Source organism: Triturus cristatus, chromosome 7 (genome assembly GCF_964204655.1).
Source record: "Triturus cristatus chromosome 7, aTriCri1.1, whole genome shotgun sequence".
Classification (NCBI taxonomy): Eukaryota; Metazoa; Chordata; class Amphibia; order Caudata; family Salamandridae; genus Triturus; species Triturus cristatus.
This window is the reverse complement of record NC_140590.1, coordinates 1846311456-1846599813: the sequence shown is the minus strand read 5'-3', so window position 1 is coordinate 1846599813 and position 288358 is coordinate 1846311456. Positions and strand designations below refer to the sequence as shown.

The 288358-nt window shown below is 47.6% G+C and overlaps 1 protein-coding gene and 1 long non-coding RNA gene across 2 annotated transcripts; one reads left to right on the top strand and one right to left on the bottom strand.

Moving 5' to 3' along the window:
- The first annotated feature begins 49071 nt into the window (after window positions 1–49071).
- On the top strand, window positions 49072–287860 carry PRODH (proline dehydrogenase 1). The gene is made up of 14 exons (XM_085620191.1): window positions 49072–49433; window positions 51437–51645; window positions 136596–136624; window positions 150277–150426; window positions 152988–153052; window positions 154446–154562; window positions 155780–155859; window positions 166665–166746; window positions 168219–168311; window positions 179892–180038; window positions 255199–255374; window positions 262925–263023; window positions 284340–284428; window positions 285180–287860. Exons 1-14 carry the CDS (start codon window positions 49113–49115, stop codon window positions 285368–285370), a joined length of 1848 nt encoding a protein of 615 aa, XP_085476317.1. The 5' UTR covers window positions 49072–49112; the 3' UTR covers window positions 285371–287860.
- On the bottom strand, window positions 148058–148763 carry LOC146813417 (uncharacterized). The gene is made up of 2 exons (XR_014966974.1): window positions 148627–148763; window positions 148058–148274 (listed from the first exon to the last, which is right to left on the bottom strand). It is a non-coding gene; the product is annotated as an uncharacterized LOC146813417 (long non-coding RNA).
- Window positions 287861–288358: the final 498 nt, after the last annotated feature.

Sequence of the window (288358 nt, the reverse complement as noted above, 5' to 3'; positions counted from 1 at the left end):
GCAATATTTGCGTCGTTTGACTCCTGATGTGGTGTTTCTCCAGGAGACGCATTTGGTCGGCAATGTCTGCCATGCGATGAACAGGGGGGGATACCGCCTCGTAGCCCATTCTGGCTTCACAACTGGCTCCAGGGGGGTGGGCATTCTCCTGCGAACCTCCCTTCCGGTGGAGATCACGAGGATAGTCTCGGATGACAGAGGGCGCTATGTGTGTTTGATTGGGAGGTGGGAGGGGCAGCCCCTTACCCTGGTTTCAATCTACGTCCCCCCGGGCCTCCAGAACTCCACCTTTACTGACTTGGGTCGAATGCTGCTTGACCTTCCGGACGGCCTCCTGCTCATGGGCGGGGACTTTAATTCTGTGGTTTCGGGTGAACTGGATCGTCACCCACCAAGGACCCTCCCCGCTGCCCAGTCATGGCTGGGTGGGATGTTGGAGACCTTCGGCTTGGTGGATAGTTGGAGACTAATGCATCCGACCCAATGTCAGTTCACCTTTCACTCGGGGGCGCATGGGAGTCTCTCCAGGTTAGACTACTTCCTTATGCCCGCGGCGCAGACTGGTCGGATTCGAGAGGTCAGACACCTGGCGCGTGGTATCTCCGACCATTCTCCGCTGTGGCTTCTCTTTGACACCGGGTCGCGGTCCGCAGGGCGGATAGCTCCCATTAACCCATGGTACCTGCGGGACCCTATGACTCGTGACAGCCTGGTTAAGGCCATGGACCAATACTTCAGTGAAAACGAGGGGTCGGTGTCGTCTGCGTTGTCCCTGTGGGAAGCCTTTAAAACTGTGATACGCGGACACGCCCTCTCCCAGATAGTGGTGGCTAAGAGGGTTAGGAGCGAGGCGGTGGTGAAGCTGGAGACTGACATCTCGGGGCTGGAGTCGGCCTTGGAGGCGAATGTTACTCCGGACGGGCTACATGCCCTTAGCCTGAAACAGTTCGAATATAGGTCCCTGGTCACTGACGCGGCCAAAACTATGTATAGGGAGCAGCAGGGCCGATTGTATGACGCCGGGGACAAGGCGGGAAAGTTGATTGCGTGGCTGGACAAAAAGGAGAGAGTGAATCGTGTGGTCCCCGAGTTGCGTGCTGCGGATGGTGTGTGTGTGACTGAGCCGGATGAGATTGTGGAATGTTTCGCCGACCACCTCCGGGCGGTGTACTCCCCGGTGACTGACAGGGATGAGGATGACTCTCGCCTCCTACTGAGAGATATTGCCCTGCCCGGCCTGTCCGTTGAGGACCGGGAGCGGCTGGACGCCCCCTTGTCGTCGGATGAAATAGCGACCGCGATTCGCTCCCTTCGCTCGGGCAAGGCTATGGGTCCTAACGGTCTGCCCATTGAACTATACAAATTGCGTCCTGATAAGCTTGCGCCCTTCCTCAGCCGCATGTTCCGCGACTCTCTTGCGGCGGGTTCCCTTCCGGCCGACCAGCGCTTGGCCACTATAGTCGTTATCCCCAAGGAGGGCAAGCCGCGAGACCGCTGTACTTCTTACCGGCCTATTTCACTGCTCAATGCGGAGCCTAAAATCCTGGCGAAAGTCCTGGCCAATCGCTTGTTGAGTGTCGTGTGCGACCTTATTCATCCGGACCAATGCGGCTTTATCCCGCACCGCAACACCGCTCTTAACTTGCGGCGTCTTCACGGTGCCCTTGCCAGGGCGGAGTTCCTCTCCGAACCGGCCGTGCTGGTTTCTTTGGATGCCACGATGGCCTTTGACACTATTGAGTGGCCATTCCTCTGGGCCGTCTTGGCTAAATTTGGCTTTGGAGAGGGATTTATTGGCTGGGTGAGGCTCCTTTACACGGGACCCATGGCTCAAGTGGTGGTGAATGGGCGGGTCTCTCGGCCCTTTGCCCTCGGCAGGGGCACGAGGCAGGGGTGCCCGTTGTCTCCTTTGCTTTTTGCTCTCGCCCTGGAGCCACTCGCTGCCTGGCTCCGTTGGGAGCCTTCGCTTAGAGGGATCCGATGGGGCCCGGGCTTCGAAGATCGGGTCTCGCTGTATGCGGACGACATTCTCCTGTATCTCACCTCACCGCGGCAGTCGCTCAACGTCCTCTTTGACGTTCTGACCTCCTTTGGGAACAATTCGGGTCTCACGATCAATTGGTCTAAATCCTGCGTTTATCCCATCTCTGGTGGTCCTCCTCTCCTGCCGCCTCGGCTCCCGATTCAAATATCTCTGAGCTGCTTTAAGTACCTGGGGATATACGTTTCGCTGGACCCGGTGGCTCGCTATGAGCAGAATCTCCTGCGTCCACTTCGGCGACTGCGGGAGGACACGGCCCGGTGGTGCAGGCTGCCCCTGTCCCCGCTGGGTCGGGCCGCGCTGTTCAAAATGATGTCCCTTCCCAGGTTCCTCTATGCACTCCAGAACTCCTTCGACGTTATCCCAGTGGCCTACTTTCGGGAGGTGGAGAGCCTGCAGAGGAGACTGGTGTGGGACGGGCGGGCGCGTATTGCTCTTGCTAAGCTCACTCTCCCCTGGTATGACGGGGGCATCGCGCTTCCTGACATTCGCAGGTACTACTGGGCCTCGCAGCTATCTGCCATTAACCACGCCACGTATGCGCCCGGCTTGAATCCGGCGTATGAGATGGACAAGTTCCTGCTTCCCGGCGGGAACTATAACAGGGCACTTTATTCCCGCCTGGCTGGCCGGACCCTGACGGGTCCTACTAAGATTGCTGTGCGGACCTGGAGGGCTGCCACTGCGGCCATGGGCTGGAGTGAGCGATTAACATGTGCTACTCCCCTGTTTGCCTCCGACCGCCTGGGTGGCCTATGGACCACGAAGGGGTTTGACCAGTGGGACACGATTGGTATCAGCAAAGTGGGAGACCTGTGGCACAAGGGCGCGGTTAAGACTTTCGCGGTGCTCCAGGCCGAATACGAGCTGACCGACAGGGAGTTCTTCCGCTACGCCCAGGTTCGACACGCCCTGCTCTCGGTCTTCGGGGAGGGGACCAAGATCCCTGTTTCCTCGCCCCTCGAGGACCGCATACTTGACGGACATGTCCCTGATAGTACTATATCTTTAATTTATAAAAAATTAATTAATCATCGGGCGGACCTTTTTGTGCGCCTTCGGGAGGCTTGGACTGGGGATGGGGTGGAATTGGACGACGAGGATTGGCAGTCTGCACTGTCGTCCCCCAAGGAGGTTGCCATTCCGGCTCGTCTCCGGTTGGTACAGCTCAAAATTCTCCACCGGGTGTATGTGACGGGTCCTCGCTTGGTCTCGATGGGATTTTCCGACGACGGGCTCTGTAAGCGAGGCTGTGGGCTCAGCGCCACCTTTCTTCATATCCTTTGGGAGTGCCGCGAGGTGGCGGACTACTGGCGCCGGGTCCACACGGTTATGGGACAGGTCACTGGGGTTGTGCTGCTGCCGGAGGTGCGTCGCTGTGTCCTGAATGTGTGGGAGCCCAATGATTACAGCGCGGCTCAGACTCGGTGGGCGGCCCTAGGGAACATGATTGCCAAGAGGGACATAGCGCAACTTTGGGGCGCTCAACGGCCGCCCACCGTGTCAGTATGGAAGGAGAATATGGACTGGTGTATGTTTAGGGAGAAGACAGTGTATGTGGCCCGTGGCAAGCCGGGGGCATGGGGTAGAATTTGGGGGCAATGGAACGCGTATCGCGGAGGTATCTGTACGCCCCCCCTGGTAGACACTGATATCGCCATGTCCCCCTGACCCTTGATGGCTCCTGGCGCCTTTTGGAATAACTACATATGGACGTTCATCTCCCTTGACCCCCTCCCCCCCCCCTCCGTCCCCGGCCTCCCGGTACTCCTCTCTTTCGCTGATTGCTCAATTGTCCTGACTGGAGTTTCCCGGGGGGAGCCTGACCCACACTGGTTTCCCTCATACCTCGCCTTTTGTTTTTTATTGTTTTTCCTTTTGTTTTTGTGACTGTTGGACTTACGCCTCCTGTTCCTCGAGAACTATCTGGAGCCACTGCGGGGCAGTGCCCTGGGAACTGATTGTAGCCTTGATATGTGTAGATTTCCTTCTGTACCTAGCGGCCGGCCCGGGTGGTTGTAGGCCCGTACTTGTAACCGAATTATTGTTCAATAAAAATTTTTTCAAAAAAAAAAAAAATAATAATAATCCTGTACAGCAGCAGCACATTTTGCACCATCTCTTCAAGAAGGTACATCTACTCGAATTATTCTCAGTGTTAGCCATTTTGTTACTTTGACCGTGTCTTTTGACTTAGCTTCTTCTACTCCACTACTGAACTTTAGGGCAGCAAGTACCCACCAGATTAATACAATCTATTAGTTCTTAGTATATTTTCACTTTCTTCTTTAAGTGACTTCTTTGGATTTACTCAATTTGGGTTTTCATCATTCTTTATTCTCTCTTCATCCTCATTAAACTGTATCAGGTCCTGAACATCCGTTTCTTCTCCAATGTCGGACAAGATAACTCTCAGGATTCCAACAGCTTCTTCTTCTTCAACCACTTTCAGTAAAGCCTCCTCTGGATTTCCTTGACTATCTGCCTCTTCTCCTTCTTCAGGCAGTGCCACATACGTCCATTCCGGTGACTTATACTTCTGATTTGGTTTTCTGATTCTTTTAGTTTCTTCATGTTTCTTTGTTTCTTCTTCTTTCGTTTGATTTTGACTTGACACTTCGTTCACTTGTTCAGCTTTTGAAGAGTTAACTCGTGTCAGTCGGTATCTCAGTCTCTTTATCTTGTTGGGCCAAAGATCTCCTTTAGCATTTCTTTTCTGTTTTCCCTCTTTACTGTTTCTTTCTCCAATCCAAGTTCTCTTTCTCAGAACTCGTCCTTCATGTATCTCGTTTTCACTTTCATCAGATTCTGTCTCAATTGCCTCTGGTTCATCAACAATTTTTCCTTTTTCCACAGTCTCTTTTTCCACCAATTGAGATTTCCCTACTTCTGTCCCTCCTCGGGTCTCCGACACGCAATCTTCTTGCTGTCTACTTGTCCCTTGACCTAGCTTGTTGTTGGTGTTCCCTACACCTCCTCGGGGTTCTTCCGCAATCTGTCCCTCTCTGTCTTTTTCTGTCCCTTCTTCTTCAAGAATTATCTCAGGTGGAACTTCTTCAATTTCCTTATTTGATTCAGGGGTTATCTCTGTGGAAATGTTCTTTTCTTTCCTTTCTTTCTTTTTATGTTCCTCACTGTTAGTTGGGACTTCAGCCACTTCCTCAGAATCTGTATTCGTTTCTGAAGTGGGTAATGTTCCTCTCAGAACTTCTTCTGGCGGGACAAAAGTTTCTCTTGACTCACTTTCTCCCCTTTCAGGATTCTTTTTCCTTTTTACTGCCTCACTGTCTGCATCATCACTGGAATCTGATTCTTCAAAATATTCTTTCCCAGTACCATCCTTTGGATTTGGAACTCTCAGAGTGTGACTTGCATGTATCCAGTTTTTCACTCCAGCACACTTCACAGCAGTTGTAGTCAGAACAACTTGTCTTGGTCTTCCCCACCTTGGAACCAGGCAGTTTCTTCTTCTGTTGACTTTTATTCTTACCCAGTCCCCTGGACTCAGATCATGAGCTTGCTTCTTCTCAAGTGTGGTAGCGTCTTCTCCAACCTGGTGAAACACAGAATGGACTGCGTCAGCCAGGCCTTTACAATAATCCAAAATCATGTCATCAGTTATAGTCATCAGCTTGTTGACTGGTACATATGCATGCCTCATTGCACGTCCCATGATGATCTCATGTGGATTCAAACCTGTGGTTCTGTCTGGGGTAGACCTTATTGTCATCAGGACTAGAGGCAAGACATCAGGCCATTTCATTCCTGTGGCTAGGCACATTTTGCCAATTCTGTTTTTAATGGTACCATTCATTTGTTCAACCACACCAGAAGCCTCTGGTCGGTAAGCACAATGTAGCTTCTGCTGTACACTCAATGCTTCACAGATTAATCCCATGATTTCATTATAAAAGTGTCCTCCTCTGTCTGATTCAATGGTCACTGGGAACCCGTACCTTGGGATGAATTCTCTTAACAATAGCTTGGCCACTGTTATCCCATCATTTCTACTGGTTGGAAATGCCTCCACCCACCTGGAGAACAAACAGACTACCACCAGGACATACCTTAGTCTATTGACTTGGGGCATTTCAATGAAGTCTACCTGCATTCTGGTGAAAGGACCTCCCTCTCTGCCTATTGTACCTAGGCTCACCGCTGTCTTCTTTCCAGGGTTGAATTCCTGACATATCAGACATCTCTGACAAAGACTCTCTGCTATCATCCTGAATTTTGCATTGTACCAGGTCTGCGTAAAAGCTCTTATCATAGCATCCCTTCCCAGGTGTCCCTGGCCATGATACATTCTTGCCATTGTTGACAGCATGCTATTAGGCATGACTGGTCTTCCATCTCTGTAGACCCACACGTGATCCTTTTCCCTGGGTGCACAACCTGCTTTTACCCAGTCTCTTATTTCCTCATCTCCTGCCTCATCCTGCAACTGTTTCACTTCCTCCCATGTTCCCACCATATTAGTAAACATTAAGGAACAAGAATACATTTCCTTTTCTTTACTTCGGTTGATGGAGTGATTATTCCTCGCACAATACTGTGCTATGTCATTAGCAAATTTATTTCCCAGGGTGACAAAATCATCACCTTGACCATGAGCAGCACATGCTAGTTCTTTAGGCAGCTGTATCGCCTCAAGCAATTTTCCAACCACTTCTGCATTCTTTATGGGAGTTCCACTTGAGGTCAGGAAACCTCTTTGTAGCCATAGCTGGCCAAAATCATGGACAACTCCGAAGCCGTACTGGCTGTCAGTCATTATAGTCACTCTTACATTCCTTCCAATCTTGCATGCTTTCGTTAGTGCCACCAATTCTGCTACTTGAGCGGATTTAACTCCTTTCAAAGGTGATGCTTCCACAACTTTTGAAACTTTACACACAGCATATGCAGCACTCAACACTCCTTCTTCTGTTCTCAGACAAGATCCATCCACAAACAACACATGATCACTCTCAGGCAGTGGTAGATCTCTTATTTCTGGTCTTGGTTTTGTACAGTAATCAAGCACATCCAGGCAATCATGATCAACATCATCTCTCACACCCACATTTTCAGCATCTGGCAACAGTGTTGCTGGATTCACATTCACACATCTTTCAAGACTCACATTTGTTGCTCCAAGAATGACTTTCTCATATTTAGTCAGCCGACTATGAGACATGAACTGTGTCCGGCTCCTTGTTAAAAGGATTGCTACATCATGAGGTACGAATACCCGTACAGGATATCCCATTATAATGCCCTCACTTTGTTACAGACTTCTGCATGTAGCAGCTACTGCTTTCAGGCAGCCTGGTAAACCCACTGCTACTGGGTCAAGTGTTGATGAGAAGTACGCAATTGGTCTTCTCAGACGTCCATGTTTCTGGATTAACACTGAAAGTGCACATCCATTCCTCTCACTACAGTACAGCTCGAATTCCTTTTCATAATCTGGCATTCCTAGGGCAGGAGCTTCACATAGCCTGTTCTTTAATTCTCTGAATGCTGCCATTTCTTCTGGGTTTAATTCCAATGGGTCTTTCACCTCACTTTTAGTCAATTTAATCAGGGGTTTGGCAATTAAAGAAGAGTTACTTATCCACTGACGACAGTAACCAACCATTCCCAGAAACATTCTTACCTCTCTTTGTGTCATTGGGGCTCTCATTCCTCTGATGATTTTAATTCTGTCAATGGTCACTTTCCTCAGGCCTTTCTCAATATTATGTCCCAGATACTGGACTTCTTTCTGGCAAAATTGCAGTTTGGCTGGAGATACTTTTAATCCTCCATCTGCCAAATGATTTAGCAAAGCAATGGTGTCTGTCTCACAAGCTTCCCGTGTTTTTGATGCCACAAGCAGGTCATCAATATACTGAACCAAAACTGAATTTTCAGGCATTGTTAAACTTTCCAGAGATTTCTTCAATAATTGATTAAATATCGAGGGGCTCTCTGTATACCCCTGTGGAATTCCGCACCATGCCAAAATTCGCTGTCCAAACCTAAATGCAAAAATAGGCTGGCTGTCATGATGTAACGGGATTGAAAAGAAAGCATGGCACAAATCAATTACTGTGTACCATTCTGCATCATGGGGAATCTGATATAAAATCACTGATGGATTTGGCACAATGGGACAGCATGGCACTACAATCTTGTTAATTTTTCTCAGATCCTGTACTATTCTGAACTTCCCATTGGGTTTCTTCAGTCCCATTATAGGTGAATTACATGGGCTGCTCAATATTTCTCTTAGCACCCCCTGCTGGATCATTTTCTCAATTATAGGGGTTATTCCTTCAATTATTTCAGGTGTCAATCTGTATTGCGGAATGTTTGGATAAGTTATTCCATCCTTTACAGCAATTTTCACTGGATCTTCATTTCTCATCAGGCCCACATCTTCTCCAGTAAAATCCCAAACTGCTGCTTTCACTGTCTGTTTTAATTCGGGGGGCAATCCATCCGGATTGAACACTGCATAAGTCCCAATAGCCTCACTTTCCCTGTTATCTAGGGTCATTCTGTAAAGGACATCTTCATCTGGTGTCTCAAAGGCTATTCCATCTGGTGTACAAAAGATAGTGCAATTCATTTTACACAGTAAATCCCTTCCTAACAAGTTCACAGGACTGGTGTCACACACCACAAATCTGTGCATGTCTGTGAATTTCCCTATTCTAACCCTTACTGGTTCAGTAAAATGAGTCTTTATCTGTGTGTTGGATACACCAACCACTTGGATTGCTTCATCCGAGAGAGAAAGATTCTTTATATCGGCTGATCTAACAGTTGATCTCGTGGCTCCTGTGTCAACTAAGAAGGTAACACTTTCACCATTGATTTTCCCATCAACAAAGGGTCCTGCCTGGTCTATTTCTAGAGTTGCGCCAAGTACGCACTCCTCTTCCTCTCTTCGGCACCGTCAGAAGTCTCCTTCAGAGTCACTTCCCTCGTTTCTTAACCAATACTGTGAAACAGCGCCCGCGCGTTTTGGCTTGTTTACCTGTTCATCATTGTAGAACCCCGAATCTTGACTGTACTTCTGGGATCCTCTGCTTTGTGGCAAGGGCGGTTTTGGCACCTGATTCTGCTGCTTAACAGCCTTCTGCTGTTGCTGATGCTGACCACACCCCTCGTTCTGCACCTGTGAATTCAATGATGGATTGTCATCGTTAGTGGACGGTGGATTCTTACACTCGGATTTCCAGTGCCCTAATTTTCCGCAGTTGTGACATGGAAACCTTTTCTTTGCTTCCTCGATGTTACTTTTCCCTTTTCCTGAACCAAATCTGGGTTTATTTCCTGGATTATTTGCTTGTTCAACCAACTGTGCTTCCTGTCTTTCTGCAACCTTCACCTGTGCCCACATTGCCTTTTCTTTCAGTTTTCTCTGCTTTGCCTCAATCCCATCACTGAAGTATTTTGCATGTCTCAGGATCTCGTCAATCTTTTTACTCTGCCAGTCTACGGTGTGCTCCCTTATCATTTCACTGATTTCAGGTCGCAAGCCATACACAAATCTATATACAAAATGGCTCAGGTCCTTGTCACCCAGATGTTCATCTCCACTGAACTGTTTGAAAGCTAGAATTAGCCTCTCATAGTAAGCATGAACTGATTCTTTCACTTCTTGATGAGTTTGATCAATCTTAACCCAGTCTGTTTCTTTGGGGGGTACCTTATTCTTCAGGAACACCATGACCTGCTCATACTTTTTCATTACCTCCGGGTCTGGAGCTCCTGTCTTGGGATCTCTCGGATATTCTTTAGTGGGCCAGTCTATGACTACCTTACATTCTGCCCACAAGTCTGCTGGTACAATTATATCAAACAGACTATTCAGGTCAATCCACAGCACTTTTGACAATTTTACAAATCTGTCTACCTGTCTGTACCACTCGACAGGCTTTTCTCTTAGTCGAGGGAAATCATTCGTAAATGTCAAAATATCCTGTCTGGTCCATGGGACATGTACATATCCTCCTCCTGGAATCTCTCTCATGGGATAAGCTGACACTGTTTTCTCCTTTTCTCTCATGGGAAATGTTGAATAAGTCCTGTCTCCTGTATCTTCTCGTTTCCTGTACCATAATCTTTCCATTTTTCTACATCTCCCCATTTTCGCAGCAATCCAATCATTTCCTTAATCTGCCCTGTTTGGCCAACATCATTCAGATTCTCAATGTCCTTATCTGTAAAATCCACTCGGTAAGGCCTTTGTAAAGCTTTTACCTTGTCAATGTCAATTCCCATTTCACTGGCTATTCCTTTTAACCTGTCATGTGTGTTCCTTGCTCTCCATGTGATGCTTTTACACATGAATAACAACTCCCCTTCCTGATGGTCTTTCAGTATTTTTGTCGGAATGGTTCCCACTATTAGCATCTCCAATTCTATGCGTAGTTGTCGGGTTGTCAGCGGCACAAGGTAATTAGGAGAGCCACTAACCTGTGAAAACAGCCAGCAGGGACGATAGCAGTGGAGAGAGGCCTCCCTATTCGCCCTGATACTACTTCCCACCCAGGAATGGTCACTGGTATGGAAGGAAGCACCGTGGGGAACAGGGAAGAGAGAGCAACTCGGGTAACAGCGGATGTGGGTGTCGGGCGAAGTTCTCGTTCCACACGGCTGGGAGTAACTGCGGAGGGATTAAAACAGGAGCATAAGTATGTTGTTGGGAATGAACATGACCAAGACAGTACAATATTAGCAGTGGTTAATCCTCCTACTCACAAGCCTGTCGTGCTGGTACGCTATGGCGTAGTGGGCTCCACTCTTCCCTGTGACTTCTCAGCGCCCCAATGTCTGGGATGAGAGTCAAGGTGGTGGACTGTGGATTATGATGTCTCGAGCGTGTACTCAACTTGGATCGCGAAGCTAGGCAAAGTAACAGATAAGCGAGCGTCAATAAGGGCGTAGGTAAACACGCACTTAGCGCCCCTTACCTGTCACCGTTGGCCGTAGTCGAGTCTGCGTCTGTGAGTACAGCTTGGGATGGGTCCGTATACCGAAGCGGGTAGGAAAGCGTCCGCCTTCGGTATACCTGGTTCACGCTGCCGACAGCTCCTGCGGGAAGGAAAGCGTCCGCGCTGTGACAGGGGCGTGAATGAAGATGGCGGGAAGCGCCGCTGGTCCTAGCGGGAAGGCAAGCGTCCTCGGTGGGCTGAGGTCCCAGTGGTAACACTGGGTCTGTGGCGGCTCCTAGCGGGAAAGCAAGCGTCCGCGGTGGGCTGAGGTCCCAATGGTAACACGGGGTCTGTGGCGGCTCTTTAGCGGGAAGGCAAGCGTCCGCGGAGGGCTGGGAATCCTCGGCGAAGGGAAACTGCAACGAAGCCTCGTAGCAGTCTTCTGGTTCCGGTCGGATTGTCAAGCACTCACCTGGTTCCAAGGTGGAGCTTATATAGGGGCGGGATTCTTTCCTGGTTCCCGCTCTTTTCCCGGCCCTGCCCCGCGGTGTTATGGGAGTTGTAGTGCGGGTGTGTGTGCACTACTCCCGGCGTCTCTGGAGGATCGCTACAGAACCCCCTCTCAAGGACCGCCGACTCGGCGGGCGACCAGGTTTACCAGGAATGTGTCTATGGAACCGGTCTAGCAATTCAGGGCATCGGAGATTCTGTATGGGTTCCCAGGTTCTGTCTTCCACCCCGTATCCCTTCCATTCAACCAGATATTGCACTCTCCCTCTCACCAATCTGGAATCTAATATCTGGTGGACCTCAAACTCTTCTTGGCCATCGATATCTATGGGTGGAGGTTTATCTGGCAACCTCATGGCAGTGGGGCAGGGTTGGAGCAAGGACACGTGAAACACAGGGTGTATGTGCCAAGCCTCGGGTAAGGTCAATCTCATGGCAACGGGATTTATGACTTTCTCAATAGAGTAGGGACCGATGTATTTGGGTTTGAGTTTTCCCACTCCCTTTAAGTGTAAGTTTTTTGTGGCCAACCATACCCTGTCTCCTACTTGATACTCAGGTTCTCTTGTTCTCCTTGTGTCAGCATAGCGTTTTTGAGCTGCTTGAGCTGCGACGAGATGCTGTTTGGCGTCTAGTAGAACCGCCTTCAGGTGTTCATGATGTTCCTTTATACTGGGAAGGTTGGTGGTAACCGGCAATTCGAAAGGTAGCATGTTCGGATGGTATCCATAGAGACAAAAGAAAGGGGAGCATCCCAATGTTGCATGGTCCGCATTGTTGTATGCGAACTCCGCCGTCCACAATAATGTTCCCCAATGGGCGGTGTTTTGTATAGAAAAACACCGGAGATACTGTTCTAGAGTCTGGTTGAGGCGCTCCGTCTTCCCATCTGTTTGGGGATGGTAACTGGAGGAAAGGCGCGCTTCAATTCCCATTGTTGTGCATAAGGCTTTCCAGAAGCGGGAGGTAAATTGAGTTCCTCTGTCTGTGATGAAGACACTAGGTATACCATGAGGTCTCACTACATGCTGTAAGATCAAAAGAGCTAGTGCTGAGGAAGTAGGCAATCCTTTCACTGGTACAAAGTGGCCCATCTTCGTCAAATGGTCCACTATTACTAGTATCGTTGTGTATCCTTGACAGGGGGGCATCTCCACTATGAAATCCATTGACACTGTATGCCACGGTCTAGGAGGTATAGGGATTGCTTGAAGTAGTCCAGCGGGTTTTTCATGTCTCGCTTTTCCTTGGGCGCATACCGAACAGTTCTGGACATATTCCTTGGTATCTCCCTTCAGGGATTTCCACCAGAAGGCTCTTTCCACACAGCCGATTGTTTTATTGATTCCTAGATGTCCCCCAAGGCTGGAATCGTGTGCCCATTGCAATACTTGGCGCTGTAGGTCAGGGATGGGTACGTACACGGCATGGAAGTGGTAGAGTAATCCACGGTTCATGGTTCTATGGTTTGGGTCTTCCTCAATCCATTCCTGCTCGTTTACGTCTCTTACTGCGGTTCTGATTTTGTCTATGAAGTCGGTTTTTGTTAGTAGGGCTACTGACTGTTTCTGGAACACGCCTTCCGCCAATATCGAAGGGATCTCGGAGACGTCCATGGGTGTGTCACTATCTGTGTTCAGACTGCGTGAAAGGGCATCAGCCTTGCCGTTTTGAGGCCCTGGCCGGTATTTGATTACAAAGTCATAATCGGCAAAAAAGAGAGTCCAACGCAACTGACGGGGTGTGAGGGCCTTGGCGGTTTTCAAGAACAGCAGATTCTTGTGATCCGTGTAAATTTCGACTGTGTGATGGGCCCCTAGTAGATAATGCCTCCATTCCTCGCACGCCCTCTTTATGGCCAGCAACTCCTTGTCTGTGATAGAATAATTCACCTCACTGGGAGTGAGTTTTTCGAGAAATACGCCACAGGATGTATTTGTCCGGATTGGGGATTTCTTTGGGATAACACCCCTCCAAGGGCGTAATGGGATGCGTCGGTTTCGACTATGAAGGGGAGTTGCGGGTCTGGGTGTCTCAGTATTGGGGCTTGTGTGAATCTTGTCTTGAGAAGTTGGAAAGCCTTTTCTGCCTCTTCGGTCCAGTCGAATGGAGTATTTTTTCTCAACAGACTTGAAATGGGATGTATTATTTTTGAGAAATCTTTAATAAACCTACGGTAGTAATTTGCAAACCCCAAAAAGCTTTGTACTGCCTTAACGTGTTGGGGGGTTTGCCACTGGGTAATGGCTTCAATCTTTCCCGTTTCCATCTGGAAACCCTGGGCGTTGATGACATACCCTAAGAAGGCTACCTCTTGCACATGAAAAAAGCATTTCTCCAGTTTTGCGTAGAGCTCGTGAAGACGCAGTCTATTTAGGACGGTTTTCACATGTTTCACATGATCTTGAAGACTCGCTGAATATATGAGTATATCATCTATGTAGACCACACATATGGTATCCAATAATCCCCTCAGCACTTCGTCCATGAAATATTGGAAAGCGGCCGGGGCGTTGCAGAGCCCAAAGGGCATTACTTTATACTCGAAGAGTCCGAACTTCGTTCGGAAGGCTGTTTTCCATTCATCCCCACTTTTGACTCTCACTAAATGATATGCGCCCCGGAGATCTAACTTTGTGAAGTAACGAGCTCCCTTGAGCTGGTCCAGTAAAACAGGAATCAATGGTATCGGGTATCTGTTCTTTACTGTTATACTGTTGATTGCTCGGTAATCTATGCAGGGTCTTAGCTCGTCGCAGTCCTTCTTCGGTATAAAAAAAAGTGGGGAAGAAGCAGGTGAAGAGGACGGGACAATGAATCCGGAGGCCAGATTCTCCTTCAAGTAATTTTGTAGATACAGTGTCTCGGGTTCGGTTAGTGCATATACTCTGCTACAAGGGATGTGTGCTCCTGGTATCAAGTCGATACGACAGTCGTAGACTCTGTGGGGAGGAAGTCGTGTAGCCTTTTGTTTATCGAAGAGAGACCGATATTCTTCATACTCTTGTGGCAATGTGTTGTTGACGAGGGTCATCTCTTGTGTGTTGGCTATCGCAAGCAGGCATGCTTGAGTATCGGGGGAGCTGATCCCCGAGAAGGGGTCTTTATGACAGTTCTTGGCGCAGTATTCTGAATCCAGGGTCACTGTTCTATCCCCCCATCTCACTGTGGGATCATGGAGGGTCAACCATGGCATACCAAGGATGAGGCGGAATTGCGGTGCATCTATTAAATCAAACTGTATGTACTCGTGGTGCCAGGCGTTAAAACGCATCAATAGAGGCCCCGTATGGGATGTCACAGGGCCTGAGGTCAACGCAGATCCGTCGACCGCTTTCACGAATTCTGGTCTTTCCTTTTTCTCCCACGGCACGCCGATGCTATTGGCATATCCTTGATCCATGTAATTTCCTGTAGCACCCGAATCCAATAGGGCATCCACCTCTCGAGGGTCGTTAGCGGAGATCCATAAGGTAACGTTTACACAGAGATGTGCCACCGATGGCTGCAAGGTATTTGCTAAGACGGAAGAGATCAAATTTCGTAGTTCACCCGACCCAGCGATCTCCTTCTGGCTCGGGCTCTTTAGTTTTCCGAAGGGTCTTGTATTCTCATCACGGATGGTTGTCTGGAAGAAGACGCCCGTTCGGGTAGCTGGGCTCTGGCTCTACATTCCCGAACGAAGTGTCCTCCTTTCCCGCAATAAAGGCACAATTTCATCTTGCGTCTTTTTTCCTTCTCTTCGGTGGTGAGGGGGCCTCTAATGCCTCCGATCTGCATGGGTTCTGTCCCTTCCACCGTTTTATGCGGTTCCTCCGTGCTTACTTTGGGTTTTGGGTACCACCCTCGAGGATCACTTTTACCTTTATCTCCCTTTCTTTCCTGCAACCTATGGTCCAATTGGACTGTGAGGTCGATCATGTCTTCACAGGTGGCGGGTAGTTGTACTACCTGTGCCAGTACGTCCTTTAGTTCCCCTCTCAGACCCTGATAGAACAGAGTGGTCCGCTTCTCTGGTGGCCAATCTGTTTCTACTACCAATCTATTAAAGGAAGTGATGTAGGACAATAAATCCTGCGATCCTTGCCGTAGGGTCAGCAATTCTCTGTCCAGGGACAACATGTGCGATTTGCGATCGAACAGTTTCCTTAGTGCCACACAAAAGTCAGGGAAGGAATGCAGCGTTGGATCATTTCGTTCCATTAACGGTATAGTCCAACTGGCAGCATTGCCTCCCATGTATGACATCATGAACGCCGTTTTAGCCACATCCGTTTGGAAGACTGCGGGTTTGCAGAGGAAATGGAGTCGGCATTGATTTAGGAATGTTTCAAATTTCTTCGGGTCTCCATGGAAGCGCTCTGGAGGTGCCAGGGGAATCCCAGTGTTTTGTATTACGTGTACTGTAGGGTTCGTGCCGGAGGAGGGAGAGGAGACAGGAGGTATCACAAAAGACCCACCCTCACTTGTTGTGGTGGTCACCGGGGTGGGGGCTGCCGCCCCTGGTGCAGGAAGGGTAGCCTCACGAATATAAGATCCTGTCCCGGGGCCCCTACGTGACAGCCCTGCTACCTCCCTTCGTAAGGTATTCATGTCTTTTCTTAGGTCTTGGTTTTCTACTCTTGCTGTATGTACTTCTTGCTGGAGTGCCGTAAGAGTCTCCAGCAAGGAGGACAAAACCACATTGGTGTCCATCGTCCAGGCCGGTCCTTTTAACTTGGGCTTGACAATCTGTCGGGTTGTCAGCGGCACAAGGTAATTAGGAGAGCCACTAACCTGTGAAAACAGCCAGCAGGGACGATAGCAGTGGAGAGAGGCCTCCCTATTCGCCCTGATACTACTTCCCACCCAGGAATGGTCACTGGTATGGAAGGAAGCACCGTGGGGAACAGGGAAGAGAGAGCAACTCGGGTAACAGCGGATGTGGGTGTCGGGCGAAGTTCTCGTTCCACACGGCTGGGAGTAACTGCGGAGGGATTAAAACAGGAGCATAAGTATGTTGTTGGGAATGAACATGACCAAGACAGTACAATATTAGCAGTGGTTAATCCTCCTACTCACAAGCCTGTCGTGCTGGTACGCTATGGCGTAGTGGGCTCCACTCTTCCCTGTGACTTCTCAGCGCCCCAATGTCTGGGATGAGAGTCAAGGTGGTGGACTGTGGATTACGATGTCTCGAGCGTGTACTCAACTTGGATCGCGAAGCTAGGCAAAGTAACAGAAAAGCGAGCGTCAATAAGGGCATAGGTAAACACGCACTTAGCGCCCCTTACCTGTCACCGTTGGCCGTAGTCGAGTCTGCGTCTGTGAGTACAGCTTGGGATGGGTCCGTATACCGAAGCGGGTAGGAAAGCGTCCGCCTTCGGTATACCTGGTTCACGCTGCCGACAGCTCCTGCGGGAAGGAAAGCGTCCGCGCTGTGACAGGGGCGTGAATGAAGATGGCGGGAAGCGCCGCTGGTCCTAGCGGGAAGGCAAGCGTCCGCGGTGGGCTGAGGTCCCAGTGGTAACACTGGGTCTGTGGCGGCTCCTAGCGGGAAAGCAAGCGTCCGCGGTGGGCTGAGGTCCCAATGGTAACACGGGGTCTGTGGCGGCTCTTTAGCGGGAAGGCAAGCGTCCGCGGAGGGCTGGGAATCCTCGGCGAAGGGAAACTGCAACGAAGCCTCGTAGCAGTCTTCTGGTTCCGGTCGGATTGTCAAGCACTCACCTGGTTCCAAGGTGGAGCTTATATAGGGGCGGGATTCTTTCCTGGTTCCCGCTCTTTTCCCGGCCCTGCCCCGCGGTGTTATGGGAGTTGTAGTGCGGGTGTGTGTGCACTACTCCCGGCGTCTCTGGAGGATCGCTACAGTAGTCTAGCTACATCAATTGCCTGGGAATCCTTTTCTTTCCTCTGCAAAGCTTTCAGCCAATCATTCAAGTCTTCAGCAGTTATTCCCATAGATTTTTCCACACCCACTGGTTCTGCAACTCTTTGTGGTTCTAAGATCGATCCTCCAGTCATTCTGTTCCCATCCATACAACCAGAACTCAAAACTGAATTAGTCTGCTCATTCAACTCTCCACCACATATGGTGTGTCTCCACTGACTTTCTCCCGACCTCATGTCTGTCTGTTCTGGAGGAACAACCAATCTGTTACCTACATACGGTACTGTTAAACCACTTTCGCCCATCCTCTGCTTGTCAAAAATAGGCATAACCGGACCTATGGTTACTGGCACCGTAACTGCTTCCAGGTTTTTAGTCAGTTCCCTGATTTTCTCTGTCAATTCCTGTGTGGTTCTTGCTAGTTCTCTTGTCTTTCCATCCTCGATCTCATTTTCCCTTTCTATCTATCTCACTTTCTCTCTCTCTCTCTCTTTCTCTCTTTCTCTCTCTCTTTCTCTCTCTCTCTTTCTCTCTCTTTCTCTCTTTCTCTCTCTCTTTCTCTCTCTCTTTCCACAAGAGAACTACTGCTTTTCAACTCAGGAGTCATGACTTCAGTCTTTATAACCAGCAGGGTGTCTCTCATTGGGGTAACTGGTGTTCTTACTTCTGGTTCTCGCCTATACGGGGGTGGTCTTTTGTAAAACATGTCTTCTAAGACATCATCTTCAGACTCATTCGCCCCATATCTCCTTGTTTCTACATTGTGTGTTTTCTCTGTACACTTTTTCCCTTCTATTGTGGAGAAGTGTAGCTCACTGGTTAGAGGAGGCATACCCTGAAGCAGAGATCAGACCCGGGACCTGGGTTCGATTCCCGACGCGGCAGGGTCCAGAGCCCAATCGTCCACGGACTCGATAATTCTCGCTTCGGTGCCCACTCTAAGCACGAGTTCACACTATGCAGCTCTGGGCAACAAGCCTGCTTAATCTCCACAACGGCCCCCCGCGGCGGGATGCCTGGCTTTCACCTTGGGGATGCCCAGTACGGGTTATCTTACAGGGAAAAACCAGGACGGGTTCCCAATGCAAGCGCCAAGATGCCCGTAGGGTGATAGCTGCGCTCTATAAGTACATCAATCAATCAATCAATCATTTCTTCGGCAGTTATGACAGGATATAATCCCTCAGTCATACTGGCATCTCGCCATCTTCTCATCCGATCATGATGAGTCTCACAATCATACTTTCTACCGAACATATATCGGTAGTTACCTCCACTCCTCCGCTTTTCTTGTTCATGCACTTCATCTTCCCATTCCACCAATGCCTCGAATTACGTCGGCCTAGGCTCTAGATTCATCATCTTCTCCCGTAAATTTCTTAACACGGCCAGATTAAATGAGCCATGTTCCGGGAAAGCCAAAACCCCATCCTCTCTAGTATACTTCGCCCAATTGTCTAACCAAATACAGGTATGATACCCATATTTTGCAACCATAAAGGATGCGGGGGTTCTGGTCGGAGGAAGTAACTCTCCTTCCCTAGTTATGATATCCTTATCCTTGTCGAACCAGGTCTTAACTTTACTAAACAAGGATTTCTTTTTCCTCTCTCCATTATGGTAATAAATGTTCTTGCTCTCCGCAACTCTTAGTCTGTTCTACAATTGTACGATGTCTTGTCCAATTGCAGCGCTACTCACACTGTGGAAATATGGATTTTCCTGGTCAGTTATGTCCCCTATCTTGGACCCCAACGGTTCCATGTGCATATCACAAGTACATATATGTTTCCCTCCAGTTCCAGTTATGAAGACGCAAATACATGTGCGTCCACCGTCAACATGTCCTTTGACAGATCCGCAATGAACAGGCCGGATATTCCATTCCTAAATATGAAAGGCCACCGGCTTTATATGGTTCACTTATGCCACTTTACAGTCCAGGCAAGTAGGCCCTGATTCTGTCATCAAAACTCCTCTTGCCTTCTGCCTCTGAAAGCTCCAGTCTGAGCCTGCATCTGTGACCATGAACTTTGTCTCATTCTCTGCGCGGCTCACGAAGCCTGACATCAGCCTATTCTCTGCCAAGAACTGTATTTCACCTTCGAATTATCTGCTTCCCCCTCAGCCGACGCATTCCTGCCTAGTAGCTTAAGTAAACATTCTTCCAGTTACCAAGCAAAAAAGGCCCATCCTCTCTGTCCTCATGCAAGTAATTCATAGCCCTGTTACCATGGAATATTCCTACCCCCTCGCATTTAGTGTAGACACTTAGACGCTTGTACATGCACGTACAGTCAGTATAGAATAGATTCTGTCCGAGAGTCCTTCTTTTATGGATAACATAGTTCTTTAAACATAGGATGTTAGATATGATTTGGGATTAGGTTGACTTGACCCCCCAGACTTCTTGTCTCCACACGTAGAGCTAAATGTCAAGTCCCCGTCACCCCCTAGTACACGTCAATTACACGTCATACTGCTGCGCGCGCATCCATGCCAAGTATTATCTTATAGATCCACCTATGTATTACATCATAACCAATCATGTTCCTTTTTACTCATTATTACACCCATTTTCGGTTACGCAAACCAAACGTCAATGTCCTTATCAATTGTTACGCCTACTGTATTCACTTCATTATAATGTATGTACTATAAAAGTTACTTCTTGTCAATAAAGTATGTACTTCACTTCCTGAACCCCCGTGGTGATGGAACTTGAAGCATCCGATTATAATCGACCACCGGAATAAAGCCCATTCCGAAACTCTAATATCACGGATTCTGCCTCTCATTTTACTGAGCTATTTTATAATGTTTCTGTATCAAATTCAGTCCCGGTAAAGGAGAAATATTTACCACATGATGGCGCCCGAACAGGGACACTTTCTCATCTCACGCGCCGGCGGTGCGTTGCAGGCCCGGTCTCCTGCCACAGCTGGACGGACAATAACGCGTACCAGCAGGATTTCCTGTATCTCCCTCCGGTCAAGCGGGGGCGACTGAGACTGCGATCAACACCCAGACGAGGCGGTGAGAAGTGCGAAGTATCCCGACCAGAGCCTAGCTGAGAGAGCAAGATCCGAGGTATACAGAGACCCACCAGTCCGAAGTCAAGCCCAGTGTCCGACGAGTCGAGTCGAGTCGAGTCCAGTCCGGTTCAAGTTCAAGTTACTGAGGCCTTCCGTTTCCGAAGCTACCCGGTGAGTACCATTGCTGGGGAGGCATTTCTGACGTGCACATAGGTTGTGCCGGTCAAGACGGGTTTGGGTACACAAATCCGGTCTGCACTGTTTTAGCAGTGTATCTGTACTGTTTAGCAGTATATCAAGTATTCCGAAGTATTCCGAAGTGTCTAGTTATTGTCTAGTTATTGTCGAGAATTAAGCTTGGTGATTAGTTATGCAGACGATCATCATTGTTGTTTCAGTTAAAGGTTTAATGTTTAATGTTTAAAGTGTTTAAGTATATCGTGGTATGAATGACTGTTCATTATCGTGTTTATTGTATTAAGTCTGTTCAAATTCAAGTATCAGGTTAAAATCAAGTATAAGGTCAGTTCTCAATATGCCGCTCTTTTCGAAATTAAGACAGATCACTACCAGAAAAGGGGTTCTCGAAGAAGCCGTCCCTATTCCTCCTAGGGACACTCCAGGGCACTTTATGTATCACAAACATGGCTTAGACGCTATATTATTTCTTGATTTATGGGTAGACTATACCAAGGGATTACCAGAAAGTCAGAGGTGGCCCACAGCAGGGACCCGGGATGCAGAGTGCATCATGAAAGTCGAGGAAGAGTTATGGAAAAGGAAAGTCAGACAGTCACAGAAAGACGCCGTTGAGTTATGGCGTAAAGAATCACATAGACGAACAGAAAAAGCACGTAGACAGGAAGAGAAGAGTAAAGAAAGTTCAAGCAAAGTTCGAGAGAATCTATTAATTGAGGAAGGTATCCGAGTGAAATCAGAACAAGTAGACAGACAAAGAAATGCCCTTATGAATGGTATGTATCCCCTTCTGGCCGAAGGATTACCTAAGGCTACTCCAGAAACACCAAAAGACTTGCCAACCCCATTGTTCCCAATAAAGGTACATCCTAAGGGGCATCCTAGAACCGCAGAAGATGTTTTTCTTTCCTCATATTTAGATGACGCAGCTCCCGAGTATGCTAATCCCGCCCCACATAGACCGCATACCAGGGAGGTTCAACGCCAAGATCCAGTACCCGTATCCCTACAGCAACAAATCGAGTCACAAGTTCCGGCACGCACATCTGTTTCTGTATCCGCTCCTACAGCTACTTCTATGGCTGTGTCCACACCTGTAGTTGCTGCGTCACGTTCGACGAATCCTTTTACACCCGACGCCCCAGATGGGGCCGCAGGAGGAGCTACCAATGTCTTTTCTACGCCACCCAGAATAAATAAACTTACTTTTCAAGAGTCAGCGCATTCACGTACACCCAAACTCCTTAGTGCCCGTGCGCTTAAGGAACTTCTTATAGATTGTAGATATGACCCGGTGCCTGGAAAGGAGGACGAAATGACCCTAGCATCATTGCGTATCAGACGAGCCGCAGTGTATTTAGCGAAGTTACCAGGAATGACTGCGCATCTAGATAATATATATCATTTTGTCCAAACAGGGCGAGATCCAGAATGTATTTACAGAGCTATGGAATACCAGAAAGTAGAGATACAGGGGGAACTGTTACGTTTCCTCATAAACTGTGTGATCAGAAATCAAGACCGACCGGGGGTAGACCCGGAAGCCATGAAAATTCTTACAAGATGGAGCCAGAATATATCAGAAGGGAGACATGATAAACAAAATTGTATAATAGCCATGTGCCGAAAGATCCGTAAAGAAATAGAACGCCTACACGAAGAGCGATTAGAGGTAGACGAGTTCGAACAAAACGAGGAAGAAGGGTCAGGACTGCCCACAGGACAGTCGGACACCATAGCCTATGTAGGTAGAGGAAGATCTTGTAATAGGAATAAGACTAGATATCATACTGACTCAATACATCCGATATGTCCAGATAATAACAGGAATTTTCAAATACCTATAATTAATATAAGGTCTACCGAGCATTCGTTCCAAACCGCCGACAAACTACTCCGAGAACGAAGGGGTTATCATTTTCTCGATTCTATGGATGAACAAGATTTAGCGAGGGCAGCTGTCCATTGGGTGGACAGTCCCGGAAAATATAGTGATGATACAGTAGTACGCACATTTTTGAATCTTACCCCAGATGAACAAAGGTTAGCTGGGATTTATATGATTCAACAACTCATTATACTATATCGGAGTCAGCATTCGGACCCTGGTCCCTTGCCTGACATACTGACTGAATTACTTATGAATAAACGGAGAGGTCCAGGTACTGAATTAATTAAAGAAATTCTAGAATCAAGAAAGCAGTATATTCTTTTTGTATGTTCAGAACATGTTCCATTGTCCGTCAAGGAAAGAACTACGTATCACATAGATAGACAGAATCCCTTACGAGAAGTGCACCCAATAAAGGGTGAGGACAATGAGTTTAAACGCGTATTTGTATATACGCCTATATCGAAAATAGAATTGTTAGAAATGAAGAAAGTAGTACCCAGTCATGACAAGGACCCAGCGGGTTTTCACCGAGAAATTAAAGACATGTTACTCATGGGAGAGTATACCTACCCCGACATTATGACAATATTAAAGGTGTTGATGCCTGCTGGCATTTATGAGAAACTCAAGGAAAAAGAGTGGGAGGTAGGTGATCAAAAGATAGAATGGTCAGCATTAGAAGCAGAAGAAAGGGCCCGAGGTCCAGGTGCAGGGCTTGGGGACAAAACTAAGGCATTACCAGGACTACTAGTACAGGTACTGCCACGTTTATTAACTACGAAAAAGGAAGATTGGGGTACAATTTCAGCCTGTAAACAGAAGCAAGATGAAGACACTAGCGATTACTATGCCCGTTTTGAAAAGTGTTTTGGTATAAATAGTGGCATAAAAGCAAGTAGCGAATCATACCCGCATCTGTTTGTAACAAAATTAGTAGAAAATGCCCTGCCCCCAGTAAAGAATAGAGTATTAAAATTCGAGAGTACCTGGCAAGGCAACACTCCATCACAAATGTTACAAATGTTACAGTACCATCACAATAGAATTAGAGAGGAACAAGAACATGAACACAGACGCATGAAAGACACGAAAATGAAAATGCTAGTTTCCCAGACAGTTCCAGCTGAAGGACATAAAAAGGGTATGACACATTCCGATTCAGCAGGACCTGTAAAAGGGACATGCAATTATTGTAAAAAGCCAGGCCATTACGTACACGATTGTCCAGTTTTAAAACATAATATCGCCATAGGTAAAACACAAGAAAGATCACGGCCACTCAGACAAGATCAGAATGAACAAGGAGCTATGCAGCATGCCCAGGCCATGCCAGCCGCACAACAGCCAATACAGTTTGTGCCAGCTGCACCCCCATTGCCTGTTGCTGCCACACAAACAACAACACGACAAATGTATCAGACCGCACAGTATGAATATCCCGAGTATCAGCGTTACGCATGAACTAGCCTAGAGAGGGAAGTTGACTTACCCCTTATCGAGATTCCTGTAGATCAAGAAGGACCTTATGTACATAGTAAATTATTAGGTCAAGATAGAAAATTTTTACTCGATACAGGGGCAAGTCGAACAACTATAAAACGTAGTGAAGTTCCAGGGGCACCCCTCTCAGGCTCACAGAATATTTCCCTTGGTTTTTCAGGAAAACCTATTGTTAATGAAGTGTCACAACCTCTGCCACTTACGATAGGACCTTTGACCCGAACTACAGATCTATTGCTTACTAAATCATGTCCAGAAAACTTGTTAGGAATAAAAACGTTGAAAGCTCTAGGAGCTATAATATGTTGTTCTCCGGAAGGAGTAAGATTGTTTTTACGTGATTTTAAAGGTCACTATGTGTCTAGAGACATGGATCCCCGATTACAGATTTTACCTACGCGTCTATGGGCACAAGGCCCTACTGATGTTGGATGCATGAATATTACACCATATCGAGTCACATTAAAGACAGGAGTGGTGCTACCACGAATACGACAATACAAGTTACCACCAGATGCTGTAGTGGCTTTACTACAAATCATTGACGAGCTCATTGCCCAAGGAGTAGTTGTAGAAACAGACTCCAATGTATGTAATTCACCGATAATTCCGATTCTTAAACGAACAGATCCTACAGCGCCGCCAGTATATCGATTGGTTATTGATCTGCGCGAGTTAAACAAATGTATTGTGCCACAATTCCCTGTGGTCCCAGATATCTCGTCATTACTGACAGCTATTGATTCCGAAGCGACATTCTTTACTGTAATTGATCTCAAAAATGCCTTTTTCAGCGTCCCAATAGATCCGGAAAGTCAATATTTGTTCGGATTTAGTTTAAATGGGCGTAGCTTTAAATTCACCCGCGCACCTCAAGGATTTACAGAAAGCCCCAGCATCTATAGCCAAGCACTGAAACGAGAACTTGACAGTATCCACATGCCAGTTAACACCGCCTTGCTTCAATATGTCGATGATCTGCTGATCACCGCTAGAAGCGAACCTGAATGTGAGAAAGCATCACTGACAGTTTTACAATTTCTAGCCGAAAAAGGGCACAAGGTGTCCCCTTCTAAGCTGCAATTCTGTGTCCAGCGAGTTGTTTATCTTGGACACTCACTGGACAAGGAGGGAAGGCAGCTTACACCCGACCGCATTCAGTTGATAGCTAACATGCCAATACCCAAGACACAAAAGGAGGTGCGGGCTTTCATAGGCCTCACTTCATACTGTAGACAGTGGATCCCGCAATATGCATTTCTAGCAAAACCACTCATTCAGTTAACCACACAGGAGGCAGCCACATCGACTGTTCTCCCTTGGACTCAAGAACATACACAAGCTTTTGAAAACCTAAAGAAAGCTTTATGTCAAGCACCTGTTTTAGCAACACCATGTTACAGAAAACAGTTTACACTCTTTGTTACAGAACGCGAAGGTACTGCTTTGTCAGTACTCACACAGGAACAAGCAGGAGCACACAAACCATGTGCTTATTTTTCTAGTACATTAGATCCCGTAGCTCAGGCTTTGCCTGCATGCCTAAAATCAGTAGCAGCAACAGCTTTAGCAATCAGACAAAGCGATGCCATAGTGTTAGGACATCCATTGACAGTTCAAGTACCCCACGCAGTAGAGGTTCTTGTAAATAGAACGCAAACACAACACTTGACTATAGCACGACTTACAGGGTACGAGCTTACATTGTTTCAGCCACATATAGAAATAAGACGCTGTAACACATTAAATCCTGCCACACTTTTGCCAGTAACCGGAACAGACCCACTAGCCCATGACTGTATTGAAGTTATTACTGTAACGACAAAACCCAGACAAGACTTGACCGATGTTCCATTGTCAGATCCAGACTTGACATTTTATGTCGATGGTTCATGCATGAGAACAAGTACAGGAGAGTTAGTAGCTGCTTATGCAGTCACAACAGAGACTGAAGTCATTGAAACTAATCGTATAAATACTTTGTCAGCTCAAGCCGCAGAACTTATCGCTCTGACACAAGCCTGTATTCAAGCCATGAATAAAAAAGTCAACATATACACTGATTCACGTTATGCATTCGGAGTTGTACATGACTTCGGCGTGCTGTGGCGAGAGAGAGGTTATTTAACTTCCCACGGTGCCCACATTCAGCACGGACCCCTCATTCACGCATTATTAGATGCAATACATCTACCCACTGAAATATCAATTATGAAATGTAAGGCCCATACGAAGGTTACTGATATCATTTCCCAAGGCAATGATCTAGCCGACAGAACAGCTAAACTGACTGCTCAAACTCAAACCCCCGATATGACAAAGACAATAGTCCCGACACCGACACATTGTATGACAGTTAAAGATCCTACTCTTGACGTAATTGACATACAGACACATGCTACACCAGACGAAATAAAGAAATGGACCGAATTAGGAGGGATCCAAACGGACCAAGGATGGATGATGAAGGAAAGGTCTGTATGGTTCCTTCCTGATTCAATGGTCCAAGTTATAATTAACACTATACATAGTCCGGCACATCTAGGAGAAAAAGCTATGCTAGACAGCATTCAACACATTTGGTTTAATAAACATTTACGAGCAGCAGCCAAACAAAAGGTCCGTACCTGTATGATCTGTTGCCAGTTCAACCCAGGAAAAAGTGTTCCCGTAGAACAGGGTGGATTTCATCCTCCTGATCACCCTTTTGAAGTCCTACAGATGGATTATATCCAGATGGAACGATGTCGAGGATTCAAATATGTTCTCGTAGTTGTTTGCGCTCTGTCCCGTTGGACGGAGGCATACCCGGTTTCAGATTACACTGCCCCGACTACTGCCAAACAGTTGGTTCGAGAATTCTTCCCACGATACGGTTTACCACGTGTTGTCTACTCAGATAACGGCCAGCCGTTCTCATCCGAATTAATGAAACATGTTTCACTTCTGCTAGGATATCAGTGGAAATTCCACTGTGTTCGACACCCCGAGGCAGCAGGTCTCGTAGAAAGACATAATCAGACACTGAAAATCAGACTGTCCAAAATATGCAGAGAGAAAGGGGTCGACTGGATAGTAGCATTACCAGTTGCACTTTTTTACATGAGAATGGTAGCACACTCTAGAACAGGGCTATCCCCGTATGAGGTGATCTTCGGTAGACCACCGAATATGTGGGGGACGCCCATACCACGCAAAATAACTGATATTGACTGTAACATGCTGACAGATTACTTGGCTTCCTTGATGTCTGCACTACAATCTTCTCGTTCACAGGTAGCTGCAGCCTTTCCCGACAACACTGAGGTGAAACCCCATGACGTTGTTCCGGGTAATCTTGTATTTGTGAGGAATTTCGACCGAAAGACTCAGCTGGAGCCCAGGTGGAAAACACCCAAGTTGGTTCTGCTGACCACAAGAACAGCCGTGAAGATCGAGGGCCGCAAGGGCTGGATTCATTCAAACCACATCAAGAAATTTCATGGACTATCTTCGGATATAGACACTGTGCCCTGCACTCCCTCACAGACTGATACAAAACTCCCTTTTGTTGAACCGAACAAATCTGAAAATTACAAACTAAAGCTTAGGCCCACCAAGTCGAGCAATTTGATTGTTTAAGTCCTCTCCAAGGTGAAGCGGTTGAATTGTCTCTGACATGTATCCCTTGGACCTGAGTAGAGAAAATACCCGAAAAATGTTGAAACGACAGGCGTATTGTAAATCACTGCGTAGCCACTGCATAGTGACATTATTAATTTTGTTTTTATTGAGTCTTTTAATAATTATTACAAGTATGTTGTTGCACATATATTACCCTATTTCTAGACATGTTTATAATGTTGCTGCTGAACATTCTTTTAGTGACTTACCTCCGCATGAATTGTCTTATAGACTTGCGCTGCGCAATAACACTTTCATTAGTATGTTACATCATTCCCATCAGACTAGTAATGCCACCAATTGTTGGGTGTGTGGCCGACTCCCTCCCTATCAGAATTATGAAGGAGTCCTGCCTTTCTTTCCACATCCATTTACACATAATGGCTCCTGTGGAGCATGGTTTAGTTTAATTAATTCCATAGACTCAGACACAGCAGTTTACCAAGACCATTGGATATGGGGAAACCTGAACCTAGTTTTACTCAAAGTCTGCTACCCTGACAAGGAGGGTCGCCCCAAAAGAACAGGAATTGATCTAGAAAATGAAGTATATGGATTAGGTAATTTTACACCTAATCTCATGATTCTAAATGTCGTATCCGAAGTTGAGCTAGTCTTACCCACCATGTCAGTATTTCCAGCGAAAGGTGAATTGTGTGTAAGAAAGGTTGGTTCCATACATATGGGCCATAGTAAATGCACTACTATAGTAGAATTCAGTGATCAAGGAAAATCTTCATTTAGAGCTTCTCGCCACTCCTACTTTATATGTGGTCAGACTGCATATATGCGTCTACCCCTAGATTGGGATGGTACCTGCTACATTGCATTCCTTTTGCCACCTGTTTTCCTAGCACCTCCTGATTATTACAGAAATATTCATTTAGTACACAACAGAGAACGGAGAGATCTCCCCATTGTCGATTACACTGAGACGGCATGGGACAAGTATGTAGATTTCAATAAAGGCATCTTTCCCTATATAGGTACTGTTACTAATAGTAAGCTGATACGTAGATTAACTAGAACCCTTGAAGCAGTAGTGAATGAAACTATTTCCGCCTTAGGCAATTTAACAGAAGAGCAGTCTGCTATGCGGATTGTTGTGCTTCAAAATCGTCTTGTCCTTGACGTCATCCTGGCTGATAGAGGCGGAGCTTGTAGGGTCATTGGATCAAGCTGCTGCGTATTCATACCAGAAAATTCGCCATCTGTATATAAAGCCATCACTCGCCTTCATAAGATTGTAAGCCAGATACACCAGAACCCAGGCACTTGGACTTGGTCCAGTTGGTTTTGGAATGCGGTATCAGCCTGGGGATGGAGAGTTTTATCCTTCCTAGGTATTGGCCTTCTCATACTATTCAGTTGCTGTCTATGTCTACAATGTGGACCAGCGATTTGTGGTCTGTGTGCCACATCGTGTATTCCACATCAAGATTTTCATTCAAGATCCCGGAAGAAGAAAGAAGAACAAATGATGCTATATGAACAGATCAATGGATTGATGAAGATTGATATCTCTTGAAGGGCAAGTAGGGGACAAGGAGGGAATGTGGAAATATGGATTTTCCTGGTCAGTTATGTCCCCTATCTTGGACCCCAACGGTTCCATGTGCATATCACAAGTACATATATGTTTCCCTCCAGTTCCAGTTATGAAGACGCAAATACATGTGCGTCCACCGTCAACATGTCCTTTGACAGATCCGCAATGAACAGGCCGGATATTCCATTCCTAAATATGAAAGGCCACCGGCTTTATATGGTTCACTTATGCCACTTTACAGTCCAGGCAAGTAGGCCCTGATTCTGTCATCAAAACTCCTCTTGCCTTCTGCCTCTGAAAGCTCCAGTCTGAGCCTGCATCTGTGACCATGAACTTTGTCTCATTCTCTGCGCGGCTCACGAAGCCTGACATCAGCCTATTCTCTGCCAAGAACTGTATTTCACCTTCGAATTATCTGCTTCCCCCTCAGCCGACGCATTCCTGCCTAGTAGCTTAAGTAAACATTCTTCCAGTTACCAAGCAAAAAAGGCCCATCCTCTCTGTCCTCATGCAAGTAATTCATAGCCCTGTTACCATGGAATATTCCTACCCCCTCGCATTTAGTGTAGACACTTAGACGCTTGTACATGCACGTACAGTCAGTATAGAATAGATTCTGTCCGAGAGTCCTTCTTTTATGGATAACATAGTTCTTTAAACATAGGATGTTAGATATGATTTGGGATTAGGTTGACTTGACCCCCCAGACTTCTTGTCTCCACACGTAGAGCTAAATGTCAAGTCCCCGTCACCCCCTAGTACACGTCAATTACACGTCATACTGCTGCGCGCGCATCCATGCCAAGTATTATCTTATAGATCCACCTATGTATTACATCATAACCAATCATGTTCCTTTTTACTCATTATTACACCCATTTTCGGTTACGCAAACCAAACGTCAATGTCCTTATCAATTGTTACGCCTACTGTATTCACTTCATTATAATGTATGTACTATAAAAGTTACTTCTTGTCAATAAAGTATGTACTTCACTTCCTGAACCCCCGTGGTGATGGAACTTGAAGCATCCGATTATAATCGACCACCGGAATAAAGCCCATTCCGAAACTCTAATATCACGGATTCTGCCTCTCATTTTACTGAGCTATTTTATAATGTTTCTGTATCAAATTCAGTCCCGGTAAAGGAGAAATATTTACCACAACACTAACGCACCAATCCGGAGCGTTTACGTCACTGACTCAGTCCACGAATCCCAGCGCGACTCACACTAACGCACCAATCCTGGAGCGTCTACGTCACCCTGTACTCTTTCCAATCCCTGCGCGGCGCACACCAACGCACCAATCACAGCGCTTTCTCTGGTCTAACCCACTGTCCAATCACAGCGCGGTCTTCCTGACGTCAGCAGTCGCTGCAGCAGCTTCTGCTCCTGTCTCCTGTCTCCCGTCTACCCCTCCTTTACAAAACCTACTCGGTAGACTTTGTTTCAATTTCTACGAGTCTGTTAGTTACAACATACAAACATCTCCATTGTCTGCTTCGCTAACCACAGAATAGCAAAAGATCTTTCCCACGAGAATCCCGCTTTTCCCGGGAGCAGCGCTTACCTCTGCCCCAATACGGAATAGTTACTTCCGTTGATAAAGTAGCACATCCCTCTACTCTACCCTCCTTACAAGCACCAATTAACTGCTTTCTCCGGAATGCTCCTAAGAGTTTCACAATTAACCAGAATGCCTTCTCATTCACGCACTTTCACACCAGAAAATGTAGTACATTCACACAGAATCCTGTCTTTCCCGAGAACAGCGAACAGTCTGTCCTGCTACAGAATTATTACACACATTAACAAAACAGCGCTTACCTCTGCTTTGTCCTTCAAACAAGCTCAGAGAATATCTATTACCTTCCTAGTGATAAGTGTTAACGGAAATCCCAAAAGGATCCCTGATACCTAAGACCAGAACTTCACAGATAACCTTCGCTATCATACACTCTTCTCGCACACAGAGAATACATTTCTAATGGTAACACACGGCGATGCTACCGAATCGAACACAGACAATGCGACGCGCAACTTCAATTGTTACACGTTTTCCCCTGCATACATACAGGGCCAACAATTCCACCTCTTCCGAGAGCAGCGCTTCCCTCTGCCCTACCACGGAACTGTCACCGACTCCCTACATCCCAGAAGCCGTACACACTACATAAAACTAAATACGACTTCAACATATAGTGTTAGTACATATATCAACATCAATCAATAATCAATAAGCTTATGTACACGCAAATTCACCAGATCAAGACAATAGTTAAACCATCATTCTGCTACCAAGAAACTGGTGCAGATCGGAGCTTCCGAATCCCCTCTACTTCCACGGACGGAGTGATTTCGCAGTAACACGCACACACACACATCACACGCTGGTGGGGCCCATTTCACCAACATTCATCCTACCACTCTATCCGTGCCATGTATAAGGAGAAACACTAGTTCAATTCTCTGTACCTAACCAATCTGCATATACCCTGAGGTCAATGCGATCAACTGATTGCTATAAATCTGGTGAAAACAATTCAAACAGTATGCATTTTCAATAAATCATGACAATGAAATAACCATCCGACACAGTGATTCAAACAAAATGTATTTTATCTATTATTAATTTGTAAGAAAAGCCAAATAATGCAAAGTCATTTCTTCTCATATTTACCTATTCTGGCTAAAAGTCGTTTTCTAAGTCAGAACTGGTCCTCAGTTTAAAGTTTCTAGCCGTCATGTAGAGTCTCCGTCAGCATCGGGACCTCTGATCATAGGTTCGGGAAGAAGTGGCACTAGACCTCTCTAGTCTACTTATATTTATACTAAAATATTACATTCAAAATGTTGCAATTATATCGTACAAATCGGACAAATGGCGGAAATTATGTCGTCTTGGTACATTGGGATACATCAGTAGTTTTTCACATACATTGATCGTCAAAAATAATGAATAAAAATAAGGAGTCCATAACTATTTCGTTACTTCTACGGATGTCTCTTTTGGATAAAAATGTATCATCTCGTGAGACCACTAAAAGTTCATGTAGTCGGATTATTCAGTTGCTACAAATTTTCACATCCAGGGGTATTTGGCTGCCATCCCGGATTTGTCGTCATGTTCATGGCTTTTCAGTTCAAATAGAAGTCAGGGTCGCAGTCCGTGCAAAGCCTCTTTCATTATTACATCTACTCGAATGCAGGCTGCGGATGGTGGCCATCTTTCAGCAGGCCACAATTGTCAACTTAAGAGCAAAGAAACACAAAACATAATTACTGCACAGAAATGATGATACAGTGTTATTCCCCTGCTAATACCCTTATGTGTATGTATTTATCTAGCCATTTGCGACATCAAAAGCCATTAATGCATTTTAATTAAAGCGCAAAACATCACATAAGCAACATCTATGTTGTCAATTTGCTCACCAATTTAGTTCACTTATTATTTTAGCCATGCAATAGCATTCCCGCGTGTAATTCTTCTGTTAATAAGGTTGATTAATCAAATACGACAAACCTTTAGTAGTTACTAATTAATCAGTAGTATTTTTAATAATGACGTACAGATATTTGGGTTTAAAAAGAAAACCCTGCTCCATCAGAAGCTCCTCCACCGTCAATGCTGGGTACATTTCCACACACACACGCTGATTCGCAACTTTAAAGGTCGCGTCATCGTCTCTCGTTTCTACCTCCACTCCTTTCGGGGTGCAGTAGATCGTGCAGTTAAGCTTGCACAATAGATCTCTCCCTAACAGGCAAACCGGACTAGAATCGCACACCACAAACTGGTGTCGATCTCTGAAATTTCCTATCCTGATTGGAATTGGCTCCGTCAGCGGACTAATCAGTTTCTTATTTGCCACACCAACAACCTGGATACTTTGTCCAGAAAGAGCTAGACCTGGAACCACTGCCGATCTTATAGTCGATCTCGTCGCCCCCGTATCAACCAAGAAGGTTTTAGGGTGACTGTCAAGGTCTGCTTCCACAAAGGGTCCTTTCTGATCTATCTCTAGGATGGCTCTAAGGATGCAATCCTTATCTCTGTCCGGACATGATTGTGCCAACAGGCTGGCATCGTTCCCCTCACTCACTTCGAACATTGGCATTTGTAAATATGTTCGAGCTCCCTGCTGTACATTCTGTATTCTGGGTGGCTGGGGAACCTGCACCTGCGGAGCACCAGTCCCCGCTTTCATCATTCTAGGTCTAGTTACTGTCGGTACCGCTTCCGTCCCAGGGACCTGAACTATTTCTCCTTCTGGCTGTATCTGATTCCATGGATTCAGGGGACACTCGCGTCTCCAGTGTCCAACCTGGTGACACTGATGGCATGCGGTAGTCTTTTTCAAGGTCGCCACATCCATGCCTGTTCTAGGGTCTACTGGCCTCGGCCTTCCCTGCCCCTGAACATTCTGATTTCCTGCCTGATAATTCCCCTGTCTCCTCACCAATGCTCCCCCATTAGGCTGTCCCTGAGCGGTTTGCATCTGAACAAGCAGCAAGTTATCTTTCAATTTCCTATGTTTTGATTCAATCTCATCTATGCAATATCGGGCGTACCGCAAAATCTCATCAACCGGCTTATTCTGCCAACAAATCAAATGCTGCTGTATCATGAGACTAACCTCCGGCCTCAACCCCAACACAAACTTTGAGACAAACTGTCCCATATCCTTCGTGTCCAACATATCTAGGCCACTGTACTGCTTAAAAGCCTGCAAGAGTATCTCATAGAACTCATGTACCGTGTCCTTGGGTTCCTGCACTGTCCTGTCTATCTTCACCCAATCGATGTCTTGTGGTGAAACCTTTTCCTTCAACCAGGCGATCACTCGCTCATACATCCTCATTACTAGTGGTGACGGACCATTCGTGATCGTGTTCCTATCGGGCTCATAAGTCGGCCAATCAACGGCAGTCTTGCATGCTGCCCACAAATCCCCCGGAACCACAATATAAAACAAGGTATTCAGATCAATCCACAATACCTTCGAGATCTTTACAAAGCGGTCAACCTGCTTCTACAACTCTGCGGGCTTCTCCCTAAGCCGGGGAAAATCATTCGTAAACGCCGCCAAATCACCCCTGCTCCAGGGTACATGCACATATCCTCCATTCTGCACCTCCCTTAAAGGGAAGTTTCCTATCCTTGCCGCCCCTCCACCCGGAGGTGGAGTCCCTGCCATCGCTCCCCTACAGGTTTTCTTCTTGGACCACCTTTCTTCCCATTTATCAAGCATCATCCATACATGCATGGCTGGGATTAAATCTCTACAATGGGACCTTAGTCCAACGACCCTTTTCTCCTCTAATTCCTGGTCACTGTACTGTAACCTATGACTTCCTTGCAATGCTTTCGTCTTGGACAGATCCACCTCATACCGCCTAGCCAATTCTGACAATTTCTCATGTGCAACTCGTGCGTTCCGAGCCACATCCTTTGCTACAAAGAGTAATTCATCAGGTCCATACGATAATATCCTATCAAGGGGTAAGTTCCCTGCTATTATCTCATCCAATTCCGCTTTCAACCTTACTACGTCTATCATCCCGGCTCCTAGGGTTCCTTTCAGCACCTCTCGACAGACCACCCTTCCTCTACCGTCATCCTAACACTCCTGGTCCTGCGACCTCCTTTCTTCTGATATATCCCTTGGAGCGGATCGATCTCTGTAAATGACCTGCTCTCTCTCTGTTATCCTTACTCTGGGGTCTTGTCCTCTCAAGGGTGGTACCCATGATCGTAAATCTGATTCCGACTCTCTCAGAGACCTCGACCTCTCTGTTCTCTGTTCTCCTTGTCCCCTAGATGAATCTGACATGGCTGGCAATGGTGTACTCCATTCTATAGGGTTCGGAGTCCGGGCCATTGCACCCGCTAGGCCACTTTCCGAGACCTCTCTCCTAACCCCCTCGGCTGTCTGTTCTGGGTTTTCGCCCTCCTCCGTATCTGGATGGTAAATGGAAACTATGGGTCCAATGGTAACCGGTACCTTAAAAGCATCCGGTAACCTCACATCTCTCTCGACCCTTACGCTTGCCTCGGACGGGCTCCTTGTACCCTCTGTTCCTATCGAGAGTCTTCCTTCTACTCTCATCTCTGGGTGGATTGTTGCTCCTCTAGTGTTTTCTATCTGAATCAATGTCCCTTCTGGGACCTCTGGGTTATACGGAGGTGGTCTCTCTGACAACAGTCTTTCCAACAACTCATCATCTATCTCACTCTCATCCTCTTTTTCTGCCTTTACGTTCTTTACCCCCTCCGATGAGATCAATAAGGGATACAGCCTATCTCCCTCTAGTGCCTGTACCCTCCATCTTTTTTCCACTGCATCCCATCTGGCATCCTGATAAGCCCTGATCGACTTTTTCACCCTTTCCTGATTCCTTCCTCTATCCCTATCATGCGCTGCTCTAATCCACGCATGTAGTGCTTCGAACTGTGTTGGCCTTGGCATAGGTCGTAACCCCGCCATCACAGACTTCAACTGGTACAACACTGCTAGCCTGAACGAGCCATACCTCGAGAATGCTAATTCCCCCTCACCTTGCGCCATTTTATGCCAATTCTCAAGCCAAATTATCGTATGCAATCCCACATTCTTTGCCATATAATGTGCGGGGGTATCCTCAGGAGGGGCTTCTTCTCCCTCTCGAGTAACCACATGTTTGTCACCCCTACACATTTCTCAAAGGACCTTAAAACACTTCATGATTGACAAAATTCGATTCCACGCACTGTTTTTACCTCTTGGTGTCGAACCCTCCAATTACAGCGCGACTAACACCAACCAGCCTATCACAGCGCGGCACTCTCTGACGTCACCTTCCTTCTTTCGCAGCAGTTCCCTTTCCTTTCACCTACGTCTCACGCCTTCATTCGTCCCATTCATACACCGAAATAACCGTTTGCCCCAAACAAGTTACTTCTCTGGCAGTTCGTCCACAGCTTCTGACTGTTCGTCCACAGTCTCTCGAAATTGTTGACCTTTGTTGGCAACTGTCTTTCCCCGTTTGGCCAGACAGATCGCCTCTGATAGGTTACAAGTACTCAACTTTACATACAGCAACCCACGACCAGCGTCGAGTTGTCATGCGCTCACACATTCGCTCCCCCTATCTCGGTCCAGGTGATCGATGGTACCTCACGATCTCCTTTGGGTGGTCAACAAAATCTACCACGGGTGTCTTCTACACCACAATTGCCGGGCTGCGCGCGCTCACAGCCTAATCTCACAGTTGCTCAACATTCACTCTAACTCCGCAAGACATCACACATCAAATCAACACCGCGATCTACATCTCATCCTATTCATACTTACTCCAAGAACTGCTGCTTCCTGCCGCACTGCTACTCGCCGTCTATGTTCACCATCTGCCGTCGTCCGCTGCTCAACGTCTGATGATTCACCATCACTTATTGTATATGGGTCTCAAGGATCACTTATCTCAATCTAATCGTCCCTCGCTATCGGAAGTAACCATCCGACTCTGCTACCAACTGCTGGGGCCCAATTTTCTTGTTTCCAATTCGAGTGAACCTTTTTACTTGCCCAATAGCGTAGAGGGAGCAAACACAATTATCAGTGAATACCTTCCGCAATTTGACATAATTAAGGACTCGAAACTCAATCTCTATTGCTCTCGGGATTTTATTATCAGCAAAAACATCTGCAGATACAAGCACCTCAGTACAAGGCACAACAGGTAAATAGGCACTAACACAAATGCTACTCTACGAAGAATCCGCATACGACTAAATACAAACAAAAGCACAAGCTCTAAAAGCATGAGGTAGATAACTACCACGCCAATGTCGATATTAGGAATCATTAAACCAACGCATCTCTGTCCCTACTCTATGCTAGATGACATCCCTACTTAACATTCCCTTAAGACCCAAGAAATCGGAAAAGGTGTCAGAAGTGAAACTCCCAAAGAAGTCTTCACTTAGTGAGGATTCGATCTAAAGTATTCCTTCTAGCTCCTCGCCCACCTCTTCTCTCTGCTCTGGGCTACTCTCTTCTGCCCAACCCTCAGGGTGCTGTCCCTAATACGAAACCCCAAAACATAGAACACGCCCTTCGACACACCTCCTCGACCAGGTCTTCTTTCAGTACTTTTCCATTCCTCGCTGTCCATCTTCCATCGTCCATCAGCTTGGCCTTGAGTCCCAGACACTGTCGGCACGAGGAGTTGAGATTGGCACATTCCAATGCACTCCCATGTCTGGCTTTCTCCATAATTCAGCTCTTAGACAAAGACCTTTTCTACTAACGAACCAACTGTCCTTGCACCTGCGGTGAGATCATGGGATGGAGAAATACTTCGCATCTTTTAACTTTGCAATTTACTGCAGCCCAAAACCTCTACTAGAATAAATCACTTGCGGCCTACCGCACTCAGCTAACATAAATTCCAGGCCCTTCTTCTCAACGACCTATGTGAATTCGGGCCTCTACCAGGTTAAACACACCATTAAATTACATTCTAACATTAGTACTTTTACTTTCACATGCGTGGATAAATGACATACATGAGTTAATTCAATCAGGTTGTGGTACTTTAAAATTTGGGACCGCGTAGGAGGCAGGGCCCTACCCCTGTCTATTCCGGTATTAGCGAACCGCGAATGGCCAATGCAGTATGTACAAGTGCTTTGCATAACGTTTTATCGATAAATGCACTTTGTATACGATATTTCACATTGACTTTGTGGGTTCCATCTTGGAGCGGTGGCCATCTTATGGTTGCCCTCACATAGGCTACACATCAAGGACAAACACTGGCCTTTAGAACACATGTGCCTTCCTTTGACTTCTCTGTGACCTGTGCGACTTGGCTCTACCGCCCCAGGTCAGTCCGGTTTAACGAGCTCCCCGTCCTACGGCCACCTGTGATTAGCATCAGGGTTTGACACACCATAAAGCCTTTTCATCCCACACAAGCCACCGGCTAATCTCTTTCACACCTGACTCTTCCTGCTTTATGGCTTGTTTTACAAACAGGAGGTGCCCGTGTTTATTGGGGTCTGTTGATATCTGATGTGGGATCTGCGCCTCGCTGGTAAATAATTGTGGGCTGGCTGAACTGGAATGTGGGATGGTCATCATGACTCTGCCTTTTCGTTTGTAATGAATACATATGAATGACCATATCGTAAAACGAGGAATGTGTGCCTGAAGCATGATATTTTGTATTTAAGGAGAAGCCCGTTTCTGTAAGTTGAAGCAGTCTCCTGAGAACATACTTTGTGTTGTACTTCTCGGACACCTGTAATTGGTCTGCAGCCAATAAACAAGATCTTTGACTTCACCTAGAAGACTCTGTGTTCCTGTGGGTCTGAAACAGGAAGAACTCGAAGTCTTAGGCTGTGTTCCCCTGCACCGCTGGGTTTTAAAAACCCAGTACTTCAGTTGGCGCCCAACTCGGGGCGATTTCAGCGGTACCGGTCCAAGCCAAAGGTTCGTGAGGAGCTTCGTGTGGAAATTCTGGAGGAAGGCCGCCACTTCATCGACCCCTGCATGTCGACGTGGTCCGAAAGTCTTTTCTGCGAGGTTCTCCGCGTCCCGACGGCTACGAAGGACTGCTGCCCTGATTAATCGCCCTGTTTTGGACCCTTGCGATTTGGTAGAGCGAAACAATCGAGAGAGTCTTCTGGTGACGCCATCGATCATCGATATTCAGTTAAGTATAAGTGGAGCGTCTCCCAGTTTGTTTGGTATCCTTCGGAAATTTGGTATCCTTCGGGATCGCTTTGATTTGGAACTTGCAAGTGCCAAAGCCAGAGGACTCGTGTATTCACGAGACTATCGTATTCGATAATCCTTTGAAGTTTGAAACTAGACTAGTGAGCGAAGATGCCTGGTTCTAGTGTATTTGGAAGATTGTTTTGTTTGGGTTGTAGAAGGGATTCCCAATTAGAGGATTCATGTCCGGTTCCTCCAATTGGAACTCCAACTTATGAGCTTTATGTAAAACATGGCGTGGGCCCCATTGCGTATAATGAAGTATGGGTCCGATACACCAGAAAGGACGGTGTTTTAAAATGGCCCCAAAATGGTAGTTTCGATACAGATATCTTAGATAATTTGGAAGTTAAATTGTTTAAAAAGAAAGCCCGGCCGGCGATGTTTGATTCATTCCGCTTATGGCGAAAGGAAGCCAAACAGAAGGAAATTAAGCTAGCGAAAAGGAATAAGAGAGAAAAAGGTATGTCAATGGTGCAAGCAGCTGTCCAATTTAAAGATAATGAGGAGGAACAAATGAATGAGCAATTACATAGACAGCGCAAACTAGGGATCGATAAATGTTACCCAGTTTTGTCACCCCTTGTACAAGATGAGACAAAAGAGAAAGAAAAAGATTCCCTAATGTCTCACATGCTAAGTTCGCCACCCCCGTATGCACAAAATGCCACAGCGCCTCCACAGCTTGTGAATGTGCAGCCTCTAGTTAATGTGCCGCAAGCCTTCCCACAGCCACCAGCTCCCCCTCAGCTGGCTCCTATCCCTACAGCGCAGCCCTGTCAAGGGCCGCCAGTTTTGTTACCTGTTGCCCCTGCGCTTCCTGCGACTTTGCCTAGTACATCAGCTGCCTCCCCTGGCGCTCTTCCTTACACTACCCAGGTACCTGTATCTGCACCCGCTTTTCTTCCCTCTGTCTTTCCCCCCGTTTTCGCCTCAACTTCTCCTTCAGCATGACAACGACTAGCTAATGTAGTTACTAGTTTAATGTCGCCTCTCTTTGGGTCATCTAGTATGACCCCTGGTTTACAACGTAAGCAGTTGCGTAGTCAGCTGCCTAATCCTGAAGAGAAAGAGGTATTAGATCATATGGCGCGTAGGTGGATTGTTTTCCCTTCACTCTATGATGTGGAGTCAGTTGTTAACGTGTTTCACCAATGGGACGCCCCAAAACAGAGGTATGTGTTTGAGAAAATGTGTGAATTCCTCTGTGAGGAATTGGAAGATCATGGTTCAAACTCAAACCCGCAGGAGTTGTGTCGAGTGCGATTTGATTTTGAAACAGGTACAATTGTGGGTCCCGATGTAGATTAGGCAGTTGCGACTTTACTGTCCTTCAGGAATGAGGATTGTCAACAATCATTGTTCGAACAGGAATTCCCTGTGGGGAAAAAGGTAAAAGCGCCAATATCCGATGCGTGAGGTTCCTCCAGTTTGGAGACCTGCTGATGCAAATGTTAATCCACCTGTCCCAGCTCATTTCCAGCGTGTTTGGGTGCATGTCCCTTGGAAGCGTTCTGAAGTAATAGCGCTTAAACAGACATTGCCTGACCCCGTAAAAACCCTACAGGATATTATAAGGAGTTATCACAGACTGCAGAATCGTGTGTCATGAATCTGGCTGACATAGATATGTTGTTCGGGAATGTGGTTCCACAGCCTTTAAGGGGATCCATTCGTAATACAGATCATGCTGCAGAACTAGGGGGCACATGGGCTAATATCGTTGCCGCAGACACTAGACAAGTTGGTGGTGCAAAACCTGAGCCCCTAGTAGCAGACCTCCCTGGTAGAATTATTGCATACATGAAAACTTTAATGCCCGCGATGCGCGTGAATTGGGATAAACTATCCGCATGCAAGCAGAAGAAAGATGAAACAGTGTCCGATTTCTTTACAAGGTTTGAAGAAACGTTTATCGACCACAGTGGTCAAGACCTGAGTACTGAAGGTGGCCAACGGTTATTTGTTGATAAATTTGTGCAGAATCTACTTCCCGAGTTGTGTAAGAAACTAAAAGATTCAGAGAGTTCGTGGGCTGTTTCCTCTTCAGCGCAAATACTGGCTACTGCACATTATTACGAAAATAGAGATAAAGACGAGAAGGATAGAACAGACAAGAAAACGAAAGAATTGAAAAGGAAGGTCCTTTTACAGCAGGCTTATCCGCCACGTGGAGGACAGAATAATTATAGGCAAACCCAAGGTATCTATCAGCAACCCCAACAGTTTCAGAATAACCAGCAAATGAATGGGTATTATCAACCACGTATCCCTGTAGGTCCCAATCAATGTTCATATTGCAAAGAGGAAGGTCATTTTAAGTATAGTTGTCCTAAATTGTTGCAGCGTACTAATAATGCGTATGGCGCAAGAGGTAGAGGTGGTCAGCAAGCTCCTAGAGGTAGAGGGCGTGGAAATGTTGCCCAGAACGCGCGTCCTCTTCCGCCTCAAAATACGATAAATAGCTTTGATCAGCAAGCCAATGCAAATGGTAATACAGCTCAGTACTATATTAATGATTATTATGCAGAAGACGACAACATGGAAGGTAATGATTACTAGGACAGCCATAGACAGAGAGAGGGAGTTGTTTCAGTGCCAGTGGATCAGAGTGGACCGTATGTTAAGGTGACTACAGCGGGTGTGTCAGAGCCCTTTCTGCTGGACATTGGTGCTGCAAAGAGTTCAATTATGCATTCAAAACTCCCTGGCGCGCCTTTGTCTGGCGAAATGAATGTTTCAGTAGGTTTTTCTGGCGCCCCAGTTAGGAACCCGATTTCTAGTCCTATGCCCCTTTCTGTTGCACCTTGTGAGTTAAAAGCACCCCTCATCCTAACGACAGGTTGTGGTGAAAATCTGTTAGGGTTGGATTTGTTAAAAAGATTGCATACAACGCTATATTGTTCTCCCTCAGGAGTACAACTTACCTTGGGTAAGGAAGTGATTTCCCCGATGTACTTGTCAAAGGATACATTGCCGCCTGAATTGTCATCCCTTCCGGATGTCCTTTGGGCTACTGGTCCCAATGATGTGGGTCTCTTGGAAATACCGCCATATGTAGTCACTTTAAAGGCCAATGTCAGATTGCCACGTATTCCCCAGTACAAGATCTCCAATGAAGGTCAGAAAGCATTGTTAGCAATTGTCAGTGATTTGATTAAAAAGGGTGTAATTGAAGAGACAAGAGGCAACGTTTGCAATAGTCCTGTTTTACCTGTCTTAAAACGAACGGACCCTTCACAGCCACCTGTTTACAGATTTGTGATTGACCTTAGAGAGGTAAATAAGATTGTTGTGCCACAGTTTCCAGTTGTCCCTGATATAACTGCCTTGTTAACTATGATTCCAGCTTCCGCTGCATGTTTCTCAGTGATCGATTTAAAGAATGCCTTCTTTAGCATCCCAATTGCAGAAGAGAGCAGGGACATTTTTGGCTTCAGTTTAGGAGGTTGAAGTTTCCGCTTTAAACGCGCTCCACAGGGCTACTGTGAAAGTCCATCAATATACAGTCAGGCTTTAAAAGCGCAGCTTGATGCACTTGTTTTACCTAGTGGTGCTATCCTTATTCAGTACGTTGATGATTTACTAATCGCCGCGGATACTGAAAAGATTTGCAAAGAAGCTACATTGTCATTGTTGCGTCATTTGTCTGCCTTTCATCACAAAGTGTCTCTCTCAAAACTGCAATATTGTCGACAAGAAGTGACCTACTTAGGTCATCTCTTATCGAAGGAGGGAAGGAAACTGACCCCAGAAAGAATTCAGGCCATTGCACAATTAAGTGTGCCAAGAACACAGAGAGAAGTGCGTGCTTTCTTGGGCATTACTTCATACTGTAGGCATTGGATACCGAATTTTTCTTTGCTGGCAAAACCTTTGTTAGCATTAACATGTAAAGACACACCGAATCCTGTCCCATGGTCTGAAGAGTGTCAGAAAAGTTTTTGGAATTGCGCAATGCATTATGTTCAGCTCCTGTGTTGGGTACCCCTGACTACCAGTAGCCTTTTACATTGTATGTTCATGAAAAGGACGGTTGCGCATTATCAGTGTTAACACAGCCTTTTGGCGACAGACCGCGTCCATGCGCATATTTTTCGTCAACCTTGGACCCGGTAGCGAGGGCATTGCCAAGTGGTTTGAGAGCTACAGCCGCAGCAGCTATGCCTATCCGACAGTCTGCTGGATTGGTAATGGAGAACACATTGATTGTAATGGTTCCACATGCTGTGGACACATTGTTAAACCGGACCAAGACACAGCACTTAACTAGTGCTCGATTGTCAGGATATGAATTGACACTGTTGGCAAATCATATACACATAAAGAGATGCAACACGTTGAATCCAGCTACATTATCGCCGATTCCAGCAGACATAGATGAGATTGAGCAACATGATTGTCTGTTCAGAACAGAAGAAGAGACGAAAGGGAGAGTGGATCTTAAAGATACTCCCCTGACTGAGTGTGATGGTACCTTATGGGTGGATGCTTCGTGCTTCAAGCTTCCGAATGGTGATACGACTGCTGCATATGCTATCACGACTTTGAACACGATTGTTGAAACTGCACGTGTGCCACATAATTCGGCTCAAGCAGCAGAATTAATTGCCCTTACAAGAGCATGCGTGTTGTCTGAAGGAATGAAAGTGAACATATATACTGACAGCCAGTACGCCTTTGGCGTGGCTCATAGTTTTGGGCGATTGTGGAAAGAACGTGGGTTCTTGACTTCGCATGGAGCTAAAATTCAGAATGGCAAGTTGGTGAATGATCTCCTTGAGTCACTGACCCTACCGTTACAAGTTGCGATTATGAAATGCAGTGCGCACAAGAAAGTCACTGATGATGTTGGTCGTGGTAATGCATTTGCCGACGAAATCGCGAAAGAAACAGCAAAAGATGTGAAGACTCGAATGGATGTTGCAGGCCCTGCAAGATGGATTGGTGATGTTGGAATGTGTGAAGACACGATAGAGAGTGTGAAGTCCCTTCAAGGTGAAGCCACAGAGAAAGAGTTGAGCAAGTGGAGAGAAAGTACGGGTAAATTGGATGAGAATGGTTGTTGAGTTGATTTGTCAGAACATCGGCGATGGTTGCTACCTGATGCATATGTCCTTCCAGTGGTTACTATGGCACATGGAATGGCACATATCAGTGTGAAAGGAATTTGTAAGTTGTTGGCTCCAGTATGGCAGAACGCTGGAATTCCCAAATGTGCAGAGAATGTGGTCAAGAATTGTATGGTATGTTTGAAATATAACCCTGGTAGGGGAACCCCAACTCCAGCTGGTCATTTCGCGCCTCCATCATATCCATTTGAGGTTTTGCAGCTAGATTTTATCCACATGGAAAGGTGCAACAACTTGAAATATATACTGGTTGTTGTTTGCGCTTTTTCAAAATGGATAGAAGCATATCTCCTAAAAGAAAATACTGCTTTATCCACAGCCAAAGCCCTTGTGAAAGAATTTTTCCCTAGGTTTGGAATGCCAAGAATTGTGTGGAGTGATAATGGGAGTGAATTTGTGGGTAAAGTGATGAAGAATGTGTGTGAGGGATTAGGTATAAAGCAAAAATTTCACGCTGCAAATCACCCCCAATCAGCTGGATTAGTAGAGTGCTACAATGGCACTCTGAAGCTCAAGCTGGCCAAAATCCAGGCGAGCTCCGGTCTTAAATGGCCTGACGCTCTGCCTTTAGCACTCCTATCCACAAGAATGACTGTGCATTCACGAGTGGGACTTAGTCCATATGAAGGGGTTTTTGGCCGCCCGGCCAATGTATGGGGTGTGCCAAGACCGACAAAATTCAGCGAAATCGAACATCCAGTACTGCTTGACTACCTGTATGAATTGACGGCTAAATTGCGTGTTTTACACCAACAGGTGCATGATACTCTCCCCCAGGCCTCTGAAGCTCCAGGACACCATATCGATACTGGCTCGTGGGTATTCGTGAAGAACTTTCAGCGAAAGAACAATGATGAGCCCCGTTGGATCGGCCCTCACCTCGTACTTCTATCGACAAGATCAGCGGTTCGAGTGAAAGAGAAAAAGAATTGGATTCACGGCGCCCACTGCAAACGGATCCCTTTGCCTCTACCATATGACCAGTGGGTCCAGGAGGGTATCGCTGACTCTGAAACACACACTGTACCTCGTTTTGTACCATTTAGTGATGCACGCGTAAGAGGCACAACTTCAGAACAAGAAAGTGACGATATTTTGCAAGAAGCTGTGCCACCGTCAATTCGTTTGGACACCACGGAGCCTGAACTCTTGTTTCAAGACCAGTCAGTACCTGGCAGAAACCGCTACAACTTGAGACCAAGGCCTATGAACAAATAAAAATTCCTTTTCCCTTACTATTTTTTGATATTATAGCTCTCCCATCTGAAGGGCTTTTTTGATTTTTGTTTTTCGAACCACCATCCGGGTTCAGCCGCAGGGTCGCGGTGCCAAGACTTTGGGGTACAGGCCGAAGACGTTAGGTCAACGGTTCTGGTTGGTCTAGGGCGATCCCTGGACTGACCGGCGTACTCCTTAGCAGAAGATACTCACCCACCGCGAGCGGCACGATTAGAGGATGGAGTTTTTCAAGATGGAGAGACCCGCTGAGGAAATTAACTTTAAGACGAAAATATGTAAAATAATGAAGAGCAAACATTTTGTATTTTTATCTCTGTTTATACTATGTAGTATGATGGTGTTTACTGTAGGATTTGTATTCTTCTCCTCTCAAGTGCCATTTGCACCCACTGAACAGCCTATACCTCCTCCTACTGCCTCCTTACACTCTTTCCACCCTCGGCCTGAACACGAACAAGCTAGACGTTCCGAATTTGTAAACAATTTGTTTATTCAGCTCCTGCACCAGCATCAGCTAGTTATGAATACAACCAATTGCTGGGTGTGTGGTTTAATGCCAAACACCATTAACAAGGGTATTCCTTATCTAGTGCTACCGTTTAGCTATAATGGATCGTCATGGGCATTCCAGACCATGTTTCTTTTTGCAATAGATACCCACTCCCCGCGACAACCGCGTTCCATCAGTCCTAGCACAAATAATAAAGCTTTAATGAAAGGAGTTGCCGATATGAGCAGAGATATCAACGCATACTCATCTATTCCCAAGGATGATTTGCGAGCTTATGTAGGTTGGAACGCGACGGGGTATAGCATTAGTCTGGGTGAAAGGCAGTGAAAAATCTCATCCCCAATTTGGGTCGTACCCCACATAGGTCGGTTCTGTTTACAAGGTAATGGCCAGAATCCAAGAGCTCAACTGGGGAAAAGTGACTGTACTGAAACGTACACTTTCCCATCGCAGTTTTCCCCTGCGTTTTTGGCTGCCAAGGGTACATATTTTGTCTGCAATGATCGAGCATATACATGGCTGCCCCCTGATTTCTCGGGCACATGTTATGTTGCAAACTTGCTACCGCCAACATTCACTGCTGCCTCTGATTATCACAAGACCAGAGTTGTGAGAGGCGTGGTTAGTAAGGAGGATACTGCCGGTCAGGAAGCAGGAGATTTCTTCTTGGGTTTCCTGCCGTTTTGGGGACCTATGGTCAATAGTAGGAACCTGAGACAACTGACTCGGGTGGTTGAATCCACTGTTAATGTTACAGCTGGTGCCCTTGGTAATTTGACAGCTGAGCTCCAAGCGGATCGCCTCATGACTTTGCAGAACCGTATGGTTCTAGACGTCATACTTGCAGACCGCGGTGGGGTATGTAAGGTCATCCAATCTAGCTGTTGCATTTTCATACCAGATAACGCTCCAACAGTTTATCAAGCCATCTCCAAACTGCATAAAATATCTGAATCTATTCACGTGGATAAAGGAGACTGGTCACTGATGGGGTGGTTCTGGGAACTGATATCTGCCTGGGGTTGGAAGATTCTGATGGTCATTGGAATGATCTTAGCCATTCTTTTCCTGTTCTGTCTGTGTGTACAGTGTGCTCCTGCGATATGTGGCCTCTGTGCTACATTATGTGTAAGGAAACCTGTATCGAGGGACGAGCTAAGTAATAGGATGATGCTACAGCAACATCTCCATGACTTCATGAATATAGACCTGGACTCGGATTGATATGAGTATAGGTATTGCCTATGTAAGGCCAAAAGGAGGGTCTGTGGTACTTTAAAATTTGGGACCGCGTAGGAGGCAGGGCCCTACCCCTGTCTATTCCGGTATTAGCGAACCGCGAATGGCCAATGCAGTATGTACAAGTGCTTTGCATAACGTTTTATCGATAAATGCACTTTGTATACGATATTTCACATTGACTTCGTGGGTTCCATCTTGGAGCGGTGGCCATCTTATGGTTGCCCTCACATAGGCTACACATCAAGGACAAACACTGGCCTTTAGAACACATGTGCCTTCCTTTGACTTCTCTGTGACCTGTGCGACTTGGCTCTACCGCCCCAGGTCAGTCCGGTTTAACGAGCTCCCCGTCCTACGGCCACCTGTGATTAGCATCAGGGTTTGACACACCATAAAGCCTTTTCATCCCACACAAGCCTCCGGCTAATCTCTTTCACACCTGACTCTTCCTGCTTTATGGCTTGTTTTACAAACAGGAGGTGCCCGTGTTTATTGGGGTCTGTTGTTATCTGATGTGGGATCGGCGCCTCGCTGGGTAAATAATTGTGGGCTGGCTGAACTGGAATGTGGGATGGTCATCATGACTCTGCCTTTTCGTTTGTAATGAATACATATGAATGACCATATCGTAAAACGAGGAATGTGTGCCTGAAGCATGATATTTTGTATATAAGGAGAAGCCCGTTTCTGTAAGTTGAAGCAGTCTCCTGAGAACATACATTGTGTTGTACTTCTCGGACACCTGTAATTGGTCTGCAGCCAATAAACAAGATCTTTGACTTCACCTAGAAGACTCTGTGTTTCTGTGGGTCTGAAACAGGAAGAACTCGAAGTCTTAGGGTGTGTTCCCTGCACCGCTGGGTTTTAAAAACCCAGTACTTCAAGGTTACACATTTTAGCCTAATACATTGCCTTAAACGAAAACTAATCGTTACACATTTCACTGAATACGTTCACATTATGGTTACGCACCTCTAACACTTCTATATTGCGATACAGCTTGATACATTTCTTAATACATTTCGCACGACACATCTGAGTATACATTGATTATATGCGAGTGCCAACTAACGGTGAATATGGTGCACCCCTACAAATTTCAAACTCTTTAGGCGCTACATCACCGTCTACTTACATGTAAAATACATATGCCTTAACCATTCATGCCTTAAGAAGGAAATTTGTTGTAAAAGCATGCGTGGTAATTGCATATACATTGTAATGCCATGCGTTGTAAGGGCATTGCGGATGAATGGCAGTTAATACGTTTTAATTGCCTGCTGTGAAAGTTTCTTAATAAACAGCCATGAAAAAGAAAGCATAATCCTCGCCTGCGAGCCCTAGAATTGAAAATTCGACAACGTTCGCTAAAAAAAATAATTATCTCGATTATTGTTTTCAAATCTCCCGTTTTCCTCTTCTAAAATGTTGGCAGGCATGCAAAGGTGGGGCACGAAATGCGTGACACTTGTAAGGGCTGCATGCACTTTTATTTTCCCACTGTCTTGCTTTGACATCAGGCAATTTTAAGAGAAAATTGGGTAAAATAAATCACTTGGGGGCATCCGATCTAAATCGGTGGGGTTGCCTTGTAATCCAAGCCTGGAAGCAGTTATAGCGCGCGCGCGTTCCCTGTAAATATTGACAGGGTTATCGTACTCGGAACCTGATTGGGTCATAGGAAAGCACAAGGGGCGGGGCTATGGCCACCACTCCGCTCTTCCAAATTGCCAAAGACAGAAGGCGCGTGTCCTGCGCTTCGGCGATAAGGCGTGGCGGGACCCCACCCTCTTCTCTCATTGGTCACAGATGTGTTGACCCTCACCGGCCGTGGACGCCTCCCGTGGGTGGTGAGGCGGGTCCTGTGATCTGGTTGGCTGGGTTGGGGCGGGGTTTCACGGCATGAGGCGTGGTTTTGGGGGCGTGCTGTCGTCCGGGGTGATCTGGTTGGCTGCGGTCTGTGTTGGGGCGGGGTTTCCGTGCGAGCTGTGGCTCTCAGCGTGCGCGCAGCTCTCGCGCACCTCTTCCACCTCCAGCCGTTCTGTGCAGACATGTCGCTGCGTCCGTTGCTGTCCCGCGCCGCCCCCGGGCTGCTGCAGGCCCGGCTCCGCTCCTCCACCCCTGCCACCAGAGCGCAGCCGAGCGCCGAGGTGGGGCCCGCCTCCGTGGCTACAGCGGGGCCCTTGCCCCTGGGCCCCCTGCTGGAGCACCAGCAGCAGGCGAACTCCGGGCACCGCGGCTGCCCCTCCGCTGCCCTGAACTTCGAGGACCACGAGGAGGCCTTCCGCAGCAAGACCAGCTGGGAGCTGCTGCGGAGCCTGCTGGTCTTCAGGCTCTGCTCCTACGACCTGCTGGTGGAGAAGAACCATGAGGTGAGTGAGGGGAGGTGGGGGAGGGAGAAGGTGAGGGAGGGGGAAGGTGAGGAAGTGAAGCTGAGTGGGGTGAAGGTGAGGGGAAGGGAAGGGAAGGTGAGGAAGTGAAGCTGAGTGGGGTGAAGGTGAGGGGAAGGGAAGGTGAGGAAGTGAAGCTGGGTGGGGTGAGGGGGGAGGTGGGGGAAGTGAAGCTGAGTGGGGTGAAGGTGAGGGAGGGAGGAGGTGAGGAAGTGAAGCTGAGTTGGGTGAAGGTGACGGTGAGGGAGGGGGGAGGTGAGGAAGTGAAGCTGAGTGGGGTGAAGGTGAGGGAGGGGGGAGGTGAGGAAGTGAAGCTGAGTGGGGTGAAGGTGAGGGAGGGGGGAGGTGAGGAAGTGAAGCTGAGTGGGGTGAAGGTGAGGGAGGGGGGAGGAGGTGAGGAAGTGAAGCTGAGTGGGGTGAAGGTGAGGAAGTGAAGCTGAGTGGGGTGAAGGTGAGGGAGGAGGTGAGGAAGTGAAGCTGAGTGGGGTGAAGGTGAGGGAGGAGGTGAGGAAGTGAAGCTGAGTGGGGTGAAGGTGAGGGAGGGGGGAGGTGAGGAAGTGAAGCTGAGTGGGGTGAAGGTGAGGGAGGGGGGAGGTGAGGAAGTGAAGCTGAGTGGGGTGAAGGTAAGGGAGGGGGGAGGTGAGGAAGTGAAGCTGAGTGGGGTGAAGGTGAGGGAGGGGGGAGGTGAGGAAGTGAAGCTGAGTGGGGTGAAGGTGAGGGAGGGGGGAGGTGAGGAAGTGAAGCTGAGTGGGGTGAAGGTGAGGGAGGGGGGAGGTGAGGAAGTGAAGCTGAGTGGGGTGAAGGTGAGGGAGGGGGAAGGTGAGGAAGTGAAGCTGAGTGAGGGAAAGGTGGGGGGCGGGAAGGAGGGGTGGAGGTGTTGAAGGGTCGCTGGGGGGGCTGAAGGTGGGCTGGGGGAGGTAAAGTAGGTGCCGCTTGGGGGTAGGTGAGAGATGCAGCTGTGAGGTGAAAGGGTAGGTGAGGGAGGTGCTGCAGGGTTGAGGTTTCGGAGGGCCGCTAGGGGGAGGTGATGGAGGGCTGACCCCTTGCTAGGAGAGTTCTGAAGGATAGCCGCCAAGAGAAGACGAGGGGGGTGCTCTGAGGGAGGGCTGACGGGAGGGGGGGTGCTCTGAGGGATGGCTGATGGGAGGGGGGGTGCTCTGAGGGATGGCTGATGGGAGGGGGGGTGCTCTGAGGGATGGCTGATGGGAGGGGGGGTGCTCTGAGGGAGGGCTGATGGGAGGGGGGTTGCTCTGAGGGAGGGCTGATGGGAGGGGGGGTGCTCTGAGGGATGGCTGATGGGAGGGGGGGTGCTCTGAGGGATGGCTGATGGGAGGGGGGGTGCTCTGAGTGATGGCTGATGGGAGGGGGGGTGCTCTGAGGGAGGGCTGATGGGAGGGGGGGTGCTCTGAGGGAGGGCTGATGGGAGGGGGGGTGTTCTGAGGGAGGGCTGACGGGTGGGGGGCCGCTCTGAGGTAGGGCTGATGGGTGGGGGGGGGCACTCTGAGGGAGGGCTGACGGGAGGACGGTGCTCTGAGGGAGGGCTGACGGGTGGGGGTGCGCTCTGAGGGAGGGCTGACGGGTGGGGGTGCGCTCTGAGGGAGGGCTGACGGGTGGGGATGCGCTCTGAGGGAGGGCTGACGAGGGGTACCCTGAGGGAGGGCTGATGGGGGGGGGGTGCCCAGAGGGAGGGCTGATGGAGGGTCTCTGAGGAAGGACAGGTGGAAATGTGGGGGGGGGAGGAGGGGCCTCTGAGGAAAGACAGCCGGAAATGGGGGGGGGGGGGCTCTGAGGAAGGACAGCCGGAAATGGGAGGGGGGTTCTCAGGGAGGACCGTCAGAAATGGAGGCGGGCTTCAAAAAGAACTTTTTGAACCCATAAAATATTACTTCATGATTTATACAAGTCACATTTTTCACCTTGGAATAATGTTCTCCCTTGCACTGTAGAAGGGTTGCTTCATTCTCTTCATGTGTTCTGGCCCACAGCTCATGCACCTATGCAAGAAAGTGCTGGGGCAGAAGCTCTTTGAGAAGATGATGAAGTTGACATTTTATGGTCAGTTTGTAGCGGGTGAGGACCAGCAATCCATCAAACCCGTTATCCGAAGGAACCGATCATTCGGCGTGGGCTCCGTCTTGGATTACAGCGTTGAAGAGGACCTAACACACGAGGAGGCAGAGAAGAAGGAAATAGAGTAAGTTCTCAGATCTGAAAAATTGCAATAATTCTTTACTGTATAATTATTTGCTGCATTGTGTAGAAGTTCAGCAATGATTTATTCCGCAACTGTTTAAGGACAACTGAACAATCTGCATACAAAATGTATTCAGCTTCTGTCAGATTTAAAAGCTAATTACTCACATTGACTGAAAAATCGCCTGCTGATTTATCTAGATAAACTCACTTTGTATCTCTAGACCTTTTCACTATTGGTGGGTCTTCCCAGTTTCAAGGCGTTCATCGGATAGGGACTTCTGGCTTCAGATTCCTTAGCTTAGTACTTTAACTAGGCGTCAGACTGGATATGGAAATTTTTTCATGGGCAGTACCATTGTGTGCCAGTAGGCGGTATTGTTCAAGTCTGTATCTGTGTCCACACCAGAAGTGACGTGCATGGTAGGGTATATAGGTCCAACCAAGCATGCTAACATCGTTTCTTTACTTTCGGCGCTAGTCAGCGCAGATCCAGGGAGAGCAACTCTTTTGACTTTTTGTGTCAAGTCTTCTATGGGAACATTCTCCTGGTGAGATGTCCACTGGAAAAGCTGGCTTCAACCCCTGCGGCGCCTGCCACCGACCGATGTTGGTGATGGACCTGCATCTTGTTTGCCTGTGGTGCCTTGAGCTCAACCATGATGCAAAGATTTGTGTCGACTGCCGCTCTGTGCACCTCAAGGCCTTGAGGGAGCGGTCTCTCAAGCTCCTGGCTGCTTAACCTGTGACTCCGCAACAGTCTCGATCACGGTGGAGAAGAAGGTCCCAGGATCGGTCGTGGAGTCATTGATCTTAGTCTGTCATCTGGGTGTTCGGGTAAGTCCCACAAGAAGAAAGAGTAAGACGTTGAAGTGGTGTTTTAACTCAGTCCAACAGTCTTTTGATGAGACGAAGGAGTGTCTGTAGGCAAAGTGCCCAGCCATGCCCCCACCCCCACTCACCCCGAATGGCAAGTCACGAATATTCAGGTTATGGTTCCAATATTTCAGCGCCTCTTCTGGGTTTCGGTGAGACTGACTCTGGGGGTGATGGGCCTCATGTCATCCTGTATCCTGAGTGTGACATATTCTTGCCGTCCTTTGTGGGCTCTACAGTGGGACCTGAAGTTCCAGTGGGCACAGTATATGGGGAGTCCTCTAACATGGTCCATCTCTTGGAGGGTACTGCAAAAGATCTGCAGTTGTGGTTAATGAGCAGTGGTTGGGTTAACGGCAGACATCCCCCACCCCCTTCCCCAACCAGATCCGACTGTAGTGACCGGTGCTTCACTCCTGGGATGGGGCTTCCATCTGGGAGAGGTGGAGATCAGAAGACTCTGGTCTCCGGCGGAATCCAGAATCCACATCAATCTATTGGTGTTCCGAGTGATGTGGCTGGTGTTCAAAGCCTTTCTAATCTCCATCAGGGTAAGGCTAGTGCAGTTGTTCACGGACAAAACCACGCGCCCTTCTTGCCGAAGGTAGTCATTCCGTTCCATGTAGGCCAGTTCATCACTTTGCCTACCTTTCACGCTGCGCCTCATCCCTTTAAAAAAGAGGAGAGACTCAAGGGTCTGGACCCAAAAAGAGCTTGCACTGCCTTAAGATCTGCTACACATTGGCCAAGAAGCAACACCCTGTTCTGCCCTGCAGGACTTTCTGGTTTAAATCATGTTTGCAAGCCCACCTCCAGGAATATATTGCTTGGGTATCTATTCTAAGGTGAGCAATCTGAGGCTAGAAGTCTCTATCAAATAAACAAGTTGTTTACCTTTGGTAACACCATATCTGGTAGAGACTTATCGAGATGCTGATTCCTTGCCGACTCGCCCATTCTCCCTGCTGTGCGAACAGATTTCTAGGGTCAAGGCTGTTTCCTCTTCAGGGCCCAAGTTTTCCACTCCGGTGGTCAGTGTTTTGTGCCTCTGTGCAACTGCCATGGAAAGCCATGAAAAGAAACTGATGTCAGTGTGCTGGATGACGCCTATATGGGCACAGTGCACGTCACTGGCGCTTACCACGCCACCAGAACCAAAATCAGTTGAGGTGTTTTGAGTAACAAAGAGCTTAATGACCCAAGCACACATTGAATTAACAGTGTGTGTGTCCTTGGTAGTAGATAAAACTGGAACGGTCTACTAGTGGCACTGTGAAAACATTAATCTGTACCTATGTGAAGCATTTTACACATGCTCACCTTGATACACCACAGTAACATATCGTAATAGTGTGAATTTAAAACCGTCTGGATGCTCAGAAAAGTAAACCCTTTTGTATTAGTCTCCAAAACATTTCTTCACACCTTCCAAAATCTTCTGTATTTCTAGCAAATATTTCTCCCAGCACCCTACCTCCTTTCTTTCTTGGAGTCCATCCAGTTTTCAAGTCTGCATCTAAATTTAGTTAGTTCTTTGATCATTCGTAGACTTTAGCACTTAAAAGATTGCATGCCAAGGAGGAGTCTATATATATATATATATGAATCTTTGGGGAAGAAATACGGCGCAGCTGGTTCCTTATACTGCAGGAACAGGATTTTAACTCTGAGGCCCACTGGAGGGTGTTTTTGTGATCCTGGTAAAGGTTTGAATTTGCACTAATCCACTGGAGGATGTAATTAACTCTGAATGTGAACCACAAGTTCCGGCATGCATTGCAATTTTTTCACCAAGAAGAGCACACCGGAGGCTCATTAAACTAAATGAAATCCAGGGAACTGTGGGAGAGGAAAATGTGCTCATTCGAACTGCCTCTGAGGAAAGAGCTTGTAAGCTTTGAAACGCGTCAGGCAGCAGGAAGAAATAATCGGAGAGAAAATGCCTGTTCCTTTTGAATAAATGATTTGGTTTAAATCACCAGCTGGAGGAGTGCGTGTCCAAATGCATGGGCATTTTTGTTTGGAATATATATATATATATATATATATATATATTCACTGAAAAAACCATAGGTTTCACACACGTTATAGTTAGGAATTAGCATTTAAAAAACCTTGCAAATTCACTGAAAAAACCATAGGTTTCACACATGTTATAGTTAGCTGGACATTTTACTGATAAAAAACCAATGAAATTCCCCCGTTATAGTTAGTGCAGGCAACTATAACTCACGCGACCGCAATCCTCTGCTGATGCTAATACTGTATTTAGACAATTATCTGCCCATGTCTTCTTCCATTAAATTTTAGCTATACATATATTACAAATATTTTTTTTTCATAAAGACACATATGTCATCAGCAGAGGATTGCGGTCGCGTGAGTCATAGTTGCCTGCACTAACTATAACGGGGGAATTTCATTGTTTTTTTATCAGTAAAATGTCCAGCTAACTATAACATGTGTGAAACCTATGGTTTTTTCAGTGAATTTGCAAGGTTTTTTAAATGCTAATTCCTAACTATAACGTGTGTGAAACCTATGGTTTTTTCAGTGAATTTGTACGTTTTTTAAAATGCTAAGTTACTTTACGCCATTCGTGGCGTGCGCGCCCACTTAACGCAGTTCGTTCTGTGCGCGCGGTGCGCTTTGCGCACCGCGCGCCCACTTTACGCAGTTAGTGCCGTGCACGCTGGGTGGGCACGCGGTTCGCTACGCGCACCGCGTGCCCACGTTACGCTGGATGGGCCATGTACGCACGGTGCGCTTCGCGCACCGTGCGCGCATGGAGGACATATTATGCGCTTCGTTGTGAAAGGTATTGTTTGATTTTTTTGTTGTGCTATGGAACAGTGTAATGCCATGCACAAATGGTGGCCTTCGCGGACCCTTTGCACACGGGGTGTGGAGAAGATGGATATTTTTTTTTTTTGCAGTTTTTTTACCGTACGCGTACGGTAAGCATAATTGGCGAATTTTTGAAAAAAATTAAAATTGCATTTTTGCCCTTGTGGGTTCTTTGAGGACACCTCCATCAAGGCTAGGTGGTTGGGAGCAGTCTAAACAGCCCCATTATATGTTTTTTGCCTTTGTTTTTCTTCGACCCCCTCAGAGTGCGAGATAGAAAATGGCGGCCGCCGCTTCCTGGTTTCGACCGATTCGAATGTTTACTAAGATCTAACAGCCAATCAGAATCGCGCTCGCGCACGTCACCGTACGCGTACGGTAAGCGCACGGTAAGCGCACCGTAAGCTGGCTCAGATATATATATTGATTTAAAGCCTATTTTCTCAGAATCTACTAAACAGATTTACACCAAACATACAAAAGGCACTTCCTTGACCTGTAGACTACCTCTCTGCCAAATTTCAAGGAACTCTGTTCAGCCGTTCGGGCTGTAGCTGTGTCTAAAGGTCCTATGGAAAAATGCATGGGAAAAACGCGTTTTGGGACCCCCCTTTTATCTCAGCCCCCGCTTGACGAATCCCCCCGAGACTTTCAGGGTAGGAGCGTAGCGTAGCGCCCCATTAGTTTTGAAAATTTTGCGAGGATTCGTCGACCGGCGCCAAAGTTATTCAAAATAGAATGTTGCGGTTTTCCTATGGAAACAGGGTCCTAACTATAACTACCTACTGGCGACCGCCAGTAGGTAATATATATATATTGCTAGGGGTTGCCCACGTATGTCAGAAATTTGGGGCAAGTGGGGGATTATTATGGACTGGTGGGTGTTTGATAGGATGAGTAATAATCAGAAGTATGGTTGGTTTGGGTCGGTAGCATATACAAAATCTATAATGGATGCTTGCTATTGTTGGTACTTATATTTAGTTTCAGTAAAATCAATAAAGCTGCTTATTGAAACAATCACTTGCCAAACAGTCCTGTATCAATAAGGTTCTCTGACGTATTGAGTTTTAGCACCACAAAGGCACACCACACCGTATACTTCAGATCAATTGGTTATTCTTCACTGCAACCTGTCATGGGACGAGAAAATGATAGTGTTGTTAAATAGGTCACAATGGTGTGGTGTAATTTGTATTTGCAAACTCATGGTGCGGTAATTACTCCTCAGAAGCCCTCTATTGATCTCGAGGGCCCAGGCCACGCCTCAGAAGCTCTTTATTAATCCTGAGGGCCCCGGTTCAGAAGTCCTCTACTAATCCTGAGGGCCCAGACTGGCCACGCATCAGAAGCCCTCTACTAATCTTGACGGATCTGGTTCTGGTCACGCCTGGGAAGCTCTCTATTAATCCTGAAGGCCCAGACCACGCTTCGGAAGCTCTCTAATTATCCTGAGGGCCCAGGCCACGCTTCGGAAGCTCTCTATTAATCCTGAGGGCCCAGGCCATGCCTCTGAAGCCCTCTATTAATCCTGAGGGCTCAGGTACTGGCCACGCCTCTGAAGCCCTCTATTAATCCTGAGGGCCCATGCCACGCCTCTGAAGCCCTCTATTGATCTTGAGGGCCCGGGCCACAGTTCAGAAGCCCTCTATTGATCTTGAGGGCCCCGGCCATGCCTTAGAAGCCCTCTATTGATCTTGAGGGCCCAGGCCACGCCTCGGAAGCTCTCTATTAATCCTGAGGGCCCAGGCCACGCCTCGGAAGCCCTCTAATAATCCTGAAGGCTCAGGTACTGGCCACAACTCAGAAGCCCTCTATTGATCTTGAGGGCCCAGGCCACGCCTCGGAAGCCCTCTATTAATCCTGGGGGCCCAGGCCACGCCCCGGAAGCCCTCTATTAATCCTGGGGGCCCAGGCCACGCCCCGGAAGCCCTCTATTAATCCTGAGGGCCCAGGCCACGCTTCGGAAGCTCTCTATTAATCCTGAAGGCTCAGGTACTGGCCACACCTCAGAAGCCCTCTATTGATCTTGAGGGCCCAGGCCACGCCTCGGAAGCCCTCAATTAATCCTGCGGGCCCAGGCCACGCTTCGGAAGCTCTCTATTAATCCTGAGGGCCCAGGCCACGCTTCGGAAGCTCTCTATTAATCCTGAGGGCCCAGGCCATGCCTCGGAAGCCCTCAATTAATCCTGAGGGCCCAGGCCAAGCTTCGGAAGCTCTCTATTAATCCTGAGGGCCCAGGCCACGCTTCGGAAGCTCTCTATTAATCCTGAGGGCCCAGGCCATGCCTCGGAAGCTCTCTATTAATCCTGAGGGCCCATGCTACGCCTCGGAAGCCCTCTATTAATCCTGAAGGCTCAGGTACTGGCCACACCTCAGAAGCCCTCTATTGATCTTGAGGGCCCAGGCCACGCCTCGGAAGCCCTCTATTAATCCTGAAGGCTCAGGTACTGGCCACACCTCAGAAGCCCTTTATTGATCTTGAGGGCCCAGGCCACGCCTCAGAAGTCCTCTATTGATCTTGAGGGCCCAGGCTACAGTTCAGAAGCCCTCTATTGATCTTGAGGGCCCAGGCTACAGTTCAGAAGCCCTCTATTGATCTTGAGGGCCCAGGCTACAGTTCAGAAGCCCCCTATTAATGCTGATGGCCCGGGCCACGCCTCGGAAGCCTCTCGTCTGTGCCCCATCGGAAACACTTGTAACCGGAACTCTGGAGGATCTGAGGCTGCTGACGCTGCTCGATGCACCGAATGCACGGTTAGACTCGTGTCGTATGCTGTGTATAAAAAAGAACTACAGAACCCATCAGTGAATAGCAAACTTCCAATGCACTCACGATGAAATAAAGCGTGTGAAATGTTAACGGGGCTGAATCACTGACATGGATAATACGAAGAGCTTTTTACAATCCGCGTTTAAAAAGCAGCCACAGTGTGTTGCCTTTAAATGATAGATCTAAATATGGTGCCTGGAAGGGAGGGGGTTGTGTAAATGCCCGTTTTTAATGCCCAGACCCTGCAGGACCCGCCTCGTTTAAATCCCTGTCCAAGAGAGGGTGGAGACGCCCCTACTTTTTATTTCTCCGCAGTATGTTCCTCAAACTCTGCGCGTGGCCTCCGCCATGTGATCTTGTGCACACAGTCTAGTGTTTATTTACCGGCTAGCGTATGGATCCCGGCCACGCCCCTGAGAGGGGAATGGCTGATTGAGGGGGCGGTGCCCCCGCGAGCCCCTGACACTGTCAGCTGCGCGCGGACTTCTCAATGACCCGGGAACATTCCGTGTACTGACTTGAGTGCCTCACGTGCTCTCTGAAGACCCAGGGGTGTGTCACGCCGGCCACACCCCTGAGAGGGGATTGGCTACTTGATGGGGCGGTGCCCCGCTGGCCCCTGGCAGGAGCGCGCGGACTTCAATGACTGGAACATTCCGTTCAGTGACGTGGGTGCCTCGCGTGCCCTCTGGAGACCGAGGGGTCCCAGCCTGTGCTGCACCCGGTGTATCAAGCGGGCCCCGTCCCCGCACCCCCGGTGCCAGTGCCAGGCGCTGCCGCTTCTCGATGCCTCACACGAGCACATTGGAAAGGGAATGAACAGCATAGGTTGAGGCCGTCTGCTCCCGAGAGGTTATGTCACCGTGGACGCGGGTCAAAGGACATAAGGGAAACCACCATTTCAGGTTAAACAGCAGCAGGCCTAAGGAAAAGCGTGGGGGCTAAATACCATATTTAGCACAGAAAGTGACGTGTACCTTGCCGTTAAAATATGCAAGTTATTCCACACAAACATGTGGTAAACTTTATCTTTAGCTTGTAGACATTTACACATCCGTGAGTAATTGAGCTAAGAAATGACATAAGGAGACAAATAAAAAAAAAGGGTGTGGCACTTGTTCTAACCACTTTAAACGGTGTTTATAAGATAAACAACGCGCTGGGTTGGTGTATTCTATGTTTTGCATTGTATTTTAAGCACGAGCTTTGCATGTGCTCCACTCCACCTACCTTTTATAATGTATATCGTTACGACAGTTCACTGGACACGCCTGGAGTGCAAGGAAGGCCACGGAAGATTGTCTTTCTGAATCCGGTGTTTCAACTAATAAAGTTTATACTTTGAAAGCTTTTACTTTACATGGCTGTATTTATTTACCAATACAACTTGGTGCTAAAGCAGGTTTGTGGTCTGTGGAAGCGCCAAAGCTCCGCACGTTTGCACTTCGTTAGTTGATGGTGTCTGTATCTTCTCACATCAGGGATTCAACTATAACCCCCCTGCTGGGCCTTTTTCACAAATATAGAGGCTGCTGCCAGTGGGAAGAAGGGGTTAAAAAACACCTCAGGGCAGGTTACACACAGTAGTACCAAATGCTGGCATATTCACTGCTAAGGTACAAGGCAGTCACACCTCTGAGCCGTCTCTGGTCAGAGGAACGGAGTCCCTTCTCTTAAAATATATGTGGGAATCTGCACACACTCGTACACTCCCTACTTCTGCCCTCGCTGTAGTTATGCAGTTGTGTGTGTGTGTGTGTGTGGGGGGGTACTTTATGGATGGTGCAGTGCAGTGCTTTTCGTCCCTTAGTGACAGTGTGGTGTATGTGTCCCCATGGGGTCTTCTGTGTGGTGCAGGGTGGTTGGTCAGTGTGGTCATGAAGCCATGTTATTCAGTAGCCTAGTGTTCTGGGGCAGTGTGGTGGGCTACTGTTCCTAGGCAGCAGTGTGGTGTAGGAGTCCTGGGGGTGGGGGGGGTCTTCTCTATGTAGGGGGGCGCAGTGTGGTCACAAAGCCATGTTATGCGGTAGTTTGGTGTCCTGGGAACAGTGTGGTGGGTTACTGTACCTTGGTGGGACTGTGGTGGATGTGTCCCCATGGGGTCTTCTCTAGGGTGAAGGGGGATGGGTCAGTGTGGCCACAAAACCATGTTTTGTGGAAGCCTAGTGTCCTTGGGCCGTGTGGCAAGTTACTTTCCCTTGGTGGCAGTGTGGTGGTTGTGTCACTCTTCTCTATGGGGTTGGGGGTGGGTCAGTGTAGCCACGAAGCCATGTTCTGCAGTAGCTTAAATCCCTGGTGGCAGTGTGGTGGGGCACTGCCCTTCTACAGTTGTGTAGTAGGTCATGCATTTATTTGTAGCCATCCAGTGGCCCTAGGGTGCAGTGGGATAGTATCCTTATAAAACAGGATTAGACCCCACAGTGTTCTGACCAGTGTGTTGGATTTGTAACCCTAGGATGCACTGGTTTTGTAGGGGCAGTGTAGTGTGCGTTTTTGTTGTTGTTGCACACGCTGCCGTGCGCTGTAGTGGGCTAGCCCTAGAATGCCCCACGGTAATATCCCTAGGTGCAATCTATAGTGTTACTGACTGCTTTAATTGGGGCTGATCCTACCTGTCTCAGACCTGGCAATAATTAACAACAGTCTTTGAAACGGGTCATTATTGGGCCCTGTATTTTTATCCTTGGCTTTATGAACATAAACAATGTTTGAATTTCAGCAGGGATTAAAACATCCCAGAGGTGATCGAAATTGGAGATGCAATTCCTAGATACATTTCACTTGTTTTGCTTCATTTTTGCATTTTGTAGGAATATTTGTGAGAAGCTGGGTTTCTGTTGCAGTCAGGCCCGGCTTCAGGAATTTTCATTTGGGTGGGCCACTGCGGGCTCGATTTGTCGCATATATGTCTAGGCAGGCATGCTTCAGGGCCCTCCTTTATCTCTTTTTAGTCTTACAAGGCCCAGTAAAACGCACTCTTTTCCAAATCTCTTTCTAAATATTATCACTCTCAAAAAGTGTTTTTTCCATGTAATGTTCTGTTCCTTTGATGGGGAAGAGGAGGTTTCTGAGGTGGGAGTATCAGGCAAGTGACACTACTCAGGCTCCCCCTGTGCGAGTCATCAGGGAGAATCCCTCTTCATTACTACCTCCACCTGACCCCGGACTCTGCAACGCACTCCCTTACAGGCTTGATTATCCACTACTCCTCTCCAGTGCACCTTATCTCACAGCTGACCTTGGGCCCCAGCCCTATATTCGGCACCATCGGGCTCCACTTTCATTTTTCCCAGTAAAATCACCTTCAAACTTAAAAAATTTAATATAGCAGTAAATATATTAGCACGCACTTTAAAGTATGTTCCACAGTAGCCCTTATGACCCGACTGCTAATTAAACAAAAACAGAAAGGCCATGACAGGGCTGGCTTCAGCGCTGATGCGAAAGTCTTTTTTGGCGCCGCACCAATAACCTCTTTCTCCGTAAATAACCTTTACTACCACCTTCCAACAGTGCCCCTCATCCCTCCATGGACTATCCCCCCCCCCCCTATTGACCTCCTCAGATTCTCTCACTGCCACACGACACAAGTGCCCCTCATCTCCCCATAGCCCCTCCCCCTCATGACCTCCTCCTCAGACTCCCTCACTGCCACTTTCCAGCAGTGCCCCTCATCTCCCCCTAGCTCCCCCCTCCACCCCACCCCATCACCTCTTCCTCGGATTCCCTCACTGCCACCCTCCAACAGTGCCCCTCCTCTTTACGTAGCCCCTCTCTCATATGCATTGCATGTGTTGTACAGCGCTACTCATATCGGAGTAGAGTGTGTCAGTACTTTACACCACGCACACATTATACAGAGACAATGAATCGTACAAGTATATAAATCAGTCTACAGGGAATGTTACATAAGCCAATGAGGATTACAAGGTGTATGAATCACATGTCATCCATACTGGTGGGCCGGATATTTTAAGAGGGTTTGATCTGGGGAAACACAACCTTGGGATTTAAAGAGTATTCCATGGGGGTCAGCTTTACTGATAAAAATGTATATCTGCCCAAACATACAAATTTTTAGCAACATTAGAATAATGAAAGACTGGGGAAGTTCTAGCTATATCACAAAAAAAGAAAGCGAAGTTCTAACTATACCATTCATGTTTGTGTGCCGCTCTTTGATGATAGTTCATTGGTCACTGCCCTATGTTTGGATTGTACCTTCTGAACTACAAGTAACACAAGGATCTCTGTGACAAAGGCAGTAAGCCACTGAGCTTTCCACATAAAATACAGTTCACCTGCATTTAAAAACTACTAACAGACAAATGATTGCTCTCCAGCAGGATCATTTATCACCATCGTTTTCTGGACATTTTGTATTGTCTTATTGTTGTCCTGCATCGGCCATAATAATGATAAAAACTGTTTAAATGAAGCACTCACGAAGTATGTGTCTCCTGGGCCTGCGCATATTTTAAAAAGAAAAACATATAGTAACACATTCTCTTACCTACTCCATTAGTCAAACTTTGTGTCACAGCCTGATGTGATAAGCAGCTGCAGGGGTCAGGAAAGGAATAAACAAACTTCTTTACTCCTGCGCTGCATAGAAAAAGAAATATCCACGCAGCAGAACATTGTGGCCTTTGCCATGTGGAGATGAAGGGGTGAAAAAATAAACAAAGCCTCGTTAACATGTAAATGGTCTTTTAAAGACCTGTGAAGTACTCCGGTGCGGCTGCGAGTGTGTGTGTGTATGCCCCCCAGGGAAGCTGTCTCGGCCCGTGCTGACACACACAACGTGTGCTTTGCGCACCTGCCTTCAAGCCCTCACTGCGAGGGCCAAGGCTTCTGTTTGGGTGGGCCAGGCCCACCCGCTAGAACCGGGCCTGGTTGCAGTAATCCCCCCCCCCCCCACACACACACACACTTTTTGCCAGACTACTGATGCACTTTTGACTTAATGTGCCCTGGGTCCCGGCCAATCAGGTTCCCAGGGCCTGTGTTCTTTCCTCAAAACTAAACAAAACCCACTTGGCATCTCTGGCCACAGCTCAGCCCCTGGTAAATGGTACCACAGGTATCCAGGGCACTGTGACCAGGGAAGACTTCTAAGGGCTGCAGCACCTATTGTGCCACCCTTAGAGGCTCTGTACCATTACACTTGCACACTGCCTTTGCACGGTGCATGTTTTGATGCAGAAGAAAGTGAAGTGGACATGGCACACATCCCTGTGTGCCCTGCCTACAGCCCACTGCCCTGGCATAGATCAGTCACCCCTCTAGATGGGTGTACTATACCAGTGGTGAGGGTACAGGTGCATGACTTCTGTACCCCTACAGTGTCTAAGTCCACTCTTAGACATTGTAAGTGCAGTGCTGCCATGATGAGTATATGGTGCTGGGAGTTTGTCATTACAAACTCCACAGCACCATAATGGCTGCACTGAAAGCTGAGAAGTTTGGTATCAAACTTCTCAGCACATTAAACCCACACTGATGCCAGTGTGGAATGTAGTGAAAATGCAATCTCGGAGATGCCCCCTGAAAAACGACTTGCTACTAGTGTCCAGGCTGAGTGGCTGCTTTCAGATGCCACCACCAGACATGTTTCTGGATCTCCGTGTCGAGAGCCTGCTGCTCTCGGGGACCTGGAAACAATGCACATCCTGGGACGAGATGCCAAGCCTCCTCCCCAAGGATGGGCAGGGTCCACAAAGGGGAAGCTTCAAAGGCTTGCCGCCTTTGTGAGCTTCCCCAGACCACTTGATGCTTTCAGCAACTGGTCCCTACTGGTTCCGACCCCCACTTTGGGCGGGAGAACCAGCGGGAAAAACAAGTGAGGAAAAGGTGTGCCCACCTCTGCCAACTCCATCCCTCAGATGGGGGAGGTGAGGTGAAGCACCACTCTCAGTCCCCACCATCTTGCAGATGGGGGGGGACCCAGCCAACCAGGGAAAGGCTTATGTCCCCCTCCCACTGGAGGGTGGCATAATAGGGGGCGTACCCACCCCAGGGAAGGGACCCATTGGTCCCAACCTTTTTACCTACCTGTAATGCCCCTAAATATAGTATTTAGGGGCACCCCTGAACCTTGCTCCCTCAGACAAGAACCTACAGGAAGAAAAGGACCAAACAGCTAGCAAGAGGAGGATGCCCACTGACTTGGCCCCAGCCCTAGGGACCTCTCCCCACCTCGAACCTGCTCCAGCGAAATCCCGGTGTGTCCTGCAGCCACCAACCTCGACAAACCCAGAGGACCTGCCTGCCTTCAATCCCAAAGACTCTGTCTCCCGTGAACACTGGATTTGTTCAAACAACAGACTCCAGTTTCGCAAGGATCCGCAGGTCTGCACCCGACGCCCATGGCCCGAGTTAGTGGCCCATCACCAAGAGGAGGTCTCCCTGGCGATCCCGACTAGAGACCCGGCAGCCCCTGACCGGCCTCAAGCTTCCAGCCAATGCCTGCAGCCTCAAACTGGAAGCCCCTCCCCTAACCGCGACCAGGAGCTGGTAAGAAGATCTGACCCTTAAAGGCACCCCTGCACCCAACGCCCCATGGCCTTGGGTGGCCCAAAAACAGTGCCTAGCCAACACCCAACATCCCAACTTACTCTCCAAGTGGTGGTCGCACACAGAAGACCTTCGTCCCCGAGCCTGCAGTGCTTTTGCAAACCGGAGACTCTCCATAGAAAGCTACGAGGCTTCCGACGCCAAAACAGCACTCTGCACCCGGCTGCCCCAGTGCCGCCGAGGGTGCATCTTTTGTGCTGGCCTAAACCCCCACTTGCTCTGAGCTTAAGTCCAGGAGCTTTGCTCCAACAACCCAGTGGCCTGCTCGTCAGCAGCCACCAACCTGAGGCCCCCTATCCCCCATTGGATAACATTGGGCCACAGCACTCTGCACCCGGCCGCCCTAGTGCCGCTGAGGGTGCATCCTTGACCCTGGGGGATCCCAGAGCCTAACCCCAGAACACCAACTCCCACAACAAAGTACTAACCTTAAAACCAGTAACACTATTTTCCTCCATAGGATAACATTGACTGTTTTGCTATGAAAAGTTCTAAGTATGGAGTTGGCAAACAAAAACGCTTTTACTTGCCTGTTTACAGGAAATGTCCCAGTGCAGTATCCTGGCGTACTGCACTGTGTAAGAAAAGTAATCTCAAAAGTAATTTACCTGTAATTTTACTAAAAATCCTATACAAAATACATGTACTGTATTCTGAAAAGCATTGCATTATCAGTAACACTACTGTAATCAAATCAAAGTACATTTACAATTCAAACTATCTACAAACTGCATTACAACTATAATGTATTGCTTGCTTGGTTCTAGAAAATAAAATAACAAAAGTTTTTTAAAAATAAAATAAAAACAATTGGTCTGAAGTTCAGTATTTTGAGTGTGTGAATTAATTTGCTGACTGAGTGTGTACAAAAAATGCTTAACACTGTTCTCTGATAAAGCCTTACTGCTCGACCAAGCTACCCCAAATGGATAGTGAGCTGCTATCTACTTTACCTCTGCCTACCTTTTGGGTTCCACTGGACTCTGTACACACTGTACCTCACTTTGGTATAGTATATACGGATGGTTGCAGTGTTATGAATTTCTCCATTTCTCTGAAGTGTTTGCTTTGGTTGTTGTTAAAGGTGAATGATTGAGCTGATGTAAGTTACGAGTAGGAATGGGAGGGTGTAGGAAGGTGGATATCTGACTATGGTTACCCCCAACTTTTTGCCTAGTGTCTAGCTGGTTTTTCGACTTAGTTGGCCTGAGATCCTGCCATTCAGGGTCTCAGGCTGTCTGCTCTCTCTGTAAAATGGATTCCATGTACCCTAGGTACATTCCCAATTGGTAAGGATCACCTTATTGGACCCTGTACAGTGTACCCTAGGTACCCAGGGCATAGGTGTACCCTAGGCCTCCCAGGGGCTGCAGCATGTATTATGCCACCCCTGGTCTGGCCTTCCAATCAGACAACTGGCTGATCACTCAGCTGGGGCAAGGTCGTGTAATCACCCCTTGCTTAGGTGTAGTATTCCTATACCTACCCTATATATAGACACATGTGTACCTATCAGTCACTCCTATGGCAGGCCTTAACAATCCTGGAGGCAGAGTGCTTGGTAACATGTGAGATGGGGCTCTAGCATGAGCTGAGCCTGTCTGCAGCTTTCGGAACCATGTCCTTATAGCTGTTCTATGATATCGCCTACCATATACTCTTAAAGTGCCTTATAATCTTAAACGGTTATGGTAACTATGGTTGGGCTGTATCAAAACATGTCGTGTAAGGTGTCTAACACTTTGGAATAATACCCCCATACCATTTCTGGTGATGAGGATATTATTCCTCCCTTCTAGAGGGAGAGACATGTTAAAATCATACTTTGCTGTGTAACCTCTGACCAAAGCCTCAGCATCACAAAATGGATGCTGCTGCCACGACACAAGTCTGACCTCCTGCAGCTGGGAGTGATCCCAGCCAGGGAGGCTTGGACAATAGGTTTCCTGCTTGGGGAGGTGCTAGCACCTCTCCAGACAGCCTTTAGTGTATTGGGGCAGGGTGGGCTGAAAGGAATGAGACATGCCTGGGGCACACAAGGTGTTCCTTGCATAGTCCAGTTCAAACCGGTGCTGGGGCACTCCAGCCCCAGCTCTGGCGCGAAACTGGACAAAGGGAAGTGGGTGTAACCACCCCCTCCCAGGTCCCACCCATAAGGCGTGACCTAGCAGGTATCCCAGCCCCCCAGATTAGTATAAGAGTGGGAGTTGGGCCTCAAGACTTTAGATTATCCTGAAACCTGCAACTTGAACAGAAACTCTGGACCTTCGACATTCGACGAAAGAAGAAGACTGAAGAATCTCCCTTGTGGCCAAGGAGTGGCTACCCTGTGCAAACAGGCACCATCAAGAGACTACCCTTTGCTTTGCCCACGTTCTACGAGGAACCGACTGCAGAGCCCGACCAGAGCCTTGACTTCCAGACTTCTCCGACCCTCATCCACATCTGCAGCAGAGCTGAGATCCGTGGAGGCGACGAGCGACGTGGGACCGGCTACCTGGGAAAAGTGGCTAGTAACTTACAGCGCAGCTTCTGAGGTACCCTCGAAGTTGTGCACCGGGGATTGAGAAGCCCCACCCCCAAGCACCATCTGCACCGAAGATCAGCCCCCCACACTCCACGAGTCCTGCGTGGGGCCCTTCAGCATTTTCCTGCTTGCCGCGTTGTCCGGTTGCTTGCCCGTTGGCTAGTGGCCTTTGTGACGACGCACCCTGAAATCTTCTGCGCTGGTTTGGCTCCTCCAGACCGGCTCCCGCTTCTCTGCAAAGAAGAAGCACCCCAGACCTTCCTGGTCTGCACCAGAAGCAAGTCCTTTGTTCTTCGTGGGCTCCGCTTGCCAAGGCTTGGTGAGTCCTAGTCCAACTTCGACGCCGCCGACAGCAAGAGCCTTCGTGGGACAGCTCGCCTCCTGGTCCTGGTCGCCCTCGACGCTTCCTGGTCCTCCTGGCTGCAGCGACAAGCTTCACCTTCACCTGCAACTCTTCACGACATCGCCTGGTTCCTTCCTGGTTCCACGTGGTCACTGGCTAGTGACTTTGACTCTGTCCCTTCTGCTTGCAGGTTCCTTCTCTTCTTGATCCCAGGCTTGGGATCCACCGGACACTCTTCACTGACTGCCTGTCAGCATCTTTTCTTCAGGCATCCATAGGAGTCGACGACGAAACCCGACGCAACTTCACCCCTATGCACCCGCAGCCTGTGGGCTAGGTAACTTGGGTACTCCGGTGCTCATCAGGATAGTGACTATCCTAGTGTCTAAGTTTCAAGTCTCAACTTCCTAGCTACTCCGGAAGTGTCCTAAATCTATCTATTTCTAAACTGTACTATTGCTAGTGACTTTTACGCATTACGCGTGAGTGTTTCCACTCTGCACACGAATCCCGTGGGCCTCCCACTTCCTAACTAACGCTAGTGTAGTGTAGCCCCAGCGATTCCCTAGGCCTAGGCCTACTCCATTTCCGTGACAGTGGTTCTTATACCACTTACTTAGTATATGGTTTGCGTGGCCCCTAGGGCCTAACTGTATTACTTACCTGTGTGACTTACTGTATGCATTAATAAGACTGTGTTGTACTTACCTCTAATCTCATAAAGAGTGCTGAGGGTTTGCTTAGAATAAATACACTTTATTTTATATATATATCTGTTGTGGTGTCCTTTCATTTGGTATTCAAGGGATTATATATGGTATCACAGCTGGCTTCACATGCCATTCAGAGTTTAGCCTAAGACTGCTCTTGTCCATGCTACCACTAGGATAGCTGGTCTATAAGGTTGACTTTACAACCAATCACCATAAGGGTATTTGGACTGATATAAGGTGTACACTATAACTAGTGACATCATACATCAGGCCAACTTCTCACAGAGGGGTACACAAATTAAACAAAAATAGGGGATTGCTTGAAGACAGGCAATGACGTTGTGAGCAAAAACGAGTAAATCACTAGAGACTGGAACAGAGCGGACTGAGTAGCATGAATGTCAATTGGAGATGTAAGGGGTTTATGAGGGTGTGTGTTGAATGAATGGAGATGGCTAACGCGTGCAGTGAGAAGCGGTGAGAGGCAAGCGGCCTACTGGGATCTGTGTTAAATTATGCAGCAGGGGAATATAGTGTGAATGCGGAGGGGGAAATGAGTAATGGGGTAAATAATTATGTGAACTAAATTTATATTGGCACAAAGGAGGGATAGATGTTTGTTTTGCAGAATAGTGGGATTTAAGGGTCAAATGGAATTTGTTTGATATGAAGATCGGTTTGCCATGAGAACAGAGGGGCATTATTAACATAGCTTATGAAGGGGTCCACTGCAGGAAATGAGAACGGGTTGAGATGTAATAATGGTCAAACTTAATATTGATTTACGGTGATGATGTAAGATGTTGATTAATGGTCATTTATGGTAATGGATATTTGTTTATTGTTATTTATAGTGGCCCTTGACGAAGGGCATTTGTCGCCCGAAATGCATTGGTTTTTTAAATAAACGCTGCTTTGGACGAACTCCTGCATTTGTCTTGTTTTAGCAAGAGGTCCGGATGGGCACAGACTAACATGAGAAAATTGAAAATGGCATAATATCCCTCGTGTGGATTTAAGCAAGGTTGAATGAAAAGAAAGATACAAAAAGAATGGAATATATGGTCAAAAAAGGATTAAAATGGAGGAAAATATGAATTGTTTGCCATAGTGGCGCTACGCAGCTGTGCAGTCGGTTTGGGGCAAGATGATGCCCCATTCACTCATATAGTATATACGGAGCCAGCTTCCTACAATATTTTTTTGAGGTGTTTCAGTCATTTTTCATGCAACACAAGACTGTATAGTGCATACTGTGAACAGTCTCCTCCAGGTGTCTGGGTGAGTTCTAGTTGCGTGTGTATGTTCACGATGGGGTACGTTTGAGACCTCTGGAGTTGAGGCTGTGGGTAGTATGAGAAAGTAATCCTTTTTACCCTGATCAACCCCATTTGTTGACTGATACAGGTGGTTAGAGATTCTGATTGTGCCTTGCGCTGCTCTAACCAGGGCCAGTGCTCTGTTTAAAGGTATATTGTATTTGGGTGTAATTGCAATTGGTACCGGCAACCTACCTCTAAGCCCCTAGTATATAGTAGGGCATGTTGGCTTAAAGACCCCAGTGGATTTAACACTTTTAGTGTACACTGCTGTGGTGTCTGCTGTCATTTTAAAGACCGCCCTGCTTTGCAGGACGCTTTTAAAATAAAACTGTATCCAAATTAAACGTTGGAATTAAAAGTATTCCCATGGTCTAAAACTGCCTTTTATTATTACATACAAGTCACCCTTGAGGTCTGCCCTAGGTTCCCAAAGGGTAGGATGCTTTGTAATTAAAAGCAGGGACATTATACAATGTTTTATATGCCCTGGTGAGTGTAAATAGGCCAATTTCGTTTTTCCTCGTTGTAGTGTTGCTAGCTCCAGGGGCTATCAAGGGAAGGCTTTATTAAACTTTTAATAAAGCTTAACTTGTGTCAGGAGTGAGCTAGAACAATAATTCAAAGTATCAAAATGATAGCCGCTGCAGATGCCAGCACAGGAAGGGGACTGGGTAGCCAAACTGATCTTCAAAGGGATAAAGACAGAAAATACAGGAACCCGGCCCACCCCCACTTCCTACACCCTCAGCCAGATGGCAGCCCCTGTAATTCAATTAGGAGAGCGGGATGGAAGCTGCGTGTAGGTAAAAGTTGGCCACACCTGTGGGTTGGGTTAGCCAGACCTGAACCTCCAGGAGAGATTTTCAGCATTTTGAATTTCAATAGGTGCATTCTGGGGACCAAATATGCCACACTCCTAAGGCAGCGGTCATCACAGAGGAAAGCAACTTGAAACCCATTGGTCAGGGTTTCCCCCTTCTTGATAGCCTAGAATCTGCAATAAATATGGGAGAGCTGCCCAGCACCTCATATCCCTGCCTGGAAACATCAAGAGAATGACTGCCCCGCTGATCCCCTGGACTGCACTCTCAAGGACTGCAGCTGCTGCGCACTCTCTGCTTCACAAAATAGGACTTTGACTTACTTCAAAAGATGAAGGAGTGGACTCCCTGAGAGGAACGGGTAGAAAAGAGCTTCAGTAAATCACCTGCAACAACTCCACTAAGACCAGCCCAGCTGACCAGCTTCACCTGGACTTTAAAGGATATGACTAGGTGCATTGTGGGAATTGTATTCTCCAACCTCCAAGAGGCAACTCGGAGTGTCTGGACCTCTGGTTGGTGTTGGGGACCCTCAAAAACCCAAAAGAGACCGTTTGGAAGAAAATCAAATGTTCACAAACTTCTAGGTCAACTTTTGTCAAAAAGCTCCATAAGTTGACTGACCCAGACAACCAGAGTCAAGCCAGCGACGTTGAACCGCAACTCGGCCGAAGTTCCAGGTTTGCCCCACTGAAAGCTCTAGAGCTCTTCGCTGTCAACGAAGACCAAGACCTCCAGGAGTAACTGAGACATTGCGTTGAAGCAGGCTGCTGCCGCCGTCATCGTGCTGCAACCTGGCTTGATGAGGAAGATCACTCGATGTCGAAAGTGACTACGTCAGAAGGTAAAAACTTGACTGGCCTCAACCACCCAACGTATCCAACCCGCGCTCCATTGCAGTCAGTCTGAAACTTTGACTTGATCCCGGTCAAGCGCGACCAGATAGCCCCGGTTGGCATTATTCACTTTTTGCACTAGACTTTCATCCGAACTATGGAGGGTTGAGCAAGGATTCATTTGAGACTTGAATGGACTTTGTTTGTGATTGTGGGTGTTATTATTAAGTGTAGGTACAACCTGCACCTATTATTAAACCACCTTCTCAGAATGCTAGTCAGTGGGTCATAAAGATGTTCAAACTCCATACCTATCCAGTCCTTGGCCTCGCTGTAGAGGATATAGAGCAGTGATCATAAATGTGCAGTTAAAATTGTGATTCTTTGGGGAAAGGGTGTGAAGGAGGTACACAAATGTCCAATATTGACAGCATCAAAAGAACAAAAACTGCAGTGCTTACAGGTGAGGGATTGTCAGGCATTTGTGCGGGTGAAATGGAGGCAATGAACAAAAGCACACGTAGAAGCAGTGAGTTGGAAGGTGGGGCAGAAGGGGAAAGGAGTGACCTTTGTGATACGCTGTTGGAGGATTTCAGAAAAATCGAAGGATGAAAAGGGCTCTGTAGGAGGCTGGTTTAGTATATGGTGCACACTTATTTAAGTGAAGCACCATGCACTAATCCAGGCAACACTTTTGGTGATTTTAGTGAACTTTGAACGCTCTCAAATTGGTAGCTGTGGAGAGCAGGCTTATCTTGAAGGAGTGTTAAGTAGCTTGTTTTACCAGTTCTAATCATGTAGTGAGGTTTAAATGAAAGGCAACCACAGAGTGCATATATTAAAATCTATTTATTACACAACACTCACTGACTCATTGGTATCTCCTACCTGAAGATATAAACACAAGTACACAACAATACTTCAATTGCAAATGGGTAAGTAGGCACAAAATACAGTGGTCTCCAGGGGGAAACCAAACCATATACTAAGAAAATGGAGTGCGAACTGCGACCAAAGTCGAGGCTTGGACCAGGAGACTTGGAGGAGCTGGTGACACAAGGAACCACCTGAGGTAAGTACCCAGGAACCTCACAGAGGCTGTGTGCACAGTGGAAACTCAGCCGTGTGTCCAATAGAAGTCAACGGGAAAGTCACTGTGCAGTTTTCAAGGAGGACCCTTCCCAGTGGATTCTGAAGAAACCCTCTGAAAGACAGAATGTTGGGCAAGTCACCCCTTCCGTGGATACCCTATGAACCAGGATACCTACACCAGGGAAGCCGGGTTACTGTGTGCAAAGTGATGTCGGAAACCGCTGTAGACCACAGTAGAGGACTTCAGGAAAGATGCTCTGGAGAAGACTGTGCAGGCATCCAGTAGAATCCAAAGGTGGATTCTTGAAGTGAAGAACCTGTAAGCAGAGGGGGCAGAGTCTATGCCACTCAGGTGACCAGGAGGCACAGAAGAGCAATGCCTAACAATGACTGACAATTCAGACGAGTTGACGGTGACCTTGTTACTGCAGCTATGAGGACCAAGTGCTGCTGAGGAAGACCAGGAGCTGTCTCACGTCGGATGTCCCTGACTAGGTGGTCGATGTCCGGCTAGAGCACCAATGAGCCTTGGTAGCTGCAACTGGCATGGAGAACGAAGAAGGAGCAACATTGGCACCAGCATGGTCCAAGGGACTTGCCAACAGCAGGAGAGACAGAGCAGGCCCAGAGCAAGCAGGGGATCTCACCGAAACAGAAGACGACATTCAGGAGGACCCACAGCCCAAAGTCACTGGAGTCAAAAGAGGACCTCAAGCAGCTCACCAAGAAGGAATGCCTACTGTGTAGAGGATGCTCTACTTGGCAGGAAGAGATGCGGGAGGCTGGAGCTTCTTGTAGCCTGAAGACCTCTGGAGGGCAGCCTGTAAAAAGGGGAGGATACTGCCATGTCCTTTATCCAGTTTCGTGCCAGAGTGGGAACCAAGGGCTCCCAGAACTAGTTCAAACTGTAGTATGCAAGGAGGGCGCCAAATGTGCCCTTCAAAGCAGTCTGGTGGCGCTGGCAAGCATCCCCACCCCAGCCCAATACACTAAGTCCTGTTTGGGAGGTGGTCACACCTCCCTGTGACAGACAACTTATTGTTCTAACTTTCCTTGCTTGAGCTTGGCTCAACAGCAGAAGGGCAGAATCATATCTGTGGTTGGCAACAGCACTAGCTTGCTGCCAGGCCCTGAAAGGCTGTAACTAGGAGTACGGGGGGTCTCCTAAGGGAGCCCCCCCAGTACATGGATCATACGTCCACAACTGGAATTGGTATTGGGGTATGATTCCAAAATGTTTGATGCCAAACGTGACCAGGTTTGGTACAGCCACTATACAATTAGACATCTTGAAATGACCGATGTCCACTATATGTATTAAAATGGCTGAATGCTCTTACAAAGCTTGGAGAATAGACTCTGGGGGTCTGTAGGAGTGTCCTGCTCATGCAGGGGCACCCTCACACTTAGATCTGTCGTGAGAGATGGCAAACTCCAACTCATACAGGCTGCAATGACAGGCCTGTAGTCGCAGTTTGAGTGGCACAATACATGCTGCATCCCATGGGAGACCCCTGGTGTAGGTATGCCCTGGGTACGTTCGTACTATATCCTGGAGACCCACAAGGGTACACCAGTAGCCAATTGTGAATGTACAACAATATACTTACCTTGGTCAATTTAGTGAGGAAGCCCAGGGACTTGGGTTCTGATTAGCAGGATCCCCCTCAGACTAGTCAAATATACTGACACCAGCAAAGAGTGGGGGTGACCATGCTAGAAGGATCCTACCTTCCTACAGGCTCCCATAGCGGTGAGTGACTGCACGGGAAAGTGATGTGAATGGGCAGAACAGGGGTAATTGAGACACCCCGAAGATCAACATACAAATGTTTAATTCACAGTCTTACATTTTCAGAATCTAAACCGTTTTATTTTATTATTCGCAACAGAATAGTTGTTACGATTATATGTAAAATAGTGAAATTGCAGAGCTGTTGGCAAAGGCAATAGCTCTTGGCCATTGTTCGTCTTGGGTCCTTTGCTGCATTATCTTGATGTAACAAAAGACACGTCACAGAGATGCGCCCAGTTACTGGTGCAGTGAGGTTTTGTGAAGCACAAGATTTTAGTTTGATACGTTTTAAGCTGTGCCCTTATTTGGAAAGGCTGCCTAGTTCGCTTCTTTGATCATAATGACCCTTTTTGTGTCCCAAACAATGTGTAAAGGTCTCGCTGAGCCCAGCGCATACTGGCTCGGAGAGACATTTTGTATATGCGCTTTTTTAAGTACTGTTGCTGGCCTAGCGCTTGCGTGCATGTGAGCGTGCACGCGCGCAGCCGCCATGAGCTAGGCCAGCCAGCAGCCCTCAGGAGAGCGTCATCGCGATCACTTTCGGTTTCACAGCGTTCGTGAATGCGATTAACGTTATAATCACTGCACCCGCGCTTTACTTTTAACATTCAAAGTAAAGCGCGGGTGCCGCGATTATACCAAAAGTAAAGGAATCGATGTTTTTTCTATTACTTTACTGTTGGTATAATCGCGGCACCCGCGCTTTACTTTTAATGTTAAAAGTAAAGCGCGGGTGCCGCGGCTGCCTGGCGAGTGCTTGTTCTATTATGTGCTTTCTTTTGTCTCTTCTTAAGAAATAGGAGGTGACTGCTTGAAAAATAACCCCTCTTTGAAGGATAATTTGCTTGCAAGTTTCCTGCCTGACACTAAAATATTTCACAGGCTTTCGTTCCAACCGGACTCCAACACTCACTAATCCACATTCAGATTCTGACTTTCTGAAGCCCGCATTATTATTATTACACTGATCCAACTGTAACTCTCCCTTCTAACGCCAATTGGATAACCGAGTAAGGGAAGAGTTCCTAAAAGCTGTAGAACCAGTAAAGAGGCCTTCCATCTCACAGAAAAAAGGAAACTCCCCAACATACGGTTATTGCGTTGGCTCAAACCAGACGGATTACAAAAGGATACCCTGGGTCCCACATGGTCTAGGGTAGTAACATCTTCTATATCCTACTAGTTGACGAACAATGAGTGTTAAACTACGTGCTTTCTGGTGTCTCGCACGATGCGCTTAAAATCTCTTGTGCAGCCAAGGTGGCTGTACATACGTGGTGAACCTACAAACCCCATTTGGGAAGAGATCCTAACTTGTATTAAATCCATCGCCGACACCCCATTACATTTTTGTTACACTGATGCTGCTTTTGCGTTGTGACAATGATGTATATCTTCCGTTGTATGAAAACAGTCTCCCAATTGCTGCTAGCTGCACTCCTGTGTTCCAAAATAAAGTACCGGGCGGCGGGGACGGGTTTGGAGCACGCCATGCTACTTACACCAACATGATTGCAACATCAAACCTCCTCAATGAGTCAATCCTACGGTTCACAGCAACTCTGTCACTCACTAGCCAGTTTACGTTGTATGAAGTATTCTATGGGGATGGGTAGGACATTCCTCTGGTGTTGAAGAAACTGTGGAATACTTGTGCATGATGATACATAAATGATACCTGTTCTAAATTTTGGAAAACTTTTTCTTGTTTTAAAAAAAAAAATAATTCCTCCATAATTCATAGGGTAGCAGTTCTTCTTCAGTAACTATATTCAAATCCTGTAAGAGGTTGTCAGTAACCCGAAGTATGGACAACCTGTGGAGGCTCAGGCGAGAGTCTCTTCTATATAAATTTCTAAAGCGCTTGGCTACCTGAAGGCTTCCCAGCACTAGTCAGTTATATACCTGCACTAAACCGAGATTAGTATTGATTAGATGTTACTCTATGTTGATGTTAGAGTGGAGCAAAATCGTAAGGATACAGAAGTACATTTCACTTGAATTGCAAGGGGTTCTTTTGATTAGTGTCATGGGATGGGAGGGACAGAGAGGGATGGGACAAAGAAGGAAGGATTTGTGTACAGAAAGGTTCTCTTATTCCTAGTGTAGCTTCCAGAGAATATGTGGCAAAACCACGGAGTTTCGTAACCCTTCTGGTGCGTTCTGTTCAAGGTATTTTTTTTAATTTATTTTTTTAATATGGTTTTCTTGTGATTCTAATCATTTAGGTACCTGTATTTTGTGTAATTGTTGTTTTCGCCTTTTTACGCCTTCGGTGTAGCGTGCAGAAGGGATTTGTTCTGTTCTGCTGGCAGAGTTCTGGAGCTAGCATTTAATGTTGGCAAGATGCCAGGTTGTTTTCGTCCTATCATGCACACAGATGTGTATCCCTGCTAGCTCCTCGTACTCCTACGTTATAACGGTATATTTCACTTTAGATTGGAGATAACTCTAAGGTTTAGTAAATGTAGTGAGCGGCTTTCCAGGATGACTTTGGGCTTTCATTTTATTTGATGCTTCCCTTCAGGAGAGGATATAAACGGATTTAATGTCAATCATTTTTGAGCCTGCTCTGTTCCAATGTTTCACTTTATGGACTTGGTCAGTCATTAAGTTTTTATGTACATTAAAAAAACCTTGTTTATTAACTTGCAGCAACACACTTTCGTTTTGCCCCAGCATAATTATTTTTGCTTTAAGTCTCAGATCCTAGGCGGTAGTTTATTAGGTCTCGCTGAGCCCAGCGCATGCGCTGGCTCGAAGAGAGATTTTGTATGTGGGAATTTCAAAGTGCTGCTGGCTGGCCTAAGGCTTGCATTCACGCGATCGTGCACGCGCGCAGCTGGCTGCCAGCAGCACTTTGAAAACTCGTGCGTCATCGCGATCACTTTAGCTTTCAGAGCGATCGCGATCACGATGACTCACGCGCACACACAACTCCCGCTTCTCCCCCTCCCCCACCACATCTCACGTTATTTGTAAACAGATGGTCACGTTCACTTTTGCGGCTGCTTGTTTCTTACGTTAGGCGCTGTCTCCCATCAATAGAATCTATTACTCTCCAGCTACACAGTGAAAAGTTAACTTTATTAGAGGACCTAAAACTAGGCTTCATTCATTTACCCACATCCACGTCATGCCCTGCACTCGGCATTTTCGCTGTGACCGCCGCATTTAAATCGCTTCAAAGACGCCGTCAGACGGGGAGCAGAGGTGACCACTCTGACTCTCTTTCACTGTTTTGGGCTTAGTATCCGCTGCAAATAATAAAATCATGTTCCCTAATGCCGAAGTCTGTAGCTCAGGCCATGGCACCACATCCTCGGCTGATGTGCTGCCTTTATTTTTAGAATTGTGGGCATTTATTTATAATCAGCGTGCCCACTTCATGGGCTGCCGCACTATAACTTGCAGTTCCTGAGATGAAAGGGCAGCCGACCTGCAGCGCTGCAATGTTGGGAGCTGGGTTTGTATTAGTTGGCGCTGCAGGCTGGGGGTCAGTGTGGAGTGACTTGCAGTTCCAGCAAGACACCAGGAAAAGTTGTGTGGCAGGCAGAAACTCCGGACAGTAAGTATTTTATCGCCCCCCCCCCCCCCATGCAGTTTTTCTTTTTTCATTTGATTTTTTGGGCTTACTGTTCTCGGCAAAAATAAAACCATGTTCCCTAATGCTGAAGTCTGCAGGTCAGGCCGTGGCACCACATCCTCTGCCGCTATGCTGCCTTTATTTTAGGCGTTTATTTTATAATCTGTGCCCACTTCATGGGCTGCCGTGCTATAACTTGCAGTTCCTGCGAGGAAAGGGCAGCCGACCTGCAGCGCTGCCATGTTGGGGAGCTGGGTTTGTATTAGGTGGCACTGTAGGCTGGGGATCAGTGTGGAGTGACTTACCGTTCCTGCGCGGAAAGGGCAGCGCTGCAGGCCAGGAGTCATTGTGGAGTGTACAATATACCGAACACTACCTAACTGCTGGACGGGGCACTACTTCTTGAATGCTGCTCCTGGGCCTTCGATTCGGCTGCCTGGCTCAGGGTGCAGTGGCATATCTGTGGAGCTGCAGTCCGTGCTCCATATCTCTCCTTCTTTCCTTTTGTTTCTTTCTTAGTTTCTTATTTCGTCTACTCTTGCTTTTGCATTCTTTTTCTCTCCTTTCGCTGCATCTTTCTCTTGTTCTATTTTTGCTATTGTTGTTTTTCTCTTTCTCTGTCGTGATCTTTCTCCTTCTTTGTTCCTACTTCTGCCTTTGTCATTGTTTCTTCGTCTTGTTTCATTCATCCCTTTCCCTGTTTCTTTCTTTTTTTTATTCCTCTTTCATGTACTGTTTTTTCATTCTGACTCTTTTGTTCACTTCTTTCCCTGTCTCTCGGATTCTTTCTTTTTCTTTATTTCACTCTTGCCTTTTTTTTCTTCCATGCTATCATTCTTTGCTTGTTTGTTTTGTAATCCGTTTTAATTGCTGATCAATCGATAGCTGACTGCGTAAGCAATTGTTGAGTGAGAGCTGTATGAATATCTGTGCTTTGAAGAAAGCTTTTAGGTCGAGGCTTTGCAAATGCTTGTTTACCATCCTAGCAGGCTCTCTCTGCCCATTTATCGGCTTCTCTCCAACCACTCTAAGGGTAGTTTGAAGGGTTGTTGCTTGCTCTGCAGCCGTACTGTGTGTACAACAAATGCCATTCCTGAGTGTGACTGACAATTGCAGTGATGTTGCTCTTTAGTACAAGTTATATGTGTAGGAGAAGCTTGCACTCATATTGTCACTACTCTTCCTTGTGTCCGTAAAAGTAGTGTGTACACACAAACTACACAACACACAAACTGAACACCATTGTACTCAACAATGTTTGGTGTTGTACCTGGCAAATATGTGAAGAAAATGTAAGGGGGTGAGTGTGCGCATATCCATCAGTGAGTTTATGTTAATTATGCAGAAATGGAAGATCAGATTTTTATGAATATTTTCTGCATCATAATGTAATTTAGTTGAAAGGGTAGGCGTATAAATGATAAGGGAAACAAGCATTGACATAGCCAATAGGTCTCGTCTTTGGGATCTTATAAGTGTTTAGTTATCCATCACAATATCCTTGGTGCAACATCAAGTGTTGCATGGCTAAACAGTTATAAGGTCCCAAAGGCGAGACCTATTGGCTATGCCAATGCTTGTTTATTATTGTGACAGTGCAGAGTACAGGAAGTTTTTGTTGTGGTGTAAGAAAGCTTTCTCTAGTCAACTATTCCCTTCTTTAGAACACATGCTCTTTGTCCGACGGATTTTCCACCAACATCTGCAAAACCAATGTCTGCCATGTAAAGCACAAATCAACAGTAAAATGATCCGTAGCTGTTCAAAGTTCTTATGAAATGAAGGAATCCATCAATGGGAGTTGTGTGCAATGAAATGCGGCTAACTAGCGCATTGGATTCTTTGCAAAAACATTTATAATTCTGTGAGTTAAGCCCAGTAGTGGTTTTCAAAGAAAATGGATTTAACTTCGATAACTTATGTACATGTTTATTTTATTATGCTTGTTTCCTTTGTAATGTAGCTAGAGAGAAAGGCGCATCTAGAAGTATTTGTTCTATTGGAGCCTGATTTCACGGATTTTTGCTCCTTGTAGTCTTGTAAAGACTGTACCGTGCTGAAATGAGGCCTCAAGTGAAGCTGCAAAAACTTAGTCTGTATGCCTTACCCAGTGGTAAAATAGCTGGGCGTAAGTGCCTTTTATATGCTGTGCGAACAAAGCGATACCAAAGGGGATAATGGACGGAGCGTTTGAGCAAATCAAACACTCACCCCCAGTCAACTGATCGGGGTTTGATCCATCACCGTTCTTTAGCCCACTCTGCCACCCCAGTTCAGACATGGCCATATGCAAATCAGTCTGACCCTGTGCCTCATGGGAACAGTCCAGCCCGAACTGCCAAGCCATGTCTTCCCTGGACCGGAAACAAGCATCCTGTGGTCTAATTGATCTCCCAGCAGATAAGGGATGTTTTTTTATAGATCACACTCTCTATTAGATATTTCATTTTTTTCTTTACTAAACTAGTTAACAGGTACTTTACTTCAAACAATTTCACAATTATGGCACAATATATAAAGCAATGTATTATGACATATTTTACTCTGTTTCCTAATGTGTATCCATTTTCATGCTTGTTGGTGTTTTTTAGGTCTCGCCTGACCCAGCGCATGCGCTGGTGTGGCGAGACTTTTAGTGAGGGCTCAAAAAGTGCTACCATGGCCAGCCTAGAGCTAAAGTGCGCGGGCGCACGCTTAGGAGCAGAGGCACCATATGGCAAACCTCATCATGCTCATTAAGCGCCCGCGATCACTTTTGTGGCGCCCCTTTGATGTCTTCTCTCGTTCAAAGAACATCAAACATCAAAGAACATGTTGTTGTGTTAATGCTTTGCTGCACCCGTTTGACTTACAAAGTGCTTTCTCTTGCCACAAACTATGTTTGTGTTCCTTTATTTTGATATGCTTTTAGTATTACTGTCACAACCACACACACACAACCAACCACACATACACACACAACCACACCCACAACAACTACACACACAACCACACACACACACAACCACACCAAGCATTGGCATAGCCAATAGGTCTCGCCTTTTGGACCTTTATAAGTGTTTAGCCACGCAACAGTTGATGTGGTTGCACCAAGGATATTGTGCTGCATAAATAAATACTTAGAAGGTCCCAAAAGCGAGACCTATTGGCTATGCCAATGCTTGTTTTCATCGCACTTAAAGCACTGTTCACCTTTGGAATGCAGTGCAGTGTAACGTCAGTGCTCCTAAGGTGCAGTGTTTGAGTGTCTCTGAAGTGCAGATCAGCGGGATGCTCTAGCGTCCCTGCAGAGTGGCGGGTTAACGCCACAGCCCATGCAGGACATTTCACACTTCAGCACGGATTGCAAGGTGAGAACAGCAACTTCTATGTTCTTATGTTGCGCACGACTACTGCGTGACCACCAATCCGAGCCCAGCATTCTGCTCCATCGCAGTCATTTGCACGTGTGTTTACTTGGTGACCCTGCGTTTGTTCTCCGGGTACCCTGACGGCGAGTGGCAATGCTCTTTCCAGCCAGACAAAGAAATGCGAGACCTTTGCCAATGCTTGTTTTTCAAAAGATGCCTGTATTTGACATCCTATTGTGGACCATACGATAAACTTTCCAGGGCTTAGAGGCCGCTAATGCTCACCATGGGTTGGATTTATTGTCAGGATGATATGCTTGTTTCTTCTTCAACGCTTTCCTTCCTCTTCCGGTGTTTGCCCCGCCCCTGGAGCGTAGCCTCCTTACCATCCTTCTCCTCTGCTGACACTAGGCAAACACTGTTTAGGTCTGGCGTTATCAGACTTTTTGATATTTACTTGAATAATATACTTAAAGGAGGTTTTGTCCACTTCCTCCTCCCTTGCCCTGTTTTTGTCATTCACATTTTGCTGGCTGCCAGTGGTAATACAAATGTGGGCAGGGCAGCGGGTGATGCAAGATCGCCTTATTTACCACCCAGCCCCTCTTCATTGGCGCAGAGCGGGGTGTGCCTTCTGCTTGCCGAGGGCCACTCAAGGCGCTGCCGTGCGCCTGGTAAACAAGCGAGCTGTCACTTGACCTGGTTTGATACTCGGCCCTGCCCAGGAGCACACGGCGGCGCACAGTGCCGCAGATCCGGAGTGACCGCAGACACTCCACTGGATTTATTTGGCCGCCTTGGCCTGGCCTGCGGCGCTGCTGCTTTATTAGGTCTCGGCTCGAAGGCTGCGCTTGCGCAGTCTCGGTCCGAGATTTAATGTTTTGGAGAAGAGGGGCTTGAACCCGCCCCTCTTCTCTCCTCTTCTCCATTGTCTGGCCTCTTGAATGCTGGCCAGCCATTGGAGAAGAGGATTGTCTCTCCGAACAGGCCCCGTCCTTTTCGGATTCAGGGGCGTGTTTTTTGCTACTTTTCAAATTCTCTCCTCCAGCCAATGGCAAGAGGAGAGAACAAAAAACATGCCCCTGAATCCGAAAACGCCACTGCCTTTCTCCGAGGCATTTCTGCTTCACCTCGGAGAAAGGCAGTGGTGTGCTTGTTCAGTTCGTGGGCATGTTATGAATGAAAGGCCTTGAATGCTAGTCAGAATTACTCTCGCGTTCTCCATGTTGATGAGACCTCTAATTCTGTACCCCTTGATTGATCTAAAATTGGAGTCCTTCTATTTTTGCCAAAAGTCTTGTTTTTTAAGTTTCCAAAATCTGGTCACCGTATGCCGTGCTCCAAAGGAAGGAACGGAGATGTGCACCGTTCACCACGGGGTGGGGGGCAATGCATAAAGTGCACCCTGAGAGGAGGAAGCATGTATTGTGCAGTATAGAAACGAAAAGGCGGTACACACTGAGTTCCACGAATGACACCGTGAAACGCATACAGGGCTCACTGGCAAGAAATGAGGCAAACAAATATGTCGTTGAAAGGAGATGCTGCTGCGCTTTGAATCTGCGGGTGAACATGTGGCGCTTTAGTAGAGTGAAATGAGGTACAGAGCTGTGTTCTGAAACAAGATGTGTTGAGAGGGCTAAGCCAGTGGGGCTGTGGGAACGGAGAACGGAAGGCATCCAATGAGTACACAGCACTCTTTAATAAAGCTGAAACTAGCTGGCTTAGGAAGCAATTGCAACATTTGTAAATTACAGGTGAGAATTTGGCCTCAGGTGCCTGGTGTGTGACACGTTTCTCCCATACAAGTGGTCGGGCCCCAGGGCTGTGGTAACATCTCACGCTCTCATGAGCAGCCTCTGATCTCGAACGCAGGTCGCTGCCGAGGGTCAGCGGAGTGTCTGCCGGCCCTGGCCTGAGGAAGCCTGACTTCGCTCAGGCCTGGCAGGGCGCTACTCCCATCTGCCCTTCGGATGTGGATGCCAGTCCTGCCGCAACATGCCCTTTCGGTCCCTTCCCGGCGCATGCAGATGAATGGAGAATGCCAGACCCGTGCCCGGCAGGAGGGAGGGCGCACGCTACGCTGCGGCAGAGGAATGAGGTGTAGCAACAACACCAGGACGCGTACTGTGTACCCATACCCTCCCCCACCCGCCGTTCGCCCCCGTGGCACGCTCCTCCGCGCTGTGCGGTTACACTGTACGGCACACGGCGTCTGTGCCAGCTGACTGTAGGGCGAAACAGAACTCGAGCGCCCCGCTGCCTTGTCCTCACAAACCATACAGAACCACATAAAAGACACGAAGGGCCCACTCCTTCAGGAAGGTGTGCCAAGCAGGGGGCATAGCTGATCAATAGAAGCACAAAGCCCACGCGTCTGCAGGGAAACAGAGTGTCATGGGACAGGGTGGACACTGCGAGGCAGAGAATGACTCCTACACGCCTGCTCTGCAGGGACTGCCAGGGCGCAGGATTACAGCAGGGCTCAATGGCTCCTGCACTTTCAGGTCTTGTAGCAAGGTTCTATGGCTGGCATACTCACAGTAGGGCCCGGGCCCCCTCCACCTGTACATGTGGCCCCTGGTCAACATCCGCATTAGGCTGCTGCTCACTCCACTCAGTGAGGGGGGGGGGCATCGAGGGCGTTGGGCGGGGAGGTGGTGGTTATCACCACTGGGAGCTCTTAAGACATTTCCACGGCATGTCTGTGTGACGAGTTTCACACATTGATTGAAAATCCGCCGAGGAGCACACATAGCGAACTTTGCACTAAATTCTAAATTCTTCCCAACTTGTAAATTGTAGAAATTAGCATAATTTACGTGAAATGTAAAAATACATATAAAAATTCCCTTGTACCTAGGACGCCAGGTCAAAAAAAAAGTTGAATCAAAGCGTGGAACAGTCACGGGGGGCTTCTGAGCGCTGTACATAGCAGATACATACATTTATTTTAGACAAAAGACGGTATGCACACGTCCCACTGCACACGATCCTTGCTTTCAAACACTTTCATGCGCCCACCTGCTATTTTCCAGCGCTTAGAAACGGCAAAATAAGAAAGCAAGATATCCTGCTCATATGCTCCGTCACCTCCGTACTTATTCTGTGCAGAAAATAACGACAAGGAAAGGGTCAGGGAGCAGGGCTCAGTCATGGCAGCTAGTTCAGCTGTGAAAGCGCCTCGAGCCTGCAGCCCAATGTGCTGTAACGAATAAGCTAAGATGTGCTCAAGTCCCAAAAGCACTTTAAGCGATCCCTAGATTGTCAACACATATTGAATACCTGGTAATACATACTGGATGTATACAAATCTTAATTGCGAAAGAACTTTCCATCTGTCATCATTTTTCGAGGCCTTGGAAGAGAAAGTTACTCTAATGGCTGGCTTTAGAGCGTGTGACTGGTGCCACCGCACAGGGCGTCGAACTCCGAGGGTGCTGCATTTAGAAATACCTTAAGGGATTAAAAGCACCAGCTGCAGAGTTCCCTGTGTGACCAGCAATATTTTGGTGGTTATAAAATGCAAAGATAACCCTGGTGATTAATGTACCTTCTGGAGAGATCAGAGGTTTGTTTAGTGTGGTTTTGAATTATCATAAAGCAGAGCAGAGGGTTAATGTCCCTGCTGTAAAGCACCTGCACGTCACAGGACTGTAATTTTTGCAGCTTAGTGGGTTAATGGGTTTTGACACAGAGAGCCTTTTGTTACTACAGTTCATAAGTTACAATCCTAATACAGCATCCTGCGCTATGAGCTGCACGTAAACAGCAAGGCATAGGTTTAGAAACTTCTGTTTTTTTCCCAGTCTTTCATTGCTAAAAGGCATTAGTCTGGGAAGAAATAAATTGGGTTAACCTTCAAGGTTTGTCCACCACAATCCATACTGAAGTTCACCTCCAGTCTTGCTAGCAGGCCTATTAAGCAGCACAGCCAAGAACAACAGTGACTCTATCACTCAGGTCACAGGACCCTTGAGAAGGGCCAGCTCTAGGGCAGTGCAACCAGTGTGACCGGGCGCTGACTTTGGGTGGAGACATTATGTTTACAAGTAAATTAAGGTTTTAAAATCGCTTGCTACCTCCTTCCTGGCCTCCAGCAATTTTCGGCAACAATAAAAATGTCATGATGACTGGGGTTTAATGTTCTTCCGACAGAGAGATCGGAGTTTTGTCTAGTGGAAGTTTTGACTCCAGCAAAGGTAGCACATAGGGTTAATGTGCCTGCAGCAAAGAACATGTACCATGCAGATCACAAAGTGCACATAATGTAAATAGGTTAGTGGGCTTCTGCGTGTGTGTGTAGGTGGCTCTGTGGGTGGCTCTATTTCTGTGGGGGTTGCTCTCTGTGGGTGGCTCTGTGTGTGTGGGTGGCTTTGTGTGTGGGTGGCTCTGTGTGTGCCTGCAAATGCAATAAATCTCGCATTTGAGAGTGATTAAGCTATTCACATTATAAATAACAATGCCGTTTCTTTAAATGTTTTAAAAACAAAAACATAAACAAAAATAATGTCATGAGCAATGCCAATAGCTCTAACTTTAACAATGCCGAGACCGTTGCATTGTAAATGCTTGTTTATTTACAGGGTGGTTAGTCACAAGAAACAAAGCCCCTGTTCTTTGGAGGCGGCCTGTGTTATTGCCCACGTACACAAAGATGTGAAGAGTGCACGTGCGTCCGTCTGTTCTCGCACCCAGGGTGGCACTGAGGGCACCGTGTCCCACCCCCTCAATATGTCCCATAGAAGGTCCCGGGGGGGAGGGAGGGCAGCAGCGCTCCAAGCCCTACCCAAGGGTACAAATATTGGTAGGAGGGGGGGTGCAGCAGCCGAAGGCCCTCGGCCCTGTGAGATGCCTCTTACCCCCTTTAATCCTCTCGAAGGACAGGCGGCTCGCCCTCTTCTCAGCCAATAGACGGAGCCGACGGTGTGCGCGAGCATCACGCTGGACCTGTCCCGGGAGCGCGCCCTCGGGGTTCACTTCTCACCTGGAGCGTGTTTCAATAGGTCAGCGGAGAGGGGCACAGGGAGAGCAGGATTTGCCCAGGATCAATCAGTTTGTCAAATGAGTAGACCAGCAGCATATTGGTTTCGGGTACTCAAACTTCTCCATTCCCCCAGGTACTCTCCAGACCATGTTTTGAACCTCAGCTTTCACCCCGATTGTAAACACGCCCAGTCGTGCCAAAACGGAGCAGGGGGTATGTTGAAGCCATGATTGCCCAAGGGCACACGCATTGGTCAAACGGCAGGCCAGGATTAACGATTGTTTTTCTGGTCCTGTGTCTACAGCTGCTCCAATGGCCCACAGACCACACCTTGGGTGGCAGTGGTACTGAGGGCAAGACCCAGAGGCGCCCTCCTAGCGACACGTCGGGGTGCTGTGGGCCCACGCAGCTTCGAATCCAGGGTTCATTTTCAGCAGGTTTCCTCCCGGTCACGGCCAGCCTTGGGTTAAATTCCACATCCAGCGGTGGAAGAAGAGTGGGCGCTGTGTGCATTGCAGACCCCTGCAGCACTGCCCAGGTGCACACCCCTGCTCCTGAGATGAGCCCTGCGTGTCGCCCATCCCTTCTTTGGCCGCTTGTTCTGAAGTGCCCTCTCGCCTTAGAAGTGCTCCTCAGACCTGGATGCAACCGAGCTGCAGTTCGTTTAATAAACCTGTCTGCCCATCGCTAACCCTCAGGCAGCGGTTTGTGATGTGCCTCGACTCTCGGAAAAGGCGACACTTGACTATCACCCCTGAGTGCCAGTGAAGACCCGCTAGCTTTGTCAACATGGTTTTTTTTTTATACCCCTCCCTCGAGTAGGTGAGGTTTGTGAAATTGCATCTGGCAGAGTGTGAACTTTCAGCCTTTGGGCTGGGGACGGACAGTAAGAAGAGCAGCCCGAAGAGGCCGGTGCTCCCCTGTGATGCTCCCCTGTGACCCGGCTCAGCAGGCCGGTATGCGCGCCCCAGATTCCAGGCACATACTCGGTTTCTCATTGGCGGGCTTCCCTCTGAAGAGTGTTTTGCCCGGCGCCTGTTGTTCCGCCTGCCCGTGGGTGCCAAGAACACGGTGTTCCTTCCCTCCGCGGGCCTCTGTAGCTGCTCTCGGCCCCGCCTGTCTTTCAATTGCGCAACATGCACCTGCCTGCGGACACTTGTTTTATTTGAATATTTCTGCCCCGGCTGCAGTGTCTTAGCAAGACTGACCCCGCGGGGCTCCCATACAGGCAGAGAACATCTCAACCCTGCCCGTTGTTGGGGTGCCCCTGCCACTATCCCTGTGAGGCACTCTCGGTCAGTCCCGGCCCCCCCTCACTTGTGCCGGGCACCCCTTGTCTCTAGATGGAGGGGCTTGAGAGCGCCCCCCCCCCACACTGCCCAGTTACCGGTCATTAACAGGGCCCAGTTGATTAATGCCTTTCTGCAAGCATGTATGTGAGCTGCAAGACACTTGTTGGAATAGCGCGTCCCCTCATCCTTTTATCCTTACAGTCTGGGGTGGATGAAAGGAGTGTGCAGAGTTTTAGGAGAAAGTGATATAACCGTTGTAATCCTGCAGCCTCCTGTTGTACGCACCGTGTGATATTGGGCTAGTTGCATTTGTCTGGTCACTTTAAAAATACTTGTGTGCAGGCCGACAACCGCAGATCAGACCGGTTCTCAGCACCGCCCCCTCAGATGCACCCTTTCTGTTCTTTTCCTTCCCAGTTTTAATCTGCCCATGTGATGAGCCCCAGCTGGCGCTCTGTGTGATCTTTGGCACGCATAGTGCTTAGAAGAGAATACCTTACTAAATGAACATGTGCGCATACTCTACGTCATCAGGCAAATAAACTTTCTGTTCTCCCCCTTGCAAAGTCGCCAATATTAGGGACCCAGCACCCTGCCCCTGCTTTCCACCTCAAGAGACATATTCTTGAGACAGTGCTGCGCTTGCGGACATTCATTCCGTCTCGCCTATGAGACCGTGCGCGAGCTGTCTGTTGGGAGACATAGAGTGGCCTCTCCAAGACCGTGCAGGCACTGAGAGCCCGCCAAGTGCTCACCATTGGCTGCCTTTCCTGTCCCTCTCACTTGCCTGCTCCATATCCATGTCCCGGCCTATCAGTCTTGTGTTTCTCTCGCCCATGGAGCATAGCTTCTTCACCGTCTCTTTTGGGTGGCTGTCTTCTAAGCTTCGAATGCTTGCTTTACAAGAGAGCCTTTTTTTTTTTTTTTTTGGGTTAAGCACTCCATTCGAGTGCTTGTGTTTCCAGATCCCTTCCTCGTGCACTACTCTCCCCTCCACTCTGTGTTGCTCTGCTGCCTTTGTACTCCTCCGTGTTGCTCTCTGCCTTGTGTGCTCCCCTGTTTTATTCTCCCACCTGCTCCATGTTACTCTTTTATCCAGTTCGCTCCCTTCTCTGTGCTCCACTTTGCGTTTTCCCTGTCTGTCTGCTTCCCCCACCTGCGAGCGTGTTGCTTCCTGTCCCGACTCCTTGTTGCTTTCCCTTCATCCTCTTTAAAAAAAAAAAAAATCCTTTGCATCTTATTCCAGTTTTAGTTTTCAGTCAAACATTAATCAGTGAAGAAAAGAAGCATTCGCATCGTGGATGCTCTGCCAGCATGGCTAAAACATCGACAAAGCGAATAAGTCTCAAAGGTGAGACCTATTGGCTTTGCCAATGCTTTTTTTTTTTTTTTTTTTTTTTTTTAAAGCTACCTGTGTTTGAATTCCTGTTGCGGACCATACTATAAACTGCCCATTGCTCATCATGGGTTGGATTTTATTTCTTGCTGAAATGCTTGTTTCTTCTTCAACCGCTTTCCCTCCTCTTCCTGCATTTGACCCGCCCCTGGAGCATAGCCTCCTTTCCCTCCTCTTCCTGCATTTGGCCCCCCCTGGAGCATAGCCTCCTTTCCCTCCTCTTCCTGCATTTGACCTGCCCCTGGAGCATAGCCTCCTTTCCCTCCTCTTCCTGCATTTGGCCCGCCCCTGGAGCATAGCCTCCTTTCCCTCCTCTTCCTGCATTTGGCCTGCCCCTGGAGCATAGCCTCCTTTCCCTCCTCTTCCCGCATTTGACCCGCCCCTGGAGCATAGCCTCCTTTCCATCCTTTTCCACTGCCGACATTAGGGCAGCACTGTGTAGGTCTGGCGTTAGCCAAGACCTGATTTTACTGAAACTTGACGCATAATATACTTTCTAAAGGAGCTTTCAGTCACCTCTTCATCCATTGGTCTGTTGTGTCGCTCACATTTTGCTTCCTCCCTCTACGGCATACTCTTGGAGCAGTGGTGTCCGCCAACTTCAGCCATTGGGTAGCTTCACTTTGAGTGATTTCACAAGGAGTACGTCCACACCCAAGGTAGTTCCTTTCAGTGCCAGTGTTTTTACTATATCATTTCTTTAGTGTTGCCCCTATGTTTAGAACCTGAGGTTTTCAACCAGACAAGAGCACAGACCACATTCCAGCTGTGCCCGTTCCTGCCTCCTGCCAATGATGTTGTAAATTCCTTTTGAAGAGTCATTGGTTTATCTGGCTGCTGGTCTTTCACTGCATAATCCATTGCGCCTATTTGAAACCTTTCTGTATGAAGTCCTTCTTTTTTGTACTAATGCATGTATTATACAAACCAGAAGCATCAATATTACACATGTGAATTCATAAGCGGACAATTCTTCTGAACACGTTTATTCTGGACTCAATTTCACCAATGGTTCTTTAATAAACTTTGCTCGGCAAGATAATGAGCCTTTATCTTGTTTAATTTGCAGCACTTGTAACACTTTAAAAAAAAAAAAAAATCCTGTTCTCCTTGCTGCTTTATTTTTTTTATTTATTTTTTTGTTTTCTTTCCTTCTTTCTCAAAGTCAAGAGGCTGTCTGCCATTGACAGAGCAGTTGCCTTTTTTTTAGTTCTATGTTAGCTACATTTTTTTGATTTTACAACAATTATTTGACCTAGTTACGCCCAAGGGTTTTCAGGCACACTTCTTCCATTTGTCTGTGGCTGTCTCATTAATGTTTTTCGCCAGCCACCTCTAGCATGCATCAAGGGGCAATGCGGCAGCCCACTCCAGCCATTGGCTAACTTCTCATGAGTTACGGCTTGACGCTATTTCACAATGAGCACAGCCAGGGAGTGCTATGGTAATGTGTGTTTTTAGGTCTCGCCTGACCCAGTGCATGTGCTGGTCTGGCGAGACTTTTTGTGAGGGCTTAAAAAAATGCTACTATGGCCGGCCTAGAGCTACAGTGCATGTGCACGGGCGCGTGCCGCGCTTGATCGCGATCACTTTCACGGCCGCTTTGATGTTCTCCGCGAGCCCGTTTTTTCTTTCTAATGAGCTTTCCCGCGCGCACTTGTTTTTTTTTTTTTAACTTTGAGCGCGAGGCGCGTGTGCTTGTTCCTCTAGTTGTCCCCTTGTCTGACTACTTGCACCTCATGCTTCCAATATTCTTGTATGTTTGCTGTCCCCAAAGTTGTTTGTTTTCACTGTTAGTCATTCCACTATCCCCGGAGTCTGACTGCTTTCCCCAGAGTCTGCCGTTTCTGATCCTTAGCCTGCCCTTTTACCGCATTGTCTGTTTTGCCCTTGAGTCTTTCCATGTTCTCCTCAAATCAGCCCACATATGATCTTTCTCCCCTCAGTGTTGCCTCGCTCCCCGGCAGTCTCTCTGCTCTCTATCTGTTACCGCCGGTCTGTTCTTTCTCCCCAGTGTTGCTGCTCTCCGTGCATGTCTCTATCCTTACCACCCTCATTCTCTTCTCTCCTTGCTCCCCTGCGGATCGCCGCTCTCCTCTCTGCCACCCTGCTTCTGTCCTTTTCCTCAGTTTCAACGCTGTCCCTGCTGGTCCTTCTGCCCTCCTCCCCGTCACCTTCATTTTTTTTCTCTCTTCCTTCTGCCTCTCCTTTTAATCTCCTCACTCTGTCAGTCTAAGCACTCACCCCTTCCACCCATGTTATGTTCTTCCCACTTCAGCTCTCCCTCTCAGCGCCTCTCCTCCGTGTCTCCGCTCTCTCTGCCCGTCTTGCCATCCTTGGTCAGTTCTCTCTACCGTCAGCTTCTCTTCCGTCTCGCATCTCTCCTCTCTCATTCTGACAGCATTGGTCTGTTCTCTCTCCCTTCTGCCTCACCGCTCTCCCTGCCAGTCTCTGGTCTCCTTCCTGCCATGCTAGTTCTGTGCTCTCTCCCTTCAGTCTCGCCCCACAGCATGCCACCCCCGCCACCTGTCACCCTTGTCTCCTCTTTCTCCCCTCACCGTTACTGCACTCCCAATCCCTCCACTCTCCTCCCTGCCACCCTCATGCTGTTCTTTCTTCTCCTCAGTCTGCCTGGTTCAGGGCTCAGAAATCCGCGAGGAGCTGTAAAGTGATGTATCGCGAGATGTGTTGGTCCACTCAGATGCATGGTTGCTGGGGAAGCTCAAAACTCATTCTTTTAATGGGAATGAAAAAGATTGCAAATGTACACAAGGTATATTTCTGATGTCAAAGACATCCAGTCTCGCGCGTTGTGGGTGAGACTCAAACATTTGGAGGTTAGTTTGAGCTGTCTCACTCAAGGCATATGCCACACCACCTGGGAAGAGTGGAACCTGCTCTAAATAGACCTCTTTTCAGACCTCTGCTTTGTGCAAAGCAACTCCTGGGAGCTGCAGAAGTTTCTGGAAGCAACACCATTTTTGGGGAGTCCTCCTACAGACTCCTTCCTTTAAGGGGAGTAGCCGCTTTGAACACTTATTCCTACTGCTCCACAGATGATGTCATCCATTCGTCTACCTTAGTGTCGTTTTTGTGTTCTTTTAATTTTTCCGTCATTTTGATTTTTATCATTAAACTGTTAGATATCAATTCCTATGTTGTCATTCATGTCTTAGTTAAAATAGCAGCGCTTCCGGTGATGTTCTAAAATATGCCAATTAGTGCGGCCATTAACATTTTTTTTTACTTGAGGGGACTGTGATGTACTTGTTCTTTCATGTGCGTCGCTCCACCCTCCGTGCTGCTCCCTTTCTTGCGTTCTGCCTTCCCCTCCTCCCGCCTTTGTTTACTTTACACACTCCCACCCCGTTGCCAGCCAATCCACTCTGTCTTTATTCATAAGAGGGTCTAACAGCAAATAAGTCGCCCACACGATTTTTAAGCGTCTGTCACTGTATGTTCTGTCTTCTTCTTCGATCTTTGCTTCAGGGCTGCCTTGAAGTATATTTTGTGGTCTCATGTTGCTGCGCTCAAATCTTTATTACCAGAGCATTAACGGAAACGTAATTACGGTTACAGCACATCATTCTCGTGCACTGATGCAGAGCAGTGCTTGGTGTGTAGTGCTGTAAGGTCCTGTGTTGGGGCATTCAGTATTATCCAGATGTTTCAGCCTCTCTGCACACCCTGCCAATGAACATTCCATGCGAGATGCCTCCGCCCCTCCAAGTACAGCCAAGGCATAGGCGCTTGATGATCCTGGTGTTGAGTTAGAGTCCCACCAGTGTTTTACTGGGAGACCGCTACCGTATGCCCATCGGAATCCCCCTTCAACCTCAGCCCACCCTCTCCTGTGTGGCCACCAAGCTCTTTTTATTGTGCTATTTTTGCTTTCCTCTGTTCTCTTATTTGCAGCACTAAAGTCACTGCACTGTTTATTTGCCATCCCCCTACTGTGCATTTCTTTATGTATTTATTTTAGATAATAATACTTTGTAGTATTGTAGTTTGGAACTGGAACCTAGGCAGTCATCGGAACACTGCAAATTAGTGAAACTAAATCACAAAAGAGAAAAATATCTGAAATCAGGAAACGCTCTATTCTGTACCTTCAGGAATGCAAATCGAAAAACAAGAGCCCCCACTAATTCTAAGCATTGCAACAACTACAGAAACTTTTGAGCCGACAGATCCCCAGACCAGGGAATTATTCCTCACTGCTATTCAGTCTGTCAGGCCCACTTTGCCTACAGTTTATTGTCCACTGCCGCTCCTTGGGGCTTGATACTGGAGATTATTTCTGGTGTCTAACCCACTGCATTGTGAGCTGACCTCCATCTCTGAATGTTTGACGTGGTCAAACACAAAGGTGATGTTTATTCAGTTAGTGGCTTGAGATTCCAGAATGTGATGACTTTCCATTCTGTAGGTACTAGAGATGAGTGTCAAGATGTAGTTCATGTTGCCTTCTTGAGATCTTTTTGAGTGTCATTTAAGCAAATGTTCGCGAGAATCGAGATAATCCTCTTCTCCGTGCATCATTTCACAGTATTGAGGAGTCTATTGCAGTCAGCCATCTTGAATTGTCAGTGAGATGTTTATGTCCTGTTTCACTGCAGTATTTGTCGTTATTCACTAGTTACCTTTCTGTGATTCTTGTTAGCAGCTGATTACAGCTGTGCTTGGTCTTGAAAGCACTATGCCTTGGATCAACTTCTCTTCAAGCTATATGTATACTTACTGCCTTACAATATGACCTGCTTAATCTTCTATGAGTTAGTGTTGTCCATTCCGCACTGCAGAAAGGCACTGTAGCAGCCCCTGAGCCACTTTATTCACTTTGTTTTGCGGTGTCATGGCTGGATCATTACAATCTCTCACAGAGCTATTGCTCTTTGTGTATGAATTATTGACCCTTGGACTTAATCAATGTGATTTAGTTTTTGAAGGCTTTAGGGATTTGGGTATTTCATGTTTAGGGTGCCTCTGTTATCTTATTTTACAAAAACTATTTTTTGATTCATTAGCCTGTATAAAAGCACCTCCAGATATAGACGTACAGACTACCAGTTTTACAAAAAAAGACTTTAGGTATACTTCTCAATGCAGTGCACCTATTAGTGTCAAAGCTTCTTTGTTAAAGAAAAACACCTTTTAGAAAAACAAATTGAAGAGACTTTATTATATTTCCATTAAATAGCACAGAAGCCCATCCTTGGGTGTGTGGCCATTCACCACTGGCACTTGAAGTAACAATACAAGTTGTAGCACAAATGATAATGTGCCGCATGGCTAAAGACTTATAAGGTCCCAAAAGCGAGACCTATTGGCTATGCCAATGCTTGTTTGTTTTGTCCGTGAGATTGACGAACACCCAGCATCTTCCTGAACTATAAAGTTTTGCAGAAACCATGACAAAACAAGAATTGCCTTAAGGCTGGTGCACAACACCAGTGCTTGTTTTTATTCTTTCAGCATTCCTTGAACAATGCAAATGTTGTGGTCTAGTTCTCACTCATGGCTTTCTTCCCCTGAACATCCCGTCACCCGTTGCTCCATGTTTTGCTCTCTCGTCCCTCCCATCAAGTTCTCTTTTGCTTGCCTATCTATTTTTATTATTTTGTTTGCCATTCTGTGGGCCCAGCCTCAAGCTCTTCACTCGCTCTCCCCCCCCCCCCCCCCCCCTCACAGTTGCTTCCTCCCTGCTACCTCCATCCCACTTTTCCATTAGTCCCTGAATCCCTCGAGTCCTGTAATGTTTTTATTTTATGGGATGGCCCTGCAGCTGCCATTTCCTGACAGGCAATTCAGCGGTGTAAGAAACACATTTTCACAACAAAAATGGGGTTTTTTTTCTTTCTTTTTTTTACTTTGTTTATCCTACTGGCATCTGCCATCACGGACTGGTAAATGAACCCTAAAAAAAAGGGACCCACAGAATTCCTGAAGTGCATACATGAGATGTGATGCAGGTGCGCATACGTCGTATTGGATTTGTGTGCCTAGAAAATGACGCGGCTATGTCATTGTGCCTGGGCATTAATTATTTTTTTGGCTGATGCTACACAAGTCTGTAAATAAGGTTTAGTCTGTTTCCATTGAAAAGGCAATTTCTGATTTGCCTAGAACTTTTGACTCCGTGGACGAATTTGCTTGAATCTTAGTAATCCATCTAATTAGCCAACTAAATCTCAGCATGCCAAGTGTCGCAATGATCCATCTACAGGAAAAAATTTAAGGGTGGTGGTGAAAAGAAAAACAAGTGTTCGCTAATTTAGCTCCTATAAGAAATTGTGTTGAAAGATGCAGCGAAAACTACTGAACGTTTTTCAGAACTGCCATCACTGTACAGAAAGCCTGCTAGTTTGTTTGGTGTAATTTTGTTTAGTAGATCTAGAAATATTTGCATTTACAAAAAGGTGCCAAGTGGGAGTTAAAGGGTTAGTAGTTTCTTTCATCAGCCTTTTAACTCTTGAGACACGAATGGTGAAATCGTCTCGTAAGCAGTGAGGGGAACGGCCACCAACAGTAAGGACTTCGTTTCCCAGCAGCACTTGGGGCCGTCTGTGGCGCATCTTTCCGCGCCCAGAGGCGCGTTAAAGACTCCGGCGGGCTCCCGCAGCACAGGCGTGCCTGGGCAAGGCCAAGGGTGGGCCCGTCTGCGTCCGATCGAGGCTGGGCTGGGCCGCCCCCCTTGGTCCCTGCTAAAGAAATAAGTGGACTTGGTCCCTGGATATTGTTTGGCTTAAGGTCAGCATCCCAATAACTCTCTATACATTCTACCGTACCAGTAAGGTCTCTAGTCTAGCCTAATTTTCATTTGGTGCCCTACTGCTATCTTTGAACACAAGTGGTGATCCTATAACATCTACGATAACAAAGTAAGCAGAAAGCAAGTAGTAAATTGGGTAAGCAAATCTGTGCTGAAAAGAAACAAATGCCACTCCCAAAGCCTAAAGCCCAACCCACCTCTATTGACGGGATGTTACAGAGAGCAATAGGAGTGGTGGCAACAGCAATAGAGCTGACCGAGAGACGGCTATCATTAACCCCAAACTTGGACCTTCCTTTGATAGATTTGGATACCACACATGCTTCAGGCTCCTTGGCCAGCGATACCCAAGGCCCAGATAACTACAGATGAAGTGTCCAATGCTGAACTAAATATGGGGGTCGCATCCACACGTCATGTGAAAAAAGGAAAACCTCAAGCACCAACGAGAACGGGGGTAAAACGGAAGAAGGGTGTAGAAGAAATTATGGATAACATAGACACTGGGGAAGGAGGATCATCCAGTAGCACGGAAATGGCCAATGAACATCCAGCATGGGTCACAAGTATAGTGGTGGACTTACAAATCCAAGTAAGGGTTATTGTAAAGGATGTGCTTAAAATGCTGGCACAAAGGGTGGATTAGCTGGCTATGTTGCTTGAGGCCCTGGCAGGTAATAGAGGGATAATTAACGGGAGGGAAGTGATTGACAGTGGTCAAGAAGCCCAGGCTGCACCCAGTATCAACAAGGCTGCCCTGAAGGACTGGGCTATTCTAAGGCCCAGCGGTGCCAGGGGACAACACCTGAAACCTTCGTGGGTTACCTGTTCCGGCGTACAAAACACAGAGACACGGGACACTTCCTGCGGCGTCAAAGATCAGCGTTTATTTACTGCAGGGATGCAGAAAAAACAAGAAGTACACAACGTGTAGGTTCTGAGAGACTGCTTCAAATTGCTAAAGTGGATCGCTCCTTTTATACTGAGAAAGGGAGATCTTTGATCAGAACCCCAAGGGCGTGGTCACTGGCCCTCAAGAGTGCGAAATACCTTCCGTGGGTGATCACAGGCACCAGCTCGACAATTACTGAAATAGGGAACAAAGAAGTGAGATGACGCAGTAGCATTTATTTTGGAGTGGCGCATTTTATTTAATTAACACAAGCATGCTAAATATATGAAAAAGGGTTCACGTTATCTAGGCTAAAACCTCAGCGAAAACCTGGCTTCACTCTGCCAGGGAAAAGCATTTGAGTATCACAAGCACATACTTTTATGCAATATACTGACTAAAGATAGATGATAAGAGGGATCGGTTGGAGATCCCTTAATGATTGATGATACGGCGTATTTAAACCCGCAACAGGTTTAAATGCTCATGCAATGCATTCTTTTTTGCAAATAAAACGTTTGAAGTAAAGCCATGTCTGCGGATAAAGATCTAGGTAGCCCAAACATTTCAAGTGACTACATTTGCTACGGCTAAAACTTTGAGAATACGTTCAAGGCAACTTAGGTTGAAACAGGAGCTATCCTAGGGAAGCATAGTGCCCAGAGGCAACCTCAATTTAAGACAAGTAGTCCTCTAAAACTTAGTTACTAAAAGCTGAAATGCAAGGGAATGGGTGTGGATCAAAAATACAGAGCTAAGAAGGATATCTTTAAGAGGTAAAGAATAATCCCCAACTGGGGGATGTACCACCTGAAATAGGCTGTAAGGTCCCAAATCAGATAGGCAGCCGGCTGGAGAACAGGCCTGTGGACAGCACAGGAAAGTTCTACCTTCCAATTGTCGTGTTGGATCTTAAATACCTCGATATGGGGAACTAGGGGTGGACCTGACGTACTTTCTGACGCATTTGCCAACAGGTGGCTTGACCGCATGTGTTCCAGGATACAGGAAAGGGTCAACCGCATGTGTTCTAAGACCTTGGGTGGGGTTAGGTGGCCAGGTGGCACAACGGTTGGTAGGTCATGCCTGACCGCAACGTATAAACAGAAATGTTGTGATCACGTACATCTTCTACAGAATGCATGTGACCGAGGACCACAAGGCAGGTGCAGTTTTCATCAGACATTGCGGTTTATCTTGAGCAAGCTAACTTTAAAAAAATAGGGTTTCAGCGATGATAAACAATGTGTCAACTTGTACCAGCTGGTTTTCTGCCTACGTGTGGGTGTGCAATGGCCTTGTAACGGTGGAAAGTTACTGTGTTTTTCTAATGGCTTGGGCTTTCTCGTGTTTTCTGGTGCAACTGAAATGCAAGCTCTGAAAACCCTGGGCCTAGTAACTTCTGAAGGTTACATACTGATGTCGTGGGGCGGTGGGCTTTGGGCCTTGGGCCTCCTATTTGGGCTTATGTATGTTGGGTTTACAGGTTCTATGGGCTTCTATGTGTATTTACTACGCTCAGTGGAAATATGGTAACTTTAGCATGTTTTCAGGTTTTGTGTCGGGGAGCAGGGGCCTGACATCAACACTTCATCTTGTCAGGGTAGTTAGGGAATGGTATTTAGGTTATTAAATGGTGGCCCGAGACCCTGCATCTTCTCCCTCCTCTTGTTCATTCATCATGAACACATTCCTAAGTGAATATCTGCTGACAAGTGGTGGTCTCTCGGCTACCGGTGAAATCCATGGTGTCGTTGACATAGCATTCAATGTTATCGTGGAGTTGCCCTTGCTGCCTGGCCGCTCCTTCATCAGTCTTGACACTCAACTGTATGTAGCCTGGGGCTGGCTCACTGATCAGACGCTCATACCGAACAGCAGCAGATGTATTGTTTAATGTATTTCTGCCTGGTGGGCGCGGAGGTGCCGTAGGCGCACCATAGTGTAAGTCGATGGGGGGTAACTCGATCATCTGTACCTGCACTCCAGACCCATCCCCAGGAGGCCTATCCATATCTTCATATTTTGGTGCCTGGTAAATCCCTGTGCTAGCGTAATTTATCCCTACAGCTTTTGTGCTCAGTTTCTTAATACAATGACTCCCTATCTGAAAGGCGCAACACAGAAACAACATAATTCCAACTATAGGTATTACTAGTTTCAGTATTGCTGTTAGCCAGGATGGCATCCAGTCCAAGTCGAACCAGTTCGCTGGGATAATGTCCGCAGGGGCACCTCCCTCGTCGATCATCTCCTTTCCCAAGTTCGTCAACTCCTCAATGGCCCTTGAAATTGATCCGTTGTCCTCGTCGTTTCCCGGTATGAACGTGCAGCACGATTTCCCTATTTTATGGCACAGACCACCCTCTTTGGCGGTCAGCATGTCCTGGTAGTAACGGTGCTCCAAGACCATCTGTCTGAGGGGACGTAGCTCTTCCCTAATCGCATTGAGCCCATCCCTAGTACTGTTGATGGCCTTCATGACCTCATACCTGGTAACGTCTAGCCAGCGGGCATTCGCCTTTGTTTGAAATAGGGGGACGGCTCCTCCGAAGAATAGCTGGGCCTCGTTGAAGAGGCGGAATTCTTGGGGAACGTTACTAAGTGCCTTTGCTGCGAAATAGTCAGCTGTTCTCCTGTGGCGGTGCAGGAATGTAACATCACCTGTCATTGGATGTGACAGTATGTGGGAGATGTTTGATGCTGGTACCACCAGATGTATCTCATGCAGAGTCACCAATGAACACAGTCCGAGCCACTGAGGAGGAAGTTGAAGGTACAGGTGTTCTCCGCAAGCCCAATAGTAGTCCATCAGGGTGGAGGTGCCGTACTGCATATCGAAATTGAATATTGTAGAGTTACAGTCTGTGTTACGCCCAACAGAGACGGAGCCATTGCCTATGAAGCAAAGAGAAGGATTTTTTAATTTAAATGCTTTTTTATGTTTGTACAGTCTGTCCCCACCCCAGATGTATCTGTTCCCTGCCTCATTCCAAATTTGTGCACAGTCATCTTCTACATCCCAATCAATATCTTCCTCCCACTCTGTTTCGCCAGACCATGGGGGCCCAGGGATGCTGCTTTGCAGTATATGTAGCCAGGTTCGCTCCACTCATCGTTGTAATATACTCGGGCTTGTACTTCCAGGAGCGTTCTGTTCTGGCATTGACAGTGTGGGCCAGGGAGCCCCCCCGGGTGGGTGTGGCTATGGAGGCGTGGTTGTACATCACATTCTGCCTGGGGTGTTGCAATTGAAATGTATTTCATTTGCCTAAATCTCTCTGCTCGACTATCCATATTGGGTATATTTTTCCTGTACTTCTCTTGTATCATCCGCTCTATTTCCCCTTTGTCAGAAGTAACCCTGAATATCACGTTGTTGTTGTCCCATTCTGTTGTGTTTACAAGTCCAACCCATATTTCAGCCCCTCCTACTATCTGAACCAACCCATCAATTCTGCAAAGGTACAGGTGTAGTAGGCACATCACTGTCTGTGGTGGAACTTCTTTAGGGAAAACTAGTCTGTCTGCACCTACTGCATGGGGGACATATGAACACACATAGCTGGACTCATTTGAGATCCTTTTCCCTACGGCTGTCATGTCCCGGTACCATGAATTTTCTTCCAGGGAGGAGTGTACTGAATGATCTCTTACGGATTGGGGTAGGCTGAGCATAGGCCCTAGGCCTTCCTGTATTCTCACGAGGTGTTGGAACGTCTTAAATGGCATTCCCTTAGGCTTGTGTCTCTGGTCGATAGGGAGACCATGGATGACCCGGTGGTTTGATTTCCCTATATATGGGGAGATGGGGGCGAATCTGCGGGCTCTGTGGCGGCGTGACGTGCGTCCATGGGCTGCTCGTGTTTCCGTGGAATTGGCAGTCTTATCCCAAGTGTTCCCTCTGTCGTCTAGTATCAACATTGGGGGCTCGGGAGGTGCAATGGTGTGTACGTTACTGGCGCTAGAGTCTGGGAGTTCTGGGCCTGTCGTGTGGTGTGTGGCTGTGTCCTTGTTTCTGGAGACTCCTGTGCTATGTGTCGTGATATCTATGCTTCGTGTGACCGCTGGTGCAGTTGCTAGGGTGGTAGGTAACATGGCATCAGTGGATGCTCTTGTACCACTATTGCTTATGGCATGATAGCTCTTCACAGCAAGGAAAAAGATATACCAATTAAATGTTGCTAGTGCCACTATAATGATAATACAAAACAGTACTATAGACAGTATACATATCTTTGCTTCACGGCCACTGCTTTCGTGGAGCAGCACGTGAGTGTCCTCCTCTTCTCCCTCCACAGTTGAGGGACAGCAGCTGTCTTCATTCAGGGGGACGCTGGCCATTTCCATTTCCTCAGTTAGTCCATTGTCTATTGTAGCGGCGGGGCAGGGTCGAGCCGGACGTCTTTCCTGTGGATCCATGCCTTGCGCTCAGCTATCCGGACAGCCGTTGGGGATGAATCGATTACTTGGAAAGGTCCTTCCAACGCCGGACGTGCTTTCGGATAAAGATCAGAGTTCCAGGACGTATTGGTGGGAGCTCCGGATCGGTGGGGCCCTTCTCCTTCCTCTTGGATGCCTGTACAGAAAGGAACTGTGCAGCGCGGGTTAGTGTGCACAAGAACTCGTAAAGCTCAGCTTTAACAATCTCAGAAGATGACTCACTATCCGTTTTGGGCCTTGTGGGAGGGACTGCTACATTTATGGATCGTCCGGTGACAAGTTGGTGGGGCGTGAGGTGGTGATCCGAACTTGGGGAGTTTCTTAGTGAGAAGAGGGCAAGTGGGAGGCAGTAGAGCCACTTTTTGCCGATGGTGGCGCTGATTTTGCTTATTTTGTTCTTGAGTAGGCCGTTGAGGCGCTCACAAATGCCGTTACTTTGGGGGTGGTAAGCAGATGTCAGTTTGTGTTTGATGCCTAGCATCGTGGTCAGGGAGGAGAAGATGGCATTTGAAAAATGACTTCCGTTATCTGTCCGGATGGCCTCAGGGATCCCGAATTGGGAGATGACATCACGGAGTAGGAATGTGGCTGCTGCTTTGGCATCGCAGTGGACGCATGGTCCAGCTTCGATCCAGCGTGAGAATGGGCAAACTACAACAATGAGATATCGGTAGTTTTGACATCGATCAATCATATCGACATTTTCGATATGGAGCTCTTTGAAGGGGCCAGAGGGTTTGGGGATGGTGGAAGTGACTGTTTTGAGAGTCGGATTTGGTGAGTATTGTTGGCAGATGAGACATTTATTAACGAAGAGTTGTATTAATTCGTAGGCGTTGGGAATGAACCAGTCTGCCTGTAATGTAGTGGACATGTTATCACGGGAGACGTGAGCAGGAAGGTGGAGTTGGTCTAGTGCCACCTGCAGTAAGGCTAGCGGCATAACGGGCTTTCCTGACATGGTCTGTCTGTAAATGAAATCTGCAGGGTCCTTTTGTACTCCCCTCTTTTTCCATAACTCTTTCTCTTGATGAGGTGCGCTTTCTTGTATTTCCCTGAGGTGCAGTTGGGCGATCTTGTCATATTGTTGCGTGCTGTCCATAGGGCAGGCAATGCTAGAGTCCAGTGTTTCGTTAGTCGTGTCTGTGTGTTGCTGTGGAGCTACACTATCTCCGTGTGTTCCTGTCTGCTCTACCGGAGCTTGTGTGTCATTTTGTGTGGAGACCTTGTCTGCCGGTGTCAGTGCTTGGGCAAGGAGGATAGGTGTGTTATGAGTATTTGGCCACGTTACAGGTGGGGGGCCTCTGGCTGCCGCTTTGGCCGCCCAGTCTGCCAGAGCATTACCTCTGGAGACAAAGTCCTGTCCATTGGTGTGTGCAGCACACTTGACAACAGCTACCTCAGCTGGAAGTGTCAGAGCTTCAATCAATTCTTCTAACAATTGCTTGTGACATACCGGTGTTCTGTCTGATTTGAGAAATCCGCGCCTTTTCCAGCGCAGTATGCTTGAATGTGTTGTAGTTGTGACGTATGCAGAGTCTGAGTATACTGTGAGGCGGTCGTCGGCCCCGTGTTGTAAAGCGGCAATTAATGCCACCAACTCGGCAGCTTGGGCTGAGTAATGTGGAGGCAATGTTAATTGCTGTATAATGTCTAGGGAGTCAGAGGACTGGTGCTGCTGGGCCCGAACTACTGCTGCTCCGGTGTACCTGATCCCTGTCTCTTGGTCGATGGTAGAGGACCCATCAACGAAATACACAGTGCTGTCTGGTAGTGGGTCCTCTTTTGCTGCTCCTGACTCATCTGGAGAGTACATGGCGCAGTCATGAGTGTCATCGTCTGAGGCTGCAATGGGATGGGCAAAAAATGTAGCAGGGTTCACCGTGTGACATTTGACGACTTTCAGGGAGGGCAATGACCATATTACTTCATATCCTGACACTCTTTGTGTTGTTAACGTTGTCTTGGCTTTTTGAATTATGGCGAAGACGACGTGTTCAGTGTATAGTGTCAGGGGGGATCCCATGACTATGGGGGTGCTCTTTTCTACAGCAAAGGCGGCGGCAGCAAGAGCCTGCTCACAGGGGTAATGACCCCTCATGACAGAGTCCAGCATGCCACTAAAGTACGCAATGGGTTTGTGACCCATAGGGTACTTCTGGGCGAGCACAGCGGTCATGACCTGTCGTGGGTGAACAGGTAGAATTCTTTAGTGTAGTCAGGTGAACCCAACACTGGTGCATTTGTTATTTCATCTTTTAGCTGTTTGAAAGAGGCTGTCATGTCTGGTGACCAGTTTATCTTGTTGCGTCTGTCTTTAGCTGCTTTAACTGCTTTCAGCAAAGGGACTGTTATTGTTGTGAAGTCAAAGACCCATTGTCGGACATAGTTGACCAGTCCAAGGAATTTCTGCATGTCTTTTACAGTTTGGGGTTCTGGCGTTCTATTTATGACATCAACTCTATCTGGCGTGACTCGTCTCCCTGAGGCTGACAGTATTTGGCCTAGGTAGTGTACTTCTGTTTGGCAGTACTGGAGTTTGTTCCTATCCACTTTGTAACCTCTGTCGGCTAAGGTGCAGAGCAGAGTGATGGTGTCTACTCTACACTGCTGTTCCGTGGTGCTGCAGAGCAAAATGTCGTCAACATACTGCAACAAGGTGCTGTCGCATTGGAAGTTGGATAGATCTTCTTTGACAGCCCTGTTGAAGACGCTAGGGGATTCGCAGTACCCCTGTGCTAGACGAGTGTACGTCATCTGGACCCCTTTGAACGAGAACGCCAATAGGTACTGACTGTCTGGGTGGAGGGGGACGCTAAAAAACGCATTTTTTAGGTCGATCACGGAAAAATATTTCGCGTTCGGGGGAATGTTTGTCAGGATGACGGAAGGGTCTGGGACGATGGGAAACTCAGGTATCACTATGTTGTTCACGGGACGGAGGTCGTGTACCAAACGCCATTGGTTTGTCTTACCCTTCCGTACCGGAAAAAGACAGGTGTTGCAACAGGAAACGCATGGGTATATTACCCCTTTATCGAGCAGGGCCTGTATTGTGGGAGCTATGCCTTCTTCTGCTTCCTTTGACAATGGGTACTGTTTTATTCTTGGCAGTATTGCTCCGACTTTCAATGTTATCTTAAATGGAGCGGCAGAACGAATGAGACCTACATCATTGGGGCCGGTAGTCTATAGGTGTGACGGAACTTGAGCTAAGTCTTCCTCACGTACTGAATCACATTTTGGAGGGGCAGTGGGTGTTCTTTTCTCTACTGTCACCGAGAAGGGCACCTCATACTGGTACATAATCTCTGTCATGGGGCACTGATCGGGATCGCTAAAGAGCTGGTCGTCTGAAATGTCTCATCTGGTGTCCGGGCTCAATGAATATTACACAGGCCCAGGAACGCATAAAGTCGTCACCTGCTATGAACGCCCCATATGTCGGTGTAATGTGGAGGGTGAGTATGCCTAAGATCATGCTTTTGTCCGATATCTGGGCGTTCCGGCATTGTGGGCGGAAGAGGAACTCCTTTGGGAGCTGAACAGTGCGGTTATGCAGTTCTGGGGTGTTGGCCACAACGATATGTACTGCAGTGGAAAATGCTTGCTCGTCTACAGGGCGAGCTCGTATGTGGGCTTCCAAGGAGGAGTCAACGGTGAGTGCCATCATCCTTGCCAAGGGGGTGCCTGGTATCGAGCAAATCATTGTCCCATTGTCATGGAAGTGAATGGACATGTTTAGTTTTGTCATGAGGTCGCGCCCCAGAAGGTTCACTGGAGAGCGGGGTGAATAAAGCAGTGGCTGTTCCAACACCCGGTCTCCTATTTGTATGGGCACTGGCTTGGTGAAAGGGACCCTTTCTATTGCCCCAGAGAATCCCTGTGTGTCCGCTACCTGGTTTGAAATGGGCAGAGGTCCGCCAGTAATGCAGGAGTACGTGGCGCCTGTGTCAATGAGGAAGCTGTAAATTTTGTTGTTTATCGTGACCAGGACGGTGGGGTCATCTTCACCGCTCATGGTACATGACAAAACCGGGCACACAAGGGTTGTCTGTGGGCTGGCCTAACAAGTGTACCCCCCTTGTTGGTATTGGTGGATGGTGCCTTGTGGGGACGAATTGTTGGGTGTAGACGCAACTATGATACCACCTAAGGGTGTCGAACTGGGGCCTTGGGGCATCACTTGGTATGTTGGTATCTGCTGCTGTTGAAGCATAGGGGTATGCAAGGTAGCTTGTGCCTGTTGCATAGGGACCAGTTGTTGTTGGGGTGCCTGTTGAATTTGTGCCATTACTGGCGCTTGGAGCTGTGCCTGCTGCATGTTCTGCTGGGGGACATGTTGGGCATAGATGTACTGTAGTTGGTGTTGCTGCGGGTATGACTGTTGTTGTTGGAACTGTTGTTGCATTGGCTGTGCTTGGCCCCTAATTTGGTCCATGGATTTAGTATGACAGTATCTTTGTATGTGGCCTGGTTTGTTACAATAGAAGCAAATCGTCTGTCCTGACTGCTGTTGGGCCCTCTGCTGGCCCATACCATTACCTCTGCCTTGCATGCCTGTATTTCTGCCTGTATTATTTCTGTTTATACTGTAATGCTGTTGCTGGTCGTTATTATAGTGCTGTTGTGCAGTAAGGTTTTGCACTGGGGGTTGCTGTTGCGTTTGTACATACTGTACTAGTGACTGGGGCTGGGGCTGCACTGGGTGCATTGTATGTAGTATCGGCGCTTGCACATACTGTATGGCTGGTTGTTGTACGTGTGGCTGTTGTGCCTGGGCATATTGTACAGCAGGCTGCTGCACCTGTTGCGGAGTAGACTGGGTATTAGCGGTGAGCACATTTTGAGCTGCCTGAGGAAATGTGGTGACGGCGGTCATTTGGTTGACTGGAGCGGCCAACATGACAGTATCCACAGTGTCTCTCTTTTTGTTAAGCTTCTGCTGCACCAATTTTGCAGCTGCATTTTCTATGGCAAGTTGTCTATTTTTTTCGTGTTCTAGTTTCTTTTTGCAAAAATGTATGATGTGGTCTTGTATTTCAGGCCATGGTTTTGCCTCCATGGCTACTACGGCATCTAATTTTTCCTGTACTTCCTCTGGCAGGCCTCTCTTAACCATGTGATAGAAAAGTCTGCTGTTCCCCCCCAGTGGTATTCCAAGAGTCGCCTAATTCTTGATGCCACTTTTCCTTCATCCTAGAGATGAAGGTAATCGGGTCCTCATTTACTTGCATTGTCAATGACATGAGGGACCCAATATCTGGGACATCGGGGTATTTTAGTTGCAGTTTTGTCCAAACCCCCGCTCTTATTTTGTCAAATGGTTCTCCATCGTATGTTGTGTCGTTCATAGTTATCAGTCCTTTACTTATACTTTTAAAAATTTCTTCTGCTTCTCTTCCCATGAGGGAAATAAGCAAACTTTTCATATCGCCTATCCCTGGAACTGTGCCTGTTGTATTTTTTTCTAGGGCCACTATCCATTTGCTTGCACCCTCCGTGAGGGGGGGGAGGTTCTTTTTAATGGCTTCCCTTTCTGCAAACGACCAGCAGTGATATACTGGGGGGTCTTGCTTCCTTTTGTACAAGAGCGGCATTTGGCGAGCAAATCCCGCATCTTGAAGCGTTGGTCTTGTGGTGTCATACCGTCTGGCATATTTCTGCCATATTTTTAGACTGGCTCGCATGTAGGCATAATCCCAATCCTCATCCCCTGCACCCTGCAGGATACATTCTACGGCTGTAGCCAGATGCTGAGGTTCGAAAGACCCGTCTCTGGGCCAGGGGAGCATCTGCGGGGCCAGAGACTCCGTCCAGCCAGCCAGGTCGTCCGTGAAAGGGTTGACAGCATAATCTGAACCCTCTCCTGCTTCCACTATTTCGTTGGGAGTCATGCCATTATTCTTTTGTAGAGCATTTTTGCTACAGAGGAACATGCCGTTACCTTTCTTGTGCCGAGTGTTGCGCACGGAAGCGATACCAGTGACATCATAGTTGATGTGGGCGTCAGTAACAGGGAAGTCATTATCAGGGAAGTCCTATATGGTGTCATCGGGGCGCCCGTGCGTTCCTAGTACCCTTAATCTATCTACTTCTGTGAGTCTAGTCCTCCTTTTTCCCCCTGTATCCCCTAAATTCGTCAGTCCCTGATCGGTTTGGTAGAATGGGTTGGTAGTTGTCGCCGCCCGTGGTTGGCTGGACGACTGTACCCTGGCAGCGGCGGATGGTGGGGCGAATGGATCCACCACAGGTGCCGTAGTTTGTGGGGATAGTGTGGGTATCGGTGCTGCGGCCTGCGGGCGTGGGGACTGGCCACTGTGGCCTGTTGCGTTATTCTTGCTTGTGCCCTCAAAAGCCTCCAAAGGTGTTGTCACCTTTCCTTGAGAGGGGTCTGCGCCTCCCGTGGGCGGAGGGCCGGTGGTCTGTTGTTCACAATAGCCTAATGTTCCATCCTCTTCTATGGCTGCGGAAGTATGTTTTAGCACATGTTGTGTGGTTGGAATACGTGTCGGCGTTTGAGCAGCATATTGTTCGGGGCGGGCCAGGGTGAGTGTCACAGCTATTCTCTCATTCATTTCTTCCATTTTTAGTGACATGCGTCGGAGTGTGGGAAGTAGTGAGTCTGCCTCGGAGCGGTGCAGCAGTGGTCTGCCAAGGATGTCTGTGGCGGTGTCTTTGGTCGGGCTACATTCTAGGCTTTCGTGTGCGTTTGGGGCCGTTCTCCATTGGTCGTAATGGACTAGGGGTGGTGGCGGAGGGAGCCACCTCTCCTTGCCCATCTGCTGTTGGACAGAGGAGAACGTGGTCTTTTGGTCGGCGGCGTCTGGGTTACAGAAAGGCATGCGGTCGCGGAGTGTGGCTTCCTGCTCCTGGAGCTGCGGAGCAGTTGTGTCACGGAGGGCGTCGAGGTCTCGGTGGGGGTACAGTGAGTGGTGAGATGGAGTGGACGAATGGTGTGATGATGTGTGGGAAGGGATAGATGGCGCGATGGACACATTATCCACATCGTCATCGATACCCTCGGCGGGTAGGGCAGAGGCGGACGTGGGGAGGAGCCTTAATGTAAATTGCGCGTCTATTTGCCCTGGTAGGCCAGGTACTGCGGCGTGCAGCGTTGGACCGTTGCCGGTGGTGGGTGACGGGGGCTGGGCGGCTCCACCCGGGATGCTCGGGGCTGGTCCTGTGATGGGGGGCTGCCGTGGCCGATACTGTGACGGGGGAGCTTGGGCCACTGCTGGTGGCCGGTGGTGGCTGGGCAATACAATGGTCGGTGGGAGACGGAGGGGGTTCAGATGTTGCGTTGATATCGCAGGGAAGCTGACTGTATCCTACTGCCGGCATGCTATTAGTGGTTGTCTCTAAGTTTAGTTCTTTTTCTTCCGTGGACGTTATCGCAGGATACATGCCACTAGCCTGATAGGGTGGGGGTGCCGAAGGAGCAGTGGGCATGGTAGGCGTGTGCTCCTGCGTATTGTCTTTAAAGATGCGCCAGAGATCTAAAGTGGCCTTCCTTTTGAGCAGCTTGGTACCAGTGTATTTGGTGTTCAGGAAGGTAGTGGTGTGTTCCAGAATTGTCTTATTAAAGCTCCCTTCCGAGGGCCAAGGGTAGTCCATATGTTTTGTGAACTTATGGAGCTCCCTACAATGCTTGAGTATGCTTTTCTCTTGTCCACTGAATACGCTCAGAACCTGCTGAAGGGGTGTCGCCATGGTGGGATATGGGTGTGGTCGCAGAATAGGCTCCTGAGGTGATGTATCTATGCGCCCCTAGAGGTCTGGCACTAGTTCTCTACCTACCCCCTCAAGGATGCGGTCATATATACCGTTCTGTAAATCGATGTTTTGAGAGGGGGTGCACCCAGGGAATGTCAGCTGACCGCCAAAGCAGGCGTCAGCTATTTTAGATTGGAGTGGATTTCTAGGCCAGAAACCTGATACAATTGTGGGTCCGTTCCAACTTTCAAGGCCCAAAATAAAGTATATTTGAAAACCCGCATGCGTTTTATACACAGTTGAACTCAGGATCCTATTCATAGGGCTAGTTAGTGCGTGTGTGTGGCACCTGTAGAACTACGTGGAAATTGCAGGTGATGTGTGGCTGGAACAGACGGACAGCCTGTGTCTGTGTTGTTAGGCTAGTTGTTGGGGCTGCTGGGGTCTGTGGAGTGTGTGTTTTAGATGGTGTTACCGTCAGGAGGAGGCAGGTCTCTGATAAGTTCCTCACCTACTTCCGTACATACAATGTTGTACAGTATGAATCTTAGGTGTATTTCATCAGGTCCCCTGTATTTTCCTTCTGGGGAAAAGTCGGGAAATTAGAGATTGTGGCGGGCAAAGGCAAGACGTATTTGGCTTTGCAGTGGGTTTCGTGGCCAAAAGGATGTAAATACGGTGGGTAGTTCTAAGCCTGGGGACAGCAACCGAACCCTTATGTAGATCCAGTCGGGTGTTCTGTGCACTGAGGTGCCAAATATTCGTTTGTCGTACACTGCATGAAGCGCCTGCATGGGGCTTGTTTGTGTCGGACTCCGGGTGAGTGACAAGCCGGTATTACAGAGGTGTAGTGAGTGAAGGACCACTATTGTTTGTGTGGTTTTTTGAGACCTTTTTGTGTATTCGGCGGGGCGTGAGAATGCTGGTGCGAGAGATAGAGTAATTTGGCAAGGGTAACTAAAGTCAATATTCAGCGTCTGAAAAATTGTGAGAAGGACGGTACTAGTAAGGGGCGTAACATATATAAAGGAAGCTGGGTGGCCGTCAGAGAGACCTACGATATTGTTATTGATCAGGTATACAGTGATATAATTGTGGCAGTTGTCAGTCATTCCCTTTATTTCGAGAGGGAGCAGTGTGATAAGTTAGCAAGATCGGGCAGGACTGGAATCTGCAGAGTTTTGGAAATAGTCGCCCAGAAATGCTCTCAGGAGTGGGACTGTGTCGTCCTGGGACTGTTGGGAAGACTGGGAATCAGAAGCGGAGAGTGTTGGGGAATAGGGACCGTCAAGAGGGGGGATGGAAGCAGCTTCAGAATAAGCTATTGTCTGGATGGGATCTATTGATGATTCGTTGTCCGTGAGAAGAATGGTGGAGGGGTGGTCGGGGTACCGTGGGTATGCAGGAGAAGCAGGAGAAGCAGTGTAAGGGACAGATAGGGTGGAGGAATTGGAACGGTCGTCGGTGTACAATAAGTGCGGACAAGTGGTGTCCGGGGATGGTGGGGTGAGGGATATGGCAGGTAGTGCGTAAAATAGATCGTTCAAGGATAGTGGACAGATGCAAATTTGGGTGTTTGTGGTGAATGGGACCCCTAAAATTGCCCAGGCGTCGTTCAGTATATCGCGGTCGTCGTCATTAAGCTGAATGAATTCGCCAGTGGAGGTATTGTGGACAGCCTGTGGAACGCCGTGTACAAACTGAATGGTGCGACAGATAATGCGTGGGGGGGGTGTGGGACATTACTGGGGTAAGGGGAAGCTGGGCATGGTTGGCAGATGGGGCACAGGAGGGAGGCAAGGGTGCAAAATAAGAGACCCCTGATCCCCCCCCCCCTTTTTTGGCAATTATTTGGCGGGAGCAAATGATAGACAAAAGGTGAGGAGGCGGGCTGGGGGATGGATAGTGCGTGTGGAGTGTAAAGACTGTAGCGAAGGAACCCAACTGAAGGAAGGAAGGAGACTACCAGTGGGCAATGGAGCATGTGCGGGGGAATGCAGAAACTGTGATAACGTACAGAGCGCTGGCACTGAAACACATGAAACCGCCAAAGGCGCTGGCAGTGAAACAGTGAAAACACCTGGCATGCATAGCACAGTGCGGGAGCATGAAAGCACACAGGGCGACGATGGACAAAGAAGCGCAATGCACATTGAGGCAAATAGACAAAAAAAAACATGAACAGAAGGGAAAATAATGAGAATACAAATAAAAAACGACAAGCCAATCCCCAAAATAGAAACATTCCAGCACACCCCGATCCCAAAATGGACTACGCAGGAGCCATCGCGCGTTTAATGGCGGTAGGATGGAGAGAGAGGTACGGGAAGGTATGGAGAGGTGCATGGAAGTAGTGGTAGGAAAGAAAGACAGAGGAAAAATAGAGGAATGAGTGCAGAGAAGGATGAACAAGGGAGGGGCAGAGGGACAGAAGTGCAAGCGTAGTGGAGAGGGTAGCACGGGAGAGTCAGGGAGGGGAGGTGGAGGGAAGCAGAGAAACGGGCGGGAGCCAGGCGAGGAAGTGCATGCTTGTCGGCTCGTGAGATCTGCAAATGCCACAAAGTGTTGCCTGTTGATGTGGGTGCGCAGGGCGAGGCACCGTCAACGGCGGTGGGCGAGGGGTGTGCAAAAGGTGCGCAGAGAGCCGAAAAAGGAGATCGAATCCGATGAAAAAGACACCCAACCCTTGCAGACAGAGATCAGGAGGAGGCGAAATAGATGGATAGTGACAGGCGGCCCCCATGCAGGAAGGTGTGGGGGTCAGATGGTCAGAGACAGTATGTCATTCAAGCAGGTAATAATTGCCTTGGAACCCGCAACCAGGGAGTTAACAGAAAAACCGTGGGGGCACACACCAGGGCTAATCCCAAGCCCGTCGCATCGAGTCGTGAGACACATAGATCATGGCTACACACACCAGGGCTAATCCTGGGTGTCCTCAGAAAAAGCAGCGTCTCACAGTCACCTAGTCGTGAGACACACACAGCTTGGCTACACACACCAGGGCTACTCCTGGGTGTCCTCATGAAAAGCACCGTCTCACAAGCACCTAGTCGTGAGACACACACATCAGGGCTACACACACCAGGGCTACTCCTGGGTGTCCTCATAAAAGCACCGTCTCACAAGCACCTAGTCGTGAGACCCACACATCATGCTAATCCTGGGTGTCCTCATAAAAAGCAGTGTCTCACAGTCGCCTAGTCGTGAGACACATACATCATGGCTACACACACCAGGGCTAATCCTGGGTGTCCTCATAAAAAGCAGTGTCTCACAGTCGCCTAGTCGTGAGACACACACATCATGGCTACACACACCAGGGCTAATCCTGGGTGTCCTCATAAAAAGCAGTGTCTCACAGTCGCCTAGTCGTGAGACACACACATCATGGCTACACACACCAGGGCTAATCCTGGGTGTCCTCATAAAAAGCAGTGTCTCACAGTCGCCTAGTCGTGAGACACACACATCATGGCAAGTCCTGGGTGTCCTTGTTACCCATTAAAGCAGTATAGATGAATAAAATATTACAAGGATAGAGGAAAATAACATTATAAGCGAGCCTGCAGGCGATAAATAATGAAATATGAAGTTAGGAACAAAAGATAAAGAGGCAGGGCAGGACCGCACAGGCAGGAAAGAGAGTTCGAAAATCGTGACCAGAGAGAGAGTGCCGTAGGGTGCGAGGTGTGCATCAGCCAGTGCCAACCGACAGCGGTACCCGCAGGCAACCAGGGGGCGACCAAGGAAATGCAAGGAAAAACAAAAAGCCTGGTCTTACCCGAGGTCTGTACTGGCGCTGCTGGACCCCCGACGGTGGCCCCTGGATGAGTACTCCCTCCACCGTAGGCTGTGGTACGATGAGACGTTGGGCGCCAGATGAGAAAGGGAGATCTTTGATCAGAACCCCAAGGGCGTGGTCACTGGCCCTCAAGAGTGCGAAATACCTCCCATGGGTGATCACAGGCACCAGCTCGACAATTACTGAAATAGGGAACAAAGAAGTGAGATGACGCAGTAGCATTTATTTTGGAGTGGCGCATTTTATTTAATTAACACAAGCATGCTAAATATATGAAAAAGGGTTCACGTTATCTAGGCTAAAACCTCAGCGAAAACCTGGCTTCACTCTGCCAGGGAAAAGCATTTGAGTATCACAAGCACATACTTTTATGCAATATACTGACTAAAGATAGATGATAAGAGGGATCGGTTGGAGATCCCTTAATGATTGATGATACGGCGTATTTAAACCCGCAACAGGTTTAAATGCTCATGCAATGCAATGCTTTTTGCAAATAAAACGTTTGAAGTAAAGCTATGTCTGCGGATAAAGATCTAGGTAGCCCAAACATTTCAAGTGACTACATTTGCTACGGCTAAAACTTTGAGAATACGTTCAAGGCAACTTAGGATGTACCACCTGAAATAGGCTGTAAGGTCCCAAATCAGATAGGCAGCCGCCGCCTGGGGATGATTGGCACTATGGAATTTTTGTCGAATTCCAAGGCCCTTACACACACTCTGCATCACACTTCCCACAAACTCGCTTCCGTTATCTGACCACACAATCCGTGGCATTCCATACCGAGGAAAGTATTCCTTCAGCAGGATTTTCGCTGTGGACAGGGCAGTATTATCCTTAAGAGGATAGGCCTCGATCCATCTGGAGAACGCACAAACCACAACTAAAACGTACTTCAGATTATTGCATCTCTCCATATGAATGAAGTCCAGCTGGATAACCTCAAAGGGACAGGCAGGAGGAGCAAAATGACTGGGTGGAGTGGGGGTGCCCTTGCCAGGATTATGCATCAAACACACCATACAATTCTTAACCACCCTCTCAGCACATTTAGCAATACCATCATTCTTCCATACAGGAAACAACAACTTGCATATACCTTTCGCGCTAATATGTGACAAACCATGAGCCATAGTCACGACAGCTAATACGTACGCATCCGGTAACATCCACCTCTGACGTTCCGACAAGTCAACCCAACATCCATGCATGTCCAACTTTCCCGTGCTTTCTTTCCACTTGGTCTGTTCAGTTTCAGTGGCCTCATTCTGAATTGCTTTCACGCTCTCAACAGTATCTTCACACATACCAGTCTCCGTCGGCCACCTCACTGAACTCGTAACATACATTCGGGTTGCAAGATTCTTAGCTGTTTCCTTAGCAATCTCGTCCGCAAATGCCTTACCACGACCAACATCATCCATAACCTTTCGATGCGCACTACATTTAACGATCGCTACCTGTTTAGGCAATGTAAGTGCATCCAAAAGATCATTCACGAGCTGTCCGTGTTGGATCTTCGTACCATGTGATGTCATAAATCCTCTTTCTCTCCACAATTGATCAAAACTATGTGCAACACTGAATGCATACTGACTATCGGTAAACACATTCACTCGCTTTCCCTTCGACAAAACACACGCTCTTGTTAACGCAATCAATTCTGCCGCTTGCGCTGAATTCTGACTCAATCTCGCAGTTTCCACAACCGTATTCAACGTCACTACAGCATACGCAGTCGTCACATCACCATTCGGCAACTTAAAACATGAACCATCAACATACAACGTGCCATCGGGGTCTGTCAATGGAGTGTTTTTCAGGTCCACACGACCCTTCGTTTCTTCCTCAGTTCGTAAATAACAATCATGCGGTGGTACATCATTTGTTTCCATATTAGTCGGCAACAATGTCGCCGGATTCAGTACATTACAACGCTTAATCTGTATATGACTTGCCAAAAGGGTCAACTCCTACCCGGACAACCTTGCACTAGTCAGATGTTGAGTTTTTGTCCGATTCAAGAGTGTCAACTGCATGCGGAACCATCACTATGAGCATATTATCCATGACCAGACCTGCGGATTGTCGAATAGACACCGCAGCTGCCGCTGTCGCCCTCAAGCAACTTGGCAACGCTCTAGCTACCGGGTCTAAAGTCGAGGAAAAATATGCACACGGACGCTGCTTACCACCAAATTGTTGCGGCAAAACACTCAACGCACAACCTTCTCTCTCGTGAACGTATAGTGTAAACGGTTTACTGTAATCAGGAGTACCTAACACAGGAGCCAAACACAACGCATCACGTAGTTCAGAAAAACTTTTCTGACATTCTTCCGTCCATGGCAAAGGAGTCGAAACATCCTTGCACGTAAGAGCTATCCATGGTTTCGCTAACAGTGAAAATTTCGGAATCCACTGTCTGCAGTATGACGTGATACCTAGAAAGGCACGCACATCTCTCTGAGTTGTTGGCACAGTCATTCGAGCAATTGCTGCAATTCTTTCAGGGGTCAACCTTCTTCCCGCCTTTGACAATAAGTGACCTAGATAGGTTACTTCTTGACAACAATATTGTAGTTTAGAAGGTGACACTTTGTGATGTAAGTCACATAGATGCTGTAACAGTGATACTGTAGCAGTTTTGCAAATCTGTTCAGTGTCAGCAGCTACTAACAGATCATCAACGTACTGAATCAAAGCCGCACCAACCGGCAACACAAACGCATCAAGTTGACTCTTAAGAGCTTGGCTGTAGATCGATGGACTCTCACAGTAGCCCTGAGGTGCGCGTTTGAACCTGAAGCTACAACCACCTAATGAGAAACCGAATAGATCTCTGCTTTCCTCAGCAATCGGAATGCTAAAGAACGCATTCTTCAGATCGATTACCGAGAACCATGATGCAGAAGCTGGAATCAGAGTCAGCAAAGCTGGAATGTCAGGCACCACAGGAAACTGTGGAACAACAATTTTATTCACCTCCCTTAAATCAATAACAAAACGATACACAGGAGGCTTGGATGGATCAGTTCGTTTCAAAATAGGTAACACAGGACTATTACACACGTTACCCCGTGTTTCCTCGATGACATCTTTATCGATCAAATCGTAAATGATCGCTAAAAGTGCTCGTTCTCCATCAAGAGAGATACGATACTGGGGAATGCGTGGCAGTCGCACGTTGGATTTCAATTGAACAACATAAGGTGGTATATCAACAGGCCCACATCATTGGGACCTGTCGCCCACAAAGATTCAGGAAGAGAACTCAATTCCGGTGGGAGCTTATCAGTCGACAAATACATAGGAGAGATCACTCTCTGACCCAACGTAAGCTCCACACCCGCAGGAGAACAATACAAAGTCGCATATAACCGCTTCAACAAATCCAGGCCCAAAAGATTCTCACCACAACCAGTAGTCAAAATCAAAGGAGCTTCTAACTCACGAGACCCAATTGTAAGGGGCAAAGGGCTAGAAACTGGATTGCTAACGGGGCGCCAGAGCATCCAACGGAAACATTCGTTAAGCCAGACAAAGGCTCGCCAGGGAGTTTCGAATGCATGATGGAACTTTTCGCTGCACCAGTGTCCAACAGAAAAGGCTCCACTACGCCCAATGTGGCAACTGCGACATAAGGCCCTCTCTGATCAACCGGAACTGATACTACTCCCTTTCTTTGTCTATGGCTGTCCTAGTAATTACCATCCGCATCAACATCATGCTCTACATAATAGTCGTCCACATGATACTGTGCAGATCTGCCAGACGATGGATCGCGCCGATCAAAGCAATTTTGCGAGTCTGATGAAGTGGCAAAACGCTCATTCTGATTCTGAGTAACACCGCGACCTCTACCACGTGACGCTTGTTGAGGACCACTACGACCTCCTCGAGCCGAAACACCATTGTTCCGGTCACGCAAAACTGGACAATTAAACTTCAAATGGCCCTCACCCCTACAATATGCGCATTGATTATACCCCAACACAGAGCGAGGTGTAGAGGAGTCAGTACGCGACTGCGATCTAGAAAACTGCGATTGTAATCGATTTGGCTGTTGCGAGTCATTTTGATTCGAGCGCGGAGGATACGCTTGCTGCAATAAGACCTTTGTTTTAAGATCCTTCGTTTTCTTATCTGCGCGTTCGCTTTCTTCTTTCTCTATATTTTCGTATTATTGGGCCGTGGCTAATATCTGAGCAGTGGTAGAAACGGCCCACGAACTTTCAGAATTCTTCAACTTGTTGCTTAGTTCAGGCAACAAATTCGATACAAATTTATCAACGAACAACCGCTGACCTCCCTCAGAGCTCATATCCTGACCACTATGATCGATAAATGCCTCCTCAAATCTCGTAAAGAAATCGGAGACACTCTCGTCCTTCTTTTGTTTGCACGCAGACAATTTGTCCCAGTTAACTCTCATTGCTGGCATAAGTGTCTTCATAAGCGTAATTATCCTCTGGGGCAGATTTTCAATGATCTGTTCAGGTTTAGCCCCACCAACTTGCCGTCCGTCAGCCGCCGCAAGAGCAGCCCAATCACCGCCTAACTCAGCTGCGTGATTCTCTTGACGGATTTTCGCCCAAATCGGTTGAGGTACTACATTACCAAACAACATATCAATATCTGCAAGGTTCATGACAGTAGCATCCACTAATTGGGACAACTCCTTATAATAACCTGCAGGATTTTTGCGGGGGTCCGGCAAGGTTTGCTTTACCTGCAAAACTTCCGATCGCTTCCACGGGAGGTGTATCCAAACTCTCTGAAAATGTGGTGGAACAATAGGATTAGCAGCGGGATCACCTGGCATCCATACTGGGGGAACTTCCCGCATAGGATACTGACCAGGTTGTGCCATCGGCTCCTCAGTTTCGTCCTTAAACAATGCTCGAGGTTGTACTGTAGATCGAAAAGATAACAGACGCTCTAAAGCACGTCGGACATTACCACCCACAATCATACCAGTCGAAAATTGATTCTGAAGCTCAGTGATCTCGGGCGGTACATTATCTACCTCCTCATTATCCCACTCTTCTCTCAAGAATTTACACATTTCCTCGAACACGAATCTTTGTGTGGGCTCATTAAACTGAGAAAATGTCTCAAACTATACGCGAAGCGTACTTCGCAGGATGCCTAATCCATTTACGCGCCATTTTCACTAACGACTCACGTTCCCTACCATCAGGAATTTGACTGCGCCTCTGAGCAACATCAGAAAGATCCGACCCGAGTACCGGTCCGACCCGAGTACCGGTCCAAAAAGTGGAGAATAGAGATGGGCGACAGCATTAAATATACAACTACGAACAGAAGGGGAAGAAGAAGGAGGCACAGGAGCAACGACATTAGGAGTAAACGTAGAAACAGTAGCAGTAGTCGGGATAACCGGAGTAGTAGTAAGATTGGGCTGATGAGATACTGGCAAAGGAGCAGTAGGAAAAAGAGCGGGTAAAGGAGGATGAACAATTTGCGGCACAAGGGGATTCGGAAGAACAGGAGGAACGACAGGCTGACCAGCAGCCACCAGAACAGCAGGTTGAGGAACAAGAGGAATCACAGGACCCACAGTATCTGGAGCATAGGGAGGTGGTGATTTCAATAGATAAGACAATATGGGATCTTCTACCACTTCTTCTCCCGTCTTATCAGGACTAGACGGTAAAACCGGATAACATTTATCCACCGCCATATGATGAAGTCTAGCACAAACTTTCTGCTCCTTCTCGTCTTTGTCTCGCTGATACTGTTCTGCATTTGGCATCACCGTAATAACATCTTCTCTCTTATTTTTCTTAATCTGTTTGATTTCTTTCTGCTTAGCCTCTTTGCGCCATAACCGAAAGGAATAAAACCTGGCCGGCCTAGCCTTCTTTTTAAACAATTTAGCTTCAAGATTATCTAATATTGCAGTTTCGAAACTACCATGTGATGGCCAACTAAGAACACCATCATTTTTAGTGTAACGAATCCAATATTCATTATATACAATAGGACCTACTCCGTGGCGACTATAGAGCTCATAAATTGGAGTTCCAACTGGAGGTATCGGACATGAATCCTCCAGTCGGGAATCCGTGCTGCAACATTGAAAGAAACCAAACAAAGTACTACGGCCAGGCATCGTGCACACTAACCGAGTTTACAAACTTCAAGGGCTATCGAATTACGATGTCCTCGCAAAAAAATGCAAGACCCTCGGTTTTTGGCAATTGCAATCGTCAAATAAAACCCAACAACTAAGAACCAACAACTAAGAACCACAAATGCAATGGAACCATGCAAACAACCAGGGTTAGCGACCCACAAATACTTAACTGAAAGAGCAATGGCGTCACCAGGAAGGCCCGTCTATCGTCTCGCCGTACAAAGGTCTACGCCAGGCACCAAAACAGGTCGACAGTCAGGGCATCAGTCCGTCGCAGCCGTCAGGAGGCGGGAATCTTCGCGGGAAAAGTCTTCGGGCCACTTATTTCGACAACTGGATCGATGAAGCGGGGTGCAACTTCCCTCGGAGATTTCACACGAAGTTCCTCACGATCGTCGGGCTTTGGACCGGTACCACTGATGTCGCCCAACGTTGGGCGCCAACTGAAGGACTGGGCTATTCTAAGGCCCAGCGGTGCCAGGGGACAACACCTGAAACCTTCGTGGGTTACCTGTTCCGGCGTACAAAACACAGAGACACGGGACACTTGCTGCGGCGTCAAAGATCAGCGTTTATTTACTGCAGGGATGCAGAAATCACGAAGTACACAACGTGTAGGTTCTGAGAGACTGCTTCAAATTGCTAAAGTGGATCGCTCCTTTTATACACATTTTGGTCATTGCACAACATAACAAACAAAGGTTTACAACTCAGTTCCCACAGTAAACTTCAAAAGGGTCGCATTCATGTTTCAGAAGCCCGGAACATAATTACAGCAACATTGCCGGTTCCCAACTGTAAAAGCACATTATCCCCACATTACGCACATTCCATTCTGACTGTAAACAAATTAGGAGAAGGGACAGAAACAGATGCAAAGGAAAAACAAGGATGCACAACAGATTGAAAAAGAGTGTAGCGAGCAATAACGGAAACTTGATTGCAGGATCAAAGACCTCGTGCCTAATGCATGCACGACTGAAACAATAGACTGGCACAGCAAGATGAGCCTTGAGCGGGGCCATCTGCCTTTGCCGTGTCATCCCCCTCATCATAAAAACACCTTCAAAGGAACATGTGTCCTCCGCAAAAGCTTGGGAATCCCAGGGTCACAAAGCGGACAGTGTCCATTCGCTGGCTACTTGAGGGCAAGAAACAAAATGGATGCCGCATCTAAAATGGAACCCGAGGGCTCAGATGGACATACCCAGGAATGAGACGAACCGTACATAGTAGCGTAGCGAAAACGCGTACACCCACTAAACTCGTCATTTACGGTTCGTAGATACCAAACTCGTCCATATTCGAACACACCCAAAAAGTGTCATTACGATTCCCACGGAACCTCAGCCCCTCCCCTGTACAGAATTGCCTCCCCCCCCCCCACCCCCCCCCCCCACCACCATTATCGCCCCAAATCATGCTAGACCGTGTACTACAGGTTCTAGCAGGCCAATCTAACACCTTCACAACCACATAACAGTAGGCAATGGCAAGAAAACAGACAGCGGGAGGGGGCAGGACTTACTAAAAGTACAGAAATAAACAAAGAAAATCTACCACTGCCGTGCATTAATCTACCACCTGCCTCAACCCCTTACGTTGTTGTTCTGACCGGTATTCCCGAGCTTGGGAGGGGACAAAACGAATCCCACCAGGAACTGAAAAATAAATGCATGTTTTGGCTAGCCAATCATAAACAATTCCCTTATGAGGATGCAGGAGATATCCTAACCACTCGTAGAGTCGGCTGGGTGGGTTGGAGACCCAAAGGTTATGCAGGGAGACTGTATAGTGTTAAATTTAAGAAATCCACTAGTCGTTCGAGCAATCCTAAGTAGGGAAGACTGGAGACAGGAGGGGGCCATAAGGGCCCTTCCGCTGTGTTACTTTTACCCCCCAGGGAGTCCCCAACAAACTAGAAGGCAAAATGGTTGGGAGGGGAGACCTTTAAATCAGAACTGCCAACCTAGATTAGGATCGGCCTAGGTAGCTACTCTTCAATATTCCAACAACAAACAGATTTGGTGGTCTAGAAGGAGTAGATTGACTTGAGCCCAAGGGGTATGGGCTGAAGCAACACCATTACCAGAGAGAGTTACAGGTGAAAACTGTCAAAATAGGAGAGGTCATAGGACAGATAATGACATTAGGAGAAGGTGAGAATTGTGGGAGGTTGAGTGGGACATCAAGGGACGAAACTGATAGATGTGACATGGTCACAACTAATAGTCTCATATTTCGTCCAATGAGACCACCCAGAACTTAGATCCGTGTACTGGTGGGACTCTGCACCCACCCTCCCCTGTATTTGCCATCATAGATAGTCGGCCGGATCCATCGAGGCTGCAAGTCCTTTCTTGGAACGTAGCTTGTCTAGCTCTCAAGATGAATAATCCCGAATGGGGGAGTTTTATTGAACAACACAAGATCTGTATGTTTCAAAAGACATGGGCAAGGGAAGGCATCCCTAAATTAGGCTACGCTACGTATAGCGTAGCTGCAACATCGGGGGGGAAAGGGGAGGCCCTCAGGGGGGCTCTGTATCTGGGTGGGTGTACATTTGGGTTGCACAGTTAAACAGTTAGAAACCTCCTCAAATGACATTCTGTGTGCCCTTCTTAACTTTCCATCCGAGATCAGTCGCCCTAATAAATGTCTACTCCAGACCAGTTAGCCGTAGTCGAGAGTCAAAGACACTTGATGAGCTAACAACTTTTCTCGCTATTACTCCAGATAACTCCATGGTGATTCTAGGAGGGGACTTCAACTGCCGGCATGAGCCCTCAGATGGTATGATCAAAGATAACCCTTGTGAAAAAGATCAACATTGGGCTGTCCCAGAGACTACTAGTCCGTTAGTAAGAGTCTGGACCCCTTTGGTGCTCCAGATTAATTCTCTCACATTAAAACATTCACTGAGAGCATGTAACGGCAGAGCAAAGTCCGATACACCAGGCAAATACACCTTTGATAGAATTGGGCAAGGCTTCATACTAGACTATATTCTGATTGATATAAAATCTTGGCACAGGGTAGCAGACTTTTAAGATCGAGCCACGTCTCGACAGTGATCACAATGCCTTAATTCTAGAGTTGTTTACGCTAAGCTCTGGGAGTGTTATGGGTTTGGTTGTGCCAGCTGATGGTAGATTGACCCTTGCCAACTGTAGGAAGAGAGTCTGATGGGCGGACATAAGTCAATCCCAAGAAAAGTTAGCCTGCCTGTACCAAATCATTATTCCGATTCTTACGAACTCCATGCAATGTGTTTAAGCTGACAGCACTTCAATTGAACCTTTGAAGGTCGCCCTAAACCATACTAGACTAACGACTACCATGGCTGACTTCTTTTACCCGATCAAAAAAAATTAGAACCAACAGGAAACCCCATCATCCTTGGTATAATGAAAGATGCCGAAAGGCAAAAATAGCTCTGATCTCTGCCATTAAGGCCAACGACAGACCTCTGATTAAAATCAATAGAGTGGCCTATCGAACTAGTATTGATTGATGAGGTTAAAAATGGGTGGGAAAGCGATAAATGGGAAATCCTGAGAAGCTCCTTGGGCACCCGTGATATGAGGGCATTTTGGAATATGGTAAACACGGGTAGTTCCGAAGGAAAACCGACCATAGAGCCAAATTTAGGGGCAGATGTGTGGAAGGACCATTTTGAATCCCTCTACTCGAGGGTAGGGATAGAGGACGACGCAGTGGATAATGAATGTTGTCTCCCACAGGCCGAATGTCCCAATGCACTCACAACCACGCCTAGAGTGATAGATGACACCCCGATAACACTCAAAGAGGTAACCGGTGCTTTAAGCAAAATGGCACCAGGTAAGGCACCAGGGTTTGACCTGATACCCGGGGATTAGTTCCGCAGTGAACCTACCATCTGGGCACCATATTTCTGGATTTTATCTAACGCTTTCCTGCAAGGCATGGCAATTCCTGCTAGTTGGCTGGGGCTGAAATAATACCACTTTATAAAAAGGGATCTCTGTTGCTACCCACAAATTACAGGCCCATAAGCCTTATTGACATTAGCCAACAGAGTTTTGCACGTGTGTTGTTGTGATGCCTGCAGAGTTGGGTGAAGGAGCATAAAGTTCTTAGCCTGTTTCGGCCAGGGTTTAGAGAAAAAATGTCCACACTGGACCAGATTTTCAGGCTACAATTATAACATTGGAAGACCGTGTGTATGGAGGGTGGCAGCCTCTATTTAATATTTGTGGACCTGAAATCTGCATTCGATTTGGTGCCAAGAGAAGTTGTGGGCAGTCCTGCATGAGATGGGGGCCCCGGTATTTCTGTGGCTAATCATGAGGCGGTTATATGAAGGAAGCTACGCGCAAATAAGATCTGGCAAACACGGGGGACTCACTGCACCCATCCCTGTAGGCAGAGGTGTCCGTCAGGGATGTGTCCTTGCCCCAACCCTTTTTAGTCCATTTATAAATGGGCTAGTTGACTTTTTAAACACAGAGAAGGATTTAGACATACCTAAGTTGGCAACACGTAAAATGCCCAGCCATGATGTTTGCCGACGTACTTTATTATCAAAATCTACTATGGGTATACAGAGCGTACTAAATAAATTTGATGCCTTTTGTAAGGTAAGGGGGCTTGAGATTAACCTACAAAACAAAATATATATGGTGTTCAACTCAGCCAATAGTACCCGACCTAACCCATGTTTGGATGGCAGACCCCTAGAGAGGGTATCTGTCTTTGATTATCATGGTATTACGATCACAGAAAAAATGGACTGGGGGGGGCACAAATCAAAAAAGCTAGCACAGACAACAGGGGGCCTGACCAAGATATTTCGAAATTCTAGCCATAAACCTGTGGGCCCAGTATTAGAAATGTATAAGGTACAACCTAGAGGTGCTTCTTTATATGGGGCAAAAATGTGGGGTCACTGTCGTCCTGACAATCTTACACAGGTAGAAAATACCTTTGTTAGGCAATTGTTTGGTCTCCCGCGCAGCTCCCCTCTTATACCGCTACGACTAGACTTGGGGATCAGGTCAATCGCGGAAGAAGTTTCTCTCAGACCTTTCTTATTTTGGTGATGCTTGTGGGTTACTCCAGAATTGGCTGAGTATAGTGAAGAATTAGGAGAAGTGATGAGTATACCCGGGGCAGGGAGATTACCATGTATTACCCATATCCGGAACACTTGCTTGATCATGGGATGGGGTCATTTGTGGCTAGTCCAGAATTGACATGCCCCACAGTGTCACGGAAGGGGTTAAAGGGCTGCTACTGGGAGTGAAATGGGGCCAACTACAGGGGAACTATTCAATAGGTAGGCCTACTGTAGCTTTCTTGGAAATGAAAGAGCAGTACAGATTAGAGCAGGTACTCTACGACATCAAGCCGGCGACTGCAAGGAAGCTCGATTTACAATTCAGACATGGGGCACTGCCGCTGCGTGCTTTTACAAACACATGGGTGGGCTTACAAACTCTGGGTGGCCCGGGCTGTAATAGTGCAGAAGAATCAGAATACCACGTGTGTTTTTTCTGCCCTGGATATAAGAAAGTGAGAAAACGATGGTTGATCCAGATATGCAGAAATTTGGGGAACTAGGCAATGCTCAGAGGCTTTTAGGAAATTGAAATATGATGCTAGCCTCCCTATAGCATTTTCGGTGGCAGGCTTTTGAGTCTCGATGTGGTGTACCCGTAGAGTATTCTTAAAACTGACCCTCACAGATAATGAAAAAGTGTCCTAGCGCACTCTTTTGTTAATTGAAGGTTTTTATACGAACTGTATGAGCATTTTAGAACTATTTTAACGATGTATTTTTAACTTGATGTACCGTATACCGGTGTGTAGGACTATCAAGAAGTTGAACTGTGGTTTAAAAGTCCATGACAATATTGACAGCCTCCACATTGATCGATACAGGCACTTTATAAAAAAGATATACATTTTTTTCCTGAATGGTTGACTGGAGAGAGAGAGAGTGCGATCTTATCAAATATGACATTGTAATTTGTACATTTATATACTGCACACGCACTTTATTGTAGCACTTTATACAAAAAATATATACATTTTTTGTTCGAATGGTTGATCTGAGGGATAGTGTACGGGCTTATTAATTTTGACATTGTAAACTGTATATGTATGTGTGTGTATATATATATATATATATATATATACACTGCAAACACACTTTAACGTAGCCAGTGATGTTTGGATTGATTGTAGCATAGGCTGCTGTAGGTTATATTTGTGTGATATTTATACAATGCCATATGATATTTTTTATTTGTTTTATTATAATTCAAATGAAATGTAAGTTATTGTGCATATGCTTTTATGGTCAAATTGGCCGAAATAAAGTTTTATTGAATGAATGAGTGAAATCATGTAAATCACATTTTTAATTATTTTTTTTTACAAACTAATTGGTTGGGTTAGGGTTGAAAACCATTATATCTGCTTCCTTGAAACTCCCAAGCCGATTCCGATGGGGCCAACTGCAAAGGTCGCCTGCCCCATGGCAGTGTTCAGGGGTTTCCAGACACCAGTGGTCGAAGTTGGGGGGGATCTGAGGGGCACGATGTGCCCATAATTTTTTTTAATAAAAAAAAAAGTTTTACAAACTTTTTCTTAAGATAACCTTCCCGGAACGGTTAATTCTGAGAGCTGGAATGTAAGGCACGGAGAGGGAGGGCAGACCGCTAAACCAGCCTTGCCAGGGTGCCTGCTGCCTGAAAGAACTGTAAATATGCACAACTGGTTAATCTCCAAATGCAAAGGGTGCTTGGAAGCTGTTATATAGATGATAGAATCACTTGAAGCTTGAATCTATATTTTGGAAGCACTTTCATATCCGAACGCTTTTTGTGGCACCCTATCTTGTACTGCGTGCAATGCAAGTTTAATAAAATGCCTTGCATGTTCAGTGCTTTCTCTCTCAGACAGTGACTGGCATGTTCAGTGCTTTCTCTCTCAGACAATGACTGGTATGTTCAGCGCTTTCTCTCTCAGACAATGACTGGTATGTTCAGCGCTTTCTCTCTCAGACAATGGCTGGTATGTTCAGCGCTTTCTCTCTCAGACAGTGACTGGCATGTTCAGTGCTTTCTCTCTCAGACAGTGACTGGCATGTTCAGTGCTTTCTCTCTCAGACAGTGACTGGCATGTTCAGTGCTTTCTCTCTCAGACAATGACTGGTATGTTCAGCGCTTTCTCTCTCAGACAATGACTGGTATGTTCAGCGCTTTCTCTCTCAGACAATGACTTGCATGTTCAGTGCTTTCTCTCTCAGACAATGACTTGCATGTTCAGTGCTTGACTTGCATGTTCAGTGCTTTCTCCCTGACTGGGTCCTAAATATGCACAGTCTCTATTCTCCACTGCATCAACCTAGATTCAATTCTGTGCACCTCTGCGTACAGACACAGACCTCTGCAGCGCATTAACTGGTGGTGGTTTGTTAATGTACTATAGTGCATTTCCAACTGATTAACATAACCTGCGTATAATTTTCATTTAAGCTGTGAGTTATTTTATATGTAGTTACCCAAAGGTGGAAGACAAAAGTTAAAGAATATTTTGTTTTTCAGCCACGCCTTTGACCATGACCCCAAGCTCACTCACCCCACCCCCATTGCAGGCAGTATCACTGTTCCCATACTTTTTATTTTTTTAATGCACTTTCGGCCACTGCCAGACACATGAAAGATGCAAGCTACTGCTGGGGAAGGGAAAAACACAAAGCCGAAACTTCATGCGAGTCGGAGACCGCTCCTAGTATTCACCAGTGCCCTTTTTTGATGCTGGACAATAACATTCTGTGCCTGGCTAGCGATTTTGCTTTTCACGTGCGAGTTTTAGGCAATCTACATAAAACAAGCATTTGCAATGCAATAGGCCTCGCATTTTTTATTTTTTTTACAGTTCGAGCTATTGTTGTTGTAAATGACAATGTCTTTTAACTGTTGTGGTTTGTGGTATGTAGTGGATGTATGAACAGAGACACAGCTGCAGCTCTGCCTAGAGGACTTAGAATGAGGAAATATCGATGAGACCGGAAAAGCAGCTGGCAGCAAGGGTGTTCAGGGGAGAACAAAAGAAACCGAAAGCAAACAATCAGACAGCGATAGCAAAATGTTGCTGCGTATAACTCAAACGTTTCATGCTTTTGGTATCCTCGGAATCACACTACTGTATTTAATTCCACACATGGTCTCTTTGACAGTGCCTGGAGTGTGGTAGCTGGAGAGATCACGAATTGTTGTGCTATGGGAGCATAACGTGTATATCAACTGGGCTGATGTAAAATGGATGAAGTAACTGCAGAATGGAATGACATTTTTGTAATCGCAAGAATGGAAGCGATAAAAAAATGTATTTCGAGCGGCAATGCAAAAGCAACAACATTGATTGTCATTTCGACCATCTCTGTATCGTTTGAGGTTTCATTTAATATATATTGTCTGCTTTTAGATCCTACCTGTCCATTCAGCACCGCATTCTCATGTCGCAACAAGATTCTGGTTTACAAGGTGCCCACATTTCTATAGGAGGTGCTCTTTCTTGGCGGAAGTTTCTATAAAGTTAAACCAGCATTAAGTTACCGGCGGGATAAGCAAACGAAAGTGCAAATACCTCAATCCTGAAAGAAGGGCAGGCTCGGTCTTTCGAATCTAAGTGCATGAACATTGTAGAGCGCATCAGAATGCCGAGGCGATGGTAGTACATCAGAAAGAAGGTGCAGCAGCTGAGAACATGAGTATACTCACCGACTTCAAGGCAATGGCCAGATCCCACTGCATGGTCTTTGTCCAGACCTTTTCAGTTGTAAACTTTTTTAAAAAACTTTATTGCAGTTATGAAACCAATATATGAATATAACATACACCTTGCTCACATTATCAGTTATACGAATGTCGTAAGTTATACGCATCACTCCCGACAGCTCGATGAAATTTTCAATTATGACAATAACAATGCTACCTTCACACATGATCTCGTAGTCAATGCATGAGGGCTTGACCCCAGCTTGCTTGCGTGGTTCGGCCCTCCCGCTCGCTTTCTCACAGCCAGCATGGCAATCAATGTAAATACAAAAGGAAAAGCTGCAAACACAGAAGGAAAACAATCCCCTTGAATATCATTACTGGCAAGTCTGTAATTCTGACCCAGGTCCATCATCCCACACCCTCCGGTACAATGCCACTCGCCCCAGACCTTCTTTTTAAAGGCGGCCATCTTGTACCAGGACACCTGGTTCTAGTGCCACTTGAGCCTCTCCTCTCATTGCCTCCAATTGTTTCCAATGGGCTTGGTTTTGTTTTCTTCTGGCTCTTATCTTGACAGAAGAACCAGCTCGAGCACAGCACCGAAGAAAAATCTTGATGCATCGTCGCACATTTACCAACACTAATCCTGGGGAAGAGAATTGTCCCCGTAAAGCCTCTGTCGCTCAGTGGACCCCTGTTTCCCTTGTGCTGTTTCCTTGCAGATACGCAAACGCACACTGATCCTTGTTCGGTTCCAAAAGTCTCGGTCATCCTTATACTTGTATTTGACTTTCCATCAAAATCAGATGAGACGGCATCCGCTCTCGCTCCCACTCTACATCTGCACTAAGACGGCCAAAGAACCCAGCAATATTGCATTGAAGACCCAGAGACGAGGGGCGCCTCCCACTGCGACTGCATTCAGCACCAATGACGGATGTGATAGAAGCGAACATTACAAAATGCTCTTGATGAAAAGCTGAACTCTACCTTTTCCTCCCCTAAATTCCCTATATTCTTTTTTTTTTTTTTTAGAGTGTTCCTTCAGGTTATGCATGCTGCTATCTGCACCTCCCAAGCCCGTATGCCGCCGTGCTGTGGGACCAGCACCATGTGGAGAGTCATGTCCGGGAACGTGACTTGGCAGCCCTGGTGGTCAACCTTTTTACAGAGGATCTACAATAAATATTGTATACTTTTTGAGTAAAGCACATGCTCCCTCTCTAGTGGCTGGAAATAATGTCCTTGCCCAGGCAGTACAGGTGCACAGTTTTCAGAAGGCGCGTGGGATGCTGTTCCTCAGGCATTAGCTGCATGGCAGCACTATTATTCTTGGCAGCCTCATTCTCAGCTGATTCGACTCCTAAAAATCATACAACATGCCTTGATAGCACAAAGCATCTTGGAAAACCAATTCTGCTATCTTTCCCTTCAGTCTGCTTCCAGCCCTGCATCCTGAATATCTTATTTTTGCCTAAAAGGAAATCTGCCGCGACTGTTCCTTCCTCCCCTGGTTAGTGCCCCCGGCTATATGTGCTAAAGTATAGCATGTGTCCTAGAGCAATGCTGAGCCAGGCTTTGGGTGGGATGGTAAGGGGGAGGAGGAGTTCATGTTCGCCACTGCCTGTTCCACAATACAACCCCATTCGGAAAATATTAATAGCTGGCGCAAGCAATAGAGTTTTCACTTTATTGAACATGGCAATGTGTTTATATGCATATTGGAACTGGAAATCGTTCTCTCCACTTCAGAAAGTTGAGTTAGCACTACACCGCGCCAAAGAAAGGGCATACGCGGCTTGCGATGTGAGAGGATGGACGAGAGGACATGCATGAAAATGTACTTTGATTGAATGTGGCTCAATCTTTACATGGCTTTCTCCTGCTGCAATCAATATTCCCTTCCAAGCCTTTCCTGGACAGCCTGGCGAATCATCCATATTGCCTGTCAGTGTAGAGTGGCTGGTGGGGTGCCTGGTGTCCGAGAGCATGGCATGTGTGGGGGTTTGCAGCAACATCTTGCGGGTCTGAAAATGTGATTGCCTTGATAAAGCATGAACTTGGCTAAGGTCAAAGAGTCCCCTGGTGCATCACATAGGGACTCAACACATCGCATGTAAGCATTTAAACACTTCCTGAACACTCCTATAGGCCTGACAAGGCATCAGCAACGCAAACGATACTAGGAGGTCCTTTGTATAAATCCACACAGATCGCGCACCTATGCTAACCCCATGTAGCCTTATTGTGGCAGGGAATTGTCACTCAGCTCTTTCGAGTCCAGCGGCCCCAGACACTTGTCGGTGTCTTGTCATGGCGCCCTCCCCCGTCAGAACAGAAGCACTTCAGCAAGACCTCCGGAATGTATATGTACTTGGCTGTAGAACAACACAGCAGAATGGCTAGAGCTTTGGACTTCGAAGCTGGGCAACCCTGTTCGAGTCTCTGCACCGACCCTCAAACAGCCGGTAATTCTGGGCAAATCACCCTGTGCCTAAAAATGAATGTGTACGCTTGTCTTTGTGGATTATAATAAATCGGGAATGTTGCAATAATCCACTTGTAAAGCAACTGGTGCTCGCGTAATTGGCTCGGATACCTTACGGTCGAGTTATAGCTATATAATACATCATGTTAAAATGCATTGTTTATTAAAGTAAATCATGTGTTGTGATAATCTCTGTGCCAACCAAAAGTCCACCCAGACAGTTTCAGGCTGTAACAGACTGCGATGCCCAGAAGGGAGGAGGGGGCATCACACGCGCTGTGCAGGAGGAAGCTGTGATGGCCAACAAAAGCAGTCACTTAGCGAAATCGCCTCCGTTGAAACCAGCCCTGGAAGGAGGGAGAATTGAGGGGAATGGACCAATAGAAAGACATCATTTCGGAATGGCACAAGAAAGAATCCATGGCAATTGATGGGTGTGACAAAATCCCACAGAAGAGATACACCAGCGCTTGCAGACAGCGCATGCGCTGTCGAGGCTCAACCTAAAAAGTATTTGGCTTTGCTTAGAACAGAGAAGGTAGGGAGCCTGAACAGCAGGGATTCAGAGCCCACGGCGGGTGGGACCCTGCAGCCAACCCCCCACTGCACAGGGCCCGTCCTTGGTAATGTTACGGGTCCTTCCATCTCAGCTCTTGCACCTTTCCAATTACTATTACGTTGAATTGCATGGTATGGGGCGGGTTGTGGTAGGTGTGAAGTTAGGACGCATCGCTCTAGTTTTGATTTCATTGCTCTTGCTTCCCCTTTACTTCCATATTCAGTTGTGTGAAGTTAGGACGCATCGCTCTAGTTTTGATGTCATTGCTCTTGCTTCCTCTTTACTTCCATATTCAGTTGTGTGAAGTTAGGACGCATCGCTCTAGTTTTGATGTCATTGCTCTTGCTTCCTCTTTACTTCCATATTCAGTTGTGTGAAGTTAGGACGCATCGCTCTAGTTTTGATGTCATTGCTCTTGCTTCCTCCTTACTTCCATATTCAGTTGTGTGAAGTTAGGACGCATCGCTCTAGTTTTGATGTCATTGCTCTTGCTTCCCCTTTACTTCCATATTCAGTTGTGTGAAGTTAGGACGCATCGCTCTAGTTTTGATGTCATTGCTCTTGCTTCCTCCTTACTTCCATATTCAGTTGCGTGAAGTTAGGACGCATCGCTCTAGTTTTTATGTCATTGCTCTTGCTTCCCCTTTACTTCCATATTCAGTTGTGTGAAGTTAGGACGCATCGCTCTAGTTTTGATGTCATTGCTCTTGCTTCCTCTTTACTTCCATATTCAGTTGTGTGAAGTTAGGACGCATCGCTCTAGTTTTGATGTCATTGCTCTTGCTTCCTCCTTACTTCCATATTCAGTTGTGTGAAGTTAGGACGCATCGCTCTAGTTTTTATGTCATTGCTCTTGCTTCCCCTTTACTTCCATATTCAGTTGTGTGAAGTTAGGACGCATCGCTCTAGTTTTGATGTCATTGCTCTTGCTTCCCCTTTACTTCCATATTCACTTGTGTGAAGTTAGGACGCATCGCTCTAGTTTTGATGTCATTGCTCTTGCTTCCTCTTTACTTCCATATTCAGTTGTGTGAAGTTAGGACGCATCGCTCTAGTTTTGATGTCATTGCTCTTGCTTCCTCTTTACTTCCATATTCAGTTGTGTGAAGTTAGGACGCATCGCTCTAGTTTTGATGTCATTGCTCTTGCTTCCCCTTTACTTCCATATTCAGTTGTGTGAAGTTAGGACGCATCGCTCTAGTTTTTATGTCATTGCTCTTGCTTCCCCTTTACTTCCATATTCAGTTGTGTGAAGTTAGGACGCATCGCTCTAGTTTTGATGTCATTGCTCTTGCTTCCTCTTTACTTCCATATTCAGTTGTGTGAAGTTAGGACGCATCGCTCTAGTTTTGATGTCATTGCTCTTGCTTCCCCTTTACTTCCATATTCAGTTGTGTGAAGTTAGGACGCATCGCTCTAGTTTTGATGTCATTGCTCTTGCTTCCCCTTTACTTCCATATTCAGTTGTGTGAAGTTAGGACGCATCGCTCTAGTTTTTATGTCATTGCTCTTGCTTCCCCTTTACTTCCATATTCAGTTGTGTGAAGTTAGGACGCATCGCTCTAGTTTTGATGTCATTGCTCTTGCTTCCTCTTTACTTCCATATTCAGTTGTGTGAAGTTAGGACGCATCGCTCTAGTTTTGATGTCATTGCTCTTGCTTCCCCTTTACTTCCATATTCAGTTGTGTGAAGTTAGGACGCATCGCTCTAGTTTTTATGTCATTGCTCTTGCTTCCCCTTTACTTCCATATTCAGTTGTGTGAAGTTAGGACGCATCGCTCTAGTTTTGATGTCATTGCTCTTGCTTCCTCTTTACTTCCATATTCAGTTGTGTGAAGTTAGGACGCATCGCTCTAGTTTTGATGTCATTGCTCTTGCTTCCTCTTTACTTCCATATTCAGTTGTGTGAAGTTAGGACGCATCGCTCTAGTTTTGATGTCATTGCTCTTGCTTCCTCTTTACTTCCATATTCAGTTGTGTGAAGTTAGGACGCATCGCTCTAGTTTTGATGTCATTGCTCTTGCTTCCTCTTTACTTCCATATTCAGTTGTGTGAAGTTAGGACGCATCGCTCTAGTTTTGATGTCATTGCTCTTGCTTCCTCTTTACTTCCATATTCACTTGTGTGAAGTTAGGACGCATCGCTCTAGTTTTGATGTCATTGCTCTTGCTTCCTCTTTACTTCCATATTCACTTGTGTGAAGTTAGGACGCATCGCTCTAGTTTTGATGTCATTGCTCTTGCTTCCTCTTTACTTCCATATTCAGTTGTGTGAAGTTAGGACGCATCGCTCTAGTTTTGATGTCATTGCTCTTGCTTCCTCTTTACTTCCATATTCACTTGTGTGAAGTTAGGACGCATCGCTCTAGTTTTGATGTCATTGCTCTTGCTTCCTCTTTACTTCCATATTCAGTTGTGTGAAGTTAGGACGCATCGCTCTAGTTTTGATGTCATTGCTCTTGCTTCCTCTTTACTTCCATATTCAGTTGTGTGAAGTTAGGACGCATCGCTCTAGTTTTGATGTCATTGCTCTTGCTTCCCCTTTACTTCCATATTCAGTTGTGTGAAGTTAGGACGCATCGCTCTAGTTTTTATGTCATTGCTCTTGCTTCCCCTTTACTTCCATATTCAGTTGTGTGAAGTTAGGACGCATCGCTCTAGTTTTGATGTCATTGCTCTTGCTTCCTCCTTACTTCCATATTCAGTTGTGTGAAGTTAGGACGCATCGCTCTAGTTTTTATGTCATTGCTCTTGCTTCCCCTTTACTTCCATATTCAGTTGTGTGAAGTTAGGACGCATCGCTCTAGTTTTGATGTCATTGCTCTTGCTTCCCCTTTACTTCCATATTCACTTGTGTGAAGTTAGGACGCATCGCTCTAGTTTTGATGTCATTGCTCTTGCTTCCTCTTTACTTCCATATTCAGTTGTGTGAAGTTAGGACGCATCGCTCTAGTTTTGATGTCATTGCTCTTGCTTCCTCTTTACTTCCATATTCAGTTGTGTGAAGTTAGGACGCATCGCTCTAGTTTTGATGTCATTGCTCTTGCTTCCTCCTTACTTCCATATTCAGTTGTGTGAAGTTAGGACGCATCGCTCTAGTTTTTATGTCATTGCTCTTGCTTCCCCTTTACTTCCATATTCAGTTGTGTGAAGTTAGGACGCATCGCTCTAGTTTTGATGTCATTGCTCTTGCTTCCCCTTTACTTCCATATTCACTTGTGTGAAGTTAGGACGCATCGCTCTAGTTTTGATGTCATTGCTCTTGCTTCCTCTTTACTTCCATATTCAGTTGTGTGAAGTTAGGACGCATCGCTCTAGTTTTGATGTCATTGCTCTTGCTTCCTCTTTACTTCCATATTCAGTTGTGTGAAGTTAGGACGCATCGCTCTAGTTTTGATGTCATTGCTCTTGCTTCCCCTTTACTTCCATATTCACTTGTGTGAAGTTAGGACGCATCGCTCTAGTTTTGATGTCATTGCTCTTGCTTCCTCTTTACTTCCATATTCAGTTGTGTGAAGTTAGGACGCATCGCTCTAGTTTTGATGTCATTGCTCTTGCTTCCCCTTTACTTCCATATTCACTTGTGTGAAGTTAGGACGCATCGCTCTAGTTTTGATGTCATTGCTCTTGCTTCCTCTTTACTTCCATATTCAGTTGTGTGAAGTTAGGACGCATCGCTCTAGTTTTGATGTCATTGCTCTTGCTTCCCCTTTACTTCCATATTCACTTGTGTGAAGTTAGGACGCATCGCTCTAGTTTTGATGTCATTGCTCTTGCTTCCTCTTTACTTCCATATTCAGTTGTGTGAAGTTAGGACGCATCGCTCTAGTTTTGATGTCATTGCTCTTGCTTCCTCTTTACTTCCATATTCAGTTGTGTGAAGTTAGGACGCATCGCTCTAGTTTTGATGTCATTGCTCTTGCTTCCCCTTTACTTCCATATTCACTTGTGTGAAGTTAGGACGCATCGCTCTAGTTTTGATGTCATTGCTCTTGCTTCCTCTTTACTTCCATATTCAGTTGTGTGAAGTTAGGACGCATCGCTCTAGTTTTGATGTCATTGCTCTTGCTTCCCCTTTACTTCCATATTCACTTGTGTGAAGTTAGGACGCATCGCTCTAGTTTTGATGTCATTGCTCTTGCTTCCTCTTTACTTCCATATTCAGTTGTGTGAAGTTAGGACGCATCGCTCTAGTTTTGATGTCATTGCTCTTGCTTCCCCTTTACTTCCATATTCACTTGTGTGAAGTTAGGACGCATCGCTCTAGTTTTGATGTCATTGCTCTTGCTTCCTCTTTACTTCCATATTCACTTGTGTGAAGTTAGGACGCATCGCTCTAGTTTTGATGTCATTGCTCTTGCTTCCTCTTTACTTCCATATTCAGTTGTGTGAAGTTAGGACGCATCGCTCTAGTTTTTATGTCATTGCTCTTGCTTCCCCTTTACTTCCATATTCAGTTGTGTGAAGTTAGGACGCATCGCTCTAGTTTTGATGTCATTGCTCTTGCTTCCCCTTTACTTCCATATTCACTTGTGTGAAGTTAGGACGCATCGCTCTAGTTTTGATGTCATTGCTCTTGCTTCCTCTTTACTTCCATATTCAGTTGTGTGAAGTTAGGACGCATCGCTCTAGTTTTGATGTCATTGCTCTTGCTTCCTCTTTACTTCCATATTCAGTTGTGTGAAGTTAGGACGCATCGCTCTAGTTTTGATGTCATTGCTCTTGCTTCCCCTTTACTTCCATATTCACTTGTGTGAAGTTAGGACGCATCGCTCTAGTTTTGATGTCATTGCTCTTGCTTCCTCTTTACTTCCATATTCAGTTGTGTGAAGTTAGGACGCATCGCTCTAGTTTTGATGTCATTGCTCTTGCTTCCCCTTTACTTCCATATTCACTTGTGTGAAGTTAGGACGCATCGCTCTAGTTTTGATGTCATTGCTCTTGCTTCCTCTTTACTTCCATATTCAGTTGTGTGAAGTTAGGACGCATCGCTCTAGTTTTGATGTCATTGCTCTTGCTTCCCCTTTACTTCCATATTCACTTGTGTGAAGTTAGGACGCATCGCTCTAGTTTTGATGTCATTGCTCTTGCTTCCTCTTTACTTCCATATTCAGTTGTGTGAAGTTAGGACGCATCGCTCTAGTTTTGATGTCATTGCTCTTGCTTCCTCTTTACTTCCATATTCAGTTGTGTGAAGTTAGGACGCATCGCTCTAGTTTTGATGTCATTGCTCTTGCTTCCCCTTTACTTCCATATTCACTTGTGTGAAGTTAGGACGCATCGCTCTAGTTTTGATGTCATTGCTCTTGCTTCCTCTTTACTTCCATATTCAGTTGTGTGAAGTTAGGACGCATCGCTCTAGTTTTGATGTCATTGCTCTTGCTTCCCCTTTACTTCCATATTCACTTGTGTGAAGTTAGGACGCATCGCTCTAGTTTTGATGTCATTGCTCTTGCTTCCTCTTTACTTCCATATTCAGTTGTGTGAAGTTAGGACGCATCGCTCTAGTTTTGATGTCATTGCTCTTGCTTCCCCTTTACTTCCATATTCACTTGTGTGAAGTTAGGACGCATCGCTCTAGTTTTGATGTCATTGCTCTTGCTTCCCCTTTACTTCCATATTCACTTGTGTGAAGTTAGGACGCATCGCTCTAGTTTTGATGTCATTGCTCTTGCTTCCCCTTTACTTCCATATTCACTTGTGTGAAGTTAGGACGCATCGCTCTAGTTTTGATGTCATTGCTCTTGCTTCCTCTTTACTTCCATGTTCACTTGTATTGCTTTGTGGGGCGCTCGTTCTTGGAATGACAGTGTGCCTGGAGCAGAAGTTGTATGAAATAAGATTGGTTTTTGCACCGCTCCCTGCTACTGTTGGGGTAAGGGACCCGCAATAAATATATCAAAGAAATGAACAATGTATCAAATATGATGGGGCTGATTTTTTAATTTTGACGTTAATAAAAAATAAAGAATAAGACACTTTTTGGAGCTCTGGGTATAGATGTCTGATAACAAGCGTGCATGCCTGTAGTAGAGCAGAGGGGAGTGGGTTTAAATGTAAACTGCTGAGTGGAATATTGTTTTATTTAGGACACAATCTCCCATGTAGTGCCGTTTCTCTTCAGCCATGATTTAATTAGATCAGTACTACTTACTTAAAGCTCTAATTTACTTTATTTTTTTTATTTTTTTATTTCTTGCTCAGGTCGTGCACTTCGGAAGCTGAAAGAGAAGGTATGTTCAGAAGACGTCTTTTCCTGTTTGTGTGCTTTGCTTTCTCGTATTTTGAGTTTTCAGCATCACAAATGTTGGTGCCCTTGTAGTAAAGCCAGCAGCAACGTGACGACAGCAGAGATGAATTGTGGATGTTTCACAAAGGGATGACGCTGTTCAATGCTGCCTACATACACGGTCCTTTCTTCTCTTCATTGTGCCTTTTCATCACTCCTTTTGGTACCTTCCTGTCTGTAGTCCTCTCTTTGTGCCCTGGGGTAGTGTTATTGTCCAACTGTGAGCTGAACCTTGGTCTCCCTGGGGTGTCTGGTTTTCAGACATTTCAAAGTTTGGTAGGTTTTCCCGGGCGGCGGTCGAGCCCAGGTCCAAATTCTGTAGTTACCCATAGCTCCAAAAAGAATACTTTTTCGTAACCAAAGTTTGATGTCTGCATGCCGCTTTTTAGGTCTTTTCCTGTTGAGCTAGGCCCAGCCGCACAACTGGAATACTGTGTGTTTTTTTTTTTAATCATCCGGAGAAGAGAAGAATCGCAGGGTGATGGGAGTGTAGTACCTTTTTTCTTAGATTCCAGAACTTTACCTCACAGAAATGTGGGGGAAATGATTGATTTGAGCCAAAGCTTAAGATTTGTAGGACGTTCGGGGTAAGAACACGGAGCGTGGTCCGTGCAAGTTAGACCACCCTGGACTCTCAGGGTATTCAATTTAAAAAACACTCCAATGCACATTTACTGGTTGGATTTTAGCACAGCCCGTAGAAATAGGTTCAAAGCAAATACTAATAACAGTATCAGAATATTGATCCCATGAAGTACCGGTTGTGTGAAGTAAAGTCAGTTCAAGGCAACAACCACTTTATTGTCAATTCACATGCCTTTTATGCACCACACACAAAGCCATTCACATAGCTAACCATCGGCCCAAAATAACACTCGTATGAGATGAACAAACCGCTGCTCTTCAAGGACCCATCAAAACTCATACACCCACAAGACTCAACACCAAGCACGCTAACACTCACCCAGTTGTCGCAACTTCCACACAAGCAAACCTCTAGCAAACCGCTACACCCATACTGCCTGCCAACAGCCACACATACCCCTAGGTGCTCAAATGTTACTGCACGCATACCGCCAGCTGTTACAGTGGTGTATGCTGTCATCTGTGTCATTCCTACTTTGACACTTCATGGGTGCCTGGTACAGCTTTACCCATGCCTCAGAGTGGGAGCCTGCTTATACCGAGGACGACTTATCTTTAATGTGCCTTTGATACATTTATTGTGCTAAATCCAACTCCTTCAATTGTGTGGAAATAAGTTTGGGGGTGTCTGGGGGTACACTTGTGGGTCATTCCCCAGACAGCGAGAGCAAATCTGTATTTGAACACTGGTGTAAACCTGCTGGGGCGGACTCTACTAAGTTCCCTAAAGAGCATTTCCTGAAAGACTAAGGGCATTAGGATTTGGTGCACAGGGTGTATTAACTGTAATACACTTGTAGTACATAACATCCGTCACGTTTCGACTGATGATGGTCAATAAAGAAATGGTGGCTCAAATTTAATTTCGGAAGAAAGTTAAGTTTTAGATTATGGGGCGTCTTTCCAAATTAGATGCAACAATTAGAAAGGCTGTATAGCTAGTAAAGTAATGGGCCATGGAAAGTGTGTTTCCATGGACAGCCATTTAAAGGTAGATGCTAATCTTTAAACTGTGATACACTTAATCAGGTTCCCAGAACATCTCTTTTGTGTGGTACAGAGTGAAGCAATTTGGAAAAAACCAAGCCCGGCAGAGATTGGCACTTAGGGCACTCATTTCTGCGCTCCCTTTTCTTGCAGAGCGCAACCTCTACATCAGCCATATCGGTGACACTTTCTCTGTTTCAGGAATGCTGTCGGCAGAGTGCCAATCCTGCAGCTTTGCACCGTTTTCCATAACCAGTGAGGTAGAGGCTACTGCTTCAGCAGATGTATGACTTTCAATAATGGCTAATAAAGTCAAGAACTGACATACCTTCTCCCCTGGTGTTCTGACAATAGACCACATACTTATTTGTGCTAAGTAGATGGACTCCTACTTACCACAGCTTTGTATGTTACCAAGTGGATCTGGTGGGAATCCAGCGTCGTACACAATGTGCAAGTTTTAGGATTTGCCTCACCCATGTATTTGTTGTATCAGGTATACAGGTGGGCTTCTGGACTTCTGCCAAATGACCTCCGACCATGAATGGAGATGTGCTCTCATCGTGAAGTGTAGTGAGCACACATACTTCCACTTCAAAGAAAGGGTATTATTATTTGTGGTGGTTCGTTTGTTGCCTCAAGGAATAATGACTAACTTAGAAGGGTGTATTCCAACGTCACAAAATTAACCTGAGCTAAACCATGGTAGCCATGACACAGAGCAGACAGGCTTAACTGGAGGCAATGTGTAAAGTATGTATGCAACACCAAAACAGTTAATAAGGTCAAGATACCAATCAATAAAAAAAATCCCAAACCAGATTAGAACAAGCATTGCAAAGTCAATAGTCTTGCCTACACGAGAGGTATTGGCTTTCAGTGTGTATTTTAGCCATATTGTACAGCAGTGCAGCTGAAGGAAAAAGAAAAATACAAATTATGACGCAGCCAGAGCTTGCTGCATCATATTGCTTTGAAAAAATTAATTCTTGCTGGCTGGGCAAAGGAAACACGAAGGTGTGCAGGGAGGCACAACTATATGCATACTTGCACTGTAATATATATAAATTGTAAATGACGACCTTTTATTTATGTGTTTAAAAAATCTGCAATAAGAAAAGGCATTTTCATTTACAGTAGCAATAGGTCAAAGTTTTGAAAACGCGAGACCTATTGCATTGCAAATGCTTGTTGATATAGGTAAGAGCATGACTGGAGCGGGAGTAGATGGGACTGGAAGAGAGCAGGAGCCAGAGCAGGAGCCAGAGCAGAGCAGGAGCCAACTTGTAGCAGAACAAGGATTAGCAGAACAGGAGCTAGAGCAACACACCGCAGGAGCGAAGAACCAAACAGCAGAACCAAGTCAAAGGACTGGTGATGCACTGGCACTCTGAGCAGAGGCTCTTTAGATACTGTTGGGGCAGGGACCACCTGACAGCAAGTGGCTGGTGTCTGAAGAGGAACCCCCTCTCTAGGAACATGTATGAATGGTGTGATGTTTGGTGACCGTCTTGGAGAGCAGTCTCGCCAAAGGAGAGTTGAATGGTAGCTTCCCGCCAGATGTCCCCTTTGCTAGACCAGAAACACAACAGTATAGCCCGCCATCACTTTGAGGCTCTGAGCTTCCTGCAAATGGTGAGAATCGGAGAGCATAGGAACTGGCGGCAAATAGACAGGAACAATTGACCACTTGATTGATTCTTTCCTACTAAGATATCAGCACAAATATGAACTTTTAGAGGCGATACAATCAGGCACTTAAGTGGAGTGAATGTAAGAGAATGAATAGAGGTCTCGGGATCAGAGATAGTTTGAAGCCTGGGGATGGAGCAGAGAAGTCTCTAAAATACTGCATGTTGATATTTGAGATGTTGTTTTCCTTCCTCTTTGTTCTTCTTCACCGCTCCCCTTCATGCCCCATCTAATTCTGGCAGTGAGGGCATGGTGTTTCAGCACAGTTCACGTGCCATATTAAGATGTTATTTCAAGGAGACGACATTATGACCAGGTTGCTGAAAATGGTAATGTGGCATCTTAACGTGATTGTTCTGTTGAAGATAGAGAACCTCTCAAGAAAGAAAATACACAGATTTGAAAATGAAATAACGTAATCCACAAATATAGAGCTGAAAGCTTAAAGGCTGTGCCTGTCCTACACACTACACAATTGTTTACAAAGTACAGTTCTGACCTACTATAGTTCAAATTAGGACAGGATTCCTTAAAGTACATTCTTTAAGGTTTTGTGGTATAAACTAAGAACTTTTTTGAGGCAACATTCGACGGATCATCCTTGTAATATGTATCTGAATGTTTGCAACAGCACATTGCTACTTCTCGCCAAAATCATGTTTTTAACTCCGCTAAATTACATTCCAAAATTACCACGAAGCATTTTGCGATGCCGTTATTTGAGGTCAAACATGTACATATGAAAGGAGTGTCTTGATGGCCAAAACATGAAGCAAATAAAATGTTCTTTACATCTTAGCATAACAAATCTGAGGGAAGGGCACTGTAGAAAAAACATAATGTACAATTTACCGAAGTGTGAGCGATACGGGGAAGGGGTATAGCAGGGGATGAACGCAGCAGAGCAAAACCATGGTTGAAAGTCTCCAAAAACTAATAGTAAAGTAACACTATATAACCCATGAGTGAAGAAATACTCGATGGGGTAAGTACACATTTTCTATTCATTTAACCCTTTAATGTAACACATGCTAAGATGTTAAAGAAAAAAACAGTGCACGATTTGTGAAAAATGAGTACGAAGTAGACGACCATGTCAGTCCCTTCGAGTATATATAACCCACTCTTTCAGATGTTAAGTGACCTGTGGAGCAAGACCTGCTTATGCCGCACTTTGTGCTTTAATTGTCTCCAGAGGAATATTAGCCCTGCAAACACTTGTAAAGCCTCATATGGGTAATGGAATCTTTAAACTGTGATTTTAGCTGGTGGAATGCAGACAACTGAAACTACGCCTAAATACAGCATACCCACAGCCAAACAAACCAGCGTTTGCAATGCAATAGGTCTCGCATTTACGCGAGTTTGAGCTATTGGCATTCTAAATGACAATACCTTTTATTTATATTTTGGTTTTTGAAACCTAAATAAAAGGCATTGTCATTTACAATGCCAATATCTTGAACTCGCGTAAATGCGAGACCTATTGCAATGCTTGTTTTCTGGAGTAGTTATACAGATGATGAAGTTATGATGCTTCAGTGGGATTACACCACCATTTCTTGAAACTGCAGTACTTTAGTCTGCACTGCCTTCCAAATGCTAGGTTTGGACTCAGTGTAGTTTCTAATTACTCGGCAGCTGTATCGTTTTGGTTCGAATCTTTGTGCAAAGGAACCGAGAAGTCAGAAGATGTTTTGGTTGTTTAGTTAAAATCATCAAAACGATATATAAACGGTGAATGGTATAGTGGGAAGGATGAAAGCCTAGGACACAGTCACACAGTGATGCAATGACTCTTTTGTTAATTCGTAAACATTTCTGACCTACTTCTGCATAAATTATCCATGATGTAGATTGAAGTGCGTGGAATTTAGGGACATAAGTGGCCTGCATTTGATTTACTCCTGGAAAAATGTTGATGTGAATAAGTAAATGCTGCGACAACACCTGCGGGTGGCAGTGATCAGTATTAGGCGGCGCCTTATTTTTCTCTGCAAAGCCTACCTTTCTTGTTGAAAAGCGGAAATATCCGCTCACAAGATTCCTTCAGTACCTTACAGTCAGTCAGTCACACTGTACGGCTCGCGAGGGGGAAAATCGATGTAAATGCACAAAGGAGAAATGTCTGCCTCTGTCTTTCTAACACAACAGTTTGAAAAATCCATTTTCATTGCTGAAGTAAGGAACTCCGGGGCAGTGAATCATTGTGGCTGGCATCACTTTGCGGATGGTGGAAGCGCTTGGCTGCGGGCCTCCTGTCACACAACACCCAAGCTGTTGCAATATGTTGAGCTGCCTGTCACATACTGCTCTGTTGTTTAATTAGAAACGCCATCTGTTGCGTCGGCGGTAACCTGAAACAAACACGAACAAAAATCTCAAAGTAATACGGCTCGTTTTTTTAATTACAAAAGGTAAATATGAGCATCTGCAAGGGACAATAAGAGCGTGAAGCTGCGTGTACCTGTAGGCTTAGACCTGGCATCGAGGCTTGGAAAATAGAAGCGGGAGCTGCACCTCGATGTGCGGTGCACGACGAAGCCATTTTAAATGATGACCTTTTCACAGTGGCACTGACGCAGCAACTAGGACAGGGAGCCAGGGAGTGAATGTAATGGCCTCGGGCAAGAGGCTGGGGCGTAACTGTAGACCAGCTTAGAATAAACTGACCTCCACACAGGGAATAAGGAATGTATTCATTAGCTGGGGTCAGATGGATTCGTGGGTTTGTTGGCAACAATTTCTGTGTTACTCCATTGTTTTAGAAGGCGCAATGTGGCTAAGTGATTTTTTATTTTTTTTTTTTTTTTGCTGCAAGAAGAAAAAGCATGGTCCCGAAAATGAAAGAGGACCGCGCTGCAGCCAGAGCATGGGTGGATACTGGCCCCCATCGCCCCAACCGAAGAGCAGGGAGATCAAGCATGTTACAGAAAGGAGGGTTCACGCGCCCCTTCCCTTCTGCTAAACACAAGTGAAAGAACAAGCATCGATCTCTCTTCTTTTTGGGGCCATGTGTTTCTAATTAGAAACACATGGCCCCTTAAAGATAAGAAAGTGCTTTACGACAGCAGCAAAGCAGGCGACCCAGTCGGATTGGAGGCGAAATGGCGTCCACAAAAAACCCTCATTTCCAAAGGCAGGCCACCGTTTAGCATACACGGTGACACCAGCCAATGGAAATGAGGGGCGGGGCTTAAAACCCTTTTCTGAAATCCCTCTCTCAAAATTTCTCGCGAGGCGAGACCTAAAAAGCATTTTAAAAGCGCCAACTCTTATTTTTCCTTCCTGATTATGGACACAGCAGCAACTTCCATATGAATCCCAGAACTACGTGGAAAGACTTTGGCAGCATGCAACTGCAACAATAAAATGCTGCTGCAAAGCGCACAGAAAGAATTCCAACAGGATTGTGATTCCTTAGGAAGTTCTCCAGCTTATCGAGGTCAGCATTTTTAAGAGTATACCCTTAGATTGCTGGAAGGGTGGTGCAGCAGTATTGTTGAGGGTTGTATTACTTATGGATAAGTCTTGTTTTGCAATGTTGTATAGCTCTGACATGAACTGAAGGCATCAGAGTGATTTGCTGCTATGGACATGAACCGAAGACATTGTAGCGCTTTGCTGCTATGTTAAATCAATGGTTAAAAAGCAGCAAAGTGCACAGATATCATTTGTACAGTGATTTTAGCGGAGGACGTTTTATTATTGCGAGTTCTTTTTGAGCGCTTTCTCAGCTGGTAGAAAAGTGTCTGAACTCTTGCACGGCAGGAACAGAGTAGCCGGAGCAGGACATTGGCGTCAGCTTAGGAGCTGGACGGTGCAAGTGCACTTCTGTAACCTTTAAATCCAAGAGCCACGTGTAATCACAATGTGTATATTATTTAATGGTGTAAAAAGTAGATTGAACTGAGCATGTCCATCCATACCTTCATGACAGTATTGAATGGATATCACATGCAATGGGAATCACCACATGCATGTTACAAAGAAAAATAAAATCGCAACCCGCAATGTTTGCCTCCCTCGAAGGGGCACGCAGCATGTGTTGCCGTTTATATTACAGGGGACCTGCCTCATTTGAGACTGGTTGACGGCAGTGAGGATGCTAGTGCCTGGGCTGCTGGGAGAGGAGCGGCGAAGTTGGAGTGGCAAACGGAATGCGGGGGGAGTCCCACGTACTGCAATTGTAGGATTTTGCACTGAAGATGCAGGCTTTACGGCCACAAGTACCTGGAGGTGATGAATAGTAGCGGGGAGGTGTAGCAGTTGAAAGTGTGGGTGCGAATGAACTTTGTCGGCACCGGGGAGGGAACACCCACAACAATAACGCAACTCGCTATGTAGGAGGCAATCCGTAGGCAGGTCGCAGCATGGGGACGCCCCTCTAGACCCAGCAGCACATTAGAGTGCTCCAGGGCAATGCATTTAATAATTACACATGCACGATAGCCCTGTTCAGCACACCCGTATTCACTGCACATTCTCCATGCCGGAGTATAAAGCAAGCCGCCTGTCGCCTCTATAAAAGTTAAAGCACGGCATGGCGCGCTGGGAAATTGTAATGAAATTATTTGGTGTGAGTTTGGAATAGCGTTGGGGGTGGGAGGGCGTTGGACAAAGCAGCATCCCCCACTGAGCTGAGGCAGTGCAGAGAAAGGAAGCGATGGGCAGCCTGCATGCTATGTGTGGAAGCTGTATAAAAATGAGTAGATGGTCCCACAGTGAGGATAAAGTAACAGTAGAATCCGTCCAGAATCATCAGAACGCAGTATACACAAGGATCCAAAAGTATGAACATGCTGGTACACAGTAACAGTAAGTAGTATCCGACCACAGTAATCGGAGAGTGATATACGAAGGGATTCAAACGTATGATGATAATGGTCGACGATCCCACAATACGGATGAAGTAAGAGTAGACTTCAGCCAAAATAGTCCCATGAGCCTTCTTTGTAGCGACGGCAAGTGTGCCCGGCAGGTGAATGGCAATATTCAACTGGTACTTTAGCCTCACTGTGGGACCATCTACTAATTTTTATACAGTTGTATCACTTCGCTGATAATATTTAGATCACTCTGTCCGCAATCTACCGTCACTCTGCCCGCATTGTGGGACTACCTACTCCCTCTGTTTATACAGTGGGATCTATTTTTTTTTACAACATTTTGCCCTGATGAAGTTCCTTTAAAAGGCACAAAACGCGTTGGTTGTTGTCCTGTCATCCACTATATAAAAGAAGGATAAAGGAAATTGAAAAAAGTATATTGAACAAAGTGTGACTTCATCCCTGGTGCTCCCTCAATTTCCCTTCAATCTATGTTTCTGGATTCCAGTGAGACCTAACTGCGGCAGGTCTCGGAGGTTTATTGCACAGGACCTTTTACTAAGTGGGCATTACGATTGAAGTGCTGAACGTTTGGTCAGCCGCAGTCAGGAGTATTTTTGTTCAAAGCCGATAGGTGTTGAATACAAGAGGTATTGCTTTTGTCAATGTTTTTAAGCCATGTTGTGCACTAATGGCTGAAAGTCCGGGGGAAAAACAGCGCTATGACGTGGCCACTGTTGACTGCATCATAGCGCTTTTTTTCTTCTGGGACAGGAGGGTGTGAGAAGGCAAGCAACACCACTGGACAGGGGGGGGGGGGTTAACAGCACTGGATGTTAGTGGAGGGTGAGAGGGGGCAAGCAACATTGCAGGATGGGAGGAGGAAACCAACAATGCATGAGGGCTGGAGGGGGCAGGCAGCAGGACAAAGCTGGGTGTAATAGGGCAAACACCACCAGAATTAGACAAAATCCCTGGCACTGTATAATTGGCTAATGTGCTTCATTGGTGAAAGGGGAAGTATGAACTCCGTCTGATATCGATGTGCAGTTGAGGAAGCAATATAGGCCGCATCGTAAGGATGAAAGGTCAAGTAGGCTTGTATAGATTACTAGCTGTGCCCTGCTGATTACCTTGCGTTAGCACCACACAAAAGGAAGCGTACAGAAGCTGTGCAGCTCTGTACTTTGGTTGGGGACTGTTCACAGATGAGCGGAGCTTTTTACATATGTTCATGGGTTTTTAATTGGACCCTACTGCTGTGACGGGGCCACCAGAATAGCCACCAAGTTGACTGTATGCCTACAATTTATAATTCGCTGAACACAATAGCAGAGTGGCATACATACCTTGGTCCTGAGAAAGTTCAAAGGCATTCGTCAAGTTTTCCTTGGCAGAAGCCTGTTGACCACATAAGATAGGGCAGTTATAGCAACCTCGGTCTACCCTTTTTTTAAACTCTATCCAGTTGGGGCCTCCGAATAAAGTACAGTTTTTACCCACCATGAGATAGCTTTAGATTACAATTCTTTCACTAATCTTGCACTCTGCCCTTCTCTCCTATACATTGACATTGCTCATCATTATAACAAAACACCTCTGCTCCTCCCCTCGGAGATTTGTAGCCCATGCTACGTTACTTGGGTCCCAGTGTGAGAAGGGAACCCAATGATGAAGCAGGTCACCATTGGGTGAGTGAGGGTTCTTGTCCTAACCGTGCAGTGCTCCCTCTTCACCATGCCAGTTTCCTTTCTTTCATACCCATCCACGTACCTAGTGTGTGATATAACCCTGCTGAAAGGGGAAATCTTGGAATTTATGTCCCCACAACTCAAAAAAAAAATCTATGCTGGCTAATAGTATTCCTGTTTGTCGCAATCCACACAATAGGAAACCGTGTGAGAGAGGCATAGCTGGATGCCACCCTCAAACTTGGAGGTGCCCAATGGGTGGAACAGTCTTCCACCGGCCGTGTGCGGAGTTCATTAACCTGCTCATGGCTCCGTCAAGTGAAATCTGTGAAGTCGGCATGCTGTTTGACTTACAGACTGCAATGATGGGCAGGAATTTACACACAAGCAATTCCTCGTCTGCCCCATATCTGTGTAGATGGAGGTGGAACCTCCCCTCTGGATGACCCATTGACGTCCTCTACACTACGGAGGTAGTGTGGAGTCTGTCCACAGATAATCCTCAGCACTAGAGTGGACCCTAGTGCAGCAGTTTGGCCAGTGTGTTCTCTCCACCTTCAAAATGAGCTATAATTGAGTGTATTAAGGCACTACTGGTCACATCTGTCTCCAGAAACACTGGTCCCTTACACTAATTCAAGCCCTTGCCTGAAGCAGGCTGTAGCATTCCTATTTTTTAGATAATTATTTGTGGTCTGTGCTTCTAACTGAAAATCCGTTCCCTTATTAATCCTCCCAAATAATCCCTGCGCCAGAGGGGGTATGGAACCTTGGAATAGCTTGCTGGGTGACTGATTTGCACATGGTTTTCTTGCAGGCTTCTTGTTTGACATCCTCATCTTCCTCTGGTGAGTGTCCGAATGTCTCCAAGGAACTGCACAGAACCGTGGAACAGTCTTTCTCCCACATATGCTCCAGGGCTGGGTCCTAGAGTGATTTTGGGGACATGGATTTGTGGTAAGGGCCTACCTCTGCTAACTGTTTTGTCTCTAACAGTTTAAGGGTCACCCTGCCTGTCACACCTCGCTCCAGGGCAGCTCTCCTTGTTGGTGGCCTCATTCCTTGACTTCAGCATTGGTGTTGTCCTCAGACTGTGCTCCTGGCCTGCTGGACAGCGGATGGTGCCCGGTTCCCTTCCGGCATCATTCCTTGTGCTGACACATGTTCGTCCAGCTTTCCTGGCACTGACCCGGTGCAGGTGGCGTCTTTCTCTCAGGCTTTGCAATGGTTTCTGTCTTGGCGGCGGTTGACCTTTTGGATCTTGTCGACATTGGTTGAATCTCGGCACTTACCGTTCTGCTGCCGGAGGCATTATCCGCATTGTCGACTTGGATGTCTGCATTGGTGCGGAAGATGGCTTCTTCCTTGACTCCACCTCACACTTCCCTTGAAGACCTACCGTTTTTGCTGGCTTTAGCAACTGCAGTTTTTTTCTTGATACGCATTTGTAGTGCTGTAGTCATGTGTTAGATTTCACCTGCCAATTAGTGCCCTGTCGGAGGGATGGGCGGAAGCAGAAGCGAGGAGGCCGTATGTGGTCAATAGTGGGGTGTTTATTTCAGAAAGTAGTACACAATTCGGTCGAGAAAACAAAAATCCGGTTAAACACAGCAGGAGATTAGAGTCAATTGATGGTTTCTGGGTTCCAAGGATGACTCCAGGGAAGGACGTAGGGCGCGCCCTCAGGTTTTGGTTGGCTTCACTGATGGTTCGGATCGTGGTGGGAAACCTATTACGGGTTTCAGACGTTCTGTTGGGTTCCCGGAGCAGGCCCAAAGGAAACAAAAAAAAGAAAGTGGCGGTCAGACTTGAGTTCTACAACAATGCGTGACACCGTCACCAACCATGTGAGGGGAAGTTCACTCACAGGGAGAAAAAAAAGAGAGTTGTGGGGGGGCAGTGTCGGGGTATTGTGCAAGGAGGTGAAGCTATAAGGGAAGGGCCACGGGTTAAAGGGTCTTGAGGTCGAGAGTATACAAAAAAAAACAGTGCACCTGAAGAAGGCGGCCACAGGAGTAATACTTCTCTTTCCCCGTGTTTTGCAGCCCCACTACCCTTACTCCTTCCCTCCCCCTCCCGAAGTCTCTCTGTCCGCTACGTACCGCTGAGAGCCACAACTCTCCGGAGTTGTGGCGGCTCGTGCGTCCTCCGGGATCCACCAGTCTTCGCTCCAAGTCTCTGGTCCCTCGTCTTCGTTCTCTCCCTCTCCGACGTCGGCGTTGCTCCTCGGCTGGGCTCGTCGATCTTCTTCCGGGTCTTCGTTCACTGACGCGCCGTCTGCTGTGCCTTCTTCCTTTTTCTGCCACCCGTGACCTTCCACTCTGGTTCCTGATTGGTCGACGGGAGTTACAGTCCCGCCTTCCACATCTGGGTGACGCTCGGGACTCTGTGGAGGGAGGTAAGAGGCATCCATTAATTGTATGGGTCCAGAGACGTCGTTATGTCGATGCTGGTAAGGAGTCCATGTCATTTCCCGCGGAACGCCGTCCTCGCGCTCCGAGGTTCCCTCACATGCCCTATGGCCAAGGTGTTTTTTTTGTTTTTGTTTTTTACTCCTTAGCGTTTGTACTTGCCACTTGGTTGCTGCTACTGTCCTAGTTTAGCTTGCTTTTGGTTTAGCATTTGTCTTAGAGTATACGCTTCTTGTCGGTGGGTAGTGTGGTGTGTCTAACAAGTCTTGCGTCACGATTTGTCGTCAGTGGTCCTCCGATGTGCCTCCATTGGGTGTTGCTTTGGAATAGGTTCACGTGATGAGGAATCTGCAATAGAAGCATCCATCAGGTGACAATATTTCTGGTGGATCCGCTCCCTGCACATGCCTCCCGTTCAGTTAGTTTATACGCTCTGAGGAGTGGTTATGTGGTTACTTTGGTGTCTAGTAGGTATTCTGCACTGCCTACTCGCTTTTCTTTAGAGTTCCATCTCCTAGAAAAAAGAATGGAAACTGATGTCAACATACTGGGTGGTGCCTTGTATAGCTCTGTGATGTCTCATCCAGGGGAGGAGCCAGGCAGTCGAGACCGAGCCATGGAGACAGTTGCTTGCACAGGCGAGCGAGTTCATATTTCGGCATTTTGCCTGTTCTCTGGGAGGATTCATGAGGTGAAGAATCTGCATGTAGAGAATCCACCTTGAAGATGATTACTGAAGGAAAGTATTTTATCTTTGAAGTAAAGAGGTGTAAATACTAGCGGTGCCAAGGTGGTAGGCGTGATAGACACCTTGTAATAGGATACTATTCTTCTTAGATTACTGCGCAATAGAACGCATAATTGCCAAACTGCGAAGTGAAAAAAAACAGTTTTCGTGATTGCACACTATCTGTGCCGGTGGGATTCAGCAGGCTACTGGTAATTGGCATGGTGGGCATAGTGAGTAATGATGGACATATGTGGCAATATTCCCTGAAGTCCCCTAATGAATATTGCATGCAAGTGTGATACAAGTGCTTGCGAAATTGTAGGTGCCATTCACAGAGTGAGTCTGCACCGTTAGGAACATCCTGACCAAATTATTGCATTTTGTCTTATTGTCAAATTCCAGATCTTGCTTTGAAGTGGTCGATGTCCATATCCTTCTATTGAAATTATTTTGCTTTTATAATTAATGACCTGGGCTCATCAAGAGATTTATTTGCAGACATGTTTTTGTGCATATGGCTTATTGAGGTTTGTTTTGCATACATGTTCAAATGTGCTTTAAGTGAAGGATATGTAGGTTCAACTAGCCAAACCTGTTTTGATTCCTTGCAGGTGAAGGTTCCCGGGAGAAAAAATTCCAGGTCCAGCCTGGTTTTGGTGATCGACGGGGTGGTGTTACCTGTGCTCGCACGTACTTCTATGCTGACGAAGCCAAATGTGACCAGCACATGGAGACTTTCCTGGGATGTATCGAGGCCTCAGGTTGGTTCCCGCTGTAGCTTGGATCTGAGCCGTATTCTAAGACTGAAACTAAATGTTTATGTAGTCCTCGCCCTATCTAGGGATTATGCAACTTTTCCTTCACTCATTTATATAGCTACGATGCGAGCCAGGGTCCATTCTTACATAGTTCCTACTTCACACAATCCAACCCTGCCCCTCGTTGTCCAAATCAAGGATGGGGAACCCCCTCCTACCCAGATGCGGAGCGTGTGTGCTCACCCAGAACTGTGACCGGGGTCAAAGAGAAGTCCCCTCCTCTGTGGTCACTGATTGTTGGAAAAGCTTTCCTCCCAGTGCATTTGATGTGCCAACCTGGCTATGGAGACCGAGGCGGGGCTTTCCAAGTGCCACCTAAAATGTTCTTGAAACAGGGCAGGCCCCTTTGAAAGTTCATCAAGTTCCTGGGCCCACCCCAACTAGTCTTCCTGTTAGGTGAGGAAACCTCTTCCCACTCTCAGGCCATTGTCTCTGTTCTGGAAGCAGTTTTCACACCTTTTTCACGGCTGGGCATTTGGTGGAGATATAATACAAAGTACCCTCTAGCAGCTTCAGGCAGGGTAAAGGTAACTTTCTCAAAGTTACCTTTCCAATATATTGAATAACATCTAACTTTACTATTAGATTGCATTTTTATTAAATATAAAAATAAATCTTTGAGTGGATTCTGAAGCTAGTTCAGGTTAAAAGTTAGATTTAATGATCAAATCTATACTTTGACTCTGTACCAGTTATTGCTTGACCAGTGACAATGTTGTTAGTCACTGGTGGCAATATGTGACTAGATATATGTGGATAACTGGTCTGAGAACAAAGAGTGTGGCTTCTTGCCTCCAATTTAACAAGGAAGTTGTGAGGTTTAGAAAAAAATTTGCACCTTGTGTCCGCATATGCAAGGCATAAAATGTGAATAGTGCCAAATTATTCATCTGGTCCTTTACGCTAGTTCTTTATTTTATAATCTTCTAATGCTGCTGAATTTTCTCTGCTGCCAGTTCATAACATCACTGTGGTAACCTTTACACATTACACTTTGTAGTCTCCTCGGTGCATTCGGTTTTATAGTTTGAAAAATGTTTTAAAATCCATGCAGTTAATCCAAACTGTGGCCCTGGGCTGCAGATGAACAGAGTATTCAAAGAAATGCCTAACGGAAACACAGCCCGTGTATGTTTTGGTCTGTGGGAGTAGATTCTAAAAATATGTCCCTAAAAGTGTCAAGCCCCCCATCTTCAAGCATTGAGTTTTATGAAAAAGTCTGTTGGGTGTCCTTGACATTTCTTTTCTGTAGTCATGGCTTCTTTAGCTCCGCAACTATAAAGAAATAATCTGTGATTTTTGTATTCCCATAATAACCCATTTTCCTTCACCTTTGGTCTGTCCCTTTCTAGTGAACGTTCCATGTTATGCAACTGTTGTTTTCCCAGAGGAAGCTGAGTGATTGACAGAAATGGGAGAACCTTCCATGAGGCTCTTGTGTGGGGGATTTTTCACATTTATTGAATTTGCTTCTAGAAGGACATTTTAACATGATCCACACAGCTGTAATACAAATATTTATGCAATAGCACAAGAACTAGAGCGAGGCAGTGAAGGAGAAAGTGAACATTGCGGTTTCGCGACAAATTAACTTCACAACAGAATTCAGGTTCAACCGGGGGCAATGTTTTCATCTAGTTTCCAAAACTGAGTCTCGCTGTCCACTAGGACATCTCATGCTTTTCGTTAGAGATTGGTGGGGCGGAAGAACTTTCCGGTTCATCAGTGAATGGTCTCACACTTCAGACTCTGACAAAGTCAGAAGCCAGGCACATACTTTAGTGTTTAGCCCTGAAACCGGCTTCTTGAGATCTCCCAGCCATAGTCTAATGCACAGAGCATTTGTCATAGGTCCACACCATGACAGTTACCACATGTTCTTCAAGAAGGTGTAATCCCAATCTGTACTGGTCTTTGGGGGGGAAGACTCAGAAATGCTCTTTTATCCAGCAAAGGATAATGTTTTGTATAATAGGGTGTTCAAAGGGTTGCACCATCTTGTCAGACCCCAGAGATTCTTTGCTTCAACCAGCTGTACCCCTCGTGTTGCTAGGTCAATCCCCTGTTGCAAAACAAAAAAAACCTCCAACCATCTCCCTGCTTTTATTTGACATTTGAAGCTGGGATGCAGTACTTCCGCTGGGACTCTAAGATTTATGGAGCAGAGGGGAGCAGCAGCGGAAAACATGCCTTGGCATTGGTGATCGATGGTTCAAGTAGAATTCAGGTTGTTTTAATGAGTGTTCCAGAGAGGCCAAATAAGTTGAAGTTTGAATATATACTTCCATGCAGCATAAGAATGACCTTTTCCAATCATGGGACCTCTGGTGGCAGCGAGTGAAATATGTCTTTCATTGTCCACCATGTTCTAGAGACCACCGAGGGAGGGCACAAATGATCTACAGTTTAGTATATTCTCAAAGGGAGGTTCAACAGAGTACTTATTAATTTGTGGCTTGAACCTATCGCAATGCATTTCACGGCTAATCTTGGTTCCTTTACAGGTGGCAGCTCTGAAGATGGTTTCTCTGCCATCAAGCTAACTGCTTTGGGAAGACCACAGTTTTTGGTGAGTAGAAGGGTTCAGTAGAAGTCGAGCAATTCAGTTTGTAGAATAGATTGACATGTTGGATCAAGAAACATGGTCAATTCCTTGGTATCCTACCAGTCACAATTTCCCGTGGGGTGCTTTTACTGCTGCCCACAAAAGATTTGTTGCATGACACGAAGGATAGTCGATAGGTCCCTACTAGCGTGAATGCAGCATGTATACAATGTTTGTGCTCCAGTGTCCATTGTAATCGGTTGGTTCCAACTCAGCAGGAACATGTGCTGATAACCTACAAGTTTCTCTGTTGGACGCCAACCTACCGAGTGCATGTTGTCATCTACTTGCTCCCAAATTGAAGTAAAACTGGGGACTAACACTGATGCAGTCTGTTCAAGAATCCAGGTGGACAAAATCCTAGAGAATAAATTTGATGTAGGAATACAAATATTGTTGCACATGCAAGCCATGAGGAGCTCAGGTAGTGAATGCTGCATTCTGCAGTTATGGAGTACAGATTCCTCGAGAGAATGTAAATGGAAGATGATTATCATCAATACAAGAATTGACATGGGTGCCACCAAGACGAGACCGATTTGCTTAGTTTTTGTAAAAATAATGTATAATGTATAGAAAGTTTAGTGGAAAAATAAATTTGCTGACTAAAGTGGTAAAACAGTGGCAGCAAAAGATATGAATAGAACAGTGTCGGGCTGTCTGCTGTGCACAAAGGAGTCTCCACAATAGCTGTGAACTAAAAATAAAAAGTGAATGAGTGCATATTGCTGTGTGTTTTTTTTTAATGTGCTTTAATTTTACTTTCTACTGGTTGGAGTTTGTTTCTTATTATTTGTGTGCCTTTGACAGTCTAGTAATTGCAGGTTAAATTTAAATCAACATTGTATATCTCCCTTTATGCTTTTGTTACTTATGGTGCCCAAACGATTTACAGTTTTTTTCTTTTTTGAAACCTTCCTCTAAAAGAACATGACATGTCAGAAAATTGAGACTAGGTGTCGGTGAGATGTAAAAAAAAAAAAAAAAACAGCTCTTGATGCTTAGATTGTGCCTTCAGCCTGGATTTAAAGCCTGTTGAGTCGGTGATTAGATGTGGAAATGTGGCGTTAACACAGAGACCTTCATGGGATGAGGCTATCATTTGTCTGGGATCCTAACTGATGTTGGGGCTAGGATTATTCTATCTAGAATTCTGCGCTTTTACAGATATCACTGCTGGAGAAATAATGTTGCAGGCAAACAACATTTTTCTTACTGTACCAGTGCAGTTAGAAGGGCTTTATCCAGCTCTGTTGCTCTATTAAACTACTGTATTAAAGATGCTGATGAAGTTATGTGGCATTGTTCCCTTTCCAGTGACATTTTGTGTTCATTACTTACTTCTCTTTCTTCATAGCTCCAGTTTTCAGAGGTTCTCATAAAGTGGAGGCGCTTCTTCCATCAGCTAGCCGCAGACCAAGGCAAGATTGGGGTTGCAGCCGTTGAAATCGAGCTTGAAGTGGAAAAGCTCCAGGTGAGAAGAATGACCTCGATGTGCCGTCTAGAGCGCTCTGTTGTCATGCTTTAGACCTCACGAGCACTTTGCCTGCGTCCTTTGACCGCCACATCCATGATGGTCATTTAAGGGCTGAAGACAGTGATGCGTCGATCCTTATTTGATTTTAACAATCGAAACCAAGTGTACTCCATGCAGTTAGTTTATCCTGAGGCAAGTGTATGCCGTTCGGGCGACAAGCGGTTACGAAGATTTGCTGTACTTAGTGTTTGTTTTTCAAGTCCCTCAAAGGAAAGATCCAGCACTCCAGTTAATGTGAATGATTAATATTGTTGCCTCACTCTATAAAAATGTTGTACGTACGGTGCCAGCCAGTTCCACTGAAAAACCGCATAGCTGACGATGAAAGACTAACTCAGAGCGATCTGTGTAAAGGTGCGAGTGGGCGTGTTCAAAAGGGGAATATTCCACTTTTTCACAAGTTAGTACTTCATTATTTTCATAAACTATGAGGTACTTCAATGGCTCCTGGCCATAAACGTCAACCCCACGTGGGGTCTTCAGTTTCATTACCTCAAGAAGGGGTAAATGCATGAAATGTTGAAGATTCCTCATGAGGTTGATGTCTTCAAAGAGCAAAAAGAGATATTCTCATTGTGAGGCGTGTCTTGAATTAAGCTTACTTTTACTTGCTGCTGTAGAAGTATTTTTTTAACATTTGTTGCATCTCTTTACATTCTGGTTGTAAATAAGCTGCTCCAAGAAAGGCTTTTGAGGCTCCTCTAAAAGGACCACTCCACGAGTTAGACATGAGCCACAGAAAAGGGCTTGTTAAACTGAGGAAAAATGGGATTGAGGGGGGAGGGGCGAGTACTTTAGCAGTCAGCACAGCCCAAGGCAGAAGAGGTTTGATGTCAGTAGAACTTTTCAGAGTGAAGGCCAGAACTTTCTAAACAAACAGTGAGGATCCAAAGGACAAACATTGGCAGGTTGGAGCAGAAGATCTGTCGGCCATTGCCGACCCTCGGCCAAGTGACTGTCATCAGCGGAGCCCAGTATTAATTTTAAGGTTGGCTATATTATGTGAAGATTGACCACAATGATGATTACATTCATTCATTCAAGAAGTATTGATGATCTGGAACCTGCTGGGCAATTTGTAATGACGTGTATTTGGTTCTTGTCCAAAAATGGCGCTCGGAACAGCATTCTAAGGTGTGTGTCTTGTTCTTCAGGAAAGTCTGGCGAGGCTTGGAATTGCAACCAAGGATGAGAGTGAGCACTGGTTTACCGGAGAGAACATTGGACACTCGGGGTAGGTCTGTTTCCGGGGAATATTTCACTTTTGTGGCGCGTCAATACCATTCCGCATTTTGAAGATCCTTATTGGGGTGATTGGGAGTGGTAGCATGGAACATGTTTGAAGGTTGTAAGAGGGGATAGGGGAATAGCAGCGCCTTTGTAAGTAGCAGTATGAGCCATCTTCTGCCAACATATTTTTTTCCTCATAGCAGAAATGTCCTGTTTCCCCAGCATGGTATCTTCTCCAGATTCACAAACTAGAAAGTTCCTCTTGGCAGTCTGGGAGGTTCCAGACACTTGAAATTAATTAGAATTTTATTTTTTAGCCCCATTACCTCCATAGTCCTAAATGGCTAAACTAGGCCCCTTGGTAGTGTGTCCTGATGCCTTGTGAAACTTGTGCGATGTCCATTTTGAAAGCACATGAAGATTCGCCCGCTCACCATTGTCAGGATCTGGTGGCTCCCACCCAGAGCTGCAGGGCATCAGATCTCTAGCTCCCTGGTGCAAGGACTTGGTTCTATGCACCAGCTTGAACTAGGGAATCCAGTTGGACTGTGAAACAGACGAAACCCACTCTGCATCCTTGCGTAGGAGTTATTTGCTGCTTGCGATCAGCACCATAACATAACTTCTGGGACCACAATGGAACTCTAAACAATCTTTTTTAAATGAATAACCGTTTCAAGGATCACAGAAATATTTATTTTAAAATTCCTAATCTAGTGCACACAATATTGACTGGTACCATCACAGAAAATTAAAAGAAACCAACCATTTCATGGAAAGCAAAAACTGGGAACAATTGTAACCCCATCACTCACTGTGCTTTCTCTAGGCACTATGCTAATTATAGTATAATCAATAAATAAAAAGCCTATGCTGCAAGATTCTGAGGTGGTTTGCATATATGATTTGGGACAAATAGGTCTGGTATTGAGTGGAATAGCTTGCCTACTATCACGGGCACAAAGGCAAGGACATGGTGTCGGTTGGAGAACAAACACAGCCCCCTCAGCAATTCGTGCAACCGCAGCCTCGCAAGTGTCACCGGAGCAGCCTTTGGGTAAGGCATTGGAAGTTGGTGCCGTGCCTATCTTGATCTTCGCCCACATGAAGTTCCTCTCCTTATCAATGGTCAAATCCTGGGGTTTATATACAAATTGATCACTGATTTTATCTCATATTTACAAAATGCATTTGGTTGTGCAGGCCTTAAGACTACTTTCAGACTAAACTGGCAAGGCACTAAATATGTCTGCTTGATCCACATCTTGACATTAAGCATCCATCTTTGTAAACAGTAGATTTATATTGTAAGTAGCCATATTGTAATGACTTTGCCCATTAATCAAAACAAAAAACATGTCAGCCTGCAGAGCGACTACCCATGCTAATATTAGTATTTTTGCTTGTGTTCAAGAATTCGGCCCTTTCTTATAAAAAGAAACAAATCCCTAAAAGTTTCGGAGCATATCCCACTTTCTAAGAAAAAAATGTCTAAAATGACAACTGATGAAAATAAGATTCTGGAGAGACAAATGATTGTAATAATAGAATCAGAAATGGAAAGCTTATAATATCAACGACATCCCTGGAATAACTCCTAAATTAAGCAATAAACCTAGCGCTTCTGAGTATTCTTGCAGCTGCATGTTAAAGATTTCTAAACTAAACAATTGCAGAACTATTCAACCACTATCATTGTGTTATTCAGAAGCTTGATTATCACCATTTCATGCCCAGTTTATAGAACAAAAGAAGATGCTAAAACATGCATTCGATGGAAGCCCAGTTATTTTATTGATGGACGTTCAATAACACGTTTTCATAATGAAATAAAAGCCTCTTCATTGAAAAGCACTGTGATCACAACATGATATGTGGATGAATACATAAGTGAGTGTGCACCCAGCTTACTTGTGTGACTGAGTTTCACTTTTGTACACTTTCTTGTGTTTAAAATTTAAAACTTGGCTGTCTGTGATGTGGTTGAATCCCTTTGATCCAGTGGGTTCTAGCTGAAGTGCATTGTTGTGGCCAGCCCTTCTTGTTATCTGAAACCGCAGGACCTGAGCTTTATCCATTCCATGCAGTGTTTGCCTTTATCGAGCGTCTGCTGGGCGCTGGCTTGTACACATGCTCACCAGACCCTGAACATGGAGTGTGGACGGCCCCATGCAAGTCAGGCTCCTTGGTTGCAAGACCTGCAAGGGCTGGCCTTAGGTTCTTCCTATTAGCCTCTGCATGTCAGGCGTGCTGCTTATCCATGCCATATTTTTGCTCCCCTGACCAAAGAGCCTACTCTGCCGTGTCCACAAGGCTCCAAGACCTGGGAAACAATTTGGCCACCCCTGGCACACTGTCACCCTGCATCCAGATCCTGCTGGGCGCAATGCCTTGAGGTCTGGGCTATTGGTGTTGCCTTCAGCCTGACTGCATACAGCTCCCCTCCTTTGCTCGGTCCTTACTGAGTATGTATGACTTAAGGTTTTTTTTGTCCTTTGGGCTCTGGACTCAGTGTGTCCTTGGCCATAGACTGAAAACCGTCTCTTTGTTTTCAGAGGAAGCTGGTTATTCCGTCCAGGGCAAGGCCTTCTGCTATGCCATGCATCTCTTAATGTTGCCACTCCCACCCCAAACTCTCTGGACATGGCCTAGGGCTGTATGTAGGGTTCTCTTGGCACATGGTGTGGAGTTTGCCCAGTCCCCATGCTGTGTTTCCCCTAGTACCATGTTTAGCACAGCTTGGGCTTTTCACCGCAACCACAGGACCTGTGCTTCATTTGTATAAGGGTCAGGGCCCAAGATATTACTCTGGAGGCCACTGCTGCTTGTGCCACTCCCGGTCCCAGCCAGCGCTGCCGAATACCAGTACCAAAGAAACCTGCTGGGCACTACAGACCTACAAATCTTACAATCTGGACTGTTCTGGGTGACCCAAAAATGTAAGACTGGCCTAAGCACCCTGGTGTTATTTTTAATTGTTTATTTCATTCTTAAACACTTTGTTGAAGTGCTTTTTAAAAAACAAGCATTGGCATAGCCAATAGGTCTCAACTTTGGGGCCTTGTAAGTGTTTAGCCAGAGCTATTGACTTTGCCAATGTCTTTAAGCTGTGCTGTAGAGAAGTGTGGCTGCAGTGCAGCATGCTGAAAAGTTATAATAAAAGTGTTCTTGCAATGATGGCAAATTCTTTCTGCCTATTCCAATGGTTGTTTTTGAGGGGGCATAAACAATCGGAGGGTGAAGGTTGGGAACTAGTACCTGTATTATAACACTAGCAGCGGTCAGACGCTAGGGGAGAATCAATAGATGCCAAATTCCGAGAGCAGGCTGAGGTGGTGCTGAGTGATGCTGAGGTGGTAGTGGTGGTGACTGGTGCGGAGTCGATGCTGAGGTGATGCTGAGTGATACTGTGGCGGCGCTGAGTGATACTGTGGCGGCGCTGAGTGATGCTGTGGCGGCGCTGAGTGATGCTGTGGCGGCGCTGAGTGATGCTGTGGCGGCGCTGAGTGATGCTGTGGCGGCGCTGAGTGATGCTGTGGCGGCGCTGAGTGATGCTGTGGCGGCGCTGAGTGATGCTGTGGCGGCGCTGAGTGATGCTGTGGCGGCGCTGAGTGATGCTGCTGCAAATTACACCAACTTCACGTCCTCTACATTAAAGGTTATTCTATTTGTCTTTTGACAAAGCCTGCGTGAGCCGTAGCCCCGCCTGTAGGGTAGAGGAGCGCAAACTAGAACCATGCCCCTTGAAGCACTGTACAGTGTAAACAGATTGTCGTAAACTGCGTTTTACACTGCGACCCTGCACGCTTCCAACAGTATTTTGCGGATTTAACAGTATGAGAGGCGAGGCCGATATCAGGGGCAAAGTAAAGCATCACTTCCGCCCACAATTGTCAGTCGAATATGAAAACGCACGAGAAACTCCTGCGACTTGCAAGTCCCATCCTGAAAACGAGTGACGCCATGACTCTGCTGTTAAAGGGCACCGTGCGTAGTCTTTCAGCAGAGGCTGTTGGCCGATGGGTAGGTGGGCTAAGGGAACGAACGGTTGTTTCATTGGGTGCCGTGATGTGGCGTGGGAAAGGCAGGTAACTTGATTGACACTATGAGCAAGTTGCTTGTACTTGCAGGCTGCAGCGGTAGAGCGAGGCGGAGGGGTGCACCCACGAGTGGTGTGTGCGCGCGCGCGTTGGGGAGAGCAGTCTGCTCTTTTTCAAAGCACATACTCGTGCTTGTGGCGCACCGCTACGCACTCCATGCGTGCTGCGTAGGCAAAACCTAAAAATGACCACATCACCAAATGGACTACCTTAAATATGTGCCAGTGTTACAAACTGGGTGCCGGAAAACACTGGCACAAATTACGCACTGATGTGGACACACACATGGGTCTTGGGGCACACCTTTTAGCCAATCCCGCTACCACCAGAGCATGCCTGGCACAACATGGAGTTGGTACCCCTGGGATGAGGGCACAGAATATTCCATAGGACAAACTCGGATCCTAGTTTTGTGTCACCAGATCCCATTATGTCCTTAGGCTGTGCCCAGCTCTCTAGTAAATACCACACCTTGTACCCATTCTCCCTTCTCACAGTATCCTAAAGGCAAAACCTGGGGGCGTGCCCCAGATGCCCGCATGGGTTGGCTTTAGGATACTGTGAGAATCATAGAAGTTAGATTACTAGATACAGAAGACTACACTTGCGCCCCGCAGTTGCTGGGCACAAGTGATGTCTTCCAATCTAACTGCTATGCATAGCTGGTAGAGCGCATCCTCTACCAGCAGTAGCTCTGAAAATTTAACAGAGCATCTTTGCCTTCCCCTTCTCAAGAATTCTGTGTGGCAATTTGCAACCTTTTGGAACTACCTAGGCGTGTGGTAGCAATAAGTACCAGGGCCACCTAGTACCAGGATTGTGAGATGGCTAGTGCCCATATTCTGTATCCAGTACACCCTCATACCAGTATGGCTTTAGGATTATCATTATTCGGTGGAGATACGTTAATCCCATCTCCTAAGTTAGATTTCAAAAGAGAAGCTATGCATCATATCTGGTCACTGTGGTGCTTCCCAGGTTTAACATTAACCTCTTTACCAGGAGAGGGAATTGTACACCTTGCTGGACTTCCTTACCTTCCCTCCAGGTGCCGTGTACTTACCTTACACACTTTCACTCCCAAATGTTTCCACAGCAAGTTTCTTCTTCCTTAAAGTCGTGACTCCCTTCCACATTGTTTAGAAGTATCCATCAGAAGGACAAGTTATGTACCTTCGATTAACGCTCTTTTTGGTGGTTAGTCTATCCACAGATTCCGCACTACCCTCCTCCCCTGTTTGGTCAGTGGCCTCTTTTTACCATTTAAATAAAAAGATCCCTGGTTAAGAATTGGCTCACTGTACCAACACTTCTTTCATGCTCTGCATCTGAGGGTGTGGAACGAGTCGAGCAAGAAAGTGACATCCGTGTGTGTGGAGTCCATTACTCCTGGGACGGCATGGAGCCGCACAGTGCCACCTAGCAGCGAACAGGAGCATTGCTGGGGAACTTTTCCTGTTCCAGGAGTATCCAACAAAAAGAACGATGCCGAAGACAAATAACTTGTTCATCAGAAGAGCAAGTTTTGCAGCGTGAATCTTTCTGGATTCACTATGCTTTGAATTATTCCGCCATCTTGTGGATGGGTCCAGAATCGTAATTATTTTTCTTTTTTTTTTTTTTTTTCTTTTTTTTCGTGGCCCAGGTGGGCGTCGACGTCCTACCATTTGGTATCTTTCATGACGTCGGCGTGCTTCCTGCGGAATCCCCCACCTTTGGTCGCCATCTTCAGATTCTTTTTTCGGCCGTTGGGTCTGGATCGTTACTGAAGAGTTCCAGAATTTTGCAAGAGGAATCAAGAAAAATCGACGAAAATAACGTTTTTAACAACACCGGACTGCAGATCAGGTAACCGGAGCAACGAGGGAGAGGTTTGGCGACCAAAACCTCTGCGTTAGTCGGAGGATGCACTCGCAGGGGGCATCCTGAGCGCGGGGATGGACAAAACACCATTCAAGTTTTGCACCAATTGCCACCACAAGTACGCCCATAAGTATCCGCATCCAGTCTGCGACCTCTGCCTGCCGTTCGACCACAGCAGCAAAGACTGCAACGCCTGCTCGGTGTTTACACCGAAGACCCTCAGAATAAGGCAGAGGCAGAGAAGGGCGAACCACACCAAGCAGGACCAGGTGCCACCTCCATCACTCGGAGACTTGGGTCTCTCCAGTGGAGAGGAGGACCACATCGCCGAAGGACCAGAGGACTGCACGGTCGTCGAAGGAGGTAAGGGAGTCGTCGACCCCTAAGCACTCAGGCGAAACGCGAAAGAGTGAAGCAAAAGCTCCGAGCGACACTCACAGAAGTGAAGCAAAGTCCTCGAAGGGAGCTCGGCTGTCAAAACACTCGATGAAAGCAACAGCTACCAGGGACAGTCAACCGGGCGGATCCTTCAAAAAGGACTCTCAATCAGTGAAAGCCCTCGAGAAACAAAGTTCGTCGAAGGTTCCCCTCAAAGGACACCTTGGCGCCGAGAAAAGAAGGGCAGACTTCGTTGTCGACGGCCACGAAGAGAAGCGCTCCAACCCTCGACGCTGAACATGCTGGCGAGATGGAGAGGAAGAAGAGGAGGCTCGAGGCCGAAATGGCGAGCATCCTTCAGCGGAAAAAGGACTTCAATAAGATGAGCCAATACACCATCCCGCTGAAACCCGCGGTCGAAAGAGACGAAGATGCGGAACCCCCGAAAACTCCCGAACCAGTCGAGGAACTCTGGACGAAGACTACTATTTCGAGGGAGAAGGCGACGAAGACCTTCAATCCTACCGGTACTCAATGCCCTCGGAGGCACAAGACATGGAATCGCAAGATCTCGACACCGAATCGCCGGGAGAAGGGGTAGACCCGTACCCTTCGAGGCCCTCGCCGCCAGACGACATAGGGGTCTACAACATGATCGTGCAAAAGGCTGCACAGACGTATGGGGTGAAAATTGAGGAAGAGAAGCCAAAATCATGTTTCCTCCTGGCAGTACTCAGGGAGACAAGGAGGCCTACCGCAAGAAAGGGCTACATACCAAAATGGAAGAAGTACTCCTAATGGTGCATCAAGGAGAAACTACAACGGAAGGTCACAAGGGAATCAACAGTACTAAAGTACTTAACGCACCTGCTACAAAGCGGATTAAGCTACACATCCCTGAGGGTGCACTTGGCTGCGGTGGTGGCCTACAGAAGGGGAAAAACTGGGAAAAGTTTCTTCACCTCTCAAGTGGAGAAGAGATTCTTGGAAGGGGCCAAGAGAATCGCCCTCCCCCAAAGAGGATGCCAGCACCAGCATGGAACCTCAACGTAGTGCTAACCCAATCGATGAAGGCACCCTTTGAACCTATTCACAAGGCTACACTGCACATGCTCACACTAAAGATGGCCTTTTTAGTGGCGATCAGGTCACTACGAAGAGTAAGTGAGTTGCAAGCACTCACACTCCAAGAGCCCTACTTACAAATACACAAGGACAGGATTGTAATGAGAACGGACCCATATTTCAATGCCAAAGGTGGTGTCTCAGTTCCATATTAACTAAACAATCCAAATACCGAGTTTTTTCCAAAAACCGACCACAAAAACAGAAAGGGCTCTACACACACTAGACGCCAGAAGGGCTGTAATGCACTATATAGAGAGGACAAAGGAGTGCAGGAAAACAGAACAGTTCTTTGTCTCCTTTGCAGGAATTTTTCTGGGACGACCAGTCGCCAAGAATACCATTGCACGATGGATTGCGCAGTCAATTCAACTCTGCCACAAGCAGGCAGGACAACAGTTACAAGGAGCAGCTCAGGCTCACTCAACAAGGAGGAAAGGAGCAACAATTGCGTTTCTAGCGAACACACCTATCCAAGACATTTGCCAAGCGGCAACATGGTCTTCAGTGCATATGTTGACTAAGCACTACTGTGTGGATATCCAAATGAGCAAAGAAGCGCAAGTGGGACAGAAGGTCTTACAACACATATTCAGTAACCAGAGCTCATGTTCCACCCAGCCACCTCAATAAGGACAAACCGCTACAAAGTCTATGCACAGCATAGTGAATCCAGAAAGATACACGCTGCACAACGTATAGTTTCTTACCTGTCAGTGTAGTTTTGCAGCTTGAAGACTTTCTGGATTCACTAGCGAACCCACTCTCCTCCGCCAGAAAGATGAGACAGGAGGTAAAGGGTTAACGATAAACAAGACTTACAAATAACAGAAAAGACCGGATTAAGACGAGAAAAAAAGAATCCGAAGATGGCGACCAAAGGTGCGAGCTTCCGCAGGAAGCGTGCCGACGTCACGAAAGACACCAACTGGTGGGACGTCGCCGCCCCCCAGGGCCATGAAAAAAAAAAAAAGAGAGAAAATACTACGATTCCGGACCCAACGACAAGATGGCGGAATAATGCCCAGCATAGTGAATCCAGAAAGTGTTCAAGCTGCAAAACTACACCAACAGGTAAACTATACGTTACTTACCTTGAGTACTGATCCTTCTAGTCGATATTCTGTCTACCTACAGATTCCACCCCAATTCATCCTCCTGCCTAATCTGAGGGGCGGACAGGGGCTGTCACACATTTATTTTGGTACACTCCAATTTATGTCAGTCTCGTCCCCCTCGTCTCTGCCTTTGAGGGAATGGACAGAAGGAAGGGCAATTGAGATCAGTGTTGTCATATCCAGGTGGATCAGGAGTTAAGGCACCACCTATCGGTGTAGTAGAGCGGTTTCAGGTTTCCAGATCCAGTCTGGCACTTGGGGAGGCATTTAAGAAGTGAGGGATTTGCAATTAGCCAGAGTATCCACCAGAAAGATTTTCATCGAAGGTAAGCAACTTGGTTTTTGTGTACCTGTCTGATTAGTCCTTCCCCTAACACTCAAAACTTTACAGGATCGACGTGAATTTCATTTTTTGTTTGTGTTTTGCAGTTTTGTCAAACACAACCAATTGTAGTAATAAAAATGCTTCTTCCTAACGACAGAGGTTCTTTTACTGCCTCTGTAATTATGTAGCGGTTGTACCCTGGGGAATGTTTTACTTTTTGCGCCTTCTGGTATTGCTTCCTCTGACAGCTCAGTGTTCCTCTGGTTTTGATTCTCGGTGGTCAGTTCTGAAGCTTGGGCCTGATAGGACGTGCTGGGCTACGAGCAGGTCAAAACCTGTGCCTTTGACCGCTCATCCCATTGCTCAGCCCTCTCCAGTGGCAGTTGCTGCCCTGACAGTAAAATGTTTCCTGCTTTTATTGTGGTGCTTTGAGCCCCCAAATCTTTGCCATTTCTCATCTCTGCTGCCTGAAGGCATGCAATGTTGTTGTCTCTGTTGCGTTGATGGTTGGCACCTGTGAATCTACAGGTCTCAAGAAGAAAGACGCATCTAGGACTCGGATCTCTCCCGTCACTTCAAAAGAGGGAGACAATCTTAGAATATGAAACCTGATTGGCTCATGCCAAAATGTTTGTATATAGTAAATGACCCGATTAGCTCTTCCATTAACTGGGACCATAAGACAGAGGCCAGTTCCAGGATGTTCAACAACTGTAGCTGGAAAAGCCTGTGAAGACCTGTTTGAGCTTTCTGGACCAGGTCTGTGCAATGCCAGTCTTTCCTCGACTTGGATAAAAGCCGGACGTTCGGCCCTTCACCTGGCTATTGCCAGGAAGTGGTGCGTGAGAGAAGACCTCTCCACCCCCTAAGTAACTGAAAGACATTAGTGAAGCTGCTTAAAGTACTTTAAGGGCAAGTGACCCGCTGCAGCAAATGAAGAGCTAAAAACAAAGTACTGATCAGTAGATGCCACCACAAGAGACCTAGCAGGTGAAAAGTGGTGTCCTCATTCTGACATCTCTCCTAGCCTCTGTTTGGCGTGCTGTGAGCTTGTGCCACAACCTAGGTGCACCTAAAAGGTGCCCTGTACCCAACCAATAACAGCATCTCAGAATCAAGAGGGTTTTTGTATCTCAGATGACGTGTGAACATTCAAGCATCCCAGGTTTGATGTTGAGCTGTCCAAAACCTCCACCATCCTCAAGGTCTACCCTCTTTGATATCCGGATGATTTGACCTCTTGTGGCCAGCAGCAAGAAGACCAGAACTACACAACCCTAACGTTTGTGTGGTCCTTAACATGGAGACAGCCCAGGCGAGATCCCTCTGTCCAGTGGATCTATTGACTAACGAGTCCAAGAACGGCTGTACTCTGACACTGCAAAAATACTCACCATATTATTTGAACAGTTAGGGTATAGCCTTCTGATACTCTACATACTCTCAATTGTGCTTTCATTTGAAAGTGATTAAGGAAGTGTCATTTCTTTTCAAATAATAACACTAGCTGGGCCATGCATTATATTTATTGTTTGTGTAATGATTGTAACTGTGCCTTCAAACCTCTTGGGTATTGAGCATTCGTTGCTTAACCGATTTATCCCAGGGGATATAAGATGACTTTGGTGGCTCAACTTTCCATCTCCGAACAGGTACCCTGGCATCGGGGACTAAACAAATTCTCATCTTGGACACTGCGAAGTCTGCTTGTGCTTTGAGGGTTCAGCTAACACACTTGACTAGCAGTGTTCAGAGTAATGGATGGCTGTGGCTGTGAGCTGGTGGCCTTTATGCACCACAGCTCCAGGAAGGACATTAGATTGTTGCAAGTGGTTGTTTGTTTCTTTAGTGCTGTGAACTTTGAGTAATGGCTGGTAACGATGTTCTTCATCTTCTGCAGCACTGTCGACCTACTGGACTGGAACAGCCTTATCGACAGTCGAACAAAGCTCTCTAATCTGCTTCTTGTGCCCAACCTTCAGGTATGTATTCTGCTGTCTCTTCTGCTGTAACCCAGCTATGAATTAAATGTTTAATCACAATGTAAAGGCCATAAATAAAGTTCTGTTCTTTGCTTAGAACCTGCTCATCGTCTTGCAGAGCTCACACATCCATTACGTGACAAGAAGTAAAAGTATTCAGGAAGGAAAGAATTTGAAGTTTGCAGTGTATTAACAATCACTCTCCGTAGACTACCTTCATTAGGCCCCTGTGTTAAATAAAACACAGTTGAGCAAGCACTAGAACAGCGATTGCTGTCCTATCTTGTCCTCCGAACATGCTAGCACCTCTTGCATTTTAGAAGAACAGGTAAAACCAAGATTTATCACTTGCTTTTATAGGTAGAGACCTACTTAAAAATGCTGTACCTGTGACGACTCGGAGAACGTTGACTACACAAAATTGAGTTTTATTACTTTTACTTTGTTACTCCGAAGCAAATTGAAGTTAAAGTACTGGCTTCACCAGGACTTAGAGCATGGGTACTTGCAAGCATTTTTCCTGAGGCCAAAAAGTTCAGTCTGGGATGTGACCGAGAGCTGCATTAATGCCAGTGAGGTGGCGGGTGGGTGTGGGGTTCGAGGGAGTTTGGCTTTAATGTTGGTGTACAGTAAGTGAAGCATATACATCTAGTTGCTGAATCGAACAGTGTTTAACCAGGTTTCCCAGTCCCTTTACCTACTCAACTCCGTTTTCTTTGTAGTTGTGGCAGGCTCTCAGCAGTTACAACCACAACACAGCCCAATGCAGACTTTTCATTTTCAGCATGTTGGGATACGCTATGCCAAACATTGCACATTGAACCCTCTTGCCTTTGGTAGTCCTTCCAGCCCATTTACTCAAGGCAGCCTTCGTGTATTCAGGGAGACGAACACAAGAAACTTAATTTGTTTGAGTTATTAGAGGGTACATAGAGGGTCTTAGAAAAACAGGTGTTTTGGTAGGAGTCTCACCGAATGATTTTCACAAGGTTTAGCCAGTGGTCCTATCAGGAAAACCTCCCATTCCCTGCGCTTTAAATGAGGCGGGGGATACGAAATGTGGGTGGACTGGACATCTGCCTTTTTTTTAATTCACTGCCCTCTTACTGTGCATTTCTAAATCGTGCCTTTAACGGAGAGCCAAGTCCTGCAATATGGTGAATTCCCTGGTGGGGAAGCCCTTGGGCGCTGGTCCACATGTGACTTTGAAAGGAAGGCCTCCGACAGCGGAATGTGGTAGATGCTTGTTGGCACACTGCTCTGCTGCCTTCTTGATACTGTGTGGGTTGGTGTTGTGTGCCCAGAGTGTGTGGAAGGTGGGACTGCCATTTCACCAGAAATATATCCTCTTTCCAGACTGCTTCTGTTGCTTGACCCAACGTTTTCTGTTTTAATCCTGGGTTGTAATCATTACTCATTGAGATGTTGACTAGCTGCACACACGAACTGTTCTCTGCACTCTCGCCTTTTAGTCGGGACACCTGGAGCCGCTGCTGTCCAAGTTCACGGAGGAGGAGGAGCTCCAGATGAAGAGGATGCTGCAGAGAATGGATGTCCTTGCAAAGGTTAGTCTGTCTTCTGCTTCTCTGCACCCCGTAACCTGCTTTTGGTGGAATAACCAATTCCTTCATAGTTGCACCCCAGTATGACATTCACTGTCGGTGGTTGATCAGAAAAGGGACCATCTGAAGTAGTGAAATCCTTTGTATGCAGTAGGCCACTCACAAAAAAACTAAATAAAATAAAAAAAAACTTCATGAACGAACGCAGTTGTTATCCGCGACAGCGTTGCCTCTCGTCTCTTGTCCCCCAGGCTCCGCTTAATATTTTAACTGCTTTATGCAGTTAAAAGTGCTAGATCATAGACTTAAGCATGACTAAAATACGGTCGCATGAGTAGATGCTGCAATTCATATTTCACAACTCCTATTGCCGAAATACTTTTTTGCATTTCTGCTAATGCGCTTCACAGTTAGGGGTGCAGAAGCACCCGCCTTTTGTGACCAGGCCCAACTTACGCCACAGTTTGTCTATTCCCGACTCACAGACCTACTCATCCTCAGCCTGCCACTCCTCAATGGCTAACTGCGCAATCTCTTCGAAATCTTCCTCGATTTCCTAGGTTGCACTTGCTTGGCCATTCACCTGCTAGTTCTGGCTTTAGTGGTTACTTACAAAAGGGCTTATACCCTGTCTGCTTTGTTTTGTACTTTCTATTGTGGATATGGATCTATTTTTTCCGTTAATGCGCTCCAAATCTATTCATTCAGTAATTCAGCCTTTTCCAGGGGCGACTGGTGTTGGAACCACCTGGAACACCAAGCCGCTAGCAATAAATTGTACTGGCTGCTCGGTGAACAAACATGGGCAAATCCGGGTTTTTCTTTGAGGGGGTGGGGGATAAGGGCTCTTCTTGGCTCTGCTCTACATGGTTTTGGCTGGGCCTAGATTTCTTCGCCCTGGAGCCAGAAAGGAGAGCAGTGACAACACACTGGTGGGCATGATCTGTGTATCACTGCCAGAATACAGCTTTTAATTTGGGCGTATTTCGTGTAGCCCAGGGAGGAGTCAGAAACTCCCCATTCTGTAGTAGGGGATTCTCTGTTGTAGTCATAATCTAGTGAATAGTCCCGCCCATGTGCGTGGACCCCGGAGCAATAAAAAATAATCTCTAAAGGTGACAAATCATGCAGACCTGCATACACCTTTAAGAGAGAATTTAATTCAAAGACCGATAATGCAGCCTATACCCACAGGCTACACTGTCCAGTACTTCAACTAGAATTCCACCAACATCCACAAACAGCACTGCCTGTCTAGTTTTTCTCCACATAGGAAAAAACCCTGCCTCTACCAGCAAAAGCCTCTGGAATGATAGAGAGGAAGGAGTGGACAGACGAGCCCCATAGGCTGCCATTATGTGGCTTAGAACAGGATACTGTGCCTTTAAGAAAACTTTCCAGAACTTTCCCCAGTATCCCAGAATGCCCAGCAGGTCCCATTTACTTTCAGTTCTTTTTTCCGGCTCCTGCTAGCAGGACCCTGGAGCATTGAGCTCTCCCCTTTTCAAGGGTTTAATTGAGATTTTGGCAATTTTTGTCACTTTTTCTTGTGTTTAGTAGCTGGTACTGTCAACATGCCTGGCTTGTTCGACAAGTGCCCGGAATGTGGTCGAAAGAAGGCTAAAACTGATCCACACGAGGTGTGCATAGGTTGCCTTCCCCAGTCCCACGTGCCTGAAAGCTGTACCATCTGCCACTCATTCTCAGCCAGGACCCTGAGGGACAGAATGAAAATCAGGCTTCAAGTTCTGGAGGAGCGAAGACTGAAGGCACCAGGTGGGTCTGGAGGGGCTGATTTGGCCCATACTGAGGCCCCTGGGGGGCTCCCCAGGGGCAGGAAGACCAGTAAGCGCTCCCACTCCCCGTCGACGTCGAGGGCGTCGACGTCGACGTCGAGGAGGATGACCACCGTCTGTTCGCCGTCTCCCCAGGGCTCTGGGGAGAAGCGGCGTCGACGATCGCCGTCGAGGGACCTGAATAGGCCGCCGTCGACTACATCGGCGTCGTCGGCGACGACGCCGTCGTCGGCCCCGTCGTCGGCCCCGTCCAGCGGTCGTCGTCGAGATGGGACCAGGCGTCGGCATTCGCCGTCGAGGGATCGCAGTTCGCCGTCGATGAAGAGAAGGAGATCGACGTCGAGACGCTGGAGGTCGCCATCGAGGCGAAGGTCGCCGTCGAGGCACAGGTCGCCGTCGAGGAGAAGATCGACGTCGAGGAAGAGAGAGTCACCGGGATCTGTGTACTCGGTGGTGTATACGCCTCCTCGGATGCCTCCGTCGCCGCCTCCTCTCCCGCCTCCGCCACCTCCACCACCGCCACCTCGGCCGCAGACGCTGCCTCCGCCGCCCCAGCCTCTGTCGCTGCCACGCACTCCTGTGGGACCGCCGCCTGTTCCCCCGCGGTCGGTTTCCCTTCCACGGTACCCGACTCCGCCGCAGGGGACCCCGAAGCCACGACGCCCACGGTCGCCTGGACCGGCGAGACCGGCGGACAGGCCGAAGCCGAAGAGGTCGCGCTCCCGCTCTCACAGGAGGAGATGATCACGGAGCCGTGGACGGTCCTCGTCGGACTCAAGACGACGCCGTAGGAGGTATAGGTCCAGGTCGCGCACGCGCTCCTCGGACCGAGACCTTTCCCCGACGCTGTCGGACTCCCCGGGGACTAGGGTGTCTCCGGTGGACGACTTGGTCTCGTTCCAAGAGGTGCTGTTGCGAGGGGCTGCAAAGTTGGGTATCACGGTGACGGTTCCAACACCCACGACGTCCGTGATATTCGAGACGCTTCATAAAAAAGACCTGTCTCGCCCCCTACTGCCTCTTGTACCAGGACTGGTGGAACCTGCCTTGGAGCTGTTCCTCACTCCCGCGACGACGAAGGCCGCTCCTTCCAGGCTCATGAAAAAGTATAGGGCCCCGGAGTCAGATCCGTCCTTTTTGAGAGTGGACCCGAAGCCGGATTCGGTGATCGTGACGGCAAGAAAACAACATGCGACCGCCCCGTCCTCCACGGTTCCACCTGACAAAGAAAGCCGCTGGCTGGATTCTGCGGGCAGGAAGGTGTGTGGTACCGCCGCCACCACCATGAAGGCGGCGAGTGCAGGGGCTTTGTTGGGCCGTTACGACCGGGCCCTGTGGGAGTCCCTGCAGCAATATGCAGACCTACTGCCACGGGACAAGAAGGAGGACTTCTTGGAGACAGTGCGCGAAGGCATGCTGGTTTCGAACCAAACGATCAGCGCAGCGGCGGATGTATCTTTATTGGCCGCCCACGCCTACTGTCATGGCGTCCACCAGCGGCGCCATTCGTGGTTGCGCCTGACGTCCCTCTAGCCAGAGGCGCAGCAAAGAGTGGCCAACCTGCCCTTCTCGGGGGAAACCCTGTTCGGGAAGCATGCGGACGATGAGATGGCCCGCATGAAGGCTGAGGCGGAAACCCTGACGGCCGTCGGGTTGGAGAAGGCCGAGAAAAAAGCGCCCGTTCCAGAGGAGGTTCGGGTCTTCGGGCAGAGGGCGTGGGCAGGGCTCGGGACAGCAGCAGCAACAACAGCAGCAGTTCCGCAAGCCCTTCCAGAAGCGCCAGAGGGGTAGAGGAGGCCAGCAGGCTACTACCACAACCAAGGGCCCGGCCGGGTCTCGGCCCTGAGCGGCTACTTCCCCCTCAACCGTTACCCACTCCAGTGGGGGGAAGCATTCAATTTTTTCCGGCAGAGTGGAGAAAAATTACTCAGGACAAGTGGGTGCTGAATATTGTTTGCAATGGATACAGTCTTCGGTTTATCAGACCGCCTCCAGCGATTCCGCCGGTCAGCTCTCGATTCCAGCTGAGAGAGCTCCAGGCGGAGGCAGACATCTTGTTGAGAAAAAAGGCGGTAGAAGAGGTACCTCTGTCTCAAAGGGGAAGAGGTCTGTGCTCTCGGTTCTTCCTCGTTCGCAAGACGGACAAGAACGAGTTCAGGCCCATTCTGGATTTGCGACAGGCAAACAAATGGATTCGCAGAGAGAAGTTTCGCATGCTATCGTTGCACCAGATTTACCCTCAGCTGCAACGGGGAGACTGGCTCTGTGCCATAGATCTACAGGATGCGTACTTCCACGTGCCCATAGCACGGAAGCACAGGAAGTTCCTGCGATTCCAAGTCTGCGCCAATCACTATCAATACACAGTACTGCCATTCGGGCTAAAGTCTGCGCCCAGGACCTTTTCGAAGTGCATGGCGGTGGTGGCGGCACACCTGCGGAGGAACAAGGTGTTTGTCTACCCGTATCTGGACGATTGGCTGATCAAGGCATCATCCTTCGCGGAAGCGCAAGAACACTTCCGATGGACGTGCGAGCTCTTGCACAAGCTGGGGTTACACGTCAACATGTCCAAATCGGTTACGACTCCGGTCCAGTGCATACAGTACCTGGGGGCCTCCATCGATACGCGGTCAGCAAGCGTGTCTCCTTCGGAGGAGAGACGGTTATCACTCCTTCGGAAGGCTCAGGACCTCAGGTCTGCTCCATCGACGACAGTGAGGAAGGTGTCTTCGCTGCTGGGATCTATGGCCTCCTGTATCTTTCTCACGCCTCACGCTCGGCTACACATGAGACCACTGCAGGAGTGTTTGGAGGATCAGTGGGATCAGAGGACAGGCTCTTGGGACGACAAGATAAGACTGTCGCTGCATGCTCTTCAGTCTCTGAAGTGGTGGTGTTCGGCGGAAAACCTCCTCAAGAGGGTTCCCTTCCACAAGGACATTCCCACGACGAGTGTCGTGACGGATGCGTCTCTCCAGGGCTGGGGAGCGCATTCCGGGGACTTGCAGATTCAAGGAAAGTGGTCTGCTTTGGAATCGACATACCACATCAATTTCCTGGAACTCAGATCTGTCTTCCTGGCGCTGAAGGCCTTCCTTCCGTCCTTCCAGACCAACTCGCTGCTGATACAGACGGACAATACAACTACGATGTATTACTTCAACAAGCAGGGGGGGTCGAGATCGCACACTCTGTCGCAGGAGGCGCAGGCGATCTGGTGCTGGCTGCTGGCCAGAGGACTGACGATTACGGCCACGCATCTGCCAGGGGTGCAGAATGCTCAGGCGGACGCCTTGAGCAGGCTGATTCAGGAAAACCACGAATGGGTCATAAACGACGAAGTACTAGGAGAAGTCTTCGCAAGGTGGGGGACTCCAGACGTAGATCTGTTCGCCACCGCCGAAAACAGCAAATGCCGAGACTTCGCATCCAGGTACTACCAGCGGGGGACGCTGGGGAATGCGCTATGGATCAATTGGTCGAACAGCTTTCTGTACGCTTTTCCACCCATTCCCCTGATTCCGGCGGTGCTCATCAAGCTGTCCCAGTCCAGGGCGCGGATGATCCTGATCGCCCCGGAGTGGCCCAGGCAGTGGTGGTTCACGGACCTTCTTCACCGGTCTCTCCTTCCTCACATGCGGTTGCTGTGCAGGCCGGACCTTCTCACGAAGTTCGGGGGGCGGATGGTGCACCCCAACCTCTCGTCTTTGAGTTTGGCGGCATGGCTCCTGAAATAGTGCAATATGGCCATCTGAATCTACCAGACGATTGTATGGACATACTGAAGGAGTCTAAACGACCTTCCACTAGGACATCCTATGCTTACAAGTGGAAGAGGTTCTGTATCTGGTGTAAGTCCAAGAACTTTGATCCGACAACATGTAAGGAAGATGCCATCCTTCCATACCTTTTACATCTGGCGCAGTCTGGCCTTAATTTCCATTCCATTAAGGTTCATCTGGCTGCTTTGACTGCTTACAGGAAATGCCCTTCACAGACTTCCTTCTTTCAGATCCCTGTGGTCAAGGATTTTTTGGAAGGCTTGAAGAAAGTGTTTCCTCCCGTCAGACTTCCCTCGCCTTCCTGGGACTTGAATGTGGTGCTGTCCAGACTGATGAAGGAGCCTTTTTGAACCCATTACAAGGCTTCATTGCAGCACCTATCCTGGAAGGCGGCGTTCCTAGTGGCCATCACATCGGCCCGCAGGGTGAGTGAACTTCAGGCATTATGTTGTCAAGAACCTTATACTGTGTTTCATGCTGCTAAGGTTGTGATGCGTACTCACCCTAAATTTCTTCCTAAGGTTATCTCTGACTTTCATGTCAACCAGACTATAACTTTACCTACGTTCTTTCAGAATCCCTCTTCGCCAGCGGAAAGGTCTCTCCATTCCCTGGATGTTCGGAGGGTGTTGAAATTATCTGGATAAGACCAAGGATATTCGTAGGTCTGACCAATTGTTAATTATGGCTCAGTCAGGACTGGTCTTGCGACCTCTAAGCAGTCCATTTCTCGGTGGATTGTGTCCTGCATACAGTTGTGTTATCAAAAGGCTAATAAGACCTTAGGGGGTAAACCTAAGGCTCATTCCACCAGGGGCAAGGCTGCCACGACGGCTTTGCTGCGTAATGTTCCGATTGCGGAAATCTGCAAGGCGGCCACTTGGAAGTCGGTCCATACCTTTGCTGCGCATTACTGTCTGCACTCGGATGCCAGGGCAGATGCTCAGGTTGGGCAGGCTTCGCTGCGAAATTTGTTCGGACAGTAGTGGGTTTGTCTTGTATGTTCTCCACCGCTGTTGTTGTGTGGGGATGGGCTTGCCATTCTATTCACTAGATTATGACTATACACAGAGATCCCCTACTACAGAAGTAGTTTCTTTTCTGTAACTCCAGTTCTGTAGTAGGGGTATCTCTGTTGTAGTCATAAGCGCCCGCCCTCCTCCCCGGTGGAGAGATTTATTTGTATGAAGAATGCTACAGGTCTGGCGTGCTACGCCTTCAAAAAGAACTGAAAGTAAATGGGACCTGCTGGGCATTCTGGGATACTGGGGAAAGTTCTGGAAATCTGGAAAGTTTTCTTAAATGCACAGTATCCTGTTCTAAGCCACATAATGGCAGCCTATGGGGCTTGTCTGTCCACTCCTTCCTCTCTATCATTCCAGAGGCTTTTGCTGGTAGAGGCAGGGTTTTTTCCTATGTGGAGAAAAACTAGACCGGCAGTGCTGTTTGTGGATGTTGGTGGAATTCTAGTTGAAGTACTGGACAGTGTAGCCTGTGGGTATAGGCTGCATTATCGGTCTTTGAATTAAATTCTCTCTTAAAGGTGTATGCAGGTCTGCATGATTTGTCACCTTTAGAGATTATTTTTTATTGCTCCGGGGTCCACGCACATGGGCGGGACTATTCACTAGATTATGACTACAACAGAGATACCCCTACTACAGAACTGGAGTTACAGAAAAGAAACTACTCCTTCATTCCAATGGCAGGGGGCAAGCCAGTCCAGCTTCAGGAAAGTAGTGGGGTGTGACATTGGCCTCTGCCTCTTCCTCAAGAGAGAGAGACCCAGTAACAGTGATTGGTGTGCTAGGGTCTGGGGGAGGGGTCAAGCCAGGACTGGTCTTTGCAACCTGCTAGTAAAGTGGGTGGGATCTGACGGACTCTGGTTTCAGAAGGATAGCGCTGCGGGTCAGCACCCCTACTGTAGAGGTCTGTGTGACCTGCAGCTCGCAGGATCCACTCTCTGGAGAGTAACGGAGGGTTAATGTCCCTGCTGCAGAGGTCGGTCGGGGAACTAATGGTCACAGAGGGTTAATGCACCGGCTGCATAGGTCTGTGGGTGATCCACTGGTTACAGGATCCACTCCCAGGAGTGTAACCGAGGGTTAATGCACCTGCTACAAAGGTCAGTGGGTGAGCTGCTGCTCACAGAGTATTATTTTACCAGTGGAAATATTACCATATCTTGAGTGGCACAGTGCAAGGTGCAGACTAAAGGGTTTTATTTTTGGTTTTGAATTTGTTGGCAATATTCACTCATAAATATCAACAACTTTTGAGTGCAAAATTTTCAATATTTATATATTGATGGCAATTTACGTGTTTAGCAGGATAGAACAGGTACAGTTTTTGGCAATAAAATATGGCATCCAGGAAGGGTGTACAAATCCACGTATTTTCTACAATGTCCTGGACATCAAGTATGAAATTGAAGGAATGACTGGGTATTTGAAATTTTCTTGCAGTAATGGATAGTAAGACAAAAGTTCCAGCATGACAATTAACCATACTATGTAATTCTTATCACTTATCTGAACTAATTTTTGCAAGAGAGGAATTATGTAGGTGGCACAATTGTATTGCAGCTGCGAAAAATACTTTGCTAGCAGTTTTATGGATGAGCCAAAAATCGGTGTTGAGAGATATAACTTTTATTCAAGGAAGCATGGAGACCAGTATGTTTCTACCTAGAGGGTTTTAGCTATTATTATTATAGTTGCTTATACAGCGCTACTGACACCCTACGGGTAACCTGGCGCTATGTTAGAATGTATACTGGGTGAAAAAGAGCCCCTGCCAGACGGAATTAGCAGGAGGCTTGGTGTAAGGCCTGAGGAAATAGCCAGGTTTTGAGCCTTTTTCTGAACTGCATCAGATTGTCTATCTGTCTGATATCCAATGGGAGTGTATTCCAGAGTCGGGGGGCTGCTATGCAAAAGGCCCGGCCTCCTGATCTAACTTTCCTGATTCTCTGCACCCTCACCAAATTTGATGAGGAAGAGCTAGAAGCTGCGAATCTGAAAACGGCTATGATCAGTATTCGAGGCACCAAATTGTTACAAACTGTTTTTCAAAGAAAGTACATGACCAACTTCTGTACTATAACTATTACGATTGGAAAAAGAGTAGAAAGGTGCATAATTAAGTTAATTTTCTGCACAAGGGTTGTCTGGTTATCGGAAATTGGCTGTACATGATGCGAGTGTGAATGTTGTGAAGAAAGACATGAGGGAACTGAAGGGGCTCCTCTCCCAAAGCTCCCGGCTTCGCTCGTTCCATTCCCTTGCTGGCCCCCTGCCCTGCATCTATTGCCTCAGTCCTCCGCCAGTCAGTATGCTGGATGGTGTAAGGGCTGGGTTGCCCAAGTCAGTAAGTTCTGAACTACTACACTATGATGTGGCAATTATGCGTCATTGTGCCACGGCCCCCAACAGTCATTCTACCCATAGCTATGGGATCACACAGACACACTCGCATGCACAAATACAGGCATGCTTTCTCACATGCACACAAGACCTGTCATCCCCTCAACTTAACTGGAAAGTGGCTGTGCTGATACAGGATTTGTAGTGTTTCTGTGGAGATCATGAAAATACCACAGGGTGTCATCGGCTCCCAGGGTGCAATAAGTAAGTGTGGGAGTCAGTCACTAGAGAGGAGCTGCAATTCCACCAATGCAAACCAACATTGCAAAAGGCCATCAGGGCTCTGTAATTGGAGAAATGCAACCAGCAGCTCTCTGCAGCAGTGGCCCCCGGCAGTAGAGTTCAGGGCAGATGTGGGCAGATCCGGCTAATATTTAAAAAAATCAAGAATCAACTGCAATCCTGGGATGGATCTCTTTTGCCATCTAATTTTTTAAGTATTTGCAATGTAGGGTGTTACCAATGGTGTGAGCTTTGACTTCAACAACCAATACAGTAAAGCGGCAGAGATGTGTTGCAGGTAGAGGACACGTTTCCATTGTATGTTTGTGCTTGGCTTGGGGGTCATTTTGCAAGCAGACCAGTTAGAGGATTGGGCACATTTTTGATTTGTTTCTAATGTTTTCTTCTCACTTGTGCTTAATAAAAATCTTATTTGGATCCCTGTTTGCAACAATGTGCAGTAAATATGTGGTGTAAAAGCCACCATTTGAATCCATTTTTTGAAAAAAAATTCTTGTGGGGGTGGGGGGGACACCCTCCCCCGCACCCTCCTTTTGCAGTTCGGGGTCGCTCGCTTCGCTCACTGGTTATACTACGATAGAATTTTTCGCCCCACTACTTTCAAAATCCGCCAGCCACCCCTGGTCTTTTCCTTTGATTACTCTCTGTGTTTATTTTGATCTGCTACACCCGATGATCTTACACTGGCTCTCCACATATGCACTGCTCTGAAGGTTCACTTCAAACCTAACCTACACCCGATGATCTCTTACATTGGCTCTCCACATATGCACTGCTCTGAAGGTTCACTTCAATCCTAACCTACACCCGATTATCTCTTACACTGGCTCTCCACATATGCACTGCTCTGAAGCTTACCACAGCTTTTACTCCGTCACCGCTTCCTTCCTCAGACCTTTCCCAGACCACCCCTGTGCTCTCTGTTCCACATCTGTCCATTTACCCCAGTATGTCTTCCTCGTTTCAGATCTTTGTAAATTGATACTTGTATAGCGCACTACTCACCCGCAAGGGTCTCAAGGCGCTTGTACGAATACCGCTGTGGGACCCATCCTGGCTTTCCTTGTGAGGCGTCCACTCCTGGGCACCCCCAAGGTGGAGGCCAGGCATCTTTAGCGTTGTGGGGGCTGTTATGGAGATTAAGCAAGCTATTGCCCAGAGTTGCAGAGTGGGACTCCATGATTGGAATGGCACCGAGGCGAGAATTATCAGGTCCGTGTAATTTTTGAGCCCAAGACCCGCCGAGGCGGGGAATTGAACCCTGGTCCCGGGCTAGACCTCTGCATCAGGGTCTGCCGCTCTAATCATTGAGCCACACTTCTTCATCTTTGCTTTTCAGCGCCCTCCTACCAGATACAGTGTTATACGTTGAACTAATTCCTAGCTTCCTTCAGTGTTCTTTTATGTTTTGTCCCCAGTCCATGCTTACTCTGACATGCATGTGGTCTCTTGGCGTTACCACCCTTGCTTTAGTCGCTCTACCATGACTTGAGCTTCACTGCCTCGCAAGTGATTCGCATCGATTACCGATGATGCTGAAGATTATAATTTTGATGATAAGGGCACGTTCATAAGATGATATAGAAGACCATAGATCTGTTTAAATATGGATTGTTTTACTTCATTCTTTTTACTGTTCAACAATTTTAATGTGTCTATGAATGTTTATCCACCAGGGGCAGCATTACAATAATTGCCCCGGGGTCCCACTATGTTCACCCCGCGGCACTTTGGTATTATAGAAGAGGACGCATGCGCTTGTGCATCCCCGTCTATAATACCAATAGCGCTGGCCTACTTAAACCAACAGCGCCATCTTCAGTGGCGTTCCCTTATTTGCATAGGGGCATTTCTTTGACACTGCGCCTGCACCATATTACAGAGGGGCGCAGAGTCAAAGAAGCCCTCATGAGGCGCACTGACTGCGCCATTTAAAAGGTGGTGCACTGTCAGTGCGCCTCCTGAAAACAGCCCTCTGCAGGGGATTAAGGGGGTCCCATGGACCCCCAGACATCTCCTTGCAGGCGGGTGCAGTCAATGGCTGCACCCGCCTGCAAGGGAATCTCTATTACCCTGTAAAAGTGCAGGTGGGAGCCACCTGCACTGTGAAAACAGGAACAGCTTCTCCGTGTTTTCACATGAATCCGCTGCCCCCCGGGCAGTGCGAGTTCGCCGCTGCTCTGGGGGCAGCGCATACATCCTAATAGGGCGATTGTGATTGTTAGCACAGGCAGCACACATAACAGTGTCTGACATTTTATAGTGGGATTTCATGTTTGCAGTGTTGCTCTGATGACGTTGGTTGAGTTCTAATGAAGGTTATTTCTATTTCAGAAAGCATTGGATACCGGAGTGAGGCTCATGATTGACGCTGAACAGACATATTTTCAACCAGCCATTAGCCGCTTGGCCTTAGAAATGCAGCGCAAGTTCAACACGGAGAGACCCATCATCTTCAACACCTACCAGTGCTACCTGAAGGTGAAGAAAGATGGCGCTTAGCTGGGTGAAGGGGCAGTGCACCTTAGAAGTGACAGAAGTCTGCAGTAGGACTCATTACAGGCCTCTGCACATAACGCAGCAGAACTCCTCAATGTTACCAGTCTGTTGAATATGCAGATTACTCTGGTTTCAGCCAGTGTGATCCCTTTAGAGCCAAGGGATCCCAGTAGGGGGTGCAGCTTTATAGGCGATGCTAATGAAATGTTAACTAGCTTTCTTTCTTTCATTCCACTGTGGACAGGCTGCATTTGTTCAATCAACTCATGAATCCCAAAAGCACACTGAATTAACCTCTGTTCTCCTGTTTCTCTGAGGGTGCGTCTAATTCGTTACACATTCTCAGACACCATAGTCATAACAACTTTTTCGTTAGGGCGACATCGGAATCTGTTGTGGATTATTTTGTCCCTGGTCATACGTAATCCTCTAATTGATCTGATCCTTATTGTAAAGGCTGCGTATTATTCTCAAACATAATTTAAAGAAGTATTTTGATTTTCTTTTTATTTTTTTTTAATGAATTTTCAGTAGACGGAACAAGAAGCAAGCTATATAGCGCTCTGCTAGGATACTGCTAGGTCTTGTGTACCCTGGGGTTCTGCACTTCCAAGGCCCTTCCTCCACATTTGAGCTGTTGCATGACTTCCTGGACGTATGTTGAGTGCAGGATCCTTGAGACAACAAAGTAGACTGTAGGAGAGTAGGGTCTGCTTTCTATGTTCACCCCCACTTTTTGCTTTTTGCTTTACTGGTTTTCGACTTAGATGTGGCTGTGGGCCTGCTGATCAGACCCACAGCCCTGCTGTTCTCTCTCTAAATTAATACTATGCACTTTAGGTGCATAACCCATTTGGATAGGATCACCTTATTGGCCCCTGTACAGTGTACCCTAGGTACCCAGGGCATAGGTGTACCCTAGGCCTACCAGGGGCTGCAGCATGTATTATGCCACCCCTGGCCTGGCCTTCCATTATGACACAACTGGCTGATCACTCAGCTGGGGCAAGGTCGTGTAAGCACCCCTTGCTTAGGTGTAGTATTCCTATACCTACCCTATATATAGACACATGTGTACCTATCAGTCACTCCTATGGCAGGCCTTGACAATCCTGGAGGCAGAGTGCTTGGTACCATGTGAGATGGTGCTCTAGCATGAGCTGAGCCTGTCTGCAGCTTTCGGAACCATGTCCTTATAGCTGTTCTATGATATCGCCTACCATATACTCTTAAAGTACCTTATAATCTTAGACGGTTATGGTAACTATGGTTTGGCTTTATCAAAACATGTCGTGTAAGGTGTCTAACACTCGGGAATAACACCCCCATGCCATTTCTGGACATGAGAATATTATTCCCCCCTTCTAGAGGGAAAGACATGTTAAAATCATACTTCACTGTTAGCCTCTGACCAAAGCCTCAGCATCACAAAATGGATGCTGCTGCCACGACACAAGTCTGACCTCCTGCAGCTGGGAGTGATCCCAGCCAGGGAGGCTTGGACAATAGGTTTCCTGCTTGGGGAGGTGCTAGCACCTCTCCAGACAGCCTTTAGTGTATTGGGGCAGGGTGGGCTGAAAGGAATGAGACATGCCTGGGGCACACAAGGTGTTCCTTGCATAGTCCAGTTCAAACCGGTGCTGGGGCACTCCAGCCCCAGCTCTGGCGCGAAACTGGACAAAGGGAAGTGGGTGTAACCACCCCCTCCCAGGTCCCACCCATAAGGCGTGACCTAGCAGGTAGCCCCAGCCCCCCAGATTAGTATAAGAGTGGGAGTTGGGCCTCAAGACTTTAGATTATCCTGAACCTGCAAAACTGAACAGAAACTCTGGACCTTCGACATTCGACGAAAGAAGAAGACTGAAGAATCTCCCTTGTGGCCAAGGAGTGGCTACCCTGTGCAAACAGGCACCATCAAGTGACTACCCTTTGCTTTGCGAGACGTTCGACGAGGAACCGACTGCAGAGCCCGACCAGAGCCTTGATTTCCAGACTTCTCCGACCCTCATCCACATCTGCAGCAGAGCTGAGATCCGTGGAGGCGACGAGCGACGTGGGACCGGCTACCTGGGAAAAGTGGCTAGTAACTTACAGCGCAGCTTCTGAGGCACCCTCGAAGTTGTGCACCGGGGATTGAGAAGCCCCACCCCCAAGCACCATCTGCACCGAAGATCAGCCCCCCACACTCCACGAGTCCTGCGTGGGGCCCTTCAGCATTTTCCTGCTTGCCGCGTTGTCCGGTTGCTTGCCCGCTGGCTAGTGGCCTTTGTGACGACGCTCCCTGAAATCTTCTGCGCTGGTTTGGCTCCTCCAGACTGGCTCCCGCTTCTCTGCAAAGAAGAAGCACCCCAGACCCTCCTGGTCTGCACCAGAAGCAAGTCCTTTGTTCTTCGTGGGTTCCGCTTGCCAAGGCTTGGTGAGTCCTAGCCCAACTTCGACGCCGCCGACAGCAAGAGCCTTCGTGGGACAGCTCGCCTCCTGGTCCTGGTCGCCCTCGACGCTTCCTGGTCCTCCTGGCTGCAGCGACAAGCTTCACCTTCACCTGCAACTCTTCACGACATCGCCTGGTTCCTTCCTGGTTCCACGTGGTCACTGGCTAGTGACCTTGACTCTGTCCCTTCTGCTTGCAGGTTTCTCCTCTTCTTGATCCCAGGCTTGGGATCCACCGGACACTCTTCACTGACTGCCTGTCAGCATCTTTTCTTCAGGCATCCATAGGCGTCGACGACGAAACCCGACGCAACTTCACCCCTATGCACCCGCAGCCTGTGGGCTAGGTAACTTGGGTACTCCGGTGCTCATCAGGATAGTGACTATCCTAGTGTCTAAGTTTCAAGTCTCAACTTCCTAGCTACTCCGGAAGTGTCCTAAATCTATCTAATTCTAAACTGTACTATTGCTAGTGACTTTTACGCATTACGCGTGAGTGTTTCCACTCTGCACACGAATCCCGTGGGCCTCCCACTTCCTATCCTGTGGTAGTCTAGTGTAGCCCCAGCGATTCCCTAGGCCTAGGCCTACTCTATTTCCGTGACAGTGGTTCTTATACCACTTACTTAGTATATGGTTTGCGTGGCCCCTAGGGCCTAACTGTATTACTTACCTGTGTGACTTACTGTATGCATTTATAAGACTGTATTGTACTTACCTCTAATCTCATAAAGAGTGCTGAGGGTTTTCTTAGAATAAATACACTTTATTTTATATATATATCTGTTGTGGTGTCCTTTCATTTGGTATTCAAGGGATTATATATGGTATCACAGCTGGCTTCACATGCCATTCAGAGTTTAGCCTAAGACTGCTCTTGTCCATGCTACCACTAGGATAGCTGGTCTATAAGGTTGACTTTACAACCAATCACCATAAGGGTATTTGGACTGATATAAGGTGTACACTAGAACTAGTGACATCATACATCAGGCCAACTTCTCACATTGGTGAGCAGCGGTTGGGATCTGAGCTTGCTGTTGTAATACCATTGTAATCTTGAGATACTAAATTGGAAGATCACACAGATATTGTCTAGGTACATATAACATAGTTTATTATACTTAAGTCCTACTGGACTTAGTAGTTGTAGGTTGAAGGGAGTAACACACCCTGACTACAACTACTAGAGAGGTTTAGTAGAAACAACTAGTGTAGGTAGGTGCACACACCACACCCTCACTAGAATCATGCCCCTGAATGGAGATCACACTGATGCTCCCTCAGGAGAGGAGAATCCTAGACAGGTTCCCTCTAGGTATGATGCATTCACATTCCAGGAGATGAGACACTTGTGTACCTCCAGAGGAATAAAACAGGGTGCAAACCCTACCCTTAGACAGCTAGTGGAGCTTCTGGAGGCCTATGATGCTGAAAGAGCTGCCAGGGATGGTGCCATAGCTGTAGATAGGGGTCTACCCACCACAGAGGAGTCAGATGGGCCTTCAGATGGGGAGGTAGACAGCCAGGGCCAAGTAAGGAGACTTAGCCAGGCTAACTTAAGTTTACATGGGAGTTTGCATGGGGTCCCCCCATACAGACCCACAAGTAGACATTCACAGAGAAGCAGGAAGGACAGATCCCCTTCAGGGGAATCTATCCACTCCCATGTCTCTAGCATCTCTACTGCTTCCTCTCACAGGGGAATGACTTCACCTGAGAGAAAGGAGCATGAAGCCAGAATGAGGGAGGCTAATCTGAGGATTCAGAGGGAAGAACTTGCCCTTGCCAAGGAGAAGCTTGCTCTGGCTAGAGAGCAAAAGTTAAGTGGGTCAGAACCCACTGGTGGCAGCAACATTCCTAGAGATAGAGACAGGCACTATGATAATAGAAACCTGAGCAAGATTCTCCCTCCCTACAAGTGTGGGGATGACATCCACAAATGGATAACTGCTTTGGAGAGAGCTTGCAAAGTACAGCAGGTACCCCAAAGTCAGTGGGCAGCTATCTTGTGGCTCTCCTTCTCTGAGAAAGGAAGAGACAAGCTCCTCACAGTTAGTGATGAGGATGCAGATAATTACACTGTCCTGAAGAGTGCTCTGATTGATGGGTTTGGCCTAACCACTGAACAATACAGGTTGTTGTTCAGGGATACCCAGAAGACACAGACTCAGGACTGGACTGACTTTGTAGATTGTGCCACTAAGGCTCTGGAAGGCTGGCTATTGGGAAGTAAGGTTAAGGACTATACAGGATTGTATAATTTGATCATGAGAGAACAAATACTTAACAACTGTCAAAACCAGCTATTGCATCAGCACCTGATTGATTCTGATCTGACTTCTCCCCAAGAATTGGGAAAGAAGGCAGATAGATGGGTCAGGACTAGAGTTAAGCAGAAAAACCAGAACCAGGGCGGTGATCAGAAAAAGGCAGACCAGAAGGGTAATGAGCAGAAACAAAAAGACCAGAAGTCTTCACCAGGCCCCCAAAAGGCTCAGGGGGAGGGTGGTTCCAAAAAGGATAAGAAGAAAGAAGGCCAAAAGAAACCATGGTGCAACTATTGTAAGTCTACCTCACATTGGTTTAGTGAGTGCACCAAAAAGGATAAGCCCCCAGCCACCATTGCCCCTAAGGCAACTGTACCCCCTAGTTCAGCTGTAAGTGGTGGTTCCCAGCAAAAGGGTGTAGTAGGGTTAACCCTGGGAACTGAGGAGGATTCTGGCCTAGTCAGAGTACCTACTCAGGCTGTTCTGATCTGTGATGGGGACTTAGCTTTGTCCTCTACTGTAGGCCCCAGTAACCTGGGCAAGTACAGACAGACACCTTTTATCAACCAAAGAATGGCTCAGGCCTACCGGGACACTGGGGCTAGTGTCACAATGGTGACACCTGCTTTTGTGGACCCTGGACAGATCATACTAGGTGAGAATTACCTAGTGACCAACGCTAGCAATGCCACTTCCTCCCATAGTGTGGCTATTGTTAACTTCTCCTGGGGAGGGGTAACTGGCCTCAAGAAAGTTGTTGTTAGTTCTGACCTTCCTGTAGAGTGTTTACTGGGCAATGATCTTGAAACTTCAGTTTGGTCTGAAGTGGAGTATAGGACCCATGCAGAAATGCTGGGGATAGATGCACATGTCCTTGCTGTGACCAGGTCACAGGCCAAAAAGTGCAACACTGAACAAGTGCTGGATCCTGAAACTATGGACCAGTCACAACCCAAGAGAAAGAGCAGTAGGGTTAAGGCTGTGCCTTCCCCCCTGCCTCAGGTGGTGGATCAGCCCTCCCAGGAGGATGATTCTGAGAGCCCTGAAGGAACTGTCCTAGAAGAACTTGAACCTGATCAGGTTGAGTTTCTTGGGACAGGGGGACCTTCAAGGGCGGATCTGAGGCAGGCTCAATTAGACTGCCCCTCTCTTGAACCCCTCAGACAGCTGGCTGCTGCTGAGGCTGCAGGGAATGCACAAGGTACCCATAGAGTCTATTGGGATGAAGGGCTACTGTACTCAGAGGCTAGAGACCCCAAGCCTGGTGCGTCCAGGAGGTTGGTCATACCACTGAAGTTCAGGGGCTTCCTTCTCACCTTGGCCCATGATATTCCCCTTGCAGGACATTTAGGCCAGAATAAGACTTGGGACAGGCTTGTCCCTCACTTTCACTGGCCCCATATGTCAGAGGATACCAAGGAGTTTTGTCGCTCCTGTGTCACCTGCCAAGCCAGTGGCAAATCAGGTGGCACCACAAAGGCCCCCCTCATACCACTACCTGTGGTGGGGGTTCCCTTTGAAAGAGTGGGCATAGATATTGTAGGACCAATGGACCCACAAACAGCATCTGGGCACAGATTCATACTGGTGATAGTGGACCATGCCACCAGGTACCCAGAAGCAATTCCCCTGAGGACCACAACAGCTCCTGTTGTGGCAAGGGCCCTGCTTGGAGTATTCTCCAGAGTGGGCTTTCCAAAGGAGGTCATTTCTGACAGAGGTACCAACTTTATGTCAGGATACTTGACTGCAATGTGGAAGGAGTGTGGTGTTAACTACAAATTCACCACCCCCTATCACCCACAGTGCAATGGGCTTGTTGAGAGATTCAACAAGACCCTAAAGGGAATGATAAAAGGATTACCAGATAAGCTTAGGCGAAGATGGGACATCCTTTTACCCTGCCTTCTGTTTGCTTACAGAGAGGTCCCACAAAAGGGGGTTGGCTACAGCCCTTTTGAGCTTTTGTTTGGGCACCCTGTAAGAGGACCCCTGTGTTTGGTGAAGGAAGGATGGGAGAGACCTCTCAGACAACCCAAACTAGACATAGTGGATTATGTACTTGGTCTCCGCTCCAGGATGGCAGAGTATATGAAGAAGGCTTCTAAAAACCTTGAGGCAAGCCAAGAACTCCAAAAAGCTTGGCATGACCAAAAGGCTGTACTGACTGTTTACCAGCCAGGACAGAAAGTGTGGGTGTTGGAGCCAGTGGCCCCAGCAGCACTCCAAGACAAATGGTCTGGACCCCACACTATTGTTGAGAAAAAGGGAGAAGTCACCTACTTGGTGGACCTTGGGACTCCCAGAAGCCCCCACAGGGTGCTTCATGTCAACAGATTGAAGGCATATGTTGACAGGGCAGACATGGGGCTACTCATGGCTACAGATGAGGGGCAGGAGGAAGAGAGTGACCCTCTCCCAGACCTGTTGACTCAGAACCCTGATGATGGCTCAGTTGATGGTGTGGTCTTTTCTGACAGCCTCACTGTCCATCAGCAACAGGACTGCAGACAGGTTCTGCAATCCTACAGACATATGTTCTCTCTGACCCCAAGTCAGACAAACTGGTGCACCCATGAGGTGGACACTGGTGACAGTCTGCCTGTGAAGAGTAAAATCTACAGGCAACCTGACCATGTCAGGGACTGCATAAAAGTTGAGGTACAAAAGATGTTGGAGCTGGGAGTCATTGAACCTTCAGAGAGCCCCTGGGCTAGTCCTGTAGTTCTTGTGCCAAAACCTCACACCCAGGGTGGTAAGAGAGAGATGAGGTTTTGCGTAGACTACAGAGGTCTCAATGCTGTCACTAGGACAGATGCCCACCCAATACCTAGGGCAGATGAGCTCATTGACAGACTGGCAGCTGCTAAGTTTTTGAGCACATTTGACCTAACAGCAGGCTACTGGCAAATCAGATTAGCTGAGAGTGCAAAGGCCAAAACTGCTTTCTCGACCCCAGGAGGACATTATCAATTTGTGGTAATGCCCTTTGGTTTGAAGAATGCACCTGCCACTTTCCAAAGGCTGGTGAATCAAGTCCTTACTGGGTTGGATGACTACTGTGCAGCTTATCTGGATGATATTGCTGTCTTTAGCTCCACCTGGGAGGATCACCTGGTCCACCTGAGGAATGTTTTAGAGGCCCTGCACAAGGCAGGCCTCACTATCAAGGCCACTAAGTGCCAGATAGGGCAGAGCAAGGTTGTATACCTGGGCCACCTAGTTGGTGGGGGTCAGGTTCAACCACTGGAGAGTAAGATCCAGGCCATAAAGGACTGGGCTCCTCCAACCACCCAGACTCAGGTCAGAGCTTTCTTGGGCCTGACTGGGTACTACAGAAAATTCGTTAAGAATTATGGGTCCATAGTGACACCACTTAATGACTTGACCTCCAAGAAGATGCCAAAGAAAGTTCAGTGGACAGTAAGCTGTCAAAAAGCATTTGATGACCTGAAGCAGGCCATGTGCAGTGCACCTATTCTGAAAAGTCCAGACTACTCCAAAGAGTTCATTGTCCAGACAGATGCTTCTGAGTTAGGTGTGGGAGCTGTTCTTTCACAACTGAATGTGGATTGTCAAGACCAGCCCATTGCTTTTATAAATAGAAGGCTGACCCCTAGAGAGAAACGTTGGTCAGCTATTGAGAGGGAGGCCTTTGCTGTGGTTTGGGCCCTGAAGAAGCTGAGGCCATACTTGTTTGGCACTCACTTCAAGATTCAGACAGACCATAAGCCCCTCTTGTGGCTAAATCAGATGAAGGGTGAAAATCCCAAACTTCTTAGGTGGTCCATTTCCCTACAGGGGATGGACTTCACAGTGGAACATAGACCTGGGACTGACCATGCCAATGCAGATGGACTCTCCAGATATTTCCACTTAGAACATGAAGACTCAACTGGTCAAGGTTAGTTTAATGTCCCTAAGTTTGGGGGGGGGTTGTGTAGGAGAGTAGGGTCTGCTTTCTATGTTCACCCCCACTTTTTGCTTTTTGCTTTACTGGTTTTCGACTTAGATGTGGCTGTGGGCCTGCTGATCAGACCCACAGCCCTGCTGTTCTCTCTCTAAATTAATACTATGCACTTTAGGTGCATAACCCATTTGGATAGGATCACCTTATTGGCCCCTGTACAGTGTACCCTAGGTACCCAGGGCATAGGTGTACCCTAGGCCTACCAGGGGCTGCAGCATGTATTATGCCACCCCTGGCCTGGCCTTCCATTATGACACAACTGGCTGATCACTCAGCTGGGGCAAGGTCGTGTAAGCACCCCTTGCTTAGGTGTAGTATTCCTATACCTACCCTATATATAGACACATGTGTACCTATCAGTCACTCCTATGGCAGGCCTTGACAATCCTGGAGGCAGAGTGCTTGGTACCATGTGAGATGGTGCTCTAGCATGAGCTGAGCCTGTCTGCAGCTTTCGGAACCATGTCCTTATAGCTGTTCTATGATATCGCCTACCATATACTCTTAAAGTACCTTATAATCTTAGACGGTTATGGTAACTATGGTTTGGCTTTATCAAAACATGTCGTGTAAGGTGTCTAACACTCGGGAATAACACCCCCATGCCATTTCTGGACATGAGAATATTATCCCCCCCTTCTAGAGGGAAAGACATGTTAAAATCATACTTCACTGTTAGCCTCTGACCAAAGCCTCAGCATCACAAAATGGATGCTGCTGCCACGACACAAGTCTGACCTCCTGCAGCTGGGAGTGATCCCAGCCAGGGAGGCTTGGACAATAGGTTTCCTGCTTGGGGAGGTGCTAGCACCTCTCCAGACAGCCTTTAGTGTATTGGGGCAGGGTGGGCTGAAAGGAATGAGACATGCCTGGGGCACACAAGGTGTTCCTTGCATAGTCCAGTTCAAACCGGTGCTGGGGCACTCCAGCCCCAGCTCTGGCGCGAAACTGGACAAAGGGAAGTGGGTGTAACCACCCCCTCCCAGGTCCCACCCATAAGGCGTGACCTAGCAGGTAGCCCCAGCCCCCCAGATTAGTATAAGAGTGGGAGTTGGGCCTCAAGACTTTAGATTATCCTGAACCTGCAAAACTGAACAGAAACTCTGGACCTTCGACATTCGACGAAAGAAGAAGACTGAAGAATCTCCCTTGTGGCCAAGGAGTGGCTACCCTGTGCAAACAGGCACCATCAAGTGACTACCCTTTGCTTTGCGAGACGTTCGACGAGGAACCGACTGCAGAGCCCGACCAGAGCCTTGATTTCCAGACTTCTCCGACCCTCATCCACATCTGCAGCAGAGCTGAGATCCGTGGAGGCGACGAGCGACGTGGGACCGGCTACCTGGGAAAAGTGGCTAGTAACTTACAGCGCAGCTTCTGAGGCACCCTCGAAGTTGTGCACCGGGGATTGAGAAGCCCCACCCCCAAGCACCATCTGCACCGAAGATCAGCCCCCCACACTCCACGAGTCCTGCGTGGGGCCCTTCAGCATTTTCCTGCTTGCCGCGTTGTCCGGTTGCTTGCCCGCTGGCTAGTGGCCTTTGTGACGACGCTCCCTGAAATCTTCTGCGCTGGTTTGGCTCCTCCAGACTGGCTCCCGCTTCTCTGCAAAGAAGAAGCACCCCAGACCCTCCTGGTCTGCACCAGAAGCAAGTCCTTTGTTCTTCGTGGGTTCCGCTTGCCAAGGCTTGGTGAGTCCTAGCCCAACTTCGACGCCGCCGACAGCAAGAGCCTTCGTGGGACAGCTCGCCTCCTGGTCCTGGTCGCCCTCGACGCTTCCTGGTCCTCCTGGCTGCAGCGACAAGCTTCACCTTCACCTGCAACTCTTCACGACATCGCCTGGTTCCTTCCTGGTTCCACGTGGTCACTGGCTAGTGACCTTGACTCTGTCCCTTCTGCTTGCAGGTTTCTCCTCTTCTTGATCCCAGGCTTGGGATCCACCGGACACTCTTCACTGACTGCCTGTCAGCATCTTTTCTTCAGGCATCCATAGGAGTCGACGACGAAACCCGACGCAACTTCACCCCTATGCACCCGCAGCCTGTGGGCTAGGTAACTTGGGTACTCCGGTGCTCATCAGGATAGTGACTATCCTAGTGTCTAAGTTTCAAGTCTCAACTTCCTAGCTACTCCGGAAGTGTCCTAAATCTATCTAATTCTAAACTGTACTATTGCTAGTGACTTTTACGCATTACGCGTGAGTGTTTCCACTCTGCACACGAATCCCGTGGGCCTCCCACTTCCTATCCTGTGGTAGTCTAGTGTAGCCCCAGCGATTCCCTAGGCCTAGGCCTACTCTATTTCCGTGACAGTGGTTCTTATACCACTTACTTAGTATATGGTTTGCGTGGCCCCTAGGGCCTAACTGTATTACTTACCTGTGTGACTTACTGTATGCATTTATAAGACTGTATTGTACTTACCTCTAATCTCATAAAGAGTGCTGAGGGTTTTCTTAGAATAAATACACTTTATTTTATATATATATCTGTTGTGGTGTCCTTTCATTTGGTATTCAAGGGATTATATATGGTATCACAGCTGGCTTCACATGCCATTCAGAGTTTAGCCTAAGACTGCTCTTGTCCATGCTACCACTAGGATAGCTGGTCTATAAGGTTGACTTTACAACCAATCACCATAAGGGTATTTGGACTGATATAAGGTGTACACTAGAACTAGTGACATCATACATCAGGCCAACTTCTCACATAGACTATCTGCAGGTATCCTGGTCCTTTTGTCCAGTGTGCCCCATGCGCGAGAAGGACCTTGAACTCCATCCTTGCGTGTGTACCTTTAGAGGCTGGTGTGGTGTGGTCCGGTCCACACCCACAGTTTCAAGAACATTCTAGATGCCTGGTTTTAGGCCTTTGCACCCTGTTGAGTTTCTTTGGGAGCCAGAAGGGCAGCTGGACAGTTGATGTCTTTGACCACTGCACTGGCCGAGGGAACGGAGGAGGGATCAGAAAGGGGAAAGCATCTTGTGGTTTCCTGCTTTCAGATCCCTGGTTGGTTATGGTTGTAGGTTGGAAAGCGAACACTAAGAGGTTTTCCTGATAGTGCTTTAGAATCTCTGTCAAGGGACGCATTTACCCATTGAAAAGTGAGCTAGAAAAGGGTGACCCTGGGGACTGTGCATCACGCCTTGCACGATGGGGATTCCATTGACCCCATCTGAACTTTGTACTGTGGGAGAGGAAGGACCGGATCCAATCCAAAGTAGCACCAGGCATTCCAGCTCTTTCACGGAGTCTGATCAGCACAGTGTTGTGGGTCCCATGTTGAGCTGTTACTTTATGAATGGTCATATGGCTCCTGTACCATTGGTGCAGGTGGAAGTGAGTGGACTTTGAGCGTTGGTGGGATGTGGGCATCTTAGTTAAGCGGGTGCAGCCAGCATAGGCGGGAGGAGGACGTATGAGCAGCAGAAGATTGCAGGCCTAAAGGCATCTCTCATGCTACTGTGCCAGGGCACATGCTGGCATGTGACCCCAGTTTTTGACATGGTTAGATGTTTATATTTGTAGTGGTGCATGTTTGGGCTCCATGGAGTTTGGCATGGACGTGAGCTTGTTTGGATGCCTGTCATAAGACATCCAATCAGCAGGACACAAAGGACTGCAGTGGTAGCCAGTTGGGGGTGTGGGTAGGGTGTGCTTCGGTAATAATTATTTCTTTATAGAACATAAATGATAAGTTATTGTGTGAGAAGTTGGCCTGGTATATGATGTTCACTAGTTAAAGTGACCACCTTGTACCATGCCAAGCAACCCTTATGGTGTGGTTGTAAGTCAACCTTTTCGGACTAGCTGCCCTAGTGGTAGCGTAGGCTAAGCAGTCTTTGAGGCTAAACTCGTGAAACGTGTTAAGCAAGCTGTTTTACCAAATGCAACCCCCTTTTATACCAATGAAAGGACACCACACGGATATATATTCAAAATATATATGTATTTATTTCTCAAAGTGACCCCTAGTCTCTTTATGAGCACAGGAGCACAAATCGTCAAACAAGATTACAGTAGAATACACAGAAGTTGCACTTTATATGGATAGGCCCTAGTGGCCGCTCAAACCATATACTAAAATAGGGGTATAAGTACCACGAACAGAAAAGGGAAAAGGCCTAGGGCCTCTAGAATCGCTGGGCCTACAAGGAGCTAACTTCAGTTAGTGACCAGGAGGTCCACGGGTTGCGTGTGCAGAGCAAATAGTCACACGCGTGCTCCCATAGGTTTTCAATGGGTGCGTAAAAAGTACAAAGTTACTGCAAAAAGGATCTCCAGGATGGACTATGAACTTAAGATTCGAAACACAGACACTAGAGATGATACTCTACACTTGGGCACCGGAGTGCCAGCTTTACCTCACCCACAGGAAGCGGGTGCGTAGGTGTCGAAGTGCGTCGGGTTTCTTCTATCTGTTCAATGGAGCCTGTGGACAAAGATGCTGCAGGCGATCGGTCCGGAAGAGATGCGGTGGATCCAAGGGTGGATCGGAGTTGTAGAAGACCTGTAAGCAGAGGGGACAGTGTTCACAGTCACTAGCCAGTGACCAGCGTGGCACCAGGTGGGTACCAGGCGATGTCGGGTGCAAACAGGAAGAAAGGTGTAGCTTGTCTCTGCAGCCACGTGGTCCCTGAAGGTCGACGACGTCCAGGAGTCGGTTCACGAGCTGTCCCACGCAGGCTCTCGCTGTCGGCGGTGTCGGCGACTTGGTCGAAGCAAACAAGCCTTGGCAAAAGCAATTGTTGTGGAAAACGAAATAAGCTGATGGTTCTGACCAGCAAGGTCAGAGGGACTGCTCCTTTGGAGGGGAGCAAGGGCCAGTCTGGAGCAACCAGACCAGCGGTGTATTTCTTGGAAGTTCGTCGCCAAGATGGCCACTAGCCAGCGGGCCAGCAACCGGTTAGGCGCGTCGAGTGGCAAAATGCAGAAGGGCCCCACGCAGATCGTGGAGATGCTGGAGGGCTCACCTTTGGTGCAGATGCTGCTCGGGTGTTGGGCTTCTCAGATCCCAAAGCACAACTTGGAGGGAGCCTCGGTTGTTGCGCTTGCAGCTTGTCGTGGTCTTTTCAAGATGGCTGGCTCCACGTGTCTCGGTGCCTCCACGGGTCTCCTCTTTTCAGGGACTGTGGATCGGGCGGTGAGAGGTCTGGAGGTCCAGGTCTTGTCAGTCTCTGGGCTCGGGCTCCGGCGGGAGGCGGCGGCAAAGCAGACGTTGATTCGCTGGATGGTGCTTGCGTTAGCAAGGTGGTCACTCCCTGACCACAGGGGAGATTGGCTTCAGTCCTCTGTGCGGCAGAGCGTCGAAGTTCCCGTCTTCTTCTTAGTTTCAAGTTGATTCCAGGATGTCTGAAGTCTTAGGACACAGCTCCTACCTTTAAGCGGATTCTAGGGGCCGGACTACCTGCTAGGTCCCTCCCTAAGGGTGGGACCAGGAAGGGGGGTGGTTACACCCCCAATCCTTTGTCCAGCTCGCCCCAGGCCCGGGACTGGTGTGCCCCAGGACCGGATTGAACTGGCATATGCACCGAGGCTCCTTGTGAGCCTCAGGCATGTCTGGTTTCTTTCAAGCCCTACCTGACCAATACACAAAATCCTGTCTGGGGTGGTGCACGCACCTCCCCTGGCAGGAAACCCTTTGTCCACACCTCCCAAGCTCGAAAGGACTCCCAGCAGCAGGAGGGCAGACTTGTGTCTGTGGTGGCAGCATCCATTTTGTGGAGCTGAGGCTATGTGTGATTTTACCTGGGTTTCAGGTACTGTACATGTTGTGTCCCTCTAGAAGGGTGGAATGCTAACCCCGTCGCCAGAATTGGCGAGGGGTTAGTATTCCAATTCGTATGACACCTTACTCGACATGTTTTGATAAAGCCAAACCAAAGTTAGCATTTAACCGCGAGGTTCATAATGCACTTAAGAGTATATGGTATGACGATATCTGGTAACAGTAGAAGGAAGTTGCTCCGACCACTGCAGACAGGCTCAGCTCATGCCAGAGCACCATCTCACATGGAACCAAGCACTCTGCCTTCAGGATTGTTAAGGCCTGCCATAGGAGTGACTTATAGGTTAACATGTGTCCCATTTAAGGTTAGGTATAGGTATACTACACCTAAGTAAGAGGTGGTTACACCAACTTACCCCAGCTGAGTGATCAGCCAGTTGTGTCAACTTTGTTAGGCCAAGCCTGGGGTGGCATAATACATGCTTCAGCCCCTGGCAGGCCTTAGATACACCAATGCCCTGGGTACCTAGTGTACACTGGTACAGGGGCTCACAGGGTGATCCACTTCCAATTGGTTATGCACCTAGGGTGCATAGTGTAAATTTAGTAGAGAGAACAGCAGGCTGGGGGTCTGATTGGCAGGCCCACAGCCTCAATATGTCAAAAACCAGTGAAGCAAAAAGCAAAAATTTGGGGTGACCATAGGATAGCAGACCCTACTCTCCTACATATTGTATTGAATCTTTACATACTAAACTAATTAATCTGGTTTTAGCAAACAAAATTCACGTATTTGTATAATTACTAAAACCTCTTAAATGTTCACCAACCGTCCTCCCTACTTTCCACTTTGTCACTAGTCTTCACCAAGGCGCCAAGACAAGTCTTTTTGTATCGGTTGCTGAAGTGAAAGTTACAGAGCTGCCATGTTCAAAGGCAGCACAACTTCAAACTCGCATGATTGTAGAAGCCATGCCCCTCGTCGAAGGCGGGCTTTATCTCCAGAGCGCGAGCTCTTCTGTGCTCGTCTCTTCCGCACTGCGAGGATTGGCTCTCTGGACCCAATGTTGAAGACCTTTAATCACCAGTGACCACATTTGATTTCTTTGCACAGGGAATACTATTTTACAGGAGACTCTGGCTCCATTTCAGACCTTTGATTGCCATGTTGGAAGGGACACGATAGGCTTTTAATCTGTTTGTTTTGTTATTTCTCACTTTTTTTAAATTCTACTTTTACATCCTTTCAACTGGGCTCCTGTTTAATAATTTTCTTTCTTTGGACTTAACACATTCTCCTGTATAGGGCAGGCTTTATCTTGAAAACACAAGTGCTTCCACGCTAAAGGTTATCCCCTCTGCTCCTGGACCGTGTTTAGCATCCGGGACCCTAGCCCTTCCCATCCCTTTTTGCATCAACACTTTGTCTAGTCGACAGACCAACTCTACTTGCTTCACCCCCAGGTATGTTATGTTTACAGTGCCTTACCATACGCTTAGTCGTATTCTCCATTTTCCTGTAATTTCTGGAGGTTTCATTGAAATTCTTGTTACATCACTTATTTTCCTAAACCCAAAGCTACAGAATATATTTAAATTCCACCTTTACCTCATCCTCACTCAAGTCAGCCTATGGATATCTATTCAATGTCCGATTAATCATGTAGGAATAAATTGAAATATTGGATTTTGTAGTTAACCACAGTTCTGATATATTATACCTTAGTGATACTTGGCTTTGGGAATTCTCTGGCCTGAACTTGACACCCACTATCCCTCCAAGCTATCTCACTACATGTCACAATCTCATTAAAATGGTAGACGATTGTGTCATAGATCATTGCTGTACGATTTCCTGAGCCATACTAGAAGATAATTTCACTTTCTCAGAAGGTATCTTATTCACTTTAAAATTCACATCTGACTTCCTTATGCAAAGGTGCCTTAATTTATGGTCTTTCTGATGCGAGGGCTGATTTTTTTTTTTTTTTTTTTTTTTTTTTTTGGTGCTCACTTTGCCACTGGATTTAAGCTAGTATGGCTGATATGGGGTGTTACCCCGAAACCGGTCCCAGGATGCTTGTTTCTGGTCCAGGAAAGACGTGGCTTGGCAGTTCAGGCTGGACTGTTCCCATGAGGCACAGGGTCAGACTGAATTTGCATATAGTTGTGTCTGAACTGGGGTGGCAAAGTGAGATAAAGAATGATGATGGATTCAACCCAGATCTGTGACTGGGGTTGAGTGTCTGAAAAGTTCCAGCGCTCCGTCCATCATCTCCTTGTGTTTGCGCTGATTTTTAGTAATGCCATATTTTAATTCTTTGCTTCATTTGCCTTGAAAGTGGCAAAATTCACAGTCCTGACCAATCCTAATTTCCACCTGAATGAGACTTCTAGTTCAGGTAATTCTAATTCAGAAGAATCTATGAATGGTTTTAGGGCCTCATGTACTAAGTATTGATTCACAAAAAGTGGTTGCAAATTGCACACCAATATCTTGCGAATCTGTTTCAATTTCTCAAACCGATCTAGGTACTAAAAGGTCAGTTCCATAAAATACCAAATTGGAGAGGGTTGCAGAACGACCTTGCACTTGTCGTGCAGGTCACACTTTCTGACCCCATACGATTGGCCTTTATCTAAGGGATCTGACCTACAAGGGTCAGCAGACATTGATGTCTGTAATTGGTTTAAATAAAGTAAACGTTTTTTTGAAGCACAGCCCTTTTCCTTTAAGGAAACAGGACTGCGTTTAAAAGGGAAATAAAGAAAGCTTTTCAAGAAGTGTCACTGAGAGTTGACCGTGGTCATGAGGACCACCATCAACTCTCCCTGAAACTTTTTTTGAAAGATTCGCATTAGGAAAGAGGCTTGAAAGGGACCCCTTTCTTTTTTGGAATCGGATACTGCCCCCTTGAGGTGTCTTCAGCTGATTAATGGTTTGTGACTGCAGCTGCAGTGACAAACCATTGATGGAATCCTGTCTGACTCAAAAATAGGAGGGCAGCACCGCTTTCACTTCCCCTCTTATTTGCGATGCACCAGGGTTGCAAAAGCCCTTTTACATGTCGGAAAAAAATTCTGGCTTGTAGAAGGGCTTTTATACATAAAGAAAAGCTCTTTTGCTGCCCCAAACACTGCGTTTTTGCGAATCGCAGGATTTGTGATCACAATAGAGCTTTGTACACGAGTCCCTAGATTTCCTGCAACTTGTAAAAGACGTCAAACACTCTGCAGGGCATAGCCTTGACCCTGTCATGTTAATCGTAATCCTTTTCAGGGGGAAAGCCTCTCCCCTGACTTTGTTGGTCCATGCAGTAGTCCCAGTCGAAACTAGCATTTCCTGGTCTACCTTACACCTTTCAGATGACTCGCCCATGGGCATAAATTAATTTAATGTATCTTAATAACATGCTTGATAATAGAAATTTGTCTAGAACTGAAGGCAATTAATGTACTTTCTTCTGATTTTAACACTCGGAAGGAAGCAGCCGTACATACCTTCTCGCCTGTGTACTCTCCAAAAGAGAGGTTCTTTGAGCCCCACAATTCCCACAAAGTTTTCATGCATCCAAGCGATATTGCAGAAATGTGACCGTGATACGGCTGGGAAGCAAAAGGTGTGTTTGGCGCCACCATTAAGAATCACAAGCAACTAATTAAAGAAGCTAGGGATTCATATTACTCATCTAAGTCTGACACTTTTTTTAATCTAGCTGGAGACCTGCTTGGCATAGTGAATAATCTCACCAACCCCCGGTGTGCAGTAACATTATTTCTCCATCTCAGTTGTTCTGTGATAATATTGTCATGTTTCTCAAAGAAAAGAATTGTGAAATTCTGTTTGGGTGCCCCTATTTCTTCTATAACTGACCTTCTAGCCCTCCTTTGTGAGACACTCACCTCTCAAATGAGGACTTCTAAGATGGAATTTGCTTCTCTATCCGAAGTCCAGGTTATGACTCAATAGGCTACCAAATCTTGATCCATCCCTCCCTACATAATGCAGTTGGCAGCAAACCGGATTGGTCCGATCCTCACCAAAATATGCAATGTATCCGTGGAAGGCACTCTGGTCCCTTCGACCCCTCTTAAAAGTCTGCTACAGACCCCATTTAACTAACTATAGACTTGTTGCTGCCTCTGCTGTCCAAAATATAAGCGAAGCAACAACTCAACTTTTTTCCTCATGATATGCAGCCTGTTGGATTTATCGCACTCTGTCTTCAGGCTTCTGTATAGCACCGAAACAATTGTTCGAGGCATATGAGCTGCAGATTGTACACTTAGCATAGGTCGCCATCTGGTGTTGGGCCCGGATGTTTGCAGTTTGTTTTTCTTCTTGGACCGTGCTTGGAAGTCACGAGTTTGGTGACTCCTCCTTCGGTCCGTACTGCGCATGGGCTTCGGCTCCATCCTCAGATTGTTTTTTTCCGCCATCGGGCTCGGATGTGATACTTCGTGCTCCGGCTTCGAACTTCTACGGTTCCAGCCTCGACGGAAAATCCTCGATTCTTCGAGTTCCTTCATCATCTTCATCTCTCGAAGCGGCACTTTTTCCATCCCGTACATCGACACCGGCCTTCGGGCCCTCCGCGACTCCGGTCCCGGCCGATGGAAAGGACTCCGTTTAAAAAGTGCCCAGAATGTGGGTCTAAATTTCCCCACACCGACCTCCATCAGGTGTGTAACCTTTGCCTCTCTCCGGAACACGAGGCTCGAGACTGCCCCGCCTGCAAGTCTTTTCGATCGAAGAAAACGATCCGAGATCGAAGGGCTCGACGCACCATGGCGCACTCATCCTCGACAGTTCCACCGGATATCTTCGGAGACGACGCCGAAGCTTCGGGGCAGACACACACCGAACTGGGAGAAGACATCGTCAGCGCTTCCGAGGCCGACGACTCCGACCTGGAGGACGTAACACCAGGACAGCGGGCCGTGAGTACAATGCCCCCTCCCAGCCCCGCACCAAAAACCAAAGAGACTCCGGTTACTCCCTCGCCTGCCGGCCTGGGCAAAACCAAAACCAAAGCCTCGATCACCCCACCTTCGGGCCCGGTGTCGAAGCACTCAAAGTCTCACGGCAGCTCGGGATCGAGCCAGCCGACGCCCGGTGCCGATAAACACCACTCGGCACCGAAGCCTGCAAAATCCAGCTCGACTCCGAAACCACCGGTGCCGAAGCCTGGACACTCGGCGCCGACCAAACACAAACAGAAATCGGTCGGCACCGACGCTCCGGCGCCGAAACAGCATTCGACGCCGAAACACACGGAGACCTCCAAAAAGCAAGGCGTACACAGAACATCGAAACCTCCGGTTCCGAAATCGCCGGTGCCGACAGACGACTCGGCGCCATTGGCTCTGTTTACACCAGACCCTTTACAAAAGACTTTGTCCAGAGATCCAAAGACTGGCCTTTTGACTGTGATTACTAAGAAGCGTCGCCTTGAGGCTCCGGCTCCTCCTCCTCCACCCAAAAAGAGGGACTCAGCTACTTCTCCCCTTAGAGTACCCTCCCCACTGCCACCCCCCCTCCCACCACCACCCCCTCCACCTTTACCTCACTACGATCCGGCCCCATCCCCAGATCCGGATGACGGGGACCCGGACAATGACCCAGGGGACGCCCCAATGGATCCCACTCCACCAGGGACCCCAGATCCATGGGAGGATTATAATAACCCTGATGTACCCAACGTACCTCAAGACGACCTATACCCATCAAGGCCGTCTCCTCCAGAGGACTCTTTAGGGTTTCACCATTTAGTGCAGAGAGCAGCACACTACCATGGGGTGGACATGCACACGGAACCAGTGGAAGAAGACTTCCTACTGGATACATTTGATTTACAAGATCGTTCCACTGCTATTTTACCCATGCTTAAGGGTGTCACCAAGCACGCTACAGAGGTATTCAAAGACCCTGTCAGAGCCAGAGTACTAAACCCTAGAATAGAGAAGAAGTACAAGGCGGCACCCACAGACCCTGCATACATCAAGGGCCCTGCTCCTCTAGATTCCCTAGTTGTCTCCACAGCTAGAAAGCGGGCTAACTCCCAATCCTCAGGAGATGCCCCACCACCAGACAAGGAATCTAAACTTCTGGACGCGTCTGGTAAACGCACCGCCTACCAGGCTGCAAACATGTGGCGCATTGCAAATACACAAGCACTGCTTGCGCGATATGATAGAGCACACTATGATGAATTAGAGGCTCTTATGCAGCACCTTCCAGAGAAATACAAACGCCAAGCTCATGACCTGATACAGGAGGGCAAACTAATCACAAACACCTCCATTAAGTGTGCCCTCGATGCAGCAGACACTGCTTCTAGAGCCATAAACACCAGTGTCCTGCTTCGCCGCCATGCCTGGCTCAGGATATCAGGGTTCAAGCCTGAGGTCCAGACATCAATACTTAATCACACCTTTGACCAGCAAACACTCTTTGGCCCAAAGGTAGACGAAGCGCTCGAAAAAATGAAGAAAGATACAGACACAGCGAAGTCTATGGGAGCGCTCCAGACCCAAGCCTCTAAGCGTTCCTTTCGACGCTCGTCCTTTCGTGGCACAGGTAGAGGCTCCTCCACCGATAATGCCTCTACCTCCTACAAATCCCCTCCTCAAAATACCTTTTCAAAGGGCAACCAAAGAGGTGGCTACAGAGGCAACAACAATAAGGGCAGGGGCAAAACCAACAATACCCGTTCTGCCACCCCACCCGCACAATGACTCCCCTTCGCTCCCCCCAGACCATTCCACTCCGGTCGGGGGCAGACTACAAGATTTTATCCACGTATGGGAGTCCATAACATCGGACAAATGGGTGACCCAAATCATTCGGTCAGGGTACTGCCTCGAGCTAACATCTACCCCACCCAATATCCCACCAAGGCACCGTCCAATGTCCCAAGAGCATTCCACACTGCTCAAACAAGAGGTACTCTCGCTCCTCCAGAAACACGCCATAGAGCAGGTACCCGACAATCAACGAAATCTAGGGGTCTACTCCCTATATTTCTTAATCCCAAAGAAAGACGAGACCCTCAGACCCATTCTGGATCTCCGGCCTCTAAATGCCTACATACATTCAGACCACTTTCACATGGTCACCTTACAACAAGTCCTCCCACTCCTCTGCCAGGGAGACTTTCTCACAACACTGGATCTGAAAGACGCGTACTTTCACATTCCAATACACCCCTCTCACAGAAAATACCTCAGGTTCGTGGTGGACGGGCAACATTATCAATTCAAGGTTCTCCCCTTCGGGGTCACCACTGCACCACGAGTGTTTACCAAATGCCTAGCAGTAGTAGCAGCACACCTCAGACGTCAACATGTTCACGTCTTCCCTTACTTAGACGACTGGCTCATAAAAGCCGCGTCCTACCACCAATGCGTGCAACATACAAACAGCACCATCCAACTGCTTCATCAGCTAGGCTTCACGGTGAACTACCAAAAGTCCCACCTCATACCATCTCACACAAAGCAATATCTCGGGGCCACCATAGACACCTCAAAAGGTATTGCCTATCCAAACTCAGCCAGAATCACAAGCATTCTAGCCTTACGCAAAATATTCCTTCCTCAACACTCTCTACCAGCAAGAGTGTTTATGAAGCTCATAGGGATGATGGCGTCTTGCATCTTCATAGTGCCCCATGCAAGACTCCACATGCGTCCACTTCAGGAGTGCCTAGCACAACAGTGGAACCAGGCCCAGGGTCAGCTGACGGATCTGGTGTTGGTGGACGGCCGCACACATCACTCTCTGCAGTGGTGGAACACCACAAACCTTTCCAAGGGACGGCCGTTCCTGGACCCGGTTCCCCAAGTGACTCTAACAGCGGACGCATCGCTCTCCGGCTGGGGAGCGCACCTCTTACACCTCACAATGCAAGGTCTATGGACGCCACAGCAAAAAACGCTCCACATCAACCATCTGGAGCTTTTGGCGATCTTTCTAGCCCTAAAATCTTTCCAAAAGCAGATTTCGGGCAAAGCAGTCCTCATTCGCACAGACAACATGACTGCGATGTATTATATACAGAAACAGGGGGGGACACACTCTCCCCAGCTCTCCCGCTTAGCCCAGAGCATATGGAGATGGACAATTCCCCAAAACATTTTTCTCCTGGCACAACATGTTCCAGGCGTACAAAACACCATAGCAGATCTGCTCAGCAGACAGACTCAACAACTACACGAATGGGAACTGCATCCACAAGTTCTTCACCCATTCTTCCAACAGTGGGGGCATCCTCAAATAGACCTCTTCGCCACCCACGAAAACAAAAAATGCCCAAGCTTCGCCGCCAGATACCCACACCCATTGTCCAAGGGCAATGCGATATGGATGAACTGGTCAGGCAGATTTGCATACGCCTTTCCACCTCTCCCACTAATTCCATTAGTGGTCAGGAAACTACAACAGCACTCCCTCACACTCATTCTGGTAGCTCCGACGTGGGCCAGACAGCCGTGGTACACCACGCTACTACAACTATCAGTGGTACCACATCAAAAACTGCACCTTTCCCCATGCCTCCTAACCCAGAACCATGGAGAAATCAGGCACCCGGACCCAGCTCAGCTCAACCTGGCGATCTGGCTCCTGAAATCTTAGAATTCGGGTACCTTAACCTTCCCCCTGATTGCATGAACATCATCATGGAAGCCAGACGTCCTACCACTAGAGCATGCTATGCCGCAAAGTGGAAAAGATTTGTAATGTACTGCCGTAACAATACAATCAACCCTCTAGATGCATCCATACAACACATCATATGCTATCTGCTCCATCTTCACAAGTGTAACCTGGCGTATTCATCCATACGCCTACACCTAGCAGCGATCGCTGCCTATCTACAAAACAGACAGCATTTGTCACTCTTCAGAGTGCCCGCTATTAAAGCCTTCATGGAAGGCCTTAAACGAGTAATTCCTCCCAGGGCACCACCCTCCCCTGTATGGAATCTAAATTTGGTCCTTACACGACTAATGGGTCCGCCCTTCGAACCAATGCACAAATGTGAGCTACAATTTCTCACCTGGAAAACAGCTTTCCTTGTAGCTATCACTTCCCTTAGAAGGGTTGGTGAAATACAAGCGTTCACCATACAGGAACCTTACATACAAATGCATCACAGCAAGGTCATACTTCGAACTAATCCGAAGTTCCTGCCCAAAGTCATTACCCCCTTCCACCTCAATCAATCAGTGGAATTACCTGTCTTCTTTTCGCAACCCCAATCTGTTGCGGAAAGGGCCTTACACACACTAGATGTGAAAAGAGCGTTGCTATATTACATACAAAGAACGCAACCCTTCAGGAAGACCAAACAGTTGTTCGTTTCCTTTTCTCCACCACATAAAGGCAACCCCATCTCAAAATCAGGGATAGCTAGGTGGATTGTAAAATGCATACAAATTTGCTATCAGAAGGCAAAGAGAACATTATCTGTTCCCCCTAAAGCCCACTCTACAAGAAAGTTAGGGGCTTCTATGGCTTTTCTAGGGAATATACCCTTAGATGACATATGCAAGGCAGCCACATGGTCTACACCGCACACATTCACAAAACACTACTGTGTAGATGTGCATTCCCAGCAGCAAGCTAGGGTGGGCCAGGCTGTACTAAAAACACTCTTTCAAACAGCTGCAACGGATACCGGTGGTCGCCGCTAAGGTTGGGTACTGCTATATAATCTATGCTAAGTGTACAATCTGCAGCTCATATGCCTCGAACGGAATATGCTACTTACCAGTATGCATCTGTTCTTGGCATGTAGAGCTGCAGAGTTGTACACGCCCACCCGCCTCCCCGGCTACCTGTATCCGTTCCAGTCCATCTTATTTAGATACAACACACATGGGTTTCTCACTGTTATTACTACGCTCCATCATTTCCCTGTTGGCGAAAAACAATCTGAGGATGGAGCCGAAGCCCATGCGCAGTACGGACCGAAGGAGGAGTCACCAAACTCGTGACTTCCAAGCACGGTCCAAGAAGAAAAACAAACTGCAAACATCCGGGCCCAACACCAGATGGCGACCTATGCTAAGTGTACAACTCTGCAGCTCTACATGCCAAGAACAGATGCATACTGGTAAGTAGCATATTCCTTACTGGCCATGGCGGATGATCCAAGAGCCATCCAAGATCAGGTGGCACCTCTGTCCTGGTCCTCTTAGGTCTCCATTTCTCATGCAGTGCTCTTGTGTCGACTGAGCTTGGTATCTACAAACAGGCTTTAGCTGGCTTCATTCATTCCTCATAGGCACATATATATTCACTTAAAAACCATAGGTTTCACACATGTTATAGTTAGCTGGACATTTTACTGATAAAAAACCAATGAAATTCCCCCGTTATAGTTACTGTAGGCAACTATAACTCACGCGACCGCAATCCTCTGCTGATGCTAATACTGTATTTAGACAATTATTTGCCCATGTCTTCTTCCATTAAATTTTAGCTATACATATATTACAAATATTTTTTTTTCATAAAGACACATATGTCATCAGCAGAGGATTACGGTCGCGTGAGTTATAGTTGCCTACAGTAACTATAACGGGGGAATTTCATTGGTTTTTTATCAGTAAAATGTCCAGCTAACTATAACATGTGTGAAACCTATGTTTTTTTCAGTGAATTTGCAAGGTTTTTTAAATGCTAATTCCTAACTATAACGTGTGTGAAACCTATGGTTTTTTTCAGTGAATTTGTACGGTTTTTTAAATGCTAAGTTACTTTACGCCATCCGTGCGCGCACAGTGAGCACGCGTGCCCACGTTACGCTAGATGGGCCATGAACGCACGATGCGCTTCGCGCACCGTGCGCACATGGAGGACATATGATGAGCATCGTTGTGACAGGTAAAATATATGTTTTGCTTTGCTTGTGACATGCCTTCAGACACCATTTGCACATGGGGTGGGGAGAGTGTGGATATTTTTTTATTTTTTTTATTATTTATTACCGTACGCGTACGGTAAGCGTAATCGGCAAAATTTTCGAAAAAAATAAAATTGCCTTTTTTCACTTGGGGGATCGTTGGGGACTCCCTCAATATGGCTAGGTGCTTGGGAGCTGTCTAAACAGCCCCTTTACATGTTTTTGCCCTTTGTTTTTCAATCCCCTGTCAGAGTGCGAGAGAGAAAATGGCGGCCGCCGCTTCCTGGTTTCTACCGATTCGAATGTTTACTAAGATCTATCAGCCAATCAGAATCGCGCTCGCGCACGTCACCGTACGCGTACGGTAAGCGCACCGTAAGCTGGCTCAGATATATATATTGATTTAAAGGCTATTTTCTCAGGAACTACTGAACAGATTTACACCAGACCTACAAAAGGCACTTCCTTGACCTGAGGACTACCTCTCTGCCAAATTTCAAGGAACTCTGTTCAGCCGTTTGGGCTGTAGCTGTGTCTAAAGGTCCTATGGAAAAATGCATGGGAAAAACGCGTTTTGGGACCCCCCTTTTATCTCAGCCCCCGCTTGACGAATCCCCCCGAGACTTTCAGGATAGGAGCGGAGCTCGGCGCCCCACCTATTTTGAAAATTTGGCGAGGATTCGTCGACCGGCGCCAAAGTTATTCAAAATAGAATGTTGCGCTTTTCCTATGGAAACAGGGTCCTAACTATAACTACCTACTGGCGACCGCCAGTAGGTAATATATATATATATATATATATATATATCTATATATATATATCTTTTGCTGCTGTACACCCTGTGATTTCGTGAATCACAGAATTTGCAATTGCAGAAGGGCTTTCTACAGGAGTCCCTAGATTTCCATCAAACTGTACATGACAGAGTCCAGACTGTTCCCTACCCTCCCTTTCAGTCCTTGGCGTTTACCTTACATTATGGAGTGTATCCCTCTGTTCAATGTATCCAGATCTCTCCTAACCTTTCCGGTCGGACATCTTGGACTCTGTGATCTGAGAGGCTTCTGCATATGAAACCATGAAGGTCACATCAGGGAGCCACACTGTACTCAAGTGGATTTTCGGGAGTGTATTTTGCTTGTCGCTAGTTAGATGAGTCAAAGCTACTTGAAACTTTCTCGGTTGTCCAAGCAAGACGACATGATGTTATACTGAAAACCTGTGGTAGTTTAAAAAAAAAAAAAAAAAAACTTCAGCTGAGCAATAAACAGCAGAAAAGGAATCCAACGTTGAATCTTTAATATATTCATTATTCTTGAATCATTCCCTGTCACTTGTCCGGGAATTCCCGGTGCATTAATATAGCAGTAAACCATGTAAAAACACACAGCTTGCGGTATACAATGCAAAAGGGCCATAGGCCTGAAACATCATAGAATCTATAGTAGGACTTCCTCCTCATTTGAAAGAACAGAAACCTCAGGCAGTGAGGTGGAAGCTTAAGCTCTCCTACTCCCCCCTCGAGGCCACCATAGCTCAGACGTCTCCCACAATGTGCGTGTGTCCGAGTCTCCGTGTGTGTGTCCGAGTCTCCGTGTGTGTGTCCGAGTCTCCGTGTGTGTGTCCGAGTCTCCGTGTGTGTGTCCGTGTGTGTGTGTGTGTGTTCGAGTCTCCGTGTGTGTGTGTGTCCGAGTCTCCGTGTGTGTGTGTGTCCGAGTCTCCGTGTGTGGGAGTCCCCTGGCAGAGCTCTGCTCGGACCCTTCATTGGGCCTGAAATTGGTACTTTGTGCCTGTGGCTTTGAACCAGCCCTATCTTCAGCACTGAGGTAGTATCTGTTCTTAGGGAAGGTTGCTATTAGATCATTTATATTATAAATTAGGTTGAGGTTGATGGAGTTATCAGTTTTATAACCATTTACTTGCTCTGTATTGCTTCTGACCTTTATGGCCATATACGGCCAAATAAAGAGTGCTATATTTCGGATGCAGGTCATCTTTTGTTCTGACCGCCAACTGTCATCATGGCTGACGGAGAAAAGAAGTCCTTTTGTGGTAACAGGAAGGTTTATACAGATTCCCATTCTCAGTGTTTTTATTGCCTTTATCCACTTCATACGGTATCAAAATGCATTATTTTTTCACCTAAGACTGTTAAAGACAGAGAAAGGAGGTTGGCTTTATTCTTCATGGATAAAGAGAATTTCCCTCCCTCTAAAGGAGATGCTCCATCTTCAGGAGAGGAGTCGGTGAAAAGTGCCCGTCCAAGCAGTTCCACAAAGGCAGGGCACAAGAGGAGACTTCAACTGTTTCCGGAGCCTGTTTTACTTGGTACGCGGCTTCCAACTATCCCTTCTGGTAATTCGCAGGATGAGCATACCTCTAGTATCTATAGAGGTGGCCAACCTGTAGTGCAGAAGAGAAAATCTTCAACCGCGAGATTAGTCGACGGGGATACCGTTGACTGCTATTTTGTCAACCGTGAATGCAGGAGTAGATGTCTTTTCACCACTGAAGGTGTCAAGTTTGCCACCAGCTCAAATAATGCAACAAACCAAGAAGAGGAGGCTAGTAATTACGCCTCCATGTTGGCTTACAGTCCAACTGAGTTAGATGTTAGATGTGTCCCGAACTTTGGAGAAGAAATGGAGGATGATGAGTCCTACTCTTGTTGATAAACAAATTTGTTGTAGAAGTCTCAAACTACTCAAATTGAGATGAGAGAGAAATGATATTTTATTATTATTATTATAGGGAACCAGATGTAACCCAAGTGCTTTTTTTATTTTATTTTTTATTTATTTAAATTAACGATGCAGCAGATGATGGGTACTTTCACCAAGTTATCACAGCAATCAGCCGATGATCCTAAAATGGTGTTACTACACCCATTCTGCCACCCCCTCCATCTGCTGCTTTGCCAATGTCACCTCCTCGGCACCGGTGTTTTGGATGCCGAGGATTTCGGATCAGAAGGCGTTTTTGGCATCAAAGGGGGTGGGGCGGAGCCTGACTGACTTTGATCCCGCAGGTTTTGGCTCTGTGGCCAATTTTGAATGGCTCTGTTCGGAGCCGGAAGGATTTGGTGTATGTTTCGGTGCTGAGCCGGAAGATGGAGCGTCGAAAACATGGTCTCGGTGCTGACCGTGGCCTGAAGGCGGGGGTTGGGCCGGAGCCTTCTTGGGCTGAGGTGGACTTTGGGGATCTGTACTTACGATAGGCTTCCCTTGCGGGATGCCTTCGTCTCCGTCGGAGCCTTGGTCAGAGATGGAGATCGGGTCCTGTTCTTTCTCCGCTCCCATGGCGTATCTGGTCTCTTGTTCCGAATCTTCACCGAAGAGTTCCGGAATGGAACCGGTGTGTTGGCTCTGCATGTCGCGACGTCGAACCAGACGGTCGCAAAGCATTTTCTTTGATCAGAAAGCCTTACACGCAGTCCTGTTCTCTGTGCTCCGGAGACCAGCCCAGGTTGCACACTTCGTAAAAGTTGGTGCGCGGAAACTTTGCGTGGCACCGAAATAGAGCAACTTCCCCAGTACCTCCCAGATGAGCATAAAACTAAAGCTCAGGACTTAGTAAATGCGGGTAAGCTCATCTCTAATTCCTCTATTTGTTGTGCTCTAGATGCTGCAGACACCTCAGCCTGGAAGATTAACACCAGCATCCTATTCAGGAGGCACGCCTGGTTAAGGATTTCAGGTTTCAATCCTGAGGTACAACAATCGATCCTTAACACACCATTTGATAAGGAACACTTATTTGGCCCGAACTTTGACCAGGCGATGGAGAAGATGAAAAAGGACACTGAAGTCGCTAAATCTATGGGATCACTTCAGACTTCATCCAATAGAGGATCTTTTCGTCGCTTTTCCTACAGAGGAGGGTGAAAAATAACATCCCCAGATCAGAAGGTCTCCACTTACAAGGGTAATAACCAGTCCTCTCCCTCCAGAGGATTTTTTTCGAGGAGGTTATAGAGGCAACAATTTAAAGGGTAGTGGTAAGGGGAACACACCTAGAAACGCCCCTTCCCTCAACAAACAGTGACTTGTCCACGCACCCCCCCCCCCCCCCGATTATACCACATCTGTCGGAAGACTTCACCAATTTCTCCCCATTTGGCAGTCTATAACATCAGACAAATGGTTTCTTGAAATTATCCAACATGGTAATTGCCTGGAGCTTACCACCAATCCCCCAAACATTCTGCCACAATCTCACAAGTTCTCTCCGGAACATGTTCACAAGAGGTCCAGCCCCTCTTACTAAAAGGGGCAATAGAGCCAGTTCCCAGACAGTCGCAAGGCTCTGGGGTTCACTCTCTGTACTTCCTCATCCCCAAGAAGGATGGTTCCTTGAGACCTATTCTAGATCTCAGAAAGCTAAACCTTACATACGATCAGAACATTTTCACATGGTCACACTTCAACAGATGCTCCCGCTTTTACAAAGAGCAGTCTTTGTCTACTCTAGATTTAAAAGATGCATATTTTTATGTTCCAATTCATCCAGCTCATCGCAAATACCTACAATTTGTGATAGCAAACAAGCACTATCGGTTCATGGTACTTCCCTTCGGAGTAACTACAGCGCCCAGAGTTTTTACCAAATGCTTGGCAGTAGTTGCTGCTCACCTCCGAAGACAAATTCACATATTCCCCTAACTGGATGACTGGTTCATCAAAGCCAGCACTTACCACGACTGTCTCCAGCACACACAAACCACAATAGATCTACTTCATCGACTGGGCTGCACCATCAATGCACAGAAATCACACCTGCAACCATCAAAGATGCAGACTTATCTGGGAGCTAATCTAGACACAGTCCAAGCCCTAGCCTCTCCCAATATAGCCAGAATACACTATATTCAAACTGCCATTCTACAGTTTCAACCCAACCAAGCATTAGCAGCCATAGTGTTCAAGCAATTACTGGGAATGATGGCGTCCTGCATCGCAATTGTACTCCATGCGATGCTTCACATGCAACCTGTACAAGAATGCTTAGCACGTCAGTGGAATCCATCACAGGGATTATTGGCCGATTTAGTGTTGGTAGAGGGCTGCACCCATCGCTCTCTGCAGTGGTGGAACCTACAAAACTTGTCAGCAGGCCGGCCTTTCATTGACCCGGTTTCACAGATCGTGCTCACAGCAGATGCATCTCTAACAGGTTGGGGGGCTCATCTCCAAGATTACACAATACAAGGCATGTGGAGCAACAAGCACAAGACTCCCCACATCAACTATCTGGAGCTGTTAGCTGTTTTTCTAGCATTAAAAGCTTTTCAGACTCATCTTGTAGCCAAAACTGTCCTAGTCCGAAATGGACCATAAGACAGCAATGTATTATGTGCAGAAGCAAGGGGGGGGACACACTCCAACTGTCAACACTCGCTCAAGCCATTTGGATGTAGGTGGTACATCACAAGATTTCTCTTTTGGCAGAACATCTCCCAGGAGTAAAAAATCAAATTGCCGATCTCCTCAGCAGGAGACAACAACAAATTCATGAGTGGGAACTTCAACCCCAAGTTCTCCTCCTTACTTCCAAAAGTGGGGGTTTCTGCAAATAGACCTATTTGCCACAGCCGAAAATGCAAAATGCCCAAACTTTGGCTCCAGGTACCCACACTAGCTATCAAAGGGCAATGCCCTATGGATGAACTGGTCAGGAATATTTGCCTACGCTTTTCTGCCGCTCCTGCTCGTTCCATGGGTGTTTCTGAAACTCAGGCAAACATCTCTCACACTAATTCTAGTGGCTCCCACATGGCCTCGTCAACCATGGTACACCACTCTATTGGAGCTGTCTCTAGTTCCACATAAAAACCACACCTAAACTCCAGTCTCCTCACACAGAGCCATGGAGAAATCCGACAGCCAGATCCCAAAGAGTTGAATTTAGCGATCTGGCTCCTGAAGTCATAGTTTGGTTATGTCTTCCACCAGACTGTGGGAATATTCTGAAAGAAGCAAGAAGGACTACCACCAGAGCTTGCTATGCAGCAAAATAGAAAAGAGTCGCTGTATATTGCAAACACAACGAAATCAATCCTTTAGATACTTCTTTACAAAACATTATTTGCTACTTGTTACATTTGCAACAATCCGGCTTACACGTGTGTGTTTGCACCTTGCAGCAGCAGCTGCGTACTTACAAAATAGACAACATTTGTCACTATTCAGAGTCCCAGTAATCGAGGCCTTTATGGAAGGCTTAAAAAGGGTAATACCACCAAGGATTCCCCCTGCCCCGATATGAAATCCTAACATTGTTCTCACAAGGCTCATGGGCCACCCTTTGAACCATTACACAAGTGCCCTCTACAGTCCCTCTCATGGAAAGTTGCATTCCTCATTGCGATCACACCACTAAGGAGAGTTGGTGAGCTACAGGCATTAACCTTGGAAGAACCTTTCTTTCAGCAACATAAAGATAGGATACTTCTCTGTACCAACCCAAAATTCCTTCCCAAGGTAGTTTCTGCTTTTCATATAAACCAATCGGTTGAGTTGCCAGTCTTCTTTCCTCAACCTCATTCTGTGGCAGAACGCGCTCTTCACACACTTGATGTTAAAAGAGCTTTACTATACTACATAGAATTAAATACTTTTGCAAAACAACTGTTTGTTGCATTTGCTCTACCTCACAAGGCAGTCCTATTCCAAAATCTGGCATTTCCAGATGTATTGTAAAATGCATTCTAACTTGCTATATTAAAGCCAAAGGAACTTTAACTATACCCCCTAGAGCGTATTCCACTTGTAAAATAGGGGAGTCAATGGCCTTTGCAGGCAGCATCCCTCTAGCTGATTCTATCACCTACATGGTCCATACCTCACACATTTACCAAACACTATTGTGTAGATGTGTTAGCACGTCAACAGTCTAATGTAGACCAAGCAGTACTAAAAACTCTATTTCAAACCACTGCAACATCTACAGGTTAGCCACCGCTTTGAGAGCACACTGCCTTATAGTCTATTTAAGGCATGTGTATCTATAGCACACATGCCTCAAGCGCATTGTTACTTATCCAGTAAGCATCTGTTCTTGACATGTAGAGCTGTAGCTTCACATGCGCCCACCTGCCTCCCCGGGTACCTGTAGTTGTTGCAGTTGTTAAATTAAGAGGAGAAAGGGTGGTAGGAGAAACTAAGACGTTTTTGTGCCCAGTGCAGGAATAATGGTCATCGCCCACGTCAAATAAAACCTATTCATATCCTTCCATATTTGTTACATTTAGCCAAGACTGAGCTCAAATATTCTTCAGCAAGGGTTCATCTTGCTGCAATCCTGAGATTTAGGAGAACTGATACATCAATGTCTACTGTGTTTTTCCAAAGGATCATTAAACAGTTTATGAAAAACCTCTTCAGAGCATTTCTTCCTCCTCGACATCGTCCGTGGGAGCTTATTACAGTCCCCATTCTGCTCATGTTACCTCCTTTTGAACCTATACATAGAGCAGACTTTAAAAATGTCTCATGGAAACCGCAATTCACCTATCTCTAACATCCGCCAGGAGAGTGGGAGAGGTTCAAGCAAACCTCTTCAGGGAGCCTTTTCTCCGGTTCATGAGGGACGGGCTAATTCTCAGAACCAACCGTAAATTCATTCTATAGGTTCCAACTGACTTTCACTTAAATGAGCCGGTCATTCTTCGATCATTCTTGCCAAACCCATCTTAAACAGCATAAAGATCGCTGCATTCTTTCACCTTATATAAATGTCTCAAATTCTAATGAGACAAAAGAAAGGACATGCGCACATCAGACCAGCTGTTTGCGTCATTTAGTCGACCACGAAAAACCCTGTCCAAGCAGGGGAAGGCTCGTTGACTGTCTGCATCGCTTTTTGTCATACCAAGGCCAAGCATCCTCCATCGAAGAGTGAGGGGGCATTCCATGGGGGCCAAGCGTCCTCTCCATCGAAGAGTGAGGGCGCATTCCATGGGGGCCAAGCATCCTCCATCAAAGAGTGAGGGGGCATTCCACCAGGGGACAAGTGTCCTCTCCATGGAAGAGTGAGGGCGCATTCCATGGGGGTTAAGCTTCCTCTCCATGGAAGAGTGAGGGCGCATTCCATGGGGGCCAAGTGTCCTCTCCATCGAAGAGTGAGGGCACATTCCAGCAGGGGCCCAGCGTCCTCTCCATCGAAGAGTGAGGGGGCATTCCACCAGGGGACAAGCGTCCTCTCCATCGAAGAGTGAGGGGGCATTCCAGCAGGGGACAAGCGTCCTCTCCATCGAAGAGTGAGGACGCATTCCAGCAGGGGACAAGCGTCCTCTCCATCGAAGAGTGAGGGCGCATTCCAGCAGGGGCCCAGCGTCCTCCATCTAAGAGTGAGGGTGCATTCCACCTGGGACAAGCGTCCTCTCCATCGAAGAGTGAGGGTGCATTCCACCAGGGGACAAGCGTCCTCCCCATCGAAGAGTGAGGGCGCATTCCATGGAGGCCCAGCGTCCTCTCCATCGAAGAGTGAGGGCGCATTCCACCTGGGACAAGCGTCCTCTCCATCGAAGAGTGAGGGCGCATTCCATGGGGGCCAAGCCTCCTCTCCATCGAAGAGTGAGGGCGCATTCCAACAGGGGACAAGCGTCCTCTCCATCGAAGAGTGAGGGCGCATTCCATGGGGGCCAAGCGTCCTCTCCATCGAAGAGTGAGGGCGCATTCCACCTGGGACAAGCGTCCTCTCTATCGAAGAGTGAGGGCGCATTCCATGAGGGCCAAGCGTCCTCTCCATCGAAGAGTGAGGGCGCATTCCATGGGAGCCAAGCGTCCTCTCCATCGAGGAGTGAGGGCGCATTCCATGAGGGCCAAGCGTCCTCTCCATCGAAGAGTGAGGGCGCATTCCATGGGGGCCAAGCGTCCTCTCCATCGAAGAGTGAGGGCGCATTCCAGCAGGGGACAAGCGTCCTCCATCGAAGAGTGAGGGCGCATTCCATGGGGGCCAAGCGTCCTCTCCATGGAAGAGTGAGGGCGCATTCCACCTGGGACAAGCGTCCTCTCTATCGAAGAGTGAGTGCGCATTCCATGAGGGCCAAGCGTCCTCTCCATCGAAGAGTGAGGGCGCATTCCATGGGGGCCAAGCGTCCTCTCCATCGAGGAGTGAGGGCGCATTCCATGAGGGCCAAGCGTCCTCTCCATCGAAGAGTGAGGGCGCATTCCAGCAGGGGCCCAGCGTCCTCCATCGAAGAGTGAGGGGGCATTCCAGCAGGGGTCAAGCATCCTCTCCATTGAAGAGTGAGGGCGCATTCCACCAGGGTACAAGCATCATCTCTATCTTGGAGTGAGGGGGCATTCCACCAGGGACAAGCGTCCTCTCCATCGAAGAGTGAGGGCGCATTCCACCAGGGTACACGCATCATCTCTATCTTGGAGTGAGGGCGCATTCCAACAGGGAACGAGCGTCCTCTCCATCGAAGAGTGAGGGCGCATTCCATGGGGGCCAGGCGTCCTCTCCATCGAAGAGTGAGGGCGCATTCCAACAGGGAACGAGCGTCCTCTCCATCGAAGAGTGAGGGCGCATTCCATGGGGGCCAGGCGTCCTCTCCATCGTAGAGTGAGGGCGCCTTCCATGGGGGCCAAGCGTCCTTTCCATCGAAGAGTGAGGGCGCATTCCATGGGGGCCCGGCGTCCTCTCCATCGAAGAGTGAGGGGGCATTCCACCAGGGGACAAGCGTCCTCTCCATCGAAGAGTGAGGGCGCATTCCATGGGGGCCCAGCGTCCTCTCCATCAAAGAGTGAGGGCGCATTCCAACAGGGAACGAGCGTCCTCCATCGAAGAGTGAGGGGGCATTCCAGCAGGGGTCAAGCATCCTCTCCATTGAAGAGTGAGGGCGCATTCCATGTGGGCCAAGTGTCTTCTCCATCGAAGAGTGAGGGCGCATTCCACCAGGGGACAGGCTTCCTCTCCATCGAAGAGTGAGGGCGCATTCCATGGGGGCCCAGCGTCCTCTCCATCGAAGAGTGAGGGTGCATTCCATCAGGGGACAAGCATCCTCTCCATCGAAGAGTGAGGGCGCATTCCACCAGGGGACAAGCATCATCTCTATCTTAGTGAGGGGCATTCCACCAGGGGACAAGCGTCCTCTCCATCGAAGAGTGAGGGCGCATTCCAACAGGGGACAAGCATCCTCTCCATCGAAGAGTGAGGGGGCATTCCAGCTTGGACAAGCGTCCTCTCCATCGAAGAGTGAGGGCGCATTCCATGGGGGCCCAGCGTCCTCTCCATCAAAGAGTGAGGGCGCATTCCAACAGGGAACAAGCGTCCTCCATCGAAGAGTGAGGGGGCATTCCAGCAGGGGTCAAGCATCCTCTCCATTGAAGAGTGAGGGCGCATTCCATGGGGGCCCAGCGTCCTCTCCATCGAAGAGTGAGGGCGCATTCCAAAAGGGGACAAGCATCCTCTCCATCGAAGAGTGAGGGGGCATTCCAGCTTGGACAAGCGTCCTCTCCATTGAAGAGGGAGGGGGCATTCCATGGGGGCCAAGCGGCCTCTCCATCGAAGAGTGAGGGCGCCTTCCATGGGGGCCAAGCGTCCTCTCCATCGAAGAGTGAGGGCGCATTCCATGGGGGCCAGGCGTCCTCTCCATCGTAGAGTGAGGGCGCCTTCCATGGGGGCCGAGCGTCCTCTCCATCGAAGAGTGAGGGCGCCTTCCATGGGGGCCAAGCGTCCTCTCCATCGAAGAGTGAGGGCGCATTCCATGGGGGCCAGGCGTCCTCTCCATCGTAGAGTGAGGGCGCCTTCCATGGGGGCCAAGCGTCCTCTCCATCGAAGAGTGAGGGCGCATTCCACCAGGGGACAAGCGTCCTCTCCATCGAAGAGTGAGGGCGCATTCCACCAGGGGACAAGCGTCCTCCATCAAAGAGTGAGGGCGCATTCCATGGGGGCCAAGCGTCCTCCCCATCGAAGAGTGAGGGCGCATTCCATGGGGGCCAAGCGTCCTCTCTATCGAAGAGTGAGGGCGCATTCCACCAGGGGACAAGCGTCCTCTCCATCGAAGAGTGAGGGCGCATTCCAACAGGGAACGAGCGTCCTCTCCATCGAAGAGTGAGGGCGCATTCCATGGGGGCCAAGTGTCTTCTCCATCGAAGAGTGAGGGCGCATTCCACCAGGGGACAGGCTTCCTCTCCATTGAAGAGTGAGGGCGCATTCCATGGGGGCCCAGCGTCCTCTCCATCGAAGAGTGAGGGTGCATTCCATCAGGGGACAAGCATCCTCTCCATCGAAGAGTGAGGGCGCATTCCACCAGGGGACAAGCATCATCTCTATCTTAGTGAGGGGCATTCCACCAGGGGACAAGCGGCCTCTCCATCGAAGAGTGAGGGCGCATTCCAACAGGGGACAAGCATCCTCTCCATCGAAGAGTGAGGGGGCATTCCAGCTTGGACAAGCGTCCTCTCCATCGAAGAGTGAGGGCGCATTCCATGGGGGCCCAGCGTCCTCTCCATCAAAGAGTGAGGGCGCATTCCAACAGGGAACAAGCGTCCTCCATCGAAGAGTGAGGGGGCATTCCAGCAGGGGTCAAGCATCCTCTCCATTGAAGAGTGAGGGCGCATTCCATGGGGGCCCAGCGTCCTCTCCATCGAAGAGTGAGGGCGCATTCCAACAGGGGACAAGCATCCTCTCCATCGAAGAGTGAGGGGGCATTCCAGCTTGGACAAGCGTCCTCTCCATTGAAGAGGGAGGGGGCATTCCATGGGGGCCAAGCGGCCTCTCCATCGAAGAGTGAGGGCGCCTTCCATGGGGGCCAAGCGTCCTCTCCATCGAAGAGTGAGGGCGCATTCCATGGGGGCCAGGCGTCCTCTCCATCGTAGAGTGAGGGCGCCTTCCATGGGGGCAGAGCGTCCTCTCCATCGAAGAGTGAGGGCGCCTTCCATGGGGGCCAAGCGTTTTCTCCATCGAAGAGTGAGGGCGCATTCCATGGGGGCCAGGCGTCCTCTCCATCGTAGAGTGAGGGCGCCTTCCATGGGGGCCAAGCGTCCTCTCCATCGAAGAGTGAGGGCGCATTCCACCAGGGGACAAGCGTCCTCTCCATCGAAGAGTGAGGGCGCATTCCACCAGGGGACAAGCGTCCTCTCCATCGAAGAGTGAGGGCGCATTCCATGGGGGCCAAGCGTCCTCCCCATCGAAGAGTGAGGGCGCATTCCATGGGGGCCAAGTGTCTTCTCCATCGAAGAGTGAGGGCGCATTCCACCAGGGGACAGGCTTCCTCTCCATCGAAGAGTGAGGGCGCATTCCAACAGGGAACGAGCGTCCTCTCCATCGAATAGTGAGGGCGCATTCCATGGGGGCCAGGCGTCCTCTCCATCATAGAGTGAGGGCGCCTTCCATGGGGGCCAAGCGTCCTCTCCATCGAAGAGTGAGGGCGCATTCCATGGGGGCCAAGCGTCCTCTCCATCGAAGAGTGAGGGCGCCTTCCATGGGGGCCAAGCGTCCTCTCCATCGAAGAGTGAGGGCGCATTCCATGGGGGCCAAGCGTCCTCTCCATCGAAGAGTGAGGGCGCATTCCATGGGGGCCAAGCGTCCTCTCCATCGAAGAGTGAGGGCGCATTCCACCAGGGGACAAGCGTCCTCTCCATCGAAGAGTGAGGGCGCATTCCAACAGGGAACGAGCGTCCTCTCCATCGAATAGTGAGGGCGCATTCCATGGGGGCCAGGCGTCCTCTCCATCGTAGAGTGAGGGCGCCTTCCATGGGGGCCAAGCGTCCTCTCCATCGAAGAGTGAGGGCGCATTCCATGGGGGCCAAGCGTCCTTCCCATCGAAGAGTGAGGGCGCCTTCCATGGGGGCCAAGCGTCCTTTCCATTGAAGAGTGAGGGCGCATTCCAACAGGGAACGAGCGTCCTTTCCATCGAAGAGTGAGGGCGCATTCCATGGGGGCCAGGCGTCCTCTCCATCGTAGAGTGAGGGCGCCTTCCATGGGGGCCAAGCGTCCTTTCCATCGAAAAAGTGAGGGCGCATTCCACCAGGGGACAAGCGTCCTCTCCATCGAAGAGTGAGGGCGCATTCCATGGGGGCCCAGCGTCCTCTCCATCGTAGAGTGAGGGCGCATTCCACCAGGGTACAAGCATCATCTCTATCTTAGAGTGAGGGCGCATTCCACCAAGGGACAAGCGTCCTCTCCATCGAAGAGTGAGGGCGCATTCCATGGGGGCCAGGCGTCCTCTCCATCGTAGAGTGAGGGCGCCTTCCATGGGGACCAAGCGTCCTCTCCATCGTAGAGTGAGGGCGCATTCCAACAGGGAACGAGCGTCCTCTCCATCGAAGAGTGAGGGCGCATTCCATGGGGACCAGGCGTCCTCTCCATCGAAGAGTGAGGGCGCATTCCAACAGGGAACGAGTGTCCTCTCCATCGAAGAGTGAGGGCGCATTCCATGGGGGCCAGGCGTCCTCTCCATCGTAGAGTGAGGGCGCCTTCCATGGGGGCCAAGCGTCCTTTCCATTGAAGAGTGAGGGCCCATTCCACCAGGGGACAAGCGTCCTCTCCATCGAAGAGTGAGGGCGCATTCCATGGGGGCCAGGCGTCCTCTCCATCGTAGAGTGAGGGCGCCTTCCATGGGGGCCAAGCGTCCTTTCCATCGAAGAGTGAGGGCGCATTCCACCAGGGGACAAGCGTCCTCTCCATCGAAGAGTGAGGGCGCATTCCATGGGGGCCCAGCGTCCTCTCCATCGAAGAGTGAGGGCGCATTCCACCAGGGTAAGGGCATCATCTCGATCTTAGAGTGAGGGCGCATTCCACCAGGGGACAAGCGTCCTCTCCATCGAAGAGTGAGGGCGCATTCCATGGGGGCCAGGCGTCCTCTCCATCGTAGAGTGAGGGCGCCTTCCATGGGGGCCAAGCGTCCTCTCCATCGAAGAGTGAGGGCGCATTCCACCAGGGGACAAGCGTCCTCTCCATCGAAGAGTGAGGGCGCATTCCATGGGGGCCAAGCGTCCTCTCCATCGAAGAGTGAGGGCGCATCCCATGGGGGCCAAGCGTCCTCTCCATCGAAGAGTGAGGGCGCATTCCATGGGGGCCAAGCGTCCTCCCCATCGAAGAGTGAGGGCGCATTCCATGGGGGCCAAGCGTCCTCTCCATCGAAGAGTGAGGGCGCATTCCAACAGGGAACGAGCGTCCTCTCCATCGAAGAGTGAGGGCGCATTCCATGGGGACCAGGCGTCCTCTCCATCGAAGAGTGAGGGCGCATTCCAACAGGGAACGAGTGTCCTCTCCATCGAAGAGTGAGGGCGCATTCCATGGGGGCCAGGCGTCCTCTCCATCGTAGAGTGAGGGCGCCTTCCATGGGGGCCAAGCGTCCTTTCCATTGAAGAGTGAGGGCCCATTCCACCAGGGGACAAGCGTCCTCTCCATCGGAGAGTGAGGGCGCATTCCATGGGGGCCAGGCGTCCTCTCCATCGTAGAGTGAGGGCGCCTTCCATGGGGGCCAAGCGTCCTTTCCATCGAAGAGTGAGGGCGCATTCCACCAGGGGACAAGCGTCCTCTCCATCGAAGAGTGAGGGCGCATTCCATGGGGGCCCAGCGTCCTCTCCATCGAAGAGTGAGGGCGCATTCCACCAGGGTAAGGGCATCATCTCTATCTTAGAGTGAGGGCGCATTCCACCAGGGGACAAGCGTCCTCTCCATCGAAGAGTGAGGGCGCATTCCATGGGGGCCAGGCGTCCTCTCCATCGTAGAGTGAGGGCGCCTTCCATGGGGGCCAAGCGTCCTCTCCATCGAAGAGTGAGGGCGCATTCCACCAGGGGACAAGCGTCCTCTCCATCGAAGAGTGAGGGCGCATTCCATGGGGGCCAAGCGTCCTCTCCATCGAAGAGTGAGGGCGCATTCCATGGGGGCCAAGCGTCCTCTCCATCGAAGAGTGAGGGCGCATTCCATGAAGGCCAAGCGTCCTCCCCATCGAAGAGTGAGGGCGCATTCCATGGGGGCCAAGCGTCCTCCCCATCGAAGAGTGAGGGCGCATTCCATGGGGGCCAAGCGTCCTCCCCATCGAAGAGTGAGGGCGCATTCCATGGGGGCCAAGCGTCCTCCCCATCGAAGAGTGAGGGCGCATTCCATGGGGGCCAAGCGTCCTCTCCATCGAAGAGTGAGGGCGCATTCCATGGGGGCCAAGCGTCCTCTCCATCGAAGAGTGAGGGCGCATTCCATGGGGGCCGAGCGTCCTCTCCATCGAAGAGTGAGGGCGCATTCCATGGGGGCCGAGCGTCCTCTCCATCGAAGAGTGAGGGCGCATTCCCTGGGGGCCAGGCGTCCTCTCCATCGAAGAGTGAGGGCGCCTTCCATGGGGGCCAAGCGTCCTCTCCATCAAAGAGTGAGGGCGCCTTCCATGGGGGCCAAGCGTCCTCCCCGTCGAAGAGTGAGGGCGCATTCCATGGGGGCCAGGCGTCCTCTCCATCGTAGAGTGAGGGCGCCTTCCATGGGGGCCAAGCGTCCTCTCCATCGAAGAGTGAGGGCGCATTCCACCAGGGGACAAGCGTCCTCTCCATCGAAGAGTGAGGGCGCATTCCATGGGGGCCAAGCGTCCTTCCCATCGAAGAGTGAGGGCGCATTCCATGGGGGCCAAGCGTCCTCTCCATCGAAGAGTGAGGGCGCATTCCATGGGGGCCAAGCGTCCTCCCCATCGAAGAGTGAGGGCGCATTCCATGGGGGCCAAGCGTCCTCCCCATTGAAGAGTGAGGGCGCATTCCATGGGGGCCAAGCGTCCTCCCCATCGAAGAGTGAGGGCGCATTCCATGGGGGCCAAGCGTCCTCCCCATCGAAGAGTGAGGGCGCATTCCATGGGGGCCAAGCGTCCTCCCCATCGAAGAGTGAGGGCGCATTCCATGGGGGCCAAGCGTCCTCTCCATCGAAGAGTGAGGGCGCATTCCATGGGGGCCAAGCGTCCTCTCCATCGAAGAGTGAGGGCGCATTCCAACAGGGAACGAGCGTCCTCTCCATCGAAGAGTGGGGGCGCATTCCAACAGGGAACCAGCGTCCTCTCCATCGAAGAGTGAGGGCGCATTCCATGGGGGCCAAGCATCCTCTCCATCGAAGAGTGAGGGCGCATTCCATGGGGGCCAAGCGTCCTCTCCATCGAAGAGTGAGGGCGCATTCCACCAGGGGACAAGCGTCCTCTCCATCGAAGAGTGAGGGCGCATTCCAACAGGGAACGAGCGTCCTCTCCATCGAAGAGTGAGGGCGCATTCCATGGGGGCCAGGCGTCCTCTCCATCGTAGAGTGAGGGCGCCTTCCATGGGGGCCAAGCGTCCTTTCCATCGAAGAGTGAGGGCGCATTCCACCAGGGGACAAGCGTCCTCTCCATCGAAGAGTGAGGGCGCATTCCATGGGGGCCCAGCGTCCTCTCCATCGAAGAGTGAGGGCGCATTCCACCAGGGTACAAGCATCATCTCTATCTTAGAGTGAGGGCGCATTCCACCAGGGGACAAGCGTCCTCTCCATCGAAGAGTGACGGCGCATTCCATGGGGGCCAAGCGTCCTCCATCGTAGAGTGAGGGCGCCTTCCATGGGGGCCAAGCGTCCTCTCCATCGAAGAGTGAGGGCGCATTCCAACAGGGAACGAGCGTCCTCTCCATCGAAGAGTGAGGGCGCATTCCATGGGGGCCAGGCGTCCTCTCCATCGAAGAGTGAGGGCGCATTCCAACAGGGAACGAGCGTCCTCTCCATTGAAGAGTGAGGGCGCATTCCATGGGGGCCAGGCGTCCTCTCCATCGTAGAGTGAGGGCGCCTTCCATGGGGGCCAAGCGTCCTTTCCATCGAAGAGTGAGGGCGCATTCCACCAGGGGACAATCGTCCTCTCCATCGAAGAGTGAGGGCGCATTCCATGGGGGCCAGGCGTCCTCTCCATCGTAGAGTGAGGGCGCCTTCCATGGGGGCCAAGCGTCCTTTCCATCGAAGAGTGAGGGCGCATTCCACCAGGGGACAAGCGTCCTCTCCATCGAAGAGTGAGGGCGCATTCCATGGGGGCCAAGCGTCCTCCCCATCGAAGAGTGAGGGCGCATTCCATGGGGGCCAAGCGTCCTCTCCATCAAAGAGTGAGGGCGCATTCCATGGGGGCCAAGCGTCCTCCCCATCGAAGAGTGAGGGCGCATTCCATGGGGGCCAAGCATCCTCCCCATCGAAGAGTGAGGGCGCATTCCATGGGGGCCAAGCGTCCTCCCCATCGAAGAGTGAGGGCGCATTCCATGGGGGCCAAGCGTCCTCTCCATCGAAGAGTGAGGGCGCATTCCATGGGGGCCAAGCGTCCTCTCCATCGAAGAGTGAGGGCGCATTCCAACAGGGAACGAGCGTCCTCTCCATCGAAGAGTGAGGGCGCATTCCAACAGGGAACGAGCGTCCTCTCCATCGAAGAGTGAGGGCGCATTCCCTGGGGGCCAGGCGTCCTCTCCATCGAAGAGTGAGGGCGCATTCCAACAGGGAACGAGCGTCCTCTCCATCGAAGAGTGAGGGCGCCTTCCATGGGGGCCAAGCGTCCTCTCCATCGAAGAGTGAGGGCGCCTTCCATGGGGGCCAAGCGTCCTCCCCATCGAAGAGTGAGGGCGCATTCCATGGGGGCCAGGCGTCCTCTCCATCGAAGAGTGAGGGCGCATTCCAACAGGGAACGAGCGTCCTCTCCATCGAAGAGTGAGGGCGCATTCCAACAGGGAACGAGCGTCCTCTCCATCGAAGAGTGAGGGCGCCTTCCATGAGGGCCAAGCGTCCTCTCCATCGAAGAGTGAGGGCGCATTCCATGGGGGCCAGGCGTCCTCTCCATCAAAGAGTGAGGGCGCATTCAACAGGGAACGAGCGTCCTCTCCATCGAAGAGTGAGGGCGCATTCCCTGGGGGCCAGGCGTCCTCTCCATCGAAGAGTGAGGGCGCATTCCATGGGGGCCAAGCGTCCTCTCCATCGAAGAGTGAGGGCGCCTTCCATGGGGGCCAAGCGTCCTCTCCATCGAAGAGTGAGGGCGCATTCCATGGGGGCCAAGCGTCCTCCCCATCGAAGAGTGAGGGCGCCTTCCATGGGGGCCAAGCGTCCTCTCCATCGAAGAGTGAGGGCGCATTCCATGGGGGCCAAGCGTCCTCTCCATCGAAGAGTGAGGGCGCATTCCATATGGGCCAAGCGTCCTCTACATCGAAGAGTGAGGGCGCATTCCCTGGGGGCCAGGCGTCCTCTCCATCGAAGAGTGAGGGCGCATTCCATGGGGGCCAAGCGTCCTCTCCATCGAAGAGTGAGGGCGCATTCCCTGGGGGCCAGGCGTCCTCTCCATCGAAGAGTGAGGGCGCATTCCATGGGGGCCAGGCGTCCTCTCCATCGAAGAGTGAGGGCACATTCCAACAGGGAACGAGCGTCCTCCATCGAAGAGTGAGGGCGCATTCCAACAGGGGGCCAGGCGTCCTCTCCATCGAAGAGTGAGGGCGCATTCCATGGGGGCCAAGCGTCCTCCATCGAAGAGAGGGCGCCTTCCATGGGGGCCAAGCGTCCTCTCCATCGAAGAGTGAGGGCGCATTGCATGGGGGCCAAGCGTCCTCCCCATCGAAGAGTGAGGGCGCCTTCCATGGGGGCCAAGCGTCCTCTCCATCGAAGAGTGAGGGCACATTCCACCAGGGGACAAGCGTCCTCTCCATCGAAGAGTGAGGGCGCACTCCATGGGGGGCCAGGCGTCCTCTCCATCGAAGAGTGAGGGCGCATTCCATATGGGCCAAGCGTCCTCTCCATCGAAGAGTGAGGGCGCATTCCCTGGGGGCCAGGCGTCCTCTCCATCGAAGAGTGAGGGCGCATTCCATGGGGGCCAAGCGTCCTCCATCGAAGAGTGAGGGCGCATTCCATGGGGGCCAAGCGTCCTCTCCATCGAAGAGTGAGGGCGCATTCCACCTGGGACAAGCGTCCTCTCCATTGAAGAGTGAGGGCGCATTCCAGCAGGGGACAAGCGTCCTCTCCATCGAAGAGTGAGGGCGCATTCCATGGGGGCCAAGCGTCCTCTCCATCGAAGAGTGAGGGCACATTCCAATGGGGCCCAGCGTCCTCTCCATCGAAGAGTGAGGGCGCATTCCATGGGGGCCAGGCGTCCTCTCCATCGAAGAGTGAGGGCGCATTCCATGGGGGCCAAGCGTCCTCTCCATCGAAGAGTGAGGGCGCATTCCATGGGGGCCAAGCGTCCTCCCCATCGAAGAGTGAGGGCGCATTCCATGGGGGCCAAGCGTCCTCTCCATTGAAGAGTGAGGGCGCATTCCATGGGGCCCACTGTCCTCCCCATCGAAGAGTGAGGGCGCATTCCAACAGGGAACGAGCGTCCACTGCGGCTCTCCATGCTGGGGTGCCCATGTAGGATATTTTCTGTGTGTTTTTACACCGTTTACTGCAATAATAATGTCCAGGGGATTCCCAGCCTGAATACGCCGCGGGGAATTATTCAAGCAAGTGTATATATAAAAGATTTCAATGTTGGATAACTGGAGTCACTGGTGAGTAACTATCTTTCTTGCTATCTTATACTTCGAGTTTAAAGGCGAGAAATACATTACTTTGCAGCAAGCGAGGACATGCAATCGTGCATGAAGAAACACTTTATTTGTCGTTTTACAAGTCGCAGCTGTGTGTTTCTTGAAATTAAACACTGCAGGCCAAATGTAGGCTTCAGCCAAGCAAAGCATTTAATGTGTTCCATTGCGTAACCTGAAAGAGAATACACGCTGCTTCTTAAATAAATAAAACGTTAGGACTGCAGCTATTACAGTACAATGCAGCCATCTAGTGGACTAAGATGAGATTGCAAGTTTGTATGTCTATTTGTTCAAAGTCGCGCTAGGGCAGACTTCGGGAATATTTGACGACTAATTGCAGAGTTGTAATCCAGAGAATCGGGCACGTGTTGATGATCTTCATGCAACAGACTCTTTTACGCCCTCCCTAACGCAGACTTTGAAATGACTCGCAGGTCCCGCATATGTGGTCTATTCTCTCCCGGCAGTAGTGTTCTGCAGTCAATGCAGCTTCAAGGAACTGCAGCAGGAAAAATGAGGAGACACTAGTTATCCCCGAAATAGATTTTTTTAAAGCAGAATACAAAATAGTCCCGGGTTTTGGCCGCTCCTCCAAGCACCAGACACCCCGAATATAAAATAGAAATTTTTCAGCCAATGGTCTGGTGCAGCCCAGGTTGGAAACACAGGGACATAACCCCACAAGCCATCCCGCTCAACAGATCGATGTAAGAGAAAAGTCGTGCGAGGACCCGGCATTGAACGCATCTAGTTTCAAAGGCTAGAAGAGAAGGTTTAGGGGTTCTGCCCCACATTGAACAGCTACAACTATTCACAGAATGCCCTATTTATTCCATTGTCCCGAATATCATACAGTATCCGTCCCTCAACTCACCCTTTTATGAATCCAGCTGAGATTGACCCCAGGAATGGCCACAGAGATCCGTCAAGATAAGTTTGTCTTGATATTTTCATCAACTATCTTTCTTGGAATGCACCCTTCAAGGTGCACAGTGTAATGCACACAAATGCACGGAGTTGTTACTTAAAGTGAGCATGCTGTAGCTTTGCAGTGGCCACAAACTCTCCATTAAATTGAGCAACAATTCATTCCAGCGCCTCCATGTATTGTTGCGCCGCATTAACACCGCATGTCCGCGATTGGAAAGAGTTGTCCGATGAAGAATAAAATCGGAATCTTTCAGGTTCTCACCCTGGTCTCCTCTGGCATAAACGGTCTCCCTCTACATTTTCTTTCTCTTTGTCTCTTTTGGCGGTTCCCCCCTCATTCCTCTACTCTGCTCAACGATCGGGTGTGAAATATAAACTATCCTCTCGTCTATGGGGTGACCTGCTTCTCAAATATACTTGCCCTGGTAAACAAATAGACCTCTCGACTCCTTTGGTGCATTGCAGTGAGGCGACCCCTTGTGGCAGCGTTCTCGTGTCGCAGGTTTGCTAGAGGCCTCTCTGATTGCGCCAACTAGCTGATCAGACGGACCCCGAGCACATCCAGGGTCTGCCCATGTCGGATCTTTAAATATTCAGAGATCTGTGTATGCAGAGGCTCGGTTTATAGAGGTTATGCCAGCTTTCGGCTCCTGGTATGGCTCCGACTATGCCAGCACTTTCATCAAGCCACAGTTGAGATTAGAGTTCAGGATGCATCATTGCTCGATTGTACCATTGCTGCATTTCTTATTTGACTGAGGAAGCATTTTGTAATTGCTCTGACGCATTTACTTTTAAGCATTGACTTGATTGCGTAAAATGCCATTCTCACCAAACCCAGATTATACGTGCGTCCTCTTTCTACGTTGCTAACTGAGGATAAGTGAGACCGCTCACAGTTGAATAGGCCCCGTTACAACGCATGTGATCACAACGCATGTCATTACAACGCGGTCATTACGACGACTGTGTTGTTACATCGCATACCATTACAACGCAAGTTATTACAGTTACTTGATTCGGGGGGGGGGGGGGATTGGGGTGCTGGATTTTGGAATAGTATAATTTACTATTCCAACTCTAGTCTGTGCAACTGTGGGGAAGGTGTTGGATTTTTAAATCCAGCACCTTCTGCCCCCTTCAGCAAGTCGTCATAACGGCTTGCGTTATCATGGTATGCGATGTAGCAACGCGTTTTTTGTAATGACTGCATTGTAATTGCATGCATTGTATTGCTTGCGTGGTAAACTGTTTACCCTCACAGTCTGCCATTCTCCCCTTACCCACATTGTGTAAATGTTCGGCAGCTTCCTTCATCTAACTGTGGCCCTGGCCCCATGTTTCTCAAGCCCTAATCAATGACTGCACCTTTACGTTTTATCTCTACATGAACTCTGCAAGGCCTTGCTAGAATCCGATGTTATGGGTCCAGTTCTTAAAGCTTTTCATGCACGCAAGTTTGGCCTACGTGTGCAAAAGTTGATTTTGTAATAATAAAAAGATTTACTCCCATGAAGATTTTCTTGAGCAAATCGAGTCTAGAGCTATGCAAGCAGGAGTGTCAGTGTTAGGGCTTGAATGCCCAGTCGGTGTGTGCACCCCACAAACATCCATGTTTAAGGGTATTCACCTGCTCCTCTTCAACTCCTTCCCACTCTGGAAAATGTTGGAAATGCACTCCTGATAAAGCAGCTGGGAATTGTTGTACAAAAAGTAATTTTTCGAGGGGAAAAATATTTTTACTAAATAAGGTGGTTCTGCACTTGCTCAGCTGATTGTCTCATGCACAAATACACAAGCACAACTGCAAAGAAGTGTTGCAGGTTTCAGGCATAATTCTGAAAATGATATCAATGCTAGAAATGAGTAATTCCGCATGGGGGGGTCACTTTTGTGACTAGCTTTACGAATGAACCCCCTAATGAATTTTTGTTACATGTTGTGCATAATTACTTTACATAGTTTCTCCATTAATTATTTTGTTTTGAGTATTTGCATGCATCAAAAACCATTTTATTAAATGATGCAGTGGAGAGTGGTATTAAAGTTAACAATTGCATGATAGTTTAGCAAAACTATAACCTTTGCAGGTTTGTAGGTCGAGCCTAGGCAGCGCGCATGCGCGGTCGGCAAGACCTGGTGTAATCAATAGACTATCATTCGTCCTACTGTTTTTTAATTGGTTACTTGTACTGTCCTTTAGAAAGCTTTGCTCTCTATTGGATAATGTTTTGTTCTTGACCTGCCTTTGAGTGCTTGGTTCCGCCCCAGGCGATTTAACTCATTGTTCCTTCTGTTTGGCCAGCATTCACGGTTCCTAGGTATTATTTTAATTTGATCAGCATTCCTAATATTATTTTTTTAATTGGCATTCCTCATTTTGTTTTAATCCGTTGCTTGTCATTTTTTTTTTTTTTTTTTTTTTTAAGACTCAATTAGGGACCCCAAGACTCGAACCCAATTCCCCTCGTCCGAGGTCATCAGTTTTGGAGGTTACGTCACAGCCCCTCAATGTCAAATATAGCAAAATATATTTATAAGGTCGCCTAAGCCCACGTGTGATTTCTAATGTGCGTGCAAGTTGTATTTGAGTCTGTTTTCCCCCAAAATCGATTCTGCAGCTTCTACCATCTCATCTTCGATAATATTCCGTAATGAACATCCAGTTTTTTAAAATATTTAAATAAACACAAAGCAGATGACTCCTGATCTACAGAGTGAGGGAACTGGGGGAAATCATCGCAATGGCTGCACTGACTTTGCCAAGATTCCATCTTGTGTTTGTTTAAATCCAACACAACAAAAGGCGGGAATTGTGCAAGCTGTGCAGGCACAAGGGTTACAAATCTCGATTAACATTTTGCAGATTTCTATTCACGGAGTTGGGAAGGAGAGCACAGGGCAGCAGGGAAGCCTTGGGGAGACAGAGGAGATGCTTAGTGCATGGCAGGTCTCCATACTGGCCATAGTGGCCTTGCACACTGCAGCGCCTGCGGTCAGGAGTGCTAAACCGACCAGGAGTCTAGCTTGACGAGAATCCACAGGACTGCTGGGAAGCCTTAGGGAGACCGAGGAGCTGCTTATTGCATGGCAGGTCTCCATACTGGCCATATTGGCCCTGCACACTGCAGCGCCTGCGGTCAGGAGTGCTAAACCGACCAGGAGTCTAGCTTGACAAGAATCCACAGGACTGCAGGGATGCCTGAGGGAGACAGAGGAGATGCTTGGTGCATGGCAGGTCTCCATACTGGCCATAGTGGCCTTGCACACTGCAGCGCCTGCGGTCAGGAGTGCTAAACCGACCAGGAGTCTAGCTTGATGAGAATCCACAGGAATGCTGGGAAGCCTTAGGGAGACCGAGGAGATGCTTGGTGCATGGCAGGTCTCCATACTGGGCATATTGGCCCTGCACACTGCAGCGCCTGCGGTCAGGAGTGCTAAACCGACCAGGAGAAAGGGAGTAGCACGCACGCACGCGCGCTATTCTGCTGAAATTTTCATTCTCAGCGCTGCTGTAATTTTAAAAAATTCGCTTTTTGCATTTTGTCTTTTAAATTGCATTTACTTTGTTATTAGAACGTTCTTTGTGTGCCCTCTCACTTGCACCCTAAATTGGGCCTCCCACCGCGCTTTTCGCGGAGCTATGTCATTTTCTTCTTAGCTTTCGTGTTTGGCGCCGGGCGCCATCTTGGGGGTGGTGTGGAGCGAGTGTGCCACTTGTGGGAGCGCTCTAGCGCTCTTTTGCAACACAGGTGAGCCCTACTTAAAGCTCGCCTCCTGCGCGCAGCGGTGACGCGCAGCGGGAGCGCCGGACTCTCGCCGGAGTCAAGCCAGAGTCCTGCCCGTCTGCGCCCGTCTGCGCCCCGGAGGCGGGCGGAGCGGCGGGTGGGACTCTACCATCAGGGATGTGTCCCCCTGGGACCCTCGTTTTGCGCTATTCCCCTGGCGAACTTCGCTCATTCTTTCCTCTTGGCTTTGGCTGTCGTACTGTATTCCCTGGCCGTTACCATGGGAAATCCCGTTGCCCGGGTTGTGGCTGGCGCCCGACCCGCTCGCTCATCTTACGGCCGAGCACCAACAGCTCTAGTATGGGCTTCGGGTGCATGCTATTGAACACCAGGTCAGCTTGCAAACATGCGCAGGACATCTATGAGCTTCTCGATGTAGATAAACCACTATGCCTCATGCTTACTGAGACATGGTGGGGCGACTCTTCTAACCCTCACGTCGCCCTGGCAATCCCGCCCGATTACAACATCTTCAGAAAGGATAGAGCCAACGGAAGGGGAGGTGGAGTAGCGCTAGTGGTCCGGAAAGGAACTCCCTGTGAGATCTTGCCAGCTATTGACATCCGTGGCTCGGAAACCCTAGCCTTCTCTATCACTCTGTCGCCCCACCAATCCTTTAAGGGACTGCTTGTATACAGACCGCCTGGCTCCCCCGGCACCTTCTTTGAAGATCTGGATATGGTGCTGGTGGAGCTGGCCCTGAAAGCCGAACATTTCATCGTGGCTGGCGATTTCAACTTCCGGATGGATGATTCATCCGACCCGGCGGCCGCCAATCTTTCGGAGGCGCTGACCCCGCTGGGGCTCATCCCCTACTTTCAGGAGCCTACGCATGAGAAGGGGCATACCCTTGACCAGGTCTTTTCGTCTGTCCCTCTCGAGGGTATTGAGATCACTCCTGTCTTATGGTCTGACCACTTCCTCGCAAAATTTGTGATCAAGGGCATAGTTAAATCTGTGCCTATCCCGGCACATCAACAGGGTCGTGTCCACAGGGCTTTCCATCGTGTTACCCCGGAGATGCTGGCCCAGGCAGCTGAGGCCCATCCCTGCCTTCTCTCAGGTGATCTAGACAGGGATCCGCAGACCATGCGAGACTGGCTACTGGATAGGCTTAACGATCTTGCCCCGGAAGTAACATCCCGCCCGACACCGAAACGGGTCTCTGCGCCTTGGTTTACCGCTGCACTGTCGGCTACGCGGCAGCAGTGCAAGGTAGCCGAAAGAGCCTGGCGGGCACAATATGACACTGTTGCCAAGTTGACATACAAAACGGTGGTTAAGGCTTATCACCGGGACATCCGTTTGGAAAAAAAAGCTTATCTTGCCAGGAGAATTGATGCGGCTTCCAACTCTTGCAAGGAGATTTTCTCCATTGTGAGAGAATTCACCTCACCTTGGTCTAACACCTCGGACCAAAAACCATCTGGTACCTGGGCCACGGACCTTGCTGACTTCTTCACGAGCAAGATCCAACGCATTCAGGAGTCATTCCTGGCACCAGTGTCTGCGGGCCAGACTGAACCTGACACCACCACACTGCCACAGGCCGGGCCAGGGGCGACGTTGAGTGTGTTTCCCTCTATCTCTGCTCCGGACTCCCTGGCTCTTATGGGCAATTTAAAATCGGGTTCTCCTCTCGACCCATGCCCTGCTAAATTTCTGGCGAAAGTTGCGGAGGTGATCAACCCGTTGGCTAATCCGCTCTTAAATCTTTCGCTGAGGCTCGGTGTGGTTCCGCAGGCCTGGAAGCAGGCGATGGTGATTCCATTGCTCAAAAAATCTGGTCTAGATCCGAAGGCCCCGGTTAATTATAGGCCCATCTCTCTGCTGCCGGCCCTCACGAAGATTCTGGAAAAGCACGTCCAAGGCGTGCTCTCCAACTTTCTTGAATCTAATGAGATCCTGCACGCCACCCAATCGGGCTTTCGTCCCCATCTCAGTACTGAGACTGCGCTCCTGGAGGTCTCGGAAACCATTAAAGGGGTTCTGGACTCTGGGGGCAAAGTCATGCTGGTGATGCTAGATCTGTCGGCGGCGTTCGACACCGTTCCCCATGATGGTCTTCTCGTTAGACTTTTCGAGATAGGCCTACGGGGGACGGTGTTCGACTGGTTTTCCTCTTTCCTAGCCGGCTGCCGGCAGTCGATCTGGGCCCCGCCGGATTCCGCCGTGATGCCGCCTCTGGGAGTCGGGGTCCCTCAGGGCTCTATCTTGAGCCCGACCCTCTTTAACATCATTATGACCCCATTGGCGGCGTTGGTGGAGTCGCATGGTGCCCAGATCGTATCCTATGCGGACGACACCCAGCTCCTCTTCTCTTGTAAGAGAGGAGGCGACTTTGATGGGGAGAGTATTTGGGATTGCCTTGGGGCTGTTTTTCACTGGTTCCATCTAAACAGCCTTAAGTGCAATTCCGACAAGTCCGAAGTACTTTTCTTTGGGTGCGACACAGAACCAGATTGGCAGACCTTGTGGAAAAGTGGATTTTCCTGATCAGTTATGTCCCCTATCTTGGACCCCAACGGTTCTATATGCATGTTACAAACACATGTATGTTCCCTTCAGTTCCAGTTTCGAAGACGCAAACACCTGTGCGTCCACCATCAACATGTTCTCTGTCAGATCCGCCATCAATGGGCTGGATATTTGATTCCTAAGTATGAAAGGCCACCGACTTTATATGGCTAAGTTACTCCATTTTTACAGTTCAGACGAAGTAGGCCCGATTCTGTCCTCAAAGCCTTTCCCTGCTCTCTGTCTCTGACAAGCGTCAGCTTGAGCTCGCATCTGTATCCATGAACTTTGTCCTATTTCCTGTGCAGCTAACGGTGCCTGCCTCGGCCAGTTTTTGCCTGCCTGCCAAGAAGCTGTATTTCACCTTCGAATTATCTATTTTGCTCTTCAGCCGATGCATTCCTGTCTAGTGATTTAGGTAAACATTTCCTTTAGCTTCCGAGCAAGGGGCTTGGCCTCTCTGTCCTCATGCAAGTAATTCATAGCCCAGTTGCCATGGAAAGTTTTCTGCCTCTCGCATCTCATATAGACACTTAGACGTTTGTGCACGCACACAGTCAGTATAGACTGGATTCTGCCCGAGAGTCCTTCCTTGTGGATAACATAGTTCTTTAAACATAGGATGTTAGATATGATTTGGGATTAGGTTGACTTGACCCCCCAGACTTTTCGTCTCCACATGTAGAGTTAATGTCAAGTCCCCTTCACCCCCCTAGTTGCACGTCAATTACACGTCATGCTGCTGTGCGCGCATCTCTGCCAAGTAGTATCTTATAGACCCACCTATATATGATAAACTCTAACCAATTATGTTTCTTTTTATTCCTTATTACGCCTAGTTTCGTTTACGTAATTACTATGTCACTTTTCATATCAATTGTTACGCCTCCTACATTCATTTCATTGTAATGTACTTACTATAAAAATGCATGTCTGTCAATAAAATATCGTACTTCACTTCCTGAACCTTCTTGGTGACGGAACCTGAAGGCCGCGACTCGAGTCGGCCATTTTAGAATAAAGCCCATTCAGAAACCTCTTATACCACGGATTCTGCCTCTTATTATTCTGAGCTATTTTTATTAGAGATCCAGTATGAAATTCAGTCAGGTAAAGAAGAATTTATTTACCACATAATGGCGCCCGAATAGGGACACTTTCTCATCTCACGCGCCGGCGGTGCGTTGCAGGCCCGGTCTCCTGCCACAGCTGGACGGACCATAACGCGTACCAGCAGGATTTCCTGTAGCTCCCTCCGGTCAAGCGGGGGCGACTGAGGCTGCGATCAACCCAGACGAGGCGGTGAGAAGCGCGAAGTATCCCGACCAGAGCCTAGCTGAGAGAGCAAGATCCGAGGTATACAGAGGCCCACCAGGTTTTCGAAGTCCCGATGTCCAGAGGGTCCGATGTCCGAAATCGAGTCCAGTCCATTCTCCGAGGCCTTTCGTTGTGAGCTACCCGGTGAGTACCATCGCCGGGGAGGCGTGTTGACGTGCACATAGGTTGTGCCGGTCAAGACGGATTTGGGTACACAAATCCGGTCTGCACTGTTTAGCAGTGTATATGTACGGTTTAGCCGTATATCAAGTATTCCGAAGTACCTAGTTATTGTCAAGAATTCAGCTTGGTGATTAGTTACGCAGACTGTCATTATTGTTGGTCATTTTTTAAAATGTTTAGTGTTTTATTCCTAACGTGTCAAAATGTCCTGCATATTGTGGTATGAATGATTGTCCATTTGTGCATTGTTCATTATTGTGTTTTTGTACTAAGTGTGTTCAAGATTAAGTATCAGATCAGTTGTGTTCAAGAATAAGTACCAGATTAGTTGTCAAATATGCCGCTCTTTTCGAAGTTAAGACAGATCACTACTAGAAAAGGGGTGCTTGAAGAGGCAGTTCCTATTCCTCCTAGGGACACTCCAGGGCACTTCATGTATCACAAACATGGCTTAGACGCCATATTATTCCTTGACCTATGGGTGGACTACACCAGAGAGTTACCAGAAAATCAGAGATGGCCCGTAGCTGGGACCTGGGACGCAGATTGTATCATGAAGGTAGAAGAAGAGTTGTGGAAGAGGAAAGCTAGACAGTCACAGAAAGACGCTATTGAATTATGGCGTAAAGAATCGCATAGACGCACCGAAAAGGCGCTAAGACAGGAAGAGAGAAGTAAAGAAAGTGCAAATAAGGTTCGAGAGAAGCAGTTGATCGAAGAAGGTACACGAGTACAAGCAGAACAAACAGAGACAAAGAAATGCCCTTATGAAAGGGATGTATCCCCTTCTGGCCGAAGGATTGCCTCAAGCCACTACGGCCATACCAAAAGACTTACCACCCCCATTGTTTCCGATAAAAGTACATCCTAAAGGACATCCTAGAACTGCAGAAGATATTTTTCTTTCCTCATATTTAGATGACACAGTCCCCGAATATGCTAACCCCGCACCGCATAGACCGTCTGCTGGGGGGGTTCAACGTCAAGATCAGGTATCTGTCACTGTGACACAGCAAACTCCGACACAAGTCACGACACAAGCTTCGGCAAGCACATCTGCTTCCGCGTCTGTCCCCGCAACTGATTCTACAGCCGTGTCTACACCTATAGTGGCTGTAGCACGTTCAACGAATCCTTTCACGTCTGACACCTCAGAGGGGGCTGCTGGAGGTGCTACTAGCCTTCATTTCACGCCACCCAGAGGGAGTAAATTTTCTTTCCAAGAATCAGTACATGTACGTACGCCCAAACTTGTAAATACCCGTATGCTTAAGGATCTTATGATAGATTGTAGATATGATCCGGTGCCCGGTAAAGAGGACGAAATGGTCCTGGCATCGTTACGAGTTAGACGAGCTGCAACGTTTTTAGGGAGGCTACCAGGAATGGCTATGCATTTAGATAGCATATATCATTTTGTCCAAACAGGAAAAGATCCTGAATGCATTAACAGAGCTATGGAGTATCAGAAAGTAGAGATACAGGGAGAATTGTTACGTTTTTTTGTAAATTGTGTGATCAGAAATCAGGACCGACCGGGGGTAGACCCGGAAATAATGCAAACTCTTACTAAATGGAGTCAGAATATATCCGATGGAAAACATGATAGACAAGGAAGTATAGTAGCCATGTGCCGAAAAATTAGGAAAGAAGTAGAACACATACATGCAGAGAGATTGGAAACAGACGAGTTCGAGCAGGATGAAGAGTCCGAATCAGGAGACTCAGGAAGACAGCCAGACACCATAGCCTATGTGGGCAGAGGAAGGTCCTGTAATAATACCAGAGGTTTTTCGGATCCGATACACTCTATATGTCCAACTATAATAAATATGAAATCTCCCGAACGTTTGTTTCAAGCCGCAGATAAAATACTCCGGGAACGAAGGGGTTACCACCTCCTCGATTCTATGGACGAACAAGAATTAGCAAGGGCAGCTGTTCATTGGATGGACAGCCCCGGTAAATATGGTGATGTGACAGTCGCACACACGTTTTTGAACCTCAGTCCAGATGAACAACGTCTAGCTGGGATCTATATGATTCAGCAACTTCTTATATTATATAAGAGCCAACATGCTGATCCTGGTCCCTTACCTGATATATTAACAGAACTACTTGCGGATAGATGGAGAGGTTCTAGTAACAAGTTAATTAAAGAAATACTAATGTCACGTAAACAGTACGTTCTTTTTGTAAGTCCAGATCCTTTCTCGATCCCTAACAAAGAAGGAACACCGTACTACATGGATAGACAGAATCCCTTGCGAGAAGTGCACCCAATAAAGGGTGAAGACAATCATTTTCACCGCGTATTTGTATACACACCCATAACAAAAATCGAATTGTTAGAAATGAAAAAAGTAGTCCCAAGTCATGACAAAGACCCAGCGGGTTTCCACCGAGAGATTAAAGACATGTTATTAATGGGAGAATACACCTATCCTGATATTATGACGATATTAAAGGTGCTAATGCCTGCTGGCATTTATGAAAAACTGAAAGAAAAAGAGTGGGAAGTGGGAGACCAAAAGATAGATTGGACAGCTTTAGAAGCAGAAGAGAAAGCCCGAACTGCAGGTTCAGGACTCGGGGATAAAGTTAAAGCATTACCAGGTTTACTAGTACAGGTACTGCCACGTTTATTAACTACAAAAAAGGAAGATTGGGGTGCAATCACAGCCTGCAAACAAAAGCAAGATGAAGACACAAGTGATTATTATGCACGATTTGAAAAATGTTTTGGTATAAACAGTGGTATAAAGGCAAGCAGTGACTCATATCCACATTTATTTGTAACAAAATTGGTGGAAAATGCATTGCCTCCAGTGAAGAATAGAATATTGAAATTCGAGAGTACCTGGCAAAGTAACACTCCGTCACAAATGCTACAAATGTTACAGTATCATCACAATAGAATTAGGGATGAACAAGAACACGAGCATAGACGCATGAAGGATACTAAAATGAAAATGCTAGTGTCTCAGACAGTACCAGTGGAAGGTCACAAAAAGGGTGTGACACATTCTGGAGATTCTGCAGTTCTTGTAAAAGGAACATGCAATTACTGTAAGCAACCAGGCCATTATGTACACGATTGTCAAGTTCTGAAACGTAATATAGCCACAGGTATTGCAAAAGAGAGACCACGATTAGTTAGACAGGATCAGAATGAACAAGGAGCTATGCAGCATGGACAGGCCATGCCAGCTCAGCAACAGTCTATGCCAGCCTCACAGCAGCCCATACAGTTTGTGCCAGCTGCACCACCGTTGCCTACTGCTGCCACACAAATAACTTCACGACAATTGTACCAGAACGCCCAGTATGAATACCCTGAGTACCAACGTTATGCATGAACCAGCCTAGAGAGGGAAGTTGACTTACCCCTTATCGAGATTCCAGTAGATCAAGAAGGACCCTATGTTCATAGTGAATTATTAGGTCAAGACAGAAAATTTTTACTCGATACAGGGGCAAGTCGAACAACCATAAAACGTAGTGAAGTTCCAGGGGCACCCCTCTCAGGCTCTCAAAATGTTTCCCTTGGTTTTTCAGGAAAACCTATTGTTAATGAAGTATCACAGCCACTTCCACTTACGATTGGTCCCTTGACACGAACTACTGATTTATTGCTTACCAAATCTTGTCCAGAAAACTTGTTAGGTATAAAGACATTAAAAGCCCTAGGGGCTATTATTTGTTGTTCTCCGGAAGGAGTAAGATTGTTTTTACGAGATTTTAAAGGTCATTATGTATCCAGAGACATGGATCCCCGACTACAGACTTTACCAGCGCATCTATGGGCACAAGGCCCTACTGATGTTGGTTGCATGAACATTACACCATATCGAGTCACACTAAAGGAAGGAGTGGTATTACCACGAATGCGACAATACAAGTTACCACCAGATGCTGTAGCGGCTTTACTGAAAATCATTGACGAGCTAGTGGCCCAAGGAGTGGTTGTAGAAACCAACTCCAATGTGTGTAATTCACCGATAATTCCGATTCTTAAACGAACTGATCCTATGGCCCCGCCAGTGTATCGATTGGTTATTGATCTGCGCGAATTAAACAAGTGCATTGTGCCACAATTTCCTGTGGTCCCTGATATCTCATCATTACTGACAGCTATTGATTCTCAAGCTACATTCTTTACTGTAATTGATCTCAAAAATGCCTTTTTCAGCGTCCCAATAGATCCGGAAAGCCAATATTTATTCGGATTTAGTTTGAATGGACGAAGCTTTAAATTCACCCGCGCTCCTCAAGGATTTACAGAAAGTCCCAGCATCTATAGCCAAGCACTGAAACGAGAACTTGACAGTATACACATGCCAGTTGACACCGCATTGCTTCAATACGTCGATGATCTGCTGATCACCGCACGAAGCGAACCCGAATGTGAAAAAGCATCACTGACAGTATTACATTTTCTAGCCGACAAGGGGCACAAGGTGTCTCCTTCTAAGCTGCAATTCTGTGTCCAGCGAGTTATTTATCTTGGTCACTCGCTGTCCAAGGAGGGAAGGCAGCTTACACCTGACCGCATTCAGTTAATTGCAAACATGCCAATACCCAAGACACAAAAGGAAGTACGGGCTTTCATAGGCCTCACTTCGTACTGTAGGCAGTGGATCCCTCAATATGCATTTCTAGCGAAACCACTCATTCAGTTGACAACACAGGAGGCAGCCACGTCGACTGTCCTCCCTTGGACTCAGGAACACACACTAGCTTTTGAGAGCTTGAAGAAAGCTCTATGTCAAGCACCTGTTCTAGCAACACCATGTTACAGCAAACATTTTACACTCTTTGTTACAGAACGTGCAGGTACTGCCTTATCAGTACTCACTCAGGAACAAGCAGGATCATGTAAGCCTTGTGCTTATTTCTCCAGTACATTAGATCCCGTAGCTCAGGCTTTGCCTGCGTGTCTGAAATCAGTAGCAGCGACAGCTTTAGCAATCAGACAAAGCGATGCCATAGTGTTAGGACATCCATTGACAGTACAAGTACCGCATGCAGTAGAGGTTCTTGTGAATCGAACGCAAACCCAACACTTGACCATAGCAAGACTTACTGGTTATGAACTGACATTGTTTCAGCCACACATAGAAATCAGACGTTGTAATACATTGAATCCTGCTACACTTTTACCTGTAATTGGAACAGACCCACTAGCTCATGATTGTGTTGAAGTTATTGAGATAAAGACTAAACCCAGACAAGACTTAACAGACGTTCCATTGTTAGATCCAGATCTGACATTGTATGTAGATGGTTCATGTATGAGAACAAGTACAGGAAATTTAGTGGCCGCATACGCAGTCACAACAGACACTGAAGTTATTGAAACAAACTGCATAGATACTTTGTCAGCCCAAGCAGCAGAGCTTATTGCTCTAACACAAGCCTGTATTCAAGCCACAGACAAGAAAGTCAACATATATACTGATTCACGTTATGCATTCGGAGTCGTACATGACTTCGGGGTGCTTTGGCGAGAGAGGGGTTATTTAACTTCTCACGGAACCCATATTCAGCACGGGTCCCTCATTCATGCTTTGTTAGACGCAATTCATTTACCGACTGCAATATCGATTATGAAATGTAAAGCACACACGAAGGTTACTGATATCATTTCTCAAGGCAATGATTTAGCTGACAGAACAGCTAAACAGACTGCTCAGACTCGTGCATCCGACATGACAAAGCCAATAGTTCAGACACCAACACAGTGTATGACGATTAAGGATCCCACACTTGATGTAATTGACATACAGACACATGCCACAGCAGAAGAAATAAAGAAGTGGACTGAACTAGGAGGGGTCCAGACAGATCAAGGCTGGATGACGAAGGAGAAATCTGTGTGGTTTCTCCCTGATTCCATGGTCCAAGCAGTTATAGCTACAGTTCACAGTCCAGCACATTTAGGAGAGAAAGCTATGTTAGACAGCATTCAGCACATTTGGTTCAACAAACATTTACGAGCAGCAGCCAAACAAAAAGTTCGTACCTGTATGATATGTTGTCAGTTTAATCCAGGAAAGAGTGTCCCCGTAGAGCAGGGTGGATTTCAGCCTCCTGACCATCCTTTTGAAGTCCTCCAGATGGATTATATTCAGATGGAACGTTGTCGAGGATTCAAATATGTTCTCGTAGTTGTCTGTGCTCTCTCCCGTTGGACAGAGGCGTACCCAGTATCAGATTACACTGCCCCGACTACTGCCAAGCAGCTAGTTCGAGAATTCTTCCCACGGTACGGTTTACCACGTGTTGTATATTCAGATAACGGTCAGCCTTTTTCATCTGAATTAATGAAACATGTTTCACTCTTGCTAGGATATGAGTGGAAATTCCATTGTGTCCGACACCCCGAGGCAGCAGGTCTCGTGGAACGACATAATCAACTTTTGAAAATCAGATTGTCTAAAATATGTCAGGAAAAAGGTGTGGACTGGATAGTAGCCTTACCAGTTGCACTATTTTACATGAGGATGGTAGCACACTCACGAACAGGGCTATCCCCTTATGAGGTGATCTTTGGTAGACCACCGAATATGTGGGGGACGCCTATACCACGTAAAATAACTGATGTTGACTGTAATATGCTGACAGATTACCTGGCTTCCTTGATGTCTGCACTACAATCTTGTCGTTCACAGGTAGTCGCAGCTTTTCCCGACAACACTGAGGTGAAACCCCATGATGTAATTCCCGGCGACTACGTTCTCGTCCGGAATTTTGATCGGAAAACCCAACTGGAGCCCAGGTGGAAACTTCCTAAGTTGGTCCTGCTGACGACAAGAACAGCCGTGAAGATCGAAGGGAGAAAAGGCTGGGTTCACTCCAGCCATATCAAGAAATTTCATGGACTTCCTCCTGACATGAACAGTCCTCCCCGTGTGTCTTCCCCCATTGACTCAAAGCTACCTTTGGCTGAGGCCAGTAGCACCGAACTATATAAATTGAAACTCAGGTCCAGACTTAAACCGTCGGACGATTTGATTGTTTAAGTCCTCTCCAAGGTGAAGCGGTTGAATCTGTCCCGACATGTATCCCTTAGGTCTGAACCATGTACAGTCCCGAACTATATTGAAACGACATGCTTACTGTAAATTACTGCGTAGCCACTGTATTGTGACTTTATTAATTTTGTTTTTCTTAAGTTTTATAATAGTTACTGCAAGTATATTATTGCATATGTATTATCCTGTTTCTAAACGTGCCTTCAATATAACTGATGAACATTCTTTTAGTGACCTACCCCCACATGAGTTATCCTATAGACTTGCGCTGCGTAATAACACTTTCATTAGTATGTTACATCATTCTCATCAGACTAGTAATGCCACTAATTGTTGGGTGTGTGGTCGACTCCCTCCCTATCAGAATAACAAAGGAGTTCTGCCTTTCTTTCCACATCCGTTCACATATAATGGCACCTGTGGAGCATGGTTTAGTTTATTGAATTCCATAGATTCAGACACAGCAGTTTATCAACACCATTGGATATGGGGTAATCTGAATATAGTGTTATACAAAGTCTGTCACCCTGACAAGGAGGGTCACCCTAGTAGAACAGGAACAGATCTAGAAAACGAAGTATACAGATTAGGTAATTTTACACCTAATCTCATGATTCTGAATGTCGAATCCGAAGTTGAGTTAATTTTGCCCACCATGTCAGTATTTCCAGTTAAGGGTGAATTATGTGTAAGGAAAGTTGGTTCCATACATATGGGCCATAGCAAATGCGTCACTATTGTAGAATATAGTGATGAAGGCAAATCTTCATTTAGAGCTTCTCGCCATTCCTACTTTATATGTGGTCAGACGGCATATATGCGTCTACCTCTAGATTGGGATGGTACCTGTTACATAGCATTCCTTTTGCCACCTGTTTTCCTAGCTCCTCCTGATTATTATCGAAATACTCATTTAGTACACAATAGAGAGCGAAGAGATCTCCCAGTTGTCGATTATACTGAGACAGCGTGGGACAAGTATGTAGATTTCAATAAAGGTATTTTTCCATATATAGGTACAATTTCAAATAGTAAACTGATACGTAGACTAACCAAGACTCTTGAAGCCGTAGTGAATGAGACTATAGCCGCCCTAGGCAATCTGACAGAGGAACAATCAGTGATGAGGATTGTTGTCCTTCAAAATCGGCTTGTCCTTGACGTCATCTTGGCCGATAGGGGCGGAGCTTGTAGGGTCATCGGATCCAGCTGCTGCATATTCATACCAGAAAATTCGCCATCTGTATATAAAGCCATAACCCGCCTTCATAAGATTGTGAGCCAGATACACGAGGATCCAGGCACTTGGACTTGGTCCGGGTGGTTTTGGAATCTGATATCCGCCTGGGGATGGAGAGTTCTATCCTTCCTAGGTATTGGCCTTCTTATACTATTCAGTTGCTGCTTATGCCTGCAATGTGGACCAGCGATTTGTGGTTTATGTGCCACATCGTGTATTCCACATCAAAGTTTTCGTTCAAAATCCCGGAAGAAGAAAGAAGAAGAAATGATGCTCCATGAGCAAATCGATGGATTAATGAAGATTGATGTTTCTTGACGGGCAAGTAGGGGACAAGGAGGGAATGTGGAAAAGTGGATTTTCCTGATCAGTTATGTCCCCTATCTTGGACCCCAACGGTTCTATATGCATGTTACAAACACATGTATGTTCCCTTCAGTTCCAGTTTCGAAGACGCAAACACCTGTGCGTCCACCATCAACATGTTCTCTGTCAGATCCGCCATCAATGGGCTGGATATTTGATTCCTAAGTATGAAAGGCCACCGACTTTATATGGCTAAGTTACTCCATTTTTACAGTTCAGACGAAGTAGGCCCGATTCTGTCCTCAAAGCCTTTCCCTGCTCTCTGTCTCTGACAAGCGTCAGCTTGAGCTCGCATCTGTATCCATGAACTTTGTCCTATTTCCTGTGCAGCTAACGGTGCCTGCCTCGGCCAGTTTTTGCCTGCCTGCCAAGAAGCTGTATTTCACCTTCGAATTATCTATTTTGCTCTTCAGCCGATGCATTCCTGTCTAGTGATTTAGGTAAACATTTCCTTTAGCTTCCGAGCAAGGGGCTTGGCCTCTCTGTCCTCATGCAAGTAATTCATAGCCCAGTTGCCATGGAAAGTTTTCTGCCTCTCGCATCTCATATAGACACTTAGACGTTTGTGCACGCACACAGTCAGTATAGACTGGATTCTGCCCGAGAGTCCTTCCTTGTGGATAACATAGTTCTTTAAACATAGGATGTTAGATATGATTTGGGATTAGGTTGACTTGACCCCCCAGACTTTTCGTCTCCACATGTAGAGTTAATGTCAAGTCCCCTTCACCCCCTAGTTGCACGTCAATTACACGTCATGCTGCTGTGCGCGCATCTCTGCCAAGTAGTATCTTATAGACCCACCTATATATGATAAACTCTAACCAATTATGTTTCTTTTTATTCCTTATTACGCCTAGTTTCGTTTACGTAATTACTATGTCACTTTTCATATCAATTGTTACGCCTCCTACATTCATTTCATTGTAATGTACTTACTATAAAAATGCATGTCTGTCAATAAAATATCGTACTTCACTTCCTGAACCTTCTTGGTGACGGAACCTGAAGGCCGCGACTCGAGTCGGCCATTTTAGAATAAAGCCCATTCAGAAACCTCTTATACCACGGATTCTGCCTCTTATTATTCTGAGCTATTTTTATTAGAGATCCAGTATGAAATTCAGTCAGGTAAAGAAGAATTTATTTACCACAACCTGGTGGCCACGGGATATGTTCCCTCCGTCCTGCTCCTCTCAGGTTGCTAAGAATCTGGGGGTGAAGATGGATAACAGGCTTACCTTGAAATCCCAGATCCTGGGGGTGTCGGGCATTTGCTTTGGCATCCTCAGGATGCTGCGGAGGTTTCTTCCTCTGTTATCCGTGGAACACAGGGCGCTGACTGTCCAGGCTCTGATTGGGTCCAGGTTGGATTACTCCAACGTTCTCTACCTGGGCCTTCCAGAGTACTTGTTGCAGCGGCTTCAAGTGGTACAGAATGCCGCTGCAAGGGCAATCTTTGGCCTTAGCAGGCGCTCCAGGGCCTCGGGCGTGCTGGCAACTTTACACTGGCTTCCTATCCGCAAGAGGATCGCCTTTAAGGCGCTGACCTTGGCCTACAAAGCTCTTCACAAGGAGGGAGCCAAGTACCTCCAAAAGAGACTGGTCTTTTACCATCCAACCAGGTCTCTGAGGTCGGAGGCCCTGCACCTTGCTGTTGTCCCCCGGGTAAAGAAAGCGCGCCTCGGAGGCCGCTCTTTTGGACTGCTGGCTTCTCAGCTGTGGAACTCTTTACCACTGGCCCTGCGGGGAGCCACCAGCCTACTAGCTTTTAGGAAAGGCCTTAAAACTTGGCTGTTCACTCAGTAGCCGGTCCTCCGTGAATCTCTGGCCCATTCTTCTGTTAGTTTTATCTGGTGTTATGTTTTTTTGTTGCAGTATTGTCTCTTTCTCCATTAAAGCGCCGGGACACTCTTGTTGAGTAGCCGTGCGCTATAGAAATAAATAAATAACATAACATAACATAACAGGAGTCTAGCTTGACGAGAATCCACAGGACTGCAGGGATGCCTGAGGGAGACAGAGGAGCTGCTTAGTGCATGGCAGGTCTCCATACTGGCCATATTGGCCCTGCACACTGCAGCGCCTGCGGTCAGGAGTGCTAAACCGACCAGGAGTCTAGCTTGACGAGAATCCACAGGACTGCAGGGATGCCTGAGGGAGACAGAGGAGCTGCTTAGTGCATGGCAGGTCTCCATACTGGCCATATTGGCCCTGCACACTGCAGCGCCTGCGGTCAGGAGTGCTAAACCGACCAGGAGTCTAGCTTGACGAGAATCCACAGGACTGCAGGGATGCCTGAGGGAGACAGAGGAGCTGCTTAGTGCATGGCAGGTCTCCATACTGGCCATAGTGGCCTTGCACACTGCAGCGCCTGCGGTCAGGAGTGCTAAACCGACCAGGAGTCTAGCTTGACGAGAATCCACAGGACTGCAGGGATGCCTGAGGGAGACAGAGGAGATGCTTAGTGCATGGCAGGTCTCCATACCGGCCATAGTGGCCCTGCACACTGCAGCGCCTGCGGTCAGGAGTGCTAAACCGACCAGGAGTCTAGCTTGACGAGAATCCACAGGAATGCTGGGAAGCCTTAGGGAGACCGAGGAGATGCTTAGTGCATGGCAGGTCTCCATACTGGCCATAGTGGCCTTGCACCCTGCAGCGCCTGCGGTCAGGAGTGGTAAACCGACCAGGAGTCTAGCTTGACGAGAATCCACAGGACTGCAGGGATGCCTGAGGGAGACAGAGGAGCTGCTCAGTGCATGGCAGGTCTCCATACTGGCCATAGTGGCCTTGCATACTGCAGCGCCTGCGGTCAGGAGTGCTAAACCAACCAGGAGTCTAGCTTGACGAGAATCCACAGGAATGCTGGGAAGCCTTAGGGAGACCGAGGAGATGCTTGGTGCATGGCAGGTCTCCATACTGGGCATAGTGGCCCTGCACACTGCAGCGCCTGCGGTCAGGAGTGCTAAACCGACCAGGAGTCTAGCTTGACGAGAATCCACAGGACTGCAGGGATGCCTGAGGGAGACAGAGGAGCTGCTTAGTGCATGGCAGGTCTCCATACTGGCCATATTGGCCTTGCACACTGCAGCGCCTGCGGTCAGGAGTGCTAAACTGACCAGGAGTCTAGCTTGACGAGAATCCACAGGACTGCAGGGATGCCTGAGGGAGACCGAGGAGATGCTTGGTGTGCAAAGGTCTCCATACTGGGCATATTGGCCCTGCACACTGCAGTGCGTGTGGTCAGGAGTGCTAAACCGACCAGGAGTCTAGCTTGACGAGAATCCACAGGGCAGCAGGAATGCCTGAGGGAGACCGAGGAGATTCTTAGTGCATGGCAGGTCTCCATACCGGCCATAGTGGCCCTGCACACTGCAGCGCCTGCGGTCAGGAGTGCTAAACCGGGAGTCTGGTTTGAAGGGAATCCACAGGACAAGGGGCTCCAGAAGGCCCTGACCTTTGCCATGCTTGAGTACAACGAGGGCATTAACGACAGGTACAGAAGGCAAATCCTGACTATTATCAGAGCCAGTAAGCAGGTCAGCACATTGTGGTAATACCTATGGTTGTAGGGTCGTGGAGGGGCTGGATGCTTGGGTATAGTGATAATACACTTACCTTGTTTGTTGTACGCACTTGTTTTTGGTGATCCATATTCGTTAGGGTTTGTGTTTGTGATATAGAATTATAAAGACCATATTGTAAAATAGTGCTGCATAAGAAGTTGTTTGGACAAACACAAATTCCAATATAAAATAACTAATGAGGTCTTGTAGCTATACTCCCCATCCCTTTGGGTGAGGCCCACACCTCTCAGAATTTAAATGTGCCCATTAACGGGTATTCCTCAGATTCCGTCTTCATTTCGAATATCGGTCACCATCCCGACTGGTTGTTGGTTCTGCCATCAGGTTTGAGTTTACTGCATTCCCAAGTCTGAAGACCTGAATCACGGGCGTCTTCATCCTAATGGATGGACTGCATGTGAGCGCGTTGACCGCAGGGTTGTGGCTGAGTTGTATTGGTGACAATTTCTTCAAATATCATTTTCCTGTGCTCTGGTAAATCTGGTCAGGGCATGGAGTATTTTGAATTTGTCTTTTTTTTTTTTATCACCAGACAGCCCGAAGAGTACTTTTAGGACAGGAGTCCCATAGCTGTATTTCCAAAGGTTTAGGCACAACATGCCCACTTGATTCTGTACTCTCCATAAATGAGTTACTTGGAGAGTCTGGCTTAGATTGTATGTCGGCATTAGTAGAGCACCTTCAACAGTGCCCTAGTCAGCACTGCCAGGTGGTCACTTTGAAGGAGTGGAATTATGTTCTGAAATCTCTACATGTATGGAGCAAGTTCCACAGTGCATCGAAGTCCGCTCCAGTGCTAGATTTCATTATCCCGGGCTAAACTATATTTTGCTACATGTGCACTCCCTTTGGCCACGCAAACCTGTCCTTTTGAGTTCTTTGTTGTAACCTGGCACCCTCTTCAGTTTATTTTTGGTAGCATCGAAAGGTTGCTGCATACAGTGGCTTTAAGATATCCCATCCCTGGCTAAGGTTAGTTGGGTAATTTTGCATCAGGCATTCTGCCTGTGAGTTGCTGTTATGCTGTGTGTCAAACACTAGATTTGTTAGCATGACGCTTATTTCATAATGGCTCTTGATGTTTAACGTGAAAGTGAAATGAGGCCAATCCAGATAAGAATCATTGTAATGTGATGCGTAGATGGATGGGTGGGTGTGCTAAATGACTTGGTGAACTGCGTGGTAGATTGTCCATGCCAGCTGGTGTAGTTTGGTTTCAGGAGACTTCCATTGCTAGATAAGGTGTATGTATGATGGGCGATGTGTCTAGTTGGAATGTTTTAGCTTACTTTATTTGAATGGCTCGATAATCCATATTGGAAGGGTGAGTAAAATGTTAATCATTTAGCTGCGCACACACACAAAACATCATCTCCCACCCGTAGCTCCTGGAGAACCCACACATTTCACGACCCCCCCACTGTGGAGCCTCTGAAGCCGTTATGCTGATGTAAGACGGGAAGAGGGAGAGTTCGCTTCTGTGGTCTTACATTAGTATGCAGGAGAGTGCTGTGATCTTGTGCACTGCCTGTAGCCCTGCCCACTACGTGGGTCACTTCAGCTGCTCCCGCTTCCCTGTTCAAAAGAGAAGCAGTAGGCTGCATCTCAGTGTAGCTGACCACGCAGCTTAGCGGGTTCAAGCCCCTTCCGCAGAGCTCCATGTATAGTGCAATAGCTTCGACATCCCGTTTGACTGCATCAGCCTGTTATCCGTCTGAAGTTGAAAAAAACATGAGGCCCACTGAGATGGCTGTTTCACAAATCTACAAGTCTTCTGAAAAAGCTTTATAAAAGACAGGGGCGCATTACGTTGATTCAGCCTCCCATCCCCCACACCTCCAGGAGCAGAGAGTTTGGCAAGGCAGGACTTCCCTGCTCCTTAGATTGAACCTCAGACAGGCACTATTACCCAACACCATTTTTAGTGTAATTGGGGCTAATGGTGAGCCCTCCATAACCTGCAAGTCTAGTTCGCAATGTTTAAAACTGCCAAAAACAAAACGTCCACAGTAAAAAACGTTAGATATTGCAGCACCCTGAATTAATGTGCTGCATAGCCAAACATGTATAGGGTCCCAAAGGCGAGACCTATTGCATTGCAAATGCTTGTTGAAAGTGCAGATATTTTTGATACACTTATTTTGAAAGCAAGCAATCCCCAGTCTGGTTTCTGGTTGTTCATTCATTCACATACAATAAAGGGGCATTTCAGGAGCATTTTTAACGGCCCCTAATGGTTCAATTTGGCAAATGTGTTTACACCGTTTCATTTTGGAACCACTGTCCGCCACACAAGCTGAACGTACAGACTGGTGGTATTTCCTTGGAGTGCCCACTCCAACTGTAAAAGATTTGCATTTATGAACTACGTATGCCATTCTGAACATCTGATGCATGTCAATGCCTATCTTGATATCTTTACACCGCAGAAGACAAACCTTACTCTGGCAGTGTAATCTGACAGCTGAAGGGGGTAAAGCCCGCTTGTCCTGTGGGTAGGGGGCAAACTTGTCCTTCACCCCAAACAATGTCAGGCGATCGGATTTGAACACTGTGTTCTCTTCCCTTACATCTTCTTTCATGTCATTCCTTCAGATTTCTCTCGTCCAGTTGTCATCCTCAGGATTGTTTCTACACAAAAGGCGCCAATGTCCGCTCTTGCTTTGAAACGCTACAGCCATTATCAACATGTAACCCTCTCTGCTCTGCAGAAATTCTGGGCCAATAAACTCAAAGAATGGAGGAATGGGCACAAAACTATCAAATACCTTCTGAACACCCTTGTCTCCATCCTTTCCACCCTCATCTTGACCATCCTATCTCTCGGCTTTCAACGTTCTCTCCTTTTCTCTCATTTGGGTCTTCTTGAATTCCACACTGTCTTTATTTCAGTTCAGCTCAAGTTTGTTATATTGTTAGCATACTATCCAGTACAGTACAAAAGGAGGCATCTGTTTTAATTCCTTTTTATACTTGGGTAGATAAAAATAAGTAAAATATTGTGTTCGAGGCATATGAGCTTCAGATCACACACCAGCATTAGTAGATCGCCATCTGGTGTTGGGCTCTTATGCTTGCACCTTGTTGTCTTGGAAGAAGTCTTTGTAGTCACAAGATAGGTGACTCCTCCCTTGGACGATAGTGCGCATGGGTATCGACTCCATCCTTAGATTGTTTTTTTTCGCCATTGGGTTCGGATGCAACTTTTCCGCTCCTAAATCTCCATTTCAAACTTTTTCGAAGCGCAAAACTTCCAAAAAATCATCGCATTCACTTCCAACATCTTCATCTTCGACGCAAATTAATCTGCTCGATTCCAGTCGTGGATGCGGTTCGCTGGGCCTATCCACGCCGTAAGGCCTTCGGCTCATGGAAAGGACGCTATTTAAGAAATGCCCCCAGTGTTGAGCAAAGTTCCCGCACAGTGACCATCACAAGGTCTGCAATCTGTGCCTATCACCTGAACACTACGAGTCCAGCTGTCCAGCCTGTGTATCTTTTCGATCAAAGAAGACTATCTGGGATCAAAGGGCTCGACGACACATCATGGCGCAGATATCGGCTCCGGAACCAGAGGACATCTTGGACGAAGGCCCGGATGTCCCGAAAGAAGATTCCGAAACTCTCCAAATCGTGTCTGAGGCAGAAGACTCAGACGACCCCATCACTCCTGGGCAGCGAGTGAGTACTACTGCCCCTACCCCAACCCCTCCAAAACTGAAGGCAGTGGTCAAGACTTTGCCTGTTGGCCCCAGTCGCGACCGAAAACATCCTTCAGAAGCCCCGCCTCCAGGCTCGGCTCCGAAGAAAAGGGACAAACCTTCCGTAGCTCGGGACCGAGCAAACCATGTAATTGTCCCGCCGGCGCCTTTGGCACCGAAGCCAAAGGAACACTCGGCTCTGAAATCGGCTCCAAAACCTTCCACCTCCAAAACGGCCCCGAAAACCTCGAGGCCCGTGGATAAGCCGGCTTCGAACGTTTCCAAGCCTAAAGATCCCGCTTCGGCTCCGAAACCAACATCCTCGGCACCGAAACAGAAGCCTAAGGACTTTAATACGCCTCCCAAGGCCAAAGACCATATGGATCAATCGCAGTCTCGCTCGGACCGAAAAAATCTGCACCGAAAGCGGTTCCCGAGGAACAAGAACTTTTTCACCCAGATCCTATCGATCCAACGCAGAAAAAGATTTATATAAACCCAAAAACAGGACATGTCACGGCTGTGCCATGTAAAAAGAGAAAGATGGACACACCACCTGCTCCAGTTCCTGTAAAGAAGGTTTCTGCCACATCACCTATGCCTCCTTCTTCTCCTATACTTCCTTCTAACCCAACTCCTCTCCCTAAATCATCCTTACCTCTAACTTCACCACCACATACACCACCTCCAGATGATGATGATGACCACCGGGGGGGGGGGGGGGGGGGGATGATCCAAATGACCCGTTCACGGATCCAGATGACTCACCACAACATGATTGGGAATAACCTATCCCAACAGATCTACCAGACCTCCCAGAGCCACAGCCATATCCCTCAAAACCATCTCCCCCAGATGATAACATCGGGTTTGGACAATTATTAAATAGAGCTGCACTTTATCATAGTGTTACAATGCACTCAGACGCACCAGAGGAAGACTTCCTCTTAGATACATTTGAACATTCCCAAAACTCAGTGCAAATATTACCAATGATCAAAAGAGTCATTAAGCATGCCCCTGAAGTGTTTAAAGATCTCGTACGTGCCAGGATTCTTAACCCTAGAATAGATCAGAAATATATGCCTGCCCCTGAAGATCCTACTTGTATCAAGGGACAGTTGCCTTTGGATTCTCTAGTCATTTCCAATGCTAGAAAGTACGCCAACTCCCAGACCTCCGGGGATGCGCCACTACTGCCTCTAGATTAATCAACACCAGTGTACTGCTTAGACGTCACGCCTGGCTGCGCATCTCAGGCTTTAAGCAGGAGGTCCAGACTACCATACTCGGTGAGCCGTTCAAACAAGGACAACTTTTTGGCCCTGCTGTGGACAGTGCACTTGAAAAAATGAAGGACACCGAGACTGCTAGGTCCATGGGAGCGTTACAGTCTCTGCAAACGCGTGGCTCCTTTCATCGCTCATTCTATAGAGGAGCCTCCAAAAAACATGGGCGCAGACACCTCATCTTCATTTAAAGCCACTACACAAACCTCCCCCAGTAGAGGATATTTTAGAGGCGGATTCAGAGGAAACAACAATAAAGGAAGAGGTCGAGGTAATAACACTCGCACCTCCCCCGCCACAAAATAGTGACTTTCCTCTGTTCCCCCCAGACCATTCCACTCCGGTCAGGGGCAGATTAACACAGTTCCTACCTGTCTGGAATTTCATCACAACAGAAAAGTGGGTAGGACAAATTATCCAGTATGGTTACTGCCTGGAACTTACAACTACCCCCACATACCACCCAAACAGCGTCCAATGTCCGCAGATCATCATACGCTCCTGAAACAAAAAGTTCTCTCACTGCTTCAAAAGCACGCAATAGAGCCAGTTCCCTTAGAGCATCAAGGAACAGGGGTCTACTCACTGTACTTCCTAATACCCAAAAAGGATGGGACTCTGAGACCAATACTCGACCTCAGACCCCTAAATCTGTATATACACTCATATCATTTCCATATGATCACTCTTCAACAAGTGCTCCCGCTGCAACAAGGCGATTTCCTTGCCACACTAGATTTTAAGGACGCCTACTTCCACATTCCCATACATCCTGCTCACAGCAAGTAACACTACCAGTTCAGAGTCCTTCCATTCGGAGTGACCACCGCACCCAGAGTATTCACAAAATGTCTTGCGGTAGTAGCAGCACATCTCAGAAGACAACAAATTCATGTCTTCCCATATCTAGACGACTGGCTAATAAAAAACAAGTCATTCGACCAATGTGTTCTACACACTCACCAAACCATCCAAATGTTACACAACTTGGGGTTCAAGATCAACTACACCAAGTCGCATCTCCAGCCCTCTCATATACACCAATATCTAGGAGCCACAATAAACTCCTCCACAGCGCTAGCATATCCCAGTCCAGCCAGGATAGCCAGTATACAAACTCTTATCACAATTTCAAGACCAACTCTCTCTTCCAGCCAGAGTGTTCATGTAACTCATAGGCACGATGACATCTTGCATCTTCATTGTGCCTTATGCGAGACTTCAAATGTGTCCCTTACAGGAATGTCTAACGCGTCAGTGGAACCAGGCTCAAGGACAACTTACAGATCTGGTGTTGGTGGACAGCCGCACACATCATTCTCTACAGTGGTGGAACATAACAAACTTGTCCAAAGGGTGGCCGTTCCTCGAGCCTCTTCCACAGATAGCTGACGACAGACGCATCACTAACAGGATGGGGAGCCCATCTCCTCGGACACACAACTCAGGGCAAATGGACCACTCAACAAAAAGTGCTCCATATCAATCACCTAGAACTGCTGGCAGTATTCCTAGCACTAAAATCCTTTCAACTACATGTACAGAACAAGGCTGTCCTCATCCGGATGGACAACATGACAGCCATGTATTACATACAAAAACAAGGAGGCACACATTCTCTGCTGCTGTCCCAGCTCGCACAGAACATTTGGAGATGGGCCATTCCTCAGAACATATACCTACTTGCAGAACACCTTCCAGGAGTTCACAATCAGATTGCGAATCTGTTAAGTCGACAGACACAACAGATTCACGAGTGGGAACTACATCTCCAAGTTCTATTACCCTTTTTCCAAATGTGGGGCCAACCAGACCTAGATCTGTTCGCCACACACAAACGCAAAATGCCCAACCTTCTCTGTCCGGTTTCCATATCCGGAGTCGAAAGGCAATGCAATATGGATGAACTGGTCAGGCAGATTTGCGTACGCTTTTCCGCCACTCCCACTGATTCCACTAGTGGTACGCAAGCTCAGGCAACAATCACTCAAACTGATCCTAGTAGCTCCCACATGGGCACGCCAACCCTGGTACAAAACACTATTGGAACTCTCACTAGTTCCACACCAAAAACTACGTCTCTCCCCGTCCTTAATAGCCCAGGACCATGGAGAGATCAGACATCCAGATCCAGGTCAACTGAATCTGGCGATCTGGGTCCTGAAGTCCTAAAGTTCGGTTACCTCAACCTTCCACCAGTTTGCATGAACATTATCAAAGAAGCCAGAGACCTACTACTAGAGCCTGCTATGCTGCAAAATGGAAAAGATTTGGCATTTACTGCACTAACAATAATATACACCCACTGGATGCCTCCATCCATAACATCATTTGCTACTTACAACATTTGCTAAGATGTAACTTAGCATAATCATCCATATGTCTGCATTTAGAAGGACTTGCGGCTTACTTACAAAACCGACAACACTTGTCACTTTGAGTCCCTGCAATCGAAGCCTTCATGGAAGGACTTAAAATAATTATTCCTCCCAGATTACCACCCTCTCCGGTGTGGTACCTAAACATTGTTCTTACTAGGCTCATGGGACCCCCATTTGAACCTCTACATAAATACGAACTGCAGTTCCTTACATGGAAAGTAGCTTTCCTTATTGCAATCACATCTCTCAGAAGAGTGAGTGAGATGCAGGCTTTAACCATGCAAGAACCATTCTTCCAATTACATCGTAACAAAGTGGTTCTCAGGACAAATCTAAAAGTCATATCTCCTTTTCATCTTAACCAGTCCGTGGAGTCACCAGTGTTCTTTCCAAACCCTGACTCTGTAGTGGAGAGGGCTCTTCACACCTTAGATGTTAAAAGAGCCCTTCTTTATTACATTGATAGCTTTTTCTCTACCACATAAGGGTAACCCCATCTCTAAATCTGGGATTGCAAGGTGGATAGTTAAATGTATCCAAATATGCTACCAACAAGCTAAACACGCATTAACAGTTCCCCCTAGAGCATATTCCACATGCAAACTAGGGGCTTCCATGGCTTTCTTAGGGGACATTTGTAAGGCAGCCACATGGTCTACAACACACACCTTCACTAAACACTATTGTGTTGACGTGCAAGCAAAGCAACAAGCTTCTGTGGGCCAAGCTGTCCTTAAAACTTTATTTCAAACTACTGCAACTGATACAGGTGACCACCGCTAGGGGAGATACTGTTGTATAGTCTGCTAGTGTGTGATCTGCAGCTCATATGCCTCGATCGGGAATTGCTACTTACCAGTATGCACCTGTTCTTGGCATGTAGAGCTGCAGATCCACACACGCCCACCCACCTCCCCGGGACCTGTATCTGTTCCAGTTCTATAGTACTTAGATATACACACATGGACATCTCTTTTTCTTCTAACTCCATCATTTCCCATCATGGCGAAAAACAATCTAAGGATGGAGTCGATGCCCATGCACACTATCGTCCAAGGGAGGAGTCGCCTATCTTGTGACTACAAAGACTTCTTCCAAGACAACAACCAGGTGCAAGCATCCGAGTCCAACACCAGATGGCGATCTACTAATGCTAGTGTGTGGATCTGCAGCTCTACATGCCAAGAACAGATGCATACTAGTAAGTCGCATTTCCCTTATGTGGTGTAGGGTAACCTAGTGGATTAATAAAGCACTGCAGATGAGTGCGTCTTCGCAGGCGTCCATCCTGAAAAGTACACTTGAGTGCTCTGTTTTCAGTATCTGACCGTTCTGTCCCCTTATGATTTTTTTCTTCCAGCAGCAATGGGAAGTTCAAAGGTGTGTAGCAGAGTGTAGCACCTGAGCGCAAGATTGGCCGAATCCTTGCCATATTTGTAGCATATTCACTCAGTGAATAATTTTTTGTGAATGTGCTGTAGGTTGTTATCCTGATAACGTGGCCCGGCTTTGGCTCTTACACTACAACCCTCCGGTCTAAAGTCACAGCGCTCTGAAGGAAGGAAATCTGAACTTCATTGTTTTCCTCATTGAATGCAAATTATAACTTCAAAAGATATGCTGCAATACGGAATACTTTCATAACTTTGTAGCTAAGATTTTATGTTACTTAAATGTGTATGTTCCCATCCTAACAAAGAAATGGTTTGAATATTTATTTCGCAAATTTGAAAGGACCGTTTCACTTTAAACTACTCTTTTGTGCAGGTCTTCCCTCCTGTATTTAGATTCCCACTGATCATTCAAAGATGACCTTTCATTCTCAGGTTGCTTATGGACTCCCAGAAGATTAGAATTGTAATTGCAAATCTCTTTGTATTTGGCCCAGCTACTATGGCTTTTGCAGGGAGCTCTCTGCACACGCTGTGAGCTGTATTGCGCATGGGCGTTTGCATGCAGATCACTTTTATTTAACCAGTTTCAATGATGTCTGTGTTTTTCTTCTCAGGACGCCTATGACAATGTGACTGCAGACGTGGAACTCTCGCGCCGGGAGGATTGGTACTTTGGTGCCAAGCTGGTGAGAGGAGCGTACATGCACCAAGAGCGGTGTCGTGCTGCGGAGGTGGGCTACGAAGACCCAATCAATGCCACGTATGAGAAGACCAACGAGATGTATCACAGGTGTGTGCACTGCAGATGAAGACTGAACTTCATCAAATGGACGCCACTAACCTCTTCTATTTTGTATTTAGCTGTTGACTGTTAGCAGTATGGTATATCATATAGATAATGTGTTTTCTTCTAGTGAGTTTTGCTGTTAGCGGTGTTCCTTTGAATAAAGAGAGAGAGCAGGTCTTATTTCAGGAGCTGGTCCCTTCCTTTCTGCAGCCTGCTTTGGAAGCAGAGTTGGGCCATGTGCCTTGCCCTGAAATGCTGAACAAGGCATCCCCCTCTGGACTGAATAAACCTGTGAGGTCAGAGGAGACTACACTAAACATTTCTGGTCCTTCATGGAGTCGGTACATCTTCCATTCATATGCCTATGCACCCCATACCTAATTAGGCCACAAAGATTATTTGTTAAGTCTGTTGGTGAATGCAGTCAAAGTTTTCATTGTCACCAGAAAAGGCTCTGTAATTAGAGTTCTGTGCACTACCAATAGGTTATCTTTTCCTTTCAAGACTGACTCTTTGCAGATTAATTTCTCATTTGACAGAAATGCCAGGACTGGCAACTTCATGAAACGTGAACAATTTCTTCCTTAAGATTTCAATCTTTGGGACCTTCACCTTTATGTCAAGAGTGCCCTCTCCTCTGATGTCAAGGAGAGTGCCCCCTCCTCTGATGTCAAGGAGAGTGCCCCCTCCTCTGATGTCAAGGAGAGTGCCCTCTCCTCTGATGTCAAGGAGAGTGCCCTCTCCTCTGATGTCAAGGAGAGTGCCCTCTCCTCTGATGTCAAGGAGAGTGCCCTCTCCTCTGATGTCAAGGAGCGTGCCCTCTCTGCATTTCTTCCAGCTCTCTGTGTGGAGCTGGAGACCCATTCATTATGATCAGCCCGTTCTATGCTACGATCCACAGATCCGCTTATAGAAATGTTTTTTACTTTGGATACAGCCTCTAGGTGTAGCCGTTATTTTACTAAATTCTGTCTGCATACCTTTATAAACCCATAATGATCTTGATTACCTTTTCATACGTAGCCATTGTAAAGAAAAGGCAGGAGAGCAATCTGCCTAGGGCGATGAGCGGACACAAACAGGCAGCACTCTAGGTCTGCCTTTGAATGCTAGGAGGGAAATAATCGGTTTTGCAGTGTCAGCTGAGACATAGCTCTTGTGCAAACCAAAGCCTGATCGGCCATTTTGAAACTATCCAAAATGCTCTGCAGGAGGTGGGACGAGCGGTGAGCTGCTCCCAGGAAATGTCCGCGGGGGAGGGGTTGTGTGACATCTAAGGATTGGGCCAGCGCTCCCTCTTTCTAGAACTCTCCACCTCTACTTTGAAACACCTGCACAGTGTAGAGACCTTGAGAAAAGAGGGACCTACAGAAGAAAGAGGTCAGACTGACTGTGTGGCCGACCCCTGCCTGGAGAGAACACCGGGCTTGTGCATTCTGGGGCTCGGTAGACTGGCTACAGGGTCAGTGACATTGGCCTTGCTTCTCACTCTGGGAGACAGAAAGGGAGTGGGGCTTGCTGGTGGCCCTAAAGGAAATCCGCATCTTATTGGACCTAGTGCTAGCTTGAAGTGACCTGTTAAAGGAGTACTTCAGGCTAGACGTACAGGTGCCCTGCAAGATGCCAAGAGGCCGTATGACCTTGAGAGTGCAAGCAGGTGGTGAAGTCTGCTTTGAGGACGTCTTGGTGCTGCTGCTGAAAACGCCCCCTGGGCTATCAGGAATTGGAGGCCGGGTCTCCAAGATCCTCCTCTAAGGAAGAAGAGCAGCCTAAATAAAAACGCCAAGTTTAGAGTCCAGGAGGCCCTACAAAACCACTTTTGGTGTCCGGGCAAACCACCAGGAATGAAATGCACAACACCCTATGTCAGAATGCCAAAGGTACCGATCTTTGTGCCGCCCACTCATGGGAGGGCTGTCCAGTGGGTTCCCGAGGAAATCTGTGCTGCCTCCTTTTTATAGAAGCACTAACTCCACAAGTGTCGTGTTTGTCTTGTTTCTGAGTTCTGAGTCTCTAGCCTGCAGCACCCCCACAGAGTAAGTCTTGAACTGCCCTGCCCTGCTATCCTGAAAGTTTAAGTACTAGAAAGGGGTACTTGCGTCCCAGTTTCGGCGTTTGCACTATTGTGGCTTCAGGACACCAGAGGCAAAAGTCCCCATTTGTCATAAATAGTGTCTGGTACTTCTGACTGCCCTATGACCACCTGACTGAAAGCAATGTGGCCAGTTGTTGCTTCATTTAAGCCAGCTCATACTTCCCACCTGCCATGGAACCATCTCTTCTGGGGTGAACATGTCAGACAGCTTAATAGTAAATGGTAATTTTGTTGTATTGCTATTTACCAAGGAACGTCCGAAACAAGGAAGCTGGCTTTTGCAACTTTTCATGCCAGTTGTCTTCGTTCACAGGATTGATGTTTTGAGCTGGAATGGACTGCTTAACTAACTTGGCTTTTAAAAAAAGAGTTGGGTAGAGCTGAAAAACTGACCAGTGCGCTCCTGGTTGCTTGCGGCAGTGATCTCCTTGAGCCCATGGCAGGTCTGTGTAGTAACTCTCAGAAAAGGTTCTGAATCACAGAAATATATGTTTATGGATAAGGATTTTAATCGACGTTTGACTTTCCCTTGCAGTTCCCTCTTATGCTTTTATCCCCGTACCCCGGTTTGAAGTGTGACCTTATGTGAATTAATGTTAGACTTGGCTTTTCCAGCAGGTTCACTCCCAGACTTTTAGCTTTTCGGCCTCCTGTTTTTGACCTTGTTTTTGTTGGTTTTAGGACTCTGGGCACTTTACCGCTGCTATTCAATGCTAAAGTGCGTATGCTGTCCATGTAAATTGTGTTTATGGATTGGTGTTTCCATAATAGGCTTATTTGATTTACCACGAAGTCCCTAGTACAGTGCCCAGGGCCTGTAAATCAAATGTTACTAGTGGGCCTGCAGCAGTGAGTGTGCCACCCACACAAGTAGATTTTCAAAGGTTTCTCAGACCTGCCACTGCAGTGTCTGCGTGCAATTTTCAACTGCCATGTCGACCTTGCAAGTGCACCCACTTGCGAGGTCTGAACCTTCGCTTTTCGTACATGTAAGACACCCCTTAGTTAGGCCAAAGGTACCCCTTTGGGCAGGGTGCAGTGTATGTGAAAGGTAGGTCATGTATTGGTGTGTTACATGTCCTGGTAGTGAAATACTGTGCAGTTCGTTTTTCAGTACTAAAAGGCTATCTGGCCCATAGCCTAAAATGAGGGTTGCCTTGTAACATCCTACAAGCTTAACTTTCCATTGGGACAAGGTAGAGAAATAGAGTTTAGTATGCCTGAACTCAGGATTTAAAAATACATCTTTTAGTAAAGATGATTTTTATATTGTTTGAAAATGCCACTTTTAGAAAATGGGCATTGTCTTGTCTAACCATCCTGTGTGCCGCTCCCTTTTTGTGTATTCCCTGCCCGGTTTTAGAGTGACCGGAGCAGGGGATGTGCATTCACACTAGATGGAAGGGGGGGTATGAGGTGTTCTGCCATTCCTGGGTGACTCATAGCCAGGCTGAATAGACCTGGCTACATTTAGAGTAGTGGGAGGCATTGTCGCTTGCACCTGAATGGACCGTGGTTGTCTCTCACAAAGCTGTCTCCACCACCTGTGGTGAACCTGGCCTGAGCCAGGCTGAACTAGTTTGTGTGCTAGACTAATTTTTTAACAACTTCCAAGGAAAATGTAGTATAAATATTGGGGCCCTGATCTCAGAACTTCAGATTCGTGCTGGACTAAGGACCCTGCCAGGAAGAACTGGAAGAGCTGTGAGGGAAGACTACCACTTTGCTGTGTGCTTTGCCGAGTTGGTCTGCAGTTGTTGCTTCTGCCGTGGGCAGGGAAAAGACTGGACTGTGCTTTCTGCATCCTAAGCATCTACAAGGGCTTGATGTAGAGCTTACCTCCTGTTAGAAGTCTAAGGGAAATCAAATACTTCAACATCTTCTCTGTATCGGCTTCTGGAACAGGATGTTTCAAATGCAGCAGAGGAGAAAAGGTAACCTGATGTCATCAACCACGCCGCTGCCAGATCCGTGATCTGAAGGCCCCTCCGAGGGCACCTCCGCACTTCACACTGCAACCCTGGTCTCACCAACGCCGCCACCAAGCCACTGCTTGCACCATGATCCGTGGGCACTGCACTCCGCACCACCTCGCTTCACACCCGGGCCCCGATATCCCCGAAGATGCTGTCACTGACGACGCTGCCTGCACTGTGACCTGTAGGCACCACACATGGAGCACTGTCCCACTTCGCACCGCACCCTTGATCTTACTGACGATGCTCCAAGATGACTTGGATGCCTCTGCTTGCCCCGTGGTTTGGGGGCACCGTTTGTAGGTTACTGAATGCACTGCCCTGTCCCACACCGCAGCCTTGGCCCGCCAGTGACATCGACTCCAGATCGTCAACTGATGCCGCTGCCTGCACTGCGACCTGTTGGCCCCGCACACCACATTTCTCCGTCTTGCACCGCAGCCTTGGGTCTACCGATGACATCGCTTCAGCAACGATTACTCCGCTGCCTGCACTGTGACCAGTCGCTACCGCAACAAGCACCACTTCGCACCGTAGCCCTGGTCTCACTGACGCTGTTTGATGACCGGCACCGAGCCGCTGCCTGCACCGCAACCGGAGAGCACCACACGTTGCATCCATCCGCAACACCCAGTGATTGTTGCTTCTGCCAGGCTTCACCTAGGAATCCAGATTTCTAAGCGTGGTACTCTAAGATGGATAGTTAAGTGCATTCAGACATGTGACGGTAAGCCTAAGTGCAAACGACATTCGCCACCCAGGCATAATCCACTGGAAAGAAGGGAGCAGCTATGACCTCTTTGTCAACATACCAATAGCAGATATCTGTAAAGCTACTACATGGTTCACGCCACACTTTCACTAAGAACAATTGTGTGGAGGTTCAAGTCTTTCACCAACTTAAGTTGACCAAACAGTGTTAATAACATCAGTTATGAAATGTTTAAGTGTCCCTCAGTCAAACAAGTTACTTATCTGATTCTGGTGGATACTCTAACCTTTGATTCCTCACATTTCACTGCCCTCACAGCTCTCTATTTTTTGGAGTAGCCTCTTTAACACCTAAAAGGTCTAAAGTTAGTAATCAGTACACTGTTGCCAACACTTATGTTATTCTCCGCGTCTGAGGGTGAAAAAAGTGAAAGAGGTAAGAACATGACTCCAGCGTGCAAGGGTGGCACATACATGCGCCTCCACTCTGCCTCTCCCAGGGCGATTTGGAGCCAGTAGGTAACCTCACAAGGCCACCTGTTGGCAATTGGGAGCACTGCTGTGAAATGTATCCGTTCCAGTCTGGCGCCTGGGGATATTCTAAATGTGAGGCATCGATGGTTAGATGGGCTACCCTGCAGAAAGAGCACTACCAAAGGAAAGTAACTTGTTCTTCAATGCCTTGTCACTACAACCAGGTCAGACCTTCTGTGTTGAGCATAAGCTTTCCCACAAGGCATACAGGGCAAAAAAAAAATCCCAGTGGAAGCATAAAACCTCTACCCAGTCAAATGCTGTACTCCACGAAATCAACATGTGGGCGGAGCCAAAGCCCCACTCGGAGAAGAGCTTCTTTAAAAGGCTGTGGATCGCAGATGTTTTGCTGATGGTCACATGTTCTGGTGACAACTGTGCTGTAAAGCCATATGTTTTGCATTTTCCTAAATGTAGCAGAGAAGTTATTTCCTCCCTGTGGCTCAAAATATGGCTCGATAGGTCAAGTGACCAGCACAGAGAATCTGACAGTCCCCTCTGACCAGTTGATTCTGGAACCGTCAAGATAAGACACTGTAGTTCAAAAGATTATTGTGGCTTGTTGATGGATCTTACAAACCTGACACTGGAATGGAGAACTATGTGAGCATCTATGAGTCCGCCTCAGTCACCCTTGCCGTGACCAGTAGCCAGTGCACCGGCTGTTTAGGCTGGGAGGCTGCATCGCGTTTTTTTGAAGGTCTAAAATTAGCTGAGCATCACCATTTTGGATAGTCTAGAAGTTCTCTAGAAATGGCATATCCAAAATCAAGTGTTCAATTGAATAGGACCTATAACTATTAAATACGCATTGGATGAGAGGAGGTGGAGAGCTAAGCATAGTTGACATAATGTAAACCAGCATTCACAACTTCAGTGATACGTATGCCAGCGCTCGCATCCGCATTCAAGGAAGCTCCAAAGATTAATGGTACTGAATATTTGATTGGGACTTTGAATGAGTCTGGTGAACTGGGGTGATGAATGAAGGAGAAAATAGGGTGCTTAGCGCATAAAAAAATTACCATTTCCCTTGATTCAGCTTAAAATATGTGTTCCTAGTATATGTGCTATCTTGGGCAGACTTGAATTTAATTCGGAAAAGGAGTCTTCAGGATCTTGCCTCCGCCGGAGTCGGATCAGGATGTAAACTGTCATCAGTTTATGAATGAACGTAAGCCCTTTGTCATGAATCGAGTGCAAAAGGGCTAACAATGAATGTTAAATTGTAAGGAGAAAGATGTGTCGCTTGAGGGACCCTGGGGTCAGCATCTTCTGGTGAAAACATACAGGCACATGCATCATCATAGGGTTTTGCGATTCCTTAATAGCGATTATTAAGGAATCGCAATTAAGGAATAGCAAAACCCTATGCATGTAGGAATCGCTAAAGAAATAGCGATTCCCACAAATTCCTTAATTGCGACTAGCAAATTGCGAGTCGCAATTAAGGAATGTCTTCCCATTCATTCCTATGGGCCTCCAGGCCCATAGGAATGAATTAGAGATTGCGGGAGCAATTTGCGAGTACCAGTAGGTACTCGCAAATTGCTCCCGCAATTTCCATGGTGCAAGGGTGTCAAAATGACACCCTGTTGCACCCATGTATGTTCACTCTGCACAAATGTTGCATACACACATGCTCTAAGGGCATGTGTGTGGGCAACATGAAACTTATTAAAATGCAAATAAGTACATTTTTCTAAGTTTTCGCAAATTACCATGAGGTCCAGCCTCATGGTAATTTGCTCACGCTAATAGCGAAATCGCTATTTTGGAAACTGTAATGCATTGCATTGAAGGAATCTCAATTAGGGATTCCTTAAATGCAATCGCTATTTAAGAAATCACAATAATTTGCGATTTCTTAAATTGCGAGTGGCAAGTTGTTTCATGCATCGCAAAAGCTATTTTTGCGATCGCAAACGGCCGATTTTTGCGATTCGCGCCGTTTGTGATCGCAAATAGCTTTGATGCATGTGCCTGATAGATACCAAGCTTCCCATTTTGGTCAACGAGGTGTGGAATATCGGGGCACATTGAAAGACAGTCTAGGATGATAGGGAGCATCTTAACTCACAGTGGATCCAACACAAATAACAGGTTTCTAAGAGTTGCAACCTCCGTGCGAGTTGGCTGTTCAAAGTAAGTAACATTTCCTGTAACCATAGTACATCAATCCTGTATCTGCAGCGTTATCAACTGAAACCTGTTTCAAACTTACTACTCCCGCACAGGTGCCTTGACTACATTTTGGAGGAGATTAAACTACGCCACAAAGCCAATGTGATGGTAGCCTCGCATAATGAAGACACTGTGAAGTTCACACTCGGAAGGTAAGCTTTTGCTGACATCAGCCTGGTATTGAGGAAAGGAAGGGGTGGTTGCTCCCGGTTTTGTCCTCCCTAGTGTAATGGTTATGATTTTGTTCGATACAGATGCCCAAAATGGGAAGAAGCCTAGCCCATTGAGACAAAGGATTGACTTTGAGGGATAGAACTGGAAACCAAATCTTCCAATTTAATAGCTTTCACTAATGGGTTAGAAAGATTCGTATTAATCACAAGTTTTGATGCTTTTGATTCGGTTTAATATTGCTCATCCAGAACAGTGACGTAAACAAAAAGACAGTCAACACCTGTTTAGTAAAAGGTTGGTCTGTGTAAGGTCAGTGGTTGCCAGCATGGCTCGGCGGGTGGGTGCGGAGTTAGGGATTGGAATTAAAAAAAAACATAAGGCCAGGTTCCGCATCTTCTCTGCTCCTGCTCTCCTGCCTCCATCTCTGAGAGGAAGCAGGCAGCCAGGCTACCTTCCCTAAGCCAATCACAACGCTGCAGTACAGCTTTGTGATTGGTCTGAGCGCTGTGACACGGTGCTCAGCCAGGGGCTGTAGGGGTGGGCATGTTCTCCATGCAGGCTGCATTACAGCCTGCATGGAGAAGGGTAAAGTGCACATGACTGGTTTGGGCAGCCGGAGAGGGCCGACCAGTCATTGTGCCCCTAGGAGTGGGCAAACCACTCCTCCCCTGCTCTGCTCCAAGAGCAGAGCAGCCCCACTCACGCCAGCAAAGCAAACGTAGTTATTATCATTTTAGGTTTCAGCAGTGGGGTGACGCTCTGCCATAGCAGAGGAGCCGCCCCTGGGTAAGGTAGTCGATAAACCACTTAATAGGTAATTTATTAGCATGAATCCTAATAAATGACCTAATAAATTGCCCGTCCTAATAATTGACCTTTATAAGTGATCAACTACCTTACCGACCAACCTTTTTACACCTTGTGAAAGCCCCAGGCCTCGCACCGAAAGGGGCAAAACCACTGTTGGATGTTTTTTGTTTACATCACTGTACTGGATGAACAATATTAAACAGAATCAAAAGCATCAAAACTTGGGTTAAAAAAGATTTGGATTAATCACATTGGAGAACACCATTAAATTGGAAGATTTAGATTCCAGCTCTGTCCCTCATCCAAGTCCGTCATCCTGGTATTGTCTCTTTGTGCATAATATCCTATATGGATAAGCCAGTTTAGCCCTAGCGATAGTTTATCCTGGGATCTGAAGCCCACAAAGAAGTCAATACAGTAAATGGTTAATCTACTGCTCTGTGACCCAGATACCATGCTTGAGAGACTGTCATACCCCCTACCATCGACTGTTTTTATTCCCTCCTTAAAGTTGGGTTTGATAACCTAAGGTTGATATGTCTGCATAAGGTGTTTGGTATTCTGCCATTATGACTAGCACAAAAGGATTTCCTAATATTACACTCTGAGCTAGTGGCGAAGGTAGCAGGTATGTTAGTGGTCTCAGCACCAATCGGAAACAGTCTATAAGGTTTAATATTCATCTTACATGTGGATTTCCATAAATAATCTATACGTTGTATGCATGTTCCAACTTCTTGAGTGTCTCCCAGGTAAAATATAGCTAGTTTTTGTTTCCAGCATTGGATCTTTCATAGAGTTGCATGTTTTAATTATTTCCAGTCTCCCAGCTGGAAACTGCTGGTACACAATGTGAGACAGAGTAGTGTACACTTACACTCAATAACATTGAACTTTACATAGCCTATTTACATCATAGCCGCGTTATTATATTTGACCTGAACACGCCCTACCCCTGTGAGGTTTAACTGCCAGGTTCTCTGGTCGTTAAGTGTTGCTCTTTTTGAATGAAACTTCATGATAAGGGGAGGTTGGAGGTTTGCGTTTGAGTCTTTGAAAGATACCAATGCCGGGAACCACAGTTACAGGTGACTTTTTTGCTTCACCAGCATTACAACTTTCATAGATTCATGTGCTTGAATTACGATTACCAAATCAGTATTTTAAAATCATGGAAAGTGGGTATGAGGCTTACCTTTAGTAAAAAAGGTTTTAGAGACTGCCCGTCCCACAGGTGTTTCCTTGGTATGAGTGTTGGGTATTTTGTGTTCACTAAAAGATTTTTCATGCAAGCTTGGGGAATACAGACTGTTTTATTGGGTAGCCGCTACCATCCACACATGATGCCAGCTCTGTCGGCGAAACTTAGTATGCACCTAGCCAAAAACCAACCGATGAGAAAAAACAAGTTGATAGCATGCTTATAAACCCAGAGCCTCCATCATGTGTCATCTGCACTCATTACTATTGGCTTTTGTCTTCAGTCAGGTGGAACAATTTGCCTTTTGTGCTCTCACAGATCTAAACTTGGTTCCGTGTGCCTATAGTGGAATGTAAAGTTTCTCATACTTTACAGGAGGGTCAACCTTCATCAGACCAAAGGCTCTGACCCAACATTGTGGTCACACCCCAAGCTTACTAGTGGAAGTAGGAACTTCCTGCCACGACACTGAACATGGCACAGCTTTCATCATTGCTCCCGGTGTGCTGCAAGACCTTTGTTTAGCCTTAATGCATGGATGTTTTTCGGATTTTTGTTTTATATTATAAATTAAGCTGGCGCCCCATTTGGTGTTTTATATTTTCAATATCTGAAACTAAAGTGTGATCTAATAGTATATTGTCCTTGAACAAGACTGAAGCTGCTGCAGCCAGCTGCAGAGTGCCACACCCTTACAGGTGGTATTGGGCTTCCTGAGTCCACAGGATGGTTTAAAAAGATTTGCTGATCAATTTAATGATGAGATCAGAAACCATCTGGGCGGTGAGCGAAGTGTATTGAAGCAGCATATAAGCTCATTGGCACCAAACTCTGCTTCACATGATTGGTGTTGAGGTTTTCGACAATTTTTGTCAGAAGCTGGATATGAGCGACTATATCTATGGATAGCTATATCGTTCGCGGCATGTGAGCTGTAGATCATTATTTTGCCCACTCCTGCCATCTAGTCTTGGGTCCAGATGTTTGCAAGTTGTTTTTGTTCAAAGACGTCTTTCCAGTCACGAGGTAGGTGACTCCTTTTCGGTGATAGTGCGCATAGGCATTGACTCCATTGTTAGATTGTTTTTTTCTGCCATCCGGTTCAGACGGGTACTGTTGCGCTCCTCTTTGGAATCGATCCTTGGGTTCCTCCTCGTGTGTACTTCTCTCTACCTCAACGGTTCTGTTCTCGAACGCGCTTCTCTCTCCGCAATTCGCATATAAACTCAAGACTTTGACATTTCGGTCCGAAGTCCTGCAGGCGGTCCATCCGCATCCGTTCGGCTCCTCGTCGATGTAACGGACACTATTTAAATTCTGTCCTCCGTGCCACGCTAAATATCCGCGCACAGAGATTCATCAGGTGTGTAATTTGTGCTTATCCCCCGAGCACAGAGAGCAAGACTGCGACGCGTGCCGATCCTTCAGATCAAAGAGAACTCTCTGTGATCTTCGGCGCTCGACGTTGAGCGATGCAGCGGTTGGATGTCACACCGTATCTCCTTGGTGAAAACTGCGAACAAGAAGAAGTATCGGCGGCAGAAGAAGAGCTGGCCTCAGCTGCGTCCGACTCCAGTTCAGAATTGCAGATCGACCTTGAAGACGATGTGCTGCAGGGACAAGAGGACGTGAGTACCGAAAACACCGTGCCCCTCCCCAATGCCTCCCACCGTCCCTAAAAAAATCTAAGGCTCCGGCACCACCTCCACCTCCAGGCCAAGGTCGGCACTGAGAAGAAGTTTCTCACGCTCCGCCACTGAAAACACTCAAAAAAGCCTTCCACTCGGGACAGAGTTGGTCAAAGCCTACTTTGGAACCAAAACCTTCGAGCTCCAAACCCAAGATTGGTTCCAAACTGAAAATTTCAGATCTGAAACCTTCTACACCGAAACCCAAGAACCCCTCAGTCAAAACCTTCAGCACCAAAAGGACTTTTTGGCTTTGTTCTGAAAACTTCAATGCCGAAAAGCAAAGACTTGCCTGCAACACAACCAGATCCAAATAAAGACGCTGCACCTATTAAATTGGATCCGAAACAGAAAAAACTGTATATTCATCCCGATACAGGACACATTCATGCTAAATCACCATCCAAGCACAAGCTTCCCGATGACCCATACAAAATTCCTTTGAAGAGGAAAAGTGGAGGCATTAGTCCTTCCACACATTGCCGTCTCCTCCTCCTCCTCCCTCTTCACCACAGCTTGATCCATTAAATATTACACCTAGTCAGTCTCCTCCACCTCACCTTGACACCAGTGACACTGACGATGATGATGATGCACAACTTCCAGATCCTTGGAGAGATTTCACCACTGATCTCCACAGGATACATACCCAGATCTTTACCCTGCTAGACCATCTCCACCCGATGACAACCTGTCATACCAACTGCTTATTGCCAGGGCAGCAGAATATCATGGGGTGGAACTACATAGAGTTTTTAGAGGAAGAGTTTCTCTTCGACTCCCTCGCATAAATCTATGTTCAAGGGTATATTAAGGTACACCGATGATATTTTTAAAGACCCTGTCTGTGCTAGAATTCTTACTCCTAGAGTAGACAAAATATAAATCTTCCCCCACAGATCCCATTTTTATTAAGGGGCAGTTACCATTTGACTCTTTAGTGGTGTCAAATGCCAGAAAGAGGCAATTCTCAAGCATTTGGGGATGCCCCTCTCCCAGATAAAGAGTTGAAGCTTATTCATCCTTCAGGCAAACGTGTAGCGGTAAAAGCAGCTAATCAGTGGCGTATTGCTAATACGCAGGGCCTACTAGCAAGGTATGATATAGCCCAATGGGACGAAATGGAACAATTATAGCAGTTTCTCCCAGATGAGCATAGGGCACAAGCTCAGGACATAGAAGCATTGGAAATGTATTTCCCTTCCTAGACTATCAGATGCGTTCTAGATGCAGCTGACGCTGCAGCTAGAGAAGTGAATACCAGCATCTTACTGAGACGTCATGCTTGGCTATGGATTTCAGGATTCAAGCCAACATTCTATACTGAATATACCTATTGATAAAAACAACTTTTTGTTCCTGAAGTCGATTTAGCGCTGGGAAAAATGAAAAAGGACACCAATGTGGCAAAATCAATGGGAGCGCTTCAATCTCACTCAAATAGAGGTTCCTTTCCGCGCTCTTTTTATAGGGGAGGGTCCAAGTCTACAGGCACGGACCAGAACATTTTCTCATTTAAAGGCAATACCCAGTCCTGCTTTACAAAAGGATTTTTCAGAGGGGGTTATAGGGGAAATAACCCCAGGGTCAGAGGCGAAAACACCACACCTTGCACTTCCCCTTCCTCAAGCAAACAGTGACTCCCCAGCACTTCCCGCCGACTATTCCACACCTGTCGGCGGTAAACTTCAAAACTTTCTCACCATTTGGAAATCAAGAACAACAGACAAATGGGTTCTTGGAATTATCCAACATGGCTATTGCCTGGAGCTTACCAACAATCCTCCAAAAATTCCTCCTCGATCACAAAATGTCTTCAGACTACCAGCACTTGCTTCAACAAGTAGTGCACTCTTTATTGCTCAAAGGGGCTGTAGAACCAGTTCCACTTCAATGCCACGGGTCAGGGGTTTATTCCCTTTACCTTCTGAATCCCAAAAAGGACAGCTCTTCGAGACCTATTCTAGATCTCAGAGTTAAACAAGCACGTATTGTCAGAGCATTTTCACATGGTCACTCTTCAACAAGTACTTCCCTTGTTGCTACTGGGTGACTTTGTCTGCTAGATCTAAAGGACGCCTTCTTACATATTCTAATTCATCCCGCTCATCGCAAATAGCTCAGATTTGTGATAGCAGGCAAACCTTACCAGTTCACCAAATGTCTCGCTGTAGTAGCCGTGCATCTCAGAATACAATGTATACATATCTTTCCTTACCTGGACGACTGGTTTATCAAATCAAGCACTTACCAAACTTGTATGCTACACACTCAGACAACAGTACATCTGCTTCATCAGTTGGGTTTCACAATAAATGCACAGAAATCTCACCTGTGTCCAGCACAGGTGCAGTCTTATCTAGGAGCTTCCCTCAATAGTCTCAAAGCTCTAGCTACTCCCAATGTAGCCAGGATTCGCAATATTCAGGCCACAATATTAGTTTCATCCCAATCAATCACTGCCGGCCAGAGTCTTCATGCACCTGCTGGGAATGTTGACATCCTGCATTGCAATCGTACCCCATGCAAGGCTTCACATGTGTCCTCTGCAAGAATGTCTAGCACATCAATGGAATCAGTCACAGGGTCTATTAACCGATCTAGTGTTGGTAGACAGCCGCACCCATCGCTCTCTGCAGTGGTGGAACCCTCTAAACTTAGGAAAGGGCGGCCCTTCATAGACCAGATTCCACAGATTGTATTGACAGCGGACGCATCTCTAACTGGTTCGGGTGCTCATCTTCAACATCACACGGTACAAGGGTTGTGGTCACACAGTCACAAACGTCTCCACATTAACTACCTAGAACTGCTAGCAGTGGTTCTAGCACTCAGTTTTTCTCACTCAACTTCTAGGCAAATCTGTCTTAGCCTGCACAGACATGACCGCAGTGTATTACCTACAAAAACGGGGAGGGACACACACTCTCCAGCTGTCGCGACTTGCGCATAGCATTTGGAATTGGGCGATTCACCACAAAATATATCTCCTAGCAGAACACCTTCCAGGAGTAGACCATCAGATTGCACACCTGCTCAGCAGACACAGGCAGCAAGTCCACAAGTGGGAACTTAATCCCCAAGTTCTTCTTCCTTACTTTCAAAAATGGGGATTTCCAAAAATAGATCGGTTTGCCACAGTATACAATGCAAAATGCCAAACTTTAGATCCAGGTTCCCACACCAAGCTTCCAAAGGCCATGCTCTATGGAGGAATTGGTTGGGGATATTTGCTTATGCTTTTCTGCCTCTCCCACTAATTACATTGCTGGTTCAGAAGCTCAGACAAATGTCCCTCACACTGATCGTAGTAGTCCCCACATAGGCTTGTCAACATTGGTATACCACCCTGTTAGAACTCTGTGGGTCCACATCAAAAGCTACATCTCACACCCTGTCTCCTCACTCAGAGCCATGGAGAAATCAGACCCCCAAATCCCAAAGATCTCAACCTAGCGATTTGGCTCTGGAAATCGTAGAGTTTGGTTATTTACAATTACCACCAGACTGTATGAATATTCTCAAAGAAAGAGGCTAGAAAGCCTACTACTAGAGCACGTTATGCTGCTAAATGGTAACGGTTTGTCTATTGTAACAACAACCATATCAATCCACTTGATGCTTCTGTACAGAGCATCATCATTTGTTATCTGTTGCATTTACAGCAATGTGGATTAGCCTACACATCAGTTGGCTTACATCTAGCAGCAGTAGCTGCATATTTACAAAACAGACAAAACTTATCCCTCTTCAGAATTCCAGTGATTAAAGCCTTCATTGAAGGATTAAAAAGGGTAATACCACCAAGAATTCCCCCTGCACCAGAGTGGAACTTAAACATAGTTCTTACAAGACTAATGGGTCCACCTTTTGAACCAATGCACAAATGTCAATTGCAATGTCTGTCATGGAAAGTCGATTTCCTCATAGCGATAACTTCACTAAGGAGAGTTGGTGAGCTTCAGGCATTGACTGTACAAGAGCCTTTTCTTTCAGCTTCGCAAGGATAGAGTGGTTCTTTGTACTAACCCTAAATTTCTCCCTAAAGTAGTTTCTGCTTTTCATATCAATCAATCAGTTGAGTGACCTGTTTTCTTTCCTCAACCTGATTCTGTAGCAGAACGTGCTCTACATGCACTTGATGTTGGGCGAGCTATACTTTACTGCATATAAAGAACCAAAGAGTTCAGGAAAACAAAACCAGTATTAGTTGCTTTTTCTCCAAGGGTAATCCTATTTCTAAATCGGGTATTGATAGATGAATTGTAAAATGTATGCAAACAGGTTATACTAATGCAAAAAGAACTATGTTATTACCCCCTATGGCGCATTCTTCTTGCAAAGTAGGGGCTACTATGGCCTTCTTGGGAAATATCCCCATAGTTGACATTTTTAAGGCAGCAACATGGTCTATACCGCACACTATTGTGTAGATGTGTCCTCAAGAAAACAGGCAAATGTAGGCCAAGCAGTACTTAAAACACTATTTCAAACAACTAGAGCCACCGCTTTGGGAGATTACTGCTGTATGGTCTATGCAAAGCATGTGATCTACAGCTCACATGCCTCGAACGGAAAATGTTACTTACCCAGTAAGCATCTGTTCTTGGCATGTAGAGTTGTAGATTGACATGCGCCCACCTACCGCCCTGGTCTCCTGTACTGGTTGTAGTTCTTAATTTACATTCATATGCATGGACATCTCTATTCTACACTTCCTAACTCCATTTCTCACCCTCTGCGGGAAAACAATTTAACAATGGAGTCGATGCCCATGAGCACTATCATCGAAAGGAGTCACCCACCTTGTGACTGGAAAGACTTCTTCAAACAAAAACAAACAAAAACAACTTGCAAACATCCGGACCCAACACTAGATGGCAGGAGTATGCAAAGCATGTGAATCTACAGCTCTACGTGCCAAGAACAGATGCTTACTGGGTAAGTAACATTTTCCTTTCTAAGTCATCACTTTGTAGTTATAGTTGGGTCCGAATATCCACAGGAAGAGCGTTTTTTGTTTCACTGATAACTTTGGTGCTGTTATAGGAATCTGCATAACAAGCACACGCGCACACACACACACAATCCGTTGAGCCGTTTTCAAGAAATTGCTGTTTCAAGAGAAGCTTGGGTAGAAAATGGTAAACAAGTTGGGTATATCTGGACTATTGTGACCAGATATGCTCTGATAGACCAATTTAAAGGGGAACTAGTCAATCCTGATTGGCTGGCTACAACTTGAACAAAACTCTTGTCAGTCTAGGTTCAATTTTATATAATATAATGATTACTAAGATCACAGTGCACTGATGTGCTTCTTGCTTTCAAAACTTAACAAGCATTGGCATAGCCAATAGGTCTCGCTTTTGGGACCTTCTAAGTATTTAGTTATGCAGCACAATATCCTTGGTGCAACCACATCAACTGTTGCGTGGCTAAACACTTATAAGGTCCCAAAGGCGAGAACTATTGGCTATGCCAATGCTTGGTGTGGTTGAGTGTGTGTGTGGTTGTGTGGTTTGTGGGTGTGGTTTGTGGGTGGTTGTGTGTGTGTGGTTGGGTGGTTGTGTGTGTGTGGTTGGGTGGGTGTGTGTGTGGTTGGTTGGGTGGGTGGGTGTGTGTGTGTGGGTGTGGTGGTGGGTGGTTGTGTGTGGGGGTGTGTGGGTGGGTGTGTGGGTGGGTGTGTGGGTGGGTGTGTGCGCGGTGGGTGTGTGGTGGTGTGTGGTTGGTTGGGTGTGTGTGCGGTGGTTGTGTGGTGGTTGTGGTTATGTTTGTGGTTTTGGTTGTGTGTGGGGGAGGTTGTGTGGGGGTGTGGTTGTGGTTGTGGGGGTGTGTGTGGGTCTGGGAGTGTGGTTGGGGTGTGTGGGGGTAGTTGTGTGTGGGGGGGGGGATGTGTGTGGTTGTGGGGGGGGTGTGGCTGTGTGTGTGGCTGTGTGTGTGGCTGTGCGTGTCTGGTTGTGTGGGTGTGACAGTAATACTAGAAGCATCTCAAAATAAAGCAACACAAACATCGATTTGTGGAAAGAGAAAGCACGTTGTAAGTCAAACGGGCGCAGCAAAGCATTAACACAACAACAAAAACAAGATCACTTAGCGAAGACTGAGTGCTGATAATGGATACACACAGCCCATCATCTTAAGAATTCGATGGCAGCCAATGTGCACTCAAACCTGCCCCCTTCTTGTGAGTTGCACCCCATATTTCATGAGTTGTAACTGCTGCACCCACCATAGCGCTTTGAGATCTAAAGCGCTACATAGGTCTGGTCGATTAACCAGTTGCCAACATACTGTGCTTTTAAAGAGAATGTGCCAAAAGTTTCCAGCTTCCACATCATGTCCTCATGAAAGCGCCAACGAAGGACTAACTGAATGGTGCAACGGACATGAAGCAGCCGCTGCAATCAGAAATAAACACTGTGAACGTTGTTCAGTTTCACAGTAACATTTCCTTAATGTTCTTTAAGTCACAAAACAGTAATACTAAAAGCATCTCAAAATAAGAGCACAAGCATCGAGTTTGTGGAACGAGAAAGCACATTGTAAGCCAAACGGGCGAAGCACAGCATTAACACAACAACATGTTCTTTGATGTTCTTTGAACGAGAACATCAAAGGGGCGCCGCGAAAGTGATTGCGGGCGCTTAATGAGCATGACGAGGTTTGCCAGCCTCTGCTCCTAAGCGCGCGCCCGCGCACATGCACTGTTGCTCTAGGCTGGCCATGGTAGCATTTTTTGAGCCCTTACAAAGTCTCGCCAGACCAGCGCATGCGCTGGGTCAGGCGAGACCTAAACCACCACATTTGGGGACGGGTCTTTCCTTACATTGCGTTTCTGATACATTATAATAAACTTTCAAAGACATACCTGTTTAATTTACAACAAGCTCTTTTTTTTAATCTGTTAACATTTGTGGTTTTTAGCGCCAAATGCTTTCAAATGTGTGTGTGTGTGTGTGTGCTTTACAATGCAGTTCAAGGAGAGCACACACTGACCCCCAGGGGAAATCCCCTGGGCGCAAGGTCATGGTCCCCATTGAAATACATATTTAATGAAAGCCTGTTTTTAGGAACACATATGAAGGGTGATAACAGATTATATCACTAGGTAAATAATTTGTTGGTGAGGTTATAAAATGTGCTCCAGCAGATGAAATAAGAGCACATTTTCTCTAAGTTTATACTATCTTCCTCAGCCATGTGAATAAAATCTGACATACTGAATAAAACATGTATGTCCAACAGTATCAGCCTGTCAGCTGATTCCCAAGTGTTCTACTACAGCCCCCGAAGTGTTCTAATGAACAACTGGAGCGCTAAAAGTCTCATTTTTGCAAAAGTGTGGCATACCTGAAGCCATCTAGATTGATTCAAAGCTGTAAAACTAATCTGAATATCCTACACAGGATATTGCAATAAAGGGAAAAAAACGATTGGATTATTTTTTTTCATACAATTTATGGTTGGTGTTCCTGAAAGCTAAAATGAGGGCACATTTTCAGAATTCTCAAATATTGTGCTCCTTAATGTTAGTAAAACAGTCTGACATGCAGGATGAAACATGTGTAGGAAGGTGGATATCTGACTATGGTTACCCCCAACTTTTTGCCTAGTGTCTAGCTGGTTTTTCGACTTAGTTGGCCTGAGATCCTGCCATTCAGGGTCTCAGGCTGTCTGCTCTCTCTTTAAAATGGACTCCATGTACCCTAGGTACAGACACAATTGGTAAGGATCACCTTATTGGACCCTGTACAGTGTACCCTAGGTACCCAGGGCATAGGTGTACCCTAGGCCTCCCAGGGGCTGCAGCATGTATTATGCCACCCCTGGTCTGGCCTTCCAATCAGACACAACTGGTTGATCACTCAGCTGGGGCAAGGTCGTGTAATCACCCCTTGCTTAGATATAGTATACCTATATCTACCTTCTATATAGACATGTGTACCTATCAGCCACTCCTATGGCAGCCCTTAACAATCCTGGAGGCAGAGTGCTTGGCAACATGTGAGCTGGTGCTCTAGCATGAGCTGAGCCTGTCTGCAGCTTTCGGAACCATGTCCTTATAGCTGTTCTATGATATAGCCTACCATATACTCTTAAAGTGCCTTATAATCTTAAACGGTTATGGTAACTATGGTTTGGCTTTATCAAAACATGTCGTGTAAGGTGTCTAACACTTTATAATAATACCCCCATACCATTTCTGGTGATGAGGATATTATTCCTCCCTTCTAGAGGGAGAGACATGTTAAAATCCTACTTTGCTGTTTAACTCTAACCAAGGCCTCATCATCACAAAATGGATGCTGCTGCCACAGACACGAGTCTGACCTCCTGCTGCTGGGAGTGATCCCGGCAAGGGAGGCTTGGACAATAGGTTTCCTGCTTGGGGAGGTGCTAGCACCTCCCCAGACAGACTTTAGTGTATTGGGGCAGGGAGGGCTGGAAGGAATGAGACATGCCTGGGGCACACAAGGTGTCCCATGCATAGTCCAGTTCAAACCGGTGCTGGGGCACTCCAGCCCCAGTCCTGGCGCGAAACTGGACAAAGGGAAGGGGGTGTAACCACCCCCCTCCCAGGTCCCACCCATAAGGCGTGACCTAGCAGGCAACCCAGCCCCCCAGATTAGTATAAGAGTGGTAGCTGGGCCCCAGGGAATTAGATTATCCTGAACCTGCATCTTGAACAGAAACTCTGGACCTTCGACATTCGACGAAAGAAGAAGACTGAAGAATCTCCCTTGTGGCCAAGGAGTGGCTACCCTGTGCAAACAGGCACCATCAAGAGACTACCCTTTGCTTTGCTGAAGTTCTACGAGGGACCGACTGCATAGCCCGACCAGAGCCTTGACTTCCAGACTTCTCCGATCCTGATCCACATCCACAGCCGAGCTGAGATCCGTGGAGGCGACGAGAGACGTGGGACCGGCTACCTGGGAAAAGTGGCGAGTATCTTCCAGCGCAGCTTCTGAGGTACCCTCGAAGTTGTGCACCGGGGATTGAGAAGCCCCAACCCCAAGCACCATCTGCACCGAAGATCAGCCCCCCACACTCCACGAGTCCTGCGTGGGGCCCTTCTGCATTTTCCTGCTTGCAGCGTCTGTCCGGTTGCTTGCCCGTTGGCTAGCAGCCTTTGTGACGACACACCTTGAAATCTTCACCGCTCGTTTGGCTCCTCCAGACTGGCTCCCGCTTCTTTGCAAAAGAGAAGCACTCCAGACCTTCCTGGTCTGCACCAGAAGCAAGTCCTCCGTTCTTCGTGGGTTCCGCTTGCCAAGGCTTGGTGAGTCCTAGTTCGACTTCGACGCTGCCGACAGCAAGAGCCTTCGTGGGACAGCTCGCCTCCTGGTCCTGGTCATCCTCGACGTCTCCTGGTACCCGTGGCTGCAGCGACAAGCTTCACCTTTCCCCTGCTATCTTCACGACATCGCCTGGTTCCTTCCTGGTTCCACGTGGTCACTGGCTAGTGACCTTGACTCTGTCCCTTCTGCTTGCAGGTATCCTCTCTTCTTGATCCCAGCCTTGGGATCCACCGGACACTCTTCACTGACTGCCTGTCAGCAACTTTCCTTCAGGCATCCATAGGAGTCCACGACGAAACCCGACGCAAGTTCACACCTATGCACCCGCAGCCCGTGGGCTAGGTAACTTGGGTACTTCGGTGCTCACAAGGGTAGTGACTATCCTAGGGTCTAGTTTCCGAGTCTCGACTCTCTAGTTGCTTCAGAAGTGTCCTTAAACTGCCTATTTAAAAACTGTACTATTTCTATCGATTATACGCGTGAGTGTTTCCACTCTGCACACGAATCCCGTGGGCCTCCCACTTCCTAATTGTTGCTAGTGCAGTGTAGCCCCAGCGATTGCCTAGGCCTAGGCCTATCCTATTTCCGTGACAGTGGTCCTTATACCACTTCTTTAGTATATGGTTTGCGTGGCCCCTAGGGCCTAACTGTATTACTTACCTGTGTGACTTAATGTATGCTTGAATAAGACTGTGTTGTACTTACCTCGAATCTCATAAAGAGTGCTGAGGGTTTGACTAGAATAAATACACTGTATTTTATATATATATATATATATCTGTTGTGGTGTCCTTTCATTTGGTATTCAAGGGATTATATATGGTATCACAGCTGGCTTCACATGCCTTTCAGAGTTTAGCCTAAGACTGCTCTGGTCCATGCTACCACTAGGATAGCTGGTCTATAAGGTTGACTTTACAACCAATCACCATAAGGGTTGTTTGGACTGATCTAAGGTGTACACTAGAACTAGTGACATCATACATCAGGCCAACTTCTCACAACATGTACTTCCAATACCAGCAGCGGCCTGCCAGATAACCCCCTAGAAATCAATTCTAGCATCCCCAAAGAGCTTTAATGGAAGCAAGAGCGCAAATATTTTGAATTCAAGACAAAAGTGGGGGCAGTCCTGTACACCATTTGATTGGAATAGGAGCTGTAGATAAAAACCCTTCCTTAGCCAATCAGAAAAAATGTAAATGCGATTAATAGGATTCATGATTTTCTGAGTCACAATTTTAAATGGCACAGATGTACAAAAGTGTTATTATCCAGTATTAGGGTATCTTTCATAGATTCACATGCCTGAATCATTCCCCGTCGTCGGGATGGGAGTCCCCGGTAAATAACAAAGCAATGTCTTAGTAGACATATAGAGTAATAGACCCCAAAAAGGCCTTATCTTAGTAACATATCCACGTCCTTATGTAAAAAAGGACCAACGTTTGGCAAGTAGCCAATCAGCTAGCACCACCCTCTAGAGCCTTCCTGGAAGGAGCTCTAGTCCCTCAGATTTTCTACCGCACGTCGTGCTAAGGGAGTCTCCACTGAGCTCTGCTCATTTCTTCTGGATTTCCAGTGTTTCTTGCTTCAAGTTTGCATTTTCTGTGAGGATTACTTGGCTTCGTCATGGCTGATACCCCGAAGAAGGGCCTGTTCAGGTCCTGTGCTTCCTGTGGGAAAAGGAGGCTTCATGTGGACGACCAACATAAGGACTGTCTTTACTGTCTTTATCCTAGCCACACAAGGTATGTCGTACCTTTTCCTCTAAGACCCTTAAAGACCGCGAAGGGCACCTTTTAATTTGGCTGCAAAGACTTATGGACAAGGATACTGTTGTGTCCTCTGAGGAAAGTGAGGGTTCTTCCATCTCCTCTCACTCCTCACAAAAGAGACCAAGGGTGGCATTTCCGGGCCCTTCGTCGCAGCCACCTCAAAAGAAGACGCACAAAAAGTCTTCAGAGGGCCTGGCCAAGCCTCTGCCAGAGACTGCTTCTCCTCAGGATGTTCCACATGCCTTTAAGAAGCCTGTTTCCACCCCGTCGGCGACGACTACCTCGTCGACGGTGGCCTCATCGACGAGGAGATCTCCATCGACGGCAGTCCAGGTTACCTCGTCAACGGCGACAATATCTACTTCTGTCTCATCCCAGTCCTTGACTACATCGACGACCACTCCATCGTCGACGGCTGGTAAATCTATCTCGTCGACGCTAAAAATTAAAAAGTCATCGACGTCAGCTAAGCTGCCGTCGACGCTGCGATCGCCGATGACCGCATCGTCGACGACACCATAGACGAAAGCTCCCTCGTCGACATCATCGTCGACGAGGTCACCGTCGACGAAGCAATTATCCTCATCGTCGACGACGACACTATGACATCGTCGACGACGTCTCAAATGTCAATAATGCCTATCCACACTACACCGTCTACGACCCTACCGTCGACGGGCCCGTCGACTGATATGGACTCTGATGTACAAAGTACTTGTGTGCACCTCAAGATCACCAAACGTGCACTGGAACCGGCCCTGACTTCACCTAGTAGGGTCCCAACCTTGCCTCCGGCTCAACTTTTTGAGGAGGAAGACTCTGATGACCTCAGTATGTTCCCTGCTGCGACATGTCCTTCGCAACTACATGTAAAATATCAGGATATCTGACTATGAGGATATTGAACAGGACTATCAGGAGGTTTCTCCTCAGGAATATACGCAGCCTCCACCATCTATGGTTTGGCTGCCTGCGTCTCTGGTCACGGATCTTCAATTCCTTATATCTGACTATAAGCAACGGTTTCCGATGCCGGCTCCCTCCCCGATGCCAGTTGTGCCTCCAACACCAAGGCCACGACCGCCTCCATTGGTTTTGCAGTCAGAGACGGTCACATCACCACCTCGTCTCACTACAGATGACGACGACTAAGAGGAGCCTGAAGAAGGAGAGCTTCAGGATGTTCAATCTCATCAGGACGAATGGGATGACTACATTCTTCCATGTCCAGTTTCTCCTACTCCTACCACAGCCGACTCGCTGCCGCGGCCCAGCGCTTTCAGATACCTATGCCCTCGCACCAACAGGATTGTTTCCTCTACGATTTTAAGGAACCCTTTAAAAAGTCTGTTCGCGCAATCCCTATGATAGACTACATTTGGGAACAAGGCATAAAGATTATGCAGAATCCTTCCTCGGTCCCTCCAGTTTTAGCTCGGCTGGATAAGAAATATAAAGCGCCAGACACTGCTCCAGCTTGTCTCACGGGCCATCCAAAACCGGACTCCGTCATTACCCAGGCCGCTCAGAGGAGGTCAAAAAACCCATCTGCATTGTTGACGGTTCCACCAGATAAGGAGGGTAGGCGGCTGGATAACATCGGCAAGCGTTTTTCCTCAATGTCTGCTTTGACAGTGCGTGCTTCCAATGCCCTAGCACTATTGGGACGTTACAATCGGAAGATGTGGGCAGACATTGCGCCATACTTGGCAAACTTACCTGAGGAGTCAAACGAAGAGGCAAAGAAGATCTTGCTAGAGGGGGAAAGATCTGCTTCTGAAATTCTAGATTGCGCACTGGATATTGCTTCAACCGGATTTCGCCAGCTAGCGGGCGCAGCTGTGCTGCGGCGCCAAGGTTGGTTAAAGGCAACCTCCTTCAGACCACAAGTCCAAACCAAAGTACTGGACATGCCATATGATGGCCAACTTCTCTTCGGCTCACATACTGATGAGGCATTACAGGGTATTAAGAAAGATACTGATACCGCCAGAGCTTTGGGTACCTTACTATTCCGGAACCCTTTCTTTCGAGGTTCAAGAGGGAGGGGTCAGACATCAACTAGAGGAGATTTCCAACACCGGTCTTCCTTCCCTTCCTCCCAGCAATACCGTTCACAATTCCAACAGCGTCAACAATCCTACACTAAATCTTCCTTTCGTGGCAAGGGAGGGAGACAAAAAGACGCTGCTCGACGGCAATGACTTTCAACTAACCGCCGGTCTCCAACTCCTCTCTACCCTCCAAGATTGGAGGAAAAATTTCCCACTTTCTTACAAATTGGCAAAAAATAACTACGGACCGTTGGGTTCTACAATTAGTTCAATTCGGCCATTATCTAGAATTCATCCAGATCCCGCCTCAAACCTCTCCCCACCCAATGCTTCACAAAAATTTGCGTGCTTTACTGTGGCAAAGTGAGCAAGGGACTCACGTCTGAGCATACCCTGCCAACTTGCGCACTTTGCCACTGGATTCAAGCAAGCCTGGCTGAAGACGGCTGAAATGCCAGAAACCGGTCCTAGGAAGCTTGTTTCCGGTGCAGGGAAGGCATGGCTTGGCAGTTCGGGCTGGACTGTTCCCATGAGGCACAGGGTCAGACTGATTTGCATATGGCCATGTCTGAACTGGGGTGGCAGAGTGGGCTAAACAACGGGAATGGATTCAACCTAGATCTGTTGACTGGGGGTGAGTGTTTGATTGGTTCTGATGCTCCGTCCATCACCACCCCCTTTTGTACCGCTTATGCTCCAAAAGGGAGCTATAGAGAGAGTTCCCCCAAGTCAAAGGGGAAAGGGGTTTTACTCCCGTTTCTTCCTCATCCGAAAGAAGGAGAAAAAATGGAGACCGATATTGGACTTGAGGAATCTGAACAAGTTTCTGAAAAAGCAGTAGTTTCGTATTGGTCAGCATTCAGGAGGTTTTACATCTTCTCAGTGCGGACGACTACATGGTGTCGTTAGACCTGTAAGACGCCTATTTTCATATACCAATACACCGCAACCACAAAAAATTTCTACGATTCATGGTGGCGGGCAGGCATTACCAGTTTCGAGTTCTGCCGTTTGGACTCAAATCGGCGCCCCGCATTTTTACCAAATGTCTAGCTCCAGTGGTTGCGTATCTACGCCAACATCACCATCAAGTCTTCCCATATCTGGACGACTGGCTCGTCAAGTCACCTCTCAATCGGGACAAGTCCGTCCTTCAGCCATCTCAGCACATGAATTTTCTGGGCGCTACACACGACACAATACAGAGGAAGGCATTTCTATCGCAGGAACGCAGACAAACTTCAGTCGTTGGCGCTCCGTCTAATGTCCAGGAAGACGCTGTTGGTGCATCTCTTCAAATCCCTACTCGGGATGATGTCTTCTTGCGTCCTGTTAGTTCCGCATTGTCGTCTTCACATGCGACCTCTTCAAGAAGAACTGTCGGATCAATGGGTCCAGTGTACAGGGTCCTTCGTCGTCCAGTTGACCCCTGTGATCAAAAAGGCTCTACGGTGGTGGATTTGCCCCAGAACCTTTCTCAAGGCTTGCCTTTCTTGCTTCCTGCTGCTCCGCATATCATCACCACGGATGCCTCATTAGAGGGCTGGGGGGGCTTTCATTCAAGAACTGCAGATAAGCGGAAAGTGGTCCCCTTCCGAGAAGGCACTTCATATAAATCTTCTAGAGCTGCACGCAGTATATCTAGCTCTGGTGGCTTTCAAAAACTCCCTAGTGCTTGTCCGAACCGACAATACCACGACAATGCACTATTTGAACAAACAGGGGGGCACTCGTTCGAAAACACTCTCACGAGTTGCAAAAAATTTGGAACTGGCTGCTCAGTCACAACATCTCTCTCCGAGCAGAGTATGTTCCAGGCGCCCACAACGTGTTGGCAGATTCTCTGAGCAGCAGACAAGCGACATGCCACGAGTGGGAGCTGGATCAACTGGTCCTCAGCAACATGTTTGCTCGATGGGGCACCCCTCTTCTGGACCTCTTCGCCACCCAGCAGAACGCCAAATGCCAACACTTTCCAAGCTGGCATCCCCAACAAGGGTCTCTGGGGAATGCATTTTCGATCGCATGGTGCAACGTCTTTGCGTACGCCTTTCCGCCATTACCCCCGATTCCCAGGGTGCTCCGGAAGTCGAAAGCGGAACCCTGCACACTCCTATTGATAGCTCCAGCTTGGCCACGCAAACACTAGTTCACGGAGCTTCACCTCCTCTCCCTGGAACCGCCAATCAAGTTGAAGCCGTTTCCATCTCTTCTAACGCTCAACAATCCGCAAGTTCAGCATCCGGATCCGGCATCTCTCAAGTTATCAGCGTGGCTCCTGAGTTCAGAGAGTTTCAGGGTTTAGACGTTCCTCCTGATTGCAGACAAGTTCTAGCTCGAGCACGAGCAGATGGTACCAACAGAACGTATTCATTTAAATGGAAGAGGTTTTGTATCTGGTGCAAAGCAAACAAAGTACACCCTCTCTCTTCTACTCCGGAACAAATCTTGCCGTACCTCCTACATCTGGCAAAATCTGGTCTTGCTCATGCCTCCATTGAAGTCCACCTAGCAGCAATATCGCGCTTTAGGAGATCCTCTACAGGTCCATCTTTGTGGTCTCGTAGGCTTATCAAGCAATTCCTTAAAGGACTGTTTAGAACATTCCCTCCAGTAAGACCTGTACCACCGGCTTGGCATCTCAACACGGTTCTGGCTCAACTGATGAAACACCCGTTTGAGCCCATACACAGAGCAGATCTTAAGTGTATATTCTGGAAGACTGCGCTCCTTCTGGCCCTTACCTCGGCAAGGCGAGTGGGGGAACTCCAGGGGTTCTCAATCCAAGACCCTTTTCTTCAGTTCAAACAGGATAGGGGTCATTCTTCGAACAAATCCGAAGTTCATTCCTAAAGTTCCATCACAGTTCCATCTTAACAAACCTATCGTGCTACGTTCATTCTTCCCGAATCCACAAACTGTAGCGGAGAAAACTCTACATTCATTGGACCTTCAGCGCTGCCTGAAGTTTTACATTGATAGAACGAAAACATTTCGTGAGTCTAATCAACTCTTCGTAGCGTACAGTAGGCCTAGAGAAGGGCTACCACTTACCAAACAAAGTATCTCTCACTGGATCTCTTCAGCCATCACCTTCTGTCACCAGCAAGCAGGGCATCCACTGCTATCAACAGTTCCTGCCCATTCCACAAGGGCAATGTCTACTTCCATGGCACTGTTTGCAGGAGTGCCCTTTGCGGACATTTGTAGAGCGGCCACATGGAAGACGCCGCATACATTCTCCAAGCATTACTGCCTGGATACGGAGATCATAAAGGACGCTGCAGTGGGTCAAGCGGTACTCCCGTCATCTATTTCATTAGAGGTGAGCCCTTCCTTTCATCCCACCATCCTTGCCTCTTTACGCACATTTCGCACTGTGATGTATACATTGGCTGTGTCATTGTTTCACATGAATGTTATCTAGTGACTGTATATATACTGTACCTTTCGAAATGTGCTTATTATTGCTTACTATTCTGATTCAGGCATGTGAATCTATGAAAGATACCCTAATACTGGATAAGGAACGCGTTACTTACCTGTAACTGCGGTTATCCAGTATTGGTATCTTTCATAGATTCACATGTAACCCGCCCACCTCCCCTGGAAGGGCTCGCCTGGATCTCTTAGTGATACAATTACTTAGCACTGTGCTTACGAAAATCTGAGGGACTAGAGCTCCTTCCAGGAAGGTTCTAGAGGGTGGTGCTAGCTGATTGGCTACTGGCCAAACTTTGGTCCTTTTTACATAAGGACGTGGATATGTTACTAAGATAAGGCCTTTTTGGGGCCTATTACTCTGTCTAAGACATTACTTTGTTAATTACCGAGGACACCCATCCCGACGACGGGGAATGATTCAGGCATGTGAATCTATGAAATATACCAATACTGGATAACCGCAGCTACAGGTAAGTAACACGTTCCATCCTTTAAAGCACACTCTAACTTTTTAAGCGCTTATCTCTCAAAACAGCTTTCTACTAAACCAATGAAAGTACACTATGAATAAAGTTGGTCTTTGTTGCCAAGTTTGGTGTAAATTCATTAAGCAGTTCTGGGCTGCAGTCTCATTCAAAATTTCCTACGTGAGCTAAAATTGAAAGACACATTTTCTTTTAATCTACCCCAGTCTCCCCCCTCACCTCCCCACTCTCCGCCCTCCATTTTTATTTTTTCCTGCGTCACAGATCTCCATGAAAATTGCCATACTGGACCTAGGCGGACTGCTAAGCAATCGCCAAATTTGGTGCAGAGCCATTTGTGGGATCAAAAGCTCTTGTTCAAACAGTGCCTTTCCAGTGGAAAGTGGGGCTGACTACACCACACAGTTGTGACTGCTAATATGTAACGGATACACACACATTATATGCTTAACATATTGTTGTGAAGAAGCACATGTTTTCTTTGCCAGATTGTTTTTGCATATCTAACTCCCTTCCCTGTTTTTTCCAGAATGAACGAGCTTGGCATTCATCCATCCGAAAACAAGGTGTATTTTGGCCAGCTCCTGGGCATGTGTGACCAGATTAGCTTCACTCTGGGTAAGGTCTCTGCTTAGATAGAAACGGGGCGGGGGGGGGGGGGTTGTGTTGAAAGCTCAGCCGAACCAGAACTTCCTCAGCATATACCCTCACCCTAGTGTACTGGATGGGATTGTTATTAAAATGAATACACAGTGCTCAATAATTGTAGTTGTAAGGATGTGCTGTCAGCCTACCTACTCCCATTGCCTCTTTCAGTGCCTGCGTTGAGCATTCCTGTGCGTCCACCATCTTTGTTTTGATGTGGGTATTGAAGGGTGAAATCCCAAAGGAAATGCCTCTTTGTAATTGATATGGTGCTGCTTCAACTTAACTCTTTAAGATTTTAGCTATTTGCTGTTCAGGGTATGTTGGACCTGGGTATAATGAGATAGTGTAGCCAGTTATTCTGGGCTGAAATACAGGGTAAATGTTGTGAACACACCTGAGGGACATCTTATCAGTGACTATAGAATGCTGGCCGGGTCTGACCTGAGGCAGACCCAGAGTTGTCCATGTCAGCAGCATTTCCCCCGTCTAGGCTATGGATGAATAGGGTGCTTATAACCCTAGATGTGCGGTCAGGTAATTTACCAGTATTTGTTACTACGCATCCCAATAAATGAGTGTGGATGAAGGCTCTTATGAATGAGCTTGCATTTTGCAGGGAGTTTTTCTGAGATTTCTACAGAGTTTAGATCAATTTATAATTCATCTCTTAGTTTAGTACACCTCCCTTTGTCTTTAATAATTGTCTTTTTCGTCAACACAGGTCAGGCTGGCTACCCAGTGTACAAGTATGTTCCCTATGGCCCAGTAAATGAGGTTCTGCCGTACCTGTCCAGGAGGGCCCAGGAGAACCGTGGGATCATGCAAGGAGTCAAGCGGGAGCGCGAGCTCATATGGGCAGAGTTCAAGCGACGGCTCCGGACAGGGAACCTCTTCTATAGTCCCAGCATCTAAGTATTTCTCATCTGCAGGATGTGCGTACGACACGCTGTTTTACGCATAGGAAACTGACTCAACCTTTTTGGGATTTGGAACTTATGTTACATTAATTTAAAATGGGATTATGCTATATGTGTTACGGTTTTGATGTGAAGGAACTCCAACACAGTAATTGTGTTAGGTTTTCGTACTCTAAACATTTTATATATTTATAGTCCATGTACCTGTTCTGTTTCCTGCTGTAACCAAGGCCCTTTGGTTGGGGCCGGTAAGGAGTGTTGACTTGTATATTCCTGGGTTTTCCTTCTTCATTCTTACCTATTCAGAAAGATCTGTAGCCGTATCATCCGCATCAGGAGTGCATCAAGTCACTGCTCAAAAAAGCACTTTAACAAATGTGTGGCTGACCCTCTGGTCGGACTCGAGATGGAAACCTTGAGTCCTGAACAGGTTACTGAACTCTGCCAGCAGAGGAACCAGGCCCGCTCCAAGTAGCTGTTGCAGCGATTATAACATCCCACCGTCGAAAAGGTGTGACCCTCGGGTCTGATGTGTGGGATCTTTGATGTGTAAAGGGATGCCATCGGCCCTACTGAAAACTGAATACAGCAACTGACCAAACCAGTGCAGGAGTTGGTTTTTATTCTCTATTCTCTGGCTTCACGCTGTGGTGTTTTGCTCACTGAAGCCACTTCACCAGCACAGGTCTGATCCCAGAATAAAGGATCTACCTGATGTCCCAGAATAAAGGATCTACCTAAAGGCTGTGCCCAGTAATACTGCAAATAGCATCTCATAGAAGTGTAAATATTGTGGCCACTAATGGACAGTACCACGTCCTTTAGAGCTCCAAATGGGGATAGATCTCCAAGGGTTGATCTTAGTTGGCCATGGTTATCCCTTGGGCCAAGGAGGCAATGTGCAGAACGGGGTATGTCCAAGCCCTCCATAGCCATTCAGCCCCAGAAGCAGCAGCATCAGATGGTTAATTGTTTCAATGGCCTTCATAGAAGGGCAGAAGGTGATCAACTGCCGCCTCTGAACAAACTGTGCAGTAAACGTATCAGGGTTGCCCTGGTGATCACGCACATTGTGTAGTGGGATTCTAGTGTGGTTCCAACAACGCTGACAATGTCCCCATCTCTCCGTAAATTGCTCAAATACAATGACGTCAATTCCTACTGCTAGTGAAGCAGATGGAATCTCACCAAGACGAGGCTTAGTATTAAATTTCCACCACTTTGTGTTATTGTTCTATGGATGGCACTCTGTGACTTGTTCCACTGCACAAAGATCTTGCCGAGCACTGGAATGTGAAGATGGGTGACTACCTCTATACCCTAAAGGACACAGTCACTTGTGTCTATCGCTACTTTTGGTTCATCCAAACTACTGTATTGTCACTGGATGAACACTCCTGGAATTGTAGACAGAGTGCAGTATAAAAATTGAATTTTTAGGATGTTTTTCTTTGTGCACCGTGGTTGTATTGAATACACAGAATCAAATTTATCCACCCCATCTGATTTGACACTCCAACCATTGAAAGTTAGTGGCAAACAGACAGACCATAATGATATACACTGTACTACTGAACACTCTTCACCTATGCCTGGCACTGTCAGCATTTCATCAGAGCTGTCTACAGCAGCGGCGCCCCAGATTTCGCAGTGTGTTCTTTGCCCTACTGGCAGATATCTGGCATCTAGTCGGGAGGGTGGGTCCATCCAGACCATGTGTTTAAGGATCTAATATAGTATCTCAAGAGAAGTACTCTGAAGTGTGGCCTGAGAAGTTAATTTAATGAAAGGTTTCTTAATGTGAACAGTGCCATGGAAGTTAATCCAATTAAATATTTTCTTGAACAATGCTGAAAGGTCACCATTCGCAAAATGCAACTAATTTCTTGGCCAAAGTGTCATTTCTTTTTAAATTGTATGATTTTGGGTCTTATTAGCTTGTTCCCTTTAGCTGCACCAGTAACCGAAATGCATTGTTTTGCTAAAACTCTTTGCTTCATCAGGTCATTTGAGTATCAATCATGGGAATATTGTGCTAGCAAATAGTACCCGTGCCGCCTCTGCTCGCTATGTATGTTAAAAGAATGTCTGTTTTAAGAACAAAGGATGAACAATGGAGACTGGCAATAGTCTGCCAAAGTAGTTTGGTCATCTTCTGCAAGTGTTTATGAAAGAACAAGGAAATCACATGCAAGTGCTATTGTAAAACCGACTTGAGGAAATCTAATTTTTTTCGGTTTGACATTGATGGGCGCTTCAAGAGAGACTCTTCTTCAAGGACTTGTTGGTAGTGACCATGAAAAAGTGCATGCTTCTAGGTCAAGAACAGAAGATTGTCAATAGAAAGACTGCAAAAGAAGGGACACCACTTTCTTCCTGCTGTTGTCGCACCACCATATTCTTTCTGTAGAGACTTTATTTTTTTAGAGAGTATTTTAAATGCAAAATTATTCTTATCAAATAATATTAAAGCTGTAGCACTTTCTATGTTGTGTCTTGACTCCGTCATGTTAAACTTCATGTAGTGGATAATGTTTCTTATTAGGTTGAGTAGTGTATAAAGTTCTGGCATAGCTCTATAGCCGAATGGGTTGTGGTCACAGTAGATATTTCATGTTATGTTAATGGGATTTGCAATGCACATTAATCACCCTGGTGGGTATCCATCGGCATAGGAGTGAACTGCTTTTTCCCTGAAGTGCTGTAAATCCAGGCTTTCAGAATTTTTCTGAATTAAAGGAAGGATCTGGAAGCTCTGATGGAAAGCTCAATCCATTGTTTTCGGGGCGATGTTGGAGAAGGCGCAACTTTCCTTTTTTTGTACAAGGCATATTGGCGAGACAGCTGATCAGAGTTGCCTGTTAGGGGGGTATGGTTGTAGATGCGGTCATTAAGGTAAGCAGGGCGTAAGTTTTGGAGAACTTAGTAAGTGAGGGGGAGGAGTTTATAGGTAGTGTGCTTCTAGATGCGAAACCCGTGGATT

Coding starts and splice junctions, on each gene's coding strand:
- PRODH (XM_085620191.1), top strand. CDS start 49,113: ATGTCGCTGCGTCCGTTGCTGTCCCGCGCCGCCCCCGGGCTGCTGCAG. Junction 155,860..166,664: donor GAGAACATTGGACACTCGGG/GTAGGTCTGTTT, acceptor CATCTTCTGCAG/CACTGTCGACCTACTGGACT. Junction 180,039..255,198: donor CCTACCAGTGCTACCTGAAG/GTGAAGAAAGAT, acceptor TTTTCTTCTCAG/GACGCCTATGACAATGTGAC.